This window comes from Spermophilus citellus (assembly GCF_964194105.1).
Source record: "Spermophilus citellus genome assembly, chromosome: 10".
NCBI classification, from domain to species: Eukaryota; Metazoa; Chordata; class Mammalia; order Rodentia; family Sciuridae; genus Spermophilus; species Spermophilus citellus.
The window spans coordinates 132,745,424-133,019,321 of NC_138197.1; the positions used below are offsets into that span (position 1 = coordinate 132,745,424).

The 273,898-nt window shown below is 58.2% G+C and overlaps 2 protein-coding genes and 1 long non-coding RNA gene across 14 annotated transcripts; 1 reads left to right on the forward strand and 2 right to left on the reverse strand.

Annotated features, from left to right (window-relative positions):
• The first annotated feature begins 2,500 nt into the window (after nt 1-2,500).
• Nucleotides 2,501-117,106, forward strand: LOC308658900 (proline-rich protein 5). 10 transcript variants are annotated; one of them, XM_081311830.1, is made up of 15 exons: nt 2,501-2,547; nt 32,634-32,714; nt 38,329-38,377; nt 39,784-39,841; nt 74,374-74,513; nt 82,041-82,128; nt 86,857-86,988; nt 87,696-87,782; nt 92,369-92,467; nt 93,281-93,391; nt 107,257-107,330; nt 110,697-110,774; nt 113,664-113,792; nt 115,778-115,881; nt 116,688-117,106. In XM_081311830.1, exons 5-15 carry the CDS (start codon nt 74,435-74,437, stop codon nt 116,985-116,987), a joined length of 1,281 nt encoding a protein of 426 aa, XP_081167956.1. In that variant the 5' UTR covers nt 2,501-2,547; nt 32,634-32,714; nt 38,329-38,377; nt 39,784-39,841; nt 74,374-74,434; the 3' UTR covers nt 116,988-117,106. The 10 variants fall into 10 exon arrangements, with proteins under 10 accessions (XP_081167956.1, XP_081167955.1, XP_081167959.1 ...); XM_081311829.1 differs by lacking the exons at nt 32,634-32,714; nt 38,329-38,377; nt 39,784-39,841 and adding an exon at nt 23,613-23,732; XM_081311827.1 differs by lacking the exons at nt 2,501-2,547; nt 32,634-32,714; nt 38,329-38,377; nt 39,784-39,841 and adding an exon at nt 23,363-23,732.
• On the reverse strand, nt 107,189-113,728 carry LOC308658906. Its single transcript, XR_014024251.1, has 3 exons — nt 113,645-113,728; nt 108,894-110,176; nt 107,189-107,317 (listed from the first exon to the last, which is right to left on the reverse strand). It is a non-coding gene; the product is annotated as an uncharacterized lncRNA (long non-coding RNA).
• An 11,717-nt stretch (nt 117,107-128,823) lies between the features above and the next one.
• Nucleotides 128,824-195,129, reverse strand: PHF21B (PHD finger protein 21B). Of its 3 annotated transcripts, none has more exons than XM_081311837.1 (13): nt 194,715-195,129; nt 193,749-193,814; nt 146,723-146,815; nt 145,077-145,427; nt 143,130-143,270; nt 138,612-138,663; nt 138,213-138,289; nt 136,737-136,791; nt 135,327-135,349; nt 133,595-133,753; nt 133,162-133,237; nt 132,836-132,939; nt 128,824-130,762 (listed from the first exon to the last, which is right to left on the reverse strand). In XM_081311837.1, the coding sequence occupies exons 1-13, from the start codon at nt 194,766-194,768 to the stop codon at nt 130,544-130,546; spliced, it is 1,470 nt and encodes a 489-aa protein (XP_081167963.1). In that variant the 5' UTR covers nt 194,769-195,129; the 3' UTR covers nt 128,824-130,543. The 3 variants fall into 3 exon arrangements, with proteins under 3 accessions (XP_081167963.1, XP_081167964.1, XP_081167965.1); XM_081311838.1 differs by lacking the exon at nt 194,715-195,129 and adding an exon at nt 193,998-194,067; XM_081311839.1 differs by lacking the exons at nt 193,749-193,814; nt 194,715-195,129 and adding an exon at nt 169,244-169,703.
• Between the last annotated feature and the right edge of the window lie 78,769 nt (nt 195,130-273,898).

Below are 273,898 nucleotides of genomic sequence, written 5' to 3' on the forward strand. Positions count from 1 at the left end.
AATCATGAGAAAATCTTTGCCAACCTCATATCCAACAAATGACAGGTATCTAGAATACATAGAGGTCCCTTGGAAATCAACATTTAAAGAAATCCAATTAGAAAATGGGTAAAATGCATGAACAGACATTTCACTAAAACAAAAAATGTACAGATGACAGATAAACTCGTCATCTTTTCAGACTGTCACCTTCATTAGCCATCAGAGGAAGGCACATGAAATTCACATGGTCACTACACTCCTATCAGAATAGTAAAAAACCAAACAGGGCGGCAACACCAAATGCTTGTGAGGATGTGAGGAATTGGGCCACTCGCGCCCTGTGAGTCCCATGGAAAGTGGGGCCACTTCTAGGAAATCAGTGCTCCAGTTTCTTGAAAATCTAAACAAGCAACTATCATACGACCCAGAAATTACACTCCTGGGCATTTTTCCCGGACAAATGGAAACGTATGTTCACACGAAAAACCTATACAGTGTTTATAGCAGCTTTGTTTTTAACAGCCCCAAAGTGGAAACAACCCAGATGTCCTTCAACAAGCAAATGTTTAAACAAACTGGGCTACATCCATGCCACAGTCAACAACTCTCCAATACGAAGGATCAAACTATCCATACACCAAGCTGCTTGGGAGGATCTCCAGGAATGAGTGAAAAAAAACAACCCCCAAAGATGATGTCCTATATGGCTGCATTGACATGGCATTCTTAAAATGAGAAAAATAAAGAAATGGAGCACAGAGGAGTGGGTACCGGAGGTGGCAGGGAGGGAGGAAGAGCGTCACCCATGGGGCTTGGGGGGCAGTATTTGTGGTTACAGGATGCTCTACATGTTGTTGGTATTGATGTCAATATCCTGTGACCTCAGACATTTGCAAAACATTACCAATGGGGAAACTGGTGCAAGAGATTGTTCTGTATTATTTCTTGTAACTACAGGTCAATCTGCAATTATCCCCAAACACAAACTTTTCATTTTTTAAAAAGAAAAGGGTGGGTCCTTGTGGGCAAGTACCAAAGGCTAGATTGGAAGACCTCAAAGGTGCCTCTGAGGCTAGGATAACTTTTTGCACTTCTCTCTGGTACCTCAAGGACCCCACCCCAGGCTTCCTGTAGCACCCCTTCAGGCTCCATTGATCTAGACTAGGCACCTCCTGGTACTCTCAGCCCAAGGTTTGCTCCAGCTGACCCCTTGTCCAGATACCCTCTCCTCTCTCTGGGACTCCTAGCCTGCCCTTCACCCAGACTTGCTTATTCCCAGAGCACTCTGTGGACAATACTAACCCAGAGGGTACCTGGCTGGGCCACCCATTGCCTGGAGTGTGGTCACCAGGAAGGCTCATACCTCACCTGACCCATGCTAACACTGCTTCTGGGGTTGGGTGTCTTAGCTTCAAATGAGCACAGCAATGAGAGGGTTAATATGTTTTAGTACTGAACATGAATACAAATATTTGCACAATTATATTCTAAAAGTTGAAAGTAATCTTTGTACATGAAAACACATAATCATCAGTACCTTCACCACTGAACATCCCCACACAGGCGCCCTGGTCTCGGGCTGGGCTTCTCCGATTCATCCAGCATGGGGGGTCAGTTCTGCCAGGGAATTCCTGGTCCAGGAGCCACGGCCCCTCCCCCACCTCACCACATTACAATGGACAGACAAGAAAACAGGGGAACCTTTTCAAGATTCCTCGGGTGTGGGTACAGGGTGTGGGTTGTCAGATCCTAGATATGGGTGCTGGATGCAGGGTGCAGAGTTAAGGGTGTCAATATTTCCACCAGGGCAGTTCTCAAACTTCAGGATAAACGGAGCCCTCAGCCATTCAATAGGTCTGGGGGGGGGGGACCCGAGAATTTGCACTTCTAACCAGGGTGAGGCTGATGGGGCAGGGCACAGCCACCCTTTGAGAGCCACAGCCCTGGCCTATGTTCAAAATGGAGTTTTGTGTTTGCCCTATCTTCCCTCCGCCTGCTGGATGTTGGGACCTAGGACAAGGATTCGGTCTTGGGATTCTCCCTCCTGGCTCCAGCTCCTGGCTCCAGGCTCAGGCCTGGCTTGAGATGGGCGCTGGGGGGCCCTAGAGAACGACCTAGGGGTGGGTTCCGTCATTCCTGGACACAGAGCCTCAGACGCCCCGACAGCCTGCGCCACGCTAGACACCCGCTAGACACCCGGGGCCGGTGGATGTGTCCCCTTTCGATCTCCCCAGTCTTGCCGGGATGGGGGCGGGGCCTTAATGGGCTGGGGCGGGGCCTTTGATGCGTGGGCGTGGCCTTGATGGGCTGGGGCGGGGCCTCGGCAAGGCTGAGCTGCGGAGGACGAGTCTGGGGAGGGCTCTGGGCCGGGGCGGGCTCTAGGCAGGGGCGGGGCCTTGGCGGGGCGGGGCCTTGGCGGGGCGGGGCCTTGGCGGGGCGGGGCCTTGGCGGGGCGGGGCCTTGGCGGGGCGGGGCCTCGGCGGCCCCTCCCCCCGGCCCGGCTCAGCTCTGCGCCGTGGCGGCGGCGGCGGCGGCAGTGGCGGCGGCGGCGGCGCGGGGACCGAGGTGAGCGGCAGCGGGGCCGAGGCCGGTCCCGGAGGGTCCTGGGGGACTCGCGCGCCCCGCGGAGGGCGAGGGCCCGCGGGAGCGGTGTGCGTGCGAGTATCGCGCCGAGAACCGCCGCGGGGCGGGGTAGGGGTCGGGCGGGAGCTGCCGGCAGGCGCGGCCCCCGGTCCGGTGTCTCCGCGGACCTTGGAGCTCGGCCCCGACTCCCCGCCGCTTCTCTCTGTCTCTGAGCTTCTCGTGGTCTCTGCGGTGGGTCTCCGGGGCCGCGTCGAGACCCCTGTCCAGCCGCCTTGTCATCCGATCGCCCTGCCACTCCGCCCCTCGGCTCCGCGGCTTCCCCCTCCCTCGCCATTGCCCCCTAATAGAGCGAACAAAGATGGTCGAGGGAGGGGACCCGCCCCTTCAGAGCCCTGGACCGGCTCAGGCTGCAGCCGCCCTCTGGCCTCTGGCCTGGGCCTCCAGCCACCTTCCTGGCAGGGAGCTGGCCCTGCAGAGAGGATGGAGGCAGGTCTGAGTCGCCTGGCAGGTCCCCGGGCAGAGGCCTAGGGCTTAAGCACCTCAGGGTCTGTGTGGTCAGGACCAGGAGACCCCTCCTTACCCTGGGACAGGTGGGGACAGATGTGCCTGGCCAGGGGTCTGAGCCTCTGGCCGATTGGGATCTATCATTAGATCCTCTTGACATGAGCAGGCCTGATGCTTTCTAAGATTTTTTTCCACCAGAGCCAAGGTGAGGAAGAGGCTCTGGGCTAGGGGAGGGTCCCTGGCCTAAGAGTCATAGCACTTGGTCCCAGCCTTGACCACTGGGCCACTTCCCCATCTGTGGAGTGATGTCTGTGAGTGGCCCTGGGGACAGCATGGCATGACATCGCTGTGGAGTGGCTAGCTGTGCTCTTGCTGATAGCACAGCTCTAGTAAGTGCCCAGGATTCTAAAAGCCCGAGGCCCATTCCCAGGACTGGATCTTCCCTATGGCTCTGCACAGGGCCCGGCCCAGAAAATGCTTCTTGGGAGTGAGCTCTGGGCTCTCCAGGAGAGGACCACCTGATCGCCCTCCTTAATGACACTGCTTGATAAAATGGAGATTCCTGGGCCCCTGTCCTGAACAGCTGATGAGGGCAGCAGAAATCTGCATTTCACAAGTCCCTCGATCCCTTCTGAAGTGCACTCAGGGTGGGTGCCACTGGGTGGTCCAGTTGGATAAGAGGGACAAGGTCATCTACCTGCCTGTGGCTGGCAGGCATTGGGGCACACCCAGAAGGACCCACCCTAGGGGCCAGGGCTTTGCTGTGTCCCTGGCTGAGCTCTGGCCCCTCTCTGAGCTCACCTTTCCTCACCAGGCAGAGGTGAGGAACCTCCATTTTGACCTCCCAGGGGGTGGTTCCTGCTGGTGGCCTGGTGTTCCAAGCCCTTCGTTTAAATCATGGGGGTGGGGTTGCTGTGGAGCCAGGCCACCTGGGTCAGTGTGCTAGGTCCATCGCCCACCGACTGTGTGGCCCTAGGCAAGTCACTTTGCTTCTCTGTCCCTCAGTGTCCTCATCTGAAAACAGTCACCCTCCTCCACATTGGGGTAATAGGGCAGGTCCAACAGAGCGAGATGCCAGGCCCCTCAGGAGCACTGTGATGTGGGTGTGACAGTCCCAAGACGGTTGGCACTTCCGCGGGAGGCAGCTGTTGTGATGGTCTGGTGATGGGGAGGGTGTGTGGCTGGCCTCCTCTGCCGAGGGGAGGCTCCGGGCTGCAGCCCTTTTGTTTCTAATGGATGCTTAAAAGGCCTGGGGCTGGTGGAGCGGAGCTGCCTGGGGACACCGAGCTGTGGCTGGTGGCGTGGTGTGCTGCCAGCTTCCTGGCTCACGGCAGGCCTGGGGACAGGAACAGTTGCCCGCTCCCTCCCTTACCAAGACCTCCGGGCCTGGCAGATGGCAAGGCGGCCCCCAGTCACCTTGCAGGAGAGGGCCGGCCACAGATGCCATGTGGCTTCAGGGCGGGACAGGTCAGAGGGTAGCAACAGCAGCCCCAGGGTCAGACAGCAGGGTCAGGCGTCCTACCCCTGAAGCCCAGGCCAGCCCCAGGGGTCCTGTGTCCAGCATGACTGGCCATTTCCCAGGTTGGAGATGGGATGTGAATGAGAAGCTTGGGCCACTGTGACAGGGTTTGGTGGAGCAAGGAGGTGGCTTCCTAGTGACAATACAACATCCCCTTTTTCTTGTGGCCATGCCCCTCTTGGTGGAGGAGCAGCTGGTGGGATAGTGAGGGGGCACTTTTTCTTTCCAGAGGGGTCTCGCTGGGTTGCCCAGGCTGGCCTCAGGCTCGTGGGCTGAAGCCATTCTCCTGCCTCAGCCTCCCGGGAGTGGGGAGGGGGCCGGTGTGCACTGTGCCTGCTGGCCCGGGTCTCTGAACTCTGTGGAGAGCTTATTTCTTGGTGACTTTGGAAATCCCAATCCTTGGAGAACTTCTGGCCTCAGACTCTCAGCCAGTTGGCCCAGAGCAGGAAGCTTTGGGAGCTGGGGAGGGACAAGTGTGCCATACAGAGTCCAGCCCACCTGCCCTGGGAGGCCACTGTCCTCTCCTGCAGAGAGTTGGGACAGACAGCCCTGGTGATTGAGGGTGCAAGTCCTGAGGCCACCCAAGTTTGAGTGCACCCCGCCTCTTCTGCTGTGTGGCCTTGACAAGATCCCCATCCTCTGCCTTTTTTCCTGTCTACAAAATGATGACGGTGGCAGCAGCTCTCATAGGGTTGTCACGAGAATCAGGTGGTACCATGTCAGGTGCTGGGACAGCCCTGGCAGGAGCGTCCTGTTCATGAAGCAGTGAGGTGGTGCCCCGTCTGGAGTGGCACAGAGCTGCAGCAGTGTTGAGTCTTGTGCCCAGCACAGTGGCACACACCCGTAACCCCAGCTACTGGGGGGGGGTGGTGAGGCAGCGGGATGGCAGATTCAAGGCCAGCTGAGCAACATGGTGAGACCCTATCTCAAAATAAAATAGAAAGAGCATGTTGCTGGGTTGGGGTCAGTGTCGGTCCCCGCCTCTGCGCAGCAGGCCTCAGGGCACAGGGCAGCCTCCATGGATGCCCGGCTCTGCACCTCACCCCAGAGCGGTGGGGACAGAGGAGGAGTGTGCTCTTGTGTCCTGAGGCTCTCTACACCCTGGGGCATGCAGGAGGGCACAGGACATGTCCCTTTGTAAAAGACAGTCACGCAGCACAGAGGGCATCCGCTCACTTCTGACCCCACAGCGTGGGCTCCCCCTGGAGGTGGGGGTTGCTATCTGCTGGACACCCGGCGTGCGCCAGGCCTGGAGGCTTCCCGGGATTCCGTCTGGCTCCAGCTGGCCAGCCCAGGGGGTGCTTATGGACATGCCCCATAAACAGAGGGGAAGACCGAGGCCCAGAGAGACCAAGTGGCTGCATGGAGATAAGCAAGAGCAAGGGCTGGGCTTGCACTTGGGTGTCCCTGGCACCAGGTGTGCAAATAGCCACTGTCCCCCCACCAGAGGCAAGCTGGAGGGCGAGGACACATGCTAAGAAGCCATCATTCAGGGCACCCCTGGGCTCCTCAGAGGCCAGTGTAAGCCTGCTCATTTTCTGGAAGGTTCTTCAGGCTGTGCCTGCATGCTATCAGCTGGCTGGCTAAGGACATTATCAGTTTGCAAAGGTAGTTTCTCCAGAATAATCTGTCCAACCGCCCTGGTACCCACAGAAGAACCCAGGCCCGAGATGCGGGGCAAGAGTGGGCCCAGCCCTGGAGCAAGGCCCCGTTCAGTACTGTGAGACCAGAGTTCCAGTCCCCACCGGGGAGCTCACCGCCACACGGCGCTCTAGGGCATGGGCAGGTGGTGGCGATGGTCCCTGCACCGCAGACACCACGTGGAAGAAGGGGGCAGAGCTCCGCTGTGCCCCACTGGGTCGGAGGCCCCGTGGGCAGCAGAGTGGCCCTCACATCCGTCCCAGCAGCTGCCCATCTTGTCCCCCTCAGACCAGACCTGAGAGTGAGGGGGAGACCACTCTAGGCAAGCAGGGCGCACAGTAGGTGCTCAGTGAATCCTGGGGGACCCATCCTGTTTCTAGGAGAAAGGAATGGTAAAGCCACTGTGGCTGTGTTGTGTGACGCCTGGGGAGGACCCCAGGCTCGGGGGCCGCCAGTGGCCTCGCTCCCTGGACAGTGGCATTTCTGTTATCCCTTTGCAGCCTCTCAGTGAGCACGTGCTGAGGGGGGCTGTCTCTGCCTGGGGTCACCACCTCCCCGTGACACCACGGCTGTGACAAGGTGGCTGCTGCTTTCACTGTGGCGCGAGCATCTCCCTGGCAGCCTGCGGGCTCCTAAAACATGGTGATCCTAAATCGCAGCTGTGCAGTACCCTGTCCTGTCGCCATGTCCCCGGACGTGCCCCTCTGGAGGGCTCCTAGGTGGACAGTGGAACGCTGTGTCACCTCGGCAGGGCCCGCCACTGCCTCTCACCTTCTGCTCTGCCGTCAGACAGGAGCACGGACGTGGCATTCCAGGCCCTGGGAGGCTCAGCGAGGGCCTGGGATGTAGGCACCGGGCACGTGGCAGATGGCTTCTGGCCCTTGTTCTGGTGGGGCTGTGGCTGCTGTTGTGTGGTCACCATTACTTGAGCCCCGTCCCCCCAGCTGAAGTGTGGGGTTCTGCAAGCAGCCAGCAGACTGTGTGTCCCCAAGTCCTGCCCCTGGACCTGACTTCTACGCTCCGTGTCCCCTACCCTGAACAGCCCTGGTGAGGGTGCTGGGGACACTCTTATTATCAGCCTCACTTGGCCCAGGAATGGGGCCCTTAGCTCCATCATAGAGCCAGGCTCCAAGGGGGCAGGGGCCTGCCCAGGGTCACACAGAGGAGATAGGCAAGGGATGGGCTTGCGCCTGGGTCTCCTGGCTTCCTGGGGGAGGGAGGACGGGGACAGCAGGCCAGGGGCAGAGGCTGGAGTCTTGGGGATGCAGAGGAGTGGGGCTCTCCATCCACGGGCACAGGTACGGGGGCTCCAGGGGGGCTGCCGAGCTGACCTGAAGTCACTGGGTAGGACTAGGTGGCCTGGTCCTGGTCCCCGGGCCTCCCCGTATGTCCTTCCATGCAGACAGGAAGGGGTGCTCCGTGGGCTGGACTGCAGGCTCCTCTCTGGGGACTGCTCCGTGAGCAGCAATAAAATATTTACCAGGAGCTCGGGCGGCTGGGCTTCCCTGCCCAGGACACAGCTGGGGGCGGCTGCCACCCTGGGCCTGTGGCCTCGCTGAGTTCTGCTGAGTCACAGGGTGCCCCAGGAGCCACCTGCCCCTCTCCTGGCCCCTCTGCCCCTTGGCCACGTGGAAGCCACATAATGTGTAAGCCATTGGCTTCCACAAGGCCAGGTGGCCTCAGACCTCACCAGGGGACAGTGCAGCCTTGCCCAGGGTGCAGGGAGGAGACGTGGGGGCCTTGCTGCACCCCTACAGCATCCCACCCCTGAGTCCTCTGGACACCCCACGAGGTAAGTCCGGGTACGTCTCTGTCCAGTGGTGGGGACACCGAGGCTCCTGTGGGGTGCTGGGTGTCCAGGTCTCGGGGCTGTCAGTGGCCATGTGGAGATTTGAGGGGTGTCCGTCTGACCAAGGCCTGTCCCTTGGGAGCCCACCCGGTTCTAGCCCAGAGTCAGGACCAGCTGCCCGCCGCCCTGGCGTGACATTGCTGTGGCTCGAGGTTGTGCTTTTGATTTTTAGAGTAGCACCAACACCAGCAGATGGCTCCTACCCACGCTGCGCTGGGGAGAGCAGCAGGGCTCGGGGCCTTCGTCATTCATAACACACATTCTGGGTGCCCTGGCCACGGGCCAGCGCTCCAGGGCCTGGGGAGCGGTGAGGGAGCTTATGCCATGCAGAGCACGGGGAGCCCCCAGAACACGAGAGGGGTACGTTCAGCCATTGGGCCTGCATACTCTCTGTGTGACCTCAGGCAGGTTGCTGTGCCTCTCTGAGCTTACTCTCAGATTCGTGGCTGGGGAATGAACTCTGCTTCTTGAGCTCCGTCCTGTCCTCACATCCTGATGCTTGGCAGGCACACATTGGCCTTGGAACTGGCTCTGGTTTCCAGAGTGGCAGCAGCCCTTCTTGTTGGTCCCCCCAGAAATAACCAGGAGCCAGTGCCTGAGGGCCTGGAGACCATCTTGGCTCCAGTGGAAGTTTTTCCTAAGGTGCTCGGGGTTCTGAGGGGAAGCTCAGGTCCCTGGAGCCACCGGCACAGTGGGCATGGGCAGGAGAAAGAGCTGGCCACACACCAGCACCAGTGGAACCCTGTGGGTGGCCCGTCATTTCCAAGTCCCCACTGGGGCCAGGCCCACATCTAGGCCCTGGTGCCCCAGAGCACACAGGCCTTCCAGCCCCGACCGCCCCGGCCGCCCCCAGGCCTCTCTCCTGGTGCCGGCCAGCTCCATCGCTGCGACAAAATGCCAGGGCAAACCGGCCTGAAGGAGGAGAGACCTGCCTGGCTCTGGCTTCAGAGGGGGCAGTCCCTGGCTGGCCCCGCGGCTGTGGCGCCAAGGTGAGGCAGAGCATCTTGACGGCAGGAGGCCGCTCACCTAGTGGTGACCAAGCAGCAAAGAGAGAGGGGAAGTGGCCAGGCACACGCATGTGGGTGCCCCAGCTGCTCCTGGACGGAGGAGATGCCGCTCCTCTTCCTCCTGCCCCGTCTGCAGATGGCGGTGACAGTCCCCTCCCAGCTCCGGGTGGGGCTGGTGTGACAGGAGCCTGAGCTGAGAGCTCCGAGCCCCTGGAGCTGCACAGGCCTTGCAACCAGGTTCTAGGAACCCTGGGGGCTTGGTGAGCAGGTGAGCGGAGCGGCCTTCCAGAGAGTCCAGCAGGTGTCAGCGCAGCCCAGCTCTGGGAGCCAGGCCAGCTGGAGAAGACCAGCCTCTGAGCCCAGAGGACACTGCTGTGTGGAGCCCTTTTGGACTGAGTGGCCGGGACAGCGAGGCCCCCGAGGGACCAAGTGGGAGCAGACCGGGTCAGCTGCCCTCCTCAGAGGCCCTCGGCTCCAGAGCATGGAGGTGGGAGCCTGGGGGAGCCCCCTGTGCAGGGGCCGCCAAGGCCAGGGTGAGGACCAGCAAGGGGACAGAGCTAGGAGACGGTACAGAGGGACAGCACAGCCTGGCCCTTGGATTGACCTGCTCCCCCCAGCTGAGGTGTCCTCTGCCCCCCGGAGTCACAGAGCGGCATGGCCAGGACAGCGAGGCATCCTCTGCTGTCCCTGGAGGTAGGACAGGAGCCAGCCCAACCAAGGGACGAGCCCTCCGTGAAGGAGGTCAAGGTCAGTGGCATTTCCCTGGTCTGCTGGCCCTGAGGCCAAGAGGTCCCTCCCTGGAGGTTGTGGGGAGGGGAAGGGCTCTGTCCCCAGCTCAGACGTCCCCTCCTGGCACGGGAGGTGCTGAGGGCGCCCTGTCGGCAGAGGGCAGGTGAACGTGAGGGGAAGAAGGAGGACCGGGCCGCCAGGCCCACGAGGGCCCCCGTCCTTCCCCACGGGTCCCGCCGGCCTCCATGTGCCCACGGACCAGGTGCGGACCCCTCTGCCCTCCCCACTGAGCTGTTGTGAAAGCCCAGGAAGGGCCACTGTCGTGATGAGGTGGGATCTGAATCCAGCGCCTAGCTCAGGGCGGGCAGGTGTCGGGCACAGGAGGACAGGCAGAGTGCCGGTGCCCACTGCACGTTGTGCTGCCCGCTGCCCACCTCTCGGTGAGGGGCTGCCGACGGCCCCACCAGGAATCCTGCGAGCATGAGCTCGGTGTGGCTGGGAGCAAGCAGCCTGGAGCCCGACTGACAGCGGGAGCCAGCTGGGGAGGGACAGCTCCTCTCTGCAGAGTCCCCGGGGCCTCTCTGAGCCTCCCCAGCCGTGTGCCCACCGTGGGTGGCTGGGAGTGTTGCTTCCAAATTCTGCTGTGTGCACGTATACAGGAGGCTTCAGTGGATCAGATCCCCCGAGCAGGGTGTCGCAGGATGAACAGGAGTTGACCAGTCGATAGGCTTCGGGCAGGGTCATTCCAGGCAGGGGAAGGGCAAGCATGTGGACGTGGACTGGGCCCGGCCTCCAGGGACAGTGCCTCTCACCAGGAAGTCTTCCTCGGCTTCCATTCATTCTGGTGGCCTTAGGGGGCTCCTGGTTCCCCTTCCTCTCCCCTTAGGCACCCTGGGAGCTGACGGCTTGGGCTTCCTGCAAGGGGCTGGGTGCTCCCATTCATACGGCCACTGCTGGCCCCATCTCTGCGGCGAAGCCCGGGAGAGCCTCTTCCTGTCACCTGCCCCTGAGTCTAGGGAGACCCCTGTGGGCTGGAACAGAGGCCGGGAGCAGAAGTGACTGCTCGGGCCCCACCCCTGCACCTGCGCCTGCGCCAGGCCTCGGGGACACAAAACAGTCATTGCCAGAACTAGCACTGAGAAGCCCCTCGGAGGTGGCTGAGCAAAGCCAACTCCCATGCCCAGCACCCCCGGGGAGGGCAGGTGCTGTGTCCACTCACCAGCTCCTGCTGCAGGTGACCTGTGGGTCACCTCAGGCACCTGTGGCCTCAGGGGCCCCTGCCGGTGGGTGGGCCCAGCCAGCCTCAGGTCCTGCCCCTGCGGGCAGTCGCCCCACCCCTGCCTTCCAGGGCCGTGTTCTCCCAGCCTCAGTCCCTCCACCTGGGAGATGGGCGCCTTGCTCAAGGACCACTGGGAGCGGAGTGGGCCTCCGGGTCTGGATGGGGCGCTGGCCACCTGCTGCTGAGCTCATCTCCAAGTGAAGAGGGCTTGTCTGTCCTTGGTCAGAGCCGTAGCTCAGGACTATGCTGGTCCTCTGCATCCCCCTGTCATCTGCTCCGACCACAGTGGCTGGTGGGATCCTCACAGCCACACTCAGCAGTGGGGCGAAGGGTCAGGCTGATGGGGTGCAGGAGCCCAGGTTGGAGGCAGGCTGGGCAGGGCTGGCTTCTCAGCTGGGACCCCAGAACTTCAGGCCACGTCCCCAGGAGAGGGTCCCGATGGCCCTCTATGCCGCCCGCGGAGGTGTGTCATCACCCCGGGGGGGGGGGGCGGTGCTCTCTGGCAACAGCAGCGCCAGGTGGGAGACAGCGGGGTGGGCGTTCCTCCAGGATCAGTCCTTCCGCGAGCCTGGCTGGCCGCCCCTGTGCTGCCCCATGCCTTCCCTCACCTGAGTGCCCAGCGCCCTCGGCTCCAACCCAGGCCAGCTCTCAAGTGCAGGGGTCCACTCCAGCCATGGGCCTCCCCTAAGCTGGGCAGGTCGGGGGTTCACAGCTGCAGACGGGGTACTGCTGGTGGGGGTGTCAGGAGGCCGGAGGGTCACTTCCCACCTTCGCCTGTGTGACGTGACGCTCTGAGTTTCAGCCTCCTCCTCCCTCTCCAGTCCCCTCCGTGTCCTCGCCTTGCTACCCTCTGTCCCTGGGAAGGGGCTCCCTGTGCCACAGCCCTGGGCCCGGGCTGGGCTTGGCTGGCGCTCGTGGAGGAGAAGTGCTTACTGAGGCTGGGGGCGGAGGCGGCCGAGACAGTGCTTGGCCTGTGGCTTGGTCACAGCCAGGCTTGGGTCCTGGCACCTGTCACTTACCCCCCTGCATCAGGACCAGGTCACCTTCTCCTCTGAGTCTTGGTTTCCTTGTCAGAAAAACGTGGGTGGAATCTGGGGCAGAGAGGTGGTGCCCGCGCCAGCCCTGCTGGGCCTCGGGAGCGTCCCATCTCCTGTGCCTGGACAGGCCGGCCCTGGGTGGCCCCACATGTCCCACCCCTGCGCACAGGTCTCCACGTCTTGAAATGGACAGCAAGTGGTCATCGTGACCAGACAATCCCCAGCGGCCTCTGGGCCTGGCTATCTGAAGGGGAGGAGAAGGCATCAGAGGTGTAGCAGGGACAAGTGTGTCCTGACGCGGGGACACTACCTATGTTGCTGGGCCGTTTACGCAAACTGCAGGACACCCAGGGAGAGACAAGGACGTGGGCCAGGGACTCAGGCCCAGGCCGTGGGAGCCGCCCTCCTCCCGGCTCTTCCTTGGCTTGGCACAGGAGGTAGCTTCCTGGGGCTGGCAGGCCCCATGCCAGGGCCCCGTCCCCGAGCACCAGCCTTTCTCCTGGAGGGGCACCATGATAAGGCCACGCCCCGAAGCCCCTGCACAGGCGCCGACTTCCATCCTGCCTGGTTGTGTTTGGATTCCCAGCTGCAGTTCTTGGGGACTTGGCCCTGGTACTTGGGCCACTGCGGTCTCCATGCCTCATGGGGACTGTTTCCGGCAGTGCTGTCTGGGGGAATCCTGGTCCCTGGCAGGCACTCCTTCCAGGATTCCATTTTTATGTGTGTGTTGGTGCTGGGGGTCAAACCCTGCCTCGGGTGCGCTCCGCCCAGCCCAGGGGCTTTTGGTCATGGCTCTGCTCGGCAGCCTAGGGTAAGCACCAGGAGCCACCCTGTGTCAGTTGGTTTAGGCTCTGCAGACCCTGGATCATTGTGACCTGTGGCCACAGCTTCCGGGCACAGTCCCCACTTCTTTCTGGGCCAGCAGTGGGTTCCTCTCAGGCTGCACTGACGGAGGCCCGTGATCTGCGCAGAGCTGGGCGAGCCAGTGCCCCCTGCCCCGCGCCATCTGAGAGGCCTGCTCTTTCACTACACGCAGCAGGTTCTCAGTTGGCAAGGTTTTCCTGCAGCTTAGCTATTACAGAGTGCAGCCAGCGGGCCCCGAGTTAACAACATGCACCCTGCCCCAGCACGGGAGAGGAAGGGCAGGCTCTAGGTGGACTGCGGCTGGAACCAGCTCCTCGGAGGGGAGCCCTGCTCTGCTCATCTGAAATGGGCAGAAGCAGCAGGGTCTACCCGGCGGGGCTGCTGCAAGGGCGCAGGAAGGTTCATTTACCCAGGCACCGAGATGGAGCCTCCACCCCTGCGTCTGCATGACGCAGGCTCACGGCACACTTGGTATTGTGGTGTTAGATCACGTACGCTGTAGGCATCCTGGGATGTATTAGCCTCGTAGATAATATTAGCCTGCATCATGACGTTGGTATAGTCTTTTTTCGTGTATGTGCGGGGTGGATACCAGGGATTGAACTCAGGGGCACTCAACCACTGAGCCACGTCCCCAGCCCTATGTTGTATCTTATTTAGAGACAGGGTCTTACTTAGTTGCTTAGTGCCTCACTGTTGCTGAGGCTGGCTTTGAACTCGAGATCCTCCAGTCTCAGCCTCCTGAGCCGCTAGGATTACAGGTGTGCGCCATTGTGCCCAGCGACATTGGTTTAGTCTTAACAGGGATATTGCTCTGACCCACTTTCTTACAAGCTGGTGGTCATTTCCTATTTGGCACTCCCAGGAGGTAGGAGTTTTCAGGCTAGCCGATTCTCTTGATTTTCGCCCCCAGGACTGGGGATTGAACCCAGGGTTGCTCTACCACTGATCTTCTAGTTTTTATTTTCAGACAGGGTCTTGCTAAGTCATCCAGGCTGGCCTGGAGCTTGTGATCCTCCTGCCTCAGCTTCCTGAGCATCTGGGATCACAGGTGGGGGCCACTGGCTGGCTCTCCTGATCTTCCCAAGACCAACACTGTATAAGATGCTGTATAAGAACGGCCCTCCTGTTGCGTCTTCCCAGGTCTGTCCAGAGCCTGGCCTGTGGGTCATCTCTGCAGTGGCGGGAACCCAGCACCCTCCTTCACCGACAGCCTGTGACTCATCCCACATCTGCAGATCTTCCACCCCTTATCAGAAACCCTGATGTGCTCTGGAATTCCTGTTGGATTTTTGAGTAATAATGCAGGGCCTGTCCCTTGGTGTACCCTTCAGGCATCTGGCAGCATGTGACAGTCATTCCCAGAGAAGTTCCAGCACAGAGAAGTGGGGTAAACAAAGACTCTCAGAGCTGGCTCCAGGTCTGGGTGTGTCTTGGGACTGAGCTCAGACCCCTGGATTTGTCACCCTGGGGTCATGGTGACCAGGACAGCAACCCTGCAGGGGAAGGTGGGGACATAAGCTTTTCCTGGAGTTTTGCTCCAGGAGGGGACAGGAGAAGGTGGCTCTGTTCCAGTGGGTGAGGGGTGAGGCTAAGGGTGGGGGCAGGGAAGCAGGCAGGGAGAAAAATGTGCAGGTGGCAGGAGGAGCCCAGCTGGCCAGGGTGGAAGGGAGGCTGGAGGCAGCTGGGGCACAGGAAGGGCCCTGCAGGGGCAGGTGGGTGGGTGGGGAGCTGTGGCCTGTGCACCTCCCTCCTCTGCACACAAGCCGCATGGCACCCAGTCCAAGGGGGGAGGCAAGCACAGTCCCAAGGCCCTACCACCAGTGGAGGGAGGGAGGAGGCAGGCGGGGGGGAGGGCTGCCTCCCCATTGGAGGCCCAGGGCAAGTTGACACCTGGGCATGGGGGACCAGAGGCCACCCTGGAAGGGTAGGTAGGCTAGTTTGTGACACCGGAGTTAAAAGACAAAATTTCAACACGTCTGAGGACCTTAACTGGTCTTTCTTCGGGGTCTAGGATCTGGCAGCACTGCATTCCATCATATGGAGTCCCCGCTGGGCCGCGCTGGGCACAGAAGGTGGCGGTGCCCACAGAGGGCCCAGGGAAGCAGGAGCAGGGACAGAAAGAGGGTTGACTGTTCTTGTGGAGCCTGGGACAGGGGGGACTTCCTCATCCTGCGGCTGGAATGGCTCGTTGGGGGTTGGCTCTTGCCTCTGTCTCTGCTGAGCTCAGGTGAACAGCTCTCAGCTGGGAGCCTGGGTGGCCTGGAACTTCAGCTCCAGTGACTCCGTTTGGCTCTCTCTGGTGCCTGGTGCAGGAGCTCCGTCCAGAGGCCTCTTGAATGTCTTCTGAGGAGGGAGCACCCACCCCTGAACACAGGCACACCTGGCCGGCACCTGGGCGGGGTTTCCTGGACCCCCATTCTGTAGACTGGGAGACCGCAGCACGTGACACAGAAGTCGTCAGCCCACGCAGGCGGTGCCCGAGTGGTGAGGTCCCACACACTCTCACTGCCCTCTATCACGATTGCCCTGAAGGGCTGATCGCCCGCTGGAGGAAGAGCAGGCAAGGGTGTGGGCAGGACAGGGCCTGGGCAAAGCCTGGCGGGAAGCAGGTGGAGAGTGAGGGGGCAGCAGGGCCTGGAGGTCAGAGGCAGAGGACAGAACGGGAGGCTGTGCCCAGGCTGCAGAGGGGCTGGGACGCCAATTTGGAAACAGAGCCAACGCTCAGGCAGAGGACCTGGCCCAGAGCCCGCGAGTAGATAGGGCAGGGCCACTCTGGATCCACGCGAAGGTGGACGCCAGCAGGAGCCAGGGAGGCTGGGTTGGGAGGGTCCTGAGCCCAGGGCCTGCAGGATGGAGGGGGCAGGAGGCTGCAGATACCCAGGGAAAGCGCAGCAGAGTCCAAGCCCGGCCATCTCTGCCCAGGTCTCAGGCATGCAAGGCCTGGGCCACCGTCAGGACTTGGGTGGACACCTGACCATCTGGGAGGCTGGAACTGGGACTCTGAAGCCAGTCCTGACTCTGCCTCTCCCCAGCCTGTGACTCTGCAAGTGACCTCAGGATTGAGACCCTCAGCGTCTGCCTCAGTGGCTTGGGGCTGAGACTGCGGCCTGGGCTGGGCAGAGGTGGGACCTCAGTGAGGGGCACACTGGGGTCGCTCCTCCCACCCCATGGGGGCTGGGCCCAGCCAGCCCCACCCCCACCTGCCAGCCCCTCCAGGGAACCCCACTGCAGCTCTTGCTCACTCCACACCTGCTGGGGACTCCAGGCCCTCCCCCACCCTGTGACATGGCCCGCTCTCTTCGCCAGGGGCCTGGCATGCTAAATGGCATCTTGGGGAGCTTCCATATGGGGATCGGCAGGGCCAAATGACCCAAGAGCAGCCCCACAACAACCTTGACCTTAATCTACGAGAGCGCGCCAGACCTTGCATGGCTGTTGTTCTTGGGTTCCTGGTGGGCACGGCAATGCCTGTCGAGGGCTGTGTGGAATGTAATGAAAAATCACCAAGAGAAAGACTTAAGGCCCGATCCCACACCAACCGGGCGCACGGGTGGCCGGCTCCTCGTCCGGGGGCAGCGCCAGCCTGGGCTCTGGCTTCCTAAGCAGTGTCCTTCTTTCCAAGGATTCTTCTGTGAAAGGCTGCGGGCAGGGAAGGTGGCCTGGGGACTTAGGGCAGGAAGGCAGGCCCGCGTCCCGCCAGCCCTGCGCCTGCCCAGTGCAGCTTTGCCCCACGTGTCTGCCCAGTGGGCATGGGAACGGGCCTGGCTGGGCGCAGGGACACATGAGATCCCAGGGACTCCAGAGGCCAGGCAGGAGGACTGCAAGTTCGAGGCCAGCCTGGGTAAGTCAGTGAGACCCTGTCTCAAAACACCAATAGAGAGGGCTGGGGCTGGGCTCAGTGTTGAGTTCCCTGGTCCACCCCCAGCACTGCAGACCAGGAATGGGGCCGCTGCTGCTGGAGGAGTCCAGGCCAGGAGGGGGCCCTGTGTGCGAGCTGGCCGGTGTTCAGAGCTAAGGTGGCAGGGTGAGCGCCCGCTGCCCGGAGCTGTGCTTCCCTGCCGCAGAATGCAGGGGTGGGGACGCGAGGGGTCTCCAGTGTGTGGCGTGTTGGGTGGCTGCAGGTTTCCTGGGGCCACAGCCAGGCCGGGGCGTGCAGCCCTTGTTGGAGGAAAGCAATATGCTTGCCTCCTAGGACACGGACAGGAGCTCGCCTTCTCACACTGCGGAGGTGGGAGTCAGAAAGCGAGGTGCTGGCAGAGCCAGGGCCCTTCCTCCCCTCCTCCGCCCCAGGCTGCGCTCCTTGGTGTCCTGTGGCTGGTCACTGTGACTCTCACATGTCCACCCCCATCATCACGAGGCCTGACCTTTGGTCTCTGCATCTCCGTGCCTTTCTTATAAGGACATCGGTCACTGTGTTAGGACCTGCCTCACTCCAGCATGACCTCATCTTAGCCTAAGGACATCTGCAGAGACCCTACATCCCAATAAAGTCACATGCTCAAGCCCCAGAGGGTAGGACTTCAACAGTTCAACCCACTGCAGGGCAGAGGTCTGAGCCCAAGTTTCAGCCGCCAGGTGGGCCATTTTGTCTGGATTCGGCCTGGGGTGCCAGGCCAGCTGGCAGCGTGTTCTCCAGACTGCAAGCTGCAGGGTCAGACCCTGCGTGGGGCTGGTCTGGATTTCCCCCCAGATTTCTGCTAGCATGGCCTCTGTCCCTGATGCTGATCAGAGAAAACAGCTTCTTGTAACGCTGGGCTCGCGCTGGCTGGGTCCCTGGCACAACTAGCAGGGCGGGAGGTGGCTGAGTGCTGGGTTTGCGAGGCAGGGTGCTGCAGGCAGTGGCGGGGCAGGAGCAGACCTGGTCTGTGGGATTCCTGCTCCAGCTGATAGGAGCCTGCATACCTGGGCCATCTGTTGATGGACCCGCATCTGGTTTATAAAACACCCGCCCTGGAGGATCTTTGGAAACAGGGTGTTCAAGCCAGTGCAGTGGCACACACCTCTCATCTTAGTGGCTCAGGAGGCTATGGCAGGAGGATGGCATGTTCGAGGCCAGCCTCAGCAACTTAGTGAGAACCTGCCTCAAAATAAAACATGAAAAGGCTGGGAATGTGGCTCAGTGGTTAAGCACCCCTCGGTTCAATCCCTGGTCCCAAAAAATTTTTAAAAAGATGAAAACTGGATGTTCTCAGCCTTATTTACAGATGGGAAACGAGACTTGAAGAGCCTGGAGGGTCTGCCTCTATGAGGGTAGGATGTCCCCTCTGCAGGTGACAACCCCTCACTCACCCCACCCAGGACTTGGAGCAGAAACGAGGGAGGGGGAGTGGGAGGGGCGAGCTCAGGCCTGCTGGGCTTGGGGGGCCGTGGGGTCCTGGGGCTCAGCTGGGAGAGGGAAGACCTGAGGAAAGGCCATCTGTCCCCAAGCCTCTGGGCTGCCCAGGGGTTGAGGAGGCTGTGGACAAGGTACCAATGGCAGAGAGAGGATGGGGCTGTGTGCTCAGCTAAGGCTACAGACACCCCGTCTTTCTTGTTCCCCCTCTACCCCAACACCTAGAACAGGGCCTGCATGCAGTATGTGCTCAGTAAAAGTGGTACCAGGCTGGGGTGCAGCTCAGGGGTGGAGCACTTGCTAGCATGCAGGTGCTAGTGAGATGCCATTGTCACCAACAGCAGTTGGCAGCTCTGCCACTTTCTGCTGCCAGCCCACAGCTCAAGCAAGCAGCTCACCTCCAGTGTGTGTGAGAAAGCTGGTGCTGGCTTGGGGACATCCCCTGTGGCGTAGCCTTAGGGCAGAGCCCACCCAGCACTGGTGCCGGCACCACCCCCTACCCTAGGCTTGACACAGAGCCCATGAGACCCCCATTTGTCACTTCTGCTGGGCCTGATGGATGCCCATCTGCCCTGCACACTAGCCTAGAGACACACACTGAGAGTAGGTGCCCAGAGCAGGACACACGGGGACACCAGCCTAGAGTCACTGATGCTGGGGTCCCTGTGGTGCTGTGGGCTCACCCAGCTTCAGCAGCCTGGCTCAGGGTCCCTTCCCAGTGTTCAGCCATAGCAGCAGCAGTCCCCAAGCCTGGGAGCCCCCTCGATGTTGGGGAACTGCCCTCACAGGGCAGTGCTGTCCCCTTCATCCCAGGGACCTGGCATAGGCCCAGGGGCAGAGCCAGGCCCTCTTCATGGCTCCCTGTGCCCTGCCTCCATCCCCAAGGGCAGAGACTGCAGCAGCAGGTGCAGGAGGGACTTGGGAAACAGCTTTGGGGAAGCACCAGTCTCTGCCACCAGGGGGCAGAAGTGCCTCTTGGGAGCAGGCAGCACCTAGGAGGAGGGCAGGGTGCCCATTGAGGTGGGTGACAATGACAGAGCTGGGGCTGCCTCTTCCCACTCGGTTCAGGGCCCAGCTCAGCTTGGCCACTTTCTGACTGTGACCCCCAGCTTCTCTCAGTACCTGGGGCCTGTCACCTGGAGCGGCAGCCCTGGGAGCACTCGGGAGGCCTGTTCAGGACCCTCAGGATAGGCGTCTGCCCCTCTGATCACATGGAGAAGGCGCTGGTGACACGGAGATTGTGAACTTGTCCAGGGGTCTGCATTTGAGAACTGTCACTGACTGCCTGTGGTCCCTTCCTGTCCCTGGATGCCAGACTATCTGTCTGTAAAGTGAAGGGCTAGGCCAGGCTCAGGGTCACAGACCCCCAGGTACTGCCAGGGTCTTCAGGTGCCCCTCAGCAGTCGCTGGCACTCTGGGTGCCGCCCCAAGACTGAGTTCAGTCCCAGCAGGGCCGGGAAGGGACGTCCTGGACCAGCCATGGGGACTTTCTGATGCCAAGTCCTGCAGCAGGGAGACTGTCCCAGGTCCCAGGCCTGTTCTGACGGTTAAGGCCACCCTGAGCCAGTTCCTCACCTGGTTTCATCAGGGTCCAGAGCCTCTGTCTGAGGCCCTAGAGGTCACCTGACTTGGTGACAGGGCTACGTGGTTTCCTCCACCACCACCTGTGGCTTGCTCTCCTGTCAGGACACGTCCTGGGCTCTTTGGGTTCCCCTTGGCCACTGGGGCCCTACACCCTACTGGGCAGGCGGGGGTGGGATAAAGTTTGGGTCCAGGGGGAGGAGAGGATGTGGCTCTGGATCAGAGTGGCTCTGGTGGCTTTGGGTGTACGTGAATGTGTCCCCTGCCTCCCATGCCCTTCAGAGAGCCGTTTTCCTTCCCTGAAGTCTCAGAAACTCTTAGATGGGTCCTGCCCAGGTCCTGCAATACCATTGCTCAACCCCGCGACCCCTCTCTCAGGCTTAAAGGGCCCCACAAGGGCATGGAGGACCCAGTGGGCAGGGGAAGCATGGCCTAAGCCTTCACAGGGATGGCCCAAGAGGTGTCCTCTGATGGTCTCAGGGAGCCATTGCAGGCCATGCAACCATGGGCAGCCGCTCTGCAGGCCCCATGGGGCACAATCGGCCCTGAACTGGAGTCCAGTTCCACAGTGGCCCCCTGCCCTGGGGTTAGTGATGGCCTCCACCACAGAGTTCCAGGCCCAGGGAGCTAAGCCTGTGGCCATGCCAAATGCAGGGTGGCACGTCACCTCTGTACCTGCTCTGCATCCTGACACCCGGCTGTGTGTGGAGTTACAGCAACCCTCTGCCACCAGCCGGAGATTGTAGTACTGAGCCTTCCCCGTGCTGGACAAGTGGGCAAAAGAGCCATGTCCCAGCCCCTGTACAATGTTGTTTTGAGATAGGATCTCACTCAGCCGCCTGGGCTGGCCTTGAACTTTGAACCCTCCTGCCTCAGCTTCCTTTGTGGCTGGGAAGACAGGTGTGTGACACTCCCTTCATGAGAGATGCCTTCGCGATTGCTCAACCTTTCCCGCCTTCTGGATTACATACTGCTTGATCCTCCTGCACCGAAGCCCCTCCCTCCAGAGCCCCAGAGCGCTCTCTTCCTGATCCTGCCTCCCCCTCCCTCCTCCTCCCTTCTCTCCTCCTCCTGCTCCTCGCTCCTCCCCCCCTCCTCCCCTCTTCTTCCCTCTCCCTCCTCCCTCCCCTCTTCTCCCCTCCTGTTCCCTCCTCCTTCTCCCTGGGATTCTCATCCAGAGCATTCCCATCTCCCCCAGCCCAGCTCCTCCCATCCCAAAGTGCTGAGCACACAAAGCAGCCCTCCCCTGAGCGCCCGCCCCTGCCCCAGCACAGCAACCATCATCCAAAGGTTTGGCCGCTCTGCTGCATTAGCACCAGGGGCAGAGATGTGACAGTCTCATATCTGGGTGTGGGGGCTTCTGTTCAGCCTTTTCACAGTACTGTCTAATTTAACCTGTTCCTCCTGTGAGATAAGTGTGTATCCAGCCACTCAACCAAGTATCTGTTGAGCGTTGACTGCGGGCGGGCGTGGACCAGGGATGCAGGGATGAACCAGTCATAGTCCCTGCCCTCCTGGCTCATGGCCAAGGTCAGAAAAAGTCATCAAATGACAGGAGGGCCAACCTGAGCCTCAATGAGGACGAAGTCAGTCAGAGAGGACACTCTGGGGCCTGGGGAGCAGGCAGGTCCTGCAGGTCCCTAAAGGGTTGAAGGCTGGCTTCTTATGCAGCACCGTGACACAGGCAGCACAGGAGGCACTGAGGGCTGCTCGGGCCACCACTGAGAGAGCAGCCTGTGGGGCAGAGAGTGGTCAGGAGGGGTTTGTGGTCCAGGCTAGAGATGCCAGGAGCTGGGGGAGGGAGGAGGGGTCAGCGGACAGGGCAAGAGGGCTTTGCCTAGTACCCTCAGGTTCAGGGAAGAGTCACAACTGTGTCCACCCCCTCCACATGGAAACAGGCTCAAGAGAAGCAGCTTATCTAAGTCTACACAGCAGGTCCTGGGCACTTGCGAGGCCAGCATGGTGGATATGGCCCTGTTAGGGACCCAGGGAAGCTGCTGGTCTTCAGGTGGCTAAATTCTCACAGTTGTGCTCTTTCCAAATACAGATCAGTAATTACTGTGGCACTTTTATACACCGTTGTAAACACAGTGCGGTGGGAACCTCCTTCCGCTGAGACACCTGGCCAGGGATGGAGAACACCCATATGGCGACCTAGAAGGTGACCAGGCAGGATCCCCCCTCTTCCCCAGCACAGGTTCCCCAGGGACAGCCTCTGAGCATGCACACACCTGCTGAGAAGGAGCCTCCCTCCCGTGCCTTGCCCTTCCAGCCCTGGATGGCTGGTCACCCTCTCACTTTCATTCCAGCACAGAGACCAGAAGTGCCTCCTCTGTTGACCTCAGTCCCGTCCTCCTGGTCCTGGCCCAGGCGTGCTGGGTGCCCAAGCCCAGGGTCCTCGAATGTGGGCAGGGGGATCCTGGCCCTTCCTGGCAGCTCAAGTTGCTCATGAGGGCCTCCATCTCAGGGTGACAGGCCCTGTGGGAGGTTTGTGGGAACCAGGAGTGGTCCCTCATGGCTCTGCCTCCCTAGGACAGGGGGATGTAGGTGCCCAGGAATGCTGGCTGGGATGAACTGAGCAGCAACTCCTTCCAAGGTTCCCTTCCATTCGGGGTCAGGCTCCTCCAGCAAGGGGTGGTGCCTGTCAGCTCCTATGGGAACCCCGGGAGCTGGGGCAGGGAAGGCCCCGCCAGGCGGTGACTTGCCTGGCCTCGTGGTGACTGCTCAGCATTGGGCATGTTCCACTGTGAGCCTCAGTCTCCTGCTGGGGAACGCGGTTGTGAGATGGAGCTTCCAAGAGTGCTCTGAGCAGCACACCGGCAGCACCCAGGCTGCGGCTTCCCTGGCAGGAATCACTGCCCCAGGCACAGATTAGGACACCCCACTTGTTTCCACCATCCTGGGGGAACAGGTCGCCACAGCGTGGAAGGTCCCTGCTCTGGGATGACAATCCCTCTTCCTTCAAACCCCAGTCCAGCAACTCCTCCGGGCAGCCAGCCAGAAGCTGCGGGTCTGTGTCCTATGGGCCACGTTGGGGGCTCCTGGCCAGAGGCTCCTCTGGGGCTGAAAGCCTCGATCCAAAATTGTGGGAGAACTGCAGAGGAACCTGTGTCAAGCAAAGGGGTCTCGGGTTCTCTGGGCACAGCCTCCTTGAGCACGCGAGAGGAGGAAGGCGTGAAGGCTGGAGGCTTGATTGTGAGGTCGCAGGCCGCCGTCGCTGTGGTTGGTGGGGCTGTGCGTCCTGCGTGCGCTGCCTTCCTGTGGGCACGTGTGGCTCTCAGAAGAGGGGAGGGGGCTGAGTGTGACCCCCGCGACCACGCAACGAGGGACGCACCGGCCGCCAGGGGCGGGGCGTCGAGCCCGCGCCCAGCTGGTCCACGCCCCTGTCCGCCGCACGCGGAGGCCCCGCCCCTCGGCCCGGGCTCCGCCCCCGGCCTGCGTTTGCGCGGGGCCAGTGCCGGAGGCGCCCGGGACTGTGCGCGCTGCAGCCGCTGGGAGCAATGATTAACCCGGCGGGGCGGCCGGCAGGCGGCCCGGGGCGGAGGCGCGGGGCCGGGGCGGAACCCCGCCGGGCCGTTCGGCTTCCTGCTCCTGCCCAAGTTTCCTTGTAGAGGGCGCAGCGCCGGGCCGCGGCGTGGCGTGGCGCAGGGCACGCGTGGCCGCTGAGCGGGCCACCGGGGTCACCATGAGGACTCTCCGCAGGTTGAAGTTCATGAGTTCGCCCAGCCTCAGTGACCTGGGCAAGAGAGAGACGGCGGCCGCCGCCGCGGACGAGCGGGGCACACAGCAGCGCCGGGCCTGCGCCAACGCCACCTGGAACAGGTAAGGCCGCGCCCTCCCGGGTCCCGGCGCCTGGGAGGGGGCCTCGGAGCCTGGCCGCGGGCGAGGGCCGCCCCGAGCGAGGAGCGCGCCCGGGCACCGCGCTCCGCCGTTCGCGGAGAACTTGCTCCGCCCGCCGGAGTTGCGCGGGCCGGAGGGAAGTTTAGTGCAACGTGTTCCCGGAGCGGAGACCGAGGCCCGCGAGGTCCGGGGGTTGGTCGGAGCGCGGGGGCCGGCGCGGAATCCGCGCGCCGCCCCCTGCCCGGGGCGCTTCCACGTCTGCGCCCGGTGGGCGTGACGGCAGGAAGTGTTCTCCGCGGGTGCAGGGGAGCCCGGGAGCCTCGGGGCTCCGGGTGGGGAGCCGCCGCACTTCCTGTGTCTGCGTGTAAAGGCCGGCGAGGGTGGGCGGTGACTCCCCAGTGGACCCTGCGCTCCCAGCTGTCAGCAGGGGTGCGGCAGCTGCCCGCAGTCCTTGCCAGACCCTCCCCCCCAGGCCCGACCCCAGCCCAGCGCGGGCCTGGGAAGCCCCTCCCGCCACTGTATGTGCGGGGCGTGCTGGGTTTGCGAAGCCCATCTGTTGGCGTCCAACTTTCAGGAATAGGAATTTCCACCAAAAGGAGACCAAGGGCTGAGGGGGCGAGGCAGGCCATTGGGGTTCTGTGGATGCCGGCTCCACCTCTGCACCTGGCAGTACTCCGGTTGCCATTTGCCATGCTCCTCCACCCAAGCTGTGGGTTCAGCCACCGGAGCCTGGTTGCCACTTGGACACATGTCTAGTCTGTTAATACCACCCTTCATGGGCACCTTGGTGGGCACGGAACTGCCAGCTAGGACCCTGTCTGAGCACTAGGCAGGACCTGGTCACTTGTGTGCCTGTCTACTAAGTCGCAAGCTGCTTGAGGACTGGGACATGGCTGCCCTGCTTTCTCTCTGGTGGGAATGCACAGCCCTCCCAGTGCAGGGTTTGAGCAGAGGAGGAGGAGGATTCCTGCTGGGGAGACTCATTGGCCCTGTGACTCCTGGGCCTCAAGGTTCCTGTCCTCCTCTGCAGTACTGATGATGGAGAGTTCTTGTTTCTTGCCTGGGTTTAGTGGAAGGAGCCAGACTTAATTCACAACCCTCCTGTGTGGACTTGAGCAAGTCATCTAACGTCTCTGCTCCTCTGATTTCTTTATCTATAAAATGGGTGAATAATGGTGGCCTCTGTCAGAGCTATTGTCAGAACTGAACATGGAAATGCACTGATGCCCCCAGCATGGTGCTTGGCTCGTGGAAGGTTCTCCTGACTGGGAACCCAAGCCCAGGCCCAGTGGTGCACTCCTGTAGTCCCTGAGGCAGGAGGGTCACAGGTTCAAGCCTGGGTGACTTAGCAAGATCTTGTCTCAAAAAATAAAAGGACTGGGAATGTAGCTCAGTGCTAGAGTGCCTCCAGGTCCAGTCCCCAGAGCCAAAAAAGATAATAAAAGAACTTATCCCTAGACCCCCTCCAGGCAGCATCCAGGGTTCTCCTTGGGAGTCGGTCACTTCCTGAACCTTCCACAACAGACAGCAGCTTTGTGAGCCCCCTCCCACCCAGGCTGAGTCTCCTCCTGGGGTTTCCAAGTGGGAGCCCTGGCTGGGTCCCTGCTCAGGAGACTTAGGAACCCCCTCCCTAACCCTGTGTGACCCTGGAGGCTCTGAGTCTCAGGTGAGTTCTGGGACCCCAGGGAGGTCACCTGAGTCCTGCCACTGGTGTGTCACTGGGTGGCCCTGTCCTGTGGCTCCTGCCGGCCCATGTCTCCCAGCCTGGGGCCCCATCAGCTCCCACCTGTCCTGCGTGCGCAGCAGGCCCTACCGCGACCTGTGCTTCTGCTGTGTGCCAGGCCCCGTGAGCAGCCTGCTTCTCCCTGCCCCTCGCCTGGCTCTCAGCCCGCACCACTCGGGACATGCAGGGCCCAAGCCCTGCTCCCCTCCATGGGCAGGTGTGCGCTGGGCTCAGGGTCAGAGTGCCTTCCCCATCTAAAGTGGACACAGTGGGGTCCAGGGGTCCCCTCCTGGTCCCTGAGCGTCATCTGCTGCCCTCCTGGCATGCTCCCTTGTGCAGGGTCAGGACAGCTTGGACTCTTCATTCCCTCTTGTCTTGTGACTGCCATCATTTTCCTGGGGCTGCTAGAATAAATGACCACAAACCTGTGGCTTTAAACAACCAAAGGAACCCTGTCGCAGTTGCAGAGGCAGAAGTCCACCAAGGTGTGCTGGCTGTGCCCCTGGCGGCTCCAGGGCGGTGTCCTTTGCCTCTGCAGGCTCCAGGCCCTGCAGCCTCCAGCCTCTCCTCAGGGCCTCCTCCTCCAGACCCCAGACCCGGGCTGGCTTCCTCTCAGGCTCCTCACCCACCACATCTGCCAGGACCCTGCCAGGACTCACCTCCCAGTCACGGCTGAGGTCCTGGGTCCTGGGGGGGCATGGCCCACCCGCTGCAGCCACCACAGGCGCCACCCCTCAGCTCCCGCACCTCCCTCTCCTCTGGCACGAGGATGGAGCCCATGCCCTCACCCTCGCCAGTCCTTCCCTCACCCTTTGTTCCCTGCTGGCCTCTGCTGGCCTGGCCCAGGCTTACCAGAGAGCCGCCTGCGGGAGCCTGAGGAGCAGTCAGGACACAAGCAGGGAGAGGCCAGCTCTGGAAGGTGACGGCGCCCACGGCCTGATCCCGCATTGCAGCCCATGCCCCTGGGGCCTGCGAGTGGGCACTGAGGGGGTCCAGGCCAGCTGCTGAGCTAGAACCCACCGAAGCCACCTGCTGCTGCTGCCCTGCTTCAGTGGGCAGATACGGCCCCTTCCCGGCCTGTACCAGGCCTGGGCTGAGCCGCGCACCCTTGGGGCACTTCTGGGGTGTGGGTGCCAGTGAGGACAGGAGTCTGCAGGGGTTCTGAAGGCGTCCCTGCTGCTCCCACCTGGCGTCCTTCATCTCCCTGAAGGGCCCTGACCCTGCGTCACCCTGGCAGCCCCACTCCCTGCTCACTGCACGAGCCTGTTGCTCACTTGGGGCCCCTAGTCCTGTGAAGGTCGTGCCCTTGAACTGAAGGGCCACCTTTGTTTTCAGATCCCTTCTGGTGACCACTGGATATATCCTGAGGGGAAGGGCGTGCAGGCCTCTGGAGCTGGGGCTTGAGGTTGGCCTGGTGGGGTGCCAGGGCAGCCCTGTGATCCTCTGGCCAGGCCTGCAGGCACACCCACAAGTGTGCCCTCTGCTTACCCAGGCCTGAGTCTCCCGGCAGGGACGCACTCCCAGCCCCTGCTTCTCCCCTGCCTCCAGGGGCACCAGAGACACTCCCGGAAGATGCCTGAGATCCACGGAGGTCCCAAGGTTCTAGGGGGACACACCAGGTATTCAGGCCTTCTCAGGCAGGGCCTAGACAGTGTCCCCACCTCTGTCTGGGAACCCCCCGTGGGGCTGACCACACAGGAGACCTCCCCAAGCCCACCTGCGGGTACACCCACCATGGAGCGTCTCCTCGCCAGCCCTGGCCTGCCCAGAGGCTGGGGCCTTGGAGCGCAGGTGTCCACCCTGCTCTAAGCGGAGGCCTGGGCAGGGATGTGCCCCGGGCAGCCCAGGGTAGAGAGGCAGGGCTTTGCTTCTCATCACCCACCAGGGCACCTCCTCGGGGGGCCAGCTGTTCACAGCTCCTACATAGGGAAGCAAACTCAGTGGGAAAGGGACTGGGACAGGTCCCCAGTCTGACAGAGCATCCTCCAGGGACACGCAGGTCCCAGCTGGGGCCAGGTGAGGTGGGTGTTGGCGGGAAGAGCCGTATTCCATAGCCAGCAGCTGGCCCTGGGGTGGGGGCACAGGCAGGCGTCTCCAGGACCTTGTCTTGTCCCCTGGTCCTGGACAGGCACTGACTGGCCCCATCCTCCAGCATCACAAACACCCCATTTCACATCCAGCAGCCACACCCCAGCCTGTGCTGGGGACATGGGCATGGGTGACATCCCCTGTCCCCACAGCCCTCAAGGTGGAGCTCGATGTCCCCATTCTGCAGATGAACAGACAAGGCTCACAGAGGTGCAGGGGCCGCCTGTGTCCACACAGTGGTCAGGCTGGGGCTGGCGTCCAGCCAGGTCCCACCCACGCCTCCCCCAGCAGCCCTGGAGGGAGGCCGTGTCCTTCTTTTCTTTCTTTGGCGGTAGAGGTTGAGCTGCGTGCTCAGCTGCTGAGGCTCCGACCTCAGCCTCCCTAGCCTCTGGGATGAGGGCGTGCACCAGCCCAGGAGGGTCCTGCGGGGCAGGCATGTGGACCAAGGCTTCCAGGCCGGCTGAGGCTGGCAGGGCTGCCCTGGGCCCCCTGAAGGTGACTGTGGACGTGGGGTTGCTCGGGGCAGAAGGGACTTCGCAGCTGTCACTCGGTCAAGGGTCTTGAGATGGGAGGTGGCCCTGGACTAGCAGGGGAGGCGCTGCGTGACCACAGGGTCAGAGTCAGAGAAGGGTGACAGAAGCAGAGAGGCCAAGGAACAGGGGGCTCTGGAAGTGGAAAAGGCAAGGAGGGTCCTCTTGGAGCCCCAGCCTCAGGTCCCACCCCACCTGAGGCTGAGCCAGCCAGGCTGAGGCGAGTCGGCCGCCTCTGAACCACAGGACAGATCTGGAGCATTTTAGAAAATTTGTGGCACTCAGCCCACCTACTGTCTATTGGCACCAAGGATCAAGCCCAAGGGTGCTCACCACTGGGCCACACCCCCAAGGGTGCTCACCACTGAACCACACCCCCAAGGGTGCTCACCACTGAGCCACACCCCCAAGGGTGCTCCACCACTGAGCCACACCCCCAGGGGTGCTGGACCATGAGCCACACCCCCAGGGTGCTCACCACTGAGCCACACCCCCAGCCCTTTTTATTTTTTATTTTGAGACGGGGTCCCACCAAGTTGCTGAGGGTCTTGCTCTTGCCTCAGCCTCCCAAGTCCCTGGGATCACAGGTATGTGTCATTGTGCCCGGCACTTGTGGCCCTTTGTTACAACACCCATGGGACACCCACATACCCAGCTTCTCTCCCTCCCCAGCCACAGCCAGTCAGAACCCAGCCTCCGTGGGTGGGGGACTGGGGAGGACCAGAGGCAGAGGTGGCCCAGGGTGGGCAGGCAGTCAGGGGAGCACAGGGGCACACCTCTGTCCCCAGCCTGTCCGTAGCAGGTGGGCCGGAGCCCAGGTGTGAATGGGCTCAGGTGCCTGCCACCTGGACCCTCGCAGGCTGGGCCCACTCCTGCCCACTCAGGTGCTGCGTGTTCCTGGCTGGCGGGGCGGGGTGCCACTGGATGGTAGGGTACTCACCGAGCACGTGGACGGCCCTGTGTTCTGCCCCCTGCACCAGAAATCCTGGTGACTCGAGGGGCCTGCCAGCTGGGGGCCAGGTTGGTCTCTGGGGGGTACAGTGAGGAGAGGGCCCTACCAGACACTCCGTCTTCTCTCCAAGCCCTCTGGGGCCTGGGAAGATGGGACCCTGCCTCCTGGGGGGCAGCCAAGATCCCCAGCATGGGCCCCCTGGGACCCCACTTCCCTCTTCAGCAGGAGCCTCTCCCCCTACCCACGGGGCCCTCCATCCAGCCCTAGGGGGTGACACCCAATCCTGGTTTCTCACCTGTGCCCACCGCATGCAGTCAAGACGTGGGGGCCCCAGCCCTGGGACTGGGCCACCCTCCTCGCCTATGGGAAGCTGCCCTGTGGGGGGACATGGGGCCAGGAGGGACCTTCTCCCTGCTGGGTGAGGGGCTCCCCCTCCGGCCCACCAGGAGTCCCTGGGGTCCTTGGGTTTCCACCAGAACATCTGCAGATACCTGGGCTGGCCCGCCCAGCTCTGGTCTAGGAGGCCCTGGCTGGACAGCTGGGGTTTCACTTCTATTTTGGGGGGATGACGAGTCACACGAGGACCTCCGGCACTCCCCAGCCTTCCTCTCCCTCCGAGCGGCACAGAAGGCTGTTTGGTTGACCCCGCTGGGACTGTGGGGAGAACGTGGAGCTGGAGAGGGAGGGGGTCTAACCTGCGCACCCCAAGGGTCTGGGTGAGGCATGAGGAGGCGCAGCCTGCTGGGTGGGGACCCTGGGCCAGGGTCCCATCTCAGTTCTGGCTTTGCTGGGTATCAATGGTGGCACTGGGACAAGCCCCTTGGCCTCTGTTTTCTTCTATGACCTGGAGCCTAGCGGTCCCCGCCGCCCGCTGGTGGTTAGTAGGAGGAGGCAGAAGACCACCCATCCATGGCCCAGGCAGGTGTGGACACGCTCTCCTCCCTGTGGCCTAAGCCTAGGACCACTCCCCATGGGCAGGCACTGCACGCCACGCCCACCATGTGGAGGGGATGCCAGGCCAGGACTTAGGTGGCCTGGGCAGGCACCCAGCTGAGATTCAGACCCAGGCCTGACCTGGCCGTGCAGGGGGCTGCAGGAGGTTCGGGGTCCACTGTGGGGTCAGGGTGAGGGGACAGGGATAGCAGAGCCTCGGGGGCATGGCCCGCAGCCCTGGAGGCCTGTGGCAGGGGTTCAAGGGCTTTGGACACTCGCCCCTCCTGGGTCCCCCTCAGGTGGGGATGCTGAGAGCCAGGCAGCCACCTTCTTCCCCAGGAAGACCACTGCCCGGGTAGCCGCCCACACAGGGCCAGAGAGGAGGGCCCTGGCCCTGAGGGCAGGGAGGTGACCCTCCAGGAACAGGGAACAGCAGGGGCGGGCTCTTAGGCAGGAGGGAGGACCTTGTCCAGTTACCTCTGGGCTAGGGACCAGAGCAGGCCGTCGGGTGGGTCCCTGAAGACAGACAGTGGGGCAGCACAGGCCACCTGCGCCCAGCTGGCCCCGGGTCCTCCCACACTGGGGTCTTCAGGCCCCTTCTCCCTGGCCTGGCCTTGGCCTGGCTTGAGTCCCAGCAATGGGACCGCCATGCACAGCAGAGGGGCCGTGCCTCCAGCCCCAAGGACAACCTCGGGCCAGAGCCCTCCCTGAGCTGCCATTCAGGGCCCAGGGATGGCCAGGAATGCTGCCACCTGCCACAGCCCTGAGCTCCTCCCCTCCCTCGGCAGGCGGAGAGCTTCCTGCCCTGGGGATTCCAGGGTAGCAGCTGCCCTCTGGGACCTGCCAGACCCTCCCTGGGATTCAGTCCCTGTCTGCACACAGGACCTGGCCCCGCCCTGGGTGGGCCTCACACCCTTGCTGCAGCCGGCAGGGGCCCTGGTGATCCCTCCCATCGGATCCCTGCATCCGACAGGGCAGATACACAAAGGGGGCGTCAGCCTAGGTGGTCGGCAACCAGGCCAGGGGCACGTGTCCAGCTGGTCTTGGCCAGCAGCTGCCGAGAGGCCAGCGGTAACTCCTAGCAGGGCGGGGCCTTGGCCTCTGGCCTGGCACCAGTTGTGGAGCCCCTTGGCATGCCAGGGACGTGAGGTCTGGGGACAGAAACCCTACCCAGACCTGGCTCTATGCAGGGACCCTGGCTAGGTGGAGCGGGTGACACGGGTCACCAGGTTGCTAGCTCTGCGTCGTCTGGCATGGGACTCAGCCTCTCTGGCCTCGGTTTCCTCATCTGCAGAATGGGCAGCCAGTCAAAGGAAAGGGTTAATGAAAGGACACCAGGAGCCCCCCTGCTTCCTGCTGTGGGTGGCAGGTGTGGCCAGCTGTCCCTCCAGGCCGAGGAGTGTCAGTGTGGCAGCTGCTCTGGTACTGAGCTTCAGTGACAGCCAGCCCCCGCTAGAAAGCCGTGGGCCCCCAGCCCTGGACTGCTCCCCACTGGGGACTCAGTGGTGGCAGGACTAGCAGGGTGCTGGCGGGACACTGGCCTGTGAGTGGTGTTGGGCAGGGCAGGAGAGCTTCCTGGAGGTGGTGGACAACTAGACCCAGAGACATGGCCCAGCCTGGGGGCCCTGTGCTTTGTGGGGGTGCCTGGGCCTGGGGTGCAGGAATGTCACACACGGGGCCTTGGCCAGGGAGCAGCTGGCCAAGACAGGGTGGCCAGAGGAGGATGCAGGCAGGCTTCCCTAGGGACTGGACTCGGCAGGGGAGTCGAGCTCGGCTGAGCACGTTCCCGGCTCCTCTTAGCCAGAGACAGGCATGGTCAGGAGCAGGGCCTCCTTCCTGAGGGTCAGGTGCTGGAGGGAAGGCGGAATCCTGGGGACCCCCGTGCACACGGGCTGGTGCAGGCAGGCGAGGTGGCCGGCTCTGTGCAGAGCCCGTGGCCAGGTGCAGCGAGTACGGGCGCCAGAGGGTGAGGCCCACGAGGCGGCCAGCTCTGTGCAGAGCCCGTGGCCAGGTGCAGCGAGTACGGGCGCCAGAGGGTGGGGCCCATGGGCTCCACTGGGGGTCTGCATCCGACCAGTGGGCAGGGCCCAAGCCACCACCTCAGGGAGAGCCGAATGGTCACCAGAGTCCCCTCCGGCTTCAGAGGGGGCATCCATGGACCCTGCTTTAACAAGCTGGGGCTGAAGCCCTCGAGGCTCTGCTGACCACACTGGCTGGGGCCACCTGGAAGCTGGCCCTGGTGGGCTGGGGAGCCAGGGTCACGTGGGGTAGGGGGTGGGTGGAGGTGGAGACGGACCCCAGGCAACAAGCCCTGAGCAGGCCGGTCAGTGGGATGTGGACACTGGGGGCAGGAGAGTCCAGCAGCGTGTCCCCCACCCATTTCCAGCCCCACGGGGAGGCTGGGGAGGAGGTGGAGCTGGCCGAGGCTTGGCCGTGGCGGGTGCAGGGTGCCCAAGCGGCCTGCAGAGGTGACCAGGAGGCACCTGACACAGGCCTGCGCTCCACGGAGGCCAGGGCTGAAATCTGGGTGTGCACAGGGCCCTGAGGGACCAGCCAGCCCTGCCCGTCCCTGCCCTCTCCCTGCTCTCAAGGAGCTGAGCAGGAAAGGGGGGGACAGGGGCCTCTGGGTGGTGACCCTCCTCTCTCCCCGGCCACAGCATCCACAACGGGGTGATCGCTGTCTTCCAGCGCAGGGGGCTGCCCGACCAGGAGCTCTTCAGCCTCAACGAAGGTGTCCGGTGAGTGTCCACCACCTCCTGGGGCCTGGCGGGTGGGGACAGCGAGCTCTTGGTGGGAGGGCGAGGCCTGAGTGGGCAGCGGCCATGGCCAGGACCTGGACCCCCGTGACCTCAGCCAGCCTCTGGGCCTGGGGGCCCGCGCCTCCACCCCTCCCGGGACGTCCTTCTGGGGAAGCGGGTGGAGCGTGGAGAGTGGCATGAGATGATGCCCTTCCCTGCCAGGGTGGAGCGTCACATCACGGAGGGCCTTTATTCCGTCAGAGCGGAAGGACCCACCTGCCTAATGACCAGAGGAAAGTCAGTGCAGCCCAGCACTCCTCTCATGTCCTGTGACGAGCAGGGAACGGGGGTGGGAGCACCCTCAGGGCACCACTGTGAAGCAGGCAGCTACAGGTGGAAGCCTTTGGCAGAGGAAGCCAGAGCTCAGAGGGGTCGAGCTACTTACCCAGGGTCACACAGCCCTGACCCATGCTGCCCTGTCCCCATGTGAAAAGCATATATGGAAAAAGAGTCGGGGAAGCTTCCCCTTGTCACCTGAGGTGAGAGGGAAGGGTAAGGACCGGTGAGCAGGTGCCTGTGACAAGGGTCGGCTGAGCCCAGGGAGGGAAGATGGCATCACGTGGAGAACGGAAACTCCGGTCTCCCTGGCCCTTGTGGGGTTCTGCTCTTGTGGCTCCCCGGGCCCCGGCTCCCCGCTTTTCTTACCTGCGTCTGCTCAGGGAACAGGTGTGTAACAGGCCTCAAGAGCCTCCTGGTGCTGAGGCAACGGGCAGGGAGACCTCGGAATGCCCAGCAGAGCTGGCAGAGCCCCGCCCCGGCCACCTCCCCACAGCCCCGGGCCATGGTGGTCACCCGGCCACTGCCTGCCCCAACACAGGAGACCTGGCGGGGACTTTGAGCTCCTGTAGGCACTGCAGTTTGGGGCACATTGGTCTTAGCCAGGTGGAGATGGAGTGTCAGGAGCCCTTCAGTAACGGTGACAGGTCTTTCGCGGGAGTTTCGCCGGCACCACCCTGCGCCCAGAGTGCCCGTCTGACCTCTCGCCCACTTGGCACTGCAGCCCTGGGCCTGACTGTCTCATCTGGCAGATGGGGAGACTGAGGCATGGGGCCTTTGAGTGGCTTGCTCACAGTCACAGAGCTAGTGAGCTGGGACTCAGGCCTGGGGTCCTTCAGAACTGTCCGCCTGGACCAGCTCCCCCTGACCACGAGCCCACCTTGGATCAAGTGGGTCTGGTTAGGGGCGAAATCCAAGTGCTGATTAGCTTTGGTCCTGTGTGTCTGGCTGGGGCTGTGGAGGGGAGCTGCTCCCTGAGGGGCGTCCCTCGCAGGGCCCAGCTTGAGCAGGGCAGGCCGGGCAGGCACCTTGCTCACCCCTGCTGCCCCCATGTGTGTGCACGCGGGTGTGCCAGTGCCGCTTCTGAACAGCCGACGTTCCAGGTGCACCTCAGGTGACCCCATTATCCTGCCCATGTGGCGAGTGCCCACACACCTGGGCTGGGAGACCACCCAGCGGGAGGCCGGTGGTGGACGTGGGAACCCAGCAGTTCCCACGGGGCCCCACGGGTCCCACCAGATCCTGTGCACAGACGTGGGCAGCAGCATCATGGCAGCCAGGGGCAGGGACAGCTGTGTCCATCTCCTGGTGAATGGACATGAAGCCCGACATGCTCATGAGCCTTCAAAGCGCTGGGCCGAGGGAGGCTGCCCCGCGCGTGCAGCCCAGGAGTCCGCGGGCCCAGCGGCTCCAGAGAGGCTGGGGCAGGGAGGGCAGTGAGCGCGGGGGGCGGGGCTCTTCTGGTGATGGACGTGCTCTGGGAAGGCATGGTGGCATGCACGTGGACGCTAGAGCGACTTTAAAGGGTGCACTTGACAGTTGGTGAGTCAGCCCACTCTGCCGAGTCCAGTGGTGCCCGCGGAGTGCAGTGGAGCGGTGGCCTCGGGTGGTCCCCTGACGCTGACCACGCCGAGCCCTTCTTGGGTGCCATTGTGGGAGAGCCTGGTCACACCCTCCCGCTGTGACTTGGGGTCTCCGGGCACGTGGCCTAGACCCTGCTGCACGGCTCTCTCCGCCTGCCTGTCCTGATGGGTCTTTGAAGCCAAAGGGCCTTTCGGTCTTGAGGAAGTCCTGTTGCCTGGCCGTGTCCCCCGTCCCCCCTCGGCCGCCTTCCTTAGAGGTGCAGAGGTGGACAGCTGGAGGAGGTCTGAGGACAGCTCTTGCTGGCTGTAGTCGTGCCCCGTGGGCGCCTGTCCTGTCCTGCCGCAGTGGGTCGCGCCCACTGGCCCCCTTCCCGGTGCTCAATGGCCCTCCTGCTCAGTGCTGCAGTCCTCGAGCCTATCTTGTCCCTGCAGAATGCCCCCAGGGCCTCTGTCCCAGGCAGCGCCCCTCTGCGTCCTGGAGGCTGCTGCTGTCTGCCAGGGGCCGCGAGTAGTGTGTGGCGGGCACTCGGCCGCCTTGTTCTCCGAGGCGCCCTCCTTCCTCCTGGCTCCAGCCGGGCACCAGCCCAAGGTGCTGTGGCCTGGCGCTGCCCTCTGCGGGCTCCTGGCTCTGCCCAGAGGGCGGCCCCTCCTCTGGGGCCTGAGGTTCACTGCAGCCCACCCCATGCCCATCCCCCACAGGCGGGCTTCCTCAGGGTGGTGCCCCTTCCCTGCCACCCAGCGTGGCCCTCAGGTGTGGTGACCTTGAGACAGGCGGCCTGGACATGGGGATGGGGTCACAGCTTGGTCCTTGGAGAGCCAGCTGGTTCTCCTGGGGGACTGGGAGAGGGAGGAGGACTGCTGGGCAAGAGCTGGCCGGGAAGGGTCATCGGGCACTGTTGCCGCCATGTGGACTTGGGCCCCTCAGTTCTACCTCCGCTGATTTCTCAGTTGTGCAGGGGGACGCTGGCCTCGAGCCTGCTAAGAGAAGCTTGGCCAGGGTGAGGCCGGGCCCAGGGCTGCCACCAGCTGACCCATGGCTTCCTGTCCCTGAGTCGGGGTGCCCTTCCACGTGTCGGGCTGTGAGCCGAGGCCTGTGACTGGCCCCGCTGAGCTGTGGGAACAGCACTGTCCCCCCGACAACCCATGCTGGAGTTGTCTGAACCCCAAGCCTGTGTCACGGGGCCAGGATGTGGAAGCCACTTCATCTCAGTGGCTGGTGTGCTGGTTCCGGCCCAGGCACAGAGCTCTCTGGGCTCCGCTGAGGTCTCAGGGCCCAGGGCTGGTGGAGGGAGCCGGGCTCCAGCTCACAGCTGCCCGGGATGGGGAGCTGCCCCAGGGCCTTTCAGGGCCTGAGGACCAGCCTTCTTTACAGGGAAGGATAAGTTCATGGCCGCCTGCCCCACCCAACCCGAAGTGCCACAGCTGATCAGAGGCAGGGACAGTTGGCTTTGTCACCCTTAGGCCCGGGCCTCAGCAGGAAGAGTGGCCTCCTGCAGAAGCAAGCCTCAGGGGCTTTTTCTTCTATGTGTTGCTTTTGAAAAATCCAGCGGTTCCTCTTTCTGCTGAGCAGGGCAGACCCTGAAAGTGTCTGTGTAGAAACTGCAGAGTGGCCTTGGTAAGCCATGTCGAAGTCGAGGACTGTTCTGTGGTCTTAAATACTTTTCTCAGATATTAGGAGCTCCTACTGTTAGTTCTAAATGTATCGAGGAACAAGAAAAATCCCAGCAACTAGGAAGGCCGAGGCAGGAGGATCCCAAGTTCAAGGGCAGCCTCAGCAATCTAGGCCCTGCCTTAAAAAATAAAAAGGGCTGGAGATACAGCTCGGTGGCAGAGCACCCCTGGGTTCAATCCCCAGCCCCCAAAGTAAAAGTGGATATTTGTTTAGGACAATGTAATAGAGCATTAGGAATGCTGAGTATTTTATTTCTTGGTTATAAAAACAGGACCACAGGACTTACCAAGCTGGGTGTGGTCACATGCCTCTGGAGGCTGAGACAGGAGGATTGAGGTTTGAGGCAGTCTGGGCAACTCAGCAAGACCCTGTCTCAAAGTTTTTAAAATAATTTAAATGAAAAATGTTCTCAGTGTAGTTGGAGCGGCCATCCCCACCCAGCACCGTCCCCCTCGCTGACAGACCATCCCTACTGCCGGTGACTCAGTGCACGGGCTTTGACCTGACCGTGGTGCGAAAGCCACAGGCGACCCTGCCCTTCACAGGGAACGTGGGGTCAGCACGTGCACAGCGCGAGCTGCTCCACGCTTGGTTTGAAGCGGGCTTTGTGCAGGTTTCGCTCGGCTGTGGCTGAGGGGAGTTCCCTGCATGCCTGGGTGGGCCAGGATGCGGGTGGTGGGTGAGTGTGCTTCCACCGCGCCCTCAACTGGCGATGAGTCTGGGGAACTTTACCCCCACCCCCTGAGGCGGGAACCTCGGGCCTGCCGCACCTTCTTGGCTGACCCTCTTTCTCTTGCCCGTTTTGTAAACACCACCTGGGTTCACCACAGGCAGCTGAGTGGACAGCCCAGCTGCACGCTTCACTGTCTGGGCTCCAGCTGGATGCTGGAGGCTCAGGGACCAATCAGTGACTCTGAAAGAAGTGACATTGCTGGTCACTGATCATGAGGTGCATCTGTCATCTGCATGTGATTGGTGCCTGGGAACTGGCGGAGCCGCTGTGCTTTATGTAGTTGCTCAGCTAATGCCAAGGGAACGGAAACTTGGACTGAGCTGTTGGGACTGGCGGCAGCTAAGCCCTGGTTACTGGAACTCACGTGTCAGCACCGTGCGGAATGGGGCCTGGGATTCAGAACCGGCTTACTTTGTTTATTTGTTTATTTTTGGTGCTGGAGATGGAGCCCACGCCGCTCTTCCACGAAGCCCCTGCCCTGTTTACTTTGAGACAGGGTTCTGCTAATCGCCCATGGCTGCCTGGAACTTGCGGTCCTCTTGCCTCGGCCTCCTGCGTCACTGGGATTCCTGGCGGGTGCCACTGTGCCCAGCTCAGGATTGGTCTAAAAGTCTCTTTAAAGCAGCTTTTTAAATTGCGGTTTCTGATCAGTTTGGCTCAGAACATAAAAGACTGTTGGTGAGGATGAGCTGGTGCCCGTGTTCTCAGCCTGTGGTGGGTGCAGTGACGTCATTCAGACCCTGGAGGCGTTCGGTGGGAGTGAAAGACGAGTGTCAGATCCTAATGCTGCCGTGTGCAGTGTGGCCTTGGACCAGACACTTGACCTCTCTGAGCTTCTGCCTCTCCTGCAAAAAGGGGACCCCGGTCAGCGCCTGCCGTGGGTCCCTGAAGACTGAGCAAGCTGCTCTGGAGTAAAGGAGAAGATGCTCGGGAGATGCAGGCTGTCAGCTCCGGGGCCTGGGCAGTGCGGAGGGCCCCGAGACAGGTGGTGGGGGTCCAGCCCTGCCACGTGTCTGCTTGAGGCAGCTAGGAAGATGGGTCCTCGATGTCCTGGGGACCCTGCAGCGCCCCTCTGTGAGGCTGCTCGGGCGGCGTGCTTGATGCACAGGGGTCCCGGGAGCCTGGAACACGCAGCAGGCCCAGGCCTGCCGAGCTGGCGGCCCACGCGCCCACCCCCATGCTGTGAGCTGCAGGTCGGTCTCCTGCTGCCCAGGTGGCCTCGGCCCCTGGTCCCCCTCTCTGGTCCCCGTGTGGTCTCCTGCTCACCCTCGTCTGCCCTCCCGCCCACAGGCAGCTGCTGAAGACGGAGCTCGGGCCCTTCTTCACGGAGTACCTGCAGGTGGGTGGCACTTGCTGGCCAGGGAGGACGGGGTCACCTGCTGTTGCTGGGTGTGGCTCCGGCTGCACCGCAGCCTGCGAGGGGAGTGCACAGACTTGCTTCGCGTGGCTTGGTGTCCCCGTCTAGCCAGTGTGGGGTGGGGTGGTGCTTAAGAAAGACGCAGGTGAGTCGTAGTGATGTCCCTGGCACCAAGAGGACTTGGTGCTGGTGATTGTCCACCCCCACCCAGCGACCAGTGCAGGACCCCAGATGTGGTATTTGGGCCACCTGGGCAGCCCCAGCCCCTCGGCTCGGGGACTGGAGCGGGTGTGAGCAGGCCTGAGGCCTCTCCCAGCCTCTGCCCCCATGTGGCTGGCCAGCCGCAGGCCCGAGCCCTCAGGAGCCAGGGGCTCGAGAGGTGGCTGCACTGACCCCAGGAGGGCCAAGGGCATCGCACGGTGCTCTGAGCTCAGCCAGGTGGTGTGGGTGCCCAGGGCCCCTCCAGGCCCCCACACAGGCCCGGCAAGGCACCAGCCCAGGACGGGGACAGGCAGTGGTCCCGCTCACGGGGTCTTAGGGCTTTTTAAAGTTATCACGTGGCAGCCTCACGGGGATTGTCCCGGGCCACCCCTCGCTGTTCACGGAGACGAGCACAGATCCAGGGGTGCTGGCGTGTCGGCAGAGTCCTGCTGACGTCACCACGAGGTAGAGCCATCTCCCGGCCTCAGGAGCAGTGGCCCAGCCCAGCCCCCGTCCCTGCGCCCCCCGGCCCCCAGTCCCTGCGCCCCCCGGCCCCCCGGCCCTGCGCCCTCCAGTCCTCCGTCCCTGTGCCCTCCAGCCTCCTGGCCCTGTGCCCTCCAGCCCCCCGGCCCTGCGCCCTCCAGCCCCCCGGCCCTGCACCTGCCTCTTCTGCACAGGTCACATCCGTGCAGGGGGCCATGGGTGCTCTCTGGCCGCTTCCCATTCACATCCTGGTTTTGAAATCCTCTCTATCCCCATGAGCCGTGCTCCGCCTCCTTCTGGGGACACCGCTGCTCCTCGTAGGGACGCAAGCGGCATCATGGGTGGGCTGGGCCGTCCCCGCCTCAGCTCTGGGAAGGTGCATAGAGATCTCGCTCTTGGCTGAGCCACCTGCCTTGTGCCTGGGTCCCCCGTGTGTGGCCAGGAGCCAGGCATCAGGAAGGGGTGCGCGGGGGCCTGCCCAGCCCAGCCCAGGAGGCTCCAGGTCAGCCCGCGTGTTGGAGAGTGTCCCTGCCGCCACCTCCTGCCTCGTGACAGCCTGAGGTTCAGGCTCTGCCTGGGGGGTGGGGGGCCCGGGGCAGTCGCTGCCCCTGAGGCCCAGCTGCTTGTTGGTGGCCTGTGAGGTCTCGTGGGCCTGGTCTCCCCAGGGCACACCGCGACAGTGACGATCCTCTGCTTGCTTCCAGAACCAGCTGCTGACTCAGGGCATGGTGATCCTCCGGGACAAGATCCGCTTCTACGAGGGTGAGTGGTGGCCCCTCAGCAAGGACCTACCTACCTGCGGCTGGCCTGCTGGGACCATGGGACAGTGGCCTGGCCCGTGTGCACGCCAGGGTCATGACCTGCTGGGCTCTGCCTGGTCCCCAGGGCTCTGGGCTAGAGGAGTCGTGCTCTGGTCAGAGGGCTTGGAGGACAGTGGCCCCAGGCAGCAGACCTCAGGGAGAGCGTCCCTCCCTCACACCCGCAGCTAGGAGGACCTGGCTGCCAGGGAAGGCCCTGCCTTTCCTCGCTGCCCTCGGGGACTTGCTGCCGGGTAGAGCCTGTCCTGGGGACTTGGCGGCTGGAGGGGAGCTGGCTCAGACAGAAGCTGAAGGGCCAGGGCCAGGGCCAGGAGCTGCAGGTGGTCAGATGAGCTTTCTCAAAGCTCATTCCCACCTCGTGGAGACTTCAGGTCCTTGTTCCCAAATGGGGACAGTGCCGTGGTGGTAGGCTGTCTGTGGCCACACTGCAGAGAGGGGTGGTGACAGTCCCAGTGGCCTCTCTTTCTGGCCTGGCAGGAGGCTGTGGCCTTGACCTCTGGCATCCAAGGGCCTCAGGCAGTAGCCCAGGTGCCAGCGCCCTTCGGCAGGTGTGGCATGGGGCAGGGCAGCGGCGGGAAGAGCCCCCTGCAGAGTCCTGCTCGCCCGGGTGCTGCTCAGGCTCCGGGGCTTGTGGAGCACCTGCGACACCAGTCTCCGCTGCTCTGCCAGGTGCGCCCCGCACACCTGCCAGCCCAGCAGACTCGCAGCTCAGCCCTGGCCACTGGGGGTCGGGCGGCTTCCTGAGCAGGCAGCGTCTGTGGGCTGAGCTGGGAGCACGGGGCAAGCCCATCCGGGGCAGCCAGGGCACCTCAGAGAAGGGAGGCTCCGTGTGGCCTGGTGGAGCTTGGTCCCCACCTCCGGTGTCCTCCAGGCCTCCCAGCGGGCACTTGGTGGCTGACGGAATTGACAGGCAGCCTAGGAGGCCGTGTCCAACCTCCCTGGGCACCGGGGACAGCAGCAAGTTCTGGGCTGGGAGTCACCACCTGGCTGTCAGCCCCCAGGTCCCACAGGCGCACCGCGTCCTGCCCAGTCGGGGTGCTCCCTCTAGCGCTGTAGGTGGACCAGCTCCCCAGGGCTCCTCCTGGTGCTCCCTGCAGGTCAGCCCTGGAGGTCTCTGGGGACCTGGAGGTGGAGGGATGCAGGGCCTGCCCTGCAGGGACTCACAGCTGGGGACAGAGACGCGGAAAGTTGGTGGGGTCCAGTGTGGTGGACGTAAGGGGGAGGTGGCCTGGGGAAGGAAGGTCGCTGTCCTTTGGCCGGGCTGCACGGAGCGGTCGGCCTCTAAGGGCCAGGCCCCAGCTGGGCTGTGCAGGAGGAAGCCGGCAGGGACGGGGCAGCCCTTCTCTGGCCTCCAGCAGGCCCTGGACGCCAGCCAAGCAGGGCCTTCCTGGACAAGGAAAGAGGAGAGGTGGAGGCCGAGGGCTGCTTCCCCGGATGGGAGGTGGCCAAGGCCCAGGCTGTCCAGCAGGAGCCCCGGGAGGCCTTGTGCCCACAGTGCGCCACCAGCAGCCCCGCATCCTTGTCCGTGCTCCTGGGCTCTGGCCACACCCCGCCAGGCGTCCCTGTCCCTGCGTCCTGCTGCTCTCTGGTCACTGCCCTCTGGCCTTCATCATCCCTGTGGTCTCCAGGGTGTGGCTGGGAGCCCTGAGCTGGACCGGCCAGGTTCACTCCTGTCCCTGGGCTGCACGATGGCTCTCAGCACCCTTGAGCTGAGAAAGGACCTACCCGGGTGACAGCCCTCATGGAGCCTGGCTGCCCCTGGGCCCAACAGCCCTCCCTGCACTGCTGACCCCGGGTCCTGGGGTCATGCCAGAGCAGACGCCCAGCTGCCTGTCCCCGCGACCCCATGGGGTGTTCTTCAGCCCGCTGCACAGAGGGCACCCCTGAGGGCTGCTGAGGAGCTTCCTGGGCCACACAGCAAGGCGCAGAGCAGCCCCTGACCGCCCCACAGCCCCCAGGTGCCCCACTCAGCAGCAGCCCCAGTGGGATCCTGGCCCAGGACAAGGCTCCCCTCCCGGGCTGTCAGCCTGCGGCCTGGCCGGGGCCTGGGTTCTGTGTTTTACAACATCTGCTTTCCGCAGCGTTTCCGCCCCGTGGGCTGGAGAATGGCCTGAGCTCAGCGGAACACTGGCCTGGCCGGCGCCCAGGGCTGCCCCACGGCCAGCCCCGGGGACTGAGCGGCCTTTCTTCCTGCATGACACAGGGAACTGAGGGACTTTGTGTGTGGGCAGAGCTCTGCTGCGGAGCAGGCATCCGCCCATCCCGGCCTCCCTGCTGGCCGCCTGGCCCTGGCAGCCAGGTACAGGCCACCCAGGAGGTGAGAGCTGGCCTCCCAGAGAGCAGCGGGCAGCCACACGGGAGGCAGGGCCTGCTCACGGGGCTGCCCCTGGTGCCCTGCACCTACCCGGTCCTGGGGGCTTGGGGTGAGGGTGCAGGGCCCCAGGAAAGTAAGGCGAGCCGGACGAAGGCCCTTGGCTGGCCACCGCGTTCCCATGGAAACCCAGAGCTGGGCCGCCTGGCAGTGTGGCCTGGGAGGCAGGCTGGCCACGTTCAGGGGCTCGCCCCCCTTCACTTAGACCCAAACACAGAGTCCCTCCAAGCGGCAGGGGCAGGGGACACATGCTGGGGCCTGCTCCTTCCTGCACCCCACAGCCCGGGGCCCAGCTGTCTGCTGACTCCAGACCCAGAGCCAGCTTGGGGCACCTCAGCTGCCCTGTTCCTGGAGAGCCACCCACCCGCTGGACAGTGCCAGTCTGCCCCAGGCCAGCAAAATGCCCACAGAGCTTGCGGGAATGCCTGCTCACACACACCTGCTTTGGGTGTTCATGTACCAAGAACGCCCCCTTCTTTGGCAGCTACCCCCTGAACCTGGCGTGGATGTCACCTCCTCAGGAGCCCTCCCTGCTGACCTGGGCACGCTCCCCCTGGTGAAGTGGGCTTTCTGGCTTCACAAGCAGACGGGCAGCGTGGCCAGGCCCTGCGGGGAGACCTGACACTGCAGCCCAAGTCACTGACCATTAATGTCCAGTGTCTTTTGCAGCCCAGGTCTCTGCCCAACCTTGTCCAGTGTCTTCTGGGCCCAGCTCCCTGCCATTAATGGGTCCTGATGTCCAGCATCGGGCCTGGCTTGGGCACGCGTTCGGCTGGCAGGAGGACGACTCCTCACCCGCCTGGCAGGGTCTTGCGGGGGTGGGGAGACTGAGCTGCAGCTCCTGCAGGCACACCTGTGTGGCGGGCACAGGACTGGCTGCCTGGCACTGGACTGTGTGCTGAGCGCCTGGGCTTAGTCTCATGGGGTCCCACTGGCTCTGGCCTGTCGTGCTCCTGTTTTGTAGGTGGCAGCCTGGGCACAGAGGGCAGGCAATGTCACCTGGGCAGGCACCTCTAGGGCTTGGCTTGGGCCCTCGGCTCCTCGCGCTGGGTGGGCAGAATGATCCACTGGCGTCTGTCCGGGGCAGGCAGTGACAGCTCCTTGTGCCCACAGGACAGAAGCTGCTGGACTCCCTGGCAGAGACCTGGGACTTCTTCTTCAGTGACGTGCTGCCCACGCTGCAGGCCATCTTCTACCCAGTGCAGGTGCCCTGCCACGTGGGACAGGGTGGTAACGCGCTCCTGCCCTGGCCTTCCTGCGCTTCTCGGGACCGGCCTGTGAGAGGCAGATCAGGAGGACCCTCCGAGCCCTGCAGAGCTGAGCAGCAGGCACCTGGCCCCGAGTGCAGGACTGTCCCTGCCAGGGGAGCTGGGAGGGCCCTGGGCTCTGTGGGAGGGGTCATCTGGGAGGACAGGAGGTACAGGGGCCCTGAGGGTCAGTGGCCCGTTCCCGTGTCCTGACCCGTAACCCGGGGTGGGCTGGGTGGAGCCCTCTTGGCGGCAGATGGGTGCAGCGCCCTGTCCGCAGGGCAAGGAGCCCTCGGTGCGCCAGCTGGCCCTTCTGCTGTTCCGGAACACCATCACTCTCAGCGTGAAGCTGGAGGACGCACTGGCCCGTGCCCATGCCCGTGTGCCGCCTGCCATTGTACAGATGCTGCTGGTGCTGCAGGTGGGTGGCGGGGCCGCAGCCGGGCCACTGGGTGGGGCCTGGTGGGCACAGGCCGTGGGAGCACCAGAGGCGGAGCTGAAGGCCAGGGTTCCGGACCCGTGACTAGGGAGAGGGAATCTGTGAGGGAGGGACAGACGAGGCCAGGAGAGGCTGCAGGTGCCCAGGAGGGAGTGGGCCAGGGCTGTCCTCCTGGGCGGACGCTGTGCTTACCTCCTGTGCTGGGGGCCCACACACGGGCAGGGACCTCAGTGTCCTTCCGTTGGAGCTCACCAGCCAGCACGGCCTGGCCCGCAGCAGGGAAGGACCCTGTCCAGAGGGCGGCGCCGGGCAGCTGGGTGCCTCGTGCACCCTGGCGCTCCCCACGGCCTGCCATCACCACGGGAGGCAGCAGGCACTGCCAGCCCACCTTACAGGCAGGGAAAGAGCCTTGCCCGCAAGCCTGACCTCACGCTGGTCTTGGGCTGCCAACCCCTGCTCCTTGTTCTCAATCCCCCGGGCGCATGGAGTCCCTTTAAAGTTAGGGTCTGTCGGTCGGCCTGGGGGCAGGGGCTGGAAGGTGAGGTTGGTAGGGTCGAGAGTGGCCCTGGGCCGGAGGCCTGAGGTTGTCCTGGCTGCCGAGCTGGATGCCCACCATGAGTGGCGCTTTTAGCTGTCAGGCTGGGAGGTCCCAGGACCTCTCTGGGCCTATTCCTCGTCTCTGTGATGGGAAAAGGGGTCAGGCCCCACAGGGAGAGTAGGAGGGCCACTTTCTGTGGTGCTGGGAGCAGCAGCAGCACAGGGCTGGGCTGTAGATGCCCCAGGGAACTCCAGGGAGGGAGGCGGCCATGGCCTGGGCGGCGCTGCCCCTGGTGGCTGCCACACCTCCTGCAGCCCTCAGATGGTCCCCACCTCCCCCAGGGCCACCCCTCCCACAGGCCTCTGCCTTGCCCCGCCTGCTACCTCTCCTCTCACCTTGTCCTAGTCTCTTGCTGAACTTGTCACTGGCCTGGTCTTGGTCCCCAACTGAACCTGGCCCCTGCTGTTTCCAGCCTGAGGTGGATCTGAGGTCAGAGCTGCTGGCCAGCATGTGTGGAGGGCCTCTGCTGTGTGTCCCTGAGCCCCCAGGATCACAGCTTCCCTGGGGCCCCAGGGATGGGGTCTGAGTGTGTCCGCTCGCTGCCTGTGCCGGGGCAGCAGGGCCCACAGGACGGGAAGCAGAACGGTGTGAACCCGCAGGACGTCCCCCGCCACCCTCCGCAGGCAGAGGCTGGGTCATCGTCCCCACATGGGCATCACGGGCTCACTGCCTGTTCCTGTGTGACCTTCACGCTCTTGCAGGGGGTGCACGAGCCCAGGGGCGTCACGGACGATTACCTGCGTCTGGAGGCGCTGATCCAGAAGGTGGTGTCACCGTACCTGGGCACCTGTGGCCTCTTCTCCAGCGAGGGCCCCTCCTCCCACTCCTGTATCCTGGGTAGGGGTCACCTGGGCCCTGGGCTGGGGCTGGGGTGACCACTGCCCCCGTTCTCCTGTGGACAGACAGGAAGTCCAGGGCCACAGCCCTGCTGGCCCTGCCGTGTGGGACGGGGACACACAGAGACCCGGGGGTGGGAGTGGCACCAGGCAGGGGCAGGGATCCCCGCAGAACCCCAGGGCCCACCCACGTTGTCTTGGGATGGGAGGCCGCCAGGCGTCAGCCCAGAGCACGTGCCTGGAGCTGGGCGAGCCCTGGGCAGGTATTTGGTGGGGGGGAGGGGAGCTGGGGCCACTTGACGGGCAGCAGGAGCCGGCCACCGGCCACCGTGCTGCCCTGTTCCTTTCAGTCCATGGCCCGGCCCCACCCTCATGGGCTCTGGTCCAGCGGGAAAGGGAGACCAGTGAGTCCCCACAGAGACTCCGGGCTGACAGGTGGCAAGTGTCCTGGGCCGAGGGGACAGTAGTGGTACAAGGGCCACTTAGGATTCCCCTCACATCTGGAATGGCAGCCCCATGCCCATGGCCAGCTGCATCTCACTCAGGCAGAGACAGAACTAGGCACTGCTGGGGTGGGGCCTGGACAGGGGGACCCCAGCCCCGCTGAGGAGGGTCCTTCAGCCTCCGTGTCCAGGCAAGGCCCCGGACCACTCAGCCCTGCACCTGGTGGTCACGAGGGGACGGCAGGATGAGACCTGCCCTCCCCTGCCCACCTTGTGCACAGAAGGCCAAGTTGTCCCCCTTTGCCCTTGCCCCATCCAGTCTGCACACAGTGGTCTGCAGCGGCCATCTGTGACAGGCTTTCCCCAGCTGCAAACAGCCTGACCCCCTGGCAGGGCCTTTGTCACAGCTCCAGCCACCCTGTGACGGCGTGCGCTTGTCCTCCCCTGCCCCGGCATGCCAGCCTCGGGTGGGTGGGAGCCAGGTGGCCCAGGAATGCACTGGCACCTAAGATTCTAGACTTGGACGGTGGCGAGGCCAAGGCCCAAGGTCACTGTCTGGCAGGTTCTTGACACCGTCACAGTCCAGGTGAAGGCCTGAAGCTGGGCAGCTTGCTTGAAGTGCTGCTGACCTCCCAGGCTGAGGCTGGGAACCCTGGTGTCCCACTGCGGGTGAAGTCCCACACCCCTCCTGGCACGGGGGACTGAGGGAGCGTGGCCGGAGCCCACGTGGCCCTTCCTGCAGGGTTAGTGCTGGGCAGGCAGCGTCTGCCCAGCAGAAGGGCCCTAGAGCACGTGGGGTCCAGGTGCTGGGGGCAAAGGCCAGGGGCCACTAGGCCTGAAACCCTGTGTCTCCCTCCAGAGAAGCGCCTGCTGCGCTCCCGCTCCGGGGACGTCCTGGCCAAGAACCCTGTGGTGCGCTCCAAGAGCTACAACACGCCGCTGCTGAACCCTGTGGCCGAGCACGAGGCGGAGGGTGCGGCGGCCGCCGGCCCGGGCATCCGCAGGCACTCGGTGTCGGAGATGACGTCCTGCCCCGAGCCCCAGGGCTTTGCTGGCTCCCCTGGCCAGGGCCCCACGGGCACCTTCAGGGCCTCCCCGTCGCCCCACTTGGGGCCCTGTGCCAGCAGACTGTATCCCCCGGCCCAGCCACCGGCGCAGGGCCCTGCCCGCAGCTCCCCACCCTCCTCCAGCCCTGAGACCCTGGTGGACCAGACGCTGGAGTCCGCGGACTCCGACTCTGAAGGCATTTTCATTGACTTTGGCCGGGGTGGCGGCTCAGGGGTGTCCGGCTTCGAGGGGGCGGGGGGCCGGCAGAGCGTGGTGTGAGGCCAGCGCTGCGTGGCCGCGGGACCTGAGAGACTTTCCGCCCCAGCCTCACTAGCCCCTTTCGACCTTGTCACTGCCTCAGTCACTTTATCCCCCGGTCTGCGGGAAAGCCTTCCTGCCGCTCTGCCAGGTCCACTGGGGCGTCCCAGTGGGCGCCACCCAGGTGCCCAGCCGGCCTTGCCCAGGGAGGACACGGTGGCTGCCCCGCCCACCGAGAATGTGAATCTGGTGCAGCGGAAGCCCTGAGTGCCAGGGTGCAGCAGACCCACCCTGCCCACGCTGGGGCCACCGCCAGGCCCCCTGGGTGGCTGCCGGACAGGGAGGGGAGGAATAAACTTGTCTGCCCACTCTGCTCCTCTCTGCCCCCTCTCCCCCCCAGGCTCCTGGTCCTCAGCCCTCCCCTTCTGCAGGGCACTCCTGGCCTGTGGCCCCATCCATCCAGTTCCGGTCTCTGTCCATCGTGATGGACAGCCCGGGACAGGCCTGGAGCTGCTGAAGCCTGGGAGGAGGTCCGGGCAGCTCCTCTCCGTCCCCCCTGGCTGAGCATGGGGTGGCCTGCTGAAGGCCGCCTGGCCTGGGAGGGACTAGCTGTCCCTGCCCCACCGTCCCAGCAGGTTTCCCTCAAGGCCTCAGGTGGCCAGGTCTCCCTGCTGGCAGAAGCTGGGAAGGGGCCACTCCTGCCCCGAGGGAGAGCTGGGGGTGGTGCAGGGCCTGGCGGGGCAGAGTCACTCCGAGTGGGCCTCTCTGGGCCCCTATCGAGGGCCAGAGGTTGGTGGGGGCCGTTCTGCACCTCGTCCACCCTGGTACCCTTCAGAGCTCCCGGGAGTGACTTTCTGCTGTGGGTGGGGAGGGAATGGCCTCTGAGTGGGTGAGGGACAGCCCAGGGCAGGGTAGCCAAGTGGTGGGACAGGAGGTGCCCAGGTCACAGGGTAGGGCGGGCCACCTATGAGATGCTGGAACATCTCGTAGAAACCCTGGTCCCCTGGCCCAGGGTGGGGCTGCTGGGGCTCTCCAGACTCCTGGCCCAGGTGGCCTCCACGTTGTCATCAGTGACAGGGGCACGTGCTGACCCCAGGGCTCTGGGAGCAGGTGCAGTGGGGCCACAGGCCTAACCCTGAGGAGCTCTCAGCCCAGCCGAGGTCCCCAGCTAAGCCCCATCACCCTGTCCCCCACCCAGCCTGGGGTCCCCAGTCTCTGATCCCTACGCCAGGTGCCCATGTCCCCAAGTCCTCTCTTCAGTGTGCCACACTGAGTTTCAGAGACAGAAGGGGCATCACAGGACGGAGGCTCAGATCTGAGGGGTCTCCACAGGCAGGAAGGAGAGCCCCCGAGCCCAGCAGCAGCACCTGCACCCCTCGCTGTGGTCCCCTCTGGCCTTGGAAGAGACTGGAGCTAGGTGGGGCGTGGGGGTCCCGGCCACCCACCACAGTCCGTCTCCAGCCCCGGGAGGCACCTCTGTCCCTCTCCCACCGTGTCCCAGCCCTGGGAGGTCCCTGACGTCCAGGGCTTGCCGAGGAGTGGAATGGCGCGTGGGCTGGTGCCGGGAGCTCATGAGCGTCACCTGGGCGCGGCCAGCGGGCCGTTTGCTCTGCCTCTCAGGACAGGGTCCCAGGAACTCCTCCTGTGTCCTCTGTGGTGTGGGTGCTGCTGGGGTCTCGGGATCCCCTGCCCCACCTCATTTCCGCCACGTGCTGGGGGTCCCCATGAGCAGCCCTGGGATGCCACCAGCCACCCTGTAGCCTTGGGGACAGATGCACCAAAAGTTGTCTAAAATGAAAAGTCCTGCTGAGAGCCACATCAACAGCGCGTGCGGTCCCCGGGGACGCCCCTTCCCACAGCAGGGGGCTGCGCTCCTGTGGGCCGCCCCTTCCGCCTTCCACCCCCTTTCGGCTTCCTTCAGTGAAGGCCCATCTCCACCCAGGGCAGGGCTTCGAGACAGGACTGGGGACTCAGCCCACTGCACTTGGGGTGGTGGCCTTCTAGGCCCACCCTGAGAGCTGGAGGAGGGTCATCATGGAGACCAGTAACCCACCCAGGTCACACGGGCCTTGTCCACAGTGTGGCAGGGGCCGCTGTGGGGGTCACTTAGGGAGCCAGGAGGGCCTTGCCTACAAGCCCCCTTCTGAGAGTGGACATCGGCTCCGAGTGCGTGGGGATGGGGAGAGCCTGTGAGAAATGTCCACCAGAAACCCCAAAGAGCAAGTTCAGGAGCGGAGGCCATCTGTGACTTCCCATTCAACCCTGAAAGTCATGTCTGACTTCTGATTAAGGGACACCGGCACAGAGGTGCACGCTTGCGATCCCAGCCCTCGGGAGGCTCAGGCTGGAAGGTCACAAGTTCAAGGCCAGCCTCAGCAACTCTGCAACACCCTGTCTAAAAACAGAATGTAAAGTGGGCTGTGGGTGTATGTTGCTCGGTGGGTAAGCACCCTGGATTCCGTGGAAGGGAGGGGGGACAGATTCTGGGAGTGCACCCAAAGGAATTGAAGCAAGGCCCAGAGGTGTTTACATCCGGGTTCATAGCATCCTTCTAGAGTCAAAGGCAGAGAACCCCGTGCCCATCGACAGCTGAGTGGGTAAACAGAAGGTGGTATGTCCATACAATGGAATATTATTTAGTCTGAAAAAGGAAGGAAATTCTGATTATACTAAAATTGGATGAGTCTTCAGGACATTATACTAAGTAAAATGAGCCAATCACAACCACATGATACCGTGTGATTCCACTATATGAAGTACCAAGAGGAGTCGGAGTCATAGAGACCCAGTAGCAGTGGTTACTGGGGAGGGGATTAGAGTTTCAGTTTTGCAAGATGAAATTCTGGAGATTGCTTGGCCATTGAGCCACATCTGCAGATAGGATCTTGCTAAGTTGCTTAGAGCCTCACTGACTTGCCAAGGCTGGCCTCAAACTTGTGATCCTCCTGCCTCAGCCTCCCCAGTTGCTGGGATTCCAGGTGTGCACCACTGCACTCAACAACCATGTGAACGTATTTAACACCACAGAACTGTACCTATCAGGAGGGGACAGGGCCTCGCTGTACTGCCTGGGCTGGTCTCCACCTCCTGGGCTCAAGCCAGCCTCCCAAGTAGCTGGGGCTAACATGTGGGCCACCTGCTGAGCCTGAGCAGTAGACTTAAGATGGTCAGAGTGGTGAATTTCGTGTGGCGTACACTTCATCACAAATTCTTTTTTAAAAACATGGGAGGGAGGGGAGAGAGCCTTCCTCCCTGGCGATTCTCCAGGGCTGCTTCCCTGCTGGGCTCTGGGCTGCCCCAACCCCGTGGCCCTCTGCTGCAGGGGCCCAGCACTCCAGCCTGTGCAGTGGCCCCGGGCAGTGCCCTAGAGGCCATGAGAAGGGCGAGGCTGCCAGGCACCCACTGGAGATGGGCCACCAACAATGGCCCCTGCCGTCTACTGGCACCTCCTACAGAGGCCTGTGCTTCCCAGGACCCTTGGGGTGGGGAGGGGGGATGTGACCAGCGAGTTCTGGGTGGAAGGGACATGGGGCCCTGGAGCCAGAGCATTATCTGTGGACAGAGCCCTTCCTGGGCTCCTTCCCTCTGTGGGTCTGGGGACTGGCACGCTCCAGTGCACCGGTGTGGCTGGCAGCCCTGAGGGGGTGCTCGTCACCGCGGCATCACCTGGCCAGACCCCGCCACACCTCCTCTTTCCCGGGCTCTAGAGGCCGGTGGTCCTTGGATGAGGAGGCCAGTGTGGGGCGTGGTCTTCTGTGTGCTGTGCACGTCGCACACCCCCACGGGACGGGGCCACCAGCATGATTCCGAGTTGGTCGCTGTGTGAGCCTGAGGAGGTCACCATCTCAGTTCGACCCTCCATAACAGGGACCTTTCCAGATGCCAAATTCTGGGCCGGGGAGATGGCCTTGCCCTTCCACGTGCCATGGACTGTCAGAGCCCGAGGATGGGCTCTGCACAGATGGCGAGGCGCACAGCAGACCTGTGCTCCCTGGGTTCTGTGGCTCAGCAGTGGACTGAGGGTGTCCCCGGGAGGCCCGCTGGGTGACCGCTGGTGCAGAGCTGCCCGCCAGCCGTGAGACCTAAGTGGTCTGCAGGAGTGTCGCCCGCCCTTCCCCTCACAGGACACTCCCAGCTGTGTGGGTGGAGGGGACAGCAGGTGGCATGACGTGGAGCTGGGACCAGGCAACCCGCTGGGGCAGAGGAGGAGGCGGATGGTGGGAGCCCCTGGCGCTCCCCACAGGTGCAGCTTCCAGGGACAGCAGCCACCCCAGGGGGAGTGTCCCATAAGACAGGTGCCCTGCTGCACTGGGGTGCCCCCACTGCCCAGGAGCCTCGCCAAGGGTGCCTTCATGGGCGGCACCAGACCCACAGCAGCCACCGGCCACAGTGTCCAGGGTCCTTGGCCTGCATCCTGTGGCCTCCCACCGCCCAAGCTGGGCATTCCAGCCTGAGGCATGCCAGGGCGTCCCCTCTCAGGGTGGACACCACAGTGGTGGAGCCAGCCACTGCCTGGGTCCTGGTGGCCAAGGGGGTGGTTGAACCTGTTGTCTCCCACCTTAGGACAGTGAAATTGGTAAGGAGGGGAATTCTAGTGACACAAGGGCATCTGAAAGGTGGCACCACCAATGCCCAACCCTAACGGTGAAGGGGCGTTGAGAGCAGGGCTTGCTCAGCTGCCCATCACTGGGTGCCAGTCCCAGTGTCTCAGGAGGCTGAGGCAGAAGGATCGCAAGTTCAAACCAGCCTCAGCAAAAACAAGGCACCAAGCAACTCAATGAGACTCTTGTCTCTAAATAAAATGCAAAATAGGGCTGGGGGTGTGGCTCAGTGGTCGAGTGTCCCCCCCCCACACAAAGGAATTCAGTCATCAGGCCCAAGGGTCCCAGAAATCCAGTGGAGAAACACACACACACACACACACCCCTCTGCTGTCAGCTCTAGAATAAAGGGTCCGGGGGTTGGGTCTGAGCTTGGCCACCCAGCCGTGAAGCCAGCCCTGAACACACGGTCCCCGTGTCCTGGCACACGGAGGAGAGGGCTGGAAGTCGGTCGTGATCTCCTTTCGGTCAAGCTGGCTGCCACCCACGCATCACCTGGGAAATGTCGGTTCCGTGGTTTAATAAGGTCAGGACAGGCCAAGAGTCCGTGGGAGCCGCTGGCCGGGCGAGCTATTTGGGGGAAAATACACGGGTTGCCAGGACCTTGGAGGCGGCCTGTCTTTCCTGTCTCACACTCTTCACCCCCAGCGCTTGTCAGTGTGGAGTTTGCTGCTGGGGGAACCAACTCCGACTTCACAGACATTTGTAAGAGCAAATTTAATAAAGCTGGGAATGATGCTGCTCAGATGCAATTCTTCCTTTTTGCATTATTATTCTTTCTTTTCTATTGCAAAGCATTTGAAATGCCAGGAGTTATTGTTATAGCAACAAAGGAAATGACTGACTGGTTGATGACTGATGAGAGGCGCTGGGGGACCCAAGGAAGGCTCTAAGGCAGCCTGGGCTGACTCCTTTACTGTTTCTCTTTCCTTTTCTTGTGAATGGCGGCCACGCCTGCATTCCTGGCCCCACAATCGCTCTGCATCATTGCTTTATTGCATGTATGTTCATATCACGAAGCTAGGGTTGTGGAATTTGTATGAGATTTTTCACAAAACACAGATGCAAGGAGGGAGGTGGCCTAACATCTCTTAATGTCATGAAATTAAACCGCCAGCCGAGACTGACTGGGTGCCGGAGGGGGTTTCTCTTATTTTTGTCCAAAGTTGACTTTTAAAACACAAAACCTGAAAATCGTCTTTCTTCCCCAAAGGACCAATCTGACCGTAGTGATTCTTAAAATTGATGTTCACAGGACTGGGGTGCAGCTCAGCGGAGAGCACCTGCCAAGCAGGCCCAGGCCAGGGTTGGAGCCCCAGCACCTCAAAAAAAAAAGGGTTTTGAATCAAGAGAGGAAAAGAGGAATCAGCACAGAACACTGAATGAAATGCTTCTCTGGGATAAGACATCTCGGTTTCCTTGTCATGTTTTGAGAGGAACAAATGTGCCACCTCGCTGGAGCTCAGACCCCCTTGCTAATCAGACGTCACTGCTGAGCACAATGGCGCACACCTGTCACCCCAGCAGCTGGGGAGGGGACTGTAAATCCAGCAATTTAATAAGGCCCTCGGTGATCTAGCAGTTTTGGGAACAGCAGGTGAGGATGGTGAGGACGGAAGAATAATTCTATAAAATGGTCCCTGGGCTCGCCCCACAGGCTTTCTTTTCCAGGAAGCAATTTACGGGCAGCCCTGCCTGGCCTAAGAGGACAGGATAGGTCACATTCCTCAGCAAACTGCCTGTTGGCTGAGAGAAACGCAGGCCCCAAATGGTGTGGGTAAGAGAAACCCTACTTGGGCGACTTCCTTTGGGACCAGATCCTGAAACTCTGGGAGATAAGATAACCCTTCTTCCTGACCATGAAGTCTGTAAGAACGGACGGTTAAGAACCCAGGTCGAGGGGCCGGGGATGTGGCTCAAGCGGTAGCGCGCTCGCCTGGCATGCGTGCGGCCCGGGTTCGATCCTCAGCACCACATACCAACACAGATGTTGTGTCCGCCGAAAACTAAAAATAAATATTAAAAAAAAAAAATTCTCTCTCACTCTCTCTAAAAAAAAAAAAAAAGAACCCAGGTTGAGGGGCCGGGGCTCAGCGGCAGAGCGCTGCCTGGCACGCTGGAGGCGCTGGGCTCGACCCTCAGCTCCACACACAAATAAATACCTAAATAAAGGAGAAAGGAAATAGGGGCCAAGGGGACCTAAAGTTGCCGTGACAGTGGGGACTTGAAAGTGTTATGTCACCTGTTGTCAGTCAAAACTCAAGAGGGAAGGACTCTCTGGAACCTTCTCTGGGATCCCCAATAAAACGGGGGTTCAGGAGAGGCACCTTGTCCCTCCCCTCTCTGAGAGGACCTGCTCTGTGCCTGGAGAGTGTCCCCTTTCCCTTTTCCTGCCCCTTCAATGCACTCCTGCCTGTTACTTGGAGCGACACCTCTGACATCTTTCTGACATGGTCGCAAGAATCGGAGCTTAAGGGGGGTCTTCAAGGTGCCCCCGTTTCTTGAAGGGTCCCAGCTTCGAAACAGCAGGACCCTGTCTCAAAATAAAACAAAAAAGTGGGGGAGGGCTGGGGACGTGGCTCTGTGGTTAAATGCCCCTGGGTTCAATCCCTGGTCCAAAAAAGAAAAAACCAGAATCAGCCGCCACCGCGCTTCCCTTTGCCCTGTCACACCTGCATCCACCCCGCATCCACCCTGGTCCTCTGGGTGGACAAGTGTAGAACAACCAGCCCACGCTGGGTCCTGACAGGCCACGGGAAGAGGTGGCAGCAGGGAGCTGAGAGGATGTAGCCAGGGCGTCCATCAGCCCGTCACCCATGTGGACCGGAGGTGGTGCCGGCTGTGGAGGGCTGGCCCCAGGCACTGTCAGTCCCCACGAGGACTCTCTAATTTCATTGTTACCTTTAGCCAGTGGTGAGGACGGGCTGTCCTGACTCTGGGGAGGACAGCGTCTTGGGCTGTCTGACTCCCTCACGCCCCCAGTGGTTGTGTATCTCAGGAACAACAAATTAGAGGTCTTCTGGGGTTTTCTTCTGCTGGTGTTGCCAGATCATTCGGCAATTTGGCCAAAAAGTGTAAGAATATTCTGTAAGAGGATGCCTTGACCCTGAGGAATAGAAAAGGCACAGTGGCTTCAACAATAGGAGAGTTGTTTTTGTGCATTTAGCTGAAGTCCAGGGGTCGGCCAAGCTTCAGGGTAGGTTTGATCCAGGAACTCTGAAATGTCACCAAAGGTATTCCTTGCCATTTTTGCTTCATCCTAAGCCTAGATCCCTTAGTGGTCACAAGATGGCTTCCTAGTGAAGGAGACAGGACATACTACCCCAAAAAATACGCACCGTGGCATTTGAGAAAAAAGAAGCAGGAAGGTCCCTCTCAAGAGCCTTCCCATTTCCTTTCTTCCCTGATCATCTGGGAGGTGCCCGCTTACACCCAGAGGAAAGTGACATCCTTATCTCCCAAGACCCAGGGACACAGAGAGGAATCTGACTAGACCGGCATGGCCGACTCCCGAATCACAAGTCCTGTTCCCCACCACCTCCTGCTCTGCACCCAACCTGAGCACAAACACACGCGTCCCTGTGTCGACCGTCTTCATCTCTTAGGAAGGCTCTGAGTCTCTCTCTCTCTCTCTCTCACACACACACACACACACACACACACACACATTAGTTTGTACCCCGCTTTTTTTTTTTTAAGAGAGAGTGAGAGAGGAGAGAGAGAGAATTTTTAATATTTATTTCTTAGTTCTCGGCGGACACAACATCTTTGTTGGTATGTGGTGCTGAGGATGGAACCCGGGCCGCACGCATGCCAGGCGAGCGCGCTACCGCTTGAGCCACATCCCTGCGCTTTTGTTAATCTGCCTTTTGTTTTAGGGACACAGCCGTGAGCCCAGGGAAGGATGAGTAGGAGATTCTTGTCCCCAGGGCTCGGGCTCTCAGTGTGCCAAACTTCCTCATCCAGGTCGGGGGAGGGGCAGCCAGCAGGGTCTTCTCTTTCCCCACCCATGCAGGCCACGTCCAGCAGGATACTCTGCCACGGTGGCCAGTCAAGACCTGTGCTGGTGGGCTTAGCCCTGAAGCAGTGGCTGTGGCAGGGGCTATTTATGCCCATTGTCCCCTGCAATCAGATCACCCCACTGGAGGGGCAACTGTCTCGGCTGATGTGTGCTGGCAACCAGGGACCGGGAGATCCTGGAGCTGCCCACAGCCATGTGGGACAGTGGGGGACTGTGGAGCTGCCCCAGCAGTGTGAGGGATGGGGAGGAGACGTTCAGACACCTGGAGGATCCTCAGGAAGGGCCCCTGGCTGCTGTGCTGAAGCAGACGCTGGGAGGGGCCTGGCCCAGGGCTGGGTGAGGAGCCTGGTGGCACCTGAGGCCTTTGGAAGGAGGAGCCACCAGGGCTTCGCCATGGCCCACATGTGGGTGCCAAGGGTTTGGAGGGGGCCCATGGAAGAAGGAGATGGGAAGGCAGGAGAGGGACCCTGGGGACCCTGGAGCCCCTGAGCTGCTGGCCAAGACCTCCAGGCCCAGGTGTCCTGCAGGCTGGTAGAAGCAGGAGCCTGGGCATGGGGAGGAGCCAGTAAGGGGTCATCAGGGTGCAGGCAGCAGCGGCTGGGTGAGATCTGCGCCCCTGGTGGACAAATGTGGGTGGAAGGAGGCAGGGCCCTGGATGGATGTGGATCTTCAGAGGTCAGGGAGACCAGGATCAGGCCACTAGGAGGCACAGGCAGTGCAGCCAGAGAGGTGGGCAGCGGACAGGGCCCTGGCACACCCACCCTCCGAGCCCCACCTTGTGGAGCTGCACGGGAAATATCACAGGACATCGGGAGAATCCTCTGCTGAGCCCTGGAGGGACAAGGCACCTCCGAGTGTTCTGAGTCCCCAGCTGGGGCCTCAGGATTAAGTCTCCCCAGTCATGATCAAGTCCCCAGCATGTGACTCTCAGGATGGGGGCAGTGACGTGCCCATGGGCAGGAGGGTTTAGGGCTGCCTCTGGGACCACCTAGCCCCTGTTGCCACAAGGACCCCTCAGCACCCGGGGTAGTGCGCTGGGCGCCAGGCCCAGAAGGCGCTTCGGGGGCTCCTGGGTGGTTTCCCCTCGAGTGCGCGCAGATCGCACCCTTGGCTCCTCGGATGGCGCATCCTTGACCTGGGCGGCGAGGAAGGCGCGCGGGTGCGATGCGGGAGGGACGCGCGAGGCGGAGGTCAGGTGCCAGCTGCAGGTCGGAGCTGGCCGGGAGGAGCCACCGGCGGCGGCGCAAGGCGGGTGCCAGGCCCAGGACGCGCGGCGGCAAGGGCGAGAGCGAGGGGCGGGGTGAGGGCAAGGGGCGGGGCCTGCCCAGGAGCCGCGTCCGGGGCGTGGTCAGTGAGCCTGGGACGCGCGGAGGCCAGGTGAGTCGCGACGCGCTCGCGGGGCCCCCCCGGGGGACCGGCCCGCGAGGGGACGCGTGGCGCGCACGGCCTCCGGCGGCCCTGGGCGCGCTGCCCTCGCCTCTGCCCGGCCCCTCCGGCGCCCGGGCGTCCACCCCCTCCCGCCGTGTCCGTCCCCCCATCGTCCTCCCGTCGCCACTCTTCCCGGACGAGGGGCGCTCAGATGCGCCGCTATCGCGCTGCACGGGCCCTCGGCTCCGCGCCCGAACCTGCCAGCTGGTGTCACCGCTCCCGCTTCGCAGATGAGGCGGCCGAGCGCGCGGAGTCAAACCCGGGCCAGGCCGGGCCGCCAGCGCCGCACACCGCGGCCGGCCGAACCGAGCCAGAGGTGCAGACCCATCGGCGGCCTCGGGTCGCCCCGGGGGAGCCACCGCTGGCTACTTTCGCTTTCCCTGAGCCCTGGCGCGGAGTGTCCCGCCTCGAGGGAGCTTTGGGGCCCCTGCAGGAGGACTGCGGAGGCCGCTGGGGGAGGGGTGGAATTCCTGAGTCCTCCTTAGGCCCCAGTGGGGACCGCCTGGCTGCCTGGTGGCTGCCCACTTAGGTTCTGTGGCAGAGGCTGTGAATTCTCCGCTTCCTTCTGTCGGTGAGACGCAGTGTTCAAGTGAGAGCTCAGAACTTCACTGGCTCAGCCATCTGGAAGCAGAGGTCCCCCGAGCTGGCCTCCGTGCGGGGGTTTCAGGACCGTGTTGTGAGGTCCTTGTGGAATGCCTTGGCTGACCCTTCCCCCTACCGCTGCCAGCAGGGGAGGGGCACCTGGGCTGAGCCCAGCCTGGTCCCTGGTTTCAGGGCTCAGGGCCTGAACCCTGTGTGAGAGAAGTCAGAGGCTGGGGAGGCCAGGGAGAGCCTCCCGTAGGAGGAGGTCTTCAGGTGGAACTGAGCAGGCAGAGGTGTCTAGATGGCCAGGAGGGTTCAAGGTGTGGTGGGGACAGAAGTGCCTTCGCCTACCTGACAGTGGGGTGGGTGTACATGATAAGTATCACAGAGTCATTGAAATGTGGAAGGCCAAGGCTATGCATCCCTGGCAAAGTTCTGCTGCCCCAGGGGTGCAGATGGTCAGGGTGCAGTTCAAGAGGGGACGCAAAGAGCTCTGGTCACCTGGAGGTCATGTTGTTCTCTCTTTCCCTCAGTGGAAGCCCACCCGTCCCCCAATTTTACCCTCATCTCACTGGTGGGGAAACCGAAGCACAGGCAGCTGGCAGGCGGGGGTCTCGGAGGAGTCAGGAAGCACCCTGCTGGCCAGCCAGTCATCCCCTGCTCACCCAGCCTCCCGAGGCTGGTCTTCTCTGTCACATTCACAGATGAGGAGAGGGCTAGTCACACTGTGGCTGGGTGGAAAGCCAGGCTTGGGAGCCAGCTGTGGTGTGGTGACAGGGTCCCCACGGCTGCAGGTGTCTGCCTTGGGGGTTCCCCGAGGACAGTGGGCCTGGCCAAGGGGCTTTTACTTGGTCACGTCTCTGGTGTCTGCCCTCAAGTCCATGTGAAATTACCACTGGGCAGAACAGTGATGTTTTCCATTTCTTTCCAGATAAATTGTTTAGCTCCCCCCTTGGTGCCTAGGTTAAACCTGATGCTCAAGGAGGAAAATGCACCCTGTGGGTGGGGCAGCGGTGAGGGTGCACAGTGCCCCTGTCTCCGCCCCCCGCAGGGCAGCGGTGAGCGTGCACAGTGCCCCTGTCCCATGGCAGCAGCAGGAGTCTCCCTGGAACTTCTGGCAGCCAATGCTGTTCAGGTTTGGGGGTTCCCCGAGGACAGTGGGCCTGGCCAAGGGGCTTTCACTTGGTCACGTCTCTGGGCATGTGTGTCCCCTCTCAGGAGCATCCTAAACCAGCAGGCTATTGTGGTCCCTGCCAGGCTGTGTGATCTGAAGTCAGCTGCTAGCCTCTCTGTCTGCTCCTCCTAGGTGGGGACAGGGTTCTTACTCACAGGGTTACCGGGATGTTCAACAAGCGGGTAGCCCAAGGCACCTGCACAGGGCGGACTCCATTCTGAGTCTTTGTGTTGCTGGCCGTGGGAGCAGCTCTTAGGGAGATGAGGAGCTGCGGGCAGCTGGTCCCTTCCACGCAGGCCACATACGTGGTTCTGTCTGTAGAGCAAGAAGTGAAAAGTCCATTTGAGGGGAGGAAGGAACTGGTCTGGTTGGTCGGGATTCCAGAACCTCCTGGGAGCGGCCCCTCCCTCCCCCCCCCCCCCGCACTCCCCCGCGCCGCCCCCCCCCCCAGTCATAAGATTGGAACTAACCAGGGAACCCTGAAGGACACTGGCCGGCCGCCTGGGCCTGGCTGCCGGTTTGTGGTCTGCAGAGGACTGAGCCTGGGCCCCGGGAGCTGCCCAATGCCTCCCGCCTGGGCCCTGTGCTGTCTGGGACCCCAGCCCTGCAGCAGGCTCCTGCCGTCCCTCCAGCCCCGGTGCCCACCCTGGAGGATACTCTGCATTAATATAGAAGGTTTATTGATTCAAGTTTTCCTTTTAACTTATGGAGAATTTCTGATATTCAGAGGCAGCAGGATGAGGAGGGCCCTGGGCTGGGCACCTGCCCCTGCCCACTCCTGCCCACTCCTGCCCCTAGGTCATTTGCAAGTAGTTCCCAGACCTCAGGCTCCATAAATATCGTAGTGAGAATTGTCGTTTTTTAAAAATTATTTCTCCCAACTTTATAAGGTGTAATTGATGAGTGCAAATCATACGTATTCACGGGGCTCATTGTGAGGTTTTTAGACACGATGCGTTGCGAAATGGCGAGATCAAGCTCAAACCCGTCTTTTAAACATGACTGCGATACTTTTATGCTTAAAACAATTAGCAAGAAGCCCTCCTTCCCTCCAGTGCCCACTCGGCATGCAAACTAAACTCCCGGTCACTTCAAGTATCACAGTTTCTTTTCGTTTTTTTGTAAAATCAGGATCCAAACGAGGCCCACGCGTTGTAGTCGCCCTTTCTGACCCCTCGAGCCCAAGCCTCTGCTCCCCGGGGACCCCCTCCACTTCCACACCCCCTGAGAACGGGCAGCTGAGATGAGCGCCCTGAGCTGGCCTCATGGGGGGACGTCACTGGCCAGTCCTCCTGGGAGCCACCTGGTGTTCGCAGGTGGGGCTGACAGGTGAGGAGGCAGCGTCTGAGCAGGTGCCACTCATCGGGGTGACTTGGGCCCCCCGTGACACCCTGACCCCGCTGCTTACCCACAGCAGCCAGCTCAGGAGCCAGGGACCTCCACCCAGAGGTCTGGGGTGGTGGGACATGGTCACAGAGGACTCAGACTTGCCTTGAAGTGCCCGGAACCCGCTGCATTGAGGGGCGGCATTTGACCTGGCCCACCTGTAGCCAGGGCTTTCTGTGAAGCGGCATCTGCAGGTCAGGGTGAGTCTGGGGGGGCCTTGAGGGCCCCTCTTTAGTTTCTGAGGAGGCTAGGGTCAGCTGGCCTTGAATTAAGACAGAATGACTGTCCTGCACCTTGGCCAACCATGACAGCAGAAGCCACCTCTGGATCACGGGTCTCTCCTCTGTGCAGGGGCCTGTGTTTCAGGTGCAAAGGCCCTGAGGCCGGAGCAGCTCAGTGTGTGGGAAGAGCAGTCTGGAGGCGTGTGGCTAGCGCAGAGGAGGGCATGATGGGCCAGGTGAGAGGGTCCTTCAGACTCTGGCAGGGGTTTGGATCTTGTTCCAAGAGCTCTAGGAAGCCCTTGACATAAAGAGGGCTACTTGGGAGCACTTCTTAGGCCTTGGGATGGTCAAGTTTGGAGTCAGGGGACAGGTGGGAGCCTGAGGTGTGGCTTGGGATGGAGAGCACAGGGCGGAGCACCCCTCAGGGCAGAGGTGGGGTCCAGGATCCATCCCCAGGCCTGAGTATGAGCAGTAGCGACTGTAGCAGAGCCCCCAGCGGCCCCCGACTCAGGAACAGAGCAAGCAGGGCAGGAGGTGGGGGTGGCCCTCAGCAGACAGTCCAGGGGCCCCCGGGGGTTGTGGACAGGCCCCAGCAAGGTGGGGAAGCAGGTCCGCTTGTTGGATGTCCCGCCCGGTTCTAGAGCCTCACCCCACCTGGACGGTGGTGGGCACGGGCCGCCTGCCTGCCAGCAGCAGGAGGCCCTGAGGTGGGTGGTGCGAGTGGTCAGTGGGGTCTGGTCCGCAAATTAGTGGCATAGCGGACACAAGAGGGAGAAAATTGCTCGTTGTGGGTGCTGGTGACGGCCCAGCCAGCGACTGCAGCCCCTTTGCCTCCCAGAATCCGATCTCAGCACCTGAGACTGGTGTGACCCTGTGACCCTTTCTCCCTGGGCCTGGGGGTGAGGCCCTGGTGGCCGTGGCCCTCCCCTTGTCCCTCCGGAGCCCTCCGTGAGACTGCTGGTCCCCTATGAGAGCCGAGCTGCGGACGCGCCACTCAAATTAAATTGGGTGCTAATTTGCCCGAGGTAAGTAGGTGTTAATTGTAGCTACAGCATTAAGATAATTGCTGGCAGGGCCTATTTGTGTAATGTGCAAATATATTTTTACAGCAACAAACCATTTTGCTATGAATTATAAATAGAACGGTTGGGTGATTTGAAATCTGTTTTGCATGAGGCGCGGGCGGGCTGGCCCCATGCAGGTCTGGCTCCCAGAAGGGCTGCGGCCCGCCCAGCCCAGCAGAGCTGAGGGTCCTCGTCCCCACCCTGGCGTAGGCCTCTGGGCCAGGCAACGAAGTCAGGGGTGACAGCAGGTGGGGGACTCGGGTCCCTGAGGAAGGCAGGGGTGCTGGGCTCATGCCCTGAAGCCTCTTGTCCAGGAGAAGAGCTGTTCAGCGTCTGGTCACTCCTGCTGCTGCTTCTTCCCGTGTGTGGGGGCCAGGCACACCAGGTCCTGCACTGGGTCCCAGGGTCCTGTCTGAGCCCAGCGCTCAGGACCCATGGGGACCATCAGCCAGAGATGAGCAGCCACCCATCCCTGGTTGAGAGCCGGGAGGGGTGGCCCTGGATGCCAGGGCCTGGTGTGGTCAGAGGGTGGACAGCCTGGACCCCAGGCGGGGCTTCGTGATTGAAAAGAAAGGGGTCTGAAGCAGGGGGCGGGGCGCCTGCCTGCGAGCCGAGGCCCTGGGCCCCGTCGTCTCCCTGGCTCCTGCAGAGCCGGACACCCTGGCACTGCTGAGCAAGCCAGCACCTTCTGGTCCCCACCCAGACCCTTTCAGCCACACCCGATTTATGTCACGATGGTGACCCAAGGGGGGGTAGATAACTTCAGAATGGGGCTCCTTCCAGAAACAACCGTGCATTATTGGGTTGGGATTTTTTCCTTTCTTTCCTTTGGCGGTGCTGGGGATGGAACCCGGGGCCGTCACAGGCTGGGCGAGTGCTCCACCCTGAGCTACAACCCCAGACCTTTTTATTTTATTTTGAGACAGGGTCTCACTAAGTGGCCGAAACTGGCCTCCAACTTGGAATCCTCCTGCCTCAGCCTCCTAAGTAGCTGAGATAGCAGGAGGAGCTGGGATCGTAGGGGAGCCCCACCAGGTCCTGTAGGTTGGGACTTTCTGAAGGTCCTCACTGGGTTGGGGTCCACCCACGTTAGGGAGGGTCATGCTTCACTCAAGCCGCCTGATTCAGATTCGAAGCTCACCCACAAACACCTTCACTGCTCCTTGAGGCAGTGTGTGACCAGACACCTGCTGCACCCGGAAGGGCCCCCACAGGCTGCTGCAGCCGCTCACCCGTGACCCGCTGCTCCCCAGGGACCTCCAGCCAGTCTGCCCCGCCCTGGGCTCCTGGGCAGCTGTGTGGCACGTGGGGGGTAGGACGCTGGCCTCCTGCCTCCTTGGGCCCTCGATGGGTGCAGGGACCTGTCCACACACATAAGGGGCAGAGGGAGGCTGGTGGCCACTGGTCCAAGCCCACAGGCATCGTGGACACCAGGAGAACTCACCTGGCCCTGCCGTAGGACGGTGGTGGGGAGGCTCGGGACTGTCCAGCACCCCCTTGCCCCCTGCTGCAGCGAGGCCGGGTTCCCATGGCCACCTGTGCTCGGAGGTGACTGATCCAGACAGAAGGTCCTGTGCTAGGAAAAGGAAGCCACTGTCACCGTGGCAGGTGGAAGCAGAGTCCAAGGAGAACACAGCTTCCTAGCCTCAGGGGCTTTGGACTCTGTACAGCTGGGTGGCCTGGTGGCCCCTGGGTGGCCCCAGGTGGCAGCTGGCTCTGGGACCACCAGGGCTTCACGGGGCCCTCTGGGGTTGCACGTGGCAGGGAGGACGGGAGGGCTGACGGGAGCAGGGGAAGGTTCCCTGGGTCCAGAGCCTCCTGCAAGGCTTTGAAACAAGAATGTCCAGACGTGTCCCCCTCCTGGGACCGTACCCCTGCCTTGGGGGAGGGGGAGCCGTGTGGGCCTGGCCTCCAGAAGCCCACTCTGGTGCTGCTGTTTGGCTTGCGGAGGTTGGTGCTGAAGCATGTCCCTGACGGAGCCGGTTTCCAGGCTGGCCCAGGGAAAGGGCTCTGGAGGCTCTGGGGGAGGCTGGGGGAGGCTCTGGGGGAGGCTGGGGCGCTGAGGCTGTGGCGGAGTCCTGGGCTGGAGCTTCCTGCTCTTCCCAACATCAAGAGTGGGGAGTCCCTCCTCCCGTCGTGGGGTTTAAATGGACCGACGGGGTGATGGGGAGCCCCCAGGGACATGGGTATCACCTGGGGATAGGAGCAGCCCTCATCTGTGTCCAGTGGCCAGGGCTTGCTAGGGACAAGGGACACATGGCCTGACTGTGGAGCCCCCCAGGGCTTCTCCCCGCCAGCTGCCTGGGGCCACGTCCTGGGGTGGGTGAGATTGGCTCCTTGGCTCAGCAGGTTGGTGGCCCCCCTCAGGGTGCAGGTTCCAGGCCGGGGTGTTGCCCCTTAGCCCTGGCTGCTCCCCAGCCCCGGGAAGCTGAGTGTGGAGGAGGGGCTGGGCTCCCGATTGGAGAGGGGCCAGCGGGGCCCAGGCAGGACACGTGGGGCCACCTGTCTGTCCCCCAGGGCCCTGCACCCCACCAGGGAGGTGAACCCCAGCCTGAGCTTGCACAGCGGGGCATGGGGTGGGTGGGGCTGCGATGTCACTGCTCCGTCCTCAGGCTGCGGCCCGGGATCAGGCGACGGAGGAAACACAGAGGTCGGCCCAGGGAGGGTTTCGGGCAGAGGTGGCAGCAGGTCAGGGTTCTGGCGTGAGACGTGTGTCTTTGGGGACTGATGTGGACCCCGTGGTCTGTAGCCTGGAGCAGGAAGGAATGTCACCCAGGGGGCTTGCTGGAGGTAGATGGCCCAGAGCTGCAGGTGACACACAGAGCCTGTGTGTGCGTGTGTGCGCGCGCGCGCGCGCCCTTCCTCCCTCCTGCTCGGGGAGGCGTCCCCAGCAGTGCCCTGGCAGCCCCTGGGTTTGGCCGCAGGTCAGCGAGCAGCTGGGCAGGTTCTTGCTTGTCTCACGGCTCAGATGGGGCGGGGGAGGCTCAGAGGAGGCGCAGGGCTTGCTACGGACCTTGGGGACCCTGAGCAGGCCCCTCTGAAGCCTCAGGCCTGCTCCTGATAGATGCGGAGCCTGGACTTCATGGGGCAGAACCAGGGCTGCCTCCTCAGTCCTGTCCCTCCCCCTCTGCTGCTAGGAAAGTCTTTGAGACCCTGAGAACGTTGGGGACACCTTGCCAAGAACAGGCTTATCCCTCCGTTTGGAAACTGCAGGGTGCTTCACGGCTGCTCACTCCCCCTCTCTGCCCCCGGGCTCCTGGGCAGTGAGTGGAGGGGTGTCTCAGCACCGTGCATCTCCTGGACACGCAGCATCTCCTGTGTGGCCCAGTGCCGTTACCACACCTGAGAGAGTCGGCGGTGATTCCTTAATATTGTTGACAACTCAGGCCACCTGCTCCATGTGTCCAGGAGCGTTCAGGCTGGGGAGGCTGAGGCAGGAGGAGTGCAAGTTCAAGGCTAGCCTGGACAACTTAGGGAGGCCTTACTTCAAGATTTAATAAAAGGGCTGGGGATGCAGCTCAGTGCGAAGCACCCCTAGGGTCAATCCCCAGCACCATAAACAAAGAGATGAATACCCTAAAAGCACGTGAACCAGAACCCCTGGGCCTCCTGCCCTGCATGGGCCTCTCTTAGGCTTCCTTCCACCTAAATGGGTCCCCTTGGCCCACCTGCTGTTTCTTAAATAACCTCGACTTCTCAAGAGGCCAGGCCGTCGGCTCCTAGAAAGCGCCTGGTTCTGGGTCTGATCTCCCCACCCGTGTTCTCATGGTAGGGATTTCCTGTGCCCTGAACACTGTTGCTGGGGCTCAGTGAGGGTCAGGCTCAGCCTCCTGGGCGGGCAGCCTTCCCCCGCTGGAGCTTGCTGTTGGAGTGCACTGGCGGGCGGCCTGGGATCTCGGGCCGTCCCACTCTTGGTGCTGGGTTTGCTGGTTTGGCTGAGCTGGTGACCTCCAGGGTCCCCACCCTGAGCTGCATTTTCCCCTGCAGTGGGAATGACCTGGGTGGGGATCAGCTTTGACCCTTGGTGGACAGCCTGTTCCCTGTCTCCCTCACCCGATGGTTCTGATGACTGCCCAGGTCTTTGCCTGAAGCTGTTGTATCTTTTTTTTTTTTTCTTTTTTTGTACTAAGGATTAAACCCAGGGGCCCTTTACTACTGAACCATATCCCAGCTCTTTTTATTTTTTATTTTCAGACAGGGTCTAAGTTGCTGAGGCTGGCCTCAAACTTACAATCCTCCTGCCTCAGCCTTCCAAGTTGCTGGGATTACAGGTGTGCACCACCATCTCCAAACTTGAAAATTGTTGGACCTTAAATGTGTCTAGCTATTTCTGGACTCTGTGTGCTCCACCGATCTGCATGCTGCAGGTCTCTCTTTATGACAACACCACACTGTTCTGATTATGGTAACTTTGCAATAGGTTTGAAATTGAAGTTTTTCAGTTCTCTTTCTTTCTAAACTTACTGTGGCTCTTGTAGGTCATTTTCAGTTGTACATAAATTTTGGAATCAGTTTATTAATTTCTAGGAAAAGTCCACTAGGGATTCCTTGAGGACTGTGTTTGATTCTACAGATTGGTTTGAAGACAATTGAGATCATTAGAGTACTGTGTCTTTTAATCCATGAACATAGTATACTTACCCATTTATTTAGACCCTTTGATTTTTTTTTAACATTTTGTAGTTTTTTTTGTTCAGATTAGACACTTTTTTTGTTTTTATCCCTAGGTATTTTGAAATTTTTTATATATATATTGTTAGTGAACTTTTAATTTTAATTTCCAATTTGTTCATTGCTTGTATTTAGGAATATAATGGATTTTTACATATTGACTCTTCTCCTTAATCTTTTTTGTTCCCCTTGTTTATTGGTTCAAGTAGATCTTTTGTAGATTCCTTAGGATCTTCTGCTTAGATATCATGTAGGGAAAGTTTTATTTATTTTTCTTTCCAATTTGTGTGCCTTTTGCTTTTTTTCTTGTTGCGATGGGTGGGCCCTTGTGTAGACTGGTGCACAGAAGTGGTGAGGAGGACTATCACTGCTATGCAAGTTTGGGTCTTTCACCATTGAGTATGATGTTAACTGCAGGGTTTTTTGTAGTCACTCTTTATCAAGTTTAAAAGATCTTAATTTTGCTAGTTTTTGTTATTGAACATATCTTTAATTTTGTCAAATATTTTTCTGCATTTATTGAGATGCTCATTCCCACCCACCCCCGTTTCTATGGTGAACTGTGTTGATTTTTTAAATGTTAAAACATCTTTGCACAACTGAAATAAACTCCACTTGGAAACGATAGATTATACTTTTTGGATATTGCTAGCTTTGATTTGTCAATATTTTGTTTATGATTTTCATGTTTATGTTCATGAGCAATATTGGGCTATAGTTTTGTTGTCTTTGGTTTTAGCATTGGGGTAACGATGGCCATATAAAACCAGTTTGGGGGTATTTCCTTATTTTCTGGCAGAGTTGTGCGTCTGTCTTGTCTGGGTTGGTGAATGTATTGGCGCGGCCACTTGGTAGACCCCCTCACAGTGTTTGGACGTCTGTAGGGTCTGTAGTGTTGTCTTGTCTCGAGCTGTAGCATTGGTTGTATGTCTGTATTTGAAGACATCTACTTTGTAAGCTCGGTGTTCTAGTCATTGAATTGAAGTACCCAAGTGCTTTTATATGGGAATTGTGCCCTTCTCATAGACCCTAAAAGCTTGGTTTTAGCTAATTACACCTCAGCCAGAGTGTTTTCCAGAGTGCTCTTCGGGACAGCTGTTGGTGACATCAGGATGGTCTGGCTCTAGTGAAGCCATGTGAAATCTGCCTACCTTTTAAAATGGTAATGATGATGGCCGTGAGAACATTCACTGCCAACCCGCCATGTGACAGGCAGCTTGTTGCATTATCTCAATGAATCCTCATAATATCTCTGTGAGAAGGGAACCTTATTGTCTCCGTTGTCTTTCCTAAAGTAGGAAGTGGAGATGCAGAGAGGTCGGGGTAGCTGCTGAAGCTTATCCAGGTGGTCTGACTGTGTGCCATTGGATCGTTTTCCTGGCTGCTCTGTCTTGGTCAGTCAGGAGGGGCTAGTGTTTAATAGGCACCCCGAGGGGATGCAGTCTCTGAGGCAGCCGCATGGCTGAAAGGAAATGAGCACCAGAGTGTCGGCTGCTTGACCCCGACGTCCTACCTGCCAGCTGAGCTGGCCTGAGTTACGGCTCAGCAGAGCTGGGGAGGATCCAGCTGCCTGGGTGTCACCCTATGGTGGACCTGGCCACCTCTCCCCTCCAACCTGCCTGACCATGATGTGGGGACAGACACCCAGGACAGTGTCCAAACTCCGAGGGACATGAGTCTTCCCCGCAGGGAAACATTTAGTACTTGGGCTGTTTTTCCCCCAGAGGTCGTAGTTGAACAACCTGTCCTTCCACATGACGTAGCTACTTTGGATTTGGGGAATCAGCTTCCTTGGCCACCCGCACCCTCATTCACTGCCCAGTTGGGCCACATTTCCACCTGCTTACCTTTGACCCCGAACCTCGCCCCACCAGAGGCTGGCAGCCTCCCTTATCCTGGCTGCTCTGGGAGGCCCCTCTGTTCCCCGTATGTGAATCAGGGTGGAGGGGTCCCCTCCAGAGCCAAGTGGCCACGTTTGAGTCGGAGACACCCATCACCTGAAGGTGTCCCCAAGGAAGCCATTTCCAGAGACTCCCAGAGTCCTTATGGATCTGAAGGCCTCATTGTGCTGATTTAATTATTCCTCTCTCTCCAGGACAGTGGGGCCTCCGAGACCACGTCCCCCCTTGGGTGCTGTGACTTTCTGTGACAGTCTTGAGGTTCCTGCATCGCTCTGTCTCGGAGTCTTCATTGGTGTAAATTTTATTCTGAATTATTGAGGCTTTATTGAGTCCCAGCTGTGGGCGCTCGGGAGAGACGTGTTGCGTGAGCCAGGTCTAGGGGCAGCGGGCCTCTGTTGGGGCAGGACCCGTGACACCGTCCTCCTAAGGCGCAAGGCGAGGAGCACCTCTGGGTTGCTTTGTGAATCTCCTCATGAGAGCCCCTCCCTCAGCCCACCCACGGCCCTACCCTGTCCCCTCTGTCCAGCCCCCACCTCATCCATGCTGATCCCCCCTCAAGTCCCCACGGGGTGCCCGTCCACCTCCATTGCAGGTCCACCTGCTGCCAGGGCTGCTGGTGCCTGCCAGGTGCCCCCAAGGCCGCCCCACACCACCCCACCCTGCAGACCTGTTAGGGTCTGTAAACAAGTCAGGATGGCGCCTGGTATTTTGCCAGGGGGAGTGGTTTGTGAGGTGGCGCCAGTGAGCCATGAAGTGTGGAGATTCCTTATTGGTTGACAGCTGTATCTAGTTTATGTTAATTAAGATAAGCTGTGTGGAGTGTATATATACCCCTCCTGTCCTACAATAAATGGCTCCCACTCCTGCTGTATCAATCTACACAAGTTGTTCGTCACCCCCCGGCTATTTTGCTGCAGGCAGCTAGACTGCGGCAGAGCCAGCAGATTGGACTAGTATGTGTAAATCTGTGCTAAATGGAGGACAATATTTGTTATGGAAGGTTGCCAATGAGGAATTTTGCACGGAGACAGCTAGGCGAAATGCAGCAGCTGGTTACCCTCAAAGAAATCTAGATATGTTGTTAGGAAAAGGACCTTACGTGGGTCAACGGCAACAAATTGAATATGATCCTGCTATATATGCACAAATTGCTGCAGACGCAGTTAGGGCATGGAAGACTTTACAAGGACATGGAGATTTACAAGGTCAATTATCTAAGGTAATACAAGGAGCTAATGAACCTTACGCTGAATTTGTAGATAGGCTTAGCTACCAGAGTTTTTGGGGATACAGATCAAGCAATGCCATTAATAAAACAACTGGCTTATGACCAAGCAAATTGTTGCTGCAGAGAGGTTATTAGACCATGGAGACATGAAGACTTAAATACATATATTAAATTATGTAGAGATATTAATGAACAAGGGCAAGTCTTGGCAGCTGCAGTACAACAGGCTTTAGATGCCAGGCCAAAAACATGCTACAATTGTGAACAAACAGGACATTTTAAAAGGAATTGACCCATAGGAGGAGAGTTTAACAAAGCTAGGTATCAAAGGGGTAGAATACCGGGTATTTGCCCACGATGCCGTAGAGGGAGACATTGGGCTAATGAATGCCGTTCTCAAACCACCATAGAGGGTACTCCATTATCAAAAAATGGACAAGGACCAGGTGTTTACCCACGATATCATGGAGAAAAGCATCGGGCTCCATTGCCAAAAAATGGACAGGGGGGCCCAATGCTCCTGGGCCCACGACCACAAATATACAAGGCACTTGAGGAACCCAGCAACCCCATCAGGGTAGTGCCCAGGACACATTGTCCATCAGATCCCTCATCAGACAAACCAGAGGGAGTGCAGGGTTGGACATCTGCACCTCCGCCAGAGCAGTACTAACTCCAGAGATGGGAGTTCAAATCATTCCCACAGGGGTAAAAGGACCTCTTCCCAAAGGAACAGTAGGCTTATTATTGGGACGCAGCTCTTCTACTCTAAAATGACTTATAATAAGTCCTGGGGTAATTGATCCCGATTTTGAAGGTGAAATAAAAATTATAGCCAGTTCTCCAAGGGGTATATCAGTAATTTCACCAGGAGATAGAATAGCACGGTTATTAGTAATACCCAGCCTGCATGATAAATTTTCCAGTCGTACTATGGAAAGAGGTTCCAGGGGATTAGGCTCCACAGGTGTAGATTGGGCTATGCTTTCTTTAAATTTAGATTCTCGTCCCATGCTAAAACTAAATATTCAAGGACATAAATTTAATGGGCTACTGGATACAGGTGCAGACCTTAGCATCATCTCTCGTCAAGAATGGCCAAAACATTGGCCATTACAACAAGCCACTCAAACGCTTCGAGGCCTAGGAGTGGCAACTAATCCCCATAGAAGTGCTATGGTATTAGATTGGAAGGATCCTGAAGGATGTGAAGGAACTATACAACCATATGTATTGGATCATCTTCCTATAAATTTAGGGGGACGAGATGTCCTGGATCAATTAGGTTTGACATTAACAAATAACATCAATCCAAATGCGCCCACTATTAGGGCTAGACAAGGTTTTAGGAAAGAAAAAAGATTAGGAGAACAAGCTATAGCAGCACCAATTCAAATAGATCAAAGAACGGACAGACATGGATTGGGTTTTCAGAAGGGGCCACTGAGACAATAAAAATTACTTGGAAATCAGAAAGACCAGTATGGGTTCCTCAGTGGCCCCTGACTAAAGAAAAGATACAAGCAGCCCATGACCTGGTCAAACAACAATTAGCGGAGGGACATTTACAACCTTCCGTATCTCCCTATAATACTCCCATTTTTGTCATTAAAAAGAAATCTGGTAAATGGAGATTATTGCAAGATTTAAGAGCCATTAATAATGAGATGGTTATTATGGGACCTGCTCAATCAGAGATTCCTCAATTGTCTGCTTTGCCAAAAACTTGGTATGTTTTAGTTATAGATATTAAAGATTGGTTTTTTTCAATTCCAATTCATCCTGAGGATAGTCCACATTTTGCATTTACTATCCCTGCACTAAATCATGAAGGTCCTGATCAGAGATATGAATGGAAAGTACTCCCCCAAGGGATGGCTAACAGCCCAACTATGTGTCAAATTTATGTTAACAAAGCAATCCAGCCACTTAGAAATCAAAATCCTGAACTACAAATATTTCACTATATGGATGATGTATTGTTAGCACACAAAGATAAAAACACATTGCTAGAATGTTATGCCACACTTACAAACTTATTTAAAAACTATAATCTAGAGATAGCAATAGATAAAGTACAATTAGATTTTCCAATTAATTATTTAGTAGTTCTATTATCCTCAACCATGGTCCGTCCACCAAAAATTCAAATACGAGTAGATGAACTCAAATCACTTAACGACTTTCAAAAGTTATTGGGAGACATAAATTGGATAAGGCCTTATCTAGGCATACCAACAAGAGAGTTGGGACCTTTATTTGATATCCCAAAAGGTCCATCAGATCCAAATTCACCCCGAATGTTAACGCCTGAAGCAAGAAAGGCATTAAAAATCATTGAAACATATATGGAAAATATGCATTTGGATAGAATTGATATAAGGTTGCCTTTATTATTTATTGTACTACCAACAAAAAATATTCCTACAGGAGTATTTTGGCAAGAAGGTCCATTATTGTGGATACATTTATCTTATTCTCCTAACACTATTCTTACTAGGTATCCTGAGGCTGTAGGACAGGAGGGGTATATATACACTCCACACAGCTTATCCTCATTAACATAAACTAGATACAGCCGTCAACCAATCAGGAGTCTCCACACTTAGTGGCTCGCTGGCGTGACTTCACAAGCCACTCCCTCTGCAAAATGCCAGGCGCCATCTTGACTTGTTTACAGACCCTAACACAGCCCCCTGTGCGTTCCCCCCCATTGACCCCTCATCCCCACGCACAGGGTCCTGAGCAAACACAGCAGAGCTGCTCTCTGCGACTGCGGAGACGAGTGACAGTGGCATCTGCCGCCAGGTCACAGGATGGCCATCTCTGTGGAGGGGCATGGGAGGCTGGAGGCAGGGAAGGAAGTCATTGTCCACTGGCTGTGGACCGTGTCGCTGATCTCCTGCCCCACGACCACCCTTGGGGTGGGGACCTTGCTGTCCCCAGCCAGCTGGCCCCATGGCACCACGCAGGCTGGGTTTCAGGTCCCCTCTGGGCTGCCTCTTCTCCTGAAGGCACTGGAGGGCCAGGGACTCTGCAGCTGTCCTCCGCCCAGGACCTGCCTGCTCCAGGACCCGCTCAGCCTGCCCTCAGCAGGAGTCCTCTGCGTGTCCCCTGGGCCCAGGCCTTGCCTGCGGAGCTGGTCCTCACCCAGGTGGGGACCAGCCTGCACCAAGCCTGGAAACAGAAGGCGCCCAGCCCAAGCCCTGGTGCCCACCCATCAGCACCACCTCGCACCTGTCACCACGGGTCCCCAGCCCGGTGTTGACCCCTCGTGGATGGAGTTGTCCACCCTGTTTTGCGTCTGACGCTCCACGTGACTGCGAGGCCCCCCACCGTGTGGAGCCGTGTGGCCGCAGCTCACGTGCACACTGTGCAGGGCGCCCCTGTGGGGCGGCTGTGGGCATGACTCCTTTCCCGGGTGGGTGTCCCTTGGGGACCGTCGGTGGCCGTGGTGCCGCGTGAACCAGCCCCCGTGTCCACGTGTGTTTGTGCCGCCGTGGGTTGCTGAGTCTGGGAACTCAGAGCTTACTTTGTGTTTAATTAGACAAGTTCTGATCAGATGCCGGCGTTCAGACAGGGAGAAACGAAAACGCAGCCGGGCCCTGGAAGGGCGTCCCCACCCCGGGCTTCTCCCTGAGAGTGGGCAGACGCCCCTGCCAGACCCTGGTGGTGGCAGCCTTGGGCCAGGACAGGATGGTCTGGCCCAGGGCCCCTCCTGCTGGGAGGGTGTGTCCAGGCTGGACCTGTAGCAGCTGGTGGAGGGGGAGGGGCAGTGCACACATCCTCCTGGGGACCCACTTCCTGGAGGTCATACATTCACATGCTCAAAAAAACCTCGCCCTGTGCAGCAGGCAGGAGGCCCCTGGGCTCCCTGGGTAAAGCCCAGCCGCTCGCCAGGCTCCCAGGGCTGCTGTGACAAATGATCATGAACTTGGTGACGTAGAAGTTACTCTTTCACAATTCTGGGGGCCAGAGTCCACGATCCAGGTGTGGGCAGGACCACACTCCTCCTGAGGCTGTGAGGAGGGGCCTTCCTGCCACTTACAGCTCCTGGTGGCTCCCTGGAGGGCTGGCCGCTCCATCTCGGTCTCTGCCTCCACCACACCTGGAAGCCCTCTGCGGGCTCTCCTCATGGACACCAGCCACTGCATTAGGGTCCCCTGCATCTACAATGACCTGTCTCCACTAACTGCCCCCAAGACGCTGTTTCCAGATAAGACTCAGCCACATCGGGGACTGGAGCCTACACCCACCTTGCAACCCCCAGTCCCCTTCTCCTTCCAGCGGGGGCTCCCCCAGGGCCGTGGCTTGGCAGCCCCCTCCTGCCTTGCTACCTCACTCCAGCCCTCCCAGGCTTCGCGCCAGCCTCCTCCGCGGCCAGGCAGGCAGCTTCTTGGGACCTGGGTCAGAGAGCTGGAACTCAGGTCCCGACCCACCGCAGTGTGGCCTCGGGCAAGTCGCTCTCTGGGCCTTAGTTCCCACTCCTGCCAGTGTGGAAGAATTCACCTTGGGTCTTATTTTCCTCCTCCATGGTGCTACTTACTGGGTGAGCATGGTGGGTGCTCAGCTGAGTTAGAGTGCACCATGGGTGCCCGGCACAGGTGGGCACGTCGTGGGTTTGTGTCAGAGCAGGTACAGAGCAGAGGCAGGTGACTGTCTTAGAAAAGGACTTCAGGCCAGGTGTGGTGCCTCACGCCTGTGATCCCAGCAGTTCAGGAGGCTGAGGCAGGAGGATCTCGAGTTCAATGCCAGCCTCAGCAAGAGCAAGACGCTAAGCAACTCAGACCCTGTCTCTAAATAAAATACAAAATAGGGCTGGGGATATGTCTTAGTGTTCGAGCGCCTCTGAGTTCAATCCCTGGTACCCCAAAAGAAAAAGGACCTCAGAAGGGTCCCACACTCCCCCCCTTATCCGAGAACACCACTGACCTCCTCCAACGCTCGCTGTCTACTGCAGGGCTGCGGAGACCGGGAGGGGACCTCTGCGCTGGGTGCTGGGGGAAGGCTCTGCGTGGCCCATGGCTGGCCAGGACCCTGCACTGAGCACAAGCCACCCGTTCTACGATGTGGCCAGACATGGCATCCTGCAGGTGGCAGGTAAGTCAGATCAGGGCCCTGTGGGGTGGGACAGGCCCTCCGACCGTCTGGCCTCCCTTGGGCTATGTCTAGAAACGAGATGGTGATTGGCAGAGACACCTGCCTCTGCTCTGAGGGGGCAGTGACACCTGTCAGAGCGTGGCTGGGAGCTCTGAGGAGCTGAGGGACCGTGCTCCGTCACTCTGAGGAGCAGCAGCCCCGGCTGCAGGGAGCGTGTCGTTAAGAAGGGCGCGGCCAGGCTCCTCGCCCAGAGCAGCAGGCCTCTGCACGGGCTCAGCAGACCTGCAGCCCGCCCAGCGCCCGTCGGAGGGACCCACACTGCAGCACCCAGCCTGGGCCTCGGATCAGGGACCCTCCGTGCGAGCTTCTCAAGTGAACAGTGACCCCAGTCCCGCTCCTGGGTCCCCTGCAGTCACGTCCATCACCCTCTCATCTCCAAGGAGCTTGGGTCCTAGAGAAGTAAGAGGCAGAGAGGCCAGTTCTCGCTCGGTGGAGACCCAGAGTCAAGGAGAGGAAGCATCGCATCGGATGAGAGGTGGGGTTGGATGGGCACCCCACAGCTCCAAGACCCTGAGGTCCTTTTGAGACAACGTTCAGGGCAAACATTGGGGACACAGATCCAGAGATCAGGTGCCAAGTAAAGGTAGGAAACCGTTGTTTTTCATAAGGCACAAAAAATATGTTCGTGTTTATATAAGATGGGCTTAGTATTAACTTTAGATGAACAAATGAGTAACTATTCTCAGATTTTCTGTTCTGGGAGGCCAGCAGGGCAAATATCTGCACAGGGTCCCACTTTTTTTTTTTTTTTTTTTTTTTTTTGGTACTGAGGATTGAACTCAGGGACACTCAGCCACTGAGCCACGTCCCCAGCCCTATTTTGTGTTTTATTTAGAGACAGGGTCTCACTGAGTTGCTTAGTGCCTCGAAGTTGCTGAGGCTGGCTTTGAACTCTTGATCCTCCTGTCTTAGCCTCCTGAGCCTCTGAGACTACAGGTGTGCACCCCCGCACTCAGCTGACCCACGTTTTTAAAACACTCCTTGAGATTCTTAATAGTAGCCCCTAGAGGACTGTTGGGTTCTGAGACCTGGGAGTTGGCGGGGCAGTGACCACCCAGCTGGGTGCCTGAGCGCAGTGTGGGTGGCGGTCTAGGTCTTTACGGGGTTAATTGATGGGTCGAGCTGATCAGCTCTCCCTCCTGCTCTTTGCTGGTTTCCGTCAACCGCCAGTAGGAGCGGGTCCTGGTCTGAGCTCCCGGCTGGCCTGTCCAGGTCCTTCGGTTCCACCCTCCTTGGCTTCCCGTGCTGGACGCTGTGCAGCTGGGAGGCGAACACCTGGGCGGCTGGTCTCACGTTGTCCTGGTGTTGTTCCTGGGTGGCTTGGTGTCCTCCGGCTCCTTGTCCTGAAGTCTGATTTTTGGTGACGTTCACATGACCACAAAGCTGTGTGGCTTTCCGTCCTTGGAGCCAGCAGGGCTTGCCCGTCCCCGCCTCCCTGCCCGCTGCCCGGGTCGCAGCCTACAGGGGCATCTCTTCACCAGCTCATCATTGGGACGTTAGCGTCCATGAGAGAGGGACGCAGGGCTCGGCCCGCAGCGGCTGACCGGGCCACCACAGTGGCTGGGGGTGGGTCACCCAGAGGACAGACTTGGAGGGTGCTGTGGGTCCTTCAGTGTCATAAGGGGCTGTGGACACGCCTGAGATTGTGCCCGGGGTCCTCCCAGAGACACTGTGAAATTGCTGCTTGGCTGGTTCACTGCTGCAGAGTCCCTGGAGTGGTGTGGCCCTGGTCCCCAGGTCCCAGACAGTTCTTCTGTTTGGGAGCAAAGTTTTCAAAAGGAGCTTCTTAGAAATGTCACCATCTTCAAAGAGCAGGTGACGGCCTTGGGCCACTCTGAGAAGCCCTGGAGAAGCTCACAGGAGGCGGAGGGGACGGCAGGGTCAAGAACCCCTCGCTTTAGAGAAGCCATCGGTCCCAGCCTGGGGGTGGAGGCTGAGGATGGGGAGAGTCGCCTCCTGAGGCATCTGAGCTGCTGGCACCAGAGCCCCCAGTGGGGGGCTGACCGGGCCTCCCTGCTGCCCGCCCCTCCTCCCGGCCGCACCTCCTTCCCTCATCTCTAACTCTGGCTCCTGCTCTGAGTGGTCCCTAGGGACAGTTCAGGGTCCCCTTTCTTCTGGGGCCCTTTCAACAAGGGCTTGACCATGTCCTTCAAGTCCAGCCAGACCTGGCCCCCTGACAGACGGGTTCCTCTCGGGGCAAAGCCAGACCACAGCCAAATCCAGAGACTTGTCAAAGCAGTTCTGAGGGCTGGGCCGGGGCTCGGGGTGGAGCACTTGCCCAGCACGTGTGAGGCCCTGGGTTCCGGTCTCAGGAATATAAAATAAAGGTCTTGTGTCCATCTACCATGAAGAAAATTTTTCACTAAGGTTTTTTAAAAAACCTTTCTGAGCAGTCCCTCACAACCCAAGCGTTATGTGTCTGGCTAAACGGAAGCTCCGTAGAATTCTAACCCGCCGAGTGGTGTTTCATAAATAACATTGACTTCGGTATTTTAAGAAGAAGTGATGGTTGGGTCGGGTGTGTTGGTGCATGACCATGATCCCGGCCACTCAGGAGGCTGAGGCAGGAGGATTGCAGGTTCAAGGCCAGCCTCAGCAACTTAGTGAGACCCTGTCTCAAAATGAAAAATAGAAAGTGCTGGGGGTGTGGCTCAGGGCTGAAGCACCCCTGGGTTTACTCTCCAGGACCAAAAGAAAAAGAGAAGTGGTCTTAGTGGGGAAAGCGTGTTTGGGGGGTCTGAAGCCTGGATCTGGGGCCCAGGCTCAGAATGAGGGCAGGTGGCGGGAAGCAGGTGGGAGATGGAAGGCTCTAGGCCCAGGGACCAGAGGAGGCGGGAGGCACAGTCTCAGAGGTGTGGAGGGGCAACTGGCAGGGAAGAGAAGGAGAGGTCACACAGGATCTTGTGCTGGACCCAGAGGTGCGCCTTCCTCACAGAGCCTAGCGGGCAGCTGGCCTCCTGCAGGACGCAGACCAGGCGAGCCCTCAGATCTCCTCCATGTCTGTGGAAATGGCTGCGGCCTCCGACAAAAGCTGGAAACAGAGGCCGACAGCTGGAGGAGCCTGGGGCCTGCTGCACTCACCAGCCTGGACCGGCGGGCGCCTGGAGGAGAGGCGCAGGGAGGTCCTGGGCGCTGGGCTCCTTCACGCACACCCCATCCCGGGCCGCGAGGGAGCTGCGCTGGGAGCAGCGCAGGAGAAATCGCGGATCCACCCTGGGCCTGGCGGATCCTGCTCTGCGTGGGCTGCATTCATTTCCTTCCAAGCTGCGACCTCGCGAAGCCTTGTGGATCCGCGACCTGTGTTCCCAGAGCACAGCGAGGGGTTTCTCACCTCCACTGAGGTCCTTGGTGCAGATGCCACGGTGACGGTGACGTCACGGCTGCAGCAGGAATGTTCCAGGGAATCCTCAGGGCTGCTGAGGACGCCCGTGTCCGGGAACCGGGGAGAGCAGACCCTCGGTGGGGGAGCAGAGGAGGCTCTGGGGGAGGCGGGCGCTGCTCAGAGGCAGCGGCTGCAGGCTGGCCCCCTGCCCGGCCCTCGCCTGGCCTCAGGGCCTCAGTTTCCTCTCCTGCGAGGTGACAGGACGCAGCCCTCCTGAAGCGCCAGGCTCCTGCCATAACGAGTGCTGTGTGAGGCTCGCCCAGGGTGTCCAGTGGGCTGACTCCCCTTCCTGCAGCCCCCAAGGTCAGCTTTATTATTGTCCCCAACAGGGAGGCTGGCCGGTCATCTGGGAGTTGTGGTGGCTGAGGAGGAGAATCCAAGGTGGAGGCCGGCCGTCTTGAAGTGCAGGATTTTTTTTTAAGGGCTGGGGATGTGGCTTGGTGAAGTCTTGCCTGGTACACGTGAGGCCTGGGTTCCATCCCCAGGACCAGCACAAAAAAAAAAAAAAAAAAGAAAGAAAGAAAAAGAAAAGAAACCTATTGATGTGAAAATTAAGTGCCAAGTTTTTGCCCTTTTGGGTTTTTTATTTTATTTTTAGTTTGTGAGGGTTGGGGTTTAAAAGCTTCGACGGCAGCTCATCTTCACAGTCCAGTATCATGGTATCCATGGACCTTGCACATAGTAGGTGCTCAGTAAGTGTTTTTGAAGGGAATGAGTGAGAAGGATGCGGGTGGAGACAGGGGACTGGCCCGAGTGGGCTCAGGCTCCTGTCCACTCCTGCCGAGTGCCTTTGCCCTGCTCTGCCCGGGGGCCTCTGTCCCCTCTCTCTCTGGTGGTGGATGGCCTCCAGGCATGGTCAGCGCACCTGACGCCCCATTGATGGAACCCATCCTTCCCTGCCCTCTTGCCCCGTCCCTGCACCCTCCCCGCCCCTGGACCCGCTGGCCAGATTATCAGGCATGGGGCACAGTGGTCTCTCCTGACCGTCTCAGTGTGCAGCAGCCGTGGACGTTTGGCTTCCTGCCTCATGTCCCCCCAGAGCAGGGGCCACAGGACCCACACTCCCATCAGGCCTGCGGGGGGTGTCCCTGGCCACCTCCCTGGGCCTCTGCTTCTCCAGCCCTGGCCTTCCTGGCCCTGTTTATCCCCGGTGGTCACTCTGGGGTGCTCGCAAGCCTCATCTGTCTCCTGGCCTGACTCAGCCCCACCTGGGGCCCCCCATAGCCCAGCGCCCCCCACGTGTCCCTGTCTGTGCACTGGGAGGCCCTGCTGCGGACCTGAGCCGGGGGAGCCTCCTCACAGGGCCTTCCTGCCCCATCACTGATCCCAGGTCGGGGATCCCTGTGTCCCCCACCCCACCTCACTCTCTCTACCCAGGGGACCCTGCCCCATGGCCTGAGGCCTTCCAGTGACCGGGCAGATCTGTCCCAACCTCCTCCCTGACCCCCACTGTCAACAGGTCCAAGTCCACTCTTAGCCCTCCTTGTCTGGGGCCCTGACCCCTTCTTCCCTCTCCTGTCTCCCATTCCAGCCCTGCTGGTCCTGGCCGACCCCCGGGTCCTGAGTTGCTCCCGCCCCCTGCCCTCAACCGCTCCTCCCCCACAGCCGCCTCTCGCGGGCGCTCAGTGCTGCCCTGCAGTCCCCTGTGGGCAGCTGCAGGGCCAGACCCCGTGCTGCATGACACACCTGCCTGGACTGTGGCCCTGGATTGAGTCCTTGGAGTGTCCCCCAGGGCTTAGATAGGTCATGCTGTGAGGTCGCTCGGGGTGACCAGGTAGGCTACTGAGGTCCCAGGGGTGGGGCTTTGGACCCTGGGGGAGGGGCTGGAGACTGGCCAGTGACATCGGTCAGTCACCCTAGGAAGGAAAGCTCTGGCCAGGGCTCCAGCACCTCCCTGGTGGGTGGTGATGCGCCCTGTGTGGGGAGGGCAACCCAGGCACTCCCTGGCTCCACCCTATGGCCATGCTGAGTTGTAACCTGCCATCATAGGGACAGCCGGCCCTCACTCAGGACGGTTCAATTTAAGATTTTTTTTTTCTGGGGACTGAACCAAGGGCGCTTAACCACCGAGTCACGTCCCAGTGCCCCACCCACCTTATTTCTGAGACAGGGTCTTGCTAAGTTTCTTAGGGCTTTGCTAAGTTGCTGAGGCTGGCTTTGAAATTGTGATCCTCCTGCCTCAGCCTCCGGAGCTGCTGGGATCGTAGGCGTGCACCAACACGCCCAGCTCTGTCCTTGGAATTTTGAAACTTTATCTTTTTCTGGGCCAAGGGTTTGGGCTACGGGGTGGGGCGCTCCCCTTCTCAGTGCTGGGTGGCAGCAGCGACCCAGCCCCTCGGTCGCAGGGAAGCCTGCTGCTCTGCAGGGCTTTGCGTTGCTCAGCTGGGGCTCGGGCAGGTCAGTGGACCCACTGGGTTTCAGTGTTGGACCCGTTCAGCTGGGCACGTGTCCTCGAGGCCCTGGGTTGATCCCAACACAGCGACAACCAGCACAACACAATCTGTGGTTTATCAGGCTGCGAGTGCCGTGAGCCAGGGTCTTACTGTACTGCGCTTCCTTGAGTTCTGCGAATTGTTCCAGAAAATTCTCAAATAGGAGGCTGTCATGGGAGCCCCAGGTGGCCAGAAGTGGGGGTGGTGGAGGCAGGCGGACTGTCCCCCAGGCCTTTCCCTGTGGCCCCCACCCTGACCTCCACTCCCAAGGGCAGTGTTGCCCAATGCAACTGTGCGTGTGGTGGGCATGTGCAGGACCGTCCGGTCTCGCCACCTGGGGGCGAATATGGCAGTGCCACTCAGGAGCTGCGGGCTCCCCCTCCTGGAGCGCATTTAAACTTCAACACCACGTGTGCCTGGTGCTCCGGGAGGACAGGAGAGGGAGCAGCGTGCACACTGGGGTGGCCACGTCTGGACACTTTCTGTCCCAGATTCCCCCTGGGGCCCCAGGTTGCCCTTGGAAGCCAGGCCTCGCCCTCCGACCCCACCTCAGCAGACTGACCGAGGCTTTAGCCCTGCACTGTCTGCTGGGTGGGCCTCAGTGCCTGTCCCCGGGGCCCTCTGCGCCAGTCCCCGGGGCCTCTGCTGCTCCCTCACCTACGACAGGTGGGTGCTGCAGGTCTGTGGCCGGCTGCAGGGTCAGGAGGAGGGGTGACATCCAGGTGGCAGAAGGCACTTTCAGGAGAGGAGGGGCCTGGTGCCCCACCCGTCTGCCTCAGGGCGTCCCAGGATTTGGGGTCCCTCCCCTGCTGCCCGTGGCCTTGGCACGTGTCCGAGTGTGCTTTCCGGTGTCTCGTGTTTGGTTGTGAGGGAAGCCATGGGTGCGGCAGCCAGGGCAGCCTGCTCTGTCTGCCCTCATCCCCAAGCCAGGGCTGGGGGACAAGGAGGCTCAGGGGTCTGGAAGCCAGGGCTGTCCCCAGCACATGACTTAGGCCTCTCCAAGCCTTGCTGAACCCCGGGGATCCTCCCGCTCAGCGCCAGGGAGTGGAGAGAGGAAGGCTGTGGGGCTCGGCCCTTCCTCCTGGCCACGGGTGTGGGTGGGGGGCTGCAGCAGGAGGGTCCGGCTGCAGAGTGTGCCCAACCTCCTGCCCCAGGTGGAGGCAGGCAAAGCCCCAGGTCCTCACCCTGACGCCGCCTGGCTGTTTGGTCTCACTGAGCACCTGCTGTGAGCCCCGCCCCGAGAAGAGCACCCGTGTGGCTGTCTTGCATGGAGCCGGCACAGATGTGTCAAGAGGCCATGCTGGACAGGGCTGACCTCTTCTGAGAGGGCCCTGTCCTGGATGCAAGGTCCTGTCCAGGGTGACTACTCTGGGCCACCTGCCGCCTCCAGGGCCCGGAGCTCGAGGGAAGCCCTAGGGTGGGGGTGTGGGGAGGAGGGGACTCGCAGAGCAGCCAATGTGTCTGGATTGAAATCCCAGGGGCCACCAGCCAGCGGTGAGGCATGGCCCTGGGGACCTACCAGTGGGCCTCAGTCTTCCAGCGCATGGGCGGCCGTGAGGACCCCCTCGGTGACAAGCAGGGGGAGCTCAGGGCTGCGCCTGGGGGTTTCCGGGGAAGCTGGGCCGAGGCTCACACGTGTGTCTGTTCCCACAGGGGACGACCGCTGCGGGAGACTCATTGTCACCTTCAGCTGCTGCCGGATGCCCCCCTCGCACGAGCTCAACCACCAGCGGCTGCTGGAGTAAGTGTGCCCCCCCGCGCGCGCCACCCTCCCCACGTCTCCTGCCCCCGTCACCTCCCTCTGCTCTGTCGACTTGTGGGCACTGAGCTCTGATCTTCCTGAGCCTCCCCCAGGGCCATCTGGGGACAATCTGGTCACCAGGGCCACCGTGGCCATCACCAGCACCATCTGCACGGTGGGGGCTGGTTGGCTTCCTCCTGGCCAGGCGAGTACCCGCGCCCTCCCTGTGATGGGGTCCTGGATGTGGAGGGGACCCTCCAGGTGAGATGGCATAGACGGCCACCCTGCTCCTTCGAGGTGCACGGATCTCCCTGGGGCTGTGTGCGTGCCCCGTGGCTGCTGCCTCAAAGGACGGCACCCTGCAGCTTAACCCGGCAGCACCCTGTCCTCCTGCCTCGAGGCCAGAGCCCAGGCGTCCTTGTCCCCGCCACATCCCTCCCACCCCTGCCTCCCGCCGTCTTCCCGGGTCTGTTTGGTCTCCTCTTGTCAAGACACCAGCCAGTGGCCTAGGCCACCCTTGTCCCACACGACCTCTCCTGGAGACCCAGTTTCCCACGAGGCGAGCTGTGTGCATTCCGGGTGGAATTGGGCCCTGTTTAAACCTGGGCTGGCCGCGCCCACCCCCGTGACCCTGCGCCCTGGAGTTTGCTACCTGGGTACAGGGGTACATGCTCACCGTGCCGACCCCACTGGGGGCCGCCCTGTGGTCTGCATGGGGGCAAGGCTGGGGCAGTGGCCTGGACACAGGGAGGAGGTGGGGGTGGCCGTCTGAGGGGCTGTCCAAGGGCCCTGCACCGCTCGCCCACATCACCCAGAAGTGCACCAGATCCACAGCTGTCCAGGAGGGCACCTGCTCCCCCACCTCCTCAGCCAACCCTGGCCCATCTCCGGAGTGTCATGTGCCTGTGTGACCACAGAGGGCGCTGCGCCTGCTCCCTGCCTGGCCCAGAGCACGGCCACGTGGGGGCCCACGCCTGCCACCACCCCCAGACCCCACTCCTCCCGTGAGGCCGCCCGGCTCACCCAACGGCAGCCCAGTGGGGAGGGCCGTGGCCGGAGCCCCCAGCTCAAGAAGAGCACACGGCTGGTCTCAAAGCGCCTGGAGGGCTCTGGGCTGCTGGTTCTGGGGAGTCCCCTGACCCAAGGCCCAGTCTGGCCCCGAGGGTCTGAGGACCTGCAGGGAGCAAGCCCTCGGGAGCCAGCACAGCCAGGTGCAGGGGGGCTGGGGCCTCCCTGGGCACCAGGAGGGGTGAGCCAGCTCCTGGTGTCACAGGGCCCATGGGCAAGGAGGGCCACCAGGTCCCCAGGCATCTCCTCCTGGGACCTCTGATTAAGCACATTCCCGTGTCACACTATCCTCCTTGAGGCAGGGGACCAGTGTGCCCAGGGCTGCGTTCTCTAGGGACACTTCCTGCTGGAATGGGGCCAGGGTTGGTCATTCTACAGAGACAAAGGTGTCCCCAACACACAGGAAGCAGGGGGGTGGTGGCCAGGGCTGGGAGCAGGAGGAGAGGACGATGCTTAGTAGGTCCAGGGGTCCCTTCCGGGATGATGAGACAGTTCTGGAGCTGAATACAGGTGGCAGCACCATGCGGTGAACGGACCTATGGTTTCTGGGATGCTCGTGTTAAAGTGATTAATTATATGCAAATTTCACCTCAGTTGGGAAAAAGCACCTGTGACAACAACCAGTTGGCACACCAGGCTCTTCGGGGGCCTACCCAGGGCACCTTTGTAGCTGGATGGGAGTGGGCGTGAGCCCCAGGCACAGTTGTGCAGGTTGTCCACTGCCCACGGGCACCCAATGGGGCTGCCACGCACTGTGCTCTCAGCCAGTGCTGGACAGCGCGCCCAGAGGAAGGGCTCGACAGGGCCCCGGAGTGTGTCCTTCCTCGGCCTTTATGGAGACGTGACAGGCCCTACGCGGCCTCCCTCCATCGCTGGGCTTCCTGAAGCGAGATGCGGGTCCTATTTTGAGACGGTGAAGAAGAGTCCGCGTCGTTGAAGCCCAACCCGCGACTTAGCTAGTGACTTCCTGTGCTGAGCGCTGGCAGATGCAGCAGACCCCAGGAGCTCCTGAGCAGGAGGAGCTGGGGAGGACGGCACAGGCCGAGGATCAGGCACTCCAGGGAGGGCCAGAGTGGGCTGCACGGTGGGTCCCTCGTCCCCCTCCCTGGAGAAGGTGTCCAGGACGCAGAAGTGCTGTCCTGAGGCCTGGGGTGGCTCATGCCGCCATGGCTTCCTTGAGGGCGTTGGAGACTAGGCGCTGGGGAGTAGAGTGGGGGTGAGTGGCCTCCTCTCCTGGTGAGCACAGACCAGCACCGCAGGGGTCAGAGCTGCGCCATCTCACCCGGGCAGACGGGGTGGGAGCAGACGCAGGTGGCAGCAGGTGGCAGCAGGTGGCTCTCGGGCAGGACAGGGTGGACTTGAGCCTGCTCAGTTGAGACCCCTGGCCAGTGCACCTCCAGGAGACGCAGGTGACCTGTCTGTAAATGGGGACAGTAGTCCAGCCCCACAGGGCCATCGGGAGCATCAATGCGTTTGGATGGTTCTTCCTCTGGAGGGGCCTGAGGCTGCTTGGACTCAGCAAAGGAAGAGCTGACCTACTCGGGCTCCTCGGGGTCCTGGCGAGGAAGGGCGGTGGAGCGCCTGCACACGGGCAGAGCTGCGGGTCCTCCTGGGGGTCCTGGGAGCGCCTGGCCACACCGCACCGCCCACGGCCTCAGAAACTGGGCTGCCTTCCCTGGGTGCCTGCAGGTGGGTTCACTCCAGGCAGGAATGACGTGGGGCGACCCCGTGAGCTTGGTGACACTGTGGGCTTGGTGACACTGTGGGCTTGGTGACACTGTGGGCTTGGCGACACTGTGGGCTTGGTGACACTGTGGGCTTGGTGACACTGTGGGCTTGGCGACTCTGTGGGCTTGGCGACACTGTGGGCTTGGTGACACTGTGGGCTTGGCGACACTGTGGGCTTGGTGACACTGTGGGCTTGGTGACACTGTGGGCTTGGTGACTCTGTGGGCTTGGCGACACTGTGGGCTTGGCGACACTGGACTTGGTGACACTGTGGGCTTGGCGACACTGTGGGCTTGGTGACTCTTGGGCTTGGTGACACTGTGGGCTTGGTGACACTGTGGGCTTGGTGACTCCGTGGGCTTGGTGACCCTGTGAGCTTGGTGACTCTGTGGGCTTGGTGACACCGTCGGCTTGGTGACTCCATGGGTTTGGAGACCCTGTGAGCTTGGTGACACTGTGAGCTTGACGACACTGTGGTCTTGGTGACACTGTGGACTTGGTGACACTGTAGGCTTGGTGACACTGTGGGCTTGGTGACCCTGTGACCTTGACGACACTGTGGGCTTGGTGACACTGTGGGCTTGGTGACACTGTGGGCTTGGCGACCCTGTGGGCTTGGTGACACTGTGAGCTTGGTGACACTGTGGGCTTGGTGACCCTGTGGGCTTGGTGACACTGTGGGCTTGGTGACCCTGTGACCTTGACGACACTGTGGGCTTGGTGACACTGTGGGCTTGGTGACCCTGTGAGCTTGGTCACACTATGAGCTTGGTGACTCTGTGGGCTTGGTGACACTATGAGCTTGGTGACTCTGTGGGCTTGGTGACCCTGTGAGCTTGGTGACACTGTGGGCTTGGTGACTCTGTGGGCTTGGTGACTCTGTGGGCTTGGTGACACTATGAGCTTGGTGACTCTGTGGGCTTGGTGACCCTGTGAGCTTGGTGACTCTGTGGGCTTGGTGACTCTGTGGGCTTGGTGACACTGTGGGCTTGGTGACTCTTGGGCTTGGTGACCCCATGCACTTGGCCACAGGACTAGCTGCCAAAGTGATGTGGGTGAAGCGAGGTCCCTCGCAGATGGCAGGATGAGGCCTTTCTGCGGTGACCTGAGGACAGTGTTCTCCAGCTACAGCGGGCGGATCGAGGGCCGTGCAGCCCTGACGTGATGGGAGGGAGGTCTGGCCAGTGACAGAGGACAGATGCTGGGAGGCTCCTCTGGGGAGGACGGTGCTTTGGCGGCCCAGCAGCATGGCGGTGCTGGCGCTGGGGAGGGCAGCCCCTGGCTGGAATCTCAGCCCATCCTCTGTGGCTGCTCTGACAATGACCCCAAACCCGGTGGCCTAAGACAGAGCGGTTTGCTCTCCCAGGTCCTGGTCTGGGTGCAGTCGGGGCTCTGGAGACCTACTCCCCCAGTCCCTCTGCAGCCTGTGACTGTCCCTCACCTCCTCTGCTTCCCAGGCTGTGGGCAAGTCCTCCCTGGCCAGTCCCCTCACCCTCCCCACGGGGCCTTCTCCCCGCTGAGCCACCCTTCGGGTCCCTCTGTTAAGTGTGTGTGACGGCATCCAGAGGTCGCCCAGCTAATCCAGGACGAGCTCCTCCTCATGAGACCCTTGACTCAGCCACATCTGCAAAGACCTTTCTCCCATGAGTCACGTCCCGGGTTCTGGGGATTTGACGGGGATGTGTTTGGGGGGGTCATGCTTTGGCCTACCATGTCCACCTATCAGCTGTGTGACCTGGCAAGTGGCTAAACGTCTCTGAGCCTCATCGAGCAGTTGAGGGCTGGGCCCTGGCGTGTGGGATCTCCAGTGGCTCTGGATGTGACCCTGTGTGGCCCGGTGCCGGCTCTGCTGGGTGACCAGAGAAGCCGACGTGCCCCTCCACGTGAGGGCAGGGAGGAGGCCCTCACGTCCATGTCTTGTGTGTTGTCCAGGTACCTGAAGTTCACGCTGGACCAGTACGTGGAGAACGATTACAGCCTCGTCTACTTCCACCACGGCCTCCACGGCGGGAACAAGCCGTCCCTGGGCTGGCTGCAGAGCGCCTACAAGGAGTTTGACAGGAAGTGCGTGCCAGCCTCGGGCACTGGGCAGCCACCGTGTGGGCTGAGTGTGGCGGGTGTCAGCGTGCAGTGGGATGGGTGGCTGCTGGGTCTGGCTTTGGAAGTGGACAGCTTCCACCTGGAGGAGGCCACGCAGCCCTGGGCAGTTAGGTCACGTGTCGGTGCCCGGCAGCTGACTCTGTGCTGCGGGCTGTGACCAGGAACAATTCAAAGCAAAAGGTCACGTCACCAGATCCAGGTGGAGGCTGCCCACCCAGCATGGGGGACCATCCACACTCACACAAAGGCCACTGATAGGTGGCACGTCTGGCTGGGGAGAAGTGCTGATCCCGGTCAGCCATCAAGGGCCAGGGCCGGGGTCAGGGCTGGGGCCGGGCGGAAGGCCCTGGTCAGGTTCACTGTGTCAGATGGAAGCCGCTGGCCTTTGGGTTTCTGCTCGGGAAGGTGGACGGGCTGGGGCTCAGACCAGGCTCCGCACAAGCAGAAAGCTGGGCCCTGCAGGGGCAGCGCCTGCACAGTGACCTCGTCTTGCAAGCGTGCCTATGGGGTGGACAGGGGTCCTGATCCCCCGAGAGTGAACCCCTGGTTTCTGGCTCAGCATTCTTAAATGTTGGGGGGAGGCCCGAGACCCCGGCTGCGGCTCTGCCCCCGGCTTCAGCTGGGAGCGACTCTGAGCCGCAGCCCAAGGGCCCCCCTGGTCCCCTCCCCAGGTACAAGAAGAACCTGAAGGCGCTCTACGTGGTGCACCCCACCAGCTTCATCAAGGTCCTCTGGAAACTCTTCAAGCCGCTCATCAGGTGGGTGTCACTCCTGGCAAGGACGGGGGGGGGTCACCTTCACCGCAGGTCCCACCTGTAGGATGGCCACCGGTCTGAGCCCCCTGCCTGCCCAAGGGGTCTGTGCTGAGTCGCAGCACGGCCCAGGGCGTGTGCACGACCCTCTGAGGGCCGTGGACAGGAGCGCTGGCCCCGGGTGCCTGAGGCGAGTGCCTGGATTTTACCCCCCGACACCCGAGCACCCACACGGCGCAGCCACATTGGGGTCCCCAAGACCACACCCAAGTTTAGTCGTTGACCTGAGGGCCATGGACACAGAGAAGCTGTCTTCCTCTCCGTGTGGCCCAGCGCAGAGGAAGCCTGGCTAGGCTCAGAGTCGGCTGAGGGACAGCGCCAGCCCCCTGCTCCCCTCCACAGCGGCACCCTGCAGGGAGTGCGTGACTTCCGCCATGACAACGTGTGGCACGGGGAGCGGGTGCTGCTCACTAGTGAAGCATGGCCAATCTTCGGGGCCCAGGGGGTTTCTTGGGGTTGGTCCCGTAAACATGGAGTGACCACTGGCCGACTCAGTGACTCAGTTCCTGTGAGGTCAGATGTCGACAGCCCAAGCCCCACCCAGAGCAAATGGCTGGTGTCCACCACGTGGTGTCCTCAGGTCGCAGATGCAAAGACGTTCTTATCAGATGTTCCAAAAGCTCAGAGGCCACCCCCAGGAGCAGGGCAAGGGCCACTCCTTTCTCTGGAGCAAACAGGTTTGGACAGTCGGCCTGTGGTCAGCCCCTCCTGCTGGCAGCCAGAGCCAACGGCACAAAGAGCTGGACCTGAGGCCTCAGCTGACCTCATCCCCGGAGCTGGACTCTTTCCCACCTGACGCTCTCGGTGTGGGTGGGCAGGCTCGGGGCTCTGCCAGGCCACGGCGGCATCTTCTCGCCGCCCAGCTTGGCACCGGCATCAGGCGCCCACTGCCTGGAGCCACATGGCACAGCTGGGCAGGGAGCACACCCCAGGCCTGGCTTCTGCGGGCCGCTCTGGCCTGGCCTGGACGGGCCCAGTCCAGGAGGGCCCAGGTGTGCCCTGGAGGTTGGGACATCGGCAGAGGAGGAGGAGTGTGTCCTGGAGGGCCAGGGGGACTCGGGAGGGCCTCCCAGGAGTGGCTAAGAGCAGGGTTGCCTCCCAAGGGAGGTCACCCTTCCCTGGCCCTCTCTGGACACGTGGGCACAGATCCCATGGCCTTCGCTGCCTCCTGGGCCCTGCCTGCCTTCCCCCAGCAGACCCTCCTGTGGTGGCCTGACAGCGTCCCTCCCCCCACGGTCATCGTGGTGGGCAGGTGTGGGGCTCTGTGCCCAGGTGGGGAGCCCAGGTGGAGCTGGGTGGGCATCTTCCCGTTTCCTCAGCCGATATCCAGGAGGTCATCGGCCTCCAGAGACCTGGGCCCCTGGCCCTGGCACTGCCCACCGGCGGGTCGTCTCCCCAGGGGCTGAGCCGCTGCATCTCGTCCTGCCCCCGGGGGCCTGTGTCTCTGTCAGCACACCAGCCCTGGGGACCCGGGGCTGTTGGCCGGCAGCAGTTCTGGGGCCTGGGGACTCTCTTCATTGCAGCGGTCAGCTGAATAATGGCCCCAACAAACCTGCAAAGGCGTCACCTCCATGGTACCAGGCACCTTGCAGAGGTGACCCAGGTCCCCAGCTGGGCCTGAGGACATCACAGGTCCCGTGTTCCTGTCCCAGCCGAGGTCTGAGGGGGCAAAGTCCGATGGAGGGGCTGGAGTGCCGCTCTGCCAGCCGTGGGGTGGGGGGGAGAGCCGCACCACGGAGCATGGACCCAAAGGACAGAAGTGGACCCTGCCTCCCGGGTGCCCACCCCGCACCTCCGTGACATCACCACCGAGACCTATGTGGCCTTCACCCACAGACCTGCAGGGAGTGAGTGGGTGGCATAGGCCAAGGTCTGTGGTCATTGGCTGCTGAGGCCACTGGGCACTGTCACAACTCTCCTGGCTGCTGGTCAGCCCCCGCCCATCACTCATATTCTGAAACCTCAAGGTCCCCCCCGCCCCGTCACTCACCCGTGGCCTGTGATCCTCGTGGTCGTGGGAGCAGGTGCACCCAGCCCCACCCACTCCCCTGGGGCCCACCCTGCCTTCTGAGGCTCTGGTGACCATGAGCCCACGGCTGCCCCTCTGCCTGCCCTACCCACGGGCCCCACCTGTGTTCTGCAGAACGTGGCCTCGCTGGTCCTGCAGACACGGTTCCCTTGCACCCACGTGTGCCAGGCCCCAGCAAGGCCTGTGACGTGGAGCCGGTGAGAGGCCTGCAGAAATGAGCAGCTGGACAGGCTCGGGGCTGGGGACGGGTCTTCAGGGGGCTCCGGGCTCCCCTGATGTGGAGGGCTGACTGGGACTGAACTCTGTTACGAGGTCACAGCGCACTGTGTCACAGGGCCCAGGGCTGCTTGGCCGGGGGGTTCTCCTCCCCTCAGGAGGAGGGAACCGTGTGGCCCTGAGTCCCCGGGCAGTGGACCCGAGTCAGGTCCTGGGGAACGCAGGAGGTTTCAAGGCCAGAGCTGGCTTGGCTGGCCTCCTGGTCCCAGGCCTTCCCACCTGGCCGCCTGCTGGAAGTGAGGTCCCTGTGGGTTTGTGTTGGGCCAGGAGCAGTGCCCAGGGGGCCCCTGACAGATTTAACAGCAAGAAAGCCAGTGCTGGTCACCCTGAGGTCCAGGGGCAGCTTCAGGGGTTCCAACTCCAGGTGCTGCCACTCGCCTTAGGAAGCCCGAAGGTTCTAGAGACCTCGAAGGTCCTCAGGGGACGTGCAAGGTCCCCTGTGCCTGAGGTTGGCCACCGCGGCCTGGGATGGTTCTGGAGCCACATTGCCTGGGTCACCTCTCTTCTGCTGGCCACCCACTGCTCTGGATGAGAGATGCAGCCGCTCTGCCTGGGCTTCCCCATGTGGCCAGAAACACCACTTAAGTCACTCCATGTTACAACAATGACTTCCTGGGGACCTTTGGAATAGGACCTGCTGGGCCCTAGCAAATGTCCATTGTTGGGCTAGTATTGTTTAATCTTTTAATTATCCTTTTTTCTTTGATTTAATTACAACATCTACTGCACCTTATGTGCCAGGCGCCCCCTCTGAAGTTAACCATATTTTCCCTATTTCAAACAAGAGATGGTTGATGCTCAGAGAGGTTGAGCAGCCTGCTCTAGGTCACACAGTAAGGGTGGGGGCTGGGATTCCAACTCTAGCCTGGGTCCTTCCACCCTTCATCCTGCCTCAGGAATCAGGGAGGGTTGGGGGCCCTGGAGCCAGGACTAGGGTATGCTGCCTGTTGGCTGTGTGTCACTGGGCAGTAATATGACCTCTCTGAGCCCTGGAGTCATTTGAAGATGGAAGAATTGTATGAATCTGGCAGGAGAACTATGGTCTCCAGCAGGGGCCAGACTGTCCCTGAGTCCTGTGGAGTCTGAGTGGGCAGGTGGCAAGGACACTCCGTGGGACCCTCCACCCCTAGTGCTGGAACCCAGAGTGTCCTTTGTGTGCATCACTCCCAGCACTTGGTGGCTCTTCAGCCACCCAGCCTTCAGTCCGGGTCCCCAGCCTCCTGCAGAACAGCAACCTTGAGTTCAGGGCCCAGCCAAGTCACCCTGTGAAACCCACCAGGGGCCAGGGACCCAGCGCTGCTTCTCCCTCCTCCACTAGGGGGAGCCCATGCACACAGATGGGCCTCCCTCTGGTCCCCTGCAGGTGGGACTGGCTCAGGCCACCAGCCCAGGCAGCCACGCTGGGCCAAGTGGTTCACTCCTACTCTATGTAATTTCCTGCCGCGATCCCCCATTTTCTGGTTGTTTTTGCAGTGGTGAAATTGGATTATTTTAATTTCACAATGTATACTGCACTGAGAATGCATGAACACTTATTTCAAGGCTTGCAAATTGTCATAATAGTAACGAATTTGGTTTTGCTGACTCCGTAACTCCCTTCCTGGTAACTGCGATTCCACCCCCACATCCATAGTTGTGCCTCTGGAATACGCACATAGGGGAGGTGCTGCTCCAAAAGTACAAGAGAAAACCAGCCTGGGTCTCGCAATCGAGGAACCTGAGCTTCATTAATATGATCGTCACAGGTGCCTGGCGATGGATGAGTTTGTGCAAATCACCTCCTTCTGTCTCACGGGCGGGGCCCCATCCGAGGAGGAGCGAGTTGTCCCGGTGAGGGACAGGACGGGGTTGCTGGATGCAGCCAGGGCTCCTCCGGCTTTATGGCTGTGCTGGCGTCCTGTGTCCCCAGGGACAAGCCTGGAGACTGCCACTTGGTCCCTGCCCTTGGGGACACTCTCAATGAGGAGGTGTCAAATGCAAAGCCATGTGCCACCCAGGCCCAGCACCCTGGGTCCCAGCACCCTGGATCCCAGCACCCTGTGCAGACTCAGGGTGGATTCAAGTTGGGCACATTTTATTGATGGGCATGGGGATGGCACTGGGCACATGGCAGGCCTCAGGAGGGACAGCCTCAGACGTCCCATCTCCAGGAGCTGCCACCTGCCCTCCCCAGGCCCTGCAGGGCCTCTCCCTGCCGCCTGACCCCTGCTGTCTTCTGCTTTCCTAGTCACAAGTTTGGGAAAAAGGTCACCTATTGCAGCTCCCTGAGAGAGCTCCGGGGGCACCTCCAGTGTGACCAGCTGCCCATCCCCCAAGAGGTGCTGCGGTGAGTGCCCGCCAGGCTGGGGGCTGGGGGGATGGGCACTGGGGCTGGGGACTGGGGGGCTGGGCACCACTGGGGACTGGGAGCTGGGGCTGGGGGACTAGGGGGCTTGGGGCTGGGGGACTAGGGGGCTGGGGCTGGGGGACTAGGGGGCTTGGGGCTGGGGGACTAGGGGGCTTGGGGCTGGGGCTGAGGCTGGGGGGCTGGGGGCTGGGGCTGGGGCGAAAGGGTCCTTGGAGGACCATGACTGGACCCGGAGGCCATGGGGACCATGGTCGACTGTGGGCTTGGGCAAGACCCCAACCCAGGCTGCACTAGGGTCACTGGGGTTGGCTCCCAGGGGCTCCCATTGGGGCAGTTTTGTGGGGGAGACCAGCGTCCCAGCTGCAGCTCTGGGGCCCACCTTGTGGTCTGGGGTGTCCAGGACCGTGCAGGCGGCCAGTAGCATCAAAGGCAGGGTCCCGTGGGTCCTCGGGAGACGGGGCTTGGGAGGGTGTGAATCAGGCTCTGGGCAGCCAGGGCCCCCAAAGTGGTCCAGGGACCCTGCAGAAGGAGCCAGAGGACACACGAATCCTGCCCTCCGGGCGGGGCTGTGGATCTGGGTTTTACCCTGATGTCCCCGGTGTGTGCTCTGAGCTCCAGAGTCGGAGACCCTGGTCTGAGGGCAGGACAGGGTTTTGTAGTCCTGATCTGGGCTGTGCCCAGTGATGACCGAGGCATGTCTCTGGATCGGGTCCCACCCAGCACCTGGAAGTGGCCTCCCGCAGCCATGGGCTGTCCCCTGCGACGTGTGACTTGCCTCTTTTGTGTTCCCAGGTATGACGAGAAGCTCCGTGACCTGCACAGCGGGCTGCCGCCTCCTGCCACCAAGAAGCCACCGCCCCGGCCGCCTCTGCCCACCCAGCAGTTCGGTGTGAGTCTGCAATAGTAAGTGAGCCCACGTCCGCCTCCCCAGTCCTGGAGGCTCTGGGACCAGGGACCGTCCTGGACCCCTGTCTCCGGTGGCTGAGCCCGACCCTGCAGGGCCAGCGCAGCCTGAGGCCGCCCCGGAGGCCCGTGCTCCCGGCTCCTGTGTCTGTACCCGCGTGTGGGACCCAGCGGCGGGCAGAGCACCAGGGACCTGGGGGCCGCCCAGTGCCCTGGGAGGTTCTGGCTCCCTGCCCTCCAGGCCGTGCCGGACCTTGCTCATGTGACTGGCTTTGGCCAGTGACATCACAGCAGAATTGGGGGGCCCTCGGGAAGGAGTAGTAAGAGCTGGTGCCCCCACTTCTCCCTGCACCCCCCGGGCACCCTGCCCACCTGCGCCACACAGGGCAGGAGCGAGAAATAAGCTGACGGATTAGACTGCCGAGGTCCCCAATTGTCCCTCAGCACGGCCTCTCCTTCCTGATCAAGACCTTATTAGCCGTGACTTGAACTCGCCCCTCCTCTCAGCAAGCTTCGTGTTTCTGAAATGAACAGCCTGAGCGAGCCGGGATGGAGCCCAGGGCGCTTACCACTGAGCACACCCCAGCCCTCCTTTGTGTTTTATTGAGAGATGGGGTCTTGCTGAGTTGCTTAGGGCCTCGTAAGTTGCCCAGGCTGCTTTGACCTTGCGATCCTCCTGCCTCAGCCTCCCAAGCTGCTGGGATCACAGGCGAGCGCTACTGCGCGGGGCTTACCGTCTGTAACCTTCAGGGACTCCGAGAGCCATTCTGTGCCCCGCCCCCCTTCCCTCTGTCCCCAACTTCATCTTTTACAATCTGTCTCAGTGGTGTCTCCTCCAGGAAGCCCTTCTGCCCTGGCGTCTTGGCTGCCAGGAGGGCCTCCCCGTTGCAGCCCCATCCCAGCAGCTGCGGTGCTGAGCCAGCCGGGTCATGAGCTTGCACCCCCCCCTCCCCCCGTATCCCTCCTCTGGCCGTGGAAGACGAGGCTGCTCATCCCACAGCTCTGGGGAGGTCGGGTCAGCTACAGGATGGCCACACCAGAGTGCAGTGAGTGTCCTTTTCCTCGCGTCCATCTGGCGTGTTAGAAACTCACATGGGATCTGGCCGTTACCTAAAACTCTGATGCTCCTGGGCCCGCGGTGGGCTTGGCGAGTAGGGGGCTTGCTGCCCCGCCCTCCGGGGCTCTGGGGCCAGGCGGGTCGGATCTGGCCCTGAGCACCTGCCCGCTTTCCTTGGCCTGAAGCAGCTGTCCCCTGACGGGGAAAGGGAGTTTGCAGAAGAGATAGGTTAAGGACCTTGGGGCAGGGTATTGTCCTGGGTCATGGGGTCCTCTAGGGACCTTTCAGCTCCTCGGGGCCTCGGGGTGGGGTGGGGTGGGGTGGGGCGACAGTGGCTTCTGTCCTGCACTCTGAGAATGGGTTGGCGTGGAGCCGTCACAGCAGGGCTCTTCTCTAGCTGCCACCTTGCTGTGCCCTCTTGACCCCAGGGCCAGTGGGGACTGTTAAAACCAGCTCATGAACGAGCAGAGCTGGGTGCAGCTCCGAGGCAGGGGCCTGGGTTACCTAACACACGGAAAAAAACTCAGTTGGTTGTGTCTTCAGGGAACGGGGAGTGACACTGGGCCACCCCGAGAGCCGTCCCATGCTCCACTTGGAGAGAGAATCCACACGACTGCCTCTTTAAATTAATATTTTATGCTGTTTGGTTGCCAATGAGTGTAATAAAATGGCAATAAACATATTAAATAAAGCACCAGATATGTAATTTGTTTGGACTGGGAATGAATGGAAGTCATTAAAATTCATAACCAGATCCTATTCACAAATGTTAATTTGCTGAGTTAAGTTCAAAAGCGCACAGGAAGCTTCGCTGGGGACACACGGCTTCCACCGTGAGGGACGGGAGGTCCTGGAGGCCTGGCCAGGGCAGCGGGGCTCGCGGGTGTGGAGGGAGCAGGCTCTTCTGAGGGGCGGAGGCAGCTGTGGCACCTTCTGGCTTTGGGAGGCCCAGCGTCGACAGCCTCTGTCCCCGATTCTTTCCTGCACCTGGAGGTGAAGCCCTGGCCGGCTGTCCCTGGGGGACCCTGCTGCCCAGGGCTCTGCTCCCAGTCCTTTCCCTCCTCCAGGAAGCCCTCCCGGTAGCTCCACAGATTGGGAGGCGAGCTGCCCGTGACACTCGTGTGACACTCGTGTGACACACACCGCTGCGTCCTGGGCCCAGCACAGCAGTGTTCAGTGGCTGGGTGAAGACTAACCGTGGGCCCAGGACTGTCCAGCCCAGGGTCATCTTTTTAAGTGCACGATGTGTGCTCACAGGCCTGGGTCACCAGCACCGTCATCTAATTCCAGAGCATTTTCGTCACCTCGAAAAGGGCCCTGTGTCCTTTAGCCGTCACTCCCTGTCCCTCCCCCAGCCCCTGCCACGTTCGGATCCACCTTCTGTCTCTGGATTTGCCTGTTCCAGACGTTTCTTATACACAGTCATGCAAGCTGGGCACGGGGGCGTGGGCACCTGTGGTCCCAGCTCCAGGGAGGCTGAGCCGGAGGACCCCTTGAGCCCAGGAGTTCCAGTCCAGCCTGGGCAATGGAGGGAGGGCCCCGTCAAAATAAGTAAAAACACGCACGTGTGGCCATTTGCCCCTGGGCTCTTTCCTGGAGGTGTACTTCCAAGGTCTGGACCTGACGTGCCCCTGGATACGCAGGTGTTTTCATTGCTGGTGGTGAACAGCGGTTGGTGAATCGCGGTGGTGAACAGTGGGCTGATTTTGCCTGTTGGTGGTTTTGGGGCTCAAGATCCATGCACTGGTCTCCCAGGCACCCAGGAGGGGTCGCGGGGCCTCACAGGATCTGCGCTTAACTGCTCCAAAGTGCTGCCCCACCTGGTCCCACCAGCAATGTCGGTTCCAGTCTCTCCACAGAGCCCGCCCCTGCTGCCCGCCTGTGCTGAGGCAGCCCCTGAAGCTCCCGCCTGGTTCCCTCCTGGCTACCGCTTGGCACATCTTTCTTCTGTGCTCAGTGTCCATTTGCATATCTCCATGGAGATGTGTCTATCCATCAAACCCTCTGCCCATTGGCTTGCTATTTGCCTTTTTCTTGTTAAGATAACATTTGATCTATATATTATGGCCTCCAGCTCTGTGTAAGATACAGTTCACAAGTATTTTCTCCCGTTCTGTGGGTTGTCTTTACACCTTCTTTTTTAAAAGTTTATTTGTTTATTCTGAATTGTTATACATGACAGAGAATGCGTGTCGACTCACAGTGCTCATACGGAGCACAGTTTTCATGTCTCTGGTTGTTCACAAAGTAGAGTCACACCATTCTGGCTTCATACCTGTACCTGGGGTAGTGATGTCCATCTCATTCCACCGTCTTTCCTACCCCCTGCCCTTCCCTTCCCCTCCCTCCCCTTTGCCCTATCCAGAGTTCTTCCGTTCCCTCCATGCTCCCCCATCCCCATTATGATCAGATCCACATATCAGAGAAAACATTTGGCCGTTGGTTTTTGGGATTGGCTAACTTCACTTAGCATCATATTCTCCAACTCCATGCAATGCCATGATTTTATTCTCTTTTAATATTCCATTGTGCATATATACCACATTTTCTTTATCCATTCATCTATTGAAGGGCATCTAGGTTGGTTCAACAGTTTAGCTATTGTGATCTGTGCTGCTATAAACATGGATGTGGCTGTGTCCCTGTAGTAGGCTGTTTTTAAGTCCTTTGGGTGTAGACCGAGTAGTGGGATAGCTGGGTCAAATGGTGGTTCCATTCCCAGTTTTCCAAGGAATCTCCATACTGCTTTCCATATTGGCTGCACCCATTTGCAGTCCCATCAGCAATGTATGAGTGTGCCTTTTCCCCACATCCTCGCCAACACTTATTGTTGTTTGTATTCTTAACAGCTGCCATTCTGACTGGAGTGAGATGAAATCTTAGAGTGGTTTTGATTTGCATTTCTCTAATTGCTAGAGATGATGAATATTTTTCATATATTTGTGGGCTGACTGTATATCCTCTTCTGAGGAGTGTCAGTTCAGTTCCTTGGCCCATTTATCGACTGGGTTATTTGTATTTTTGGTGTTAAGGTTTTTGAGTGCTTTATATTCCCTAGAGATGAGTGCTCTATCTGATGTGCTTGTGGTAAAGATTTGCTCCCATTCTGTAGGCTCTCTATTCACCTCACTGTTTGTTTCTCTTGCTGAGAAGAAGCTTTTTGGTTTGAATCATCCCATTTATTGATTCTTGCTTTTAATTCTTGCGCTATAGGAGTCTTATTAAGGAAGTCGGGGCCTAATCCGGCATAATGGAGATTTGGGTCTACTTTTTCCTTCAGTAGGCACAGAGTCTCTGGTCTAATTCCTAGGTCCTTGAAGCACTTTGAATTGAGTTTTGTGCATGGTGACAGAGAGTGGCTTAATTTCATTTTGCTGCATATAGACTCCAGTTTTCCTAGCACCATTTTTGAATAAGCTATCTTCTCTCGAATATATGTTCTGGCACCTTTGTCTGGTATGAGAGAACTGTATTTATGTGGGTTTGTCTCTGTGTCCTCTACTCTGTAGCATTGTCTACAAGTCTATTTCGGTGCCTTTAAAAATATCTATTATTATTATTATTACTTTTAGTTGTAGTGGACACAATACATGTATTTATTTATGGTACCAGGGATTAAACTCACGGATATTCAACCACTGAGCCACATCCCCAGCCCTATTTTGTATTTTATTTAGAAACAGAGTCTCACTGAGTTGCTTAGGGCCTCACCATTACTGAGGCTGGCTTTGAACTCTCAATTCTCCTGTCTCAGCCTCCCGAGCCTCTGGATTACAGGCGTGCACCACTGCACCCAGCCCATGCCATTTTTGTTACTGTTGCCCTGTGGTATAGTTCAAGGTCTGGTGTAGTGATACCACCTGCTTCACTCTTCTGTTAAGGATTGCTTTGGCTATTCTGGGACTCTTATTTTTCCAGATGAATTTCATGACTGCTTTTTCTATTTCTATGAGGAATGTCATTGGGATTTTGATTTGAATTGCATTAAATCTATAGAGTGCTTTTGGTATATGGTCATTTTGACAATATTAATTCTGCCTATCCAAGAACAAGGGAGATCTTTCCATCTAGAAGACAGAAAAGATTGCTTTAATTTCTTTCTTTACCATTCTGTAGTTTTCTTGTAGAGGTCTTTCACCTCTTTCGTTGATTCCCAGGTACTCTATTTTTTTTTCTGAGGTATTGTAAATGGGGTGGTTTTCCTAGTTTCTCTTTAGAGGATTTGTCACTGATGTACAGAAATGCCTTTGACTTATGGGTGTTGGTTTTATATCCGATTGCTTTGCTGAATTCATTTATTGGTTCTAGAAGTTTTCTGGTGGAATTTTTTGCATCCTCTAAGTATAGAATCATGTCGTAGGCAAACAATGATGGCTTGAGTTCTCCTTTTCCTATCCATTTCCCTTTAACTTCTTTCATCTGTCTAATTACTCTGACTAGAGTTTCAGAGACTATGTTAAATAGAAGTGGTGAAAGAGGGCATCCCTGCCTTGTTCCAGTTTTTAGAGGGAATGTTCCAATTTTTCTCCATTTAGAATGATGTTGGCCTGGAGCTTAGTATGAATAGCTTTTACAGTGTTGAGATGTGTTCCTGTTATCCCTAGTTTTTCTAGTGCTTTGAACTGAAGGGGTGCTGTATTTTGTCGAATGCTTTCTCTGCGTCTATTGAGGTGATCATATGATTCTTATCTTTAAGTCTATTGATGTGATGAATGACATTTATTGATTTCCACATGTTGAACCAACCTTGCATCCCTGGGATGGACCCCACTTGATCATGGTGCACTATCCTTTTAATGTGGTTTTGTATGCAACTGGCCAGGATTTTATTGAGAATTTTTGCATCTATCTTCATTAGATATTGGTCTGAAGTTTTCTTACTTTGATGTGTCTTTATCTGGTTTTGGAATCAGTGATATTGGCCTCAGAGAATGAGTTTGGAAGTGTTCTTTTTCTATTTCATGGAATAATTTGAGGAGTATTGGTATTAGTTCTTTGAAGGTCTTGTAGAACTCGGCTGTGTATCCATTTGGTCCTGGGCTTTTCTTGGTTGGTAGGCTTCTGATGGCACCCTCTATTTCCTTGCTAAAAATCGATCTGTTTAAATTGTTTTATATCATCCTGATTCAGTTTGGGCAAATCATATGAGTATAGAAATTTGTTGATGCCTTCGGTATTTTCTATTTTGTTGGAGTACAAATTTTCAAAATAATTTCTAATTATCTTCTGTATTTCTGTCGTATCCATGTGATATTTCCCTGTTCATCACAGATGTTAGGAATTTGAGTTTTCTCTCTCCTTCTCTTCATTAGCATGGCTAAGGGTTTGTCAATTTTATTTGTTTCTTGAAAGAACCAACTTTTTTTGTCGATTTTTTCAATTGTTTCTTTTGTTTCAATTTAATTGATTTCAGCTCTGATTTTAATTATTTCCTGTCTTCTACTACTTTGGGGGTTGATTTGTTCTTCTTTTTCTAGGGCTTTGAGATGTAAAGTTAGGTCCTTTATTTCTTGAATTTTTCTTCTTTTAAGGGATGGACTCCATGCAATGAACTTTCCTCTTAGAACTGCTTCATAGTGTCCCAGAGGTTTCAATATGTTATATCTGTGCTCTCATTTACCTCTAAGAATTGTTTATCTCCTTTTTGATGTCTTTTTTAACCTATTGTTCATTCAGTAGCATATTATTTAGTCTCCAGGTGTTGGAGTAGCTTCTATTTTTTTATTTTATCATTGATTTCTAATCTCATTCCGTTACGATCTGATAGAATGCAGGTAGTATCTCAATTTTTTTTTATTTGATTAGAGTTTCTTTGTGGCATAATATATAGTCTATTTTAGAGAAGGATCCATGTGCTGCTGAGAAGAAAGTGTATTCACTCATTGATGGAAGAAATATTCTATATAAGTCTGTTAAGCCTAAGTTATTGATTGCATTATTGAGTTCTATAGTTTATTTGTTTAGCTTTTTGTTTGGAAGATGTATCCAGTGGTGAAAGAGGTGTGTTAAAGTCACCCAGAATTATTGTGCTGTGGTCTATTTGACTCTTGAACTTGAGAAGAGTTTTTTGATGAATGTAGATGCTCCATTGGGGCTTATATATTTATAACTGTTATGTCTTGTTGATGATGGTTCCCTTGAGCAGTGTGTAGTGTCCTTCTTTATCCCTTTTGATTAACTTTGGCTTGAAGCGTACTTTATTTGATATGAGGATGGAAACCCCTGCTTGTTTCCGCAGTCATGTGAGTGGCATGTTTTTTCCCAACCTTTCACCTTCAGTTTGTGGATGTCTTTTCCCATGGGATGAGTCTATTGAAGGCAGCACATTGTTGGGTCTTTTTTATTTTAAATCCAATCTGCCAGTGTATGACTTTTGATAGGTGAGTTTAGGCCAGTAACATTCAGGATTATTATTAAGACATGATTACATTCCTGGTCATTTTTGTTTATTTTTGGTATTTAACTTGAGTTGGTTTCTCCTTTGACTAGTATTTCCTTTAGTGATACCTCCCTTTGCTGATTTTCATTGTTGTTTTTTGTTTCCTCCTCATGGAATATTTTGCTGAGGGTGTTCTGTAGTGCAGGCTTCCTAGTGTTAAATTCTTTTAACTTTAGTTTATCAGGAAAGTTTTTATTTCATCATCAGATCTAAAGTCTAATTTTTCTGGATAGCAGATTCTTGGTTCACATCCATTTTTTTTTTTTTCAGAACTTGGTACATATTGTTCCAGGACCTCCCAGCATTAAAGGTCTGGGTTGAGAAATCTTCAGATATCCTAATTGGTTTCCCCCTCTATGTAACCTGATTTCTTTCTCTTGTGGCTTTTAAAATTCTCTCCTTATTCTGTATATCAGGCATTTTCATTATAAGGTGCCTTGGTGTGGATCTATTGTGATTTTGTATATTTGGTGTCCTGTAAGCCTCTTGTAATTGATTCTCCAATTCATGCTTCATGTTTGGAAAATTTTCTGACATTATTTCAATGAATATTATTCACTCCTTTGGTTTGGAACTCTGTGCCTTCCTCTATCCCAGTAATTCTTAAATCTGGTCTTTCTATGTTATCCCTTATTTCTTGAATATTCTGCTCATGGTTTCTTACCATTTTCACTGTGTGGTCAAGATTCTTTTCAAGATTATACATTTTGCCTTCATTGTCTGAGGTCCTATCTTCCATGTGATCTAATCTGTTGGTGGTGCTTTCTATTGAGTTTTTAATTTGGTTTATTGTTTCTTTCATTTCAAGGATTTCTTTTTTTTTTTTTTCAGAAGCTCTGTCTCCTTATTGAAGTATCTTTTGCTTCCTGTATTTGCTTATGTAGCTCTTTATGGAAATGATCTTTTGCTGCCTGTATTTGCTCTCTTACATCCTTTAATTTACAGAGCATTTTAATCATGTTCATCTGGACTCCTTCTCTGTCTGTCCTTCTGCGGTGCTGGCCAGGGATTCCAATAATGTGGCATCTTGGTTTGTTGGAGGCACTTTCTTCCCTTGTTCTTTCCTGTGTCTTCCTCCTAGCTCTGGGATCGGAGGTGTTCCAGTTTTTACCCTATAGGCTTACAGTGTCCCTGCAGGGTTCCAATACCTCTTCTTTAAGGGAGAGAACAATGTGAACAGATCCCAATAGAAACAATATACAGCCTTAAACCAAAGAGCTGCTATTAAGACATTTACGGTTTCTCACAATATACAGAAATGGTGAGTTCAGTTATTACCTACAACCTGAACAGCAGGTCTGCAAGAGGGTCACAGTTTCTGATGGTGGACAAAGAGCCAGGGGGGAGGGGTAGGATGAGATGTTGAGGGGGAGGAGGTGAGGATACAGAGTTACTAGATCTTAGGAAGATGAAAGAGGAATCTAAAGAAGTTGGTTAGTAGCAGGAGAAAAGAGAGAAAGTGATTTGGGGAGACAAGTAAGTGGGAAGACAACAGAGTATAACAAACAAACATAAAAATTAGGAAAAATAGAAAGTGTAAAAATAGGAGATAAACGAATATACACACCACTGTGATATACTATTCAGACGTCCCAGTCCTCAGCAGCCTAATCCCTGGAAAGTGCCTGGTTTCACAAATGTTGGGGTGTGAGGGTGGGAGAAGAGAGGGGGGAAATCTCCAAGGAAGGTAGAGGGCTGTTTTTGTTGGGGGTCAGTGTCTTTCGCGCTTCCCTCTGGTCCAGTAGGTGGGCTGTCTGGTTGGCTGGTATCTGCACCCTCAGGATGGGGAGGGTTATCAGGTGGGAGCTCTTGGAGGTGGGGTAGGATAGCACTTGCCCTTCCCCATGGGGGACTGCACCCCGAGGATCTCCTTTGGGGCTGCTCGTGTGACGTGGACACCTGGTCTTACCTCCTGATCTCGCCTACTGACCTCACAATTCCTGGTCTCTAGTCTCTAGGCTGTACCTCACTCACCCTCCCTTTCTACTTCCCAGCGGGAACCTCTCTCTCTGGAGGTCTTGTGGGCTGCGCTCTGGGGGCCACGTACCTGTCAGAGAGCTGTTTGTGTTGGGCAGTTCAGGGCCAGGCAGGCATGGGCCAGTTAGCGGCTGCGGGGGAGAGGGGGCAGCTGGGGACTTGATATTGCTTCCAAGCTTCACCTGGTGTCCCAAGCTGGGAGTCGCCCCAACTAACGATGGTGACGAAGCTGTCCCAAGATGGAGGTGGCTGCTTTCAGAAATGGGGTGTTGGGTCGGGTAAGGCCGGACGGTGGTGTGCAGTGTTGTGGCTGGTGGCCATCTCCAGACCCTGTGCAGTGTCCCCAGGTGCAGGCTATCATGTGTAGGGGACTTAGGAAGCCCAGCAGTGGCTTCTGCGTTGCGTGGGGTGGGGAAAGTGTCTCTGGGTCTGCTGGTTTTCAGTGTTTCCTAGTCTTCTGTTTCTTTGTGGATCACCTTCTTAGTTGTTGCATTTATTATGGAGAGAGGGAGGCTGAAGGGAACTATTATTGTTAGCGTGTTGATTCCTCCTTTAGTTTTCTGTTTTTGCTTTATATGTTTTGGGGCTCTGTTGTTAGGTGCGTATGCGTTCTTCATGAACTGACCCATTCCGTCAACCTAAAATGTCCTTCTTTGTCACTTGAAACAATTTTTGTGCTGAGGTATGATTCTAGATAGACCCTCCAGCTCTTTTTAGTTACTGATTGGATGGTATATCTTTTTTTTTCGAGCTATTTCTCTTAATCTAGTGTGTCTCTTATAGACAGCATATACTTAGGCTAGTTTCTCCCTCATTTCTTTTCTTTTTCTCTTGGGCAGGCCTCGCTCTGTTGCTCCGGCTGGTCTTGAACACCTGCCTGGGCTCCGGGGATCCTCCAGACTCAGTTTCCTGAGTACCTGGAGTGCCGGCCAAGCCGCAGGCCCACTGCACCTTTTTGATCGGAACATTTAATCCACTGACCTTTCCGTGGTCACTGAGGAGCTGGGGTCACATCTGCATTTTCCTGTCTGTTCTCTGTGTTCTGATGTCTTCTTGTCCCTTTTTCCCCCTGTTCCTCCCTTCCTGTGTGTCTGGAACTCTCTGGTGCACCATTTTAACTTTCTCCTTGGGTTTGCACTCTATATTTTTAAAAGTGTTTTTTGGTAGTTGCCCCGAGGGCTGGAATTGACAATTTGTCACCAGCAGGGCCTGATTCATAACAACTGTGATCTCAGCTGTGGGCAGTCCTGTCCCTTCCCCCATCTCGCGCTGTGACTGTTGGATCATGTATTTTGACACAGATTTATCGTCCTTACTCTGTGCGTGGCCTTTTAAATCAGGGAGGTGGGGACCCGCAGCGCAGCCCCCCCCACCCGGGCGCTCACCGTGGGCCACCTGGACTGTGCTTGCTGGTCCTCATGCAGAGGTGGGCCTTGCCGCTAGAGAAGGAACGAGAAGGGCTGTGGGGCTTGCGTCTCCAGGGAGCAGGTAGCTCGAGGGAGCTGTCCCTGTCCCCTTCCCCACTGGAGTGACTTGGTGGTGAGATCTGGGGACATCCTTCCGGCGGCTCATTAGAGGGCAGGACCCTGTGGCCTTCTGGCTCCGGCTTCTTGCCCAGGTTTGAGCTGAGCCAGGGCCCTGGCTTTGCCTTCCTGGTCCTCCTGCCCTCGGGACATGCTCTCTTTGGTCTCAGGTGCCCTGGGGCTGTCTCCAGGGTGTGGCCTGCGCTTTCTGATTGGCCTGGGAGTGGGGCGCTGCCTCCTCTGGCTCCAGGGGCTAAGTCACCTGTGCCAGCCCGACTTTCTGGGAGCCCCAGGCGTGGTTTGAGGGCTCAGTTCCTGGGCTGGGACCTCAGTGCTCAGCACGGCAGAGCTGGGAGGTCAGCTGGTGGCCGGCACTGGGCACGGGGAGCTCAGTTGATGCTGTCTTCCCTGGGGTGACGTCCTCCCCTGGGGAATGCTTTATCCCTGGCTGTGCCCACCCCACCTCCACCGTCCCCCCATATGACGAGGCAGCAAAAGTGCTTACAGATGCCAAGCCCAGCACCAGGCTCTGGGACTCCCACCTCTAGGACTGTAAGGAACAGATTTATTTTCTTTATAAATGACTCCGTCTCAGGTGTTCTGTGATAGCAACAGAAAGTGCACTCTGACCCCCGCCCCATTAGAGTTTCAGGGCTGGCCTAGCTAATGATACAGCTCCTCATTTCTTGTTCTCTTTCCGCCACCAAAGAGGCTCAGCTCTGTGGGTATGCGGCCACAGCATTCCCGAACCTCGTCCCACCAACCCAGTCCCCACCCCACACTGAACCCCCATCAGGGTCATCTGAAGTTTTCCCAGTCCGCAGTGGTAAAGATGTTCCCTGCAGTTCTTTGTTTTGGGGGGTGGGGTAACCAGGGATTGAACTCAGGAGCACTTGACCACTGAGCCACCTCCCCAGCCCTATTTTGTATTTATTTAGAGACAGGGTCTCACTGAGTTGCTTAGCATTTCGCTTTTGTTGAGGCTGGCTTTGAACTCAAGATCCTCCTGCCTCAACCTCCTGAGCCGCTGGGATTACAGGCGTGTGCCACCGCGCCTGGCACCTACATGTCTTTTATAGGTCCCAGAAGCTTCCCTGAATATTGAAGGAAATAAAATTTTTGCTGCAAGGCTACAGAGCCATGGGGGATTCACCCTGGAAATTCTCTGTGTTTAGGGGAAAGTCACAGAAATTGTGGGGGGAAATTTTTCAATTGCCAAGGAACTTGTTCATTATCAGAAAACACCCTCAGTTTTGTGGTCTGTGCCTTTTGAACCCAGGTACAGCAAGCACTTTGGAGTCAGGTTTTTACTCAAACACTGGCTCCAGTCATCCAAGGTGTGTGACTCCAGTTAAAATAATTTGCCTCTCTGAGCCTCCATTTGTCCTCTATAAAGACAGCAGCACAGCAATGCAGGGAATGGGCTCCGCAGCACCCCAGGTGCCCACAGGTTCTTGGCCCGCAGGGGCTGCCGGTTGTTCCCCACCCTTCTGCAGATGTCCAGGGCCTCCCCGGCTGCCTCTGGGCCCAAGAACTCCGAAGGCCTACCTGGCCCGTTTTAAGAGCCGGGGGCCGTGCTGCATTTGAAGACGAATGCCCACAATTTCTGTGACTTTGTCCCAAACACAGAGAATTGCCAGGGTGAATCCCCCACGGCTCTGTAGCCTTGCAGCAAAAATTTTATTTCCTTCAATATTCAGGGAAGCTTCTGGGACTGATAAAAGACACGTAGGTGCTCAGGGACGGGCAGCCAGGTCCTGGCCAGAAGCCCTGCTCCCCGCCTTCCAGGGTGACTGCAGCCCCCCCCCCCACCACGGCCTCCCTTCCTCCCTGCTTCTTTGCAAAGCGGGAAGACCAGGCTCTGCCCCTCTCCCATGGGGCGGGGACAAGCAAGGCTCTTGTGTGGCCCATCCCCAGCGCCTTCCCTGGGCAGGCGGCTGTCTGAACTGAGATGGGGGCCGCCTCCGGACGCTGCGCTGACCAGCCAGTGCCCAGAACCCCTCCTGCCGCTGCCCAGCGTCCAGCTGTGAGTGTCCCCGCCTCGTGCTCTCTGGGAGCCCGACTCTGCCGCCACACCGAGATGCCCGGGGCTGGAGGATGCCCGCCGCTGCCCGGGGATCCCTGCCAGGCCAGGAGGCCCCGCAGCTGCCCTCCAGCCCTGGCTGCTTGTTATCCCCCAACTGTCCCGGCTCCGCCAGTCCACTGAGCAGGGCCAGCGCGGCCAGGCGGGCGGGAGGCATCCAAGGGTGGGCTCCTGGGGAGCCGTTGTGTCCCGCCAGGGCCTTCTGCCATGAGCACTGCGGGCCGACTGGGGACCCGCTCTGGGCTTGGACCTGCTTCCCCTGCCCCGTCCCTGTCCACTCCATGGGCCTCGCGGGGACCCCTGGAGCAGTGCCATCTGCAGAGCTGGCCCCTGACCCGGGTGGCCCTGGGCACGTCACTGCAGCTTTCTGGGCCCACTTTCCACCTGTGAGACGGCCGCCCTGTCCCCCAGGGGTGCTGCTCAGCCCCGTCAGGACCGAGCGTGGCTCCCTGGGCTTTGCTCGCAGACCTGCAGGGCTGGGCCTGGTCTCCGCTCCCCGGAGGGGCAGGGCAGGAGGACAGGGGTCCGGCCACAGTGACCCAGCTCCAAGGGCAGGGCCCGCCTGAGCCGACCACACCCATCTTCCGACCGCGTGCAGGGACGGGACCCTGACCCTTCGTGGGTTTGGTCCCTCTTTCTCCCCTGCCTGACCCCTGGGGCGGAGCTCCTCTGCCTCAGGGCTCCTCAGTGCCCTGGGGAACCTGGGAGTGCTGGGCGGGGAGGCCAGAGCCTGGTCCCCCATGTCGCCTGCTGGGCTCCGTGTGAACTGCTGCTTCTGTTCCTCAGCCTCAGAGACAAGAATCAAGGAGCGCTCATCCCCCCGGTGCTGCAGCTCACGGTGAAGTACCTGCGGGAGAAAGGTGAGAGCCAGCCGTCCAGCCAGGGCACGCGAGCAGCTGGTCCCCACCCAGGGGGTCAGGGTCCATCCTGAGCATCCCACAGGCCAGGGGCTGGAGGAGCTGGAACCAAGCAGGGGGTGGCCGGGAACAGAAGGGCACAGGCACAGGGGCTCCTGGCGTGGCCTGACAGGCTGGCTTCCAGTCCCCACTCCCCTGTGTGTTAGCTGTGTGACCTAAGCCAGTGGCTCACCATCTCTGGGCCTCAGTACCCTCACCTGTCCATGGGGTTAGTAGCTCCTGACTCAAAGGCCCACAGTGAAGCTTGGCTGAGAAGATGTGTGTGAGGCTGTCCAGCACTGGCCTGCAGGACCCCCGCCCCAGCTGGGGCTGCCTGGACTCCTTGTTTGCAGGCGCCCTTGACAGGGTGGGTGTGGCCAGGACCTGGACCTGGAGAGCCTGGTGGCCCCCCGAGCTTGCTAAGGCCAGGTCTCAGGTCCCCGGGGAAGGCGCAGGACACAGGCAGGGCCCACGGTCTGCAGCCAGGATCCACGCAGCCCAGGGTGGCCTCTGGCTGGAAACGGCAACACAGCTGCGGGGTCTGCAGGTTGTGACGCCCGGAGTGACGTGTCCTTGTCACAGAAGGTCCACGAGCAGCCATCCTTGAGCAGGGGCTCTGACTGCCATCAGGTTCTGGCTCTACTTTCAGGTGGCCTCTGTCTCGCTGACCAGGGGTGGTCAGTGTGCACTTTGGACACAGACTGAGAGGGCCTCCCTGTTCCCTCCCTCCCTCCCCCCTTCCTCCCTCCCCCTTCCTCCCTCCCCCTTTCCTCCCTCCCCCTTCCTCCCTCCCCCTTCCTCCCTCCCCCTTCCTCCCTTCCTCTTTCCTCCCTCCCCCTTCCTCCCTTCCTCTTTCCTCCCTCCCCCTTCCTCCCTCCCCCCTTCCTCCCTCCCCCCTTCCTCCCTTCCTCTTTCCTCCCTCCCCCTTCCTCCCTCCCCCTTCCTCCCTCCCCCTTCCTCCCTCCCCCTTCCTCCCTTCCCCTTTCCTCCCTCCCCCTTCCTCCCTCCCCCTTCCTCCCTTCCCCTTTCCTCCCTCCCCCTTCCTCCCTCCCCCTTCCTCCCTCCCCCTTCCTCCCTTCCCCTTTCCTCCCTCCCCCTTCCTCCCTCCCCCTTTCCTCCCTCCCCCTTCCTCCCTCCCCCTTCCTCCCTCCCCCTTTCCTCCCTCCCCCTTCCTCCCTTCCCCTTTCCTCCCTCCCCCTTCCTCCCTCCCCCTTCCTCCCTCCCCCTTCCTCCCTTCCCCTTTCCTCCCTCCCCCTTCCTCCCTCCCCCTTCCTCCCTCCCCCTTCCTCCCTTCCCCTTTCCTCCCTCCCCCTTCCTCCCTCCCCCTTCCTCCCTCCCCCTTTCCTCCCTCCCCCTTCCTCCCTTCCCCTTTCCTCCCTCCCCCTTCCTCCCTTCCCCTTTCCTCCCTCCCCCTTCCTCCCTCCCTCCTCCCTCCCTCCTCCCTCCCTCCTCCCTCCCTCCTCCCCTCCCTCCCTCGTTAGCAGTTCATTTCCTTTATTATTAGAAGCAGCCCAGGCAGGAACTCACCTGTGTTGGGTGGGTGTGGCCTCCCAGGTCCCCTCTTCCAGGCCCCGGTGGCCCTGGTGACCACATATGGGCTCTGCCTTTTGGGGACTGTGGGTCCTGAGAGTCTGCCCTGTGCCTTGCTCTGCACGGCTGCCCTGGGACAACCACTGTGTCACCAGCACAGAATGAAGCTGGCCACAGTCGCCTGGAGACCCAGGCCCTGCCCCTCGGTGGAGGGGTCACTGTGCCGGTCCCCATGCTGCAGGACAGGTGGCCACAGACACAGTGACTTAGATCGTCCGGGGTCTGGAGAGCAGAGCTCTGGGCCAGGGGGCCTGCGGGGGCCTCGGGCTGCGCTCAGGGCTCTGGCTGAGCGCCCCCTGGAGTCTGGGGGAAGCCCGTACACGCGGCTTCCAGGTCTCCAGTCCTGTGCTGTGGTGCCGTGTGCATAAGTGGCCAGAGCCGGCTGCACACGGGCCGTGACTCGGGTCAGCAGTGGCTGCGATGGGAACTGCCCTGGTGAGCGAGGGGCACCCCAAGGAGGCCGGCCAAGGAGACGTTCCCAGGTGAAACCCAGGCGTACACATCAGGCTTTCCGAAGCAGTGGTCCTCGGCCCCAAGGGTGGACCACTGTGGTGTCCTTGCAGTGGAGCTTTTAGTGTCACATGGCCGCTGGTCTGGTGGCCTGGCTGTCCCGTGCTGCCTGGCGCGTGTGAGAGCCCCTCTTTCGCAGCCTCGGGACTTCATTGGCTGCTTTGCTCCAGTGGACACGAGCCACTCGGTTTCCCTCTGGCCGCTTTTCACAGGCTAAGGTGGCTGTGGCCTGGCTGGCCGCCCGCCAGGGGCCTCCCCAGCTGCTGAGGCCACCAGCTTTCCTTCCAGGTGGCCCCTCCACCTACAGGAAGAGTCCCTGAAGCCAGAGCAGCGCAAATGGGGTCGGCGTGACCTCTCCGCGTGGCCGCCCACTGGGGGAGGGGTGCTGCCCCACGAGGGGTGCCGAGGCCGCGCCCACAGCATGAAGGTGGGGTGGTGGGGAGTCAGGCGTGGCTCTCAGCTGCTGCTGGGCGCCTTCTGGGTGCTGTGTCCCCTGCTGCGAAGGCTTCCCAGTGGCAGGCTGGGGCAGGGCCCAGTCACCCGGCTGGTGATGTCAGTGGCCAGAGGCCCACCCCCCGACCTTGTCGCTGGTTTCAGGAGCCCTCGGTTCCGTGGAGCCCGTGGCCATCTGTCCACCCCATCGGCACTGGCCGGGAGCTCTCAGAAGTGTTGTGTGTCCACAGCGTCCCGCTGGCTCCGGCAGCAGTGGCCTGAGGGGACACTTCATATGTAGCTCATGCAATTGAGCGACTGGGCTTTTTATTTTGTTCAGTTTTAACTGATGAATTCATACTTTGATCACTGTGGGCAGCTAGGGCCTGGACCTCAGGGGAAGCTGCTTGTTCCAGGTCTCCCGGGAGCCAGGCACATGCCATGCATGACCGGTCCTCTCTGCAGCCCTGGGGGCAGGACCTTGTGGCCTTGCCCTACTGGCCAACAGGTCCGTTGAGGCTCAGAGAGGCTGAGCGCATTCTCCAGGGTCACACAGCTGGTAGGAGGCAGAGCTGGATGGGAACCTAGGTCTGTCTGACTTCAGCATCTGTCCCTTTCTATCCCTTGCAAGGGCCACAGAGGGAGAAAAATGGGAGCTTGGGATATTGAAAACACTTAAGAGGGATAAGTGAAATCACAGGAGGGTTAGTGGGCTGGAGCATCCCCTGCCAGGCACAGGCCATGGGAGGGGGTCACAGAAACATCCAGAAACCCAGGTCCTGGCTCTTCTCCCTGCAGGGCTGCGCACCGAGGGCCTGTTCCGGAGGTCGGCCAGCGCCCAGACCGTCCGCCAGGTCCAGAGGCTCTGTGACCAAGGTGAGTACCCCACCGCCCACAGCCCTGGGCCCCAGAGCCCGGGACCCAGCGGGCCCCAGCGAGAGCCCAGGGCCAGGAGCAGCCAGTGTGGGGCCCTGGGCAGACCCACCGTCTGGCCCTTGGGTGGACGCAGGCTCAACGGACATCCGAGTGGCAGGGGATATTCTCTGGGGTCTGCACTAGCAGTCCCCCAGCCAGCCCAGCCCTGCGGGACACCTGCCCTCTGTCCCGCCGACTCCCCGCGTCCAGCCCACACGTGCTCATGAGCACCAGGCCCACGGGTGCGGAGCTTGGGCACCAGTCTTCCTGTCCGGCCCGTGTGCTGCTGTGTCACCCAGCTGGGCAATGACATCTGAGGGCCAGGGCCCTGACCCCAGGGAGCTGCGTCCTAGCCAGGGGCAAAACCTCGTCCCAGGAAGACAGCCCCCCCCGGAAGACAGGTCCCCCCCCAGGAAGACAGGTCCCCCCCAGGAAGACAGCCCCCCCAGGAAGACAGGTCCCCCCCAGGAAGACAGGTCCCCCCCAGGAAGACAGGCCCCTCAGGAAGACAGCCCCCCATGCCCCCCTAGGAAAACAGCCCCCCAGGAAGACAGCCCCCCCAGGAAGACAACCCCCAGGCCCAGCCCCCCAGGAAGTCAGCCCCGCTTGGCCCAGACCCCCAAGAAGACAGCCCCCCAGGGAGAGGGCCCCCCATGCCCAGCCCCCCAGGCAGACAGCCCCCCAGGAAGACAGCCCCCCCAGGAAGACAGGCCCCCCAGGAAGACAGGCCCCCCCAGGAAGACAGGCCCCCCAGGAAGACAGGCCCCCCCAGGAAGACAGGCCCCTCTAGGAAGACAGGTCCCCCCCAGGAAGACAGCCCCCCCAGGAAGACAGGTCCCCCCCAGGAAGACAGGCCCCTCCAGGAAGACAGGTCCCCCCCAGGAAGACAGGCCCCTCCATGAAGACAGGTCCCCCCCAGGAAGACAGGCCCCTCCAGGAAGACAGGTCCCCCCCAGGAAGACAGCCCCCCCAGGAAGACAGGTCCCCCCCAGGAAGACAGCCCCCCCAGGAAGACAGGTCCCCCCCAGGAAGACAGGCCCACCCAGGAAGACAGCCCCCTCAAGAAAACAGCCCCCCATGCCCCCCTAGGAAGACAGCCCCCCAGGAAGACAGCCCCCCCAGGAAGACAGGCCCCTCAGGAAGACAGCCCCCCCAGGAAGACAGCCCCCCCAGGAAGACAGGCCCCTCAGGAAGACAGGCCCCCAGGCCTAGCCCCCTAGGAAGACAGGCCCCCAGGAAGACAGGCCCCCCCAGGAAGACAGCCCCCTCAGGAAGACAGCCCCCCATTCCCCCCCAGGAAGACAGCCCCCCCAGGTCCAGTCCCCCAGGAAGACAGCCCCCAGGCCCAGCCCCCCAGGAAGTCAGCCCCCCTTGGCCCAGACCCCCAAGAAGACAGCCCCCCAGGGAGAGGGCCCCCCATGCCCAGCCCCCCAGGCAGACAGCCCCCCAGGCAGACAGCCCCCCCAGGAAGACAGGCCCCCCAGGAAGACAGGCCCACCCAGGAAGACAGCCCCCCCAGGAAGACAGGCCCCCAGGCCCAGCCCCCCAGGAAGATAGGCCCCCAGGAATACAGCCCCCAGGAAGATGGCCCCCCCAGGAAGACGGCCCCCCAGGCCCAGCCCCCACAGGAAGATAGCCCCCCCAGGAAGATGGCCCCCCAGGCCCAGCCCCCACAGGAAGATAGCCCCCCCAGGAAGACAGCGCTCCAGGCCTAGCCTCCCCAGGAAGACAGTCCCTTGGGAAGACAGCCCCCCAGGCCCAGAGCCCCAGGAAGACAGGCCCCCAGGAAGACAGCCCCCGCCAGCCCCCCAGGAAGACAATCCCTTGGGAAGACAGCCCCCCCAGACCCAGCACTCCCAGGAAGACAGCCCCCCCAGGAAGACAGCCCCCCAGGCCTAGCCTCCCCAGGAAGACAGTCCCTTGGGAAGACAGCCCCCCCAGACCCAGCACTCCCAGGAAGACAGCCCCCCCAGGAAGACAGCCCCCCAGGCCCAATCCCACAGGAAGCCCCCCAGGAAGACAGGCCCCCAAGGCCCAACCCTACAGGAAGACAGCCCCCCAGGAAGACAGCCCCCCCCAGGAAGACAGCCCCCCAGGAAGACAGGCCCCCCCAAGCCCAACCCCCCAGGAAGATAGCCCCCCAGGAAGAAGGCCCCCCCAGGAAGACAGCCCCAGCCCCCCAGGAAGACGGCCCCCCCCCAGGCCCAGCCCCTCAAGAAAACAGGCTTCCCAGGAAGACAGCCCCCTAGGCCCAGCTCCCTCAGGAAGACAGCCCCCCCAGGAAGAGGATCCCCCCAGTCCCAGTCCCCCAGGCCCAGCCCCCCAGGCAGACAGCCCCTCCAGGAAGACAGCCCCCAAGGCCCAGCCCCCCAGGAAGACACCCCCCCAGGAAGACAGCCCCCAAGGCCCAGCCCCCCAGGAAGACACCCCCCCAGGAAGACAGCCCCCAAGGCCCAGCCCCCCAGGAAGACAGCCCCCCAAGGAAGACAGCCCCCCCAGGCCCAGTCCCCCAGGAAGACAGCCCCCCCAGGAAGTCAGCCCCCAAGGTCCAGCCCCCCAGGAAGACAGCCCCCCCAGGAAGTCAGCCCTCCCAGGAAGACAGCCCCCCCAGGCCCAGCCCCCCAGGAAGATTGCCCCCCCCAGGAAGACAGTCCCCCAGGAAGACAGCCCCCCAGGCCCAGCCGCCCCAGAGCTGGTGGGAAGAGCACCCGCCTCCGGGCGGCGAGGGGACCAAGCTGTCCCCAGGCCTGTGGCCACCATCTTGCCCTGGGTCACACCATGTCACAGCTGCCATCTTTAGGTGCCATCTCTAGGTGGCAGGAGGAGCTCACTGTGCCATGCGTCCTGCAGGGAAGCCCGTGAACTTCGATGACTATGGGGACATCCACGTCCCTGCCGTGGTCCTGAAGACCTTCCTGCGGGAGCTGCCCCAGCCGCTGCTGACCTTCGCGGTCTACGAGCAGATCCTCGGGATCACCAGTACGTACGGCAGGGGCTGTGGGTCCTCGGGGGCCACCTACCGCCAGGTCAGGCCCTGGCACGGCTGGGGTGGCACCACGTGCAGAGTCAGGACAGCAAGCCCTGTGGCCATCTGGCACAGAAGGGACCTGTGGGGCTTCCCCACCATGCAGTGAGGTCTATTTATACCCCGCTGGCCTCAGCCAGCCACACTGTCACGGTGGGGCAGTGCCTCGGGGGGCATCCTGCCACAGGCGGCAGAAGACATCTCTGGATTTGGGCGTATTGTCCTGGTCAGGGCCCGGCCTCTGCCCACCCCATGCTGACCCCCAGGAGTCCCAGCCCCTCAGCTCTCCCCTCTGGAGCGGGGTCCCCGGGTCCCTCCCTGTGTCAGTGCCTTGAGCTGCGGTGCAGGGTGAGATCCCGTAGCAGGTGCCCGGAGCTCCACGGCGGGCTCAGGAACGCCAGGCTTACCCAGGAGGGCAGCACCTGGGAAGAACCACCAGGTCCCTGGGTCTTTGCCATCCAGTGCCATCTCTTTCTTCCTCTGGGAGCCCCGGGGTGCAGAGGGGCCCGGTTTGGAGCTGACTGTAGGGCAGTGTGGTGAAGGTGTCCCTTCCCCTGAATCAGTGCTTCTGGCCCTTGTCCTGGGAGGTGACCTCTAGGCTTTGGAGCTTCCTGGGGGACTGGAGTATCTTGTTACTCTTGGGGCCCTGTAGGTTGGGGTGACCCAGGGTGGGGCTGGGCCTTCCAGAAAGGCCGGCGCGAGGTTGCAGGGTTGGGCTTTCAGCCGTGGGCTGCGGCCCAGCTCCTGAGGGCAGGCAGCTGGAGACTGGGTCCAGTCATAGGGCCACCCCTGAGGGCACAGCACTCCGAGCTCCCAGAACGCCACATTTTCCCCTTTCCTCAGGGTTTCTCCCGGGCTCCTCTCTGAGACGGGAGGTAGCCCTCCCACAGCTGCTCAGAGTGGCCAGGCCCTGGTGCCTGGCGGAGGCCAGGGTCAGGCTGGGCCTCGAGGGCCAGTCTGCCGGTGCCCACGGCGTGGTTACCTGTCCCTGTCCACCAGCAGCAGGGCCTGCAGGGCTGTGATGCGCAGGAGAGGCCACGCGCAGAATCAGGACAGCGAGCCCTAGCCCTGGGGGCTGAGCTCTGCCTTCTACACCAGGGCTGGCCGGAGGGGGCCTGCGGGAGCGTAGACCCTAACCCTGATAGAACGGCACAGGCACATGGTGGGAGCCACCGCCCAGGAGGCCACGGCGCAGCCTCATGCCCTGTCCACGCCAGGACGGCCACGGCAACGCGGGGCTGCTCCTCTTTCCAATGGTCTCACCCTGCCCCCCTCCTTCTGTCCTCTCCGTCTCCCTCCCTTCCTCTCCCCTTCTCTCTATCTCACGCACACACACTCTCCCCCACGACCTCACCTGTCCCTCCTCAGAGCTCCCCTTAGTGCTGTCCTCCTCCTGTGCCCTTGTAGCCCTGTGTCCTTTTTGATGGCTCCCTAGCGCTCCACAGGCACCATTCCTTGTGATAATTGCTATGTCCCTTTGGCCCCACCAAGCGGCATCAGAGCTGTTTCCAGTCGTGTTTTGCTCACTGGTCATTCTACCAGGAGATTCCACAAGTCCCGAAGCCGTGGTTGTTGAGAACCGAGATGGTACCAGAGGCTAAGGAGTGCGTGGCAGGCGCCTGCGGGCAGCCTGGTGACACCTGCTGATGGCGGTCGGGGTTGAGGTCACTGAGCAGGAGTGCAAGGGGGGGGGCAGACGGGGGTCCTGGAGGTGGGACAGCGGCCGACTCCTGGCCTAGACCACTCCTATTCCACGGACTCGGCCTCCGGCCCCCCAGGAGGTGATCTCTGTGCTCATTTGAGGACCAGGAGGGGTTGGCCTGGGCTGAGCGCACCCCCTCCGGGAAGTATGTGTGGCGTCCAGAGCTGCCTGGGCCATGCTGGCCCCTTGGGCAGGCGAGCACGCAGGCCCCTGGACAGCGAGGTGGTGCTGTTGCAGGTGTGGAGAGCAGCCTCCGCGTCACCCGCTGCCGCCAGATCCTGCAGAGCCTCCCGGAGCACAACCACGCCGTGCTGCGCTACCTCATGGGCTTCCTACATGAGGTGAGTGGCCCAGCCCGCTCCTGGCCGGCACCTCTCCCCCACGCCAGGCCGGGCCCTGCCTGCCTGAGCTGGGGAACGTCCTCAGAACACCACTCCAGGTGGCCAAGGCCTTCGTCCCCAGCCTGGCCAGGTGAGGGCTACGGGGAACCTCCCTGCGGCCAGGAGGGCCAACCATGGCCTCCGGCCCTGCACCTGGGCTGGCCATCCGCCCCTGCCGGCCACCTCCTTCTCGGGCTCCTCTGCTCTTGTGCCTCAGGCTTGGGCTGAATCTGGGCTGGGGAGGCCTGGCACACAGTAGGCCCTGAGGCTGGCACACAGTAGGCCCCGAGCCAAAGGCAGGTGATTCCTGTGAGGGAACCAGGCACCCTGCGCTTTGGGCCCACAGGCCGCGTCCCAGAGGGGACCCTGGGGCTGAGGCCAGAGAGGGAGGTGCCGGCAGGGCTGCCCTCCCGCCACAGATTCCAGGGAGGGTCCTACCGCCACAGAACCCAGGAAGGGGCCTCCCACCACAGAATCCAGGGAGGGGCCCTCCTGCACCTTCCAGCTCCTGGACACTCAGGTGGCCGTCTGGCCCAGCCCGGTCCCCACCTTCGCCTGTCCTCTCCTCTGTCCCCGGGTCCCGTCACCGCCCCTGCCTTCCTCTCTGAAGGACGCTCATCCTTGGGTGGGGGCCGCCTGGGCAGTCCCGGGTGCTGTCATCTTGACAGGCTCGGCTTCATGCCATCAGCAAAGACCCTCGCTTTTCAGACAAAGCCAGACTCTGGCTGAGGCCTCTCCTGGGGCCCCCACCCCTCGTGTCTCGCCAGGTGTCCCGGGAGAGCCTCTATAACAAGATGAACAGCTCCAACCTGGCCTGCGTCTTCGGGCTGAACCTCATCTGGCCGTCCCAGGGCATGTCCTCGCTGAGCGCCCTGGTGCCCCTGAACCTCTTCACTGAGCTGCTCATCGAGTACTATGAGAAGGTCTTCAACCCCCCAGAGGGCCCTGGGGAGCGCACCCTGGGCCCCACGGAGGCAAGCGGGCAGGGCAGCCCCTTCTCCAGACAGTGTGCCAGGGTGGGGGCACCCCAGGCCTCACCAGGCGTGTCCCGCCTCCGTGTCCCCTGAGGGTGGCCAGGAGACACCTCTCTTGTTGGATATGTCCCCCCAGCCCATGCGTCTGTGTCCCAGTGTGTGTTTGTGAACTTGCCATCTGAGATAGTAATCAGGCATTAAATGAACACGGAACTGTGGTGAACAAGTCCTGCTTCGGATTCTCCATTGTGAGGCTGGAGTAGAACCACACTGTGAGGGTGATTCTCTGAACTGTAAGCTGGGTGGCTTTTGGGAACCTGCGGGCAAGGGGTTTGTAGCTGTCAGCGCTGCCGCAGTGCTGTGTAACAACCGCCTGGGCTCACCGACTTCACACAGCCACTCCGTGTTGCCCACCAGCCAGGGGTGTGCCAGTCCCACGTCTGTCCTCTCACCATGCCTGAGATGAACAGGAGGAGGACAGTTTCCGAGGCCCCAGTCGTGGCTGCTCAGCCTCCATGCTTTGGGCCTGTGGCGAGGGGCACACCACGGGAGCGCATGGTGGAAACTGCTCTCCCAGGAGCCAGGGAGTGAAAGAGCGGAGAGGAAGGGCCAGGGGACTAAACTCTCCTTTGAGGGCCGCCTCCAGGGGCCTAGCTTCTCCTACCAGACCCTCCCTACTAAGTGTCCCCCCAGGAACACCCCAGGCTGGTGACCACGCCCCGTGAGGCAGCTTTGGGGGACATTCAAGATCCAAGCCCTGTCTGTGGGTCAGCTGATGGCTCTGTGGGTCTCTTGGGGGCTCTCTCCATGTCCGGGCTGGGCTGGCCATCAGCTGGGGAGACGTGGCTGTCCAGCAGGTGCCCCAGACGCTCCAGCAGCCCACGTGGGCACATCCTCAGGGTGGTGCCTGCACAGAGCTGTCCCAGGCGGGTCCCGAGCTCCGGCTGGCTCCCTGTGGGCTCCACTGGCCAAAGTAAGCACCGTGGCCAAGCCCAGGTCACATAGAGGGCAATGTGGGAGGGTAAGACCTGGGCACACCGGGCAGCCCCCCTGCGGAGGGCACTGGGACATGTTGGGGCTCTGTGGCCTCAGACACCTGGGTGGTGTAATGGGTCCTGTGTCCCCATGAACTGTGGCGGGGAAGGCTATGAGGTCCATGCTCCCAGAGCATCCTGCTTAGGTCACGTGCCCAGCCTGGACCGATTGCTGTGGCAGGGACACGCCGCTCAGCCAGGCTGGGACGAAGCCCTGGGCAGCCTGGTGTGGCCGGGAGGAGGGTGGACCTCCGGACACCATGGCGGGCTAGGCCACCTGCAGCCATCGCCCAGGAGCCTGCCCCAGGGAGAGGGGTCTCTGGGGACAGAGGACGAATGCTGGCAGCAGTGACCCAGGTGCCCTGGGATCCTTGGGGTCGCGCCAGGATCTGCCCCCCTCCCGCGCCTCTCAGGGCCCCCCCTGGACGCCAGCCCCCCTGCTGGGCTCTATTTCCTGCCCTGCTGGGGTCTGTGGCATTCAGAGAAGGGACCAGCTGTCCCCTGAGCTGAACCCCAGCACTTGTCGGGGTGACACCGTGTTCCCAAGCACAGAGCACGTGAGGGGCCAGGGAGGGTGTGGCTCCTTCCTCCTGGATGTTGGTGCTGTCCCCGTCCAGGGCAGAGCACAGTGTCCCCGAGGCCTGGGCACTCTGTTACTAAGGGTGTCCATCCTCGCAGGTTCTTGAAGGCGTGTCTGCAGCAGAGGGAGGGGGCCCAGTGACAGCTTGGGTGGGAGAGAGGACGGCTCGCGGCCCCACCTGCACGACAGGACAACATGGCCACACGGGCAAGGAGACGGGTGCTGCCACCCACAGGTCCCTGCTGTGGTGCCGAGGTGCACAGTGGTCCTCGGCCCGGCTGGTCGGCCCCGTGACATCCCAGCTGGGGACCTCTGCTGGGGGGGCGGGCACAGGGTCCCCAGTAAGTAACACCCCTCTTTTTTGCCCAAGCAAATCGAGAGAGGCAGGCTCAGAAGTCCCTCAGACAGAGGCCAGGTGGCTCCCTGCAGCCCACAGACCTGCCTTCCCTCTAGGGCCAAAGGCCTGGGCACGGGCCACCCTGACACGGACAGACTTGGCGCTGCAGGGGCTACAAGGATGGCCGGCTCAGCCGTCGGTGCCCGGCTCCCCTCCAGGGGCAGCACTGGGGGGATGGCCCCTCCTCCTCCCAGGAGGGGCAGGAGCGTCACCCCCACCTGGGGGTCTCTCCAGGGGTCGCAGGGTGTCTGCTGTTCTCCTTCCTAGTCTAGGGGTGAGGACCTGGGGGCGGAGTGTGTGTGTGTGTGTGTGTGTGTGTGTGTGTGTGGAGGACGAGATGTGCCCAGGGCCACCCAGCGGGGAGGGGCAGGACTGGGGTGCAGACCTGTGCAGACCTTTGCTCCGCCCCCTTCTCCCCCTTCATGGAGCTGGGGAAGGGAGGCATCGGGCCTCGGTCTTCGTGTCTGTGCAGTGGGGACCCACGCCACACGCTCCCTTCCAGCTTCAAGACACCGCTCCAGCCACAGGCCTGAGCCAGGGTCACCTGCTCACGTTCTGTGACCTCAGACGAGCGGAGCCTCTGCCCGCCCCTGATTCCTGTCTGAACATGGCGACAGAGCTGGCGCCCCACGCGGGCAGGGAGTCCCTCTGCCCCTCATGGCACCGCGGACTTCTCCTGGTCGTGTGGGGAACACCTGGATTCTCAGGTTTAAAGTAGGTTTGGTCCTCCGGATGGCCGCACGCTCTGCAGCACTGTCCACCTGGGGCCCACCGAGGTCGCCGTGAGCTGAGGGCTCCGGCTCACAAATGCCCCGGGAGCCCGCCCTCCCCACGGCGGCCCCCAAGAGGTTCCAGTCCTGGCAGGGGCTGCCTGTGTCCTCACCATCTGGAGCTCCAGGGACAGGACTGGGGGGACCAGGACCAAGCCCTGTCAGAGGTCTTCTGGCTTCTTCTCTCCCCCTCCTCCAGCCCTCTGCTCTCTGTCCAGTGTCTAGTCTTCCTTCCCGGCTGGCCAGGTCCTCTGTCTTTCCCCTTCTCACCCGTCACTCACCGGCACTCGGCCAGAGCCCTCTCCTGTGCCGCCCAGAAGCTGGTTCCGTTCCATTTCTCTTCTGTTCTGCTCCACAGCCGCCCCCTCCCTCCCTCCCTCCCTCCCTCCCCCCCCTCCCCCCCCTCCGTCCTCTTTCTTTCAACAGGGCCCTCAGCTCTGACCTCTGCGGGCTCCCCACACGGGCTCCCCAAGGTTGGCTCAGCGTGGTCCCTGCCACGTCCTGGCCACAGCCTCTGGAGAGCCACGGCCTCTGCACCCCGTCAGGCGGGCGTCCATGCTCACAGAACAACCCCAAACGGCCTCGGAGTTGTGTTGCCAGGTTAAATACAAGGGACCGCGGCATTAACAAGGACATTAAATCAGGCCTCATGCATTATGCAGAGAGGGGCCCGGAACCGCGCCTGGGAAACTTATGTTTCAAATTTCCTGACTCCGCGTGGCCCGGACGTCCTCCCGCGGCTCCTGGATCACAGCGCCTCTTTTACAGACGGTGACTGTGGAATCGGGCTCGGGCTGTGTGGCCCCCTCGCCCTCGCCCCTATCAAAGCCACCTCCCCCATCATTTCCGTGGCCGGGAAATGCAGGAAATGTGTCCCGCAGTTCAGTTAAAACAACCAGGACTCGGGGTGTCTGTTGAGGACACAGAGTCGCCATTCACTTTCGCAGAAATGGCAGGGCTTTACGTGACCCCGGAGATCCGGCAGCCTGCCCAGAGTTTGTAAGCCGACGTCCACTGTGAGTTATTGAGACCCGTCCAGACCCGAGGGTCTATAAGCCAAGGTGTGCCCCTCGCCCCACCTGAGAGAGCCAGCCTGCTGCCCCCGGAGGGCCGGCTCTGGGCACCCCCTCGTGGTGCCAGCTCAGCTTCACCACCGTGACCCTCAGCCAGCGGATGGCCGGCAGAGGGAACTGGCAGTCACAAGGCTCAGCTTGAGGTTCTGTCCCATGTGGCAGGGATGGGACTGGGAAGGCCTCCCAGCTTTTTCCCAGGTGAGCAGCCCCTTTGCAATTTCCTGTCCTTCTGAGCACCTGCTTTGGGCCAGTCTCAGAATTAGAGATGAGCAAGGCATGCCAGCCGCCTCAGAGGGCCTGCTGAGCAGTCTGGGACAACACAAGAAAGTAAAAGCACAAGTAGGTGCTTCTAAGAATGAAAGCAGTGTGTTTGCTCAGGGCTAGGGATGTGCCTGAGTATCCCTGTGCTGGAGCAGGGTCCCTAGTGTGGTGGTGTGGAGATGTGGTGGACCTTTAAGGGGTGGGGCCCAGTGGGAGGAGGTGAGGTCATTGGGGGCGTGGCCTCATAAGGGGTGGGTGTGAGTTACTTCCTGGGAGAGTGGGCTATTATAAGGGAAGGTCCCCAAATGCTGGGTCCCCTCTACACACAGCCATTTCCCTTCTCATCTGTCCACCATATTGTGATGCAGTTGAGGGGGCCCTCGCCAGAGTCCAAATAGATGGGGGCTGATCTTGAACTCTAGACTCCGGAACTGTGCCCTAAGCTCTTTTTAAATAAAATATCCACATGATGGCACAAGCCTGTATTCTCAGTGGCTCAGAGGCCGAGTCAGGAGGATCGCAGGTTCAAAGCCAGCTTCAGCAACTTAGGCGGCTGTAAGCAACCTAGTGAGACCCTGTCTCAAAATAAAAAGTAAAAGGGGTTGAGGATGTGGCTCCGTAACAGTTATTTCGAATTGTCAACTTGAGTGGATCAAGAGATCCCGAGCATTAAGAGGATCGTGGGTGTGTCTGTGAGGGCGTGGCTAGGAAGGATTGGCATGTGGGACGGCCAACTGGAATGGAGACCCTCCGCAGGCGTGGGCAGCACCACCCAATAGGATGATGCCTTGGGTGGGATAAAGCTGGAAGACCGGGAAGCGCAGAAGCCAGCTGGATTCTTCTGGAGCCGGTTCTTGGTGGCTGCTGTGATCCTCTGAGGATACCGGATTCTCGCTCCGTCACTCTTCCAAAGCAGACAGTGACCGTGACTCTCCAGAAGACTTGGGTCTCAGACTGGGGTAGCCCCTGGGTTCAACCCCTCAGTAAGAAAGGAAGGAAGGTAGGAGGACAGGCTGGCCAGCCGGGTGGCCAGAGACTGTAACTCACTCTAAAACCCCAAACAGAACCATCTTAACCTGAGTCAGAAATTAGAAATGGCAGTTGAGGATTTTAAAGTAGCCATTGTAAGTGCCCTCAAATATGTAAAGGGAAAAACATGCTCAGAATACAGGAAAGGATGTAAACCCTCCGTAAAAAATGAAAAATACATCCTAAAAAAACCAGGGACTTCTAGGGGCTGGGGTGTGGCTCAGTGGCAGAGCGCTTGCCTGGCATGTGTGAGGCCCGGGTTCCATCCTCAGCACCACATAAAGAGTAAAAAATCAAATAAAGGTATCGTGTCATCTACAATTTAAAAATACTTTTTAAAAAAATAAAGGAATTCTAGGAAGGAAAATAGGGTGTCTGATTTTTTAAAAGACATTGGGATTGAGAGAGAATGGAAGTGGTCCTGCAGTTGGACCCACAGAGATTGCCTAATCCGAAGAACAAAGAGAAAAAGGTTTGAAAAATGTAGAGACCCAGACACCTGCAGGGACAGTGTCTGAAAGTCTCACACACTTGTCACCGGAGCTGAGGCAGAAGAGAGAGGAAGATGCAGAGACTATATGAAAATCTGTGGCCCCAAATATCCAAATTTTCAGATTCAGTTATCTCAGTGAACCCCAAACTAGAAAGAAAACCCCACCTCATCTGCCCCAGTGGAACTGCTGAAAACCAAGGGTGAGATAAATTGGGGGAAGTATTCAGAGGAGAAGCAGAATGACCCAGAGGGCCAGCAATCCCAGCCACTGGCTCCCAGGGTGGAGGCGTAAGGAAGCGTGGCTTATGTGGTGGACTACGTTCCTCTTAATTTTTAAGAAATAAACAAGAGTGCTGCTTACAACAAACATTTTATTTAGTCTGTGGGGTTTGCAAGACGAGTGGGCACATCACCCAGGAGGACTGTGGCCCTGAGGACCCGTCGCAGGGTTTCACTGGTCTACCTCCTGTATGCTCGGCTCCTCCTTAGCCCTGAGGGAGCGGTCAGGGAAGGGGTGGACCTTTCCCCAGACAACTCCTGAAGGATACAAAAAGGTCTAAAGCTCCTTCCCTGCATTCTGAAAAGAACATCTTACAAAATCCACGAGAAGGCAAGAAAGCCAGGGGAACAAAACCCAGAGGGGACCCCGAGGAAGCCAAGTCATCAGCCACATGGGCAGTTGCCTCTAATGCTAATGGAGTCCACCCTGCAACGGACAGCAGATGTGTCCAGACGACCGTGAAAGCAAGACCTAGGTTCAGGGGCCTGAGTGCAGAGGCAGGTTGGCGGCAAAGGGACTTGACCAGAGGGGCCATGCACCCAGTGAGCACTGAGATCCAGGCCACCTGTGTCCACCCTGGATGATCGGACTTCAGACACCGCAGGGCCTTTGGCAGCGATGAAATGGTCGGTATATTTAGAAGACCTAACTGTCATTAACATGAATGTCCTAACAACAGGAATTTCATACACAAGAAGGAATAAAGATGGTGGAATCAAAGGACAAATGACATTTCTATGATTATGGTTGGAGAACAGCTCTCTGTCAAAACTGAGAGACCCCAGGGCTGGGGCAGGGGTGGGGGCTTGGAGACTGAGCAGCTGTGAGGCCCTAGGGTCCATCCCAGCATGCCGGGAAAGACAGACAGGAAGGGATGAAAGAAAAAAGAAAAAAAAAAAGACAGGGAGATTGGCCAGGCAGAGTGAAGTCATAAGTAACCTGAACATTGCCATCAGCCACCTTGACCTAATTGGTATTTATAGGATGCGACTCCAACCACAGAGGAGCGCGCATTCCTTGCATGCACACATGATAAAATCACCCATCTAGCCTATCTTCTGGGACATAAAATATATCTCAGTTGATTTAAAGGATTTGAAATCAAACCACAATGGAATAAAATTGGAAATAAAATCATGTGCAGGAAAAATACCTAAGTGTATAAAAATTTTTGGAAAAGGGACAAGAACCACATAGATTCATGTATCAAAGAAGAAATCATAATGAAGTGAGGAGATGTTTCGAATTCAAATTGAAAATAACCTGAGTCTGTGTAAAGAAAACCACATCTCAACATTTGTTGAACAGAATCTGAGCAGCATGTGGGGGGAGACCCAGGGGCTTGAGGGGGAAGGGAAAGAAGAAGAAATCGAAAATCAGCGACTACACTTCCACCTTAAGAATACAGATGTTGCCGGGCAGGGTGGTGCACGCCTGTGATCCCAGTGGCTCTGGAGGCTGAGGCAGGAGGATCATGAGTTCAAAGCCAGCCTCAGCAACTTAGTGAGGCCCTTGGCAGCTCAGTGAGACCCTGTCTCTAAATAAAAAAAAAATTAAAAAGGGCTGGAGGTGTGGCTCGGTGAACACTTGGGTGCAATCCCTAGTACGAAAACTAAACTAAACTAAAATAAAATAAAAATAAAAAGAATATATAAATGTCTCAGAGTAAACCCCAAAAAGGAGAAGGAAATTAAAAGGGTTGGCGTTGGGGTGCGGATCAAGTGGAGCACTGGTCTGGCGTGTGTGAGGCCCTGGGTTCTATCCCCAGCACCACAAAAAACAAACCACACACACACACACACACACACACCAGGAATCAGCAATGGCAGGCGACAGCGAGAATCAACAAAGCCCAAATCAGAACCGCCCAGAGATTCGAAGAGAAGGGTCCTGCAGACAGTAACTGCAGCAGGCTTGGCCACCCCTGGGCCACCAGGGGGTATCCACTCTGGAGGGGAACCCTCCCCAAAGCTGGGCTCCAGACCCTCTGGGGAAGCCACATGGCCGTGTGTGAGGGTGGCAGATCGCCCCCGTGGGCTTGGGGTTGGGGACTATGGGGATTTAAACTATCAACATGGCCCCAGGTGCTCAGGCCCCAGGGCATCTCTAGCCGTGAGAGTGCTGCAGAGGCCCTGGGACCCCAGGGCTTGCAGCTATTCCTGAACGAACCCGTTCAGCCAGGCCCTGGCACTGCATGGCACCTCCAGCCTTCGCAGCCCCGAGGGTCCATGGGTGAACACGGACGTGAGGGTCCCTGGACATGACGGGTGACTCTGTGTCAACATACCTAGTTGGGGATGCTGGAGGCCTGTTTCTAGATCTTTCCAGAGGAGACTGGCCTAGGAGTCAAGAAGACCCTCCCTCACCTTCACGGGCTGCACGTTGGATCAGCTGAGAGGCAAGGTGAGAGGTGGCGTCCAGCTCGGCCTGGCCGGGCCTGGCTCCTCGGTGGGTGAGGAGGAGCTCAGGTCCAGGCACCCCTGACCCGCAGCGAGCTGTGCTCTTCCCAGGGCTGTGGTCTCACAGCCTGCGAATGCGCCTCAGTGGTGGAAGGTCACAGGGAGGATGGGATTGGCGCCCTGTTCCGCGGTGGCCCTGCCCTTCTGCTGTGTGAGGCAGCTGTGGTCTACAAATGCAGCCGCTGGTGCCAGGTAGTGGGCCTAGCGGGCCGGCCCCTTCCCTTCCTTCCCCAGACACCCAGGGCCTCAGTCCTCCATAGGAGCAGGGGCCCAGAGCCACCAGAGCCACCGCCTGGCTCACATTCACCTCCTGCTGTGTGGCCGTGGTGTGCTTCCTGAGGTCTCTGAGCTTCAATTCCCTGTGAGGAACTGAGTCGCTCCAGGGCAGCTCTGAGGAAGGACTGGGGGTGCACACAGAGGTCACAGGGGGACAGGCGGTTCAGCAAGATGACACCAAGGTCTCTCCCCTCCCCGCTGCAGGCTGTGGGACAGAGGAGGCACATGGGGCATCTCAGGGACGTTCCCGGGTGGAAGCTGTGAGCAGCGGATTCCAGGGCACCCAGGAAAGGGGTGGATGGGTTTGCCTTGGTCCCTGTGCTGCCGTCCTTCCCTGAAGGACCTGGTAAAGGACAGAGACGCGCCTCTCACTCTGTCTGGAGGCTGAAGTTCAAGGTCGGGAAACTGCAGGCTTGGAAGCCACCCGGATCCAAAGCGTTTCCTCCAGAGGGAGAAGCACTGGACGGTGGAAGGACGTGGAAGGCCCTGATCCCACCACGAGGGAGCAGCCCGTGTGGCCTTTTTTTTTCTTTTTTCGTACCAGGGATTGAACCCGGGGGGATCTGCCACTGAGCACAGCCCCACCATTTAAAATTTTGTTTTATTCAGACACAGGGTCTCACTTCATTGCTTAGGGCCTCAAACTCACCATCCTCCTGCCTCAGCCTCCTGAGCTGCTGGGATCACAGGTGAGCTCCGCGCCCGGCCCCATCGGGTTAGTCACACAGGACGGGGACCCGTCTGCTCTCAATGTTGCCACTTGCCAACCTGGAGTCCTGTGACAATAATGGCGCCCTGATCCCCAGGATCTGTGCACGTGCCCGCTCAGGGTCTTTCCAAGATGGCTTATTAGAGACCCTGGGGTGGCCCTACTCTAATGTGGCAGTGTCCTCACAGGAGGGATTTGGAGAGAACCCGTGTGAGGATGGGGGTGAAGACGGGTGGTGCCTCTACAAATCAGAGGGGGTGAAGGCCAGAGGCCAGCGGAAGCCCAGACGGCCCAGGGCACACTGTCCTCCACCGCCTCAGGAGGGACCGGCCTGCTGACCCCTAGCCTGGACTCCACCTCCAGGTCTGGGGGGCAGCATCTGTCAGGTCGCACAGCCTGTGCCTTGCTTCAAAGCCCCAGGAAACTCGAACTGCGTCGTGGTGATCAGACCCTTCGCGGACAGGTGCGTCCCGCTGCTTCAGTCCTGGGAACAGGACACCCGTGGGGAGGCCACCCCACTGGCCTGCCTGGGCAACCCTCCTCCCTGGCTGCTCTGTAGAGCTGGTCAGGCACGACTGGGGAATGGGCAACCTAGGGTCCTGGCACAGGGTCACCTAGGCACGAGGCTGAGGGGCAGTGCTGCCCAGTGGAGGGAGCTGGCTGTGGGCGGGAGGCTACTTGGGAGGTGCTCCTGGTGTGGTTGGGGTGGGAGGCTGCAGGCGCAGCCCTGGAGCGGGGGGCCGGCTGGGGTGGAACTGCAGGGGCTTTGAGGACAAGCACCAGGTGGAGCTGGGCGCACCCCCTCCCCGCAGGTCCCAGGCGGGTCCCTCACCTTCCTGCCTCGTTTTCTCCCACCTGTCCAGCCTCGCCTGGCCGCTGGGCTGGCCCACAGGACTCTTGGGAATGGCCTGAACCAGGAGGGAAGCAGCCCTGGGCCTGCAGCTGTGCCCCTAAGGCTCCTTCATGCCACAGATGTTTATGCCAAGCACCAGCCACGTGCCAGGTGCCCTCAGATGCTGGGATTCGGGGAGCTCTGCCAGACTCCCGCCCCATGACGCAGACAGACACAAGCATGGAGTAGGTGGTACAGTCTGAGACTCCAATAACAGGACAGGACAGGCTCACTGGGGGCGCTGGGGAAGCTGTACCTGGAGGGGACAGTGGTCAAGGCCATGTCTTAAAGCAGGTCAGGGAGCCAATGAGGAAGGCAGCTGGGGAAGAGCATGAGGGGCCCAGGGCCCAGCAGGTGCAAAGGCCCTGTGTTGGGACCCTGCTGAGTGGTTCGAGGAGAGCAAGGAGGCTGGAGGCCAGTGGGTGTGGGTGTGGGCCCTGGAGCCACAGTAAGGGAAGGGAAGCAGGGGCTTCAGCTGTCGCTGAGACGGGAGCAGCTGGCTTTACCAGCTGCCATCACTGTGGGCTGAGACCACCCACTGGGGTTGGGGACAGGGAGGGCAGGGGCTGCAGGAAAGCAGCCGATGAGGTCAAGGTGATTCTGGAGCCGTGTGGGACATGTCCCATCTCCTCACAACCCGACAGCAGAACTGAGGGATTTGCCCACGGCCGGCGTGGAGGTGAGGGAGGTGGCTCCCCAGTGCTGGCCCACAGTCAGCGGCCTGTAGTCCCCCGAGGTGGGAAGGGGGCTGGCCCTTGGTGGCCACAGCAGACAGAACGGCTAGCCAGGAAGCGGAGGTCGTCCACAGAGTCCAAGAGAGCAGAGGCCGCGCTGGCCTGGGAACTCCAGCGTTCGGTGATCAGCAGGAAGAGCCTGGAGCAGAGATGGAGGGGCAGCCAGCAGGGGAGCTGGGCCCTGGGTGCTCCTTCGAGAGTAGGTACTGTCAACCAGGGTGCCCAGTGGATCTGGCCATAGGTGCCACTCCCGGCCTGAGTAGGGCAGTTCCAAGGAGCAAGAGACGGCGGGGGCTGCCTGGCAAGGATCCAGAAGGGGAGTGAACTGGAGACTCTGAGTGTGGCTGGCCCAGTGACCCCCAGGGGATGAGAGCCTCCTCAAGGCAGCCTGCGGCAGAGCGTGAGGACTGTCTGGGGTGACGGGAGGGGATTGTGCAGTGGGTGGGCAGCAGGCATGCAGTGGACCCTGCCCTGGGGGCGCCCAGCCCCTGCCTCTTGGGTGCCTCTATTCTTGGGGCTCCTGCAGGTGGTTGCTTTGGCATTTGACCCACCCTCTGGGCCACAGCTGCTGACCAGGCATGCCCCCTGACCCCCAGGGCCATTTCGAGGCTTGCCCAGTGCCTGGAGCTTGGACTAGGGGGTCTAACTTCATTTGGCAGATGGCTCCAAGGCCACAAGTAGGTTCCAGGCCAGCGGTGGGGGCCTCTGTGCCCTGAGCAATGGGAAGGAGCTGGGCAGCAGCAGCTGGGCAGAGAGGAGCCCTGGGCTCCACAATGGCCGAAGCGTCCTGTAACTTTCCCCTCCAGCCCTGGCCCAACAGGGACACCTGCTGCCCGCAGGGCTGGGATGGGGCCAGCTTGGCGGGCAACACCCCGGTTTTCGGCGTCTCCAACGCCCACCTGGCAGTGCCAGGCAAGGACACCAGGACCACAGGGATGGAATCATCAAGGGAGTTTAATGCGCTGTTCAGAGGGAAGCTACACAGGCACACGACGACAAGCACTGATCTCTACCTCACTACCCACTGGGCGGTGCTCCTTGGTCCAAAAAACACTTAAGTCTCAAGACAGGGGGGCAGCTACCCCTCCCGGTCCAACCTCTCATGTCCTCACGTGATGGTTTTTAAAAACCCAATCCAACCAAAGGAGGAGAAAAGCAAACCAAGGAAGAGGAGCCCGCACTCATTCACACCACGGCCGCGGAGCAGGACGGCAGGGTAACCAATATAGAGGGCGCCTCGTGGCTCACTTTGTTCATCAATAAAAGAATATAAAAAATCTTGTTCAACCCAGTGTTGAGTGTATTAAAATAGATCTGTATCGTACAGCACAGTTTCTCCCGGAGTCGTGAAAATGGCAGGAGGGGTGGCGGCAGGCTGCGGGTTCCGCCCGCCCGGGCTCTGCACCCGTGTCTGCGCGTGGCTCGTGGCTGTGCCCCCACCACCGCGGGCCCACGCGCACTGTGTGATATGCGGGGCGGAGCCCATTGTGCTGAGTCCCTCAGGCTGGGGATGCTGGTGGGCGCTGGGACTGGCCAGGCCCCGGGGACGGGGAGCCCTTGAGAGATGCTGGGGCCCCTGGGCTCTCTGCTAGCGAGGGGAAGCGGGAGGCAGGGGCTCTCCAGTCTCCAGGGACCAACCCCCAGGGCCACCGCCCCTGGTTCCACCCCACACCCTTCACCCAGTTCTTCAAAACCCCTCTGGGTGGCTCCAGTCCGGCCTCCCAGGGGAGGTTGCCTATTGGAACCTGGAAGCAGAGACTACCAGGCGCAGAGAGAGAAGTGAGCCCCCACTAGACACCCCACCACAGGAGCGCCACACAGAAATGTAAGGTATTTTTTGGCATAGTGTCTGCACTGGCAAGGCGGGACGGTGGAGGAGAGAGGCTTCGATCCAAACCCCAGATCTGCCAAACGCCCCCTGCATGGCTCTGTCCCATCTTGCCCAAAAACTCCATGAGAAAAATACATCGGTAGCAAAAGAGTCCAGACGGTGGGCAAGACGGGGCGGGGGGACGGCGAGGCGCGTGTTCCACGGCCACAGGCAGTGCTGGTCCCCAGGGAAGCCCCTCCCAGTCTCAAGTTCAATAGCTGCGACTCTTCACCTAATAATACTGATAGGAAGCTGCCGTGGCCGGGTGCTGGAGAGGCACGAAGTGCGGCCATGCCCTGCGGGCGCTGGAGAACTACCTAGATCTGCTACCACGTCTCGCCAGACGGCTCAACCCAACTACCTACTACTCAGCTAACTGCGACCTCGCTGTCCTCCCCACAGGCCTGGGTGCCACTCTCCGTGGCCGGGTGCTGGCTGCCTGTGCCTCCCTCTCCCAGGGGGCAGCATGAGGTCACAGAGAAGGCTGGGCCTGGAAGATGGAGGCCAGGGCAGCCCAGGGATGGCTGAGGACAACTGAGGATGGGGGCTGTGCCCTAGTCCGTCACCCCCACCTGGTTTCCAGGTGGTCCCTCCTACTGGGGAGGGGCGGACTCAGCTTCACCCCCTCCGGCTCTGGGATGCCGGCCTGGCTCCTCCCTTCTCTCCGTGGTCTTTCTGTCTGGTTTTATTTTTGTCTGAAATTCAGTGTTTATGAATTAAGGCCGACAGAACCCCCAGGTCGTGTGAGCAGGGTCCCAATGACTTTCATGGGCTGAAGATAGGTCCCTAGGGTCAGTTGTGGCCCTGGGGGTGCTGAAGGGTGGAGCGCATGGTGGCTGCTGAGGGCTTGGTCCAGGGCCCGGCCAGCAGCGGGGTGGGGCTGGTGGCTGCCATGGCAACCTGGAGCATCTGCTCGCCCTGGATCAGTCTCAGGAGGGCCCGGAGGCGGTCCAGCGATGACTGGGTGCCCCTCTGGCGGGCCAGCAGGCTGGTCTTGAGTTCCAAGCACTTCTGTGAGGGGGAGGGGGAGGGGTCAGGGAGAGGGTCTCAGAACTGACCTCCACAGGTGTCCTTTGGCAGCTGCCCCTGCCACCCTCCCAAAGCCCCTCCCTTCCACTGCAAAGTCCTGGAACAAAGAGGCACAGGGCCTCTCAGGAGCCAGCCAGGCAGCAGGGACAAGGAGAGAAGACCCAGCCAGACCCCAAGGGCTTGCAGAGCGTGGGGTGGAGGAGCACATTCAGCATGGGACCTTCCAGCCAGCCAGCCTCCCCGCCCTCCCTAGCCTCTGTGCACCACACACGGTGACGCCATCCGCAGTGGGAATGAGGCCTAGGAGGACGTCCCTCTGCTCTGGCCAAAGGCTGCTGGTGTAAATAACGACACCCTGTTTCCCATCGTGCTAGGAATAGCAGAGCTACTGAGAGGGTTGGGGAGACACTGCACTTAAAGAGCTTCTCTAGGCCCCAGCACTGCTGCTACTACCACCACCACCGCCAACAGCACTGCCACCACCATAATACAACACCGTCATACCATCGTCACTACCACCACCATCACCATCATCACCACCACCACTATCACCACCACCACTATCACCATCATCATAATCATCATCACCATACCACTACCACCACCATCACCACCATCACCAGCACCACCACTACCACCATCACCATTATCACCATCATCATTATCACCACCACCACCATCACCACCACCATCATCACCATCACCACCACCATCACCACCAGCACCACCACCACCACCATAATACCAATACCATACCATCACCACCAACACTATCAACATCACACCATTACCACTACCACTACCACCATCACTACCATACCATTATCACCATCACCTCCACCATCACCATCACCACCACCATCACCACCATCGACGCCACCAGCACCACCTCCACCATTACTGCCACTACCACCATCACCACCATCACCACCACCACCACCACCACCATAATACCAATACCATACCATCACCACCATCACTATCAACATCACACCATTACCACTACCACTACCACCATCACTACCATACCATTATCACTATCACCTCCACCACCATCACCACCTCCACCATCACTGCCACTACCACCATCACCACCACCACCACCACAATACCAATACCATACCATCACCACCAACACTATCAACATCACACCATTACCACTACCACTACCACCATCACTACCATACCATTATCACCATCACCATCACCACCAGCACCATCACCACCACCACCACCATCACCATAATACCAATACCATACCATCACCACCATCACTACCATACCATTACCACTATCACCTCCACCATCACCACCACCACCACCATCACCATAATACCAATACCATACCATCACCACCATCACTACCAACATTACACCATTACTACTACCATTACTAATACCATTGATGTAATGGTATTATATCAATACCATACCATTACCACTATCACCTCCACCATTACCACCACGACCACCACCCTACCATCAACATCACATACCATTACCACTAAAGCCACACCATAACCATCATCATACCTTACCACCACCATCATACCAACCCTAACCTCCGATAACAGTATCATTACTACCACCACAAACAGCACCACTACCAATGTACCATTACCACCAACCACCACCACACCGCCATCACCATCACCACCATTATCACCATCACATTACCATGACATCACCACCATCACAACCATCACCATCACCATTATTACCACCACCACCATCCCCACCAGGATCACCAATAATCACACCAAGCTCAGCACCACCACCGTCTTCGTCATCTTGTCATCACACCCCATAAAGGAGGGGTTCACACAGAAGGAAACAGAGGTCAGAGCAGGGTGGGCCTGGCCAAGATCAAAGAGCTGAGAAGGGGCAGGGCCAGATGTCCTCAAGGACATGACAATTATATATTGAATGCATCAGAGCCGCGTCCTCCACCTACAGGCTCTCTGGGTGAGGGTCTCTCTTCTCCTGGGCTCCTAAAGGGCAGTAAGGCCCCAGCTCTCCCTGGGCTCCCGGGCAGCACCACCCGCCACCACGCACCTTCACTGCGGACGCCAGCTGCCGGTCGCGCTCTTCCAGCTGCTGGCGCTCGCTCTGCAGCTCGCCGCCCCGCCGCAGCAGCTTCTGCTTCTCCTCTTCTTTCACTAGGGAGAGGGCAGCGGCCGCTGGGCCAGGAGCAGAAGCAGGAGGCAGAACCAGGCCCTGCCCTCCCGGCACTGATGCAGGGACCCAGGTGCTCGCTCCAGGGTCCCTCTCCTCAGAGCTCGGACCCTGAACAGTCTGGACCCCAGCCTTTCCAGGTCCCACGTAAACCTAGCACCTGCGTGGGGGAGGGGAGGCAGGCCCCTCCCCCCAGGGCCACTTACCTGTCTTGTGGGTGACGTAGGAGTGCACAATGGCCAGCATGCCGGTCCAGGGCACACCCTCGTCTTTCTTTAAGGCCTGGAGGGCAGACGGAGAGATGAGAAGGCAGACCAACCCTGGTTGTGTGGCTCTGGGAATGCCCACACCCTGACCAGCTTCCCCAGGGTGACCAGGGGACAGTGGCCACACTGGCCTGGTTCAGAGAAGTTGAAAGGAGAAAAGTTGCATGTTGGCAGGACCTTCTGGGTCTCTCCCCTGGTCAAGGCCAAGGTCGCTGTTAACACCCACAATTCACAGGATTAAACCCTGTAACAAGGGTCCCAGGTACCAGCTGTGCCAGGGTCGAGAAGGCCCGACACCCAGGCCCCTCCTCTGCCCTCCCTGCCGCTGCCGACCGCCGACCACCCAGGGCACTGGCGGAGGGTGCGCCTGTACCTTCTGCTGGCACCTGGGGCACATCCACACGCCCTTGGGTGCCGTCTTGAGGGGCGGATCCAGGCAGCTGAGGTGGTAGGCCCCCGGGCAGGTGCCGCAGGGCTGCAGGCTGGCCCCTCGCTTACAGATGGCACAGTGCTCATCCTGGGTGATCTCGCTCTGAAAGAAAAGGAGTGCGGAGGTGGCTCGGGGAGAGGAGGGACAGGCCTCTGCGGGTGACTGTGCAGGGACACTCCTGGACCCAGAAGGAGGCACGGCAGCCTGACAGGCAGGACACTAGGGCATCCACTGGGCCAGGCTGACCAAGGGCAGGGGTGCTCGAGTCAGTGCCACGCGGCCCAGTAGTGGAGTCTTCCAGGTGTGTACAGGGAAGGGTGTCCTGCTGCAGCCTAAGGGACGGTCCCCTATCCTGGGGGGCCTGGGCGGCTGACCTGAAACCCTCTCAGTAGCGTGTCTGTCCAGCTTGGGACACAGACCTGGGGGAGTCACACACCCATTCCCACATTTGTGTGGTGGACACTGCCGCCCCGTGCTCTCTGGGGCCTGAGAAGGACAGACACACAAGGCGCTCTTCCGTGCCAGCCCCACAGTAAGGAAAGAAGGCCCTTCAGATGTCCTTCCCACATGGCCTGCCACACTCTGCAGAGACAGAGTCCCCTTCCCAGCCGGCTGGCTGCTGCACCAACACTCTGTGGGTGCAGGGGCTTCACAACCAGTTCCCACCACCTGCAAAATCTGACTCCTGCCACCCACAGGACCCCCCGCCCCCACCCACACACAGGTCATGCATCAACGGAGCTTCCGAACTTAGGGCTGGGGTCTGGGACAGCCCACACCACCAGGCCCTGGATACCAAAGATGTCCGAGGTCTGGCACCACAGACAAGGCCCCTCTGCACCCCTCGTTCAATGCAAAGGCCTAGGAAGAGTGAGACACCTGCTGGGGCCACACAGTGAACTGGGGGCAGAGCTGGGACCCACATCCGGTGTCCTGCCTCAAAGCCAAGGCCCCTCCAGGACAGGGCTTCTGGGGACTAGGCGGCAGCTTGGGCTTCCTGTCCCCATGTCTGCCTGGGCTGAGCACCAGGTGTCCAGACACACTGCCAGGTCCACAGGTATCAGTGGGCACTGTGGCGGGGCCCCCATGGAAACCACCACAGCCCCTCAGAACTGGCTGGAATGCTTGTCCAGCACAGCACGTGGGCCAGGGGCTCATCTGGGATGAGGTCACAGGTTGTGAACAGACTGAACATGTCCTGAGGCTATGCCTGGGAATAAGTCCCCGGCCAGCCGGTGTCTTGGGAAGCAGGGACACGCTGTATGGGTCAGGGGTGGTCTCAGGATCAGAGGTGTGGGCATGGAAGGTAAGACCCTGGGGATTACAAAGTCCTCAGAAAGATTGCCCAGGGCCACACAGCAAGGCTGGGCAGAGCCAGGGCAGAGGCCAGCTGGCACCCAGACTGGCTCTTCCTGGGGCCTCTGTGGCTCCCAGGGTCCCCGCCCTCTCAGGACCAGGCAGGGAGAGCTCCTGTTTGAGTCTGGCCACCTGGCACTGTGGCAATGCCCGGCTCCGCCTGGCAGGAGGAAAGCAGGCGTGGTGCTGGGCAGGGTCCTGAGCACCGAAGGCAGAGGTGAGGGCCCTGCTGCACTCCAGGGCCACCCCTTCCCAGGAGGACTGCCACCGGGACTGTGTGGAACACACCCACCCCCAGGTGTGATGTGAGGGCACGTACCTTCCAGCAGGGCTCCTCATTGGCTGGCACAGGGAGGAAGGGCGGAGAACAGGTTAGTGGGCACTGGAGGGGCACAGTCAGGACTGGGCTCTCTGAGGCCTAGTGTGGCAGGGCTCTTGCCCCAGGGCAGGATGGGAGTATCGCAAGGCCCAGTGATGCCTGCGTCCTCCCCTGGAGCATGAGGAGGAAGGGTCCCTGACACCAGGACCTTCCAGGGGCAGTGAGCTGTTGGGGGGATCCTCAGTCCTTTATTGACAGGGTAGAGACCTGCATGACCTCAGCTGCTGCCTGTCCCCATTCTAGTAGGCACTGCCAAGTCGCGGTGTGTGTGTGTGTGTGTGTGTGTGTGCGATGCTGGGGTTGAACACAGGGCCTTGTGCACTCTACCAACCGAGCTATGTCCCCAGCCCCTCAAACTGCATTTTAATGGACATAAAAATGGCTCCTTTTCTGCAAATGTGTCAGCGGAATGATCAGCCTGTCGTGAGGCTCTCAGCCGCTTCCAGTGGCCCAGCTGCGAGAGTTATGGGCCCATGTTACAAATAAGGTCACCAAGGCCCAAGGAGGTGACCCTGTGTGCTACACACATGTCATCCTGAGAGCAGGTGGCCATCTCCTGCCGTCAGGGCCATTGGGTTTTCTGAGAAGAGCGAGGTCCCTGCTGTGGGCATGTTTGTGGTGTGGTTCTCGGGGCTCTTGCTGTGGGCGAGGTGGCAGAGCATGCAAGGGTCTACTGGAAACTGGGACCGAGGCCTCAGGTCAGGTCCCCGCCATTCCAGCCAGGCGCCTTACTGAAGGCTTGGCCCGCCTGTCCTGCAGAGGGAGCCCGCGGCAGAGCTGGGCAGGGGACGAGGCTCCTACCCTACCTGGGCTCTCACTGCCGGCTGCAGGCTGGGGGTGGGGGTGGGAAGGTGAGGGCCGAGAGCCCCTGGCCCAGCTGGGGGTGTCTGAGCGGCTCTCTCCAGGGCTGTCCAGTTTGTCTGCGGCAGACAGTGCCTGAGCTGGCCACTTGGGCACAGGAGCAGTGCTGGCTTATGCACGGGCCACAGCAGGTGGTGCCAGGTGGGATGGGCCCCTCCCACATCCTCTTCCACGCAGGTCACAGACCCCTGTGGGGGCGGGGCCTGCCAGGGTGGCCTTTGGCATCACAGGCCCTAGTCCTCTGTCCACCCAACGGCAGGGCAGAGACCTGCATGACCTCAGCTGCTGCCTGTCCCCACTCCTGGGCCTCCTGTGCTGAGAGATGCTGCCCTCCCCGTCCGACAGGATCAACGGCACCTCTGCTGTGCCACCTGCCTGGTGCTCAGGCCAAGGCCACAGAGGAGGATGGGAACTGCCTGGTCCAGCCCCAGGTCCCGCCCTGCCCTGTGCCGGAGCAGCTGAGAGGCTGCAGCCCAGGCTGCCACTCACCTCGCGCTGTGAGGAACAGGGGGTTGTTGAGATAGCTGGAGGCCAGTCGCTTCCTCTGCAGGACAGAACACAAAACCCAACACCCCCTCGTCTGGAGCCCTCCTGGGCCCGCTGCCCCTGCCCAGGACCCTCCAGGCCCAGCTTTCCACCAGTGGCCCCAGACGCTAGGCGGAACCTGGGCCAGAGGCAGACACAGACCAGAGCTGGGGCTGACGGCAGTCGGTGGAGAGGGGGCTTTGCCAAGGCTCTGCCCTGCAGGGGCCGTCACCCTCTGCTCCCAAAGTTGGCTCTCCACCTGCCCTCTGGGCGCTCCCTCGGCTAGCTCTGGGGTCAGGCAGGGCAACAGGGGCCTCCTTGCGCATAGCCCAAAGCCTCCCTGCTGTGGAGGCTGCTGTGCATCCAGAAGGGTGGCCCCAGTCCTGGCCTCGGGGTTCTGGTGGGAAGATGGTTTTAGAATTGAGTGACTGGCTCTAAGCTGGTCTCCCCCTGGCCAGGCCATGTTCCAAGCCAAGGAGGAGCTGTGGGCGGGCTGCCCCGGGGCTACATCCTGGCCCAAGACTAAGGGGCTGCCCGCCTGCTGACTGGCGAAGAGGTGGCACTGGCCGCAGACTTGGGAGTCCAGGCCAAGGCTCTGCTCACGGGGCATCAGGTGGTCATACTGACCAGCAAAGCAAAGGGAAGGGGCCCTGATCACACAGGACTGGTGGTCAGTGGCCACTCAGTGGCCTTCTAAAGAAAGGCCGCCATGTCTGGGGACAGGGCTTGCCCAGGAGACCCAAGAGCACGTAAGTGGGTTGGAACTGCAGGCTTGGGCATGTCCTGGGAACAGGAGCAGAGGGACGGTGAGAGGGTGGCAGGGCCAGAACTGACCACTGCCCCAGAGGAGAGCCCTCCCTGCAGGTCAAGTCCACAAACGCAGATTCAGGACACGTGGCCGAGTGGCCCCTCCCTGGAGGGACGCAATGGCTTCTCTTCACCCTCCCTCTGGACCATGCAGAGCTCAAATCTGGCATGTGCCACACACTGGCCTCTGGGGACCTCGCGTCTCTCAGGACACTGGCTTGGACTCTGTAGCTGGCCTTTGGAGACAATGGGGAGACTGGAACCTGAGAATCTGGACTTCAATTCAAACGGCAGAGGAGTCTCATTCTGGACTGGGTTTCTCCCTGGGCATGTGCCAGGCAGGGGCCAGTGGTCTGGGGACCTTTGGCCTTCCAAGCCTCTGCACCACCTCGTCCAGCTGCTGTGGACATTGAGGCCGTGTTGAGTTTGGGGTGGATTTGGAGGAGGGGACATCTCTTGCCTGGTGTCAGGGCCATGAGTGGGGTCATGAGTGGGCAGGCACAGGACTGGGCTGGCCTCCTGCATCTTTCCCTCAGGTGACTCTGGACCAGGAGTGGAGGGAGTGGGCCACCCTGGGCCCTCTAGGAGGGACAGATGGGGGCGGTGGGGAAGGTGGCTGCCCCAGGTCCCCACCTCGGTCTCCAGGAGGCCGCTGTAGGCGGGGTTGGCTGTGCTCCTCCTCTTCCGCTCCTGCCGCTTGCTCTGGATTTCTGGAGGGACAGAGACACAGTGGCCATGGGTCCTCGGTGCCCACCCAACCCTGGGCAGGCTGGCCCCTGCTCTGCAGCTGCTGTCCACCCAGCACCCACACCCTGCAGTGGTCTACACAGGAACAGGAAGTGCCACAGTGGGTCCCTGCAGCTCTGGAGCTTGGGGACTGAGTGCATCTCTCCTCCGGCTCGTCTCTGGGGACAAAGGCCGGCCTGGGGACAAAGGCCTTTCCTAGAAGGAGGCGCATCCTAAACCCGCTGCTTCCTAGGACGCCCGCCCCGCGCTCTGCCTCGTGGTCAGTCCCTGCCTGCTGCCCCTTACCTTCCAGGTGCTCCGTGGTAACCAGGCCCAGGGCTACCATGAAGGCGACTTTCTGTGGGAAGGAAAGGGGTGGACGGGTTAACATGGCCTCCACTTCCGAACCCGACCCTGAGCTCCTCCTCCACAGCCGCGCTCCGGATGCCAGGAGAGCTCCCAGGAACCTCCAGGGAACGGGACTCCCGAGACCACCAGGTGGGTTTAGAGGGGCTCTGTGGGGACAGCGGCGGGCATGGACTGCATGGCCAGCTCCGAGCACCCACACCAGGCTCCGCCGTGGCCCGTCCGTCCTGTGTGTTTGTTATCAATACGCCGAACACCCTTGGCCCTAGCGGCACTGGAAACTCCAGCCAGCACCTGACCAGCTCACCGAGCGTCTTCCCCGGGCCCTGTCTCAGCCCTGCGCCCCCTCCAGCAAGTGGAGAACTGTCCCTGCGTGTCCTCCGTCTCCTGCACACGTGCGGACACTCCACTCATCTGCACGCGTCTCAATACGACAGGACTCAGTCTGACCTGCCCGAGGGGACTTGAGGGGGCAGCATGCTGTGCTCCTCTGCGGTGGCGGGCAGCAGCCAAGAGCCCAGCCTGCCGCAGCCTTCCTGTCCTCCTGGTGGTGGGCAGGATGGGTCATGGCAAGGTGGGCAGCCAGTGCCTGAGGATTTGGTGCAAGCGAGGCCCTTGCAGCTGCCCGGCTGTGGGACCACGCAGTGACTAGCAGCGCCCGACACACAGCAGGCGCTCAATACATGCCCCTGACTGAACATGCATCTGTCGCGACAGGACGCGCGTTATGTTCCAGGGTCCTATTTCCATCCTTTGACTTGACTTTGGGGCTGGCTTATTTGTAAGTTCCAGATTCTTCTGAGGCCCAGGTGGTTGTGAGAGGAATCAGAGAGCCGTGGCCCTCACCTGTCCAGGCCACCCACGGCAGCAGCCACTGGTTTTGACATGTGATTATTACTAGCGGCCCTGGCTCCTTGACCACCTGTTTTCTTTTTCGCTCAGTGCTGGGAATGGAGCCCGGGCCAGCGCTCCGCCGCTAGGCCACACTCCGCCTGCCCCAACTTCTAGTCAACGTTTGTCTTCTGTCCCAGGATCCCAGAGGACATTGGGTCACCCCCCTCCCACCTCCAGGCTGGGACAGTTTCTCAGATTTCCTTGTTTTTAGCGACCTGCGTGGTTTTGAGGAGTCGTCAGGCATTTTGCAGGAAGTCCCCGTGGGGATTTGTCATGGGGTGATGGGCTCAGGGGACAGCACAAGGGAGAGAGGCTTTGTACGGAGGGCAGCTGCCCCCACCCTGGCCCCTGCCCAAGGCTCTCCGCAGGTGTCTCCTCGGCACCGTCCTCTCCCTGCAGGCCAGGGGTTGCTCTGCTCAGCACCCTGGTCAGGAGTGGGTCTCCTGCACCCGGAGGCTGGGCTTTTGTTTGACATGTTAATTTATAAAAATGTATGTAGTTTCTTCTGCAGTCTTTTGGATTTTGAGACCAGAGTTTCTCTGGCCAAGCTGCTGAGGCTGGCCTTGAACCTTCCTCCCCCTCAGCCTCCCAAGTTGCTGGGATCACTGGGCCACACTGCACCCCACAGTAAGGCCACTTGATTATTTTAGTGCCTACAGTTTATATCTACAGTTTTGACCCCTTTGGGATACAGACTGGCACAGAGGGCATTATGCATGGGTTGCTGGTCTTTTCCCAGATGGCTACCCCTCTCCACACCGTCTCCCTGCACGCTGCCTCTCCCCTCTGCTGACTGAATACTGAACTGTCACGTAGGTCTATCTCTGGGCTGACTTCGTCCTAGCCTCCGCCTCCCCTGGGCTGCTGCTGCGCGTGTGGTCATCAGGCTGCGCAGGGCCTCTAGTCCCTTCTGTGGTCAGGCCTCCTGGCCTCCCCCTCTCTCTAGCCGGTGCGCAATGACCCTCTCACTTTTTCATGGAAAGTTGAGAAGTGTCGCTGGTGGCCGAGAACGAGGGGGCGCTGCCATATGTACTGGGATGACGTTAAGATCATAAATGACCTAGGACAAGTTCACATCATCATGTTCCTACCCAAAGCCAGGGTCCCTCTGTCCTTTTTTACGCTTCAGGGGTTTTGAACTTGGCCTCAGTTAGGTACTGAATATTTTTATTATATTTATTCCTGGGCATTTGATCTTCCTGTTGCTATTATGAAGGGGGCCATGTTCCCCTGGGGCCCAGGGAGGGACAGGTGCGTGAACCGGCTGCCCCGCTGGCATGCAGAGTCCCCATCTGCGGGGCTTTCTCTACTTCTCTTGGGTCCTGCCCATCATCTCAAACAGGACCGTCCCCTCCTTCTGTGCTGTGCAGACAGCTCCCCTCCCGCACTGCTGGCTCCAAGTGGTCCCCGCCTCACTCAGGGCCTCCGCTGGGATAGAGAGTTCAGCTCCCTCCCTGCCTCCCCTCCCTGCCTCCCCACCCTGCCTCCTCTCCATCCACCGGTGAATGTTCTACACGTCACCGGAGCGTGAACTTAGACTGTCCTGACATCCCGGTCCTGCCGTTTTCCTCAGCATCTGATGCTGGTGCCGAGGTTCTGGGCTGCGTCTGGGTTGCCCGGGTTGGCACCAGAGCAGTTTCCTATGAAGGCTCACGGAGCAACACCTCCCAAGTTCTAGGTGGACTGATGACTTTTTCCGTGCCCTTGACCGTGGAGGACAGTCAGGCAGATGGACATCAGCTCTTGCCCCTCGTCCCCCACCTCCCTGGAGGGGGCTCAGCTGCGTTCTGAGGCTGGCCTCTGCTGTGGGAGACAGAAGCCAACCTCGTGCTTATGGCCAGACTGGGAGAAGGACAGAGGGACCAGCACACAGCTCCTAGAGGAGGGTGGCAGACTGGGCTGGGAGCTGCCCAACAGCGGTCCCCAGGGCACTGACTCCAGAATGCCTCAGGGGTGCTGTGGGCAGGGCGGGGCCAGCGCCAGACCCTGGGAAGGCCAGAGGCGGGGTCTCCACCCACCATCTTCATCTGGAGGAAGGGCTGGGAGGCCCAGCGGGGAGGAGTCCGGCAGCAGTCTGCTCTGCATGACTGTCCCGCAGTTCCACCTCAGCCCTGCCTGAGTCCCTGCATGGCCAGAGGTGGAGGTGGCCTCTCAGAGCTGCACAGTGGACAACTGTCTCCTGGGTCAGAAGGCCTGGTGGCCACGGCTTGGCTGGTCACTCCTCCTGGCCTGTGTCCCCCTCTGACAGCAGGCTAACAGCCCTGGTGCACAGTGCCCACCGAGGGCTGCACTGACGGGAGCCCAGCACCTCCCTGGGGCACACAGGTCGTCGCCACCCCATGCTGCTGGGTGGTGGCCGTCTGACGTCACCGGCTCCTCGTGACTGCCCTGGGTTGAGGGTGACTGACGTGTCCCTCCGATGGGTCCAGACATCACTCTGGGTCACGGGCTCCCCCAGGTCTCTGATGCCTCTCCTGGGCTGCTGCAGCCGCGCCCTGGCGCCCTGGCCCCACCCGGCAGCCTCAGCAACAGCCATCCCCACTCCTGCACAACGTCTCGCCCGCCCGGCTCGTGGGGCTTGGGCTGCTGCTCGGCAGCCAGTGCTCCTCAGGCCGACTCCTCGGGGACGTCCCCACGTCTGGCAGAGCCCCACGGCGCAAGGCCCTGTGGCCCTCTCTGAAAAGCAGCTGTGACGGGGGTCTTCGCCCGGACGCGTGGTCCTCAGGTTCCCCGGAGGAGTCACACTCCTCACACCTCGGTGTCGCTGGGGGCAATGACACCATCAGTGAAAGGCACAGTTGCCGCACGAACATCCGAACTGACCACAGAGAGCCCGCCCAGAGGAGCCTCTGGAAGACCACAGGAGCCCCAAACCTCCAGGAGCCCACCACACACAGGAGGGGCTCAGATGCTGCCAGGGCACTGACGGTCTGGCTTGAGACCACCGGGGATGGGACCACAGGAGACTCGGGTCACACTGAGGCGCCCACCTCAGGGGCTTTCTGTGCACCTCAAACCACTCCCCTGCTCAAAGACACTCCATGGCTCCCCAGTACCTGAGGAACAAAGCCCCATCTTGGCAGCCTGCATGCAGGTCATCCAGGATTCAGTTCCGATGTGTCCTAAGACCCCAGACCCTCAGCTCTGGTCATGGGCAGAGAGGAGGCAGGGGCTGAGCTAGCCCCAAGTGCTACCCAGAGGAGCCCATCCTCTCCTAGGCTAAAGGTCCCAAGGACAGCTGGGCTATGGCTGGGGCTCTGGGGACAGTGGCACCTCTCCTGATCGGGGGGCATCCAGCATCCTCCAGCCCCCCAGAAAGACGCACGTGATCTGCCTGCAGTCCTGCCGAGCCCGTTGCCAGTGCTCGGGCTGAATCAAGGGCACCAGAACCCGTGCCCACCACTGCCCCACACTGCCACACCACCAGTGCATCCCAGGGACCCGAGTCTCCAGTCGGCAGCAGTCCCCTGACCCCCACACTGGACGGCCACGCCATGGCAGGCAGGGACCATCCCCAGGTGACGCTGTCCCCACCGTGGCCAGGCACCCCCAGGGCGCTCCTACCTCGGGGCTCTCCTGGCTGGGGGGCGGGTCCTCCTTCTTCTTCCTGGTGGCCTGAGCTCCCTGAGATGGCTCCTCTGTGGGCGGCCGCGGCTCTGCCGAGCTCTCGGGCTGCGACTGCACTTGAGGCTGGATAATAATGACCTACAAGACGTGGGCAGGGGTGAGGGGTGAGGGGCATGGAGGGGGGAGGAGCTTGGGGGAGGGGGGGCGGAGGGCCCAGGGGCAACCTGAAGGGCAGGTCACAGAGGAGGAAGCGTTTGCACCCACCCTGAGTTGGGCCTGCACCTCTGACGGAGCTTCCCCTGATCACGAGGGTCCTGCAGAAGTGCCGGACCTGAGGCAGGAGGTGCCAGGTTCGAACCCTGTCCCACCATTTCCTAGCTGTGTGGCCCTTAGGAGGTCACTGTGCCTCTCTGAGCCTCCTTGTGGGTGGGCCCTGGCAGTGCCTACCTCAGGGTGGCTGTGAGGACTCAAGCCACAGGACTCCAGGGAGGGTGGTCTCCATCCCTAGCTCAAATGCCAATGAATGGAGGCCCAGAGGGTCTCACTCTTCCCTCGACCCTCCTCAGACCACTGCCTCTGAGGCCTGGGGGGCAGGGCTCTGCCCTGAGAGCCCGGCCAAGCCCCTGGGGGCTGGGGAAGGGGTAGCGGGGTCAGACTGCCTGGGCACCAGGTCGGCCAGCCTTGGGCAGGACCGGTCTCCGGCGTTGTTGCTATTTTGTTTACTTTGGCCAGGGCCTGGGAGCTGGCTGTCTTCCGTGGCTCCTGGGTCAGGGAAGAGGAATTCACCAGGCCAGCCGCCAGGGTCCGGCTCAGCCGAATCACCTGAATTGCTTTGGCTTTTATTTCCCTGAGAACAGGTGACTCTTAGGAGTCTGGCTCCTGAGCGGGAAGAGAAACGTATTCTGTTTTCTGCTGGCTCAGGGGAAGCTCTTTGTTCCACGTATCACATTTTTTAAAACCCCAAATTTCCTGTATAGGGGAAAAATGCCTCATTTTATGTTCAAGGGAAGGAAAATATTAAACTCTCCTGCAGGAAAGAGAGACTGCTGTGAAGCAGCCCCGAGGAGGACACAGGACGCCGCTCGGCTCAGTGACCAGAGGACTCGGAGTCAACCGCGAGGCCTGAGAGCTGACTAAAGGAGCGGAAGGCGTTCAGCCCAGCGCTCACGTCGGGGGGCCGCAGCAGAACAGGTGGCAGAGAACGTCCACCAGGCAGCCTTCTGCATCGGGGACACTTGGGGACACCTGGGGACACCAGCCGTCCACGGCAACCACCACTCCAGGCTCTGAGGGTCCTGCCAGTCGGGGGAGGGCCCAGAACAGAATGAGCTCTGAAATGGACGCAGGCACCGATGGGGTCCCCTGGCCACATGGCACCAACTCATGTGGGGGACGCCACGGGCATCAGCCCCGAGCCAGAGGCACAGCCTGGCAAAGGGATCGGAGGCCAAGAGGCCAGAGGCCTCCAACCGCACGGCCACCAGGAGCTCCGAGGGGAACCGGGAGAGGACATCAAGTTCAGCTTTAAACCTGGGTGAGAAGCCACAGGAGATGTCCTGCGAGGCACCAGGGTGTGGACAGCAGGAGGGCAGCATCCTGGGTTCCATCAGTGGTTCCCATGAACCCGGTGATTGCCGCGTGGGCCAGTGGCTCTCGGCCCTGGTCGACCCACGCAGCCTCACTTCCTTCCTCCGTCCCCTTGGCTGGTCCATGGCCTGTCGAGTGGGGCTCCTCCTGCCATCACACCTGGTCACTCTGGCCCTGCATCCCCTGTGGGACGTCACCTCCCTGCACCCACACACCCTCCACCCACATCCATTTATCCGCTGGCCACCTGGCCACCTGCCAGCCAGTCCCTCCTGCCTGGGGCCTTCTGCGTCTGGCCACGTAGCTGTGTCCCCGGGCCTCGTGAGTGGGCAGGTCCCCGGCCTGGGGGGCACTCACCTTGCTGTCGGCACTGATGAGGAGGGGCTGCACCTGGAGGCTCTCGCTGACCACGGGCACGGCGGTGCTGGGGGCGATGGCGGGAGCATTACTGGGGGAGGTGGAGATGATGGCATAGGCCACCCCGGCGCTGCTCAGGGGCGAGGCGATGGCAGTGGGCTCGGCGAGGGCCTGGGGCTGGCCGCCGGGCGTTGGCACATGGCTGACGGTGTTGTTGGCGGTGGGGAGGGCTGGGCTAGGGTTCTTGATGCTGACCACAGTGGCCTTCTGGAATGTTGGGGGCTGCTTGGGTGGCCGGTCCCTGCCCGGGGTGACGGGGAGGCTGTCTGGAATCAGAGTCTTTGGCCTAACCTGGAAGAGAGGGACAGATGCACAGTCAGACAGACAGATGGACACAGCAGGTGATGAAGGCCCAGCAGTAGCCAGCAGCCCTGGCTCTGAGACGTCCCATGTTGGAGGGGAGTGGAGGCCATTGGAACTGCCCGGGACCTGCCCAGGGTCTCTCGGAGGCTCCTGGTGCTCTCTGTCCACCACTTGCCTTGACTGGGCAGGCAGTGACCACAGAGGGAGCCGCTCTGGCCCAGCAGGCTCCTTCCAGCCCAACGAGCGAACACTGAGGGCCAGGGAGGAGGGAGTGGGAAGTGGGAGAGCAGGTGCAGGTGGCTCCAGGCCGCCAGGTCCCCTCTGGTCGGGAGCAGGCCTGCAACTGTGCCCGCCAACTCTGCTTCTCAGCCAGGTGACTCTGCTGGGCTCCTCTGGGGCCACTGAACTGTGCCACTACCTGGCACCTGGGTCACCCCGAGTAGTCTGGGGACAGGAGAGATGATGGCGAGCGGCAGACGCCTGCCACGTGTCCCAGGGCAAGGCTCCAGTCAGGTCCTCTGCAGCCCCCTGGGTCTTCCTGGACCTGGGTGGGTTAGAGGACACTCAATGCCCCTGGGTTGAGTCTCTTCCCTGTGACCAGGAGTAGTGAGAGGATGTGCGCACGTGACAGCTGTCACCTGCCTGCAGCACCCTCCCACCCTGAGGCCTGGTTCAACCCCTGCCCAGGGAGCCCTCCTGATCTCCTGGTGGGCACAGGCCACCTCAGGGCCTCCAGCTCTGTGCATCTTCCCCACCAGGTTGATCACCCTGGTGCAGGGGCCTGTTCTCCTGAGACCCTGAGCCTCTCGGGAGCAGGGCCCCATGGACCAGCACAGGTGGGCATGCAGGGGACGCTGCCATGGGGACGAGAGCCCAGGGCAGCTGCCCCCTGCCTCCTAGAGCCCAGGACGGGCAGGGGCTGGGGTGTATTCAGCAAGTGCTCAGCCACGCTGGGGCAGGGTTTGATGATGCTTCCCAAACTCCTCTGACTGTGACCCAGAACAGAAGCCACTAGTCAGGAAACACTGCTTGCGGCACACCTGGACATTCTCTAGGCCACCTGGTCTGGCCTGGCTTCCTCTATTGAACTCTGACACTAAATTACCTCGTTAACTTCTCTGAAAAACTGGCCCCACAATGTGAAGACCTGGTCCCAAGTGTCCTTTAACCAACAGGCAGGGGAGGCAGGAGGGGCCACCAGAGGGAGGGACCCAGACAACAGTGCTCAGGGTCTGGGGACTGGGGCAGTGGGCCAGCCAGCAGGCCAAACCCGGGGTGCTTACCTGAGGTAGCACTGCCGCTCCCTGCCCCGCCAACCTCTGCAGGGAGCTGACCTGAGGACCCGAGACAGGCACTGCAGTGACGGTTCCCAAGGCCTGCAAGAGAGAGGGCGTGGGCAGCGCAGGGCAAGCCTGCCCGGGGACGCTCCGGCAGCAGGACCTGCTGCTCTTCCTTTTCTTTTCTTTTTTTAAAATTTTAAAAAATTTATAATCACAAAAGCCGTCCAACTTCATTCAAGAAATATTGGAAAATGGAGAAAGGAAAAGACCAGCCCAGGAAACATCACCCTCAGCCTCGCCCACTTCCCTTCAAGACGCTGGCCACTTTCACGAAGGGACACCTGCAGGATTTCCCAGCGTCCCTGTATATTTGTGAACCACTCCTGGAACGTCCACCCCCTCCCCAGTGAACCCAGCCCACCCTCCCCAGGTCCAGCCAGAGCTGTGGTCACCATCTGAGAGGGCAAAGCGTCGCCACAGGACAGTCTTTTCCCAGGAGGCTCTGAACCAGGGTCAGGGGCCCAAACACAGGCATGTTCCCCAGCCCTAGATACACATCCGCCCATGGCAGGGGATGACCTGGTGGGCTGTGACACCCCTCCCCGCCCATCGCAGCCAAGGGCACAGGATGGCAACAGCAGCAGAGTGGACATCGGGGTGGGCAGACAGGAGAGGAACCGCCCCGGGGCAAATCGGAGAGGAAGGCTGGGCGGGCGGATTAGCCAACAGCAGGTGACACTGGACAGAGATTTTCCAAGTACTGCAGGGGAATTTAAAGACCTGAGTAAAGGAAGAGATACACCCTGACCATGGACCAGAGGTGACCGTTAAGGCGTCAGCTCTCCCCAACAGGTCAGCCGACCTAATACGACCCTGATCAGAATCTCAACAGGCCTTTTTTTGGGTAGAAATCAATGAGATGACTTGAAAATACCTATGGAATTATTTTAAACAATTCTGAAACAAATGAAAACCACCAAGGGAAGGACTACGCTGTTGGCTGAGACCCCCAGGCAGCTACGGACTGCAGGTGGAGCCGGCGTTCAGGTGGACAGACGAGACCCCCAGACGCATCCATACCCCGTGAATTCACTTTCTGAAAAGGTGGCCAAGACAATTAGCTTAGTGGGGACAGAACCCAGAAGTGTTAGAATAAAGAGCACACTGAAAACAAAAAAGAACCCACTCACCCCCAGACCGTGCCTGACAACCACACAAAACTAACTGTTCAGAGACCCCAATATAAAGACGAAAACTAGAGACTTCCAGAAGGAACACAAGAGGAGCCCTTGGGACTTGGGTGAGGCACGGAGGTTCACACACAGTGGCAGAAGCAGAGTTCACAGAAGAAACAATAAAGCAAACTTCAAAACTCCCGAAGGTGGAAAGTGTATGGCAAACTCAAGCCCCACACGGAGGAGCACCCACTTGACCAGGCAAGTCACCCGCTGGACCAGGATGTCCCGAGACCCCTCAAACTCAACAATCTAAACAACCCATCTAACAGATGAGCCAAAGACCTGAGCAGAACTTCACTGAGGAAGACACTCTGGTGGGAAATCAGTAGATGAAACGACACCGAGCATCGTTACCAGGGAAATGCGCTTTCCTTTCATGATTTGATCACCCCACCACGAGGCCACTGCGCACGCCTGATCACATGGCTGAAACAAGAGTCCGACCAAGCGGAGCACTGGTGAGGCACAGGGCAACGGCACTCATGTCCACCCCTGGGCCACGCATGCCTCCCCGTCACCTTGCAGACCGTCCAGCAGTTTCTCACAGTTGGACGCCCACTGCTATGGGCTGAACATCTGCCCCAGCTCCTGTGGAGACCCCAGTCCCTGTGTGAGGCCGGGGAGCCAGGGCCTCTGGGAAGCGATTAGCTCAGGTGCCTCCGCAGGGACAGAGTTGCTCTCTCCGCCTCCTCGTTTCTTCCACCGAGGACACACAAAGGTGTCCGTCTGCAAGCCAAGAAGAGCTCTCAAAGGAACCTGATGAGTTGGTACCTTGAGCTCACATTCTGGGCTTTGGAACCGGAGTAAGTCCACAACAGACATTTGCTGCGCAGTCCCTGGACAGCAGCCTGAATGGACACAGCATGTCCCAAGGCTCAGACCCTCCATTCCTAGCAGGGCTAGGGCACCAGGGAGGGCTAGGGCCCCACCCAATGCCACTTGAAGCCCCCTCTGTGAGGGAACAGGAGCCATCTTGCCGTTACAGGGAAGAAACCAGGTGACCTTAAGGGGGACCCAAGCCCCTAAAGGGCATGTCCTGATGGTGGCAGGTGAACCTCAGGTTGACTTGTTGCTAGTTAACGAATCAGTACTGCAGGGTGCTCCTCCTGTGCATTTTGCAGGGAGAGGAAGGAAATTGATCCAATATAGCTGTCAATCAAGGTGCCAGTCAAACCCAGATTCACAGGGGAGAAGGGGAAGAACTAGCACAGCTCAATAAAAGCAAGGTCCCCTGTGTGGACGGGCTCTTGAGCTGCTTCACAGCCTGCTCTGCTCTCTGCACCTGTCCACACGGAGACCTGTGAAGGAGGGTCTGAAGCAGCTGTGTTTGCTACGCTTGAGCCAGAGACAGTCCACGTGAGCCCCGGCAGGCGCACCGAGGACAGACCATGCTTGTCCCCAGGGTGGAGAGCGCTCGGCAGTGACCGGAGCATCATGGTGAATCACAGAATCATGCTGGGCTCCAGGGCCAGGGTGCAGCCCCACGGAGGAGGGCTGGCCTGGCACGTCCCCCGGGCCCCACCTCAGCACGGGAGAAAAAGAAACGAAAAACAAGGAAGGGAGGGAGGGAGGAAGGAAGGAAGGAAGGAAGGAAGGAAGAGAGAGGGAGGAGGGAGGGAGGTTGGTTGATCCCCCAAAGGGAGATACGGTATGATGTCATTCATCCAAAATTCTGAAAAATACAGTCCAAAGTGACAGAAAACAGTTCATAGGTCTGTGGAGGACAGCGGGAGGCTGAGGGAGGGACGGAGTCCAAGAGCAGGTGGGGGCTTCTGGCGTGAAGGGCATTTCCACGCGTGCCACCATGCACATGGCCCACAGGTCACTATGCCCAGCTTCCAGGCTCGCTCCGTGTCAGCCAGCTCTCGGCTGCCATGACAAAACACCTTGGGTGACCACCTGCATGGGACGAAGGGTTTATTTTGGCTCCCAGTTTCAGAGGCTTCAGTCCACGGTCACTCAGCCGGGGGCAGCAGGGGAGGGCAGTTCAACTCGGGCACCTGGGAAATGAGGTGAGAGGTGTTGGGGGTCCCAGGATCCTCTTCAAGGCTCTACCCTCCACTGGGCCCCACCTCCCAGTGGCACCACAGGCTGGGACCAGGCCTTCAACCCACGGGCTCTGGGGGGATTCAAGACCCAAACCCCAGCACCAACTGTCATGACCCACGGTGACGATCACGCCTCGACAAAGCTGTGAGAAATGCGTTCACATCCTTCCTCCAGGATCTCGGCACGCCCAGGAGAAACGTCACCAATGCCCCAGGGACAGAGCAGGGGGTCTCGGCTGCAGAGTCCCTTCTCCAGAGGAGGATGGGTGCTGCCTGCCCCTGCCTGCTGGACAGATCCAGAGCCTGGATCCCTAGAGGCTCATGTCCTGCCAGCTGGCCACCTGCCTGTGACTCCAAGCCCTCCACACTGACCGGAAACGCACCAGGGAGGGGAGCTCAGTGTGCAACTCAGAGAACACCCCAAATGGCCGGCCGCGGAGGGGCGTCTCAGGCGGGGCAGCTTAGGTTCCTCGCGGGAGGTGCAGGCAGGAGAGCAGCTCGGTCACCTCAGCCCTGCCCACGCTCTCGCTTAGAAGAGGTGGGGCGTGGGAGGCGTCTCCTTGGTACTGTGGACACTGTCCCCACTGAGTCCCCCTCTTCCACAAGGCCACGTGTGCACAGGCCCTGCCTGCCGGCCCTGGCCTGCCTGCTGACACAGCCGCAGGGGGTGGGGGGCAGGCAGGAGGGGACATCTGACTGAGGAGCTTCCAGGGGAACTACCCACCTGGGAACGGCAGGCCGGGGGAGGCCACTGCCCCAGCATGTCCTGCAGAGCCCACTCGGCTCCTCACGCGGGTGCTTTCCTGGAGGGGCCTCCCCAGAAGCAGGCACGAGAGCAGAGCTCCCACAGGGCCAGGCCAGGAGACCTCCCTGGAGCCAGACGGCAGGCAGGAGCGGGGCCTCCTTCAGTCCAGCCCACCAGGGTCGAGGCCAGGCGTGCCGACCTTCTGCGGGCTCTCCGTGTGCTCCGCCGCTCTGCCCACCAGGCTCCTGTGCTGTGTGGGTGACGGTCGCCCTGCCTCTGGTTCTGGTGTCACTGCACCAGGTCTGAGTTTCCATGGGGTTCTGCTCCCCTGGGGACTTCCTGCCTCTGCACCCGTGTGTCCTGCGAGTGCCAGTGTCCACGGCTCTGAGCCTTCACGTCTGGTCAGGACGAGAGACTGCAGACTGGGGACACTGGAGGGTCCTGTCCATCCACCTTGGGGGTTTTCACTCAGGGAGGGGAAGGGGCAGGAAGCCAGGAGGGGGACAGCAGGCAGGGAGGGCTTGGACCTGTGTCAACACTGGGTTCCCAGGGGAGAAACAGCCTGCCACGGGGCAGTGCCACACACCCGCAGGTCCCCAGAGCCCACAGTGCCGCCCGGGCCGCCAACGCACCCGTGGACCCTGCAACCGAGGAAGCGCCTGATGTCCACCAGCCCACTGCTGAATCCGAACCACTGCCCAGGGTGTGGTGCCCTGCAGCTCTTCAGGAAGCCCCAGGTCCCCTGAGCCAGGTCCTTGGGAAACCCGCCAGGCCCAGGGCCCCGAGCACAGACCCGAGTCCCACCACCTGGTCCCCGTGGTTCTGGGAGGAATTTGTGACAAACAGGGCTGCCGGGCAGGGTCCCTCCACCTCGCCCAGTCGGCGGGCTCCCTTCCTGAGCACCCCAACCACGCTCCCCGGCCGCTTCCCTCTCCACGCTGAACTGGCTTCTGGGCGCCCTCTGCGCACTCTCTGCTCCAAGGCCACCCCAATGCGCTCTTTCACGTCCTTGGAACCCTCTGCTTAACCAGCAAAGACGCTGACCTGGCAGGGCGGCCTGCCCAGCGCTGGAGCTCACCCCCTCGGCAGGCGCCCACCTCACAGGCTGTCCCGCCAGCCCAGGTCAGTTCCGGCTGTACATTTGTCGAGATGAATGAGCTCCCTGGACGGCCTCTACCGCTCCAGCATTTTCATATGAAAAAGAGGCCCATAAAGGTCAGATAATTTCCCATTTGTCCTGCATTAGCTGAGTCATGTGGGTAAGCCCAGACGGGTGGGGACAGGCGGGACAGGGCAGGTGTCAGAGCAGACCGTGGCCTGCAGAAGCTGCAAGTGGCTTGGAAACGTCTGTGAATGCTTCCGGTGCCCCGGGGGCTTGGCCAGAAGCTGTGGCGGAACGAGTGGGCGCAGATTCTGACGACAGGAACCAGGTGAGACCACATGGTGCTTCTCAGTGCCACCTGCAGGCACACGAGGATTCAAGGGGTGGCATCCAGAGCCAGGACAGTGCCATAGCGCACCCTGAGTCTTGGGTTGAAGGACAGGGAGCTCCGCAGGCTGGAACGGGGCAGTGTGGCAATGCCACAAGGAGAGAGTGGGGCAGTGGGGACGGTCCAGCCTGGGGCCCGACCAGGGCACACACAAAGACGGACGGCATAGCCCTGGGTCAGCCCATGCAGGTGGCCCCCAAGGTCCACATGTTAAAGACTGTTCCCCGGGTGATGCTACCGGGAGGTGGTGCTGGGACCTCCAGAGTGGGCCTGCTGAAGGTTTCTGCATCCCTGGGGAACAAGGGATTGTGGGACCCCCGTCTCCTTTTCTTGCCCCTTGCTTTTGCCCACCAGCTCGCTTGGTGAGTGGCTGGCTCTGGCGCGCCCCCCTTCATTGCCACCCAGCACCCCACCAGGGCCCCAGAGTCATCCCGGACAGAGCCTCTAGAACCGGGAGTGACACAGACCTTTCCTCTTAGAGGACATCGCAGGTGTGACCTTACAGCCACGTGAAGCCGACAACACGCGACCTTCCTCTTGGGTTGTGCCTTCCCACATGCATCTCCAAGACGGGCTGCAGGTTCCGGCCTCATGCCGTGGCCACTATTGTCCTGGTCACCGGCCCTGCAGCCCATGTAACCCTCCTCTCCCAGGGGCCAGCAGCAGACCCACTGCCACCCTGCCGCTCTGGCTGCTCCCTCCAGGGAGGCCATGCTCCGCCTCCCCTGTCCTAATGGCCCTCCTGGGGCTCCCCCACGCCCTGCCTGGTGGGCTTTCCAGAGCTCTGGATGCCACGGTGAGTCCCCTGCTGTCACCAGCATATACCACTTGCGGTGGCTGTTGGCTCTGCTGGCTGCTCCCACCCCAGCCCGACTCCAGGCGGGTGCCGCCTCTCTGACCCTGTCCCTCATCCCAAGACTCAGGGTCCTCCATGGCGCTGTCCACTCTCCTGCAGAACGGGGGCTCCTGACGCTGCCATCTGACGAGGGGCCTGGCTCCCCCAGGCTCCGCAGATGCTCAGACAGCTATGGGCAGGGGAACAGGACACTTTCCATTAACAAACATGGTCACCAGACTCTCACTGCCCGAGGAGGCTGCCAGCCACCACCCTGCAGGTGGTCATAGTCAGGCAGGGGACACAGGCTGGAGCCCCACCTGGGATACCCTTCTCCAGAGCTTTCTGCACTTGAGGACAATTCCCTGCAGCCCGACTTCCTTGTAGGAAGAGGAAAGGAACCTTGATCCTGAGTACCCCATATTCCAGAATATTCCACTGACCACAACTAACCTGGCCTGGAAGGTGGCAATAGGCAGAGGACACTGGGGTCTAGCCAAGGCACCTTGGCCACAGGACACTCACTGGGTGGGGCTCCCAGGACACAGGGACACAGCCCCCGAGTTCTTGCTTCTGCATCACGGTGCCACAGGGGACGGTGCCTGCTGAGCTCACAGGGCCAGGGCTCTGGCTCCCACACTCTCGGGGCACTACTGTCCCCCGGGCAGGTAAGGGAAGTGAGGAAGCAGCCCCAGGGGAAGTGGCCCCCGCTGCCCGCGGGTGGTGTGTGCAAGGGCGCTGGCTTCTGGGTTGCAATTTTCCTTGCATCTTTACAGAACTGCCGTGATGCGGGCAAAGATAACAAGCCAGCCGCGCGTCAATAACCACTGATAAATATTAATACAACATAAGCACCACGCTGACAGCCATGTGAAACCAGTTTATTATTCACAGATGAAACCCAACGCTGCCTCTATCACCGTCAGGAACGAAGAAGCCCGTGCCCTGCACTGCTGTGCTGGCGCAAGGTGGCTGGGTCTGGCCTCTGCACCCTGGTCAGTCAGCGTGGCCACTCCTACGACCGCAAGCTCCCTCCGACCCAGCTTGTCCATGCAGGGCCATCGGGGGCGGCTGGAGTCCTCCTGACGGCCCAGGGAAATGCCTCTCAGCCCGACTAGCTGGCTGCCTGCCTCCTCCAGCCACGGTTCACAGCCATGCAGGACACAGCCACGGCACGGGGCAGCAGTGGACAGGCCACAGAGCTGCCTATGCTCAGTCCCTCTGAGCTCAACTACAAAGCAGGGGAGCGAGCACTGCCTTCCCCACTGGAAGGGTGGGAGGCACCTGGCCCAGAGGCTGTGTTAAGAGCCGCCCTTAGTGCCAGGCCTGGTGGCCACGCCTGTAATCCCAACATTCAGGAGGCTGAGGAAGGAGGACGGCAAGTTCAAAGCCAGCCTCAGCAACTTAGCAAGGCCCTAATCAACTTAGCAAGACCCTGTCTCCAAATAAAAAATAAAAAAGCGCTGAGGATGTGGCTTAGTAGTTAAGTGCCGGCGGGTTCAACCCCAGCACCAACAAAACAAAACAAAAACTGCCCTTAGTAATGGCACGAGCCATTAGATGGATCCCTGCCCGGGGCCTGAGCCCCTGCACAGACAAAAGCGCACCATGAACCTGAACACAAGGGACTGCCCCTCCCCAGGCCTGACACCACCCACGGTCAGCACCGCAGCACCATGCCTGGTGTGGGGCAGAGCCAAAGTCCAAAAGACACCTTCTGCTTCTGGAATGTTCCAGCCCTTCAAAAAAATGATCAGAAGCAGCTGACAAACATCCACATGGCTTGGGGGGAGAGACGGGTTTACAACAGTACCCTCTGCACATTTCAGAATCAAACCACAAGCACAGAAGGCGGCAGAGAGGCTGGGTCAGGTGGTGCGCATCTAGAATCCCACGGACTCAGGAGGCTGAGGCAGGAGGATCACAGCCTTGGCAATTTAGTGAGACCCCATCTCAAAATAAACAAGAGACTGGGGATACAGCTCAGAGCGGAGCAGCCCTGGGTTCGATGCCCAGTACCAAAAAGAAAAAGATAACAGAGAGACGGCTCTGTGGAGACCAGGAGCTGCGGGCCTCCTGGAGGAGGGGTCTGCACTGACCTTCCAGCTAGCCCAGATGGTCCCAAGTGGGCAGTCAGGGACTGGCATGGGGACCATGACGGCATGGGGACCTCGGATACTGTTGTCAAGAGGGAGTCATTTCTATGGCTGAGACCCCGGGGGCTGAGTGCACAGGGCCAGGGCTGCGGGGCAGGGACTCTAGAGGCCTGGCCCAGGCGGCTCCTGCCCCGCAGCCCCTGGGACCCCGAGGAGTCCGGCCAGCCTAGGCAGGGGCCTAATTAATGCACTGCAGACACCCTGACAGGGCTGCTCTGCATCAGAAGGTGCCAGAAACACTAGTCGGGCTCTGTGGACCCTGGAAGCCCCTCCAGGCGCCCCCGGAGTCGCGAAGGGGCTTAATTAACTCGACAGGATGTGATTTTATGCTATTTAGTAGGAAACACACTCTAAGTGGCGCATGGACCAAGGAGCAGGCTGTGACCCCGAGGGGGAGCAGAAACACAGCCACAGGGTCCTGGCAGCCACAGGGGTGGGCGGGGTGTTCTGGAAACTTCCACACGGAAGTGGCAATCTCTGAAGTCACAAGGGTCTGTGGCCGAGGGTGCCCACAAGAGCAGCTAAAACGGCTGTGTCCACCTCACCTCTGCTGGAAAACGCGTCTCTGGAGGGGAACTGGCTCGGGGGCCCGGGGCCCGGCAGGACCCTCCTGCCCAGTCCTGCCCACAGAAGGAGGTGCCTCATTCCTGTCCATGGACCACAACTGGCACAACTGCTGGCCAGCGTCCCAACCTGCAGGGCCAGCCCAGGGAAGCAAGCTGCCCTGTCCCCCAGGAGGACAGGGACACTGCAGGGAGCCGCTCAGGGGCTGGAGGCCTGGAGCCTTGCTGGGAGGGCTGGTTGGGGCAAATCACGTCCTCACTGTTTTTTCTTTTTTTTTCTTTCTTTTTTTTTAGAGAGAGAATTTTTTAATATTTATTTATTTTTTCTTAGTTCTCAGCGGACACAACATCTTTGTTTGCATGTGGTGCTGAGGATCGAACCCGGGCCGCACGCACGCCAGGCGAGCGCGCTACCGCTTGAGCCACATCCCCAGCCCCTCACTGTTTTTTCTATGAAGGCCACAAGGAAGTGACAGTCATCACAAAGGGCAGCCTGGCCTTCAGTGGCTGTGACTCTGATGAAGCCATTGAGCCTTCCTAGCCTCAGTCTCCTCATCTAAGAAATGGGCACACGGATGCCATCTTCACGTGGTGGAGAAGAATTAGTGAGACGGGAAAGCAAGGCTGCAGCCCAGATGGGGTGGCCCTGCCTGTCTCTGCCCCCTGGGGAAGGACACCAGGCTTCGGGCTGCCGGCTCGAAGCTGGACCCTGGCCAAGCCCATTACCATGCTCAGCCCCATGTGTGCCCAGAGCCCGGGCTGCTGCCCTGGCTCACAAAACACTGTCCCCTCCGGGGGGGGGGGGGGGGACGTTCTTGGTAGAACCACACTTCTGGCTGGAAAGTTGATGATGAGCTTTAGACTTTGAGGCAACTGTACCAGAAGAGGGGAACACTCCGGGTGGGGTGAGCAGAGTGGGGGCACCTCTGCAGAGTCCCAAGAACCGACGCAGTCTCCATTCCTGGGGTGAAGAGGCAGCACCCCCCTAAGAGCCATGAAACAGGGCTGTGGCTCCGCTCTGCCCCCGACCCCGTGCAGCCCTGAGGGCCACACTGTGCCAGGGACAGAACTGGGGAGCTGCCAGCAGCCAGCCTGACAGCAGACCACTGTGGAGGCCCCTGCCTGGGCTGGCCCATCCCTGGCCTGCCACAAATGCCCTCCCGGCCTGCGGCCCATGCACTGGAAGCCCCTGGCCTGGGATCCCCAAGTCCTTTCCTTGGAGCTTCCAATATGCATGGCATCCAGCTGGGGGCACCTCCTGTCACCTGGCCGGTGAGCCTGGAAAGTGGCTAAAGGAAGTGAGGCCCACCCCAAGCGCAAGACGCACATGAATTAAAGACAGTATCTTATTGATCTTAAAACGCTAATTACAGTTGAAATGACGATTCTGGGGACAGGTGGAGTGACACCAAATATCAAGACTAACCTCACCGACTCTTTTCACTTCTTTAAAGGACTGATGGGGGTGCATGTGTGGGTTTTCAGAGGTGACAGGAATGTTCTGTCTTGATGGGGTGTAAGTTACTTGGGTGTACACAACTGTCAAACTCATCAACGGTACAATTAAGATCTGTGAATTTCAATGTATGTAAATTATATCTCAGGAAAAAATATACATTAAAATAGGCCAGAGCGACAGCTCCTACCACCAGGAAAGGCAGGCCCCACGGGGGCGGCTGGAGGGGCCCGGGGAGGACGCCCGCCCTGGGCAGCCCTGCGAGGCGGCTGAGCTGGAATGGAGTTGACATTCCTGCTTGTGTCAACCGGGGTCTGGGGATAAGGCGCCATCTCCAGGAGGGGCCCAGGGCTGGAACCGGGACTAGGACTAGGGTCTCTGGGGGCACCGACAGCGCTGGACTCCTTACTGGCCATCAGGTAACTGAAACGCACTCTGGCCTCACTGGCACCTCGGGGCTTTGCAGAGGGTCCTCGCTTCTCTGATGTGCGCGAGCCCGCTGAGGGCTGAGAAAGACGGAGGACCTCGGGGACCTGGGCCAATCCTCAGAGGAACGTCCTGGGGAACCCCGTGCGGCTCCATCACCAGGCAACCCCTGCTGCCTCCTCCTGGCCACAGGGCGCGACCCGCTCCTCTGGCCAAAGGAACAGCTCCATGTGCCAGCACAAAACCCGGCCCTCCCCCTCCCTGGGCCCGCACCCCGGCCCCCACAGTCCCAGTCAGCAGAGTCAGCACCTCTCACCCCTGGATGGCCTGCAGGGCGCCACCTCGCAGGGCCCACCACCAAGGGCTCCAGCATCCCAGCTCACGACATAGGAGAGGGAGCAGGACGCGGCTGTTCCAGCGTGTCCCATGGATGGTCCCACAGGCAGCCCCACCCAGGGAAACCAAGCCGGGGTCCCGGGGTGGGGGTGGATCTGCCTGGGAGACGCTGCTAGAACAGCAGGGAGGGTTGCTGGGAAACTGGCCCCAAGGCCTTGGGCTCCCAATTTATGGGGCGGAGGCCTGGCCCAGGGTCGGGCGCCAGGACACTCTTGCCCTGACAAGTGTATCTTTTCCTCATTACTCAACACTTAACAGGATGACAGCCAGGATTAAACAGCAACTCATCTCCTGCCCATTACGTCCCGGCAAGATGGCTCCAAATTAAATCTAACCGTCGATGAAATCGTCAATATTTAATTTACTCAGTGCAGGTGGCAACGTAGCCCTCGTGACGGTATGGTTTAATGACAGAAATGCTGGGACTTATCACACGGCAGGAAGACTGGCCATGCCCAGGAGAGTGGGCGGGTGGAGACATCACAGGACCACACGCTGCCCAGAGAGGACCCAGGACCAATGCGAACTTGACCTCGAGGCCACTGGAAGGTCCCCCAGGACCACCTGCCAGGTTGCCCAAGGCCCTGCCTTCCTTTTTTGGAATCCACTTTGGAAACAGATTAGAAAGAGCCAAGGGCTGGTTCTGTCTAGAGGTGGACCTCCTCAGCCTCTGACCTCCCTGCCTATGGTCACGGGAGCTGGGAAGGGGTTCTCAGAGGGCGCCTCTCACAAGCTCCCAGTGGACTGGGGATAATCAAGAGCTGGCCACTCACACCAGCTCGGGGAGAAGAGCTGGCTGTCACCACCAGTGTGCTTCAGCCCGTCTTCTGGTGGCAGGAGCTGTACCAAGTGGCTGCTGGCCATGTGATCCCTCAGTCACCACTACCTCTGCACCAGCCCCGCCAAGTCCGAATTCCTCAGGTCCCTCCACACTGCTGCCTCCGAGCAAGGTCCACCTCCCACAGCCTTCCTGCAGCTGCAGGGATGGTTTCCAAACTGGGAGCCCAAGGCACAACAGCGGCCAGCTGGGGCAGGCACCAAAGCACGGACTCCACAAGGACCAGCTCTTTTGGAAAAAGGATTTTCCTGATTCTTTCCATGCATAACCTTAGGAAGGGACAAAACCAAGTTCCCACAGCTGTTTAAAGGGCCGGCAAGACAGCTCCCTGCAGCCACAGAGGGAGATTCAAAACCACGTTTGATTTGTGTTTATAGAGTGCACACGCGAACCAACAGCCGCTTCCCTTCCCACACAGCTGCTCTCTGGCCTCAAGTTTCCTGGCCTGGCTGGGGGATTCCTCCTGTTAATTCTTCCTACACCCCGAGAGAACGCTGGAACCTGCTGCTTCCGTGCCCCCAGGCCAACGTACGCAGGCTGCACCCCAGGCTACGGCCCCTCTCCGGGATTTGGAGCCCCTGTTTTTTAGGGTCCACTGTATTTTGGTGGAGCACCTGGCCAGCACCTTGTGAGAAAGGCAACAAATTGTCTCATGTGCTGGGCTCGCCTGTCCACAGCAGGATCCCAGACCGTCACCTGGGTGGTGGCTGGGGGGCTGCAGAGGCAGCTCCTGCTCTCCAGGCCCCTCAGAGTCCAGGGCATCCCTTTTCCCGGAGCGCGAGGCTCTTCAGGGATCCAGCGTTCTGGAATCTCATGGTAAAGCACTTGAGTGCCAACTTTCTTGATCAGGAAATGTGGGTCCTTCAAGTTCTGGGGACACGGGCGTTTCTTAGATACTGTTCCTCGTCAGTTCTCATTTGACCTGAACCTTACAGACGGAGACCTTCCCATTTTCTCCACTTTCTCCCTGGGCCCCTCCACTGAGCTCCTTACCCACCTCCACCTTACCTTCCAACCCAGCTGCTATGACTTAGCCCCGCAGCCCCTGCTGGCTCTTGGCTGGTCCCTCTCCCAGGCGGACCTCCTTCCTGGGGACTGGGGATTCTGAAGTGCTCTTGCTTCCTGCAGCCTTCTCCTGCTCTAGGACCTGGATCTGTGTCCAGGAGTCCTCCTTGTGTCCTTGAGGGCCCCTCAACATCCTCCCAAGCTGACCACCTCCTCCTGCTTCAGGAAAGGTGCAGAGGCCTTCCAGAGGGTCCAGGCGTGCTGGTGGCCCAGGACGACCAATGTGCTCTGCAGAACGATGACTGTCCCAACACAGCTTCTCACGCCCCTGCCCGGTGCTCCACTCCTGCCATCTGTCCCCACTGTGGACCAGGCGAATAAGACCTCCCCACCAGCGCCCCTGCCCTGAGAGGAAGGATCGATCTCGGCACCCCCTGCCCTGGGAGGAAGGATCGATCTCGGCACCCCCTGCCCTGGGAGGAAGGATCGATCTCGGCACCCCCAGCCCTGGGAGGAAGGATCGATCTCGGCACCCCCTGCCCTGGGAGGAAGGATCGATCTCGGCACCCCCTGCCCTGGGAGGAAGGATCGATCTCGGCACCCCCTGCCCTGGGAGGAAGGATCGATCTCGGCACCCCCTGCCCTGGGAGGAAGGATCGATCTCGGCACCCCCTGCCCTGGGAGGAGGGGTCATTTTCAGCACCCGCTGCCCTGGGAGGAGGGGTCATTTTTGGCACCCCCTGCCCTGGGAGGAGGGGTCATTTTCGGCACCCGCTGCCCTGGCACTGACCCAGAGGCCAGTCACTTTGGCTCTTCTGGGGAGGAGAAGCCTGTGATGGGAGACACCCAGGGAAGTGGCTCCAGGGCTCAGGATGTGACGGGCTCAGGGGAAGCAGCCATGCGGGGAAGTTGTGCTACCCAAAGGGAAGGGAGACCAGAAAGTCCCCAGGGAACAGCTGAGAACTGAAAAGGGAGCTGGTGGAGATGCTGGGAGAGAGGACAGTAAAGACCAGAGGAGGAAAGGGGCAGGTGTTCAGGGAGGTGCAGGGGTGCGGCCTATGGGAGCAAAGGGAAGGGGCACACACAGGGCCAGGGGTACCTCCTGGGGATGCTGAGGGGTGACGAGCATCTCGAGGCCTCTTCCATGGGCCCTGGGCATCACATGCTTCTTTACACCTGCCACCCTCCCTCCTCCGAAACCGACTCCATGTGGAGTCCGTGCCCAGCACAAGGCCTGCCACAGGAGATACTCAGCAAACATACCCCGGAAAAAAAGAAAGCTCCTCCAAGCCCTGCCCCAACCCAGGGCCCTTCCCACATCTGCTCGCCGCTGTGTGGTCATTTCCTGTTGTGCTGGCCCTGAAGACCCCCTACCCTCCCCAGCCACCCAGCTTGGGGCAGAGGCTGGCCTTAAAAGACAACATCAGAACCAGGGTCCTTCTTTCCTCTCACTGCCTTAAGCAGAGAAAGTCCCAGATGGTGATGGCACCGGGCACACCCCCCACACACCCGTCAAGGCCAAGGCCACCCCACTGCTGCCCAAGCCCACCCCACTCCTGCTCAAGCCCCTCTTCACCCCTCCCTGTCAGGCCTGTATTAACCCACCACCACGCATGTTCCTGTAAACTTTGAGATGGTTATTTGGGGCCCTGACCCCTGGTCAAGCGGTGCCCGGGTGTGTCTGTGAGGGTGCTTCTGGGTAAGGTCGGGCCCCCCCACAGGGGCCAGCCTCGTCCAGCTGGAGGCCTGAAGAGAGCAAACGGCGGAGCAGCGGGACTCCTGCTGACTGGCGGCTGGGCTGGGACACAGACCTCCTGCCTTTGACCCAAATGAACTGGCCCTTCTTGGGTCTCCAGGCTCCTTGGGGACGGGAGGTTACACCAGGGCCTCCCCAGGCTCTCCAGCATGCTGACTGCAGGTCCGGGGAGTGGTCAAACCCACAGTCGCCTGAGCCGACTCCTGAGAATAAACACACATGCACCCTACTGGCCGGTCTCTAGAGAGTCCTGACAAATACAAACCGGGTCAGTGTGCCACAGTGTCCCTCACAGGGGTCAGGGGACACTTGGAGTTGGATGGACACATGTGTGGATGCCAAACACCCAGGTTCCTCATAGAAAGTCTGGGAGGGCAGGGAGGGGACAGCCCCTACTGGGACGTAGCCAGAGGACCCAGCCCTGGTCTCTTGGTGCATTTCGTCCTCGAGAGCCCCAGCTTCTCCTTGCACATCAAGGGTTGTCCTTCCAAGCACCCCGACACCCATGATAAAGCCAGGAAGGCATCCGAGCGGCCCAGCAGCCTCTGCAGCTTGCAGAGTTCGGGCTCCCGCTCTCCACGGTTCCCTCTCAACCCTGGGAGCTGGCTTCGCCGTCTTCATTCTGCAGATGAGGAAGCTGGACCCTCTGGGGATCAGGGGAGCCCAGGTCCCCACAGAATGGAGGCCTCAGCTCCTCCACGAGGATGCCCTGCCAGCTGTGAGACGGCCCTCCTGGCATCTGCCACAGGAGAGACCCTGTCATGCGGGACCCGGCAGGGGGGCCAGGAGTCAGGTGCCGCTGAGCCGTACCTCACTGAGCTGTGCCTCGGGATGGGACACACAGGGTGCTGAGGGTGCACCGACGCTCACAGACGCCCACTGCTCCAGCACCAACAGTTTCAGCGCAGCGGCTGAGGAGTCTTTGCTACAGGGTCTGAGCACCCCACGTGCAATCCAGTTGCCCATGCCATTGTCCTCAACACTGTCCATAACCCCAGCAGAAAGCCCTGCTCCAGGGAAAGGAGAAAACAGACGGGAAGGCGCTGTGCGCAGCAAGGCAGGTCACACCAGCAAAGACCTCATTCTAACCCTTGCAAATCCGAACCGGAGGCCCCTGACGGTGTGGCATGCGCCCAGGTCAGCCCAGCGCGGAGCACAGCCAGGGGACGCTAGCAAAGACAAACGCCACGGGTCCAGGAAAGAGCCCCAGCCTGAGCCTCTGCCTGGTGCTTCCCTCTCCGCCCCAGAGGGTGACCAACATGCCGCACTTTTAATATTAACCTCGTAGGCACGGTAACCCGCCTGACTCCAACCGCTGACTTCCCGTAATGCCCAAGAGCCCTCACACCAAGGGCACCAGCTCCAGGGCCAGAGGGCGGCCTCCACACCCCACCTCTCGCCCCGACCCTGCCTGTGCCTGGAGGACCCCTCAGCCTCCTCCCCCATGGGGAGGGGCCAATGAGAAGGGGGTCTTCCAGGGGCCAAAAGAAAGGTCTCCCAGGGAGCCAATGAGAAGATGGACCTCCCAGGGAGCCAATGAGAAGGCGGGTCTCCCAAGTGCCAATGAGAAGGCGGGTCTCCCAGGGAGCCAATGAGAAGGCGGGTCTCCCAGGGGGCCAATGAGAAGATGCATCTCCCAGGGGGCCAATGAGAAGGTGGGTCTCCCAGGGAGCCAATGAGAAGGCGGGTCTCCCAGGGAGCCAATGAGAAGGCAGGTCTGACACCAGGGAGCCAAAGGAGGAGAGGCGCAGCAAGAGCAGCGAGAGGGAGGAGCTGGCTGTCCCCATCTGGTGACGTCACTGGGACAAGTTCCAGTCTGGGCCAAGGCCCTCAGCTATTTGTGAGCGCCAAGTGTACACTGATGCCCCTCTACTAACCACACTCCCCAGGGGTCCGCACCTCTGGAGGTCCTCAGGAACCAGCCCCAGATGGAGGATGGAGGACCAGGGCTGCTGGTCTACATGCTATCCCCACCCCAGGCCTCAATGAGGCACAGGGGACAGGTCAAGTCCGTTTGGCACACTCAGAGCCACTTCCGGGTCAGTAGACGCCACTCCCATCCCCCAAATGAGAAAAAAGTGACCACCAGTGACCTTCTTAGATCCAGCAGAAAACGAAAGTAGGAGACAAACCCCAGCCTGGGGAGGGAGGGGACAGGCAGGCAGAGAAGCGCAGCTCCTGAGAGCAGAAGCGCCTGGTGCCAGGAGCGGGTGGGAGAACCCAGGCCTCCTTCCACGGAAGTGCAGACTCCAGCGAGGATCTCCCAAAGCCACTCCGAGGTTCCCCAGGAGGTTCTCAAGGTGGAGATGGGAGGGAAATTCCTCCCTGCTGGGCGGGAGGCCAGGAAAGCAGACGGGGCAGCTACAGTGTCCAGCTTTGGCAAGGCCCCAGCAGAGGGCTCAGAGGCACCACGGGAGGGGCGGTGTGGCCCTGCTCCCACAAGTGGCACTGCCAGTTGTGGAAGACCCAGGCCAGCTCCAAAGTCTGCAAATGCTCAGAGGAGGTGGGCCACACGGCCTTCCCGGACAGCAGGGACGAGCTGGAAGAGGAGCAGGGAAGACACAGGATCAGCAGAAACAACCAGGGCAACGATTTTGGACACAAAGGGGACACCTGAGTCTGGGGTCACCCATGCTCCAGTGCGACATGCTTCACCAACATGCCCACGTGTGCTGCCAGGCCGCAGGTCCCACGCCACACACTGAGTCACACTGTAATGTTGACAGAAGTACTGGGCTCACGGCTGGTCATCCCTGACCGGCACGCTCAGATGTGGCCTGATGGGTGCCCTGTGTAAATCACCAGGAATCAGCACAGAGACACAGATGACATCTCCCTGCCATGCTGGGCACACAGCTGGAATCGAGAGGCCAGCAGGAGCAGGATTTAGATCCAACCAGGCCAGCACGGCAAATGGAGCTATGGATGCTTCAGCCAATGGTGGGATGTGGTATTGAAAGGTTCCACCACATACCGCTTCTCAGGGCCCGACCACTGAGAGGGTGAATCACATGGGAAGCCGTCTCGGCCTTCCTGGCCAGCTCCCCTAGACAGCTGTCCTCCACCTGCAGAAGTCCCCACCACCCATACCTCGTGCACCCAGGCCACTGTTCCCCGAGAGTCTGAGGGCCAAGGGCCCAGCTCCTCCAGCAGCCTCGCCCTGAGACGAACCCAGGGTAATGCCAGCCTTGGTCTCCCCCTCTGGTCCTGGTGGGCAGTGCTGGTGGCAGGTGGGACGTCTTCCCACCCTGGCCCCTCACCCCGGGTCCAACCCTCCTTCAGCCCTTCCCTCTGAAAGCAGGAAGGCTTCCGACCACCTCTGAGCTCTGAGCTCCTGCTGGGCGCCCTGCAGCTTCCCCACCGCCTCACCCTAGGAGGGAAGGGGGCTCCAGTCTCTCCTTCCCCAGGCTGACTGGACCTCGGGCGGCTGTGGCGCTGTCCGTGGTGCTGAATCACGAGGCCAGCCAGGGTTCAGGGCTCCTCCCAGCAGCTCCACTCCCGCCTCACCAGGGAGAGGGAGCTAATCGGTTTGCCGTCACTTCCAAGTTTTGGTTAAAAATGAAATTTAAATTGTGGCCATTGTGTCACCCGAGGGGGAAAACGGGAAAATTACAACTCAGGTTTCACAATTAACACAGCTGGTTTCATGACTTTAGACCACTCTGTCCCGATGTGGAAATTGGGTGGCTTCTTCCCCGGGGAAGCAGGAGGTACCAGACTGGCTGCCTGCCCCCAGGCCCAGACCCTCACCATCCCAGGCAGAGGCCAGACTGCAGGTGAACTAAAAAACCGTGCGCATGCTTGAGTGCACAACGAAGAGAGGCCAGAAGTCATAAACGTGTGGTGCTTACAGAGTGCCCACACCCCGAGGAAGGGCAGCAACATCAGCCCTCAGTCCCCGCCCACCGAAGCTCACCTCCGCCTTTGTGCTCAGGATCCCCTACTTTTCTTTGCAGTTTTCCACGTGTGTATTTTGTGTATTGTGTGTGTGTGTACACCAGGGATTGAACTCAGGAGCACTCAACCACTGAGCCACGTCCCCAGCCCTATTTTGAATTTTATTTAGAGACAGGATCTCACTGAGTTGCTTAGCACCTCACCATTGCTGAGGCTGGCTTTGAACTCTTGATCCTCCTGCCTCAGCCTCCGGAGCCGCTGGGATTACAGGTGTGCACCACTACGCTGGTTCCATGTGTGGATTATTAAAAGGACACTCTGTTTTGTATGTTTTTGAACTTTCATAAGCAGAATCATGAAGTATTCTTCTGCAATGTTTTTTTGGATTTGGCCACCTGTTCGCTGGCCATTCACATACAGACTCAGTGGTGGACGTGTGGTTCAACACCACGAGGTCAGTGGGCAGCAGGGCTTACGCTGCTTCTACTTGCCGTTTCCCTGGGCTGCCCAGAAGATGTGGACCTGTCCACTGTGGAAGAACTTCTCTTGGCAGGCACCAGAAGGGGTCTCTGGGGCCACCTACAGGCTCTCCAGGGTCCCACTACTGCCACTCTACGCGGGCCAGCCCTGCACTGTGGTAGAGTGATCCAGGGAGGCAAGAGGCATCCCGCTGGGGTCCCCTCGGCATCCCTGGCATCTCTCTTCCTGTTCTGGGAAGTCCTGTCTGGTCTCCTGGCTCCTTTCGTAGGCTCTGGGCCACCTTCACTCCAAGGGACCAAAGACATCCACTGGGGACGGGCTGGGCCAGTCCTGTGGACTCTGCAGGCAGCCCCTGCACCTGGAAATCCCGGGAGAGGCCTGCCCGCCGCCCAGGGGGAAGGCAGGTAAACACATCTTCAGGCTCCCAGCCCCAGCCCCAACAGCAGCCGCTGGCTCAGGAATGCACTTGGGTTTCTGAAAACCTCTCCTCTAGCCTCGGGCAGCTCCAGACAGCTGGGGGCAGAGCACACCTGGTCCCGGCTGCGCCCACAGGGTCTGCATTGGCCCAGCCCAGATCTGAAGCCCAGAAGATCCCCCTGGCAGTCTGGGGACAACGCGGGTGATTAGGGGTGGGGGGCACAGGGGAGCACTGCTATCCAGGGCCACTCGTGGCTCCTCAGGGGTCGACGGCTGGCACACCCAGCAGCGCAGGCCAGGCTCACGTGTTGGGTGGGAAAGAGGTCAACAATGTGCCAGAGGCCCCTGTAGTTAGCCGTGTGTGCCTGAGATGGCACAAGGGGGTCAGAAAGTCGCCCTGGGGATTGGCAGGCTGGAGCCTCCTCCTGGCCCCAAGAGGCTCACACTGGCCCCTTCCTTCTGCCCCTAGAGGGCACCCAGAGGCAGAAAGGCCTTGGCCAACTCTGTGCCCACTTCCCCCTCCGGCCTCCCTCACGCTTGCCTGGGAGTGCCCAGGGCCCTGGGAACGTGCCACGGGCCCTCCAGCTGCCCTTCTCAGCAGCAGACCTGGCCTTCCAATGCCCCCTACCCGGGCTCTGTGCGCTCAGAAATCCACCCAAGGATGGAGGAGAAGCTGGAGAATAAGCCGCCAGCCCCCAGGGGCTGCTTGGAGAAGGACCCCCACGGCCCAGGGGCAGAGCTGCTCAGGAAAAGTGCTTAAGGGAAGCACAGCTCGGAGGAGCATCGGCTCAACATGGTCACTCTGGGACACGCCAGGTGACCTGGTGAGCTTCTAAAATCTCTCTCAGCACCTTCTTTCAGTTGAGGTAAAGTTTGCCCCACGTAAAGTGACCTTTCCAAGCCACACCCCCAGTGGTACTCACACACACACTACTGCGCACCCGCCACCTCTGCCTGGTTCCAGAACATTCCCACCACCAGACCGGGCTCCTCTCCAGAGATGTCGGCACCTTGGCCCATCAGAAGGCTGGAACTAGCAGGGGACAGAAGTGACCTGGGCGCATCCTTGTCCCTGTGTGCACCACTGACAACTCTGCTGAGGAAGCCATCGTGTGAGGGGGTGGCTGCTTGGCTCCGGGCACCTCCTCAGTGAGCGTCGCACCTGGCAGGGTCCCGGGCACCTGCCGCGTCTCCGACTAAGGTGATGGAGGACTTCCCCACCACAGGCTGGGCGCAGGGGAGTGAGGAGCACTGCCACTGTCACCAACAGTGCTAAGCAGGCGGCTTGGAAGGTCTGGCCCGGCCGACACCACAGAGTCACTTTACACGGTGGGCGCTGCGCACACGAGTCTCTTTAAAGAGACTCATTAGCTTTACTCAGACTTGACAACAGCCCGGCCGGCGGCCCCCAGGGAACCCAGCGCCTTCGCAAGGATAAGGCACCCTCCCAACCTAACGGACCAGGAAGAGCATCTGTGGCCCGCCGGCCCGGAGTCATCAGCACAGCTAATTACCACTAATTGTAATATCGTTTCTGTCTTGCTGCTAATACATTTAGACTTGCTAATCAAATCAAACCATTCCACCTTGCGCTGCCTCCAAATAAACATTTCTGCAAAACGAGAAATAAATAACTCCCAAGCTTTGTTCCCTCTGCAGCCGCGTCTGCGACACACGGCGTGGGGGAGGGGGTGGCCACTTGTCTCTGGGACCCAAGGCATAGAAGGAACTTGAGGAGGAACCAGCCTTGACTGTCCAAAACTTCCCGTCAGGCTGGAGAGGGCGACGGGGGAGCAGAGGGCCACCTGGAGGCCGAGGGGACGAAGGCGGGGGGGGGGGGGGGGGGGGACACGAAGGCGGGGGGACTAAGGCCGTGGGGACGAAGGCCAGGGGCTGCTCCTCGGAGCTGCGCTTCCCTTAATGCATTTCCTGGGCAGCTCTGTCCCTGCAGCCCTGGGGGGCCTTCTCCAAGCAGCCCCTGGGGGCTGGCGATTCTCCTCCAGACCCCTCAGGCCTCTGAGCTCCTTCCACTCACCAAGCTGGGAGCACGGTCTGCTTCTGGCCCAGCTCTGAGCGCACCGAGAGCAGCCTGTTCTCCTGGAACCCCATGGAAAGGCTGGTACAAGGCAGGTGACAGGAGGCCCCAGCTCAGTGAGCAAACAGCCCAAGTATTACACGACATCACTCTCATTTTCAGACGAGGAAACCAAGACTCAGAGATGCCAAGCGACCGCCTAGCACCTGCCTTGTACGGAGCTGGACCTGAGGACTCCTCCCTGGCTGCTCCGGCTCACAGCCACGCTCCTTCAGGACGGAGGGAGGGAGGGGGCACTGGCACCTCCACGGCCCCAAACAATGGCCACACAAGGACCAGTGAAGAAATGTGACAGGTGACCGCATTATCCAGGGCGCTCTGCTCAAGGACACCTGGAGTGACCATTCTGCGAATTCTGAAATGGAATCTGACAACGGTCACCATGAGTGCAGGTTACTATAGTGATCAAGGACTGGCTCACCGTGACACCCGCCCCCTGCCAAGGACTGGCTTGTGCTGTCCCAGGGGCCACAGGACTCCCAGCCCTGGCCCTGGGCAGCTCCCCGTGTCTTGGCCACGGCCAATTTCCATCACCAGCCTCGGGAGACTGCCTGGTGGGTGACGCAGCATGGGGCTGGCAGTGGGGTTGCCGAGACTCTCGCCTGGTGTCAGCTTTTTCGCTTCTGTGACTAAAACCCCAATCAGAACAATTATAGAGGAGAAAAGTTTATTTGGGGGCTCACGGTTTCAGAGGTCTCAGTCCACACACAGCAGCCCCGTTCCTCAGGGCTCCAGGTGAGGCAGGACATCATGGTGGAAGAGTGTGTTGGAGGGAAGCAGCTCACAAGATGATCAGGAAGCAGACAGGCTCCACTGGCCGGGTGCAAATATGCCCCCAAAGCCCCGGCCCAGTGCCCACCTCCTCCAGCCACACCCCCACTTCAGTTCCCACTGGGTGACCCCCATCAGGAGACTGACTCACAGGTTAAGACCCTGCCAACCCAATCACTTCTCCTCCGAGCCCTCATGCACCATCTCACACGTGAGCTTCTGGGGGCCACCTCACATCCAAGCCATAACACCTGCTTCTCCAGGCCGGGGCTGATCCTGTCACCTCTCCACTCTGAGCCCCAAGGAGACGCTCCAGCACACGGCCATCTCCTCCCTCAGCTTCTGTTCATCTCACGGCAGGGAGGGCGGAGCGAGGCTGAGAGTAAGCACAGAGTGGACACACCTGGTCACCCCCACAGTCGGCAACCCCACCAGGCTGGTCCTGCTGAACCCACTTCACAGATGAGGAAGGGGAGGATGCAGGCCGCGTGACTCCACACCGTTTCCTCCCGCTCCCCGTGGGGCCAGCAAGCTCTGGCCTGGCATCCCACGGGCCCTCTTCTGCCCAAGCCACAGCCACATGGTTCCCACACAAAACTAAGAAATGGGACGCTCACCCACACCCAACAAAGATGTCGATTTTAATTAATTTCAGACTTTGTATGTTTCTGGCAATTATTTGTAACAAGGTTTAAGGAGGGCATTTAAAATTAATTGTGACTTTTATCTGGAAATCAATGCTTATTTTTAAGTAGCTCATGAGGGCAAGGGTGTAGTACAGAGCAGCTTCGCCAGGCAGGAGGCACCTGGGGCTGGAGGAGAGGCCAGGAAGGGAAGGCGTCCCCCTCGACGAGATGGAGATGGCTGAATGGTGACAGAACGAGGTCCGACTAGAGCCAAGGTGCGCACAGGCAGACCTGGGCAGAGACCTACTTAATAACCTGAACGGGGGCGGGAGAGGTGGGCTCCTTTCACCTTTCGGCAGTTAACTGCAGGCCAAGGGGGATACCTCAGGGCTTGGGAAGCGGGCAACCTGGGGCTGAGGCCGCAGGGTGAGCTCCCTTGAGGCAGGGGCCTCCCTCCCGGATACCAGGGACTGGGGAGGAACCCCGTCTGCACCAGCAGGCAGGCCTGTCCCCAAACATGTGGCCAAAGGGCAGCTAGTGGAGAGCTCTTAGGGCACCTTTTGTGCTTTAAATATTAAAAAAAAAAAAAAATTACAAGAAATTAGTTTTAAAATCTAATCTAGGAAAAAATCAGTGCAGATGAAACTTCCAAATACCAACATGAAACATGAAGAACACTGCCAGCACCACAGACCGTTCATAAAACGCCGTGTCCTTCTCCTCATGCCGTTCAGTCACGGCATCAAAACTGAACACAGTCCCGTGAGTTACGACCATCATCCCACAACACCGCCAAAGGCCTTCATACCGTACGAGATGCTATTATCTCCATCTTACAGATGGGGAAACTGAGGCTTAGGAAGACTTCACACCTCAACTGCGTGTGAGAGAGAAGTGTTCTCAAGACCTGGAGCTGAGCTCCTTTCCATGCCCTAGTCTCCTCAATCTTTCCCGAAGTTAGAAAGGCACAGCCATCACTGCCACCATGATCGTCACCACCAACACCCCACTGTGACCATCATCACCATCATTGTCATTATCACCACCATCACCATCATCAACCCCACTATGATCATCACCATCATCACTACAACCACCATCACCATCGCCAGCATCACAATAATCAACATCACCATCATCACTTTCATTACCACCACCATCACCATCACATCATCACCACCACCACCACCACCACCCAACTATGATCATTATCATCACCATCATCACTACCATTATTGTCATGATCACCATCATCATTATCACCACCATCAGCAGCATCCTACCATCATCATCATCACTACCAGAATCCTATCACCACCATCACTATTACCACCATCAACACCACCACCAGCCCAACATCATCATCACCAGTATCACTCTAATCCACATCACTACCCATATCACTTTCATTATCACCATCACTATCATCATAACCATTTCAGCATCCATCATTATCTCCTTATCAACACCACTATGTATCACCGTGGCCAGCATGACCTCTTTCTTCACAGTAGTCACCATCAACACAAGAGATACAAGATCTACTAGGGGCTACAGCAGCATGACAGCCCCGCTTTTCCTCTTGGTCCGCACCCAGGGCAAGGGTCAACCTTGTCCAGAGCTAGGTTCTCACCTCCAGGTGCTCCACGCCTGTGGAAAGCACTATACAGAGCCCACACCCACTGGGGAAGCTCCTGACCCCCACCCAGGGAGGCACCAGGCCCTCGGAGGTAGGGGAAGCTTGGGGACACAGATGAAGGCAGTCGAGGGGCAGGTGAAGACGGACTCTGAAGGAAGCCTAGAACCCTGTATTTCAAAGTGTACCTAAGAGTTTAAAAATACACAGCTGGGCATGGTGGTACACGCCTGTGGTCCTGGCGACTCTGGAGACAGAGGCAGGAGGATCCCAAGTTCCAGGCCAGCCTGGGCCACTTAGTGGGAATGAGTCTCAAGATAAAAATTTTTTAAAGGGCTGTGGGTGTAGTTCAGTGGTAGAGCACCCTGGGGATCAATCACCAGTAACACAATATAATATGAATATACATTTGTACACACACACGTATAGCATTAAGCATGATAATTGAACTTTTAGACGTGTTATACTTATTTATATTTAAATCTTGCTCCATGGTTTATCAATTTAATTTGTAGGGTGGTGGGACTGTTTGCCCTATTATTTTTTCATTAAAAACTTTTTTTTTTGAGAAAATCACATTCAGAGTGCAGTCTGTTCCTGTCGTTCCCTTCTAGAACCACAACATTACCTGCTGGCCACCGAGAGAGCTGCAGGCCCAGGCGGGGGAGGGACAGAGGGCACTGCAGACACTGTGACCTGGGATTGTCAGACCTGTTAAGCAATGGCAGATCTCACAAACACAAGTGCATGGTCAACAGGGCCCAGCTGCCTGGCAGATGCGACCTGAACACAACCATCTTCAAGATGATGGTGGCAGCATGTGTGTCTTCTGCTATCTTGTAACCAACTCCACAGGGGCTCGCAAGAGGGTGTCCTCTAGACACGACACTCCACTGCTTAGGTGTAACCCTTGGTGACTTCTATACACACACACCATCATGGACTCAGGGACACAAACACCAGCAGTGACATTCAGTTTCTAGTGTGCCCCTGGCACCACCCAGTGAGGTGCATCTGTTCAGTCCACAGACAGTGCTGACGCTCTCCGACTGAGTGACGAGGACACTGCAGCTCATGGCTGATTTGCCTCCAAGACTGCCAAGCTCTATGTAAGTATGAAGAACCTAGTCTGCTTCCTTGGCCACAAGAGTAACGTTTCCTCCTAGGGCTGGTGTTACATTCAGGCAGCTTACAAAACACTTCCACCTGCAATAGAACCAGGGTAGTAATGGTGGCTGTCACTGTCACCCCTGATGTTATCACCCTCATCACTGTAAGCACCACTGCCATCATGGTGTCTGTCAACACAGCAGCATCTCCCGCACCACCATCCCATCACCACTACCTCCAGAGTCAAGTCACCATCCCAGTCTCCACCACCACCTCCAGTCACCATCGTCACCATCATCACCATCACACCACCACCACCTCCAGCATCACTGTCACCATCGTCACCACCTCACCATCACCCATATCACCACAGCACCACCACCTCCAGTCACCATCGTCACCGCCATCATCACCATCACACCACCACCACCTCCAGCATCACCGTCACCATCGTCACCACCTCACCATCACCCATATCACCACAGCACCACCACCTCCAGTCACCATCGTCACCATCATCACCATCACACCACCACCACCTCCAGCATCACCGTCACCATCGTCACCACCTCACCATCACCCATATCACCACAGCACCACCACCTCCAGTCACCATCGTCACCGCCATCATCACCATCACACCACCACCACCTCCAGCATCACCATCACCATCGTCACCACCTCACCATCACCCATATCACCACAGCACCACCACCTCCAGTCACCATCGTCACCGCCATCATCACCATCACACCACTACCACCTCCAGCACCACCATCACCATCGTCACCACCTCACCATCACTCATATCACCACAGCACCACCACCTCCAGTCACCATCGTCACCACCATCATCACCATCACACCACCACCACCTCCAGCATCACCATCACCATCGTCACCACCTCACCATCACCCATATCACCACAGCACCACCACCTCCAGTCACCATCGTCACCGCCATCATCACCATCACACCACCACCACCTCCAGCATCACCATCACCATCGTCACCACCTCACCATCACTCATATCACCACAGCACCACCACCTCCAGTCACCATCGTCACCGCCATCATCACCATCACACCACCACCACCTCCAGCATCACCATCACCATCGTCACCACCTCACCATCACTCATATCACCACAGCACCACCACCTCCAGTCACCATCGTCACCGCCATCATCACCATCACACCACCACCACCTCCAGCATCACCGTCACCATCGTCACCACCTCACCATCACCCATATCACCACAGCACCACCACCTCCAGTCACCATCGTCACCGCCATCATCACCATCACACCACCACCACCTCCAGCATCACCATCACCATCGTCACCACCTCACCATCACTCATATCACCACAGCACCACCACCTCCAGTCACCATCGTCACCGCCATCATCACCATCACACCACCACCACCTCCAGCATCACCGTCACCATCGTCACCACCTCACCATCACCCATATCACCACAGCACCACCACCTCCAGTCACCATCGTCACCGCCATCATCACCATCACATCACCACCACCTCCAGCATCACCGTCACCATCGTCACCACCTCACCACAGCACCACCACCTCCAGCTTCACCATCGAGGTCTCCATCACACACATCACCGTGTTCTGCATCACCATCCCATCACCACCCTTGAGTCACCATCATGATTACTGTCAACATGTGACCATCACCCGTGTCATCACACCTCCATCAAAACCACCACCATCATCACTAACATCACCTTTATCATTGTCATCATCACCATCATCATCACCACCACCAGTGTCACCTCACAATAGTTATCAACCACATCATCATCAAATCACCATTGTGATCCACAGGAATCCAGAGGTCCTTTCTTGAGGGGTACAATGACGATCTAGGCTTTGGATCAGGTTGGATCTTGTTAAAACAAGAGGGCAGCCCAAGCAGGAGACCTGCCTGGCCAAGCTCCGGGACAGCAGGTGTCGGTGTCTCTCGGACACAGTCAACAATTAACACTGGGACATGAGGCTGAAGAAAAGATCCAAGGCCTCACAGGAGAGGCCATCTGTCCACTGCAACCAACTCTTGAATCGTACCCCGCAGGCCGCGGACTGCGGAACTGTTCCCTGGAGCCTGGCGCCTCCACCTGCCGAGGTCCTGTGGTTGGGGCCCCGCCCAGGCTCCAGCACAGCAGCTCCTGCTCTGAGGGACTGCAGCCTGGGCGAGAAGCGGAGGAGACACGGGAATGAGGCTGTTGGCAACAGGGAGCTGGGATGACGTCCACGCACAGGTGAGCGACATCACGGCGGAACTTCAAGGCACCACGTTAGCAGCAGCATGGCTGGAAGAGGGGAGGCTGGAAGACCTCCCAGGAGGCTTCTGGACCATTCCAGGTGAGAGCGGCTGAGGTGGCCAGGGCGGGGAAAATAAATGTCTAGGACACGCAACTGGTGAGATGAGGACAAGGATGTCTCTGAAGCCAGCACCAGAAGGTACAAGCAGGACACATGGCCTCTTTCCAGCCCCCGCCGTGTGCTGGGCTCTGGGCTGGGAGGCTGGCCCCAGCTCTGCTTCCTGAGCACATCTGGCCACGACCGAGTCCCCCAGGAGTCCCCGTCCTTCCTACAGCGGGGCTCCTTCCGTGACAGCTTGCTGTCTCCAAAGAAGGCCACTGCAGGCCCAGGCCACTCATCTTCAGAGCCATGCACCTCCCTCTGAGGTGGCCGGGTCCCAGCCTCCTGCCCAGCCTTTATGGAATGGCCTCACGGCCGAGGTAGGGCACAGCAGGAGCGTGTGGGCCAGTCCTCAACCTCAGCTTTCTTACCGTAAAGCTACCACTGGTGGCAGGGCCTGAGACCCCCGACACTGCTGCCCAGATGTTAGCCGCTGTTCGTGAGTGAAAGACCCAAGGGAACCGGTCCCACCGCCTGCAGGCCACGTCTCCAGGGCAGAGACCTGCCAGGGGCTGGGGAGCCCGCGGGAGGCCCCCACCTTCCCTGGCAGTGAGGTCAGGATTATGACCCCCGAGTCACAGGACACAGTGCGGTGGAACGTGGCCACGCTGGACGCCCCGGAGACGACCGGCAAGGCTTTGACTCCGCCCAGGCTTGCCCTCGGCACCACTGAGAGGGTCCAGGAGAACAGGGAGGTGTTCAGTGCCCCTGGGGGTGTGATCCCACAGGACTGCAGACAGACCAGCACCACTGTCCACAACACCCAAAGCAGGAAGCAGCCCGTGTCCCGGACAGACAGACAAACGCAACGTGGCCCATCCATGGAGTGGAAAACCATTCAGCCATAGAAAAGAAGGGAATTCTGGCATGTGACCCAACATGACAGGCCTCGGAGGCAAATCAGCTAAAAAAGACATGGTGGGGCTGGGGCTCAGTGGCCAGCGCTTGCCTAGCACGTGGGGGCACCGAGTCCATCCTCAGCACCACACAAAAATCAAAAAATAAAGACACTGCATCCACCTACAACTAAAAACCCAATAAATAAATAAATAAGTAAATAAAGACACGTGTGTGACGGTCACCTGAGGTGCCTAGAGTCGTCAAGGCAAGGGGGAGAACGGGGCTGCTGGTGCGGGGAGGGGACAGGGGCTGCTTAATGGGCAGAGGTTTATCTGGGAAGACAGCGGCACTCTCGAGAGGGCTGGTGGTGGCGGCCACATGACGTGGATGGACCTGCTGTCATGGGACCATGCACCAAAAACTGGCAAGGTGCTGAGCCTCACGCTGTGTGTGTGTGTGTGAACATGCCGGCCCATAGCAATGCCGGCCCAGGTTCTTCAGCAAAGTCAGGATGTGCAAGCAAGAAAAGATACCCAGAGTGCATGTGGAGGAGGCGCTGAGCCATTGGAGGGACAGCCACAGGGGGAGCCCGCCATGCAATCGTTGATCCTGGCCCTCAACGGGGTCGGGGGGAGATCAAGCCATCCCAGTTGAGGGACCCGTCAGCTTTCAGTGCTCCTGACTTCAGGTCTGGGCACTGCGAGGGCCAGGCAGGAACGAGAGGCCCCTAGAGAGCGCAGAGGCCTGGCACACAGTGAAGGGTCCCGCAGTGGAAAGAAATGGGCACCTGGCCACCCTGCAGGCGAGGCAGACACCCTGACGTGTCACGGATGGCAGAGGACCTCTGTGTGCCGCGGCTTGTGCTCCAGTGACGTGGGACACAGGAGACAACAGCACTGGGTCCTGATGTGTCTCCTCCCTCAGGGAAGCAGCAGAGGGCCTGGGGAGCCATAGCCGGGAGTTAAAGGGCCAGGGCCTGGTCACCTGCCAGGGCAGCTCCTTAGAAAGCTGGGGGGAGGTGACACCCAAGACCCGGCTGGGGGCTCTGTGTGACTGACTGCCAGTCTGTCCCACCTGCATTCTGTGCCCCAGGGAGGCCCTCAGGCCAGCTGGCCAGGTGGCAGAGGACCACCTGGGCACAGGGGACAGCACGGCCACCGGCACTGCTTCTCCAGCCAGTTTTGCAGGAGGAGGTCTCTTCCAGACGCGCTCAGTGAAGAGCAGCCGAGCATGAGGGTCTTAAAACGAAAAGGGGTGAGCTGGGGCCTTGAAGACCCGGTGAGAGGGGGTGCGTCTGACCCTCCTCTAGCGAGCCCCTCCTGACCTCCTCAAGGGACAGGGGCTGGACAGAGGGGTGGACCAGAGGTGCTGAGGTTGAGCAGGAATTCGGCTGTTAACCCCCTTCCTGCCTCAGAGGCCACGAAGGACCACAAGTGACCACTGCTGGGAGAACAAGTGTCTGGCACGGCCCCTGAAGCCACACTGCAGGGAAACCGCTGCCCAGGGTGGAGGATGGGGCAGCACACCAGAGCAAGGTGCTCGGCACCCCCACCTGCCCCAACCCAGGGTGGTGAGTGTCACATTACGCGATCTCACCGGGACATAAACAAAGCGGAGGAGGAAGAGCCCAGGGTAGCACTCAGCTCAGGCCCCACCTGCAGTGCGCATGGTCAGCTTGGCCCGTGGGACCCTGGGGCCTCTCGGTCAAGAAGGTGCCCTTGGGCTCGGGTTGTGGCTCAGTGATGGAGCGCTTGCCTTGCCTATGTGAGGCCCTGGGTTCGATCCTCAGCACCACATAAAAATAAACAAAATAAGGTGTTGTGTCCATGTATAACTAAAAAAATGTTTAACAACAACAAAAAAGAATGTGCCCTTAACAAAATCTCCCGCCTCTGGCGAGTCTGACCTCGAGCAAAGGCCGTCCCGCGGGTCTCACCCCTGCCTCCTGCAGACCACAGGGCATCCTGGACACCTCATGTCCTAGACGCTCAGCGCCACCCACAAACCAAAGCCAAACCCCACCTGTCCCCTGCGCCTCTCTTTCCCAGACACCTGCACAGCAAGTACGGAGACAGCGGCTGTCAGACGGGGGTCATGGAGGGGACTTCGTGGCTTGGAGGAGGGGGCGGAGGGAAGGCACAGGCCGCAAAGCCTCAGGAGCAAATGGGCCAAGGGACAGCAAAGTCCTTTCCACCCACAAAGGGGGGACTCACGCAGAGATCACGCTGCCACCTAGGAGCTGGGGACGTGGAACAGTCACTTGAGGTTTCAGGGCCTCATTTCCTGGAAGGGAGAGTTGCCTCTGGAATCTGGGGCTGCCCTCCCTGCTGGGGACCCTGAGCAGGGAGAACCATGCCCTGCGGGTCCCAGAGGGAACTGGGCACTTCTCACGATCGGGGCAGCCTGGGGAAGCCCGGGCCTCTGCCAGAGCACCTGACCTCCTCTGCCCCCTCGCTGGGCCTCACAGCCACTCCTGGACACCTGCCACATGGCAGGGACTGAGGGCTCTGGGACGGTGGGGAGCCTGGGTGGGGACACCGGAGCCCACAGTGGGGTGCAGATGGCGTCCACTGGAGATGACAAGGAGGCAGTAATGGGAGAGACCCAGGCACCCTCCACCCCCCCCTCCTGCCCAGCACCCGAGGGCCATCCCAGAGTGACCCACTGGTCTTCCATGAACATTCTCCATGGATCCAAACCAAGGCACCAGAGCCGGAGGGTGTGAAGCACACACAGCCCCAGAGGGACAAGTGGCCCTTTATAAACAACCTGCACATAGCACCTATGTCCAGGCCACACACACCTGCCCAGTCCCATCATGTGTCCAGGGCTGCAGGACAGGGGTTGTGGGGGGGGACCCCACTCAACCAAACTCATTACAGCAGTGGGTGTCACAGGACAGACATGGGGCACAACACAGGGCTCCCAGGCAGGGGTCAGCAGGGAAGCAGGCCTGAAGCCGGGATCAACCCCAGCAGGACGTGGCAGTCGGGCTGCACAGAGGTGGCATGTCCCTGCGGCGGAGAATGGCTGGGCAGCTCCTAGGCTCGGTTCGACTCACCCTCAGCCACCGAGGTGTGGGGCCACTTGTTACCACGGCACAGCTGACCAATACAATGCCACAGCTGCATCGCCCTCCTGGACACAGGGCCACTGTCCCCGGGACAAGGCTGAGAAGGTGTGCAAACTCAAGAACCCCCTGCAGGACCAGACATCTCAGCAGGACAGAGACCCTCCCGCCCACCTGTGAGGAGAGAAGCCCATCAGCGTCCCCATCAACTGGCCACTGGCACTCTCTACCCACAGGAGACCACGGTCCACCCACAGCAAAAAGCAGGGGTCAGGTCACTGTGAGGAGGGCTCTGGCCGTGGCTTCTTTGTGCCTTCCAGCGGCACAGCTGGAGTGGGGACAGGGTCCTCAACCAGGGCACAGCTGTCGGAGCACAGGCAGGGGGACATCAGACTGAGCCACCGGAGAGACCTTAGGGGCTGTCTGAGCCCCAGCCGGACCCAGGAGCAGGAGGTCCACCCCACGGCCCTCCTACCGTCCTGCCCCAACATTGGTCAGCATGATTGGGGCCAATGCCCCACACAGGCGACCCCAAATGCACCATCCCATAAGCCTCAGCATACATCCAGGAGGCAGGAACCTCCGAGAGGTGCCCTTCCACCCGAGGAACTGACACCTGGACGTGGGAGGGCAGGTGGAGCCAGGCCCAGCCAGGAGTCCAGGCCGGCTCTGTGCCTTCAGCCCCCATGGAGGAGCTGCGGCCCCACAGCCCACTCCCTGTCCCCCAGCAGAGACCTCAGTTCTGTCCCAGGACGGGAGGACCCAGGCACACAAAGTGCAGGTGTGCCATCAGGTGCTGGAGGACAGGAGGAAGCTGGCCTCCTGACCCTGAACTGGCCTGCAGCAGTGGCCCAGACCCTGCCTGGCCTGATCAGCCATCCCCAGCCTCCACACCCATGGGCTGGCCCTGTCCTGTTTCCACTTCACCTTCACCGGAAAGAGGTGGTCACTTCATCCCCATTTGACAGACTCAGAGACTGACTCCCAGACGGTGGGCTCCTCCCCGGTCTCCTGCTCAGGGGGAGAAAAGGCCACAGCCAGGGACCAGCCACTCCAAAACCCCCTGCAGTTCAGAGACAAGCTTCCCCGCCCGCCCGCATGGGCCCCAGCACCATGCTTGGAGGTGGGTGCTTGTTATAATCTGCCTTGTCTTCAAGGGCCCTGCTGACCTTGAACGACCTCAACCTGATGTATCTGCAAAGACCCTCTTTTCAAATAAGGTCGCATTCTGAGTTTCCAGAAGGAGAGAGTTTGGGGAGACACTGGCCAACCCAGTGCATCTGCCAGACTGGAGTTGGGGGATGGAGCTACTGGGGTGCCCACACACAGGACGCAGTGGGCTCCTCGCGGGTGTGCCCCAATGGCAGAGCGCTGATTGACACCCTGCTAGAAAGGCTGTCATGAGTGGCACGGAGGCTTTACTCTCTGAGGCTGTTACACAGCAGCTATTCTGAACATGGTGAGTCAGGAACATCCGGGAAAATCTGGGGCTCACCCGACTCGGTGGCTCTCCAGAGTGGAGAGTGTGACATTAACGTGTGCGCCCTTTGGAAACCAGCCAGCTGAGGGTGTCACCCAGATTCATCCTCAGTTGGCAGCAAGGAGAAGCTGTTCAGAAGCAGGACAGATGGAGGGGGAACAGGCAGCCTCTTGTCCTTCCTCGTGGCCATCCAGCCTGCAGGGACGTGGGGCTCCCTGTCCCACCTCCTAGGAGACTTGAAGCTTCTACAAGCCACCCGGCCCCGTGGGACTCCACTTCTTCATCTGTTACCACCAGGCTCAGAACACACGGTCGCCACACCACTGAATCGGCCATGTGTAGCTCAGCTCCCGGCTGTAGGGACACACCCGGGAGGAGCCCACGGTGTCCGGCATGACTGGCACCCCAACAGCCCCTCCCTCCCAGCTCCAGTCTGGGCTGGGCACGACCAGCTTCCACGGGCAGACGCACTGGGTTGAGCAGTGTCCCCAGATTCCATCCATCTGGAAACTCAGAATGCGACCTTACTGGAAAAGAGGGTCTTTGCAGATATAAAAGACCCTCTGGTTGAGGTCAGTCGGGATCAAGGAGGCCCCTAAAGACTTCGAGGCAGAGCCTGAGAGAAGATGGCCAGTTGATGTGGAAGCAGAGACCCAGTGATGCACCCACCAGCCCAGGAGCACCAGGAGCCCTGAAGTGGGGGGAGGCGGGAAGGCCCCTCCCCCAGCGCCTTCAGGAGGAGCACAGCCTGCTCACCCGCGGCTCAGACTTCCGGCCCCCAGAACTCGGGGAGAAGTACTTTGTTGTTTGAAGCCCCCAGTTTGTGGCCTCAGGAACTTGCTCAGTAGAGGACAGTTACAGCTCGGAAGGAAAGCAAGTGACCCAGGTCCCTGAGCTCAGGAACAGCTGTTCCAGGGGGACGGTCCCCCAGCCCAGTGCCCAGCCCCTTCCTCTCGGGTGCTGCCCTCCACTTGCACCTGGTCCAGAGATGGCCCCGGCCACACGTCCCCATACCCCTTACAGGCTGCCGATCACAAGGAATGAGTTACACCCCCCCCCCCCACCCCGGCCCACTGTTTGTGAATTAGTGTCATCACAAGAAAGAAGTCCAGATAAAAACACTCAGTCCAGGCACACAGATCAGCACCCCCGCGAGGGGGCCTGCCGCGCCAGCACGGGGCACTGGCGCGCAGCCCCACCTTCCAGGCCGGCCACGCTCCCTCTGCACCGGCTCCTGCCAGCCAGCAAGGTCCTGGCCCCAGCGCCATGTTTACCTTTTTCATCAATTAAACAAAGCTGAAGAGAGGCCGTCACAGCCTCGGGAGAGCGGGTGGGCGCATCCCTCCCCCCTCCCCCGTCACCAAGGTGGGGGCACGCAGGGGGGGGGATAAATTACTGCACAGTAAGTCCAGCCGCGCCAGGATGTAATAAAATGTGTTGCTAAGATACAAGTACCAAGAAGTTCATTAAAGGACACTTTAACCAGGCTGCCAGGCTCCTCTCCCTTCCAAGGCAGCTTATTTGGTACTGTCCCTTGTGTTTATAATTAGATCCCCAGTAGGAGAGGCCGCGGGCCCATTCAACTCCACTCGGCAGAGCACGATGACTTCAGGGAGACCCTGGCTCCGGGTGGGGCACGGAAGGGGGTGTTACAGGACAATCTCACGAATGGAAACAGATCCGAGTTCCACTTAGTTACCTAAGTGGGGGACAGAGCCTGGATAAACCCCAACAGCTCCCTGCACCGTCAACCTGCAGGGGCTCAGGGGCCCCTGGACTGCAGAATCCTACCCCCAGGACCCAGGACTATGCCACAACCTGGAGTCTCATGGCCTTTGAATCTTGAGGACCATCCCAGAGCCCAAGAGAATCTCAAGGCTGCAGCCTCGGCACATCCGGGTTGGACCCCCCTAGTAATGGCCAGCTGTAAGTAGCCACCACGCAGGATGGTGCCTGTGGGCAGGAGGTGATGGCGGGGTCACTGCCAACATGATGGTGCTACCAAGGGGAGCAAGGTCAGAGGAGGGACATCAGAGCCTAGGCTCAGGCCTGAAGGAGTTTGCAGCCAGGGGTCAACACTGGAGGAAACGTGGCAGGGGCTCAGGTGAGTCACATCAGCCTGCAGCAGTGTCCCTTTCGGCTGCACTGCCCTGCCCACTCCGCACAGCAAGAAACCACGCTGGCACAGGTGAGCAGGCTTCCAGAGGCCGTGCCACCCAAGCACAAGGGAGAGGCTCAAGTGTGCTCTCCCTGCCCAAGGCCGGGACCCCAGGGTGTCAGTGGCAGCCACAGAATCCCTGATGGCCACAGGGTTCCTGAACCCAGAACCTCAGCATGCAGGAGGACCATGCTGCCCCCCGTCCCGGGGCCAGGGGGCTGCTTCTCCTCTGGGCTTGAGTGGTGGCTGGGCAGGTGAAGACCTCCAGCCTGGCAGGTCAGCTCTTCCTCCAGCCTGGCAGGAGCCAGCCCGAGGGTCACTCCCAGCCCGCAAGCACTTCCTCTAGCTGTGCCGTCCCGACTCAAAGGCAGGAGTGGCCACGTTGGACGCCCTCGCGTCCACTAGTTCTCGATCTCCTCACACTCCTGCTCCCCAGCCACACGAGCCGTCACGGGAAGCCCGGGCCATTTCCTCTGCCAGGAACACTCTTCCCACAGAAGGCCACTGGCTCCCTCCAGCTTCTGCAGGGCTCTGCTCCAACGCTGCCTTCTCAGGGACACCCCCCCACCCCCATCACCTCGCTACAACCCCACTCCCAAGGCTTCCCCCCTCCCCTGCTTCTTGCCAGGGCACCCACCTCCCAGCCCCCCACATTCCCTTACTATCTCGTTTACTAGGCTCGTCTGGTCTGGTACCTGTCTCCCCTCTGCCTGAGAGCACCCCCGGCCCCTGTCCACAGCCATGTCTCCAGCACAGAGAAGGCACATGCTGAATGTCACCTGCTCATACGCCCAGGCTGCCGGCGCCTCCTCACCAAGAACCCCCTCTTCTGGACACACAGAGCCACCCAGGCCTGGGGAGGAGGTCTAAGGCACAGAGGGCTCTGTCATCTTGGTCCCTTTCAGTCTCTTCTGCTGAATGCTCTGGGCACCTGGGTGTCTTTAAAGCCCAGCCACAGGTGGCTCCAGACCACGCTTCCAACATGCCCACGGCTGTCACCTCCAGCGCCTGCAGCTGTGACAGTCTCTAGGGCCCTCTGGCCTCAGCCCACGGTGGCCCCAGTGACTGTCTTGTCACTTCCCCTTCCAAGCCAGGACAAGCTCTTGGGGACCTTCTTGCAGTGGAAGCTGGGAGCCCGGGAGCAGCGTGTGGGTGGAGAGAACCCTGCAGCAGGGGGGCTGTCAGAGGGCAGTCAGGAGGTCACACGGCGCGTCTCTGTGCGCTGCGCACACCGCCAGGGCAAACTCATCACGGGCGCGCCTTGGTGTTGCTGACTGTGGGAACTGCTGCCTGTCACTTGGTGAGCTGCCCTCACGCTGAACTCTGGATCACAGCATATATATGCACATATCCTTAATTACATCCCCAAGTTCAATTGCACGTATGGGCTGGCTTTCCGCCTGAACGACGTCACGGAGAACCCCTCTTGTCCCTTTCCCTGCTCCCCTGCCCCAGGCCCTTCTCTTTTCTGGGGCAGACAGCCTCTCCCAGCTCTACCCAGTGACAGCCTGTAGACCCCTTTGCTGCCACACTCAAGACCCCGCAGGCAGGCAATATGCCCCCAAAGGCGACAGCAGTCACAGCTGTCAGCTCCTCTTCCCTCTGGGCGCCAACTCCCCCTCCCCCTCCCAGCCCACGGTGGGCCTCGACCCCTGTGTACACACTCCGCAAGCAGCAGGTGTACACCAGGGCTGGGAGAAACCGTGTGCAGGTCCTCCTCCCATGCACCTGGGACACAGAGCTGGACACTCACCCACCTCACAGACCAGCAGCCATTCCAATTCAACAGGTTTCACAACCAGATGATTTTGAACACACGAGGCTGGGGAAGGTGGCCCTCTCTTACTTGTACCAATCGGAAGTCACCTGCTCTGAGTATCTGACAGCTGTTCTGAAACCAACAGGATGCGGCCGGGGTCCTCTCCTGGGGGCCCTGTTGTCCACACACAAGGGCAGGTCCCAGCACCTCTCTCCTGGGGCAAGGCTCCAGGAAAGCAGCTTCCCACAGGAAACTTCAGCAAACCGCATCTTGCTGTGGGAGCAAACTGGAGGCTCCCCTGAGGCCACAGTGAGATTGGTGGAAGACGAGCTCTGTCCCTGGACTTGATTCCCCTGCCCCACAGCCCACCTGCACCCTCAGTCTCCCTGGTGTAAGACAGAGTGTGCTCCAAAGCCCCGTCTGATACTCTCACCTGAAGGGTTTGGCGTCAGAAGTCTTCTGCCAAGTCCAGGCCACATGGACCCTCGGCTTCTACCGAGTCCAGGCCTGTGTCCAGGCCTGTGGCCGGATCCCGGCTCTGGACACACCTAACACCAAGGTCTCTGTCCCAACAAAAAGCTGCAGTAGCCTCTGCTCTCCCGCGGCGGTGCCACCTCTGGCCCGCCAGCCTCCGGCCCGCCAGCCTCCATTTCCCATACCATGTTCCTAAAGCAGCTCGATGACGTCAGAGGACACCCCCTCACTCGGCTTCTCTCCTGCACAGCAGCATCACACCAGCCCATGGACACCCACTCCGGACGGCCCTGCCTGGCAAGCAGCACTGGGCGACCAGGACCAGCCAGGGGGCCCCTCCTGCCCCTCCTCAGGATGAGGGTTCAACTCAACCCTGGGCAAGAATGTGAAGTCCCCAGCGGGAGCAGCCCTTCCCACTGCGCCCCAACCAGACCTGCAGGAGCGCCAAGCCAAAAGCTAAATCGGATCACGTAAGGCGCAGCCCGGGCGAGACGGCGAGGGACACCGGCTATTGGCAGTCAGAGGCTGTAACCGAGGAAGCCGCATCAGCAGTCTCCCCACTCGGGAGCAGCTACTCGAACAATAAGTAACAGCCAATAAAGAACCTTAAGGAGGCATATTTGTTCTTTCGGAGAATAGAGGCCATTTCAAAATGAGATGAAGCCTCCCCTTGATGCATAAAATCCCAACGTCCGTAATAACAAGACGCGGCACCCAACACACCCAGGGGCTCAGGCCGGGTGCGCCAGGAAAGTCGAGTGCGGGGTGGCAGACCAGGGCTCGAAGCCCGAGCCAGGGACTGTGCTCTGGGGTCAGCCTGGCTCTTGCTGGCGGGGCTTCCACAGTGCAGCGTAGAAGAGTCTTCCCTGTCCCCAGCCTGCCCCATGCTCCTCAGCAGGTGTCCCAGCGAGAGGAGGGGACCTGACCCAGGCCACCTGCAGACTGCTCTCACTTCCTACTTTGGGGACAACTCACGCTCATGGCCGCTGACTTGCTGGGGCTCATCTCTGCACACCAGCTTGGCTTGCCTCCACCTGCGCACAGGGCAGTGAGAGTCCACGCCCAGCCGCTCACCTGCCCAGCAGAAAGCACTGCTGCTCCTCCCCAGGGCCCAGCTGGCCAGCGCAGGTCAAGAGCCCAGAGCCCCGAGCCGGCAGCCCAGAGCAGGGAGACCCAGTGAGCCACCGGACCTCTCCAGGCTCCAGCCTCTTCCCGAGCAGCACAGAAATCAGCAGCAGGCCTTCCCAGAGGGCCTCCGAGGGGAAACTGGTTCTTACGGTGTCGGAAGGTGGGGTCAAGGCACACATATGCAGGACACAGGGTCCGGGCTCAAGGTGCCACCTCACCTAATTCTCCCGTCGCCCCTTAGTATCATTTCTTGGGCAAAACCGCACGGAGCCCGGTGCTGACCGGCAGCACGCTGCTGTTCCCATCTGCCGTCAGGAACCGGAGCCTCTGAGGAGGCGAACCCTGCCCGGCACGGGGCTGCCAGAGGATGGGAGGCTCCCACCTGGGCCTGTCTGGCCTAAAGCCTGTGCCGCAGACCTCCATGTCACAGGCCGCTCGAGATGGAAGCGAGAAGCCCACACAGCACTCTCCCCGGGCTGTGTCCAGGCCACAGACACCAGCTGTGCAGGTGACCAGGGTGACTGCAGACATTGCTTCTCGTCCAGAGCCCCCAAAGCTGACGCCAGCCCCAGAGCAGAAGCACGCCTCCGCGGACAGAGCAGGGAGCAGCCCCGTTGACCAGCAGCTTCACGACTGAGGAAAAAATAGGGCACCGAGCCCAGGATTCGGTTCCTGAGAAGACAAAGGCATCCGAGGAAAACCCACTAAATCCTGGGGGAATCGTGGCCAGCAGCGCATCTTCAGGAATCTCACCAAAAAATCCAAACCCAAATGAAACCAGTTGTACGGTCAGACAGCAGGTATCTGAAGAGGGTAAAGCATCAGAGTGGACACTCTGGACTGGCTGAAGAGGACAGCACAGTGTCACCATCAACCTTCCCCAGGGTGGCAAGAGACAGGACACCGTGAGTGGGGACATGGAGACGGCAACAGTGCACTTCCCAGGCCAGCTGGGCCTCAGCAGGCAAAGCACCCAGGTTTCCCCCGCACTTGACCCCTCAGTGCCCTCCATGCCCACCTGGAACGTGGGAGGGGGTCTCACTACAACCCCCACATCACAGACTGGAAGTGAGCTCAGAGGGCAGGAGGACGTGGCCAGGGCACTTGGCTAGGTCAAGAGCACTTGGGCCCGGGCTCTTCCGGTTATGTCCCCTTATACCTGACAACGTGGTGACCAGGTGGAGAGGAGGTGGGGCTAAGGCACAGGGCGCCTGAGGCTGGGGGCAGAACCGGCAATTCCATTCTTTCCAAAGCGGCTTGGCCTTGGGAAGCTGTCCGCCTCTGATCTGACCAGCAGAGAAGAACCACAGACATGACAGGACGGAATCTTTAAAGGGAGCGCTGCAGCTGCACGGGGCAGTGTGCACAATCTGCCTCCAACACTTCCCCAGGTACAAATGCCACCTCCTTGGGGCTGTCGCACAAGCCCCACAGAGCACACCATCCCCCCACTGCTGATGGCCAGGCATCCCGTGACAAGGCCTCGCTGGGGGACAGGTAAACAGAGTCACCTGCTCCCAAGCACTGTGAGCAGAGACCAGGGGAAACATCTGCAAGAGTGAGGCGTCACCATCACTAATCCTGTCACCCACCTCCACTTCATGTCCCCAGAATCTGCTGGGAGCTACGAGTGTTTCTAGAATTAACCCAGCTGCCTCCAACCCACGTGCACAACCCTGGCAGGTGTGGGGACAAGTTCAGCAGCCACTTGTGCCGTCCAGATGACAGGTGTGCGTGTGTGCAGAGTGCAGCCGCGAACACTGACGCCTGACACCGATGGCATCCACGAGCCAGGGGGGCAGCAAGGAGGGAACCCTCCCTGTTACCCGACCTTCAAACCTGTGCTGTGGTTCCCAGATGCATGGCTTACATCACATCAGAAACTTTCTTTGAGTAGAATCTTCTCTATTCCTCTATGTCACAGAAACAGCAGACTGTGGACCTCGGCCTTTCCTAGTAACATCTCACTTCAGGGCGGGAGAACGGTCATTAACTTCCTGACTTCAAAAACAGATCCCTCCTCTCGTTTTAGTGACATAATCCTGGGCGGAATTTACGTGTACTACATAGGCTTTGTGTATGTGGTGTTGTTGTAAACTTCGACATACACAGACTTGTTATTTATCATTCTATATTATGTAGGAGCAATAAAAATAAATTCAAAATAAGATGCAACTAAGTTCACCCAACATAGATGTGTACGTCATGCACACACACTTTTGTTTTCTTTAAGCAGTTTCCCTCTGAGTCACCTTGTGGAGGCTTCCAGAGCTGTCCCCCACAAACTTCTCTGCTCTGGAGAAGGCAGGAGAAGGTCCCCTGCAGTCCCCACCCTCCCCATCTGATCACACTGGTCACTGGTGCTCTGCATAGGTGCCCAGCCTCCTGCTCCCTGGACACACACAGCATGGACCATGGAAGCACCTTCCCACAAGGCAACAAAAGGATAAGCAGCTCACCTGCCAGGGGACCTCAGCCCCCCACTCCCCCCTGGGAGTCTGCTGTCCACACCTTCGGCCTCAGGCCCCTACCACCTCAAATTCCGCCCTTCACACCCTTCCTTCTCTGGCCACAGCTCACTTCTCCCTCCTCTCTCTTGGTTTCACTGCCAGAAACACCTCCAGCACACCTGCCCCTCCTGCAGGGTTTCCTCAGGCCCTTTCCTCCAACCACCAGCTCCACTGCCCACACCCAGGGTCCTGGGAACACCCACCCCAGGTGACCTGCTCCAGGAAGTGGTCCTCCGTCTCCAGCCCACAAACCTGGCAAGGCTTCCCCCAGCACAGCCTTCACAGCCCTTTTCCAGGAGTCACACGTCACAGCTGTCACACATCACTCCTCTGTCAAGTCCGCCAGGGCTGGGAGCTGGTCCGCTCAACTCTGGGGCCACTCATTCACTGCCTGCCGACTCTAGGGCAGGGGCTTCTCTGGGCCCACCACATCACCACTGCTAACCCACACTCCTCCCTGCCCTGAAAACACTGTGCAGACCTCCCTCTGCCACCACCCCACCCAGAGCTTACAGTCAGATCAAGACAGTAATGCAGGCACTCCTCAGAGGCAGGGCGACACTCAGGGTGCCAGGGACCTGCGGAAAAGCAACCAGGAGGGCCCTGCTGCCAGGCTAAAGAGTGCAGTGCACCCTCACTCCCTCCAGTAGAGGACAGGCAGCAGGCAGGGCCCCTGAGAGCAATGGGGACCCACTTGATGGTTGTGAGCAGGAAGCAGAGTGATCCCATTCTGATTAAGGCACTCACTCTGGTGAAGGCAGACACTAGAAGGAACCAGAGATTCAGCACACAACTATTAAAAACCAAAAGGAAGAACCCATGCAAACAGCCATGGAGAGGTGAATGGTCTAACACAATGCACTGCCCCACAGAGGGGCAATCAGACACAACAAGGAACCACATACTGACCTGTGCTACAACCAGGGCACCCTGAAACCTCACAGTAGGTGAGGTTGGTGGTCTGTGACCCCAGGTGGGAAGTCCCCAGCAGGCCACTCCAGAGCAGGGGAGCAGTCACTTGGGGCTAGAGGGCAGGGCAGCCCAACGGTTCCCTTCTGGGTGATGAGCACTATGAAATGGACAGGGGCAAAGGGGCCTGGAAATACAAGGCCCCCAATGGCTTCCTTTCTACAGGTGAATGACGTGTGCAAACTGTGTATAAAACTGTTCTGTCCTCCTTTAGGTGGACACAGTGAGGAGGCTGCTGCCATCTTCCAGGGTGGTGGGGGCATGGAGAAAGGCTCAGGTAGAAGGGCCCCAGCAGGCTTCAGCTGGAGCAGGGGGTGGTCCAACCCCACACCGTCACCACACAGGGCACAACGTGGAGCCTTTGGAGTTGGCCTTAATTCCGTCTCTGGCCTGTAATATTAAACAATGCTGTTTCAAGCATGAGAGGGACACTCTAGAGGAACATCAGGGAATATTTCCTGAGGGGAGCAGGCTTGGGAGGAGAGCTTAGAGAAGAGGACGTCCTCTGACCAAGCAAAGACCATCTTGGAAGGGAGTGCTCTGGGGATAAACCTGCTGTGGGCTTTAGCTGGGGGAGCCTTCCAGGGGGAACCCTGTGCTCCAGCGACTGGTGAATCCTGCCCAAGACGCGATTTAGTGCCTGAGGGAGCACACGGACAGATCGCCTTTCAAGAAGACGGATTTTTATTGCTGTGCTAGAGGACAACCCCTTGGAACCCAGAGTCCATCAAATGGATGGATGGGGCAATGCGCAAGGCCCCAAGTTCACCTCCAGGGTCTCTCAGGCAAGTCCACATGAATATGAACTCAAGTTCAAACACAAGACTCTTCAAACTCGGACAGACTGGATTGCATGAAGTCAGGCCTGGAGATACCACCTTACAGGACTTCGAAATGCTACAAGAACACTAAAAGGGGGGGTGGGAGCCTCCAGTGTTTATGATGGTCTGTTATTTACATGGAAGTGCTTGTTGCTTGACAATTTAGATAAAAATGTTACTGCCTCTTTGCATATGCTGCAGATTCATGGTGTAAAACCACTGGAGCAGCTAATGGAGTCTTCACACATCATATCTTGTTAAAGAAGAGGGGTCCAACCTCACCAGACGCAGCCCAGCACCGAGGTGCACACTACCCCAAGCACAACCTGCCTGTGTCCCCCGTCACAGGTCAGCTCTGACCAACTCCCCCAGGCCCTTCTGATTCCCCCAAGGAGAAAATATGAATTTCCTTTTCAGACAGCAGGGTCCCATGGCACGTAGCTTTCCGTTTAACCCAACCCCCCAATGATGAGAGGAAAACTGGACAAGATTTATCTCTCCACTTCTGATCGACAAACTACCTGATTCTGAGTCCTTTACACACTTATCTATATAAGAGTAACTGAAAACATTCCAGTGCTAAAGGGCATGAATGAGGTCGATGGCGAGCCCTGAAGATCCTACGTAGCGGCTGTGTTTCCAACATGTGGATAATGGGGTCATCCGTTCATTTTACTATCTAGTTCATCATCCTCTGCACGTGCACTTTTAATTGAAACTTAACCTTTATATCCGATACTCCAAGTGGGGGCAGCACACACACAAAAAGAAATCTCTGGAGGTGGTAAGATTTTTTTTCTCCAAGTGACTCTAAAAAGGAATCCTACCTTTAATTTCATGTTGAGTTAAAAAAAAAAAAAAAAACTCTGACATACAAGCTTTTTCATTCCTACTCCCACATTTTGGCTCCTTCTGGACAAGTTTTGGGATATCCAACAGAGGGCCTCTTCAAAGCACATCCTAGTCACCTCCCAATATGTACCTCCACCTTTCCCAGGCCAAGCTGCCAATCACTGCAGAGGTCTCCAAGGAGAGAGGGAGGGGAAATGTTAAGTCCACCCAACTCAAGACATAGGTGACCTCTGAAAGATGCAACAGCCAGCCCAGGAGAGACAAGGCGGCTTGATTAGCATGCTGAACCCGGCCTCAGCCTCCTCCCCTCCCTTTTATGAGCCCTTGTTATATAAAATGCCACAAAGAGAACCGGAAAAGCAACAACACTTGCAGTTACAAACACAAGTTCCGATGGCAGGCCAAACCCTGGCTGCTGACCAGATGTTATTTTTAGTCATCTAAAAGAGAAACATTTTTAAAAGGCCAGGGAACAAAAGTTTTCTCGTTTCCTTTCTTTCTTTTTAAACACACACACACACACACACACACACACACACACAAAGATGGAGGTGTATGCGTCTTCAGTCGTAGGCATCCTTCCCGAGTTCAAATTTAAAGGCAAAGGCAGCCTGAGCAGGCAGCTTCTGGCCCAGCAGCTCCACCACCTTCAAACAGGATTTTCAAATGTTTCTTTCAGCCTTATCTAAATTCCAGCATGTCGGATAATAAATAGCTACTCATTTACTATCATCATAAAAATTTAAACAGCCTTGAAACAGTTGCTACAATACAGAGGAAATGATCAAACCTAAGCTCCGAAGAGCCACTCCAAATAGTAAAACTATTGCCATGCAGCGCGTACATAAAGACATTGTTGCCGTGAAAGCCACGGGGTGACGGGCTCCTGTTTTAAATCTACTCCGAGCGTAAGAGTCAACAACTTGCCGTTTTATCCAGTGAAAAGGGGCCTAGTAACCCTCAGCTATTACTCTACAGATTTGGTGGTGCTGGTTTTTTTTTTTTTTTAATGAAGTATCCGATTTGATCCTACACAGTGATTAAACATCTTTGTGCTCTGCAGAGAAGGGTCTTCCAACCCCTCCCCCTCCAAAAATGGCATCGAAGCAATCAAAATGGTAATGCCGGGCCTGGGTCCCCTCCCCCCGCGAACTCCCCGACTTCGCCGGGGCCGCGCGCCGGGCCCCCCTCCGGCGGGAATGGAAGCTTCCACTCCCGGACGGGGGCGCGCAGCCAGGGGGGTGGGGGGCCGCGGCACCGACAGAAAGGGGTTAATGCTGCGTCCCAACCCCGCCGTCCAGCCGGGCGCCCCCGACCGGGCGCGGACCCGCCGGAACAGCCATCTTTCTTTCCGGTCGCCTCCTCGCCCGCACGCCCCCTCCCACCACTTTTCAACTTTAAAGACTCGAAAGGAGCCCCGGGGCCGGAGTTGGCCTCTCCGCCGCGGCGCCCCGCCAACCGCGGCCCCGCCTCTCCCCCCTCCCCCCCTCCCCCCTCCCGCAGGGAAAGCCCCGCCCGGGAGGGGGCGCCCCGCGAGGGGGGAGGGGCGCGGGGCCGAGCGGTCCAAGTTTGGCGGCGGTGGCATTCCGAAGGAAGCGCGATCGATGGCCAGGGGGCGCGGCAGCGCGGGGCGGGGGCGGCCGCAGAGGAGGGGCGCCCCCGCCGGCCGCCTCGGAGCCCCGGGAGCGCCATTGGCTGCGCCGCTCAAAGTTCTCGGCTCCGCGGCGGGGAAGGGGCGGGGGCGCCGCGCAGAGGCGGGGGAGGGGCGGCGGGGGGCGGGGGCGCGCGGCCGGTCGAGCTCCGGCGGCGGCATCTGTTCGTGGTGCTGAAACCCGGAGCGCTGAGCTCAGCGCAACTAAGTCACAATGGACAACTTTTCCTCCCCCGAGGAGGCCGCGCGGGGGTCTGTCGCCGCGCCCCCCACCGCGGGAGCTCCTGGTGGGTCCCCATCTACCCCTAATGCCCAGAGACCAAAGTTGGAGCAGAACCGGGGGGGTCCCGGGGGCGCCTTTCTTTTGTTCCCGGGAGCTGGCGTCAGATTCCAAGAATAAAAAGTGAAGCCGGCGAAGTGGAGGGGAGGGGGGCGCCCAGGGAAGGATTTTAAAGCGAGATCTTCCAGGGAAGCCAGGAATTGCTTCCAAGTAGTTTGACGTCCAGGCTCGAATGACCGCCGTCCTCCGCCCCCACTCCCACCCAGTGTGGGGCTGGGGACGCCGAGCCCGGGGAATTTACACGTTCCAAAAACATGTCCACCAACTCAAAATGGACGCCGGGCTGCCGGCGCCTTTGAGGTGCAGCTTGTCTTTTTCGGCCACTGCCGGGTCCTCGCGCTCACCCTCCGTCGCCACGAATCGGCTCTTTCTCCCCAGAAACGGGGAGGGGGGGCGATAACTTCGAGGGCTGGAGACAGACCCCTGGGGGAGTCTGCGAGTGTGGCGCCTACGCTGGCACTTTTCAGGGTGCTGTCAAAGTGCCCGGCGACCCCTCCCGGGCCCCTCGCCTCAAGTGGGGGACTGGTCCCCTCGCTTACTTGTTTGTCACTGAGCGTTGCGATCCGCGGCTGCCTTTCGTGGAGCTGCTTCTTGAGGTCGCCGTTCTGCGGAAACACGGAGGAGCGGGCTCAGGCCGGCAGGCCGGGGGTCAGGTGCGCCCGGGGCCCCATGGGCCACGGCACCCCGCCGGGCACCCCAAGGGCCAGGACGGCCGCAGCGCGCCCCAAGTTTCCCTGGCCGCGTCCCGCACGCGCGGCGACCGGGCAGTGCCGCGCGGGGCCGCTTACCTGTGGCTGCCGCCTCATCGGGGCAGCTCGCGGGGCGGGGCGGGGGCCGAGGCCACCCGGCGGCGCGCCCCGAGCCGTGCAAGTTTGCAGGCCGGGGTGCGTGTGCGAATGAGTGTGAGTGTGAGTGTGTGCCGGGGGAGGGGGGAGGAACAAAGAGCCAAGTAAACACGGCGAGTCCGTGTCGAGCAAAGCTCATAAATATTCAAGTCGCGTCCTAATCTCCCCAACACACACACGCGCACGCCGCAAAACCGCTCCGGCGCTGGCCGCCACGCCGCCGCTCGCGGACCAACAATCACCAAAACTACTTTTGCGAATAGTGCAGGACTCCGTGGGGGTAGAGGCCGAAGGAAAAGGTTGGAAGGGGGCTGTCCACGCTTCCCCTCCCCGGGACAAGCTCACGAAAGGAACCCCTCCCGGCTACCCCTGTCAGGAGACCCTGCAGCGATTAAGGGAAGATGCCGCGATCCGGTGCCAGGAGCCCTCAAGCCTCAAACAGTGCAGGATCGCGCGGGAGGAGGGTGGAGAGAGAACCAAGGAGGGGGCCGAGCCACGCATACCTCCCCTGCCCCAGGACGGGTTCTAGGAAGGGGACGTTCCTGGCACCCCAGCCAGGGGGACCCTGCGACCAGAGAGAGAAAACTCGGGTCGCGGGCGCCTCCACTCCCCAAACACGCCCCCGTCTCCCACCCGACCCCCCAACCCCCAGCCACCTACCTGGTGGCGCGCGAGTTCCACGGAGAGCGCCTCGGGCCGGCTCTGCAGCTCCATCCCGGCAACTTGGGTGGCACTTTGCGCTCACTTTGGCCCCCGATCCCGGGAAGTTGTGCGGATCAGCTGGGGGCGCGGATCCGGCGGGGGCGGACCGGGCCTCGGAGGAGGGGGGACGGGAGCCCCCTCCTCCACGGCCGAAAGGGAGGGGGGCGGGCGAGAGGGAAGAAAGGCGGCCGGTCGCCGCGGCACCGAGCCCGCGGCCGCCCCAACTCCTCAGGCTGCGGGGCAAGTTGCGCGGGGTCCCCGGGCTGCCAGCGCGGCCCGGCGCATGGCCCCCCGGCGCCGGGAGCCCCGCGCAGCCCCGCGCGCGCGCCCCGCCGCCGACCGCGCCAGCCGCCCGCCGGCAGGGACTATATTTCCTCCGGCGCGCGCGCCTGGATCTCGCTGGGCCTCCGCAAAGTTGTGCCTCGGCACGATGCTAATTCGGCAGTGCCCGGATGGAGCGGGCCGGGGCGGCAGGGGGCGGCGCCGGGGCCCGCCGCCCGCCCCGCCCCCGCCCCGCCCGCGCGTGCGCACTTCCTCCCCGCCGCGGCCCGGCGCCCGGAGCGGAGAACAAAAGTGGCCGCCGCCGAGAGCCGCGCAAACTCGCCGGCCGGTAGCTTCGGGCTGCTGGTCCCCGGAACTGCTCGGACCTGGCGCTCAGATTGGGGCGCCCCATGATGTCCTTGTCCCCGTCCCCACCCGGGCCCGAGGAAAACGGGGCGCCCCCGCCCCCCTTTGCTGGGGCGCGCAGCCTAACTCCAGGGCTAATGCCACTTTGGCAGGGGAGGGGAGAGGCTCCTTTTCTCTTTTCTTCTCCCCCGCCCCGCACTGCACCTTCTTTCCCACTTCTCCCTCTGCCCCCGCTCCACCTCCCCGTCCTGTTTCCTCTAAAGTATCGTTCATCGTCTCCCAGGGCCCTGTTCTGCGACTTGGGGGACTAAGTCGGTCCTGTCGCCAGATTTCCCACCGCCTGATGGCCACCGTGTTGTTTAAGCACTGTGAAAATTGATCTCTTGAATGTGCCTTTAATGATTTTTTTACACTCACAATTAAACTCTCAACAGATGTCCCTGGACTTTTTAAGACAGTTGTTAAAAATCGTAAACATGCCGGGTCAATGTGACATAAAACAATTATAACTAAGCTGCGGAGATCACATTTCAAAACTCCCAGCCCCACAGCCGGAGGTTAATGTCCCCGAGTCAATATTACCATGGTGGAATTACTGTCCTCATCAATGAATGTCGGAATGTTGTGTGCCCCATGGTAGCACACGGGTACTGCTGGGAAAATCCTGAAGAGAAAGGTGCAACAGTATCTCAAAGTAAACGTTGACACTGGCAAATAGTTTTAACTCTGCACACCTCCTGAGCACAAAAATACCCGGGCGCACAAAATCAGCAATGTCCTTCAACAGATGGCCCCGAGTCCCACATTTCTTCTACTGTCAGCACGTGAAGCCCCCATGTTGCTCCTTCCTCTATTAGAACATTGCCACAACTGACTTAGGCTTCGTCCTTCAGGTGTGGAAGCCCCTCATTCCCTTAACCCAGCACCTAGACTTCAGTGAACTTTGTTATCAGATGAAAAACTAGCAAGTGTCCTAAGTGGTTGTGATCCATTTGGTCCAGCACCAAGCAGGGACAAGCAGTTTTCATAAACACAAATCAATAAGGTTAACTGGGGTGGGAGGTACGGCCTTGGGCCAATGGGGTCAAGGCCCTGGCTCCTCCCACTTCCAGTTTATCACACTCAGGATGCCCCCCCATTTACCCACCACCCATTTCCTTGCTACACGTTGAACCCCACTTCTCACACATGCAAGCTAGACCCCAGCCCTGGGGTTTTGCTGGGCTGAACAGCAGCTGGTCAAGTAGACTGCCCTGGGCACCTGTCTTCTGAGGACCAGAGAGAGTACATGAGAGAAGAGGACCCCTACTGTTATCTCTGTGAATGTCAGTAGCTTTTGGTAAAAATTCAGAGTAATTTCATAGTCCATGTGTGGTAATTAAATCAACAGAGAAGACTCGGGTTGTTCTTGACCCACACAGACTCAGCAGATGCTGGGCAGAGGGGAGAGTGGCTTCTAGGGTGGAGACTTTAAAGCATTGTTGGAAAGTTCTGTTAGTGAATTCGGATTTCACTGATAATCATCTATGTGCCCCCCCTCACCCATTACCTATTAGGAAGTGGTCTGAGCAGCAAAGACCATGTTTCTGTGCTGATGGTGGGGATTGGAATGTGCTGAGGAAAACCCAAACAGAAGTTCTGTGAGCAAACTTGGAGGGAGCCCCGCCCTCCTGCTGCAGAGCCATATCTCCCCAAAGGGTCCTGAACTCCAGGCCTCCCTGCCTTCTTGGCTGTGACTGGCTCTGGGACACCTGTCTCCCTGACCCCCTCCTGAAAGTCCTCGTCACCCACTGAGGTTCCACTTCCAATGCCTTTCTACACAGGAAGTCCATATGTCCTCTGGAGGCCCACGAAGCATGGGTGCAGCTGCCTTGTAGTAAAGGAATTGCCCCCCACACTGCAGCCACATGATTTAGAGTCCAGCCTGGGGCAGAGCACAGGACAAGTGTGTCACAGGAAGATGCTGAGCAGGGCTGGATGGATAGATGAGTGAGTGAGGGTGAATGGATGGATGAATGCGGAGAGATACATCTCGTTTGGGGGATAGTGGGCTGTTGCTCACAGCCCTAAAGGTGAGTGGTCTACTGTGAATCCCAGTATCCACCTTTCCCTCACCTGCACTGTGGTCAAGGGGACAGGGTTAGGGTTTGAGATTTGTGTCCACCCTGAACAGAATGCAACTGTGGGCAAGTTACTCTTGATATGTGAAATGGACTATGGAACCCAGCAGCAGATAATCCCAGATGCACTCACCTCCTCCCTGCCAACCGTAGCCCACCAGCCCGGCCTCTGCACAAGCCTGCTGCGGGGCGCTGCAAGACTTCAGCCCCAGGCCCCTCCTATGGGCCGTGGAGAGGCCAACTGCTCCCCATCTGGCTCAGCAGCGAGGCATCGCACTCCAGGGAAGCTTGCCCGAAGTCTCTGTACAAGTTCATGAGCACCGCTCTGGCCTCTGGTGGCCAGCCAAGGTGATGCAGAGACCCTGGGGGGTGAGTGTGCCATGGAACGGACCCGGGCCACCTAGCAACAGGATTCAGGCAGGATGCTCTTTCTTGGCCAGTGGGAGTCCCTAGGCAGCCTGTAAAACACCCACATTCCCAAGCAGTGCAGCAGTTAGCTGTCTCTGAGGAGTGGACCATTGGGTGGGCCGTCTCCTAAACTCTGCTGTCCTTCCTGCTCACTTCCCTGTCCTTAACCTCGCTGCCCTGGGACTGCACCTCAAAACTAGGATTTCTTTTGCCTGTTCTCTATGGAGCCCCTGGCCAAGATGGGGAGTAGCCAAGCCATCATGCCATGGGCACCCCTGAGGATTAATGCGATAGTAGCTCCAAAGTCCCCGGGACTCCGGGGAAACCCAACATCCTGATGAGCGTTCTCAGGCTAAAGAATCGGGCTTCAGTTCCTCCCCGCCATGAGAGGTTCCAGCAGGAATCTTGGAAAAAGTGCTTCCAAAGCTACACAGCAAACATTGAATGTGCACTCGGGGTGTGCAAGGCCCTACCCCCCGGGGTAAGTGATTCACATTTTGTCAGGTGGATCTGGCCCAGGCAGTCCCAGGGTGGTGGCCAGTGGGAGGTCCAACAGACACTGAGGCCTCCGGGAGGATCCTTCAGGAGGTGCTCTATTTGAAATGTGCGAGGGGGAAACAGCAGGGAAAGGGAGGGGAGGCTGATTCTGAGAGGTGGCCTTAGAGGGGCTTGTCGATAAGTCATTTCAGCAGAGCCAGGAAACGGTGACTGCCCTTCATTCAGAGCCTTGCTTGGTCTTCACAAAACGTTCTCCCTCTCGGGTACCTCGACCCCCTGAGTTTCAGGATGTAGGTCTGATACTCCACTTGGCAGGTTGCGAGACTGAGGCTCATGGCGTAGATGGCTGGCCAGCTCCCCGGAACTGAGCTGCATGCACAGACTAAGATAAAGACATCTGAGCAGCGTATGTTTAGGCTCTTGCACTTTGGGCCTGGAGGACTCAAGCAAGTGACCAAATGATAGATTGGTTTACAAAGACAGGAAATGATACTGGTTGAAGAAACAGCATAAGTAAGGTCCTGAGGTCACCCGTGGCAGGGACCTCTGGGGACCTGCAATGGGTCATTGCTGTAGAGTAACAGGACAGAAATATGGTGGGACCAGAAGCCTCAGACCCTGAGGCCTGCAGTGCCGTGGTGGAGGGTTCCATGTGTTCCATGAACAGGGGAACTCACCTTGAAGTGGCACCCCCTTTCTCCACAGAAAAGCCCTCTTCACCATGGCTGATTTTAGGACTGTCAGCAAAAGAGTCTCTGCAGCAGAGTCCAATGTAGGTAAACTTCCTATTTTGTGTCGCCCTGTTTACTTGGCCACTGGCCGAGAAGATACCAGCACTCCAGGTGCTGGACACCCCCTTACTAGTTTTCACAAACGTATCCAGTATAGTACTCTGAAGAAATGTGCAAACCAGGCCTCTGGCCTTGAGCTGGGCTTCACACAGATGTCTACATTTTTAAGATAAGTTACAACTGGGCTCCATGGTAACAGCTGGCAGGGGAGGAAAGAAAGGGGAGAAGAAGCTCTCTCCCTTCTCAGGGGTTGTCCTTGAAGAGTTAACATACTCAGAACAGTGAAAGAAAAAGCTGCTTTTATGTGAACTTCTGCAGACTGTGAACTTCTGAGCCCCTCCCCTTACACGCTGGGGATAAAACTCTGAAACTCCCTGAACTCAGGGTTCAAGGGATTGATTGGTTACAGCAAAAGCTGTGCTCCCTGAACCTGGCTGCAGCCAAATAAAACTGTTTCCTGCTTTCTTCGGTGCCCCTGCCTTGTTTGTCCCTACAACAACCTAAGGTTTCTGTACCAGTTTGTGAGCCATGATCAGGTCTCTACTCTCAGATGACCCCGAGGTGATACGAAGGACTCAGCAGACACTGAGGTGGGACCCAGTGGGGGTAGAGGCAGGGCATGATCCCTGAGGGAGGTGCCTGGCCTGAAGGAGGAGATTAGGCCCCCACCCACCGCCCCAGCACAGAGGAAGTAGGGCTGGGAAGGGGCATGAAGGTGTCGCACACACCTGAGTGAGTTCCCAGCAAGGGTGCGGGTCTGCCTCTGCCCAGGGAGCTGCTCACTGAGCGCCACCCCTCTCCTTCTCTAGCAGATGTCCTCTGGAGCTGGGTGCATCTATCCCCAGTTCACACGTGAGCAGACCAGGGCCTCAAGTGTTCCTTAACTTTCCCAACAGGGTAGCATTCGCCCAGGACGGGGGTCTGGGGCAGGCCCAGCTAGGCCTCCTGTCCTGGTGGAGGAGCCTGCCTCGACCAACACTCTGCTTTCTTTGCCTCGGTGACTGAGGTCAGAAGTGCGCCTTCTGGAGCCTGGGCTGCTGGTGCAGGGGGCTCAGGTCCCCTGGGGTCAGGCCACAGGGCCCACTGCAGCACCAGAGGCTGTCACTCTCCTTCCTGCAAGAGCCACGTACGTCCAGCCCCTCACCCTGTAGCTCAGAGGCTGCAGTGTCCGTGGCAGCCGTCTGCCCACCCTGCACGCCTTCCAGAGCCACTGGCGGCTCCACCACGGGCCCAGGCTGGGCTCCCGAGGCAGCTGCAGCCCGTCCACTCCCAAGCTGTCGTCTCCTTTGGGGCCCCACGTGTCACACACCCCTATTCTCACCGTGTACATAGGGAGATGTATTTGCTTTCCCTCCCCAGTTCCTGACGCAGCTCCTAAACCAGCTCCTCTTCTAGCTCCCGAGTCATTACAGGGTCAGGGTCAAAGGGCCTTTGGGGGTTGTTTTTATATTACCCCTAATTTTCTTACACACCCCTCCCATAAACAATAGCTCTATCCAAGAATCTATCTATCTATCTATCTATATTGATTGGTACTGGGGATTGAACCAGGGGTGCTTTACCACTGAGCTACATCCCCACACCTTTATTTTATTTATTATTATTATTATTTTTTGAGACAGGATCTTTCCAGGTTGCTGAAGTCCTCACTCAGGTGCCCAGGATGGCCTTGCGCTTGTGCGCCTCCTGCCTCGGCCTCCAGAGTGGCCAGGATGGCAGGCATGCCCACTTCGCCCAGCCAACAGGACAATATTAAAAGACAGAATCCAAAAGCCAGAGAAACTGCCTCCAAACCCCAAGGACATTCAGGAAAAGCTCTAGTGGCCAACGGCTGAGGGCCACACAAGTCTGTCGAACGGAAGGTTCTGTGGCACTGGGAGAGAGAATGTTCCCAGCCTTGCCCTGTGCTGCTCTGAGGGGTGAGGAGCTCCATGGGGTGACTGAAGGTGACCCAGCCACCCTGCTGTAGAGAGGCCCCTCTGTGTCTTCACAAAATATCCAGTGCCCCCCTCTGGGACTCATGTCCTACCTCCTAGATCTTAGCCTCAGTTGGAGAGATGGGACATGGAGTGTGTGGGGGAAGATAAAAATGACCATGGCTGACATTCACCCTCTGCTTGCTCTGAGCTGGGTCCTCCTGTTGTGCCCGCCACACGGCGGTGGGTTCAACCCGCTTACAGATGAGCACACTGAGACGGAGACGGGCTAAGAGGTCTCCCAGGCACGCTCCTGGCAGAGCAGGTTCAGCCCCGTCCTCTACACCTGCACAGAGAGGAGCCCACAGGTGTCCTGGAAGTGTCATGGCAATGGTGCTGGACCTGTGTCACCTCGTTCAATCCTCGCTCCCCGTGACAGGTGCAGTTGGGATCTCTGTTATGCTGGTAAGAGTACCAAGGCACAGAGAGTGAGAGCCTTGCCTTGGAGCAGCTGGCCGGCGGCAGAGTGGGGATCTAGCCCTGCCAGGTGGTCCCTGACTCCACATCACTTCAGGAATGTGAACAGGAAGTCCGAACAAGAGATGGCGCTGAGATCCAGCCAGGGGGGCTGCTGCCGCGCTGCAAGTCCAGTTCCTACAGGGTCAATGGGGTGAGGAAAGAGATGCTGACTGAGGGTGAGAGGGACCAGAGCCAGAGAAGCAGTGGCCAGGCCAGGAGCAGACTTTAGGAAAAGCTGAATTCTGGCCCTGACCAGGTGTGGGCCCTGTGTTGTTTGACAGTCAGCCCTGAACAGCTCTGGATCGTTAGCATCGTGCCCATTTAATAGCTGGGGACGCTGAGGTGCTGCCGTGCTAACCAGCTCCGAGTCCCCAGCCTGCGTGCAGCCTTGTCCCTGCACCCAGGTCAGCTGGATCCCAAAACCTGCTCCGGGTAACTTAAGAGCTCTGGGAACAAAGGAGGACTTGCAAAGGGAAGGCTCCAGGGTGTGGGCAGAGGCAGTGGCCAGTCAGGACCCTGCAGGGACCCTGGTGCTGTCTGTGAACCCTGGGTCTTTTCCTAGGTGCCGAGGGCCCTGTGGCCTCCGGCCAGCATCCCTGCACTGCCTTCCGGCTTCCAGGGGAGGGGACAGGAGCCAGAGCGCTCCCTCGGTGGTGACCCTGTGCCTTGAGTCGGAAGCTGTGGGTTCAGGGCCAGCAGGTGTCTGGGGCTCCTTGCTCCGCCTCAGGGAGTTTTGGTTTCCATCTGAGGTCAAGAAAGCAGGTTGATGACATCGAAGAGAAAATGTCCAGGGAAGGACAGGGCTGCCCAGCATGAGCGCAACCCCCACTGTCCAGGAGTCCCTCGCGGGTGCCACAAAGAAAATGGGGCCCCAGTGGGAGCCCTGCCCTCAATGCCACCTGAGAATGCTTTGTCCCAAGGCTTCTATTTTTAACAGAATCATTCTAATTAGTCCCTTCCCACCCACGTCACCACGGCTCCAAATCAGCCCTTCAGCTCCCTTCTGAGAGTCAATGCGTTGCTCGTATGTGTAGGATACCCTTTAAGAAGAGAAGAAGAATTTTTTCCTCCAGAGCGCACTGAGAGAAGTCCTCGTTTCTCTCTCCCTTTACGCCCCGAGAGCTGCAAGGGTGGGCTCCGTTCCTCCATCCTCCTTCCCTGCGGTGGTTTGTTCTTCTGGAAGTCATCCCTGCTTCTGGCAGCTTATACCTGCTTCTTCCCTCCTGGGGCATGGCCTGGGCGCACCTGGGGAAGTAAATGTCAGGGAGGCCAGCGTCCACAGGGTCCTCCTGAGTGTGGGCCACGTGCTGAAGGAGATCTCGGCTGCCTGGGACGTGGGCTCCAGCCTCCACCTCACCAGGTGGCCCAGGAGAGATGCTGTCCAGAGACAGGAAGAGGGGCTGGGGAGGTCCAGAAAGGAGCCCCCATTCTTCCTGGCAAGCTGCACCTGCACCGTTTCTCTGAGCCCCACCAGGCCCTGGGCAGGGTGGAGGGCCATGCTCTCATCTTCCTCCTGCATCAGGGAAGCCAGGGCTGCAGGTGGTTGGGTTACTTGCAAGGCTCTTAGTTGGTGGGTCAGCAAGGACCTAGATCCTGGGTGTGTGAGCTTGATCTCGGATCCACTGCTTTGGAGCTGAAGATGCAGAGTCAGGGCTGCTCCAGAGAAGCGGCAGAGTGGGCCTGGCACGGGGTGCCCAGGAGGGCTTGGGCACAGGCACACCTGGAGAGGAGGGAGGCGAGGCTCAGCTGGAGTTCAAGGCAAATGCCAACCTCCTGTTCCATTCGAGGCAAGGAGCGTAGCCAGGAGGAGGTGACCCAGGAGACGCCATGGGGCACAAGAAGGAGGTAGGGAAGGGTCGAGTTGGGTGCCTGGTGGACCATAGAGGGCCAGGTCCCTGGACGGACGGGCAAGAAGGGGGAAGTAGGTGTGTGCTTCTCCAGCTCTCTCCCCTTTGCTTTTCTCCCTGTGCTGGGTGACGTGGTGTCCCCCAAAAGTCACATTCTTCTAGAATGCAACCTAATATGGAAAGAGTCTGGCAGAAGTAAACCAGTTGGAGGTCTTCCCATGAGGATGAGCTAATTGCACGTTATAGCTCTTATCTCGTTCTGTCTCTGATACCTCCACACAGGGAGAATGTCCTCTGATGACAGATGCAGAGCCACCACAACACTAGAAGCTAAGAGACAGACACAGGACAGTCCCCCAAGCCCCAGAAGCCCAGCCCACCCACACCTTGGTGCTGGACATTGGCCTCCAGAACCATGAGCGATCACAGCTCTGGGTTACAGCTCTGGTGGAAAGGTGGTGTGGAACTCTGCCACAAGTCCTGGGAAGCTGACCCGTACCCTCTCTCCCTCCTCAGCGGGCCCCATCCTACCTGTGGCCTCCGTCTCCACGTCCAAGCTCCCTTGATCAAAGTCCTCAATCTCCTTACACAAGGGTCGGCTCAGGCCGGGCCTGGTTCTTCTAATTAGCATGAGCCCTGGCGGGTCTCTGGCTTCATGAGACAGGGCCGTCCCTCCCTCTCCAAAGCAGGCGGGTCTAACAGCCTCCCTCTAGTCGGGTGGTCCTTGGTCTTCCTCCACCCCGCCCGCTCCTCCTTGGTGGCCTGGGTCTGCAGACCTAGAAAGTCAGGTTCAGTTCTTCACATCAGATTCAGCCCCTGATATTTGTTTGTTTTCCCATATTTCATTGAAAGCTTTAAAGGAAAAAGAAACTATTTATCATCTCCCCGTTGTTAGCTGAGAACCAGAACGGCAGGAAAAAACGGGTCTGGCTTCCGGTTTCCCTCCGCCACTTTCCTGCTCACGTCTGAGCAGGCAGATCCTGCTGTGGGTCAGGTGCCACCGTAGGCATTTGAGGTCATTGTCACCATCGTTCATCTGTGGCCTGGTTGAGGGTGTGTCGAATGCCAGGCACTGAGCTAAGGGCTTGCTCGTCTTAACCCTTCACAAACTCCCGGTGTCGTCAGCCTCACTGTGGAGATGAGGAACTGAGGCCGACAGGTGCTGGGTGGCACGTCTAAGGAACCCAGCTGATACCGGGTGGCTTGCCTCCTTGAGCCCAACCCAGACCCAATCCAGCTCCAGCCCTGTGTCTGAGCCAAGCTGGGCTCACAGAAGATGCCCAGCCTACGGGGGCCAGAGGGCTGCCTTCTGTGGCCCTGGGGACATTAGAGGTTGGGAGGCTGGAGTCTGGGCTTGTATCCCCAGCTTTGTCACCCTTGGAAGGGGACATGGTAAACTCTTTCTGCTGCCATGTGGCAGTCACTGGGGAGAGCAGCAGCTCAGGAATTATGGGTTGTTCATGACATTCATAAGGATAAAGTGAAGATCATTACTATAATAATGAGAGGTGCCACGAACGAGTGCTAATTGCATTAATTAGTTCTGATGTACTGGGGAGCTGGAAGACGGCTCCCGATTTGTACGGAAGGGAGGCAGAAGGTGATTGAGAAACAGACGAGCAGCAGGTTCCGTGCCGCTGCCTGAGACGGGTCAGAGGAGAACTTCAGAACACTGCCTCCCCTTGGACAGCACCTGAGCTCCTAAAAATGCAACTCACCAAACGAGGAGACACCCCAGGCTGAGGGCGGCAGCTTGGAAACCCGACAGGAGGCCCGTGTCCTTCCCCGCACTCTTCCTCCCGGAGCTCAGCACAGCGCCCCCCAGAGTGGGTGCTTGCAAAAGTCGCGATGAGGACTGTGGCCGGCCTTGTCAGCACGGATGGCCACGGAGCCTGGCGCGTTTCATGCAGCCAGCCCTGGCCTGGCCCCCGTCCTGAAGACGAGGCCAGTGGAGGATTGGGTTTGTGGACATGGGCACACGTGTGCATCCCTCAGTGAAGGACCACACCTGAGAAAGGTGTGGTTCTGTGATGTCATCCTGGGCGAACATTCCAGAGAGAACTTAGCACTCACCTGGACAGCACAGGTCCACCAGGTGGCCCTCTGTGCACAGACCAGGATGGACGAGGTGTGGCACGAGACTTACAGTCCCCCATCATGAGGAGGAGGAGTGCGCTCTGGAACCACCTCAGCTCTTTGATGGAGGGCTGTGCGCTGTGCCTGTGACGGTGCTGCCACCACACAGTTGGCCGGCGGCAGGTGGGTACCGGGCAGCACCTCAAACACCCGAGAAACACATGCCACAGTGCTGCGGGGACAGCTGACTTCACGACACGGAGTGACAGCCACCATGTCCACAGGCGAGAGGAGTGTTCAGCTCCGTGGTAATCTCAGGGGACCACGGTGGTGTATGCAGTCCATCGTCCACCCAAACGCTGTGAGGTGGCACGTGGCTGTGTCCATGTGCTGCTGTGTTCCAAGGGGGACCCAACTCAGGGCTAAATAAATCCATTAAAAACTGGAAAGCCGCGTAAACAGGTGGTCTGTCGTGAAATTTCCAGTTTGAAGCTGTGCGACTGGACAGAGGCTGTCTGGTTTGTGACCTGAAGATCGACACTGCCCACCTGCCTCACTAGGACCGAGGTGGACCTGGATGAGAGATGAGCACGCTGTCGAGCAGGTGCGGTGCTGAACGGCTCCCGCTCCCAGGGCTGTTGGCCCAGCTGCCCCTGAGGCTGCCAAGCCCTGGGGCCACGGGATCCCCTTGACCCCCATGCACGGGAGGCATCCCCAGTGTTCTGTGAAGGAGGCAGAGAGGTGGCTGGAAGGTACATGCTTACCTAGGTGACCACAAGGGTCACCTGGAGCCACTGAAGGGCAGTGGTTGGCTACAGACTCCGGAGTCCCCACCTGGGGGGTCTAAAGGGTTGAATTGTGCACCCCACACACCTGCCAAATCCACACCCACCAGGTCCTCACAATGAGGCCATATTTGAAAACAGGGTTTTTGTTGATGAGATCAAAGCAAGAGGAGGCCATAGTGGAGTAGGATCAGCCCTAACCCAGGACTGGTGTCCACACAGCAGGACAAGACACAGAGGGCACAATGGGCAGAAGTCAGCAGGACACAGCAGCAAACCAGAGAACACCAAGGACCGTGGGTGGCAGGCGCCGGAAGGGACGAGGAAGCCCCCTGCCCGGCCCCCCAGAGCCTTCAGAGGGTCACAGCCCAGTGTCCACTTGATGTTGGAATCTGGCTCCAGAGCTGTGAGCCCACACATGGCCATTGTTTCAGACCACCCAGGCTGTGTCTATGGTCATCGTCCTGGCAGCCACAGACACGAACAGGCCGCACCCACCACCTGCTGGCCGAGCCCGGGAGGAAGCAGGGCCCTGGTGGGCAGAGGGCACACGCTGCAGATGAACAGTGCCCTCGAGTGCACAGCTGAAGCCCACCCCAGGTGGCCGTGACTGAGAGGGGCCGTCGAGGAGGTTGGACGAGCTCGCGGTGACAGGGCCCAACCCAGTGACACCAAGAGGCGGGGGTTGACTTCTCTCTTTGTCCCTCTGTCTCTGTCTCTGAATACACAGGAGTGCAAGGACACGGGAGACAAGGGAGGCCACCAGCCAAGGGGAGTGCTCCAAAGAAACCAGCGCTGATGGTGCCCGGGCCTTGGACCCCCCGCCCCAGAACTGGGGAAGAGAGACAGCTGGGCGTAAGGCAGCTAGAGCAGACCCATGTGCTCCACGCTTGGATGAGGAACCTGAGGAGCCAGATGGCTGGTCCCTGGCTGCCCAGCAGCCTTTGGGGCCAGCAGTTTGGCTCCGGGCCTCGCTCTCGTCACTAGCAGGCGAGTGGCAGGGCCGACACCCCCAGGCCCTCCCCACGCCCCCTGCTCCTTGGCCCAGTGTCTGTGCTGGGCCTCAGTGCGGTCCTGGTTCTGTCTGCCCAGCCACATGGAGCACCTGCCTGCCCCCGCGCTGGGACCACGGTTCCCACAGTGGCCAGCTCTGCCCCTTCAGGCCCCACAACGGTCGGTGAGCTGTTCCTGCCTGTGTCCCGTCATCTGAGTGCACGTCCCCCGACTGTGTTTCTGCCACCACAGAAAACTCCCGGGGGTCGAGGTGGTGTCCTACCTACATTGTGACCCTGTGGAACTCAGTTGAGGTCCCCGTGTGGAGGTCGCCCTGTGCCTCGTTGGCCCCCGAGTTAAGGTTGAGGCCGAGGAAGAGTCCTGGGTGTGGGCACATTTGTAATAGGGGGCGCGGAGCTGGCTCTGGCTTTTATAAATAGAAGTCAGAGGGATAAAAATATATGTCTAAGAAGAGCATGCAGCAGATGGATTGGAAACAGTTTATTTTCCCATGTCAGGGTGACCAAGGTGACAGTGCTGGACCATGTCACTCAGCCACCCAGAAGCACCAGCCAAATTTAACTGGAACAATGTACCCCGGCCCCTGCCCTATCTCAACCCCACCTATACCCATGCACACTCCCAGATCTGTAGATCTACCAGGTGGTTTCTGAATTAGTCTGTGGATGTATTCTATGTAGCTATCCTTCAGTATACAGTAGGCATTCAATAAGTGCTGGTCCATGGTGAGGATGAACAGAACCCTATGAGGAGCAGCACAGAGGAAGGGGCCAGGAAGCTGCCCTCACGTGTGTGTCCCACCCTCACTGGCCCACCAGGTTCTCTAAGGTCCCTGCCCTGAGGAAGCCAAAGAAACCTGTCCAGTGTGTCCTGAGTGACAGGGACTCTTCTCGGTCCCCTGAACAGACATGCACATCTGTCCACATGGAGACACACCCTGGGATTAAACTCACAGTTGGAAGAGACTGCACAGGTCATCTTGCCCATTCTCTCATCTCAAAGATGAAGAGACAACGGTTCAGAACTTAGGACAGACCTCAGGGCTTGGCGGGATTTTAACCTCAACCCCAGTCCCTTTTCCCTGGACAGAGAGCAGCTAGAGCCTTTGTCCACCCTCTGCTACCAGGGCAGACGTGTACAATCAATCACTGCTTCCGAGGCAGACATGAGCAATCGATCATAACACTGGTCCTGGCAAAGCCTGACTTCAGTCCTCCACACAGCTTTCCAGGTAGCTAGGACCAATGGGGACGGGTCCCCACTCACCTTCCCCACTGTCCCAGGAGCACATGCTGCTCCTCAGGAGCGTGCCACAGACAGGGAGGCTTCTGGGCATGGCAGGAGAAAACCTGCCCGGTGGGCCGTCCAGCAATAGGCAAGCAGGCCCATTCCAGGGGACCAGCAACCCGACCCGACCAGGGGCTTTCACACTGCCTTGACCTTGACCCAAAGTAAGAAACAGACTGTGCACAGTAACCCAGGAGCCTGTGAGAAACAGAAAGTGCCATGATCCATGAATGTCAAGATCCAATGGTGGCTATTTTAACCACAGCCCTTCCCCTTGTCCACCCGATCATGCAGACTGTAATGGAGCTCCTCCGTCAGGGCAAGAGGCAGCACTGCCTTGGGGATAAAGCAGGCGGACTGCCCGCCCAGGTGAGCCAGCGAGCCAGCTTCCCTCGAGCCCCTCTGGCAGAAGTCGAGATTGCCTGGCCCACCCACCTCCAAGCCCGCGTTCGATTTCTGGCGGCACCCGGTGTGTCTAACAGCCGAATCCGTGTCACGGGGCAAAGCTATTCCTTCTAACAGTTCCTGCTTTGTTTTCATATGCAGTCTCAACCACGGCGTTGATTTTGTGCCCCGCACATGAAATCAATACTTTTCAGTCCACATGAAACCAGGGGTGTGGGAAAGTTCAGCCTTCTCTCATCCCCAGGGTCTCCGTGATCTAGGGTTCTCTTTCCACCAAACATCCCGTTCCTGAAGGCCCTGCCTCAATGATAGGACACGGCAGGCCCTTTTGCCTCTGCACCCCGAGAATGGGTCAGCCCAGAGAGTATCAGGTCCAGGTGGGCCTCCAGCACACCTGGGGCCAGGCTTTCTCAACCCCTTCCCGCCAGACAGCAATTCACTAGACCCAGGGCCGGGCCTGGCCACTTAGACTTTGAGAATGTCCCAACTGGTTCTCACCCTCAACTTCTAATGGAAAGTCATGGTTCCCTTCTGGCTTCTTAATTGTAAAAATGGGGAAACTGAGGTGGGGAGGGAAGCCACTGGTCAGTGACCTCAGGGATCCAGAGACCGTGCTAGGACCCTCAAAGTCACAGTGAAAGAGACCCAAAGTTTTTAGAGATCGTTGCTCTCAGTTTACAGCTGGAGAACTGAGGCCCAAGCAGAGGGCGGTGGGGGAAGTGATGGGCTGATATCATGCCACCAGCAGGAGGCCTGGACATGGTACACGTAGTGGGCTGAATGGTGGCCGTCTGGAGGACATATCCACATTCTAACTCCTGGAACCTGGGAACGTGACTTTGTTTGTGAAAAGAGTCTTTGCAGATGTGATGAAGTGAGGTCTCAAGATGGGATCACCCTGGGTGACGTGGGCCTCAAGGGATAACCCAGAGGAGAGCAGGCAAGAAGGTCAGCTGATGGCTGAGGCAGAAATGGGAACAATGCGGCCACAAGCCAAGGACACCTGGGCCCCAGGAGCTGGCGGGGGGCCTCCCCGGAGCACAGCCTTGCCCACCCCTTGATTTCAGACGTGGCTTCCGGAACCATGACAGAGTCCACTTCACTTGTCCCGAGTCCCTGACTTTGTGGTGACTTATCACTTAACCCAGAGCAAGAATTCAGGCATTCCCAGGGGATCCGGGAATTCTAGTGGAATCCTGTTTGGGGGCCTGTCACAGGCCAGGTGCTATGCCAATGACCTACATGTGGCCACTAATGATGACGCTGGCATCTGGGCACATACACTGGAGCCCACCGGACACAAAAAAGGGACAACCTACCCAAGGCCAGAAGTGGGGGCATGTACTGCAAGGACTGGAGGTGCTCGCACCCCCTCACCCACCTCCTCCCTCATTGGGTCAGGAGCAGCCTCCCCCTACCTGGGCAACCACTGCGAACCCTGACAGGCTCTGAGATCCGTCCTCTGAATTTGAGGAGTAGCTGCAAAGTACAAGACAGCGTGCTCTAAAAGGGAGCCAAGTGACCAGGTGGCTGGGGTGTTTTGTCCCCCACCACCTCAGATGGACAGGTGTGCAGATATTCTCCAGCTAGTGGAGACAGAGGGAGCTGTGTAAATGAAAAGAAGTGAGGGCTGGGGACGTAGCTCAGCTGGTAGAAAGCTTGCCTTGCATGCACAAGGCCCTGGGGTTGATCCCCAGCAACACACACACACACACACACACACACACACACACACAGAAGTGAGGGCAGAGCTGTGGAGATGTTTGGCTGTCCTTCCGTTACTTAAGGTCCTGTCTTGGACTTGGCACTGTCTCTATGACCACATGCCACAGCTTGTACCATGGAAGAGGCCAGCCACAGTGTGGACACTGGTTCTCTTGACACCCCGCAGCAGCCAGTGTCGAGGAATTTATATCATAGTGACATGTTTACGGGGTACCACGTGGGGGCACGGCAGGAGAAGTTCTAGTGGAAACCCCAGAGAGAAGAATCACACAACAAGTTCAGGATCCAAGGCCACAAAGTAGGTCTACATCTTCAAAACGTGTCACCTTAGCGTCTCCTAAGGGAGCCCTCAGTACGGGCTGCAAGTGGGCCTGGCGATGCCTGCCCCCAGGGGCTGCTCTGATGTTCACACTTTAGCATCCTTCACATTTAGTTAGGGGGGACAAGGGACAGGGAAAGTGTTAGTATTTATATTCTACAGGGAAAACCCCGCTGAGGTTCAAGTCCAGGGTGAGTCCACAGTCTACTGCACACGAGGGAGGACGCAGGGAGCCACCTGGGGATCAGCAGCTGATTCCAGCCCAGAGAGTGGGCGGAGCCGCCCTCGCAGCCCTCCGCTCCCGCCACTGCACAACCTGACACCAAACTCAAAACTCACAGAGCAGCTCCCGGGACGAACCCACACACGGGGAAGAGCGTGTTCTGTGTGTGTCCTTGGCCTCCGTGAGTCCCACCCAGGTGGGTACAACTAGGACACCTGGTGGTGGTCCCAATGACCCATGGCTTGACCATTTACTCCCGCCATGTCCCGGAGGGGCTCAACTTTCTTTCAGGAAATAGAAGGGTGGACTTGATGGCCCAGAGGCTCCAGAATCATCTCTCCAGCTCCAGAGCTGCAGCACCCCTGCACACGCCAAAGCATGGGCATCAAGGCCCCGCAGAGACAGCGCGGGTACAGGGGTGGCCGATCTCATGCCTCCCGTGGTCCTTCACAAAGGTGGGCACTGTTGTTCCCTTGCTGAGCTGACCCCTCCAGGGACATCTGATTTCTCTCCCCTCTCTCCTATTCTGTCCTATTAAAGGCACCGTGGCTTATTTTTTTAAGTTGGAAAGGTGTCATTCCAGTTGTGTACCTGAGAGTAGGGAGGCAGGGCGGGAAGAGGAAGGCAGAAGGAAGGACCGCCAAAGGCCGCAGGGTCCTTGGAGCAGCCCCGGACGCCCTCAGGGAGGTCAGGGAGCCTTCAGCCTCCGCAGCTCGAGGGCGCCCCAGAGGGCTGCACTCACCCCCTGCCAGGCTGGGGTGCTTATCCCCACTTTATGGATTATAAAATGGGGCTCAAAGGAGTCGTTGGTCAGGGCCGTGGTCTGGGCAGTGTGAGGGGCAGTGTGCGGCCGTGGAAAAAGTATCCAACCAGAGCCTTAGCTGGCAGAGAGGGGACCTGGAGTGCACGTTGGGAAGGCCCACGGGGTCCTCAAATGGGCTGCACTCGCGACCGGACAGACCCATCTCTGCTGGTTGACTGAAGGGCCATCTGTCCCCAGGGGGCCCTTCCCTCCATGAGGACTGAAAGCAAACAGCATCCCCCAAAGCAAGGAGCCTGGGACACAGGGACCTCGAACCTCTCCTTCTCCTGTGGGATGGGGAGTTCGGAGCCCGGGTTTCCTTCCTGCAGCCACGCGCTGGGCCTGCACGGTGGGCTGATGGGAGCCGGGCCTGGCCTGGGCCTGGCCTCCCTGGGTTCCCACTCTAACTCCCATAGCCTGGGCCATGGCTCAACCTCCCCAGGCCAAAGACCACTTCTGCAGGACCAAATGAGGTGGGCACAGGCCTGGGACGTGGGGGGCTCACTGAAGTGTTAGCTCCATTGCTCTTTAGTTAGGGAAGCAGGGCTGCCCGGCTCCACGCGGGCGCTGAATTCACTCCCTGCCACTTGGCAGGTGTGAGCTGAGACGTGGGACGGGGTCTAAGACTCAGGACCCCCAGTGGCTCTGTGCCACTGACATCTGTGACACCTGTAAGGACGTGATCCCTGCCAGCTCCTGCAGACCCCACTGGGCAGTTGCCGAGGTTCCAGTGCCAGGCACAGGAGCCCCTTCTCCACCCACAAGCCCACATTCTCTACCTGGCCCACAGAAGAGTGTTCTGGAAAGTCAGTGCTCCTGTCCACACCTTGAAATCTCCCCAGTGGAAGTCGGCTGTCAACCAGGCCTGGGCCATTGCTCCCAGCCTGGTCCAAAGCACGGCTGCCCCCAAGCCTGCCCCTCAGCCGTGCACACCAGCCCCCATTCCAGCTCCTCCCGCATCGGCCTTGATCTTGGGCCATGTTGGGAGGCTTGTCACCCAGCAAGCTGCTCGGCGGCTCCTCCCAGGTCTCCTTGACCCAGCGCAGTCTGAAAGCAGAAGGGACGCTGTGGTCTGCCAGGAGCCCATTGCCCTTGGGAACAGACGCTGCATCTGCCCTCCCTCTCCTCTTCCGTGCAGCCTCTTCTAGCCGAGGGAGCACCAGGCCCCGTGTTCTGTCCAGTGCACGAGCCTGGCCCTGGGACTGGCCTCAGTCTGGAGCGTACACGGAGGTCCCTCATGGGCTTGATCCCTGCGTGCACCCACAGGGAAGCAGAGCTGGGTCTGTGCTCTGTGCTCACAGGTAAGAACACGGGGCTTCCCAGGACAGAAGGATGTGCCCCCGTCTTGGCAGGTCGGAGGCGCAGCTCGGAGGCACACCCAGCTCTGCCCGCTCAGGGCCACAGTGTGCCCAAGGCAGACGGGCAGAATGTGCCAGACCCAGGGGTTCAGTTGGGCAGAGAGCAAGGACACTCCCCTGTCCCTGCACCACAGCCTGGGGACCCCCAGCACACCCCTGTCCTTCTGAGTGTCAGGCTTTTCACCTATAACATGGGGGTCTTGGCCATCACCAGGGAAGCCCCTTGGCCCCTTCGTCCCTGTCTTCCCACCTCTTTCCTCAGACCTAGCTTCCTGGCAGTTCCCAAACCCACCTGTTCCCAGCCCTCCCCTCCCACTCACCATCTGGATGACAGTGGAGACTTGGAGCCTGGGAGCAGAAGAGGGACACACTGTCCAGCCTGGTGTGGACACACAGTGAGTGTGACTGAAGAAGAGGGGAGAGACATCACCCACCCCACTGTCCCGGGGGACACGGAGGGCAACGACGCCCAGCCATGTGCGCCTCGGGAAGTGTGGCTCTGCAGATAGGACTGGTGCTGCTGGTACCCGGTACCCCCGTGGTTTCTGCGCTGCCTGGTCTGCTGAGGTCCCGGTACCCCGAACCCGGCCTGGGGAGACAGCAACACCTGCCAGGGTCGAAGCACACACTGGCCCCACCTGTGACCAGCTTCTCAGGGCTGGGACCTGAGACAAGTTTTGTTGTGACCCAGCACAGGACAGTGCTGGAGGGGGGCCTTGGTCTCTCCACCCTCTGAGTTGGGAGTCCACCGTGTATATTTTGTAATTTGAAGCTGGGCACATGCGCACTTGCAGCCTCAGGGAACCACGCCCTCCGCGGATGGGTCCCTATTTCCCGTGGCTCCACCCACCTTGATTGACACTCCCACGCCTTGGGGCTCCCCTGACTTCCCAGCTCCACTCAGCACCTGTCCACTGACCCCGTGCGCCCAGCACTTCCTTCTTCAGGGTGGGGGGCTGGGTACTGGGGGCCAGGTGCAGGGAGGAGGCCGCTGTGTCTGTCGGGGACATCAGGAGGCTTCCCGGAGGCCAGCTGCTAGCAGAGCTGGACAGCACAAGCAGCCCTCACCCACAGGGTGAGAGCCTGGCCAGGCGAGACCACGGGTCCCACGGGTGCACACTTACCCGACTACTCTGCTCCCTGCAGCCCCCGTTTCCTCTTCCTGAAGTTGTCTCAGGGAGTCTCCAGCAGCTTCCGTTCAGGCTGCCTTCCCTGGGCTTTTGAGGGGTTTCAGGGTCTGCACCCTCTCACACACTCCCCTAACCCCTGGACCCGCCTGGGCATGGTCTGTGCCCTCAGGTACCCTCTCCTGCAGGCACCTGCTACCAGCCCTCCAGCCACCAGCCACCGCTGTCAACTTTACATCTCTAGATGTCGCAGGGCCCCCAGGGTTAGCACATCCAAACATAGCTTCTCCCCTTTGCTTCCCATAGTGACAGGGTTCCACGGGCAGGTGACAGCATACCATTGGCACAAGTGACAACATTCCACTGGTAAGTAACAGCCTTCTCCTGGCAGGTGACAGAGAGATGCAGGGGATAGCATTCCATTGGTGGTGACTGCTCTACTGGCAGGGTTCCACTGGTGGGTGATAGTATTTGATTGACAGGTGATTGTGCTCCATCAACAAGGGACAGAACACAGAGAGGTGGACGGTCCTGGCTGTGAATCAGGAAGGTGCAGTCTCCTGTCCTGTCCTCCATATCCATGTGCAGTTCTCTGGCCTGTGAGAAGATGACGGAGGTGCTTCTCACCCTGGTGGTGGGCTGGGTACCCCCATCTCCGCGGGCTGCGAGAGCGAATTCCTGCAGCTGTGGCCCAGGCCTGTCTCCAGAGTGGCAGACCCCAGGTGCATGATCGGTTGTCAGGGCACACCAGCCTGGCTGCCCAGAAGCTCCATCAGTGCCCAGCACACACTGGGGGCAGCTTGGAGTCCTTGTAGCAGAGCTGGCCAGAGGTCCATCTGCGAGGAACCTAGAGCAGGCCCCTGCAAAGCCTCTTCCTGCAGAGCTGCCGGGGGCCAGGGCCTCTGTGCTGGCGGAGGAGCACGGTGGTTAGGTGAGGGCCAGGCAGGCTGGGTGCAGGGCCAGGTGCACCGTCTTCAGGTCCTGCTGGTTAAAGCAGGAGTGGCGTGAAGAGCTCCGCGTAGCACTGAGGATACCACAAGGCTCAGCTGTCCCCGTTGTCCCCTCACTGCTGTGGTTGGCTTGCTGACTGCAGAGTTCCTGTGCCTGTCCACTGAGCCATGGTCTCCTCCTCCCTCCTCATCACTTCCCATTCTGTGGGGGTCTCCTCACTCCTCCAGGGGTCTGCTTCACATCTCCCTGAGGCTGAGGTGACCCTCCTGAGTCTCGTTCACGTCTGGCTGAGACCGTCTTGAGGTTCCAGGGGCCCCGCAGCCTCCACCTCCCTCTCGCCCAGCCTGCTTCCTGCGGCCAAGTGGCCCCGATCCACCGGCACCTGCTCTCCTCGCTTCCCTCTGAACTGCGTCTCCCACCACCACGTCGGCAGCTGTCCACCTGTCCCAGGCTGGGCCTTCTCTCCAGGGGCCTTTGTGTCCACACCAGGCAGCCCCAGTCCACTCGGACACCACAGCCTGGGTTGCTGCAAATAAAGGGAACGCGTTCCTCAGAGTCCTGGCGGAGGCGGCTGACCATCGAGGCAGGTTCACTGTTGGGTGAAGGCCAGGACCCAGCCTCTGAGACCTCGGCCTGCACAAGCCTCTCCTCCTTTCCAGTGGACCCTCCTGGGTGTTCGCTGACTCATGCTGGGGACCTGTGGGGAGCCATTCTGACACGTGATTGGGTGACTCCCGTTAAGGGCCTGAGGCACTCTGGCTGTGTCGGAGTTATCCCGACCCTTTCCTGATGAGAGAGCCCATCCGTGTGGGGGTGTGCGTGACCACTGACCCTGGAGACCCAATCACTGACCCTGACCTTGGAGTGCAGCCCCCCCCTCAACCTTCATTGGATGGAATTCTCCCCTGAATCTCTTGTCCCCCCAAATAAAAGGCTACTCCCCGGCGTGTTCGCTCTCTCTCTCTCCTGCTAGCCCAGAGTAATCCTCGCTGCCCTGCTGGGCGGCTTGAGGCGGGGACCAGGGAGGCGAGCCGTCTCGGACCTAGCATTAAAATAAGGTACTGTCTGTGTGTTTTATTTTGATCTCTTCTAACTAACTTAATGCCAGAACCTCATTAATGAAACCACTGCGCAGGCCGCGTGGTAGAGGGACCCACACCCAGGCCACAGCAGTCGCCCTTCTTCCCGCTGCCCAAGTTGGAAATGGGCTGACTCAGCGGGCCTGGTACACCTCTGCCCTGTGGCCCTGCCTGGAGCCACCCAGAGGGGACCCTTGAGTCTGTCCCCTCCTCCACTGCAGCCCCTCTGCCTGCTCAGGCCCAGTGCTGGCCCCGGGATCAGGGGATCAGGATCGTTGCGCCCAGGTAGCCACCTGCCAGTTCCGGGCCGCCAGCCTCTGCTGCCTTCCTGCTGCGGTCAAGGTCACCCTCCCAGGCGGGGCTCCGCGGGATCCTGTCCTGCTCCCCACTGCCTGGGGTGCCGTGCTCCTTGGACAGGCGCCCGTCAGCCCCCCACTCTGCCTCTGCTTCTCTCCTCCCCCAAGAACACCCGGCTTTCCCTGACACCCACCATGCCCTCTGGCTCCGTGGTACCGTGGACAACGTCCCTCTCCCTTGAACTCCCGTTCCCACTCCCCGCCTGGCCAGGTCCCGGGCTTCCTTCAGATCTGCAGGTCTGGGGAAAGGCCACAGACTCCCCCCAGGCGACAGTTCCCACGCCCCTCACTCCCTGCCTGCAAGGCGACCCTTCCTGGGCCAGGGCCCTGGCAGGAGAGAGCCCGAGAGGCCAGCAGCAGAGCTCTCCGGGCTGCTCGCGGGGCTGGCCCCGAGCTCAGCTCAGCCACGCTGGTTCAAAGAGCAGAACTGGGAAGAGCGGGTGGAAATCATTTTTAATAAGCCGAAGCACATTAAAAATGCATTAGGAGAGCGGGTGATTCAGGAGGAATTCCATGGGGAATCGTTCTCTAAAAAACGAGAACCTCTTCTTAATGGGAATGACCGCTGCCTCCCTCGCTGGGTGCCCAGGATGAATCTTCATTGACAATATTGCCTCTCTTAATAAAGAGAGAACCTCTTACAAGGACATCCTCTGTGGCCAGAAACTTTTCCCAGGGGTAGTAATCCTGCTGAATGAGTGATAGGACCAGGAGATACAGGGAAATGTCAACAGAAACCACGTCACGTGTCCAAGCACGTTCCTAGGCCTCTGATCTGGAGGTCAGGGCAGAGGCTGGACCAAGATCAGCCATAGCTTCAAGGGCTCAATATGAAATAAAAATACAGGTCCTTGTTCAAAATGACGACGACTTTTAAGGCCATGACAGCAGAGCCACAAAACCAAGTTGAGGCCCTTCTCAGAGAGGGCTCACAAAGCCACCCTGTAACCTTTAGCAAATCCTTCCCAGGGGCCCACAAGGGGACTCCTGGCCTGGCCGGGAGGCTGCCTCCAGGGTCACACTCCCAGAGCTGTCCACACTCGACTGTTAAAATAGATGATAGAATCAATGGCATTGAGATGAGAGAGGGGTCCATGTGGACCCCAGTACTTGTAGAAAATTTTGTCATGAATCCCAATGTATCCTCCCCAACTCAGCTTTTATGTCACCTCCCCCGGGGTGGCGTTGGCCACCCTCCACAGCCCAGTAGCAAACCTGCACTCCTGTCTTGCCACATCAACCCTCACTGTACCTGTCAGGGCTGAGACCGGTGCCCTGTGGGGCTGGGGCTGGGCCAGAGGTTAGTGGAAAGCCCCCCTAGAGTACAGGGATGGAGGAGCGTGCAGGAGGTGGGTCGAGCCAGGCCAGGGGCACAGCACCGGGCAGGTTCATGCCGGGAGGCACCCAGGGTTGGATCCCTGGAGACAGGGAGGGGAGGAGACCAAGGGAGGGGAGTAGGGAGACCTGCTTCCTCCCCTGGCCCACCCAGCCTGCCTCCTGCCCCTGCACACCACCTGCTGGCCTGAGCATCGACCCCCACTATTTGCAGGGGCCCTGTCTCTGGTGGCACCAACTCCTGTCATTGAGCTCCTCTGACCCGGGCAGGGGACGGTGGAGGTGGACATGACTCCTCAGCTCCAGAGGGCTGGAGAGACTGGCATGGGGGGGGGGATGTTGACGCCTCCTCTGGGAACTCGGGCGCCTCCTCTCCAGTCCTGGGGAGCTTGGAGTTCCTGCTCATGGTGGCTGGTGGGTGTCATCAGCCTTTAAGGGGGAGGAAAGAGGCCGAGAAGCCTGGGTCAGGTTAACCCTGTGCTTCAGTTTCACACAACACACGTCCCTTTGCAGAGCTGAGCCGACCCTGACCAAAGGTCAGGGCGGCAGAGGAGATGGACACAAGTGAAGCAGAGACGCCCGCCTCTCCACCCTGTTCCCGTCACCCACCCACCGGGCATCTGCAGGCTCAAGTGAAGAGTCCGTGTTGTAGCTCAAGTGGCCTTCAGGTCCCCAAAGGGTCACCTAGGCCACCGTTATCATCAGAACCCCCCATCAGAGGTGTGATCTACAGCCAAGCTAGGGGACACCTGTAACGTGTCGCCCAGCCCCGTCACCTCCAGCTAAGGGCAAGTGCAGCTACCAGGTGGAGTTTCCCCAGGAGCCTGTGCTCATGGGTGAGGGTGGGGAGCGGCCAGCCCTGCGGAGGCTGTCCTCAGGGCTTGGGTGTCCCGGCTCTTCCTCCGAAGGCAGACGCCACTCTCCCGCCCCCTTTCAAGGTGGCATCAGGAACCCCAGTGTGGAGCTGCCCCTCGACTCCCCGGGGCCAGCTGCGTGGCCCGGGGCCTGCAGGGACGTGGGGACTGAGCTAGGGCTTCCCAGGCGGCAGGCAGGTCACCCCATGTGACCTCCCTGTTCCCAGCACTGTCCTTAGACCCCTGGCCAGCCCAGGCCAGAGAAGAGGGGCGAGTCCTACACCAGCCACTGGCAGTGCCCCCACAGCCTGCTTCCCAGGTCCCACCTGGCTCCTGAGAGGGGACACCCGTGGGGTTGTCTTGTCCAAGGTGCTGCCCGCCCCTTCTGTCCACTGCTAGATGTCCCCGTGTTTCCTGTGTGTTTCGGGGGCTCTGCCCGCCTCTGCTGTCTCCCATCCCAATTGGGGGCAAACAGGGGCTGCAGACCCTGCACAGGGGAGCTGAGGTCTCCGACTCTGGGGCGCACAGGTGCTGCTTTGCTGCCCCTCCCCCTGAGAGACCTCGGCCAGTCAGCACCACTCAGGCGTCTTCCAGGCCCACTCTCCTCTCCCCTGTCCCTCCCCCCCCCCTGAAAGTGGTGAACACTACGCCCGCCCCTTGTGAAGCTCAGCAACCCCCCCCCCCGCAATCGCTGCCAGCCTCACGGGGGGCTGAGCTGTGTCCCCGTCAGAAAGCCAGGCCGGCCCTCCCCCCCCTGGCCTCTGGCACCAGGGTCTGGCTCCTCGCCCCTCCACCTCACTCTCCAGCAGTGCAGAGGTCCACCTCCAGTCTACACCACCGCAGGAGAGCACGTCCAGGAGACCTAGGCTCACTCCCTGCCCAGGGGAGAGATTTCAGGGGGCTGGTGCCCTTGCTCCTGCCCTCCTCTACTGGTCCCTTGTCTCCGGAGAGGGTCTTGCAGGATTGGTGTGTGCGAGCCCGGACGTCAGAGGGCTGCTAGCTGCCGACAGGTGCCCGAGCTTCCGGGGCTCTGGGATGCTGGTCATCTCAGTGACTGCTGCTGAACTGAGGCCCAGAGCTCCCACCACCCTCAGATCCTTCTGCCCTGGCAGATGGAGCCCCTGCCTCTGGGGGCTGTCTTTGAAATCCCCTCCCAGACCTGGGACCAACCGTGGCATCTGGCAGGTGCACCCCATCCTGGACGTGTGGGGCTGGGTCCCTGCTTTCCCCTTCTACTGGGCTTGTGAGGTTGGCCAGAGGTCCCTGGAGTCGCAGCCTGGTCTGTGGGATTGTTTGGGTTTCTGGACCTTTGCAGTCGGCTGAAAGCAGGTGCTGACCTCTCACCTTGATATAACGCACAAGGTACTAAGAATTCTGGGCTACTAAGGATCCCTTGGCAGCCCCTGGACTCACTCCTGGAGGGTCCTGGTTCCTGCAGGGTCATGTCCCATCTGGTGTCACCTCTGGTCTGCAGAACCTGAGGTGCGCGGTGGTGGCAGGCATCTTCACCCTGTGCCCTCTGAAGGTGACCACCCCCACCACATGTCAGAGGGCCACTCTCTCCTCCGTGGACTCTCCAGGGCACTGCTCCACGTGCCAGCAGGCCACAGTATGTCCGCCTGTGGTCTTCCAGGTCAGCCGTGAGCCAGGCTGTCGAGGGACGGCCTCTGAGAGAACAGGGCCTCTTCTGTTCCACCCGTGGCTCTCTTTGTCCCCTCTGCTGGTGTTCGGGTGTTGGAAGGCAGTGCAGTCAGCCTAGGTGACTCCAGGGAGATGGGCGACAGGATACAGGTTGCCCCTAGGCATACACAGCACGGTTCAGGATGGCAGTGCTGACGAGCCCGGGTGACAAACCAGCCTTCCTTTTGTGCATATCCAGGCGAGACGCTGCGCGGCCATCGGCAACAAAGCCTTGTGACGCCCTCTGAGAGAGGTACTGGGAGCTGGGCCCGAGGGGCGGGATGGGTGGAACCAGTCTAAACAAATGGCCCCAGTGTGCGGAGCCACATTGAGTGACCACGTCTTCCAGTCCTGCTGCCCACGGGGATCTGAGAGATGGCTGAGTCTGGCACGGGGGTGCCCTGACTCGTGTCTCAGGCTTTCCCTGCTCAGATCCCAAGGCCAGTCTTCTGAGTAGGTGTGTCACCGTGGGGCTGAGCTACGTCACCTGTTCTTCTGTAATCCCACCCCTTGCCCTGTTTGTGCTAGAATGTTCCATGGAAACCCCCTTGGTGTTCTCTTGCTCTGCCTTTGGGCGTGGCTTTCCTAGCTGTCAGTCAACCTGCTGACAGCCGACATCAACCCCCTGAAACCTGACCCCTGGCCTCATTTGAATGGTTTCTCTCCAATAAAAGGGTTTAGTACATGCTCTCTCTCTCTCTCTCTCCCCCTCTCCCTCTCTTTCTTTCCCTCTCTCTTCCCATGGACCCCTAAGGTCAGAGGAGCCGTCACAGGACCCAAAGAAAAGGCATTTCTCTGTCTCTGGGTGGTTGTTTCTCGCAGCCCAGTTCCCCTGGAGTGGCCCTGAGTGTTGTAGTGAGGAACGCGACATCCCAGGAGCCACGGAGGAAAGCAGCCAGATGTCCCTGGGCAGCTTCTGAGGAGCCAGACCTTGCCAGTGACAGCAGCGTCACTACCTTCTACCCACGTGGGAAACATGCGGGGCGCAGGGAAGGTGGTGGAATGAGGTGGACGTCATTACCCTAAGTACAGGTAGGAAGACACGAATGGTGGGACCCTGTGTACAACCAGAGACATGGAACATCGCTCTCCCTTTGTGTTCTATGAATTGAATCGTATTCTGCTGTATGTATAACAAATTGGAATAAATAAAGTAAATAAAAATATATATTTTTCAGGCAATCACCCTGCAGGGGACCCACCTGGGCAGGCTGGGCGCTCAGGCTCTGAGCCTCTGGCGGGGCTGCCTGTGGCCCGCTGTGGTTTGTTGCTGAAGCACAGTCCCTTGGCCCCACGCTGTCCGTGGGCCACCCCAGGTCTTGGGATGTTAAACGTGTTCCCCTCTCTGCCCCCTGAGGAGTCTGGCTTCCCTCCACTGAAGGCAGTGCTTCCTCCCACTGGTTTTGTTCTCCTGTGGCACCGTGCAGAGCACTTGCCCACCCAGCAAGGTGGTCTAAGGAACACAGCCATCGGGTGGTGTGGCTGGGGGAGTGGGGGGCCTGGCGGGCCGGGCCTGAGCAGGAAGCAGCGTCCAGCCCCGGAGGTTCCCCTCGGGCTGGTTGAGCTGAACTTAGAGGATGAATTTGGTCAGTCAGACACTAGTGCGGGGACATGGGCCAGGGCCCCCAATGTCCCCCACCTATCTTGGTCCATTCTGTGTGGCTGTAACAGGAAAACCCTGTGGTGGCTTTAATGACAAAAGGTGTCCTGAGAACTGCATTGTCAGGCAGCCCCTCGCTGCAGGCTTACAGCACCTGGACCTGGCCCCTGGATGCCATCAAGAGATGTGGGAAGCGGGATGGACGAGGCTGCTGTTGGTGTCATGCAGACTTTATCGTCAGTGGATTTCCTATAACCAGGAGCAACACTCTAAAACACCGTCACAGGTGCCTTACAGGGAAGACCGAGCCAGCAACAGAGTCGGTCACCAGTGTCGGGGCTGGGCACACTGGCACGCGCTGCCCTTTCACACGACGCGACGGGCAGTGCACTGGGCTTGCTGGCACAGCATCACCTCAGACACAGAGGGGTGTGTTGTGCAGAGACACTCTGATGGCCGAAGTGTGACAGGAATCTCTCAGCTCCATCTCCACCTTTTATATAAGCCACATAGGTGTTCATCATCCGTGGCAAAGTCATTCTGCAGCGGGTGGCTGGATTTCTTACTATAAGTCACCACGTCACAGTGCAGGCACGGTTGATTGCCCACTGGTTGGAGTCAGTCTCCTGAACCCCCTGCACAGACACCGTGTGGAACCAGGTGAGTGGCCTCTTTAGCACAGGCTGCCAGGTGCCATCAGAGGAACCCACATGTACAACAAAGACACCCCATCACCTGGGAGGTCCCAGGGATTTACAGGTGCTCTCCCGGGAGCCAGGGACAGAAGCCAGGCTTCTCTTTGGGCAAGGTCAAGTTCTTCTGACACCATGACCCTGGGCCAGCTATGGACCTCTCTAGGATTCAGCTCCACCACGTGTTGAACGGGAGTCAAATCCACCGCAGCGTGGTTCTTCCAACCCCCGACTTCCCCGATTCTAGACACACCTGATCCTTTATTGAATCATAACCGATATTTCTGAGCCGTCACTTTATCGCACGATTGAGTTATTTCCCCAGAGGCATGAACGGCGCCCGCAGACATGAAGCGCTCCATCTCCTGCTCCTCCCGCCCACCCAGCCTCGGGAGACCTGCGGGCTCCTCTCTCGATGGCAAGTCATTACAGGGAGCTGTGACCGCCAGGAACCTGGGTGTTCACTAGCCTCCTTTCCCAGGTAATTTATTAAAATGTTAATACCTACGAAGAGCCCCCGATAGCTATATTTCTTGATCTGGAAAATTGCTTAATTATCCTTTTCTTTGTTTCCCTGTCTTTATACCATTTTACTTAGAACAAAAGGTCTTTTTTCTTATCCAAAACAAGTTTTTGACGAGACAACTATAGATTTCAAAAAAATTGAACTGCTGTCCATCTTAGTTGTTTCCCGTTCACTCTTTTAGCCACACAAAACCATTTGATCCCGTTACATTCTCATTTTTCCCTCAGTTGAAGGTTATAATAAGGTTATAATACACGAGGCGCTTGCTGTTGGGTCTGCTGTGGAAGTTGTCAGGATCAAAATGGAGTTGCTTTGCCAAGTCCTCCCGGAGCTGTTGAGTGAGTCAATGCAGCAGGACGTCCTGAAGGAGGGGTCTTGTGCACATGCTCCTATGAACAAGAACCATGAACAAAAGATTCTGCTGCAGCCCAGATCTTACAGCCTCACGCATCTGCCCAGCATCTGCCTGTCTAAACGTGGACCCTTGTTCTTGGTCCTTGTGGCCAAGCAGTTTTGTTTCAAAATAACTTATGGAATCCTCTGCCCCGTTTCACCTTCAAAACTTCCTACGGACATGGACAGATACATGGCACAATGAATCCCACCACCATGTGATTAGGTTGCACTGATAGACATTTGTTTAAATAAAGACTCTCCCCTGGGCGGGGGTGCAGCTCCGTGGAGGACAGCTGGCCTAGCCTGAGTCCCTGGGCTCCAATAGCAAAACACAAACTAACAAGGAAGAAAGTCCCTTCGCCTCAGCCTCATTTAATCCGCTGACGGTTCTCGGGTCCAGCAGGGATCTGCTATATCTGAGTGAACCTAGAGAACCTCTCGCTCTGGGCATCCTCAGGGCGACAGTTCCTACCACCGCTTGGCCCATGCTGAGGGCCATTGCCAAGTAGGAATGACGCATCAAAATTTCCTTGCTAGCTTACCCCACGTTAAATGGATTTCGCTGTTGACATTGCATGTAAGGTGACCTTGCTCAAGGACCAAGGCGGATCCGGGTTTAGAGCTGATCAGGTTTGAGGAAGTATCCCGGTCCTTGGGGTTAGGGCGTTCCCGGTTTTAGACAAGTTGGAGGTTGAAGATTATTGCTGTCGGGATTAGGGTGTTCCTGCTGCTTGTTCCCGTTGAGTTCTTGTGAGATTCAAATGGGATATTGGAAAAAAAGCCTCGTGGAGTAGGTGAATTGGGCGGAGGAGAACTGGGATTGCCCCAGAGCGTGTGTGGAGGCCGGTGTGAGTTCGGGGAAAAAAGAATTGCTGTTTGAATCTACAAAGCTGTGTGGTGGCTCGTGATTCTGTGCCCAGCCAAGACATTGGCATTTGGTGGTCCGTACAGGGAGCGTCTGAAACTTGGAGGTAAGTGAAATTGCTCGCACCTGAGGGAAGGCGAGAGAATGGGTGACCATTTTAAAAAACAATGTGTTCTTGTTTTGATTTATTTCGTTTTTGTTTCAAGCTGCCTGTCCCTAGAAATTTCTCAGGCAAACTGGGAAAAATGGTTGGATCAAGGTTTGAAGTTTGTCCGCCCTGAGGAAGAGAAATTTGATACAACGATTTTTTATTTAGCTTTTGTTTCATTCAGTTGCGGTTTTGTTTTGTGTTATCTTATTGGGTTGGGTTATCTTTATAGAAGATTAGAAATTAGTAAAAAAGAAACTGAAAAGGTGTTAAGTAAATTGTTAGAGATTCAGACCATGGAGAAAGACATTTTAGATCAAGCAAAAGAGAAGATCTCTCGAGCTAGTCAGAGAGAGGAAGAAAATTTAAAGGAAAAGGGGTTATTAGGAAAAAGGCCACAACAAGAGGCTGTTACTAACTCCCTTTTATTACCAGAGGGCATAATTCAACCAACAGCCCCACCGATGGAAACAGCTGAGTGGCCCTCAAACCCCGTAGTTGATAAGTGGGATCCTGAGACAGGACCTCAAAGATTAGCATGCCCCGTACTTGAGCAGGTAGGAGGGCAGCGAATTCACCGTGCTTTAGATTTTAAAACAGTGAAGCAGTTAAAAGAGGCTGTAAAAACCTACGGTCCCCAAGCTCCCTTCACAGTAAGCATGGTCGAATCCATTACTAACTTGGACATGACGCCAGCAGATTGGGCTAGCATGTGTAAATCTGTGCTAAATGGAGGACAATATTTGTTATGGAAAGTTGCCAATGAGGAATTTTGCACGGAGACAGCTAGGCGAAATGCAACAGCCGGTTACCCTCAAAGAAATCTAGATATGCTTTTAGGAAAAGGACCTTATGAGGGTCAACGGCAACAAATTGAATATGATCCTGCTATATATGCACAAATTGCTGCAGACGCACTTAGGGCATGGAAGACTTTACAAGGACATGGAGATTCACAAGGTCAGCTATCTAAGGTAATACAGAGACCTAATGAACCTTACGCTGACTTTGTAGATAGGCTTATTCAAACAGCCGCCAAAATTTTTGGGGATACAGATCAAGCAATGCCATTAATAAAACAACTGGCTTATGACCAAGCAAATTGTTGCTGCAGAGAGGTTATTAGACTGTGGAGACATGAAGACTTAAATACATATATTAAACAATGTAGAGATATTAATGAACAAGGGCAAGTCTTGGCAGCTGCAGTACAACAGGCTTTAGATGCCAGGCCAGAAACATGCTATAATTGTGAACAAACAGGACATTTTAAAAGGAGTTGCCCCATAAGAGGAGGTTTTAACAAAACTAGAAATCAAAGGAATAGAATACCAGGTATTTGCCCACGATGCCGTAGAGGGAGACATTGGGCTAATGAATGCCGTTCTCAAACCACCATAGAAGGTACTCCGTTATCAAAAAACGGACAAGGATCAGGTATTTACCCACGATATCGTGGAGAAAGGCATCAGGCTTCATTGCCAAAAAACGGACTGGGGGGCCCAATGCTCCGGGGCCCACAACCACAAATATACGGGGCAGTGGAGGAACCCAGCAACACCATCAGGGTGGTGCTCAGGACACATTGTCCATTAAATCCCTCATCAGACAAACCCGAGGGAGCGCAGAGTTGGACATCTGTGCCTCTGCCAGAGCAGTATTAACTCCAGAGATGGGAGTTCAAATCATTCCTACAGGAGTAAAAGAACCTCTTCCCCAAGGAACAGTAGGCTTATTATTGGGACTTAGTTCATCTACATTAAAAGGACTTATGATAAGTCCTGGGGTAATTGATCCCGATTATGTAGGTGAAATAAAAATTATAGCTAGTTCTCCAGGAGGTATATCAGTAATTTCACCTGGAGATAGAATAGCACAGTTGTTAATAATACCCAGCCTACATAATAAGTTCTCTAGTCGTAATGTAGAAAGAGGTTCTAAGGGATTAGGCTCCACAGGTGTAGATTGGGCTATGTTGTCTTTAAATTTAGATTCTCGCCCAATGCTAAAACTAAATATTCAAGGTCACGAGTTTAATGGGCTGCTGGACACAGGTGCTGACCTTAGCATCATATCTCATCGAGAATGGCCAAAACATTGGCCATTACAACAAGCCACTCAAACGCTTCGAGGCCTAGGAGTGGCAACTAATCCCCATAGAAGTGCTATGGTATTAGATTGGAAGGATCCTGAAGGATGTGAAGGAACTATACAACCATATGTTTTGGATCACCTTCCTATTAATTTATGGGGACGAGATGTCCTGGATCAACTAGGTTTGATGTTAACAAATAACATCAATTCTAATGCGCCCACTACTAGGGCTAGACAAGGTGTTAAGAAAGAAAAAAGATTAGGAAAACAAGAACAAGGTTTAGCAGCACCAATTCAATTAGATCAAGGAACAGACAGACATGGGTCGGATTTTCAGAAAGGGCCACTGAGACAATCAAAATTACTTGGAATTCAGAAAGACCAGTGTGGGTTCCTCAGTGGCCCTTGACTAAAGAAAAGATACAAGTAGCCCATGATCTGGTCAAACAACAATTAGCGGAAGGACATTTACAACCTTCTGTATCTCCCCATAATACTCCCATTTTTGTCATCAAAAAGAAATCGGGTAAATGGAGATTATTGCAAGATTTAAGAGCCATTAATAATGAGATGGTTATTAGGGGACCTGCTCAATCAGGGATTCCTCAATTGTCTGCTTTACCAAAAACGTGGCATGTTTTAGCCATAGATATTAAAGATTGGTTTTTTTTTTTCGATTCCAATTCATCCCGAGGATAGTCCACGTTTTGCATTTACTATCCCTGCATTAAATCATGAAGGTCCTGATGAGAGATATGAGTGGAAAGTACTCCCTCAAGGAATGGCTAACAGTCCAACTATGTGTCAAATCTATGTTAATAAAGCAATCCAGCCACTTAGAAATCAAAATCCTGAACTAAAAATATTTCACTATATGGATGATGTATTATTAGCACATAAAGATAAAAACACATTGCTGGAATGTTATGCCACACTTACGAACTTATTCAAAAATTATAATCTAGAGATAGGAATAGATAAAGTACAATTAAATTTTCCAATTAATTATTTAGGAGTTCTACTATCCTCAACCATGGTCCGTCCACCGAAAATTCAAATACGAGTAGATCAACTCAAATCACTCAACGATTTTCAAAAGTTATTGGGAGACATAAATTGGATAAGGCCTTATCTAGGCATACCAACAGGAGAGTTGCCGCAGTCTGGCTGGGCACAATTCAGGAGCCACTTGTCAAAAGAAACTAACTTTATTTTTAGAACTACAAATGCCAAACAAAACAGCTCCTCAGGAAAAAACCCTCAGAGCCCAACTGCCACCACCAGCTTCCCACAAGCCTCTCACCCCCACACAAACCTCACCACCTCCCACAATCCTCCTGTTCTTCAGGCCGATTGGCTGGGTTGCGTGGGCGGAGCCAAAGAAGTCCCCCAATGAGCAGCTCCGTGGAGGAGCCAATCAGCTAGATGTTGCTGGGGCCGCTGTGAGCCAATCATCAGCTGGCAGTCTGAAGGGCAGGGAAACAGCCCAATGAACATCACCGCAGAGGAGCCAATCAGCTAGATGTTGCTGGGGCCGCTGTGAGCCAATCATCAGCTGGCAGTCTGAAGGGCAGGGAAACAGCCCAATGAACATCACCGCAGAGGAGCCAATCAGCTAGATGTTGCTGGGGCCGCTGTGAGCCAATCATCAGCTGGCAGCTGGTTGCTGGCAGCTGGAAGTTTGCTGTGGCCCCTTTGGCTGTGGCTCTCAACATCTCCCCCTCTCTGTTTAAACAACAAGCATGTGGCTTGGGGACTGTGCCTGCCTTAGGTTGTCCAATACTACATATGGTCCTTACCCGTCTTCGGATGAGCTGACCTCAGGGCGTCAGCCTCCTGTCTTAGGTTGGTACCATTGTAATTGGATCTTACCCGTCATTGACTACCGGTCCAGTATACAGCCACACCTGTGGAGAGGTCTTTGTCATGACAAGCAGAAGGGAGGAAGATACACCAAGGCAATTGACGGCTCTTGTTGGAAAAATTGTACAACTGATGACATCATCAGCAAAAATACCCCAACTCTACCACAAGTCGCTGCACCAACAGATAGTTCACAATGCATACAAGTGAGTTCACAATGCATACAAGTGACACATAGTTTAGGCAAGTTCTGCAAGCAGTTCAGTGATGGCTATTGCCGAAACTGTAGATTAGTTTTATCTTTGTCTTCACCGGCACTGGGATGAAGATAGGAATTCTGGCAATAATGGCTAAAGAAAAAATTATGTAACATTCCAGAAGGCACTAAAAGAAAACAATTTTCTTAACAATTTACATTATCTTGAAGAGAATTATTAAATATAATGAAAAGGAAAGTTGAAAGTAAACAAACAGATCTGTTAACCTTCTTTTTTGTTTACATATTAAAACAATTCTTAATAGTTATTTACCCAATTTAAATTAAACCATTTAAATCACGTGAATAAAAAAAAAATATTTGGATCCATTTTTTCATGAGCGCTCATCATATATGATATATGGACATACGTACATTCAAACATATAACACAAAACACAAGTGTGCACACATAATATAATACATACAACACATAACATAATAGTAAAGGCCTTATAACTTTTTACAGGTGAAATCTCCATTGCAATGTTTAAAAACTCTATAGTCAAAAAAAAAAAAAATAGAACTGATCAGCAAAACATTAACTTAGGTCTGTATGAGCTCAAAAACCAAAATAGAACTTCATGATATGGGAAAGGGCAATAATAAAATAGATATTGAAAAAAGCATCCTGGTTCTGTCGCAGATGTAAGGATAGCCAAATTGGTGTTTTGGATATCAGCTGTTATGGATTTGAGCCAAATCATCTTCTTTTTGGTCTGTAGAAATCACTTTAGTTAATCTCTCTGGAATCAAATCGGCTGCTGTTCTCCCTGTGGAAACACACAAACAGGCCCCCGACTCCAGACAATCACTGGGTCAGGATTTTAGTTAATCTTTCCGGAACCCAAATCGGCTGCTGTTCTTCCTGTGGAAACACACAAACAGACCCCCGACTCCAGACAATTACTGGGTCAGGACCTTTCCATTGTCCTGTTAGAATATCTTTCCAAAGTACCTTGGGCTTATGTACATTTTTTGGACACATATGCCTTTCTGCAGCACTAAGTCCTGATGAATCCAAATTTAAAAAGTTTAGAGTAAAAAGGGTTATTTTAAGTTTATCTTTGGGGAATATATACCCCTTCCCAATTCCCTCTTTTTGCTTTAATAAGTACATTTTAATAGTTTGATGAGCTCTTTCAACTATGCCTTGTCCCTGTGGATTGTATGGGATTCCTGTTATATGAGTAATGCCAAATGATGAGCAAAATTGTTTAAAAGAGCTAGAAGTATAACCAGGGGCATTATCTGTTTTTAACTGTTTTGGAATGCCCACAGTGGCAAAATTTTGTAAGCAATGAGCTATAACATCTTTAGTTTTTTCTCCGGCATGAAGGGAGCCCATCAAAAATCCAGAAGAAGTATCAACTGTAACATGCAAATATTTTAATTTTCCAAATTCTGGCAAATGTGTGACGTCCATCTGCCAAATATGGTTAGGTATCAATCCTCTAGGATTGACTCCAAGATTAACTTGTGGTAAAAAGGTCACACAATTTTGACATTGTTTTATTATTTGTCTAGCTTGTTCCTTAGTTATTTTAAAACGCTTTTGTAAAGTATTAGCATTGACATGGAACCTTTTATGAAAATTTGTAGCTTCTTCTAGTGTAGAGAAAATATGTATGTCATGTGTAGTTTTATCTGCTAAATCATTGCCCAAACTAAGGGCTCCAGGCAATCCTGTATGTGCCCTGATATGTCCTATAAAGAATGGATCTTTTCTGTCCCAGATTAAACTTTGTATAGTGGAAAACAAAGAGAAAACAGTAGAAGAAGGGGAAATCCTACCAGCATCTTCAAGGGATATTATAGCATTAACTATATATTGACTATCAGAAAATAAATTAAATACAGAATTTTTAAACATCACAAAAGCTTGTAATACTGCATTCAGCTCTACCTTTTGAGCTGATTGTTTGGGTACTAAAAATGTAAAAGTTTGATCAGGGGTAACTATTGCTGCTGTACCATTATTTGACCCATCAGTGAATATATTTGGAGCATTCATGATAGGTGTTTTTCTTGTCATTTTTGGAAAAATTACAGGATGCAATGACCAAAAAGACAATAAAGGATTAGATGGTAAATGATTATCAAATGAAACATTAGATTTGTACATGATTATTGCCCAAGTATTTAGCTCATTAGCTAATTCATCAATTTGATTCATAGTATATGGAGTAATAATTTTATTGGGAGAAATTCCAAATACTCCCTTTGCTGTTTTTATTCCTTTGAGTATTAATTGTCCTACAGCCTCAGGATACCTAGTAAGAATAGTGTTAGGAGAATAAGATAAATGTATCCATAATAATGGACCTTCTTGCCAAAATACTCCTGTAGGAATATTTTTTGTTGGTAGTACAATAAATAATAAAGGCAAACTTATATCAATTCTATCCAAATGCATATTTTCCATATATGTTTCAATGATTTTTAATGCCTTTCTTGCTTCAGGTGTTAACATTCGGGGTGAATTTGGATCTGATGGACCTTTTAGGATATCAAATAAAGGTCCCAATTCTCCTGTTGGAATACCTAGATAAGGCCTTATCCAATTTATGTCTCCTAATAACTTTTGAAAGTCATTAAGTGATTTGAGTTGATCTACTCGTATTTGAATTTTTGGTGGACGGACCATGGTTGAGGATAATAGAACTCCTAAATAATTAATTGGAAAATTTAATTGTACTTTATCTATTGCTATCTCTAGATTATAATTTTTTAATAAATTTGTAAGTGTGGCATAACATTCTAGCAATGTGTTTGATGTGAGCGGTTTTTCTTCCGTCTCACTCATCTCCAGGGACAGGCAAGTTAAAACAAAAATGAAGCAAAACAAAAAGGGAAACTTAGAATGGCTATCCATCCTCTCGCCCTGCCGTCAGGGGCGAGCAGTTTACTTACCCTCAGTCGCTCCCCGTGCGAGCCACCAAATGCCGCAGTCTGGCTGGGCACAATTCAGGAGCCACTTGTCAAAAGAAACTAACTTTATTTTTAGAACTACAAATGCCAAACAAAACAGCTCCTCAGGAAAAAACCCTCAGAGCCCAACTGCCACCACCGGCTTCCCACAAGCCTCTCACCCCCACACAAACCTCACCACCTCCCACAATCCTCCTGTTCTTCAGGCCGATTGGCTGGGTTGCGTGGGCGGAGCCAAAGAAGTCCCCCAATGAGCAGCTCCGTGGAGGAGCCAATCAGCTAGATGTTGCTGGGGCCGCTGTGAGCCAATCATCAGCTGGCAGTCTGAAGGGCAGGGAAACAGCCCAATGAACATCACCGCAGAGGAGCCAATCAGCTAGATGTTGCTGGGGCCGCTGTGAGCCAATCATCAGCTGGCAGTCTGAAGGGCAGGGAAACAGCCCAATGAACATCACCGCAGAGGAGCCAATCAGCTAGATGTTGCTGGGGCCGCTGTGAGCCAATCATCAGCTGGCAGCTGGTTGCTGGCAGCTGGAAGTTTGCTGGGGCCCCTTTGGCTGTGGCTCTCAACAAGAGTTGGGACCTTTATTTGATATTCTAAAAGGTCCATCAGATCCAAATTCACCCCAAATGTTAACTCCTAACGCTAGAAAGGCATTAAAAATTATTGAAGCATATATGGAAAATATGCATTTGGATAGAATTGATATAAGGTTGCCTTTATTATTTATTGTACTACCAACAAAAAATATTCCTACAGGAGTATTTTGGCAAGAAGGTCCATTATTGTGGATACATTTATCTTATTCTCCTAACACTATTCTTACTAGGTATCCTGAGGCTGTAGGACAATTAATACTCAAAGGAATAAGAGCAGCAAAGGGAGTGTTTGGAATTTCTCCCAATAAAATTATTACTCCATATACTATGGATCAAATTGATGAGTTAGCTAATGAGTTAAATACTTGGGCAATAATCATGTGTAAATCTAATGTTTCATTTGATAATCATTTGCCATCGAATCCTTTGTTGTCTTTTTGGTCTAAGCATCCTGTAGTTTTTCCTAAAATGACAAGAAAAACACCTATCATGAATGCTCCAAATATATTCACTGATGGGTCAAATAATGGTACAGCAGCAATAGTTACCCCTGATCAAACTTTTACATTTTTAGTACCCAAACAATCAGCTCAAAAGGTAGAGCTTAATGCAGTATTACAAGCTTTTGTGATGTTCAAAGATTCTGTATTTAATTTATTTTCTGATAGTCAATATATAGTTAATGCTATTATATCCCTTGAAGATGCTGGTAGGATTTCCCCTTCCTCTACTGTTTTCTCTTTGTTTTCCACTATACAAAGTCTAATATGGGACAGAAAAGATCCATTCTTTATAGGACATATTAGGGCACATACAGGATTGCCTGGAGCCCTTAGTTTGGGCAATGATTTAGCAGATAAAACTACACATGACGTACATATTTTCTCTACATTAGAAGAAGCTACAAATTTTCATAAAAGGTTTCATGTTAATGCTAATACTTTACAAAAGCATTTTAAAATAACTAAGGAACAAGCCAGGCATATAATAAAACAATGTCAAAATTGTGTGACCTTTTTACCACAAGTTAATCTTGGAGTCAATCCTAGAGGACTGATACCTAACCATATTTGGCAGATGGACGTCACACACTTGCCAGAATTTGGAAAATTAAAATATTTACATGTTACAGTTGATACTTCTTCTGGATTTTTGATGGGCTCCCTTCATGCCGGAGAAAAAACTAAAGATGTTATAGCTCATTGCTTACAAAATTTTGCCACTTGTGGGTGTTCCTAAACAGTTAAAAACTGATAACGGTCCTGGTTATACTTCTGCCTCTTTTAAACACTTTTGCTCATCATTTGGCATTACTCATATAACAGGAATCCCATACAATCCACAGGGACAAGGCATAGTTGAAAGAGCTCATCAAACTATTAAAACATACCTATTAAAGCAAAAAGAGGGAATTGGTAAGGGGTATATATCCCCCAAAGATAAACTTAAAATAACCCTTTTTACTCTAAACTTTTTAAATTTGGATTCATCAGGACTTAGTGCTACGGAAAGACATATGTACCCGAAAAATGTACATAAGCCTAAGGTACTTTGGAAAGATATTCTAACAGGACAATGGAAAGGTCCTGATCCAGTTATTGTCTGGAGTCGGGGTTCCATTTGTGTGTTTCCACAGGGAGAACAGCAGCCGATTTGGATTCCAGAGAGATTAACTAAAGCAATTTCTACAGAAAAAGAAGATGATTTGACTCAAATCCATAACAGCTGACATCCAGAGCTCCAGCTTGGCTATTCTTACATCTGTGACAGTGATTAACCACGGTGCTTTTTTCAATATCTATTTTATTATTGCATTTTTCCCCACATCGTAAAGTTCTATTTTATTTTTTGAGCTCATACAAACCTAGGTTACTTTTTTTCTGATCAGTTTTATTTTTTGACTGTGTTTTATTTTTTGACTAGAGTTTTTAAACATTGCAATGGAGATTTCACCTAGGTAAAGCTACAAGGCCTTTATTGTCTTATGTGTTGTATGTTATGTGTGCACTGTTTTGTGTTGTATGTCTGTATGTGTGTATGTCCATATTTCTTATATGAGGAGCGCTCATGAAAAAATGGATCCGAATTTTTTTTATTCACGTGATTTATATGGTTTAATTTAAACTAGGTGAACAGCTGTTAAGGATTGTTTTTAAAGGTGGTTAACAGATCTGTTTGCTTACTAATTTAAATTAGGTAAACAGCTGTTAAGGATTGTTTTTAAAGGAGGTTAACAGATCTGTTTGTTTACTTTCACCTTTCCTTTTCATTATATTTAATAATTCTGTTCAGGATAATGTCTCTTTAGCGTCATTGCCAGAATTCCCATCTCCATCCCAGTGCCGGTGAAGACTAAGATAAAACCAAACTACAGCTTCTATGATAGCCATCACAGTAAACTGTATAAACTGATGCATCAATGAATATAACTCAACAAGTAATGCTCAATCAAGGACTTGATTTACTTTGGGAGGAAATGGACATATTGATAGACTCCTCCGATTTGAACTGCCTGCAGAACTTGCCTGGACTATGTATCAGTTGCATGCATTGTGAAATATCGTCTGGTGCAGCGAATTGTGGTACTGCTGGCATATCTTTGCTGATGGTGTCACCAGTGACGCAATTTTTCCAAAGGAGCCGTCAATTGGCTTGGTGTTGTGGCATTTCTGTATCCTCCTCCCTTCTACTAGTGATGGTCTAAAATTCAAAACCTGGAAGGCTGCAAAATCTAAGATGCTTTGGGCCTGGGCAAGAAGCTCAGGAAATTTCAGATTTGGGAGCACTGCAGGATTAGGGATGCTCCATTGTAACGTCTATACCAACGTCTGAAACTCAAGAACTCCAGAATCTGAAACACTTTTGCACCAAGCATCTCAGGTGCACAACACTTAGCCTTCCGTAACATGCTGTATACGTTTACGTTGCTACAAGAGTGTATTTTAAATGTTCCCATAAAAAATGGTGAACACACACACACACACACACACACAAGATGGTAAGCAGACGAGATGTGCACGTCTCAATGGGTTTGATTTCATCTTTCTACGATGTATACATAAAACATCACCTTGTGCCGCATAAATCTACACAACTGCTGAGTGTCAATTAAACAAATAAGCTTACAAAACTGCCCAATGCACACTCACCTCCCACCCCGAGACTGCCCTCTCCTTCTGTCCTGGTCACTTTGTCACTTGGGCTCAGAGCCTGGGGGATAGTAGACACTCATGAAATATTTGATGAATAAAAAAAGATCCATGGAAGCACTTTAGGAAGGGAAGATCGAGTTTGCTTTAGTGAATAACTAAATATTATTTATTGTTGTTATAAAGACAACCCAGACTTGTGATAACCAGTGTAAACGTGTCAAAGGGTGTGACGTAGGAGGTACTCCCCCAGAACTTATTCCTCAGGAGTAATGGCTGACTTCAGTTTGGGATGAATTTTTTCAGAATTAAAATTAAAATAATAGTAATAATCAGTAGACATACATAAATACACACTAACAGGTTTTTTAAAAAAAACATATATACAAACCTTACAGAGATACCACCTTGCAATTCGCTTTTGTCTATAAACATAATAGGAGCATTCCGCATATCCAAAAGTAGACACCACCTTTATGAAGCTTGCATTGTATTCCACAGCAGGAATGTACTATATTGTATTTTTTCAAATAAACATTTAATTTTGGGATAATTTTAGATTTATGGGAATGTCATGAACATAATACAGAGCTCCCATAGTCTCCTAAAGTTGTAACAATGGTACATTTGTCAAAACTCGAATTAGCATTGATCATCATTATTAACTCACGTTCTTATTTGCATTTCACTACTGTCCCACTAATGTCCTTCTGTTTCAAGACAGGGTCTCATCAAGTTGCCTAGGGCCTCACTAAGTTCCTGAGGCTGGCTTTGAACTCGCAATCCTCCTGCCTCAGCCTCCTGAGCCACTGGGATGACAGGTGTGACCACTGCGTCCAGCTTAATGTCCTTCTGTTCCAGGATCCAGCCCAGGCGTCCCTGTGCCCACTGCCCTGATGTGCCCAGCCCCCACTGTGGGCATGGGGCGTTTTGCACTTCTGCTTGTGTCAGAAGACCACAGGACACCACCTTGCTCCTAGACGCGAGTGAATCTCCTTGCCATCCCCGGTAACGCTCCGTTCTATGGAGCAGGTGTGTTCCTGCGAGCTGAGCGAGGGTGCCGGCTGCACAGACAGAGCTGAAGCAAGCAGGGGAGGAGGGAAAGCAGGGGTGTCACCTCAAAGCCACTTTCCTTGTGGGGTGGCGACAGGAGACGGGCAGCGAGCAGCTGGCTCACGTGGGGGCACTTCAGTTAACTTCTGTGAGGGTCAAGGCAGCGGAACGTCACTGTCCTGCTGGGAAAACAGGCCTGTCTGGGAGGTCTGCCTCTTGCTCTACCCTGACTCCTGGGAAGGTCAGGTAGCAGATGAGACCTGACCTATTGGTTCCCAGCACAGGAGCCTAGTCCACACGCCGGCCGCCTGGGCCAGCACTTCTCCCTCCTCAGGACGAGGCTGAGTGCCCTGCTCGCGCCTCCTGTGAGCAAGTTGCTCTGGTTCCAAGGGCAGAGGCCAGCTTAGAGGCCGCAGGGCCTGGACAGACAGGAGGGGCAGAGACGGGAGGGGAGACAAGGCTTGTCTGTGGCGGGTGGGAGTGCGGGCCGGGAGTCAGGGACTTCAGGTTTGTCCTCGGTGGTGCAGGTCTCGTGACGTGGGAATGGGTTGCAGCGGAGGCTTATGGCGAGGCCCAGGGGTCCCTGGGTGTCCAGGAGGAGGGAGGCACAGACGTGGATGTTCTGAGTGGACAGATGAAAGCTGAAGCCCAGGTGGGGCAGGGGACACTCCTTCTAGACGTGATCCACACGCCTGCGGCACACGAAACCTGTTTGGAAAAAACAAACGCGTAAGTGTGACCGTGAGCGGCTCTGCGTGCGCACAGTCCAAGGTGATGAGTTACAGAACTCAGAGGCCTGGCCAGCTGGCCGGGGAAGGAGCTGGTGGGCCTGGATCCCGCCCACTGGGGACGCCCAACACACCTCTTTCAGGAGAGCAGCGGGCACCTGCGGGACGGGGCGGCAGCAGTGGGAACGGCACTGGCCGGGGGGTCCCTGCTCTGGCTGCCCGTCTGAGCCAGTCACCAGATGGCTCCCTTCTGTTCTTATTCCTGACTGTGCCCTCCTCAGGGGTCTCCGGCTGATCGGGGTCTTGGCCCAGCTGGCCATCACCCACACTTGACCTGTACCCGACTCTCTGCACAGGAAGAACACGAGCCACTGCCCCCTTCTGGGACCCCTGCAGTTATCCCCTCTCCCCGTGACGTCCCTCTGAGGTGGCCATGCTCGCCTACAGAGCCAGCAGGAAGGGGACAAGACTAGGTCCTCCCCAGCTCCAATATCCTTGACTCAGAGCATCACCGGGGAATAAAGGTCGGCCCCGGTGCCAACCTCAGGTCAGAGAGGAATGGATGTGTGACCTTCAGGGAGCCACTTAGTCCCTCGGAGGTCGGTGTCTCTACTCCCCCCACCCTAACCCCTGCCCACACACGATACTTCCAGGCTTGCAGAGTTTTCCTGGGAAGCCGAGAAGCGGATGAGCCAAGTCTAGCTCAGGGCTTCCACTAACTAAACGGCCGCGGTAATTACAGCCATTATGGGAACTCTGAGCTATTCCAACCCCACAGTGAAAGGGGGACATTTTTAAAGTTCAAAGCCATTTAAGGTAAATCAGGTACAATTCACACTGCCACTGTCTCCCAGAGTGAATTACTTGCCCTGAAAAGGGTGATCGATAGAGATTATTAACTCCAGGAAGGAAGTTTCAAAGAACTCATAGAATCTTAATGAGGTGCCATTTTTTTCCTCTGTTCCCCCAGAAAAGACCAGGTCCTGGGTTTGCAGGGGGGGGGGGGTCAATTGCAAAGGGGAAGAAATAGCTCAGAGGATCCCTGCAGGTCGGGATGAAGGAGAGGCAGTGAATGGGAAAAGCTGGCCCTGCCCAGGACCAAGTCCCTGCTGGGCGGCAGTGTCCCCCTCGCTGTGTGCCCTGGCGCCTCCCAGACACGCACCCCAGACGCCATCAGAAGCTCCAGGAAGCGCACAGCCTGCAGGACCCTGTGTCACTGCCGACCGGCCCTCCTGAAGCCAAGGCGCCCTGCCCTGAGCTGGGCCTGCAAAGCCAGCGGCTGGAGGAGGGCGGCCGGTCACTGCCTGGAGCTCCTGGCACACGGAGCCACCTGGAGTCCGTGCCCTTGGCTGAGGCCTTGGGGTTACCCCCGATTCATCCATCCATCCAGCCGCTGCCCTGCTTCCACTCTGGGGAGAAGCTGCGGGGGTCCTGGACTGGGGGCCCCCCACTCTGGGCTCTATCACGCCTCCCCTCACCTGCCGTGCGGGTCGGCACAGAGCCTCACCTTCTCTGTGGCCAGTTTCTTCACCCACGAAGTAGGACACAAGCTTGTGCATGTCCCTCTCCTGGGGAGGTTCAGGCATAGGGTGGGGGACGGACAGTACCGCCACATGTGTCCCCAGCACAGCCACAGTCTCCCATCTACTGCTGCCCTGGGATCCCCTGTGGGAAATCCAGAGAAAGGCCTTCTGACACAGGGAGGGGTGACACAGGGAGGGGTGACAATGCCCACAGTCAGCGAGAGAGAGCAGGCCTGTGAAGCCAGGTGTCACCTCCCCTGAGGCTGGCTGCCTCACCTGCCTGGCCAGGCCACCCTCTGCTGTTCCCCAGGGCCTCCACTGGGACGACTCAGTTTGGGCCATTATGTTCCTGGAGGCAGCCCCTCCCTGGGGCCCACGGAGGGAGCCCAGCCAGGGCCCCACCTCCCTCCAGAGCCAATCAGGCTCCTGGTGCCTCTGTCCACTGCCATGGTGGGCACGCAGCTACAAGGGTCCATGTCCATGGTCCCTGCTCACCACCTCCACCCCTGGACCACCCCTTCCTCTTTGGCCCTGGTCTAGCCTCCCGGACTCCCATCTTTCCTTCTGGCCTCCTGGCCCCTCGCTCAGCTGACCCCCCTCCTGCTGGCCTGCTGTGTGTCCTCCCATGGCTGGGCCACTCTCCACCCCTCCCCTGACCTCCCTCCTCACCTCCTCTGGATGCCCCATGGGCATCTCTAGCTCCAGTCAGACCACCCCATCCCCTCTGCCAGCCCTGGGAGGCAGACTGTACCCCACATACGGTCCACCCAGCTCCCCGAGGGACCTCCTCTGATTTCTGGGCGCCGGCCAGTCTCCTTCTCCCTCTCATCCCAGTGGAGAGGTCTACACTTTGTTTACACCCTAGACAACAGAAAGGGACCAGAGTGGACCATCCCCAGGCCCCAGGGCTGAGCACCCGCCTGATGCTTTGCAGAATGGAAGTCAGAACACTGGACCCTCGGTATCCAGTATCCAGGAGGAGGGGTACTGGACCCCCGAGGGTACCACAATCCAAAGATGCTGAAGGTCCTCAGGTGTGACGGGTGGTCATCTGCATAGAAGCCCCACGCGATCTCCGTGTGCTTTGACCCTCTCTAGCTCACCATAACACCTAAGGCACCGTGACTGCTGTGGAACCTTGTTATACAGCTCGGCTTAGGGAATAAGGACGAGAAAGGGAAGCCGCGGCTGCGCAGAACAGACGCTGCTCGCCCCCACCCCTCATCTTCCTGGGGCTGGAACCCAGGACCTGGGCCTGCGGAGCAAGTGCCCCACCCTGAGCTGCACCCGCCCTATTCTCCAGCCCTTTTTGATCCTCCTTGGTTGAATTTGCAGACGCAGAACCCCAAGGTGGGGCTGATTGGGATTCCCTGCCTGTCCACGCTGTCCCCTCTCTCGGTCATCTCCCCCACTCCTCGTCACGCTCCCCAACAGCCAGCCCTGAGTTCAGAGACCTCTGACAACGCACGTGGATTCCTGTGCTCACCCTCAGCCCCCTGCCTCTATACTCCTCTCCAGGCACCACCTCACAGCCTCCTCCTGGGGCCGCCGTGGTGGCTCCTGGAGAGGGCCCTCTTGTCCTCTTACGCCCATGTGTCTCCCTCTGGGGCTTCTCCTGCTGCCCTGTCATTCGCTGTTTGCAGGAGCTAGGCTGCGGCTCCTGCAGGCCGGGGACAGTACCACTCTCCCTGTCTCTGCAGCCCCGGACACAGGGCCTGCGACTCCGGACCCTGAGATGCCACGTGATGAACAAAAGGATGGTGAGGAGGGGCTGCAGCCCAGGGACCTGCGGGTGTCACTGTGTTCTCTGTCACAGCACTCCACGTGCAGCATGAGGCGCTGGTGTCCCCTGCACCGGGCCGGAGCCCCTGGGGGCAGAAGGCAGGTCTTACCAGACCCTTGGGAAGAAGGCAAAGGCCAGGAGCCACGGGCCGACCGTGGGGTCCAGGCAGGGCAGGCCCCTTGCTCCTGGTGGAGCTGGGAGTGCCTCGGGGGCTACAGGGCAGGCGGCGCAGGGCCACAGGGCTCTGCCTTCCCTCCAGAGCCTTCCCACAGCCTCCGCTTCCCTCCTGGCACCCTGGCTGGGAAAGCCACTGTGACCAGCTCTTTTCTAGGGCGGAGCTGAGGACAGACAGTCCTGGAGCTGGCCAAGGGAGGCTGCCGATTTGCTCCCTCCTGGACATTAGGCTCTGGCCACCCACAAGGTCACCTGCAGGAAGATGCTGGACCTGGGGACAGAAGGGGTGGGAATGGAAGGACGGTGGGCTATCTGGTGTCTTCCGAAGGAGGCCCACGAAGCTCCGCCTGTTGGGGAAGCTGGGCTCCGCTGGGCTCCCACGTGGCTTTGTACCCTTGGAAGCAATCGAGGGTCTGGTAGCACCTGCCACAGCCCCACAGCCCCACTGCTGAGGTCAAGCTGGGCTTAGCCAGCGGGAGCCGCCGGGTGGAGAAGCCCGGCCAAGGCTGCAGGGAGGGGCAGAGCAGGAAGGCTCCACCCTCCTACGCTCGCTCGTCACCAAGAGTCCCCACTGCCCGCCCTGCCTGCAGAGCCGGGGCAGCCCCTCAGGTGGAAACTCACCTGTATCAGAGCCACCTGCTGTGTGCCTGGGGGTGGGGCAAAGACTGTTCCAATCCACATTCCCAGGCTGTCCCCACACCAACAGGACAGGCACCTCCCTCCTTGTTGGCCACAATGTCTACTGGAGAAGCTGAACCAGAGTGAGGAAAGACAGGGCACTCCAGCCTGACGGTGTCTGTGTTCAAATTCTAGCTCCACTGCAAGTGACTTCATCTCACTGGGTCTCAGTTTACTCATGTGCAAAGTAGAAGTGACGTCGATGTTCCCTTTATAGAGCTTTCTAAGGTTGACGTAAGTTAATATGTCAGCCTAGAGCTGGGCTCCCTCCTGGTAAACACTGTGCTGTTGGAAGGTTGTATTTTAAAAAGTAGCAGCATCATAATAGAGGAGGACAATTGATGAAGTATCAGTGCCAGGGGGTCAAACGTGCAGACATTGCCATCAGAACAGGCACAAACACGCAGTGCCGCTATTCCTATAACCACCTCGTCCTGGTTAGAAATGCCAGTTTCTTGGTCAGAAAACTTAAATTACCAGTTAAGCCAATAAAGCCGCCTTCAGTTGGAACTGTCTCTCCTGAGAAGGGAACTCATTCGTGAAACGGCTCCATCAATCAGAAACCCAGGTGGCCTCCTGCGTTTCCTCCCGCCTCCCCCTTCCTTTCTTTTTTTGAAGGGAGGGCTGCAGGGAGAGCAGGAAGCTCATGGACCCTCAGGCTTGGAGTGGGACTGCAAGGGGCTCTGCCCTGTCCCCAGTCCTCACTAGTGTCCCTTCAGGTGCTATTCATGGGCTTTGTCCCCAACAGCCCCAGAACCTGTTGAGGGACGATTAACTGCAGCAGCTCCTAGGGACTGGGCTGGCACCTGGTCTGACGGCCATTGTCCCACCTTGGCCTTGGCCACCATCTCAGTGGCTCTGAGGCTCTGTCCAGACTCCAGTCCCTCTGACTATCTGCACCCACCTCCCGAGGCCCAGGGCTGCCCGGTGCCCTGGAGCCAGGCGCAGGGTGGTGCTCAGCCCCGGCCCCTCCCAGGTCTGCACCTCTCCACAAGCTCCTCCAGCTCCCCGGCCCATGGTGGCTCCAGAGTCTCCTGCAGCCCACCTGGGGTCCCCCTGGAATCTGTTTCTTGCCTCCGTGTTGGCCACGGGTCAGGAAGGGGCGCTGGGTCCCTTCTCGGGGGACGCTTCCCTGCCGCTCACGGCCTCTGCCCTTTCTCTGCAGGAGCAGCTGCACCTCTGTCCTCCTCCTGGAATGACCATCATGCCGCCCTCCTCCTGGCCTGACCGCCTCAGTCAGGGCCTGTTCTCAGCACAGCAAGGGGGCATTTTGTAGCTTAGACCATTTTACTGTTGAAAAAATAAAAATTTAAAGTGGGACCAGGCACGGTGGCGCACACCTGTCATCCCAGCGGCTCAGGAGGCTGAGGCAGGAGGATCGTGAGTTCAAAGCCAGCCTCAGCAAAAGCCAGGCACTAAGCAACTCAGGGAGACCCTGTCTCTAAGTGAAGTACAAAATAGGGCTGGCCGAGTGCCCCTGGGTTCAGTCCCCCATGCCACCAAAAAAAAAAAAAAAAAGTGGGCTCTCCACACTCCTCCTCCCTCCAGATCAGGGTCTCAGCAGGAGCGATCCTGTCCCTGGGACCCGTGGCACTGTCTGGAGACATTTTTTTATTTGGGCAGGTGAGTTGCCACCTTTGTCCAGCTACTGAGTAGAAACCAAGAAGCTGCCAACACCCCACACGGCCCAGAAGGGCCCCACACGGCCCAGAACGGCCCCCACACGGCCCAGAAGGGCCCCACACTGCCCAGAAGGGCCCCACACGGCCCAGAAGGGCCCCACACGGCCCAGAACGGCCCCCACACGGCCCAGAAGGGCCCCACACGGCCCAGAACGGCCCCCACACGGCCCAGAAGGGCCCCACAAGAAAGATCTGGCCCCAAAGACCATGGTGCCAGGAAGCTGCTCTCGGCTTGGAAAGCCCTGACCCTTCTCTCCAGTCCTTCTGAAGCAACATGTCTGTCCCCTGTGAGAAGCACACGCAAGGTCTCTGCCCCAGTCCCTCACTGGCTGAGTACCCGTTGCACAGTGACACCTGGGTTTTACTGTCTCCTACTGAGGTACTTAAAGTAAGGTCCCTTTCTCGGTGGCTGAAGGCCTCTCTGGGGTTGAGTGCATTTGGCACCTATGAGGTTGATCTTTGGGGTCAGGCTGGCCCTTCCCCTGGGGGGAAGGGGGCTGTGACTCTGTCACTCTCTGGTGTTAACTGCCAGTAACCATTCGTGCTATTTCTCCTCCACTGATTTTCTTACATCCTCAGCAATTTTACAGGCCAAATTCTGTGTTCTGGAAATGACCACGAGACTTCTCGCCCACTACCCGCCCCACGCAGACCCCATAGCCTGGGTTCTTGAATGAGGCCTGTGGCTTGCCGTGTCCAGAAGAAAGACACTGATTTTTCAAGAACACAGCCAGGGGGCCAGGCTCAGCAGAGAGTGCTTGACTAGCACTCGTGAGGCCTGGATTTAACCTCAGCACCACATAAAAAAACAATGAAGTTATAAAATAAAAAGGAATGCACAGTCGGATCAGTTTAAAAACCAGCCAACCAACCACTGTCATGGTTTCAGGAAGGTCACAGGTGGCCTATGTGGGGGGCGAGGAGAGGAGGGGCTGGCCGTGGCTTTCTGGGTGCAGGGAGGGCAGGTGACGTCGGGTCCCACTAGGGACTGAGACCTCATTGTGTCCGTGTGTCCTGTAGGCCCCAGGCCTCCCCCCAAGCCCGGGGCCAGGGTCCGCAGACACACCCAACAGACAGGTGGAGACAAGTCCAATTCACTCAGGGCACCTGCGCCCCGAGGCCACCAAGGGGGCCGCTTCAAAAAGGGACACATTGGGGGGACTTAAATGGTCTCTTTATTGGGGGGGAGTTGGGGGCTGTAGGCAATTTTAGGGGGTAGAAGAGAATTTTAGGGGCATTGGATGGCCCAGGAAAGCCCAAAGCCTGGGACGAAGCTCTGGCTCCAGGGTGCGGTGGGGCTTCAGCCTCTGCCCAGGGCGAAGCTTCCTGGCTACGGAGAGTTCAGGGGGCACTGAAGGCAAAAGGTGCCCCTCTTGGAGGGACCTGGTCTTTAGGTTACCAAGGGACTCTGGGGGGCCCTCCCCCTGCACCTCTGAAGACAAAGGGATCAGAGAGGCCCAAGGATGGGAGGGGGCAGCTCAGAGGTCCCATGGTCCTGGGGCTGTTTCTCCGGCTCAGGGTGGAAATGAGCCACACTTCAGGGGTCATTTTCTGACCCGCCCCCCCCCCCACAGCACTGCCTGTTGCTCACATTGTAAAAGGCTTTGGTCCACCCCAAACAAGATGCAGCTGGCCTTGAGGGAGACGCTGGATGGCCCTGTGGCCCAGGTCCAGCCTTGGCTCCCCAAGCCTCGGACCTTCTCCCCACCCTCCACGAGAGCCTCATCTACCTTCCTTTTCCCTGCCCAGACAACCCCCTCGTCCTTACAGCCCGAGTCCCACGTCACCTGTCGTCCTTCCTGCATAGTGCAGGGTCATGTAAGACCGGGTCTCGTGATCAGCTGACATGTGGAGCTGGAGAAATATTCCGCAGACACGTACAGGTGCGAAACTAAGGCTGGCAGAAACCTAGGTCTCTTTATCTCCTGAAGAAATTATCTGTGGGCCTCTCCCCAGGGAAATTCAGGCAAAGGAATAAAAGGGAAAAGAAAGGACATACGTTTGCTGGATTTATCCTCGTGCCACTCGGGAAGCTGAGGGGATCTGAGCGTCTGTGAGTGATTATCATGGATTTTATTATCCAAAGGAAAACACAGACCAGAAAAGGTGCCCGTGAAACCATTCCCGCCCGCGACCTCCAGAAATAATAGATGAGCAGGGAAACAGCGAGTCCCCAGGAAAACTCCCTCCTGCCCGGGAAACGCCGGCCGGACGCGTCCCTTGTCTCTTTCTTCCCGGGAGTGGGACACGCAAAGTCCTCTTTAAAGGGTCCAAAAATCAAAGGGTTTTTCTCCATCGGGGAGTGAGGGAAGAGACAATAAAGGAAGGAAGGGGGCAATAACAGATGCTGAGTTCTCCAACATAAATGATAAAGGTCAAGAAGGCCGCAGCAAGGGGCGGGCCTCCACCATGGCTCCTCCTCCTCCTCCTCCTCTCTTCCTCCTCCTCCTCCCTCTTCCTCCTCCTTCTCCTCCTCTTCCTCCTCCTCTCCTCCTCCTTCCTCCTCCTCTCCTCTTCCTCCTCCTCCTCCTTCCTCCTCCTTCCTCTTCCTCCTCCTCCTCCTCCTCCTCCTCCTCCTCCTCCTCCTTCTCCTCCTCTTCCTCCTCCTTCTCCTCTTCCTCCTCCTTCTCCTCTTCCTCCTCCTCCTCCTCTTCCTTCTCCTCCTTCTCCTCCTCCTCCTTCTCCTCCTCTTCCTCCTCCTCCTCCTTCCTCCTCCTTCCTCTTCCTCCTCCTCTTCCTCCTCCTCCTCCTCTTCCTCCTCCTCCTCTTCCTCCTCCTCCTCCTCTTCCTCCTCCTTCTCCTCTTCCTCCTCCTTCTCCTCTTCCTCCTCCTCCTCCTCTTCCTTCTCCTCCTTCTCCTCCTCCTCTTCCTCCTCCTCTTCCTCCTCCTCTTCCTCCTCCTTCTCCTCTTCCTTCTCCTCCTCTCCTCCTCCTCTTCCTCCTCCTCTTCCTCCTCCTCCTTCCTCCTCCTTCCTCTTCCTCCTCCTCTTCCTCCTCCTCCTCCTCTTCCTCCTCCTCCTCCTCTTTCTCCTCCTCCTCCTCCTTCCTCCTCCTCCTCCTCCTCTCCTCCTCTTCCTCCTCCTTCTCTCCTTCCTCCTCCTTCTCCTCTTCCTCTCCTCCTCCTCCTCCTTCCTCCTCCTCCTCTTCCTCCTCCTTCTCTCCTTCCTCCTCCTTCTCCTCTTCCTCCTCCTCCTCCTCTTCTCCCCCTCCTTCTCCTCCTCCTCTTCCTCCTGCTCTTCCTCCTCCTCCTCCTTCCTCCTCCTTCCTCTTCCTCCTCCTCTTCCTCCTCCTTCTCCTCCTCCTCTTCCTCCTCCTTCTCCTCTTCCTCCTCCTTCTCCTCTTCCTCATCCTCCTCCTCTTCCTCCTCCTTCTCCTCCTCCTCTTCCTCCTCCTCCTCTTCCTCCTCCTCCTCCTCTTCCTCCTCCTTCTCCTCTTCCTCCTCCTCCTCCTCTTCCCCCTCCTTCTCCTCCTCCTCTTCCTCCTGCTCTTCCTCCTCCTCCTCCTCTTCCTCCTCCTCCTCCTCTTCCTCCTCCTTCCTCCTCCTCCTCTTCCTCCTCCTTCTCCTCTTCCTCCTCCTTCTCCTCTTCCTCATCTTCCTCCTCTTCCTCCTTCCTCCTCCTTCCTCTTCCTCCTCCTCCTCTTCCTCCTCCTCCTCCTCTTCCTCCTCCTCCTCCTCTTCCTCCTCCTCCTCTTCCTCCTCCTCCTCCTCTTTCTCCTCCTCCTTCTTCCTCCTCCTCCTTCCTCCTCCCTCCTCCTCCTCCTCCTTCCTCTTCCTCCTCCTCTTCCTCCTCCTCCTCTCCTCCCTCCCCTCTTCCTCCTCCTTCTTCCTCCTCCTCCTCCTCTCTCCTCCTCCTCCTCTTCCTCCTCCTCCTCTTCCTCCTCCTCCTCTCCTCTCCTCCTCTTCCTCCTCCTTCTCCTCCTCCTCTTCCTCCTCCTCCTCCTCCTTCCTCCTCCTTCCTCTTCCTCCTCCTTCCTCCTCCTTCCTCCTCCTTCCTCTTCCTCCTCCTCCTCCTTCCTCTTCCTCCTCCTCCTCCTTCCTCCTCCTTCCTCTTCCTCCTCCTCTTCCTCCTCCTTCTCCTCCTCCTCTTCCTCCTCCTCCTTCTCCTCTTCCTCCTCCTCCTCCTCTTCCTCCTCCTCCTCCTCTTCCTCCTCCTCCTCTTCCTCCTCCTCCTCCTTTCTCCTCCTCCTCCTTCCTCCTCCTTCCTCTTCCTCCTCCTCTTCCTCCTCCTCCTTCCTCCTCCTTCCTCTTCCTCCTCCTCTTCCTCCTCCTCATCTTCCTCCTCCTCCTCCTCTTCCTCCTCCTCCTTCCTCCTCCTTCCTCTTCCTCCTCCTCTTCCTCCTCCTCATCTTCCTCCTCCTCCTCCTCTTCCTCCTCCTCCTTCCTCCTCCTTCCTCTTCCTCCTCCTCTTCCTCCTCCTCCTCTTCCTCCTCCTCCTCCTCTTCCTCCTCCTCTTCCTCCTCCTTCTCCTCCTCCTCTTCCTCCTCCTTCTCCTCTTCCTCCTCCTTCTCCTCTTCCTTCTCCTCCTCTTCCTTCTCTTCTTTTTCTCTAGGGACTGAACTTAGGAGAAGCTTACCACTGAGCTATATCCCCATTTCTTTTTGTTGTTGTTATTATTATTATTATTATTATTATTATTATTATTATTATTATTATTATTTAAGACAGGGTCTTCCTAAATGGCTGAGGTTGGCCTTGAACTTGCTGTCCTCCTGCTCCCGTCTCCCAGTCTCCTGAGTCTCTGCCCCTCCACGCCCAGTCTCATTCATTTGCTTTTTAAATATGTTTCAACATTTATATTTTTCATAACAACTGTAAACAAAGCAACGGGACAAAACTCTCCCCTCCCACCCCAGCTCTGCTCTCGGTGGTAGCCACTGTCCTCGGCATCTCAGTGTCCTCGAGCGTGTTCTGCTGCAGGCACAGGCAAAGGTGAATGTCAGGCCCCTTTTATACAGAGGTGATGTGGTTGTATTCGCTTTCTGGTTTTGCAGAAGCAATCAGTAAACTCAGCAGCTTAAAGAAACACCTCTGGATTATCTTGGTGGCTTCTGTGAGCCAGGACTCTGGCAGCCCACTGGTCCTTTCTCAGGAATCACTGCCTGGGTCTCCCTGTGGGTCAGGGCTCAGGGTTGACCAGCAGGATTGTAGACGAGGGGCTCTATGGTTTCAGAGGTCCACAGACAGTAGGCTCCATGCTCTGGGCTCCAGGTGAGACGGAACATCATGGCGGAAGAGGGAGGCAGAAGGAAGCAGCTCCCATGATGATCAGGAGCAGAGAGCCTCCATTCACCAGAGAGGAATATGTACCCAAAGCCACACCCACAATGCCTGACCCCTCCAGCCACCACTCAGTTAATCCCATCAAGGGCCACTTCCTTGATCCTCAGCGCGTCCCAAACCACACGGACTGGATTACGGCTCTCACAACCCCATCATTTCTCTTCTGAACCTTCTTGCATCGTCTCACACGTGAGCTTTTGGGGGGACACCCCTCATCCAAACCTCAACCACAGACTGGTTAACACCTTTTTTACTCCTGCCAGGACAGCTCCTGTTACCTGTGTCCTTCTCATCTTGCCTGCTTGAGACTTGTAGTCCCAGTTGGGGTCATTGGCTGGGACACTTTCAGCCCTGGGGTGATTTCTAGATGGGGTGCTGGCAAAGAACAAAACACACCCCAAAGCATGCCCCCCAAGACCCAGCCCTCCAGCCACTCCCCACCTGCCTATAGCTACCAGTTAACCCCTTTTAGAAGAGTAATACACTGATTAGGTTAAGACTCTCCTAACCCAATCCTTTCACCTCTGGGCTTTCTTGTATTGTCTTACACATGAGCTTTTGGGGACACCTCACATCTAAATCATAACAGTCTGGATCAGAGGTGGGGGCAGAGGCTTCTCTGCCAACTAGTGGATTTTTGTCTTTGCATAGTGAAGGGCTTTTGCTTGAGTCCATGAAGGCTTGGGTTGTGGGATTTCTGTTTGCCTTGAGTTTTGCCACAGATTGAAGGATATCCAGTTGAAGGATAGTATTATAGTTTGGGCGACTGTTAATAGGCCACTGTTCTGAGTACACAAGAGGCTAAGGAGTACCCAGCCTGGTTTATTGGTCAGGGACTGCGTGGTTTAATTCCAGCAACCCAAATCCTGTTTCCATTTTTTCATCAAATTTAAATAATAGAATGAACAGCAATCACCATCCTAATCAGGTCCCTGCTCCAGTATGTGGGAGACCACCACAGCCAGTAGGCACCAACCTTCCAACAGAGAGAGTGCGGTGCTAATAGCACAAAAGGGGCAGTCTCTGTCCAGCACTGAGCACGTTTCAGGACGAGAGGAATTGGTAGCTTTGGCATAAAGGCCTTAGCCCCAGGAAAAGAGGGAAGGAGGAAAAGTATGGAATCATGGGCTGAGCTTAATGGCCACTACAGAAAGGGGGGTCCATGGCATGATTTGCTCTGGCCAAACTGTACCCTTAGATGGCCACAGGGTTGGAGTATATGGATTTTTTTCTTTTACTACATGCCTATGATGTTGAGTATTGTCTTGAGTTCAGCACAAGCTGATTCTAACTGTGGCTCAAACTGGATCCTCCTGTCAAGTCTTCAAGAAGAGGGACCCTAATGGGTCTTAACTGCTGTCCTGTGCCTTCTGATACTGCAGCCTTAGCCCTTAAGCAGATCACTGGGAAAAATAAGGCGAAATGGTTGTCATTGACACATGTAAAAGTAGTGAGGGGAAGCAGACCTTCTGCCCTATCAGACAAGTGACAGGTAAACTCCTTTCCCCCAAATCTTTAAGTCTGCTTAGGTGAACAGATCCACAGTTACCTGGGGAGGGGTGTCTTCCTTCAAAGGTCTAGCAGTCTTGGGCTCTCCACCCGATTGGGCTAAAGTCTTCCCACTGTCTCTGGACAAGGTGCCATCTTTCACCTTCAGGCATACCTTAGAAATTGTCAATTGCTCCTTAGCCCCAGTGTGGAACCCTCAGAGAGTCCTACTAAAAAAAAAAAAAGAAAAACCATCCATGTCAGAGAAGTAAAACAACATTAAGACCCGAGAGGGGGCTGGGTTGTGGCTCAGAGGTGGAGCTCACCTGGCAGGTCTGAGGACTGGGTTCCATCCTCAGCACCACATAATATAAAACAAAGATATTGTGTCCACCTACAACTAAAATATAAATATTTTAAAAATGACCCCAGAGGGTTTCAAGGGATTTATCTCCTGTCTGGCTCACCAAAATGTTACAAGTCAATGTTCAGGTTCTTGGAGTCTTAAACAGAGAATTGAGAAAGTCATAGAGGAGAATAAGCCAAAATGTAGATTTACTGACAATGAAAGTACACTCTGTAATGCAGAGAAGCCCAGAGGGATAGAAGGGCTCAAGGGCCCTGAACCAGGAACCCAGTGGTTTGTCTGCCTTCAGTAGAGGTTTTCAGAAGTGATGATGCAGGTCGTCACTCCACTTCCCTTGCTCTTGTCAATGCCCAGGGTAGAAGTCCTCATAGCAACCTGGGTGAGCCTACTGAGCCAGGAAGGGTGGCCCCCTACTAACATGAGCGATGCAAGCTGGTGCATTGTCCTGTGACCCAGCCAACATCCTGGGATGTTCTGTCATCTTGTCACCCCTAACCTCCTACCTCACAGGGAGGAGAGCAGAGCCAGATTTGGGGGGCTGGAGCTCAGGAGCCTGGCACAGGGAGCTTCCAAGGGCCTCTTTCCTGCATGAAGAGGTGAGAGTGACGGGCCCATCTGTAGATGTCACCAGCAATGGGTCAGATGGCCTGTCAGACCCAGGAGGAGAGGGGAGAGCAAGGAGAGTTGAGCACAGCACCCAAGGTGGCTGTAGGACTAGGGCCTGGAGAAAGGTCGCAGAGGAGCTGCCAGGGGCTTCAGCCTGCTTCTGGATCAGCAGGCCTGGCCTGGCCACTCTGCCCGCCTCCTGTATGCATCCCCAGCCTCCCCAAGCTGCGATAGGGAAGGCCTTGTGAGAGGTGATCTCCAAAGCCACTGCCCAGCTCAATACTCCACTCCTGTAGGATTAGAATCTTTTTTTTTTTTTTGACTGGGGATTGAACCAAGGTATGCTTAACCACTGAGCAACACTCCCAGCCCTTTCTAAAATACTTTATTTAGAGATAGGGTCTCACTAATGAAAGAACTGAAACTGAGACACAGAGTTACCCATCGGAGAAGTCCGTTTATTCCAGTACAGCAGAGCCTTTTATCCAGGGTAGGCGGAGCCCCTTAGGACAGGAGGCAAATTCTCATTGGATTAGAGCCATTAGAATGGTTTTGTCAGTCACCCATTGGTGACTTATTGGCACCTTAATTTGCATAGAGCGGGAAACGGACCTGGAAGAGAAGCCTAGTCAGTGCCATCTTGGGGTGGGTAACCCAATATCCCCCCCTTTTTAGTTTAATAATGGGAGTAGGGTCGTTGTTCATTCTGACTGCTTCCTGCTGAGTGGGGGTGTCGCCAGGAAGGGGCGGGGAGAACACTGGATAACCCTGATATTAATCCCCAAAACAGCGCCGAAAAACTAGTCTTCTGATGGGGCCAGGTCCAAAAAAGTAGTAAGGAGGCCTAAGACCCTGAAGCCGTAGGTCCTGGATCGCGTCCCACCAATCCTCCTCAGTGTTCATGGGTGGGAGGAGCCATGCATCCTGGCGAAGGGCGTTGTGAGTTGAGTGGTGGAAGACTGGTCAGGATCTTCTGAGGCCAGTAGTTGGTAATTCCTAAGAAGGAGCTGGTTAAAAGATTGGTTAGAGATTTTTGCTATCTGATTTTGAGCAAATTTAATCATGCAAGGGAGAAAGAGGCAGGCCAACAGAATCATGGAGAGGGGTCCAATTATTGGCCACATCCATGCCAAGAGGGGTGACTGGAGCCAGAAGGAAAAAGGAGAGGTTTGGGATGCCTTCCGTAAGCCTGCTGCCAGATCATTAAGTTTATTCATGCTTTGTTCCACCAAACCGGACTCATGAATGTATGATTAAGGAAAGTCAGGGTACACATGACCTCAAAGGGAGAGAGAGATGAGGGCTTCTTAGGCAGGGCTCGCAGACGGAGATGGGCTAAAGGAAGTGGTTTAGTCCAATCCATGTGGAGTTCCATGGATAACTTTGTGAGCACCTCTTTGAGTGTCCTATTGGTTCCTTCTACCTTTCCTGAAGCTTGTGGACGGTATGGGCAGTGGAAATGCCAAGGAAAGGGCAATCCTCGAGCGACAGACTGAGTGATATGTGAAACGAACTCGGGCCCATTATCTGATTGATAACTATATCTGATTGATAACCCATTATCTGATGGATAATCATATTATTCCCTGAATCGGAGAACAATATGGGTTAGTAAAGCCTCAGCCACAGTGGTTGCCCTTTTATTTGTGGTGGGAAAAGCTTCTACCCATCCAGAAAATGTGTCCACCATTACTAGCAGATATTTGAACCTCTGACTGGGGCATGTTGGTAAAACCCAGCTGCCAGTCTGCTGCAGGAATATGTCCCCTGGCCTGATGTGAAGGAAAGGACTTTACCCGTAAAGGGGTGTTAAGATTGTTTTTTTGACAGATAGCACATTTGAGGGAGATATCACGTAGAAGCTCCTTGTCTTGTGGGGACAGAGAGAAGAAAGATTTAAGGAAAGTTTCTAAGCTTTGGGCACTAGAGTGGAAGAGGGAGAGGAGAAAAGTAAAAAGTCCTTCATGGCTGTCCTCAGGCTCTTCCTGTGGGGTGTCCTCCAGGAGGGTAGATGTAAGTACAGAAGAGGGAGCGGCTGTTCTCAATGCTGCTACCCGTGCGGCCTGACCGGCCTGAGCATTACCTTTGGTGATAGGAATCAGCTTGGTGTGCCTTACAGTGTCTGACCCCAAGCTGAACGGGCAGCTGAGAGGCTTTAAGAAGTTTGGTTATGAGGCCCGTGTTTGTGACAGCCCTTCCCTTTCCTTCCAAATAGCAGCATGAGATAAAAGGATATGGAAAACATATTTGGAATCAGAGTATAGGGACAGAGACTTGCCAGCTGCCAACTCGCAGGCCCTAGTGGCAGCACCAAGTTCGGCCTGCTGGTTGGTAGTACTGGGCGGAAGGGGTTGGGCCTCAGTGATATCTGAAAGAGAAACTACAGCACATCTGGCTTCTCTTATTCCATCCAGCACAAAGGAACTACTGTCGGAGATCCATATAAAGTCAGGATCAGAGAGGGAGCCTTCAGAAATGGACGTAGGGCAGGGTAGGATGTCACAAGGGTTTCTGTACAGTTATGGAACGGGAGATCGGCGGCGTCGGAGACAGGGAGTAAAGAGGCAGGATTTAGAGGAGGACAGGCCTGGAATGATAAAGGATGATTTTGAAGAAAGGAGACAAGGAGAGACAGCACCCTAGAAGGCAGGAACGACTGGAGTCCCTTGTAGGTCAAAAGGTCCTTTAGGTGATGGGGGAGAGGATAGTGAGGGGGGATCCAAAGGTAAGTTTTTGGACTTCCTTCTGTAAATAGGATCTAATTGCTTGGATAAGTAAGCCACGGGAGCAAAGGAAGGCCCATACTTTTGGCCTAAGACCCCAAGACTCTGTCCACCTCTGTCATGTACATATAGGATGAAAGGACGGGTTAAGTCAGGTAAATGCAGGGCTGGAACTTGAAGAAGGGCCTGCTTTAGTTTCTGGAAGGGCCATTGGCCATGGAAAGCAGTGGTTCATGTATTGGTCCCTTTGTGAGGTCATATGGGGGTCTACCCTGTAGGGAGTAGTTGGGGATCCAGGCTCTGAAGTATCCGGCCAGACCCAGAAAGGATAAGATCTCATTTTTTGTTTTAGGGGTTGGGAGGGCATTAATAAGATTTTTTCTGTCTGTAGTAATGGCCTTTTTTCCTTGTGATAAGGAAAGGCCGAGGTATGTGACCTCGGGTGAGCAAAGTTGGGCCTTCTGGGGAGAGGCACATACCCCCGACTGGCCAAATGACTCAGGAGACCAACAGGGTCAGCCTTTGAGGCCTCCAAAGAGGAGCTACATAGGAGGAGGTCGTCTATATATTGGAAAAGAGTTGAGGTGGAACAGGTGAGAGGGAAGGGTTTGAGGTCCATAGCTAGTATCTGGCCAAAAATATGAGGGTTATCCCTGAACCCCTGGGGAAGTACCGAACATGTGAATTGTTGAGAATGTCTGGTTTTAGGTCAGTCCATGTGAAGGCAAAAATCTCTTGGGACTCCTTGGCTAGGGGTGTGGAGAAAAAGGCATCCTTTAAGTGGATGACAGAAAAGTGGGTGGTTACGGTAGGATTTTGTGACAAAAGGGTATAGGGGTTGGGAACCAGCGGGTGGATGGGTTTAACAGCGGAGTTGATGAGGCCAAGATCTTGAACCAGGCGGTAAGTGCTGTTGGGATTTTTACCGCCAGTATGAATGATGAATGTGTGGGCCTAATGTATCCTTGTGTTAACAAGTCTTTTATGATTGGCTCTAAGCCGATGAGAGCTGCTGTGGATAAAGGATATTGGGGCTGGCTGGGGAAGTAGGAGGATCCTTAAGTCACACCACAATGGGTGGGCAATTTACCTGGATGGACTTTGAATGTCCCATATCATGGGATCCACCCGTTGCACAGGTGTAGGAAAGTGACTTTCAGAGTGGGCTTCTATGGATGTATCACATGGAGAGCAGAAGGGGGAGCGCAAGATCTGCAGGCAGAAGTGCTAAAAGGAAGGAGGGTGTGGACGAGATTGGCAAGTGGATGGAGAGTGTGGCTTGGAGAGTGGAAAGAATATCTCTTCCCAGAAGGGGTACAGGGCATTGAGGCGTAACCAAGAAAGAATGGGTGAATGGGAACTTTTCTACGGAACAAGTGAGGGGGGGTTATGAGGAATGACGGTCTTCCCTCCTACCCCGACAATAGGAGAGGACAAAGGGAACATGGGGCCCCAATATTCCCTGAGGACCGAAAAGGTGGCTCGGGTCTCTATGAGGAAACTGATCGAGCGCCCGTCTACATGTGTGTACCCTAGGTTCTGGCCTGCTGATGGTCACGGTCAGGGAGGAGGAGCCAGGGCCACGTCAATCATCGAGCACAAGACCCAGGAGGGTGTTTGGCCGCATTCCCCCTTCAGGGATTGGGACAATCCGACCCCCAATGGCCCATCTGTTGGCACTTCGGACAAGGCATAGTTGGAGTCCTCGGGGTTGGGCAGGCCTTGGCCCGGTGACCCTCTTTACCACATTTAAAGCAGGCCCCCCGGGGGACTCTTACCCTGAAGGGCAGTTGTCGTTGAGCTTGTGGACCCTTTGTAAGACTGGGGCCAGCATTTGAAATTTTGGGTGTTCCAATTCTTCAGATCCCTGATGCTCGCGGCGCTCAGCCTCCTCATCCCGGTTATGATGTACTTGAAGGGCTATGGCCAGAATTCCGGTCTGAGGAGTTGCAGGACCCTGTTCCAATTTCTTCAATTTAGCTCTTATGTCGGGGTAGCTTTGGGATAGGAAGTACGTCATAAGGACGTGACTCCCATCTGGAGACTCAGGACCTAAATTTGTATATTGTTGGGGGGATTTTGTGAGGTGCTCCAGGGACTCAGAGGGAGTCTCTTCCCTTTTCTGAATAACTTCCTGAAGTTGTTGGAAGTTGACTGCTTTTCTAGAGGGCCTTCTTAAGGCCTACAATAATCCATGCAGCAAAGTGGTCCCTCAACTGGAGTCCAGCCGTGGTTATTATAGTCCCAGTTCAGTTCCTGGTCTGGGACCACATAGGGACTGGTAGGGTGATTAGGATTAACTCGGTGGGTCTCATCTGCAGGGCCCGAGCCAAGTCCCATACCCTCCTACGTTCCTCAGGGAGCAAGGTGTATAGATCGTGGTGGGTGAGACTACAGGCTTGTAGGACCCACTGAAATTCTCTAACAGAAGTAGTGGGGTCAGTGGTGTAAGATCCCAGCCTCTTTTCAAGCTGTGTGAGAAGGAACACGGACAGGCACCATGCCTTCAGATCCAGCCACTTGGAGTAAAGGGGCCATAGTAAGGGGTTGACTAGAAGGATTATGAAGCGTGCAAGATCAGGTGGGGGGGGGGCTGAAAGAGTCGGCTGGGGGTGAAGGGGAAAGTGGAGGTGGGGCAGAAGGCTGGGGTGCAGAAGGTGGTGAAGGACGATAAGGGGGTGGTTCGTCAGCCGGGTCAAAAGAAGATACAAAAGAATCACCGGGAGGTGAGGGGACAGACTTACAGGCCAAGAGGACTTGTTGGGGACTGCATGTGGAGCCCAGTTCAGGATGGGTCCGAAGAAGGGAAAAGGTCTCAGCATAAGGCTCTCCCTCCACTTTTTCGAGTGCTGGCAGCGGTTGAACAAGTCGCCAAGAACTGGGGGATCTAAGGACCCTTCAGCAGGCCAGGTACTGAGATGGTCCAAAGGATAGCATGGCCAGTCTTGGGTGCAAAATCTGATTAATAATTTAGGCTTCATGTCTGGAGCAAGGGGCAGACAGTTCAAATTGGAAAGAAGGCATTTTAGAGGGGAGTCATTCGGAAGGGAAGAAGAGGCCCCCATGGTGAGGACAGAGGAGAACGTGGAAAGTCAAGGAGAAGAAACTCCGGACCCGAATTACGAACAGGACCCAGTTGGGCATCCCCAAGAGATAGTTCCGTTCGATAGACTCTTCCCGTAGGGCGGAAACACCGGTGGTCTCGGAGCACCTAGTGCTAGGCGTTTGTCGGAGAAGAAAGAGAGGGGAGAGAGAGAGAGAGAGAGAGAGAGAGAGAGAGAGAGAGAGAGACCGGGAAGGAGAGGTCTGTTCTTCCCTCCGATTTCGTCAGGGCAGGGCAGGGACCGTCTTGGGAAGTGACCTAGGAGACCACTGTGGTCATGAACACCTCGGTGGGGTGGATTCTCCTCCCACAGCCAAGAGTCGGAGAGTTGCCGGATGATCACGGTCAAGTTCTCTGCAATAGCAAGACCGAGGTGGTCACTTCCTAGGGGGCACTCACCTAGAGATTGGCCGGTGTTGGTTGGGAAGAAGCAAGTGCTTGAGAAGGCGGAGAGGATGAGAAACTCTGGTAGTTTCGAATTGGGAGGGGTCCTCGGGGAGGGGTTGTCCCCTCCTGGGTTTTGGCACCAATGAAAGAACTGAAACTGAGACACGGAGTCACCCGTGGGAGAAGTCCGTTTATTCCAGTACAGCAGAGCCTTTTTCCAGGGTAGGCGGAGCCCCTTAGGACAGGAGGCAAATTCTCATTGGATTAGAGCCATTAGAATGGTTTTGTCAGTCGCGCATTGGTGACTTATTGGCACCTTAATTTGCATAGAGCAGGAAACGGACCGGAAGAGAAGCCTAGTCGGTGCCATCTTGGGGCGGGTAACCCAATAAACTAAGTTGCTTAGGGCTTGGCTAAATTACTGAGTCTGGCTTTGAACTTGGAAACCTCCTGCCTCGGCCTCCTGAGCTATTGGGGTTACAAGCATGTGCCACCACACCCAGCTCAGGATTAGGATCTTTATGACTTGATTTTTTTTTTAAGTGAAGCAAAGTACAGCAAGATGACAGTCAAAACAGTCTAACAATCTGAAAGACCCTGGCTCCTTTCTTGACCAAACACATTAATCTAAAATAAATAAATTCTTGTTTTCATCAGTTACATCATGGAACTCACAGTATTAGAGAGAAAGGTTGTAGAAATCTAGAAATAATGATAGGATCTCTCTCTCTCTCTCTCTCTCTCTCACACACACATACACAAACACACACACACACACACACACACACACACACTTTGCACACAACTCAGCCAGTTCCAGCAGAGTGGCTTTGGACAATTCATCTAGTCTCTGAGCTTCGGTTTTCTCACCAGTAGAATGCGATAAGAGCGGATGCAGAGGCCGTGGTTGTTGTTAATCAGAATAAAGGACAGAATACTGGAGACACACCTCGTCTGCAACGGGAGGAGCTAAATAAATATCAGTTCTTGTCAGTCCTAAAATCCTCCCTACCTGGAGACCCCCAGCACACGTCAGCCTGCATCATCTCCACCCCCAGGCCTCCCCTGCTCCTGTCCACTCCTGTCTGATTGAGAAACTTAGGCCTATCAGCCTCCTGTTGGGTTGTTCTAGCTAATAATAGGACTGGTTTTCCACTACTAACAATTAGGTCCTTAGAATGATCCTGTTTAGAAAAAAAAAAAAAAAGGTCTTACAGCACAGCGTTTGGGCCTCAGTCACACCTCAGGTTTCCCCAGGAGGAAGAAGCAGCCGTGGGGTGGGGCTGGGTGATCCCAGGGGCCCTCGGTTTTCTGTCTCTGGGTGGGGTGGAGGCATGATCTCTGCTGTCTCACCCAGAACCAGGGGGTGGGGAAAATGCCTGTTAACGCTGTTTCCAGTTCTGAGTTCACTGAGCTCCGTGAGGCATCAGTCCCCACCTTTCTGTGACTTGAGGACCCTTTATGAGTTAGGGCCATGCTGGCAGGGTGCCCCACAGGCCCTACCATGGGCACTTCCCTGACATGGTGATGGATGCCGTCAGCCACGGCCCGTGAGCGCCTGCTGGGGGGCAGGGGGACCGAATCACGGCTGCTCGGCTCCCCCGAGTCGGGGGTGGTGGTCCCCTGCTTCCCACTCACCAGACAGGACCCAGAGGTCCCAAGGTCCCAGATCAGCTGACAGACAGCACTTTCCACACAATTCTACACCTACCCAAGGCCAGGCTGGGTGGGAACGTCTCCCCTTTATGAGGGCGGATCCCGGGCTGGTGGGCTTTGAGTGGCATGTCATAGAACTGACCGGCCACTGCGCTGTGCCAGTTGGGAAGGGAGCAGGTTACAGAGACCCGTTCAGAACCTGCTCCATGGAGGACGGACCAGGCCAGCCGAGAGGACACGGATTTCCAGGGAAGCCTGGCCCTGGCGCAGATACGCTGCCGCGTCCTTCTGCTCTCCGACTGCATTCCCCGGGGCCAATATCTCATTTTTTTTCTTGGGAAGTTTGGGAGGTGGGCGGTGACATTCTCAGCTTCTATTTTCACGTGTCATTCTTAGTCACTGTGGGCAGCTTAGGAGCCAGTGAGAAGCCCTCCCACCGCCCGGGCTGGTTATTCCCGACTCTCCTACCTGCAAAGGAGAGGGACAAGCACGTGTCCCTCCTCCAGGTCCCCAAGACGGGGGCCAGAACAGCTCCTCCCAGATCAAGGAAAGACAAATGCTGGTCCTGAGTCGGGGCCCACCCCAGGGCAACACCTGACTGCTGAGAAGATCCACTGTGTAGCTCCTGCACCATCTGGAACATTCCTAAACTTGGAACGAGCCAAGACAGGCCCCTGAACATTCAAAATAGACGCCCAGAACCCAAACCTGAGGTTCATGCAGGCAACTCATAAGACAGCCCCTCGGGCTCCCTCTCAAAGGCATTTATTTTTATTTTGGATCTAATTTAACAGCCCGACCTTCTCACATATGGCAGATTAAAAGCACCAAAGCATAATGTGGTGCCCCTGCACACCTGCTGGGGACGAGATTAAAGCGTCACATGGGCAATTACTGCAGATGATCCTGAAGGTGCCTTCCAACCCCAGTATCCCAAATTTCCATAATCCTCAGCGCAGACCGTCATAAAGGAAATTTACACAGTGGATGTAGTTTTACACTTCATTTCTCAGCACTGAGCAAACCAAACATTTCCACAAACATTATTTTCATTTCAGGAGCTTATAAACACCCTGGTCTCATTTCTCTCTGTTTCCTTCTTGGTGTTTTTGGAGGAGAGTTTGGTTTCATGAAGGGAGCCCCGGATTGAGGTGCAAAGTGTGACCCAAAGGGGTGGCTTTGGACATGTCATTTCCCTGCCCGTGGGTTTGTCTTCTGTGAAACAAAGGCTCACACGTTCACCGACACTTATTGAGCAACAGCGGTGTGCAGGGAGCCATTCCAGGACCTGTGGATGTGGGGACAAACCACAGACGGGGTCTGGTGACGTCGTGCTGTGTTCTAGAGCGTGGGGCAGGAAGACAGATGGCGCCCAGGTAGGCGACTCAGCGAGAGGATTTCAGATAAGGCAAGAGCCGGGCAGGAAATGAAGGACGTCGGCGGGAGAGAGGGAGAGGAGCCCCTTAGACTTGGCAGCCAGCGAGGACACTGTCAGGAGGATGGACACAGGGACACTGTGGATAGGGATGGGACATGGGGACACAGGGTGGACAGGAGAGATGGACCGCGGGCACACCATGTGGACAGGAGACAGGCCACAGGGACACCACATCAGAGGGAAGATCTCAGGACCACAATAGTGACTACCCAGCCCAACCAGGACTACTGTCCCCTGACTTTTCAAGTTCATGCCACAGCAGAAAGTCACGTGGGCGTGGTGTTTGGCCATGAGGCACAGGAAGGCAATGTCGGCACAGGAAGGCAATGTCGGCACGGGAGCAGCATGTCCCAGGGGTCCTGGTGAGGTCATGTCAAGGCCAGCTGAAAGTCCCGTGGAGTCCTTTTCCTTGGCCCGAGGGTCCCTCTTCGGTGACATCCTCCCTCCCAGGCACTCTCTGTGGCACCCTCTCCCTCCCCCCCCCACTGGACAGCAGTGCGCAGTGTACGTGGCTGCAGCTGCACGCGGAGCCCACGGGGCCGACTGGTCCCTGCTCACATGAGTGGGTATTAACAGCCGCTCTGTGTGGCCTCCTGCTGTGGAAGGAGTGTCACGGAGCTGCCTGAGGAGTGGCTCAGCCCTGGCCCTGGGGACCCCGCTCCCCACATCAGCAGTCCCCCAGTTAATAGCTCCTGCAGCTCTGCTCCTGTCCCCTGGGGCCCTGTTCAGATCACATCATCCACAAATGTGGACTGTGGTCACTCTGAGATGCAAAAGTCCCCTCTGTGACCTCAAGGGCTCCCGCTTCACCTGGGGTGAAAAGGCAGAGCTCGGCGTCCCTCAAAGCACGGGCTGCACCTGCCAATGGGCTCTTAGGGGGCACTTCCCGTGAGTCAGAAGCACCTGCCAGGAGTATGGACCTCCCATGGGACAAAGGCTCAGCCCCGAGAGGGACAGCAGGAAGTGATCGGCTAAAGGCTCCAGGCCAGCTGTGCCACAGTCCCCAGGGCCAGCCAGACAACGTCCCCAAGTCTGGGTTTCCTGTGGAACGATCCGCACAGCCACCCAGACAGGACCAGGAACGTGGCAGAGCGTGGCTGGGAGTGTGGCTCCTAAGGGGATGTCTGAGTGGGGTTAGGGGCTCCACAGGCCGTGCCCACTCACTGTGCCCTCACCCTGGGTCCAGGAGGAAGCACGGGGTCCAGGTCTCCATTGGTGTGGAGAAAGGGCTGGCGGGCTGCCACGGGTGTCCCCAGACTCAGCCCAGCATCCGGCCACTGTAATCGCAAGAGGTGCTGCCTCCAAATCCTGTCCTGGGCCCCAAACCTGTAGACGCAGTGTCCCCGAGGAGAGGTCCCGCCCCTGTCACCAGGTCAGGGCAGGTGGGGCTGGGCTGTTGGCATGGTCTGGTGAGGCCTTCAGCAGTTGGTGAGGCTCTCTCGAGACGCCACGGGCCATGCCCTGCTGCTCTCATTTATAGAAATGCCGCAGAGTCCGTGTTCCAGCCACTCCCGGAGCCGCGGGGACCCTGGCTCTCAGCGAGCCCCTGGATTCTCATGCTGCTGGTGTGAGCGAGGAGCCGGCCGTGGCAGTGGGAAACCTCTGGGAGACCCCGGAGAGCTGACACCTGCCAGCCATGACCCAGCAGGTCCACAGGGAGACAGCAGGTCCACAGAGAGAGGTACAGCATGTTCATGGTGACATTAGTCACGATAGCCAAAAAGGGAAAACACTAAATGCCTGGTGTGGCTCGGATGTGTCCCCCAAATGGCAGCGGCAGGACCGGATCCCCAGGGGCTGGGTCTGCTCAGTGGTGGGTGTTGGCCCTGGGCTCCCACCCCAGCACGCCAAAAAAAAATTAAAGAAAGCTAATCCCCAAATTCACGTGCCAGTGTTGTTTGGGGGGGACCGCTGGGGGTGCCCAGGGTTAGATAGGCCACGAGGGTGGGCCATGCCTCCATTCGTGGCTGGGAAGAGAAGGACCCAGCCAGCACACCTGCTGCACTGTGCCACGTGACACCCGGGACCCTCGCGGGCAGCGCCAGGCCCTCCAGATGCCGCGCAGATGCCAGCCCAGGCGCTTGGACTTTCCAGCCTCCAGAACCGTGAGCCAAATGAACCTCTGCTCTTCCTAAATGTCCACTCTAGGCAGCTCTTTCAGTGCTGAGGACAAAAGACCTGAGAAGAACAGTCAGAGGAGGAAAAGCGTGTTCTGACTCACAGATTCAGAGGTCCACGGTGGCTGGCTCCGCTGCTCTGGCCCCCGGTGAGGCAGAGCGTCAGGTGGAAGGGTGAGATGGAGGAGCGCAGTCAGGACATGGCACCGGGAAGCACAGAGAGCTCTGCTCACCAGGGGAAACATACGACCCCCAAAGGCACATCCCAGGGACCCACCTCCTCCGGCCCCACCCACCTGCCTACAGTCACCACCTGGTTATTCCTATCAGGGGACGAGTGCACTGGTTAGGTCAAGACCCTCATGACCCAATCACTCCACCTCTAAACTTTCTTGCATTGTCTCACACCTAAACTATAACAATTACCTTGTCTCTGGTGTTTTGTTGTAGCAACAGAAAACGGACTAGGACAATGTCCATCCATGGGATAGTGGATAGAGAAGGTATGATACATTCATACGATGGAACATTATACAGAAAGGCTAAAGAATGATCTACCACTGTAGGAAAGAAACTAGACGGCTCTCACAGAAGTTATGCCACGTGAAGAAAGGCTCTCCCCAAGGAGCACAGGTTGCATGATGCCGTTTACAGACACACGACACAGGCCAAGCCAATCAGTGGTGACCGTGGCCAGAGTGGTGGCTGAGGAAGACCTAGGGAGTGAGTTGACTAAACTCTGCTGCACGTGTGTGAGTGAATCACAGCACATGCCACGCTCTTGTGCAGCTATCCCGTACCAGATAAATAAACAGAAGGAAGACGAAGAGGGTGGGGAAGGCCTCAGGGCACAGGAGGAGGGGCGGAGGGCAGTTCTGGGACTGGAATGGAGCAGATGATGCCACAAGCAGGTATGGGTATGTCCAAGGAACCCCCTGGTACGCAGAACTGCAACGCACGAGCACGGTGGCTCCCTGTGGTGGGAGGGTGGTTGACAGTAAGGAGGCACCATCTCTCTGGGTGTGGAAATGGCCTCCATCTTGAGGTGATGGTGACCAGATGGGTGGAAGTGAGTGTGAACAGCCACTGGCACGTAGACCCGAGAGCGGGACGTCTCGTGTGTCTGTTACACCTCAGCCGGAATCACTGCTGTACTCCCGTGGCCAAAGCCAAGTGCGTGACTGCAGATCACCGGGGCCGCCCTCCCCGGTGCTGCCCGTGCCCACGGCCAGCTGAGAAAGAACCAGTCTGTGTCTCTCTCCCAGACACAAATGCACGTCATGTCATCTTCGTGTCACCTGTGCCTTTAATGTCACAGTCCCTTGGAGACACCAGTGTGGCGGCCTTGGCAGATGAAGAGGCGGGGCCTTAGAGAGCTGGCGGTCCCGCAGCTCAAAGTGGGCGCTGAGTGTGTCGATGACAACCTGCAACAAGGGCGCTTGCCTTCCCCAAGAGTCCTGTCTGGGGGTGGCAGTGGTTCCGGGAAGCAGTGGGAGCCCCGTGGTGGCCCCTGTTCTACCTCTGGGAAAGTTACTTGAACACTCTGAGTCGACATTGATCCCTCTGTAAAGTGGGGACCACCCTGCTCACCCAGGGGTGGGCGTTGGCAATTGAGAGCAACACCTCTGCCATCCTCCTAAGCACTAAGACCCCTCCGGTCCGTCAGACCCCCAACACCGGGGTCACCCCTCTATGAGGACTCCTCAGCCTTTCTCCTTCCCAGACCCTCACCGTCACTGGGATGATGACAACGTCCGTGGAGTGGTAACGGGGGACGTTGCCCGGCCTGTGGGAGGCCCGGGCTCGAACTCCCAGCACTGCAAGAGGCAGCAGCGGTGACAGTGGCACGGTAAGCATTTGCCCGTCTCTGTACAAACGTCTGCACCACCCCGTGGGGTGCACCACCCCGTGGGTGCCCCGTCCTTACTCCTGCTTCTCAAGCAGAGGCAGAGAGCAGGAGCAGGCCGGGTCAGGGCCACACCTGCCGTGCTCCGGGACTGCCCGACTCCTGGGCCCTCAACCACTGGGTGCACTGCCACCTGTTCCTTGAGGACAGAACAGTGTCCCCTCCTGCAGAGTATTGAGTCAGATCAACTCACATTGGACGACATTGTATTCCTCAGCGGGCACCCTCCTCATTCTGCAAATGAGCGAATGGCCTTTCCTTTAACCAGGAATCCGAGTGTGCCCATCGAGCCAGGGCCATGCAGGGACCTGTCCCCACGGAGGCTGTGGCTGGTGGGGGCTGGAGACGCCAACGACCAGCCAAAGCATGTCAGCTGGGGATGCTGCCGGGTCACGACTCACACAGGTGGGGAGGCAGCGCCAGGGAGAGCCAGGCCTGGGGCCAGGAAGGCCCCTCGGCAGAGGAGCACCTGGGTGGCCAGAGAGCCAGGACGTGGTACATTGGAGAGGGCCAGCGCACAGTCCAGGGAGGGGACAGCGTGGCATGAAGGACAGAAAACGGAAGCGTCAGAACAGAGCTCGAGGGGACCAAGGTGTGGGGTGGGCTGGGGGAGGAGGGGGACGAGGCTCCCCGGGCCAGGGAGAGTCTGTGTTCTTTCTGAGTCAGAGGGAGGTCACGGGCAGGTTTCCAGCAGCAGAGAGACATGGCTGGATTTCTGCCTCCAGGAGGAACCTGGGAGGGCAGGGCCAGAGGCAGGTTTGGAGGCCCAGCTGAAGTTAGGACAGAGCAGGGGTGTGGGCAGAAGTGGGCAGAAGCAGGAGGGCCAGGCAGAGCAGAGAGCCGAGGAGAGGATCCCAGTGGTGCAAGAGGTTTGGGCAGAGAGCAGGTGCTGAACGGAAGCGCCATTCCAGAGGATGAGAACTGCAGGGCAGGACTGGAGGCCGGGAGGCAGGAGGGAGGCTGGAGTTCACGGTGCCATGTCCTCCAGCCACCAGGAAGCCAAGCCTGGGCTCTGTGCTGTTCTCCAGGGTGACACCCTGCCCCAGCTCCAGGTCAGCACTCAGGCCATGCCCCCCAGCACCTTCCCAAGGGTCCCGGCAGGCCACCCCCACAAAGCCTCCAGACCACTCGCTGTGCACAAGACCGGTTCCATTTTCCTCATAGCAGGAACCCATGTCTACGTGAGTCCAGTCCCCGAGCTTGACTGCTCTCCTCAGCGGGGCTCACAAAGGCACACCCTTCTGAGAGCCAGGTCCTGCGGTGCCTGAGTGGGACCTGTCACCTGGCAGACCCCCTGACCTGACCACGTGTCCTGAAGGAGTGGGTGGCCTTCCCTCCAGGTCCCTGGCAAGACGAGGTCACTTTCAGCTAGGAAGAACCTGGCTTGAGGGTCCGTTCAATCCAAGCTCCCCATGTTCCCGCTGTGGGACTGACTGTGTTCTGGCACCCCTCTGGGCCTCCGAGTGAATGACAGTGTCCACCTCGTGTGGTGATGAGCAGCAGACGCAGTCCCCACAGTTAGTCCCAGTAAGTAGAGCCAGAGCAGTGCTTTCAAAAAGGTTCCAAGTGATGTCTTGCTCTTCCTTCTCTGTCACTGTCACTGAGAGAATTCAGAAACATCAGTCACACTGGCACCAACCTCCCTTTCCAACCCACTGCTACACAGAGGCACGCGGTGGCACGCACACAACTGCCAGTGGGTAAGGTTAGAAAACCAGAACACGGCGCCCGGCTCACGGGGACTGAGAGCCGTTCTCCCCGGCACCCAATAAAGGCCATGGTGACTCAGCCAGGGGTCAGGAACGGCTGCAAAACATCTTTCCAGAAGGGCAATCACCTTTGTGCTAAGAATTGACTCATTCCACTCATTGTATCTTCTGGAACGCTGAACGGCAGCTCTGCAAAGCATCCATCAGGGGACAAAGTGACAGAACTTTCTGGGTCTCTCTGTGGGTTGTGGCAGAAATTCCCTCCTCCTCCCCCTTTCCCTGCACCCAGCCCCTGAGCACAGGGGCAGTCTGCTCCTCTGCAGAGGGACAAGCTCTTACCCACCCTCCCTCACTCCGGGGGGACCAATAGAATGTGGGAGAAGTGACAGTGTGCTGTGCTGATTCCAAGACTCTGGAACCCCTGCCCCTCCGTGGGCAGCAGCCTGAGCTGGCCATGGCATGGACATTGCTATGCATTCTGAGGCTCCGAGGGGTCCTGAGGGTTTGAATGAGGCCTCGCTCTCTCTTCTCTCTCGTTGCCCGGAGTCCCCCAGCAGGGAGCTGGGACAGCAGGGATCTCTTAGGCGGAACCAGCCTGGAGAGCCCAGTCTGCAGAGCTTGAGGTCCCGAGAGCCTTGCACAGCCCTGACTCCCCCTGCCACACTCAGAGGTGCCAAGGGAGCCCGGCGAGGACAGAAGAGCCACCAGCTGAGCCACAGACTCATGAGGAAAAGCGGTGGTCATTGGGCTGAGCTGTGGGGCTGTTCCTTGGCCCTGGGCAAGGATTGGAACTCAGCGGTCAGGAGCAGCCTCAGGGCAGGATGGCCGAGGGCTGACACCCATGAGCGTGACACTTGGATTTTCCCCATAAATAATGAGAATTTGCAGTGAACAAAGTTCCTTTGGAAGTGGACTGAGGGGAGGAGGGTTAGGGTTCGACCGGCCAGGAGGCTCTTGAGCCAGCCTAGGAGAGGGGCGCCAGGGCTGAGGCAGGACGGAGGAAACTGAAAGCAGGTAGAAAAGGAAGAGCAAGGAGCCCCGAGTTGACTGCAGTTCCCCAAGCACGCATCCAGCCCTGTCATCCCCGACCTGTAGGAAATCTATAAATCTCACAGGTGTCCTAAGTTTGCCCTTTGCTGAAAATCACCTTGTGCTCTGTTAATTACCCACCAATAAATGGATTAAGTAAAAAGGTGATGTGACATTTTAAGCAACCGATAATTTAGGGGACTTTCCAGCATCATCATCATTGTCATCTGTCAGATCCGCAAGCAGAGACCACGTGGGTCTAAGGATCCTGAGAACTAGAGACGCCTCCCATGCCCACCCCTCACCAAGCTGCCTCGCTCTGGATGGCCGCCTTCTCCCTTGAAGTGTCTCCTCAATTTCCTAAAGAAATCTCCGCGTCTCTGCTGAAAACCTCTTCATCCCACGCATCAAGGACCCACTTGTCCTGAGTCAAGTCCCCACTTCCCGGGGGTGTCCTCGGACCCCCTCCTGGACACAGGGCCCTACACTAAGGCCAGCACCATGGGAGGGAGGGTGGGGAGGTGCTGGGGATGAGGCTGGCCAGGGAGCGGCAGCGGGGGTGTTGCTGGGCCTCGGACAGGGCCCCCAGCGGCTGGTGGAACCCTTGGCCAAGGCGAGAGATGTGGACGGGGACCACCTCCGGGCAGAATCATCATCTCAGGGGACCCAGGCAGCCCCAGGAGGTGTGCTGCACCCCCCTCCCAGAGCAGAGTCTGTCTCTGGGGAGCACAGGGATGAGGGCCAGGCGTGTTCCAGCGCCTCCAGGCACTCACCTCAGTGCTCAGACACACCCCGAGATGGGCGGTGAAGGTGTCCAGCACTGTCCCTGGCCTCTACCCACTACACACCAGCAGCACCCTGCACCCAGTTGTGACAACCAAATATGTCTCTAGACGTTGCCAAGCGTCCCTGGGGGACAAAATAGCTTGGCTGAAAGGCCTGGCTCCCACGTCTGGTCTCTGAACCGCTGATGACGCTCCTCTGCCCCACAAGGACTTGCAGTTGGGACAGTTCATGCCAGAAGACAGACGAGAAGAGGGGTCAGGAGCCGGCCGAACACCAGATTCAGAAGGCACAGCCTTCTCACCACCAGGCCACCGTTTTTTGAGCAAGATTCCCGGTCGGGATTGCAGCCCATTTAGAGGAGGAGGGCAGCTTTTCCAGAACCGACCACTACCTCTAAAGGGTCCTTGAAAATATCCACCGGGAGCTCGGGTTGCAGAAACACTCCTGCTTTGCGGCAGCAAAGGTGTCCAGCAGTGTCCCTGGCCTCTACCCACTACTCGCCAGCAGCACCCTGCACCCAGTTGTGACAACCAAAAATGTCTCTAGACATTTCAGCTCAAGGTCCCTTTCTCACCTGGCTGAGGCCGTGTCTGCAGCAGTGAGGGGCAGTCAGGTTCAAAGCCAAGCACTGCATTCTGTGAGTGCCACAGAAAAAGAGGCAGGCTGAGAGGCCAGGGGGCAACCAGGGGGCGACCAGGGGACACTGCTGATCAAGAGGGTGCACCGTGCTCTGAGTCAGCAGGTGCTGGTGAATAGTCGGGCACCCTTCAGTGACAGGGGCTCTTCTGGCAAGTGTGACATCGGCCCTGCACCATGCATAGATATCGCAGCACACAGCCATACAAACTAAGACAGCCTCCACGTCACGGATGACATAGCCTATGGGGCCACCATCACGTGCGGTTCATGATCTTCCAAACTCGATCCACAGTGCATGGCAGTGCAGGTTGAGGAACAAAATGAGCGTTCAGGGACAGTCCATGCAGGTCTGAGCGTGACCTGCAACACAGCTGAGCCCTAGCCCCATGAGTCTTGGGCCACCAGCTCCACGGGAACAGGAGCTCCAGTGCCTGAGTTGGGGATGGACCTAGAGGGTTGGGGCTGGCCCAGCCGCAAAGGGTGGATGGCTGTTCCTCAAAGGACACTTGTATTTCTGTCCTTCCTCTTTCTACCTAGTGACAATTGTTTCTTGATGTCTTTGTCACCTTCTGGCACTGCCATATTATAGGACTCAATGGGTATGAAAAAAAATGGTTAAAAAATCTCCTGGGCTGGGGTAGATCTCACTGGCTCCGTGGCAGATCCCCCCAGTGTGTGCAAGACCCTGACTTCCATCCCCAGCACTTCGGAGGAAAAAAAAGGCTCATTCATAATTCCCAACTTGCACATTGAATAGATAATAATTTGAATGTCTTGGGTCAAATAAACCAAAGATCCCACCCCACCCACCCACTTTCTAAATGCAGCTACCACACAAGGTAAAACTGCCTGTCAGATCTCCCTTACCTGCTTTTGCCTGAAATTTCTCGACAGGTGACAAACCTGTCTCCCTCCCCCCACAATCAAGGCTAAAGCTCAAACCCCACAAGCAGAGAGGACTAGTTAAGAAGTCGGTGGTGGAACTTTGTTCATGTTTCCTCCGTCAGCTGGAACGATTTGTTTACACTCTTCTCTCCTGGGGTCCCAGCGGCCACGGCCATCCTTGGGCATCTGTGTTCCCAGAGCAGCGCCAGTTCTGTCCATGCCACTCTGACGGGGACCTCTGCTCTGTGGGTATGGCATCAGCTGCTCCTTGCTAACAGTCTTTCCACCAAGGTAACAAAAGCTCATCGCTCACAGTAAAGATGGAGAGTGGGAAGAGCCTCCAAGAAGAGGACGCCCCTGGCTTCTCTCTGCTGCTGCCAGCCAGCCCGCCCTGGGTGCTCGTGGGGATCCCCAGGGTTCAAAGTCTGCAGAAACTCAAGCCCTTTGTGAGACGGCGCTGGATTTCCACAGAGCCTAAGCACACACCCTTCTGTTGAAACCATCTCTGGAGGGACTTATAATACAGTAGGACACAATGTAAATGCTGGGTGAGTAGTTGATACTCTGTACTGTTCAGGGAAGGTTGTCAAGGAAAAGTCTGTGCTTCCTCAACCCAGATGAAAATGTCTTTTCCGAATATTTTTCCTGCAGTTGGTTGACCCTGTGGGCGTGCAAGTGACAGATACTGAAAGCAGGTCCCCATCTATTTGGTTCTAGTGGCCAGCCTTACGCATGCACACACATGCCAACCTGCTCAGAAGAAATCTGTGAAACTCACGTTCTCAGTAACACTGATTCCTGCCCCTACGTGCATCAAAATGGGTTGTCAGCAAAACTTGGGTTCTAATCAAAAAAACTAAAGTCGAGGGGCCTGGGGTGGTGGCTCAGTGGTAGAGTGCTCGCCTAGCATGCACAAGCACTGGGTTCGATCCTCAGCATCACATAAATGTAAAACAGAGATGTTGTATCCACCTAAAAAAAAACCTTAAGAATAAAAAAACAAACAAACTAAAGTCGAGTTGCAGAGAAATCTATGGCTGCTAATTAAAATCAGCAAATCAAACCAAAACATGAGGGATGACCTCTTGATTCTGCTAGCCATTGCTGAAAGACTATTTCCTCCTAACTTGTTTTAGATGTATGCAGTGTCTTTGTTGATCTGTATGCGGTGCTGAGGGTCGAACCCAGAGCCTCACGCATGGGAGCAAACACTCTGCCATGGAGCTACAGCCCCAGCCCCTCCTAATTTCTTTTAAAACTGATGGTTTTGTGGACCCCTGAGACATCTATTTTCCTCGAACACAAACGTGTTTCCCTGGGCACTGTGGGGGGACATGCTCATTGCACATGGAAGCTGGTAGCCAGAGTTGGGGCCAGCCACCAAAGCAGAGTCAGGACAGCAAGCTCCTAGCAAGGAAAGCCACCCGACACACAGACCAAGAGAGCAAGGCCGAGAAGGGGGAGCACCCAGCTCTTGTCCTGCTCTGAGCCACTGGTGATGACCTTGGATGACCTTGTCCTGCTCTGAGCCACTGATGATGACCTTGGACTAGCTGCTAAGTGGAACCGCCACCCTTTCCAGTCCAACCCGAGAACTGGGCTCCAACACCGTCCCTTCAAGCCCTGGGGCTGAGCGCCTGCCCCTGGCTGTTTCCTTCCCCCCTTCTATCCACTCTACAAAAAAAGCCTGCTGAGTGCCAGGCACCGTGCGGATGGAGGAGGGACTCAGCAGAGTGGGGAAGACAGGCCAGTGACAGACGAGCCCGCCAGAGTCCAAAGGCATGACCAGACCTGAGCCTCGGGAGCAGGAGGTGTTGTCAGCCGAAGGAGAAGGAAGTTCCCCAGGGGTGGGGTCAGCGTCCTCCAGATGGTCACTCTGGATCCTCGTGCTTGGTGCAAGGCCTGGCCCAGAGCGGGTCCTGGTCAGTATGTTAAAGCAGGCATAACAGGGCAGAGGGCAGGTTCGCCTCGCTGTCGCTGTCCTGGACGAGGGGTGGGAGAGGACACACACAGGAGGGGTGGGAACGAGGGAGGGAGGGGCAGGAGTCTGCGCAGATCCTAACGCTCCTGGCCGGCTGGGGAATGGAGACTGTGAAGCCCCGGCTTGGTCGAGTTCACCCGGAAACTCTCTGGGCTCGCCAGCTTCCTTCTCAGGAGGACTTGAGTCCCTAATTGAAGTATTTGCAGAATGATTCACATTTTTCTCTCTTCTCGTCCACCGAAAGCCGGTGTATTTCTAGGACTCCTTTGTTTCTGCTAAACTGCAGGCTTGCTGGGTTGGGATCATGCTCTCCTCCCTGGCCGCTCTTTTCCTACCCGACGTCCACAGTTTGCACACTCTGTCCTTCTGTCTTTCTGCCTTTTGACGTCACCATGGCGCCATCAACTCTGTGGATCTTTCAAAAACTCACCATCGGCTTTGCCAGTCAGCACTGCCGTGTGCTCATTTTCTACTTCAATACTCTGTGCTCACACCTGTATTTTTCTTTCCTTCATCAGGGGGAATTGGTTCTTTTACCTGATTCCTGGGTCATATCTTAGCTCACTGACTAGTCTGTTTTTGTTTCTGTGGGGCTATACATTTCCCTCTAGGCACAGCTTTAGCTACTTACCCACAGATTTGGATAACACTATCATTTAATTCAGAATATTAAGCTCAAGTATCATTTCAGTATCACGTTTCCATTGTTCTTTCATTTAGAAATGTAGTTTTTATGAGTGGGGAAACTCAAATTGTCCTTCATTTTTTGATGCTAGGGATTGAACCCAGGGGCACTTTACCACTGAGTCACATCCCCAGTTCTTTTTATTTTTTATTTTGAGACAGGGGCTCTGTAAGTTGCAAAGACTGGCTTGGAACTTACAATCCTCCTGCTTTGGCCTCTCTGATCACTGAGATCACAGGTGTGCACCACCACACCCAGCTTCTCTCATGATCATTATGCTATTGATTTCTGTTTTAATTGTGCCATAGTCAATCAATGTCTTCAGTACTTCAATTTTTAGACTTACTTTAGAGATAAATGAGAATGTTGTTGAGACATTTTATGGACCAGCAGGTTATCTACTTTTGGAAATGTTCCTTATATTTGAAAAGAATGTGACTATCTGCTACAGAGTTCTCTATATAGGTCAGTTAGGTTAAGTTTGTTCATTATTTTAAGGGTTAATTTTATGGGTCAACTTGGCTGGGCCATGGTGCCCAGATATTTGATCAAACATAATTCTGGGTGTCACTGTGAGGCTATCCTGGGTGAGATCAACATTTAATTCAGTGGACTTGGGGTAAAGCAGAGTGTCTTCCATAGTGCAGGTGGGCCTCACCTAATCACCTGAAGGTCTGAGTAGAACAGAAGCCTGACCTCCCCACACAAGGGGGAACTCTCCCAGCAGACGCTTTTTGGACTTGAACCGCAACCTCGGCTCTCCTCTGGGTCTCCAGTCATCCCGCCCTGCCCATCTGGACTTGCAGCGCTCACTGGGCCAGGTTCTTCCATCCACCCCTCCACGGCCACAGGCGTCGTCCTGTTCCTGCTCCTCTTGAGAATTGCAATAGGATCCTGTCCTTCTGTCCTCCTCCCTGACCAGTTGTTCTCTTTCTGTTCTTTCGGTTGTTGAGAGAAATAAGTTAAAATCATGAGTTTACTTCTCACCGTTCATTTCTGTTGACTCTTGCGAGTGCAAACAGAGTGGCCACGTCCTCCTGGGAACCTGAGTCTCTATCACCTCCAGGGCTCCGTGTCCGGCAAGTACATCTGCCAGCCTCCTCTCGGCGGGTCCCCTGGTCCCCCTTTCTCCACTGCTGTCTTCAAACCTTCCATGTTGTGCTGACGTGTGGCCTGGGGTTTGCGTCTCTCCAGGCGGACGGAGGCTGCTTCTCGCTGGACCATCTCTTCCCACTCACTGCAGCACATCGGGTTTGACTCTGCCATCTCACTACTCTCTTTCTAATTGCACCTCTGTTCATGTCCTTTTCTCTGTTAGCTGACTCTCCCCGATTAGCTCGTTAGTGATGCCATGTTTCTACTTGGGATCACTCTGTGTTATCACACACTGCCCTGACTTATCAAAGCCCAAGAGGAATCCGCAGGCTTCCCTCGCCCCAGGCTGCCAACATGTCAGGATGATTAACTCCATTGTCCACTTCCAACCCCGTGGTATTTTTGTGACATTTGATTTAC

Excerpts from the sequence above, each read along its gene's own strand:
- LOC308658900 (XM_081311827.1), top strand. The coding sequence starts at position 23,596 with ATGAGGACTCTCCGCAGGTTGAAGTTCATGAGTTCGCCCAGCCTCAGT. Across the intron at positions 86,989-87,695 it reads TACAAGGAGTTTGACAGGAA|GTACAAGAAGAACCTGAAGG; the intron begins GTGCGTGCCAGC and ends TCCCCTCCCCAG. Across the intron at positions 110,775-113,663 it reads CCAGAGGCTCTGTGACCAAG|GGAAGCCCGTGAACTTCGAT; the intron begins GTGAGTACCCCA and ends TGCGTCCTGCAG.
- PHF21B (XM_081311837.1), bottom strand. The coding sequence starts at position 194,768 with ATGGAGCTGCAGAGCCGGCCCGAGGCGCTCTCCGTGGAACTCGCGCGC. Across the intron at positions 143,271-145,076 it reads TCATCAGTGCCGACAGCAAG|GTCATTATTATCCAGCCTCA; the intron begins GTGAGTGCCCCC and ends CACGTCTTGTAG. Across the intron at positions 138,290-138,611 it reads TACCACGGAGCACCTGGAAG|AAATCCAGAGCAAGCGGCAG; the intron begins GTAAGGGGCAGC and ends CTGTCCCTCCAG.